The sequence below is a fragment of the Vanellus vanellus genome (assembly GCF_965231255.1).
Source record: "Vanellus vanellus genome assembly, chromosome: 5".
Classification (NCBI taxonomy): Eukaryota; Metazoa; Chordata; class Aves; order Charadriiformes; family Charadriidae; genus Vanellus; species Vanellus vanellus.
In genome coordinates, this window is record NC_138910.1 from 81,141,085 (window position 1) to 81,404,934 (window position 263,850).

The following is a 263,850-nucleotide window of genomic DNA, read 5'->3' on the forward strand; positions in this document are numbered from 1 at the left end:
TTGGAGGATCTGGCCGCCACCGCCTTCTCCTGCCATGAGATTCACTCTGTCCCAGCCGTGCTGAAGCCATGCGGGGAAGCGCTGGGCAAACAGCTAGGAGGAGAGAAGAGTTACCAGGGTTCTTCCAAAGACGTTCACTGTGGATGTGAAACCGTGTGACAAGTAAATGTACTGAGCTGCTGGAATTACTCCCTGCGTGCTGGTTCCATTATTTTGCTCAGCAGTAGGATTTTAGGTTACCCCTTGTTAGAAAGCTCAGATTTACAACAGGGGAACCTCCTGGGCTGCCCTCGTATGGGTCAGGAAGGAGAGAGACCACCTCGATCATTTGGAAATGAAGAATAAGTAATTTGTGTCAAAAATGTCATAAATTGAATTGGAAGATGTCCAGGAACAATTCTGGAGCTACAGATGACATTTCTCCTGTCAAGGCTGACCAGAAACATGATCTCCAAAGCCAGTGTAATCAGAAGAGTTTCTAGAGAAACACCTCTCCATTTCCCCCACCTGAGGGGAAGGCGTTGGTACATTGGGGTACGGTGCGGTCGGTACAGCAGGGGAGCACTGAAGAGCTCCCACCGCTCCCACCTCCACCAAGAAGAAGACAGCGAAGGGCTGCTCAACAGGACACGTTGCGCTAGCAGGACTTGTGGCTTCTCACCTGCAGATGACACGGGATCTTCCGTCTGCTCGCATCCATCCGTGGAGACACCGCTGATGTCCTCCAGGCAAGACACGTGTCTGACTGCACCAGCAGTTCCCTAACGAACAGTCATGATCTCAAGGGGCCAAAATATGCTGCAAAGCTCATGTCAGCTGCCTGGCCTGGGGGTACAAGCTCATACTCGTTTTGCCTTGTGAAACGGAGTTGCATTTGGGAAAGCCACGGAAGTGGTGGCTACCTGCAGCAGTCAGCACTGTGTGCAGTGGAGCTACCTATCACATCTAGGTGGGGATGAAGTTTTAGGAGCCCACCTTCACTGTTGGTGAAGGTTATGCTCTATGCAGCACCCCAGCGGTTGGAATGGGAGGGCAGGAGAGCACAGGAGAAGCTGAGAGGCAGGAAGGAGATGGAAAACTCAGTGCCATCAAACTAAAAGCTGTTAGCAGTGAGCACAAAATCTGCTGCAGGTGTAGGCAGCTATACACCTGCGACCTCCTGGCAGAAGCTTGGTCTTCAGAAATCACCTGTGTATCCCGGTGGGCGGGTGTGCCCGGAGCCTCTCATTTGGACGTGCTGTGAGCCACCAGGACCTGCTCTGTGAACCACCAGGACCTTCTACGTGAACCCTGACTCTTGTGGATGGGCGCCACAGGTAAGCATGGACCAACCTTCCCAAAACCACTCTTTTGGTCACGTGATGGAGGCATCAGGCAAAGAGGGACTGGGCTTGAGCCTCCCTCTTTCCTGAGGTGGGATGGAGAAAGCTCTGCCGGAGCACTGGTGGACTCTGTCCCTTGCTTACAGAAGTCGCAGCACTCCAAGATGGAACTATGTAAAAAGGACTGTATAAATGTAAAAGGAGATGAAAAATGAGGCTTTGCACTCAATGTACTCCCCAGCCGTGTCCCCCCCTCGGCTAGGATACGTGCACAGCGCGTCCCCTGTGACGGGTTGGGAACACGGAGCAGCTAATGCAAGAGATGATCTCTTTTCATGTTCACTTGCTATTTTTTCCCGAAGAAAATAAATTTTTTAAGTTAAGTTTTTCACTGTGTCTGTCCTAGAGCACGGACAAGAAAGGTTAGTTATAAATAATGTAGAGCTGCATCCCCTCTTGCGGGGAATGAAAACACAGGGCGCCTCGTAAAGAGAAGCACAGCAGCACATGGATGGATGGGGATGAGCCAAGGGAGATGGGGATCCCACCAGGCCACAGAAGCCCTTCTCCTGCCCATGGGGAGAGCTCTGGCCAGGCAGCGAGCAGCCACGTCTGCGGAAGCCAACCCTGACCCTGACGGCAGCTCCGGAGGCTGGTCGGGGCAATGAAAAATGCAGCAAAGGCGGTTGGATCAAAGCAGTATCTCAGCACAGAAACACTTAATTGAGCTGTGCTCTGGAAAGTCCGGGGAGATGAGTCCGTAGAGGAAGGTGTCACCTTCCACCCAGCTTTTTAATCAATTCGGCCAACTTTTGTGCGTGGCAGAGGGCTGACATAGCGTCACCCCCATGTCCCCACTGCATGCATGTGCTGCCTGTGTGGTCAGGCTGCATCAGCACGCTGGGATCGACACACTGGGAAAAGCTCTGCCCGGGGATGAACCATCGCTCCACCACGGTCCCATGGGATGGCTTGGTGACGCAATGCCCTCCCTTTGGGGACAACTGACCACTGAGCACTTGGTAATTCATCCTTGGGCACTTCAGCAGTGCCAGCCGCACAGAAGCCCTGGAGCCTTCCACCCCTGCCCAGGTTTCCTTGCTTTGTCTTCTCCTTTTGTCCCCCCATGCAGAAGGTTGGTCACTCCTCAGGCAACGCGAGAGGGACGATGACTCACTGATGGAGAAAATGAGCTTTTGGAGATGGGCTGTGAGACAAACTTCACGTGGGAAAGATGCAGGGGAGGAAGAAAACTGCTGCAGCAGTTGCATGGAGTCCGGGCTTCAAAAGGGCCATGAGGAAACAGAGTAAGGTGGAAAATTAGGAAGCGGCGGTGGCTCGGCAGCCTGGTCAGCACCTGCCTCCTGCTTTGGGACCGAGTGTGGCTGCAGCCTGGAAAGCCGCTCTCCATGGGGACCTGTGTGCGGAGCTGCCCATGGGGAATGTCACCTGCCCTGGGATGGGAAGCTGAAATGAGACACGTGTATTTGAGATCCAGCACCCACAGTTTCATTGAGGGAAACTGTTGTTCAGCTAATTATATACGGAGTATTATATACTGAGTATTATGCTGGTGTTCATGAAGCTACTCAGAAAATGAACACGGAAGTCCTGAATAATTTGTAAAAGGCAGCAACAATTCATCAGAGGACACTTTGGTCAGCGAGAAGATGGCAGTATTTCCTGGCTGCATATGCTTAATGCTTGGGAGCCGGTGCAGAAGGCCCAACAGGGGCTTCTTGAGATACCCATGCTCTTCCATCTCACTCTCCACGTAGGCTCAGCTCTCTTCAACCCTCCACTGCCCACACCGTGTCCTCCTTTCTGCCAGGGCACCACAGCCCAGTGGGGTTTTAGGTCCCAAGTAAAGCAACTTTCAGGAATTTTTGGACTGTAGGTTGGCCGTGTTGGGCTCTTGGTTTCCATGCGTTGGGGATGGTTTGGGTATTGTGATGGTGCACAATGGTCTGCAACAGAAGACACGCATTGCACTCTGCGTACTTTTAACGTAACAACTTTTTGGTATCTCTGGCTGACAAAGCATCCACTTCCAGAGCACTTAACTTCCCTGAGTTCTCCTTCATGGCTATATCACAACATTATTATTCCTTTAAGAAAGACTAAAATGTCTTCGTCTCCTAACTGCTAACAACTTCTTCAGCATGTGGTTTCTCACTCACAGTTGACTTTTTAGCCATGTGTCATACAGCACTGGGAAAAATCCAACTGTTTTTAAAGATTTTTATTTTTTTTCTACTTGAGTGGCGAGGTTTTCAGTGAAAGGTCCATTTGGGAGGACTCCCCTGCCTACTCTTCCCATGGCTTTGTCACAAGAACCATGTTGTAAGGCGTGTGGCAGCAATCACAGCATCGCCGGATGGCTGGGGGGGGGACAGGGACCGCCGCGAACGGTCCAGCTCAAGCCCCCTGCTCGAGGCAGGGACACGTGTGGCCGGCTGCCCAGCACCTTGGAAACGCAGAAAATCAGGATATGAAATTAAAAGCAGAAAATCAGGGAGTCCTGACGCACCGCTGGGGCCGGGCTGACTGCGGCAAAGTCACCTTCGTCATCCTCATCCCTCTCGTGGGCAGCATAAAGGCTGCCTGCCGTTAAACTGCGGTTGGGCAAGCAGAGGACGTGCGTCGGGCTGGGCTTGCCGCCTCTCGGCTGTTTCACGCCGGCTCCATAACTCAGAGCAGCAACCTCAATCCCCAACATGTGTGAACTCCTCATGGGCGCTGGGATTAAAGGAGGACGCACGGGTCTGTCAGCAGACGTTTGTCGCCCCAAGGACAGACGGACGCTCTGCGGTCTTCCAGTGTTTCAGCACTTTGGGGACGGCTTTGTGATAAATTTAACCTGTCATAGGGAAATTGTAGCTCGGGAGGAGAAGGTCTGCTTTGTAGGGGTACGTTAAATCCACCGTAGGCGTGCGGGCACCCTGTGAGCCCGTCTGCTAAATCATGTACCCGGCAGCAAACTTTAATGGAAGTTTTGAATTCTTTTACTGCTAAAAAAAAAGGTCTTTTTTAAAGACATCACTCGTTTCAACTCCGCAGTCTCCAGGCGGGGGCTGGTGTTTCTGGTGGCTGCCCATGGGAGTCCCCCCGCGAGTCAGCAGACCTTCTCCTGCGTGGCCGGCCGTGGAGCCCCTGCCATGACTCCGGTGCTCCGTGCCACCTCGGGCTGGACGTGGCGATGGCTCCGGCTCTCACCCCGCAGCCGTTGCTCGGGAAGCAACGGGGTTTTGGAAAAGAGGTCCCCCCCCCCCGCCCCCCTGCCTCTTGCCTTTCCTCAAATTACCAACTTCTCTGTAATGAAGCAGAAAGGGTTAAGAGTGTTAATGAATTAGGGTCGTCCCATCTCACTTTTGCAGCCCATAAGTTGAACTTGGGGACTTTTTAGATGCCAAAAAAAAAAAAAGCGCTCTCCGGTTTGCAAAAAAAAGGAGATGGAAGAATCTGATAGGTGAATCATTTGCTCATCCCTTCATTTTTCTTTACCCCTTTACCCGCACTAAACTGGCTCAGTATAGTAGATTTAATAATTTATTAACCTAATACAAGTCATGTATTGCTCTTTCAGATCGGTATAGTGATTACATTTAGCTGCCGTATAGCCTTGCCCATATGGTTCCTGAAGTTACCTAATTACGGTCGCAAATCTGAATACCTCGATTTAACTGAGTGCCAGAAATCCTGCTGCTAAAAATGAAAAGAAACCGAGGTGTTATTCACTCCTAAAGAGCCATTAAGATCGGCTGAGCTGCACCATTTTATACCACCGAGGCTGTGGCTGCGCGCGGCTGTTTCTCTATAGGAAGCTATACGTGTTAGGGAAAGCATCTGCTTTTATTATTTTATTATTATTTTGACACAAAAGAGCACAGAGTACGGACAAATCTATCATTCCTTTTGATAATTTTAATGTATGACTTTTAGTTTTAAGACCTGGGCTTCTCCAGCTGCATCTTACAATTTTTATTACCGTGAGCTGTACTTTTTTCCCCATTTTCTCTCGCAGACCTATCAATTCTAAGCTGCTTTCTTCCTCTGCGAAGTCTTGGTTAATTGAAAACGTCAGTATTTGATGACATTTCCCCCCCTGTTCTAACTCGGGCTGTGACAGCAATTGTTGTGAGGAGAGACTTTATCCTAAATCTAGTCATAAAGACACAGTGCAAAAGCCTGAGCTGCCACAAATCAAGAAGGGAATCAGGAGAGCTACTCCAGCTAACGAGGATTTAAACTCCAGTTCTCATGTATCTAATAATTTGTAGGAACAGTACAGATATTTTCCCAATTTCTCTTAGTCTTGTTTTTAGTTTCCCACCTTCTACATCTCTACCAGTGCTGCTCGTGGCTTCTTACAGAGACAGAGACCCATGAAATTAAAGAAGCCCGATGAAAGAGCAGGTGGGCTCCATGCTCAGAGGTGCCAGGGGTGCCTGGGAGAAGACTCATCTCCGCTCGACAGAGCTGCTGAAGCCCAGCGGGTTGCCCAAACCACAGGGAGGAACGGGAGACCTCGTTCCAGGTCAGGATGAATTCCCTGGAGATGTTCGGTCCTCTACAGTAGAGCGTACTTTGTTAGATGTTTGGCTTCTAGATGGTTAAAGTTTGGAGAGGTGAGTCCCTTCCCAGCTTCCTAAAAAATCCAAACGCAAGTCAAAGATGAAAAAAACAAAACAAAACAAACTCAGATTTTTCAATTTACAGGCTAGGTTTAGGAAAATGGGTTGAAGGTCGGGAAGCACCAGCGCAGCAGGCACAGACTGCCGTGATGGGGGAAGTGACTGAAGAGCTGCCTGGGTCGATTGTGGAGTCGATTGTGGGTCGATTGTGGAGTCCCCTTCTCTGGAGATTTTCAGGACCCGCCTGGATGCAGTCCTGAGGGATGTGCTCCGGGCAATCCTGCTTTGGCAGGGGAGTTGGACTAGATGATCTCTAGAGGTCCCTTCCAACTCTGAAAATTCCGTGATTCCGTGATTATCCAGGCTCTTACGATGAAGAATTAAAATTTGATCCTCTTGGAAAGTCTGATGTGGAGGGTTGTATGGAGAAACTCTTTGTAGGAAAAAAGAGAAAGTGACAATTGCGGCTTACTTCCTTTAAGATCTGAAAACCCCGAAATTGCTGCTTCCACTGCTGCGTTGGGAAGACGCGGGAGTTACCGGGAAGTGTGAGACTCTCCTCTCTTCCAGGCTTTCAGGCAGTGTTCGGCTTCATCAGTAGCAGAAAATTAAAGCAGAAGAAAACGTGCAATTGAATTTGAGCAAGGACCCGTGAAGCACGCTTTCCTGGAAGAACAATGACCCTCTCATCATCATCGAAAGAAAAGTCTGCCCACGGTATCATTTTTATTCTCCGGCTGCAGACATAACTCACTCTGCGTCTTGTCCAAACCTCCTTCCTAATCATCATGAAAGAGGTTGACAAGGCACAAGATTATCCTCAAATATGCGCTGCTTCTTACATTTATCTGCCGGTCCTACGTCTGACGAGCGAAGAATGGGCGTAGAAAAGAAGAATGAATAAGGAGGGGAAATAAGCACGGGGAAACCAGCTCTGCACTCAGACAGGAATTGTTATTCCACTTTGGAACGGGAATCCTTCAAGTCTCAGCATCTTTTGGTGCCGACATGTGATATTTGATATTCTCTAAAATCCATTCTCAGCTGACATCCCTTTATTAGCTGATACTACTCTTTGCTGTCTCTAGCTGTGAGTTTCCAAAAGCACTTCAGTGACCACTTCCCAGGGAATTTATGGACTTACAGTGTCTCAGAAATGCCACCCACTGCCAAACTGGGACTTTCCCGTTCAGAGTTGCCCGTCCCTTGGTGCAGGTGACCACGAGTGCGGCCGTGGGTGGGCTGTACGAGACGCTGCCGAGGCAGGAGCCCGCAGCAAGTACAGTGGGTTATGGCTTATAAAAAATGACACTGTTAAATGAAGTGAAACTTTGAATTTGTGGGGTATGAAATGCTACTTACATACTGCAGCCTTCAGTGGAGATGTTCGTTAAGCAGTTATTTGCGCAAGAAGGTTGGGTGAAAGCTGGATGTACGGTTATTTCCCCCAGTCCGGGGATGCGCTGCCAGCAACCCAAACCATTCTGTGATTCTATGACAACGTTACGAACAGTCTGTGTGTTCATGCAGTGTCCAAAAACCCGCCCTGCGTTGCCTCAGCTGCTGTATCAGTGAGACCCGATGTGGTGGGTCCTGCCCGGCGGCTGCACGGTCAGAGGGACACGGGGCAGCAAGGGACAGGCAGGACGGCGCGGGGACAAGCATCACGGGGAGGGTGGGTGGTCTCAGGGTACGGGGGGCACAGAGCTCCTCTGCCATAGCTCCCAGATAGCGCAGCAAAAAGGTTCCAGAAGGGTTTTGAGGCAGAAACATGGTTATGTAAACTTTGCCTCTCCGATGTCGGCAAGAGATGTGATCCAGTGAGAAACTTTATTTTATTAAGAATGTATTTTGCACCCAGTTGGCTGCTTTTCTTGTAACAAACATTATAATTTATTGTCATGTAGCAGAGCAATACCGCTCCGATTTGCGGTGCCTTTATGAACGCAAACCCCGTTCCTGCGGGGTGTCCCCGCGGCGCTGACGGAGGGGCCGGGTCGGGCTGGGCACGCTGAGCCCGAGGCTCGGCCGGGCGGAGCCTGGTTTTCCCTCCATCAGTTTTTGCTTGAGTTCTTTAGAAATTCCCACGGACACTTGAAATACGCGATTAAATTCCCGAAGTGACCAGGTCACCCTACTGGCGCCAAAAATTTTATTTTAATGTGTTGCCAAGGCAAGTACGAGGAGTCAAGAATTAGGGGGGACCTGCAGGTCGTAAGAAAGGACAAAGTAAGTGACTTTTTTTGCCGGTTGCCTCACTCTGCCATCGCGATCAAGCTCACCTCTTGCTTTTCATTTAAGAGCCACTTTACCCGTTTCAACAACTGTAGTTGTTGAAAAGCAAAGGGAAGCAAAGGAGAAGCAAAGGCATCGCTTCCACCCATGGCTGCCTCTGCCCCCGGTCCCTGCACCGCACCGCATGGCTGCACCCCGCATCCCGCATCCCGCATCCCGCCCGCCGCAGCGCCCGCTGCGCTCTCCCGGGCTCTGGGTGTTATTACCCTATTAATTCGTATGTGGTAACCCGGCAGTAACGTGATTCACAGAGCCAATAACAGTTTGTGATAACAATAATGCAATTGCCAAGCCCGGAACCAGTACAGCTCAGTGGGGAAACATTGACTTCAGATATGTTGTGCTGCTTCAGCTCCTAATAGTCAAAATACTTAATATTGATTTCTTCTTATTATTTAAAAAAAAAATAAAAAATTAGTCATGGTGTACTGCTTCCTGGCAATTAATGTCTTTAATATATGAAAACACAGCATTGCATTGTGCAGGTTTGACACTTAACCAAAGTAATTAGTGTATGCAATAATGAATCTTAACATTTTTCCCCTGCTGTAAGAAACAAAATAACGGTGACTAATTTGTTAAAACCTGGACATGTCACCAAGTTTCTAAAGCTTTGTTCAGCAGGTGAGTAAATCAAGTTCTGTCCCATCCTGCCGCTCGTCCCGCCCGGCACGGAGGAGCTGTGGGTCCCCAGCCCTGCCGTCCCCGCTGCCGGCGTGCCGAGCTGGCCGCGCGTGTCCCCGCCGTGGTCTGCTCTGCCTGTACCACCCGACAATATGAAACCATTGATTTTTTCCAGTTCCTGGGAACAGGGAAGAGGTTATTTCTTCGCAGCAGCCCCCAAGGTCAGGGCTGCGGGCCGGCGCAGCAGCCAAAGGCACTGCCGAAAGTCGCCACCGCGTCCTCGACGTGGGCACAGCCGGCACGCGGGGCACGTCCCCAGCGGTGGCCCCGAGCAGGAGAAGGGACACACCAAGCACTGGTGCCAAACGAGCCCGGCCCGGCCCCATGGCACAGACGTCCCCTCGCTCGCAGTCCCTCTCCCAGGGCTGGTACCATCTGTGGCTCAGCGCCATGAAGATGTTCTTTAAGTAGGATGAAAGCACTCAGGTGGTCTTTAGTTTGGGTAATCCTTTTGAGAAAATTCGGCGGGTGTCGTGTCCAAGTGGAGTGCAGGTATCGATGAAGTCACATCGAAGAGCGCCTAGCAGTAACCAGGTACGAGAACTGCAAAAGCTGGATGCAATCGCTTGTCACCTTCGCGTGCCTGTACAAGTACAAAGGCAACTCCAGCCCAGGGACACTGCCATAAGGAACGGCACCTCCCGGCGGTGGTGTGACGCTGGGGAGCTCCCCAAGCATCTGCCTGCGGGCAACGGCTTTGAAGTCCCCGTGCAGGACAGATGCTCTGCTCACGGTTCATCCTTGATGCCCGAATTCACGCGTTTTTCATTTCAAAGCAGTTTTTTTATGGCGGTTCACGTGGCATTAAAATAGTATTTGCAATAGGCGGAAAGTTTTAGCGTCAGGAGAAATCCCGGTATGACTGTATTTGAGAAAAGGGTTCCAATGGTATTGAATTTTTAAATGGGCGTCGGAACGGCTGGCGGCAGCGCGGGCAGGACTGCGGGGAGCCCACCGGGGCGGAAGTTGTGCGACGCTAAAATACTTCTAATTCCTGCTTGTAAGGAGATCCCCAGCCGCGGGCAGCGGTCCCCTGTAGATAGCTCCCAGGCATGCTGGTAAGGATTTTCCTACTTTCCTACTTTTTTTCCTACTTTTTACTGGCCACAGTAATTATAAGCATTTTGCTTAAAATTTCACTTTCAGTACGTCTGGTCGGGCTTTTTCTCTTCAGATACTACCTGAACGCTTTTGCTTTATTTAGTCACCACTGTTAGTCATTAAATGCACTTGATTGCAGTGTTACATAGGAAGGGGAAGGTCACCGAGGTGCCAGCGCTCAACCAGAGCTGTGCTGACACTGGGGCTCGTGTCCTGTTTCTCCTCCCCATCCCCACCGCAGCCGGGGGGCTGCAAAAGAAAGTTCAGTTCACTCCGTTGCAGGCACCAGTGCCTTTTCTGTCACCAGCTCTTGTCTTATGATGATTTTTCCCTTTTGTCCTTATTTTTCTTATTCAATGGCATTGTCTGAATGATGGAAATTTGGACTGATTTCATACAGGGAAACAATTGGGCTGAAAAAGCTGCCTTTTCCTTGCCCGTTCTGCAACTGGAGTGAGAAAATGCCGTGTGTGCTCTCCTGAATCATTCAATCCAGGCAAATCTTGCCTGACAAATTTGGTGGCCTTCTACAATGGCGTTACAGCTGTGGTGGACAAGGGATGAGCAACTGACATCATCTACCTGGACTTGTGCAAAGCATTCAACACTGTCCCACACAACACCCTGCTCCCTAAATTGGAAAGACGTGGATTTGACCGATGGACCACTTGGTGGACAAGGAATTGGTTGGATGGTCGCAGTCAGAGTTGCATTAAACGGCTCCATGTCCAAGTGGCAATCAGTGACCAGTAGCGTTCCTCAGGGGTTGGTACTGGGACCGGTGCTGGTCACCTCCCTGCCCCCGTCTGCCATCATCTAAGAGGGTTCCCATCCCGGATGATCCTGGGGCTGCCAGGATGCACGGTCGTGCCTGGGGCGGCAAAGGGTGGGCGCACAGAGGTGGCTGCTCAAGTCCAAACCTGAGGTCCATGGGTATTTCCCGAGCTGTGTCCCCCATGGTTACTCCACGATATGGTAATATCATCCCACTTTTTTTTTTTTTTTTTTTTATTTAACGATGTTAAAATGCGTGGAAGGGCTTGAAAATCTGACCTGCAAATGAAGATGTTCAAAGCCAGAGCGAAGAGAAAGGGCTCCTGACGGTTGCTCCTATTGTTCCCGGGGAGAATGGGAGAGGCAGCGCGGGCTGGGGAGGGAAGGCTCTGATTCATAATTTGTCAACCCACAATGTTTACAGTACTTAGGCTGGGAAAAATACCTGTTCACAGAAACGATCCTCAATAGGCTTTGCTTTCTACTTACTGCCATCGCTTAGTAACAGCTCTATTTTTAAATGCTAAGAGGGTATTAGACCAAAAAAAAAGAAAAAAAAAAAAGAAAGTTTACTCAATCTCTGATCTAACGGGCGTTAAACTCAACGGGGACGCGGCCGTTGGCCGGGGGGCAGCTGGCCTGAGCAGGGGTGGGCTGCGGGCACCGAGAGCTGCCCCCACCAACCTCCAACTCTTCCAGTAGAGTTTAAAAAAGACAAAAACCCAATAGAATCTGTGGACTCCTCAGTGTTGTTGGCTCATGCTGCATCGAAATGAGTGATGGGACTTCCCTCGTGGTGGAGGTGGGCTGATGAGAAAGGAGAGCGCCGCCACAGAGCGTTGAGCTTGGGAAGCTCTTTGGCTGTCCTCCTTCCCCAGGTGACCTGCTCCACCCCGGTGTCCCTTCGGGAAGAAATCTCTTACAGCTTCTGCTAAAATATGTTTCCAGGTGTATCCAAATCCCCTGAAATACTGTCCTGAGCATCTGATTTGGGAAACTGCTTTTGCAAGTCCTGTGGAGTCAGGAGCGCAGCCCTTCCGTGGCGCTGCCCCACGGCGGTACTGGGATGGTCCCGGCCACGTCCTGCCTGCGTGATCCTCCCTCGTTAGACATGTCGAGACAAACGGGATGAGTTGTTTTGGACTAACCCCTGCGCCTGATTCACTGAAGCTCACAGAGAATTAATACCCTTCGCTGGGGTTTGCAGCGGATGGCATACTTTCCTCCATCCAGGTCTAATGATCAGTGTTTATTAGTCCTTTTCCTTTCTTGAGGATACAGCAGATAAACCCATTGAAATCTCTCGGGGACATAAACGCACTTGGCCAAAGGAGAGCCCAGCGCCAGCGAAGAGATGGTATTTCTGCTAACAGGCTGTCTCTAAAGACTCACGCCACCATCACCTATTGGGTTTTTAATATATTTTTATAAGGGATACGTTATTAAATATGGTCAAAAGATCAATTGTTTTGTGGTTGATTAAATATCAAATCATTGTTCAGCGTTTTGGTAGCCGCAAAGCCATTTACTGTGTGTACCTTTGATTGCCACGAAGACCATTCCTGCTGCAAAACAATCATAATAAGAAAGTAATAAACCAGAACCTAAGCGGCGGCTTTATTTTCTGAGATGTCCCAGTGACACTGTTTTGGGAGCCCTGCCGGGCTGCAGCTGCCTTCTGCTGCCGAATCTCTCCCCCAGCCCGCGGAGGGGCCCCGGAACCTGGTGCCCCACTGGGAAGGGGAACCTCTGCACAGCAACTACTCAGAAACCATCTACAGAGAGAAAAGTAGGGTGAGTTACCAAATACCCAGAATCCCAGAAATTATTTAGAGCATTTTTTATAGCTGTGAATAATAAGATGATGTCAGGAAAATATGTATTTTTTTAAATAACAATGAAAGGTATGTGGTGTTGTGCATCAAGCAGAGCGTGGCCAGCGGGGCGAGGGAGGTCATCCTCCCCCTCTGCTCTGCCCTGGGGAGGCCACATCTGGAGCACTGTGCCCAGTTCGGGGCTCCCCGGGTCAAGAAGGACAGGGAACTGCTGGAGAGGGCCCAGCAAAGGGCTACAGAGGTGATGAGGGGAGTGGAGCATCTCTCTGCTGAGGAGAGGCTGAGGGCCGTGGGGCTGTTCAGTCTGGAGAGGAGAAGGCTGAGGGGGGATCTCATCAACGCTTATCAGTCCTTCAAGGGAGGGGGCCGGGGGGGGTGGGAACAGTCTTGTTCCAGTGGTGCCCAGTGACAGGACAAGAGGGAACGGGCACAAACTGGAGCACAGGAAGTCCCATCTCAGCCTGAGGAGGGACTTCTCTCCTGTGGGGGCGGCAGAGCACTGGCACAGCTGCCCAGAGAGGGGGGGAGTCTCCCCCTCTGGAGCCATTCCAAACCCGCCTGGAGGTGTCCTGTGCCACTGCTGGAGGTGCCCCTGCTCTGGCAGGGGGTGGCGCTGGGGGAGCTCCAGAGGGCCCTTCCAGCTCCCACCAGTCTGGGATTCTGGGATTTTGGGATTCTGTGAACAGAGTCCTGAGTGTGGAAATTGCAGTTTCCTGGGACATTTGAAGCCAGAGTGACCACAACAGTGAACCTTTATGGAGGAGGAACGCTGGATCACCCAGTAGATGGTTTACATTGCTCATGTCTATGAAGAAATAATTGCTCTTGGACATATTCTGCCACTCGTGGTGGCCTTCCCGCCGAGTCCTCCTTTGTGGCATTTCTTTCAGTGCAGCTTTTATGGATCCTCCTCACACACACGTGCACGCGCGTGATTTCACACCCCATCGTGTGGCCGTGCCTGGCCAGGGGCTCGCTTGTACCCCGGCACCCCACGGGCTCCGCAAAGCCAACCGTGCTGCCGCCGCCGGCGCGACGCAGCTCCGCACCAGTCCCTATCCAGCACAGAATTATTATTTACGCCTAATTTTGTCTTGCCCCTTTGGCATCCGCAGCATTTCGGGGCTGGAAGCCCGTCCGTGGCGGGGGTCCGGCGCGGGCGCCTGCCGGCAGCTCTCCCTGCCGAGCACCTCGCCTACACGCGCGTGTGTTTTAATTTTAGAGGTAGAAAGAATTCAAGTATCTTAAAGGTCAGAAGGATACGAAACGGGGAATAAACACAGACTGTTTCTGTGAAAATATAATGGAGCACATGGTGAGTATTTGTTAGCGCTGCAGTCTCTGCAATGTATTTTTGACACAGGCTTGCTGCAGAGTGCAGCCCACTGCAGCAAAGGAGGGAAGGCGAATTTTCCTCCTCCGGCGCTCGGCGGAAAGCGCCGTGTGTGTGCTTTGATGAGAGGTACCGCAAAAAATGTAATAGCCAACAACTTTGCCAGCGCTGACGGAAAACACTAGTGGGAAGGCTCTGCACCAAAGCAATTCCGATTTCCCCGTGTTAAGCCGCGGAGTTAGGAATGACCTTCATCTGCTCTTCATACAGGCGGCTCCGACAGGGAAAGTCATGCATGAATTGTGGCAAATTTAGACGAAATTATGGATTTGAGAGACAGCTGTAATTAGGTTTGAAGCAGACATTTAAATACTTTTTGCTGGATCGACCCCGAGAGCTCAGCCTTCTCCGGGGCGGAATTTAAATAGCGGCGGAGGCTTTTGTGCACCACCTGAACATCAGACCTCGGGAGGCAGGTACACGGTTCGGAAGCAAACGGAATGGCAGAGAGAGAATTAGGGATTCTTCTGACCGCAGCCCTGACTGATCTTTAAGGTCCCTTCCAACCTTGGCCATTGTGTGATTCCCCGACCCCTGTGGCCAGCACTGAACGTCCCAGCGGCCCCTGTGCGTTGCCTGCCATGTTAACATTTCAAAAAAAAAAATAGAATCTGAAAGCAATTGCGGCATCAGGAGAGGCGTACGTGTCTGGGCTCAGCTTGGCACCGTCCTGGCCTGACCCGCTCCAGGCTGGCAGGAACGGGACGGGATTCTCCTCGCCAATAACAAGTTGGATGGATGGAGGTTCAGCTGCTCAGGATGGAAATCACCCGGGAAGTGATGCCAGGCACGGAGAAACCGTGAATTCCCGTGGGGAAAAGCCACCGGCTGCACCGGCTGGATCCCTCCGGGCCCCGGCTGCAGCCCTGGATGGCAAACACTGGGACCACGATCCTCCCAGCGCCCGCGAGCTGTTCCAGTTCTCCCAGTAGGGAAGAGTGAGCAGTTTAAGATGCCTGGTCATCATATTTTAGAACAGGATCCTAAAGTGCTTCCAGATAATATAGACTAAATAATTTCACTATTAAGGAGAAGAAATGAGTTCTTCCATTTTGAAAAAGGGTTATAACTTCTGCCGTTATAGCCTGCCGGTGTCATACACTTAAGAAAAGTTAACTTTTTCCCTCACCTGATCCAATGTCATTTCAATATTTTGACCTACTACAAGCTGCAGGGATGCAAATATCCCAAGTTACTTTAGCAAGCTCCTCAGTGCTGATCGCCCCTCGCTCCTTCTCCCCGCTCGCAACCCATTTTTAACATCGACCCTTGCCGAAGCCTCATGTCGCTCATGAGCTTCTCAAAGCCGCAGCCTGCCCTTAGAGCTCACCGCAAGAGAGGGAAGCTCACCAAGTGCTGACACCGTTCTCGGCGTCCTCCTGATGCAAGAGCTTTTGCCATACCTCATCGATAGCGACAAAACCCAACCGCGTACCGGCGATGAAGAGCGAGGGTGGTACCTGGGTGGCAGCCCGTTCTTCGGAGGGAGGAGCTGCACTGGGCAAGGCAGACTTGGGACGGAGTCTGGCAGTAGACTGCTTTTGGGGTTTCCATTAAGCTTTTTTCTTCCTTTCAATCATACTATTTCCCACCTCTACAGTCTCCTACATTCTGTGACAATCAAGAGGGTGCAAAGGACAGTTCAGGTGAAGTCTGTTCCGGTGACCTGTTCCTTCTTCTGGCTGTCCTCCATGTTACAGCTCCACCGCTCTGCCCCACAGCTTTTTCCACGGACAGAGAAACCTCAGAGCCTTTTTCTTCAAAATGCCCGAAAGCGGGCAAGTGCCTGCTGCCTCCCAGCCACATGTCTGCCTTCCCTTTCATGGGGGTGACGGTGGCAGCATTGGTGGCAGTGGTGCCAACAGTGGTAGTGCAGCAATGTGTTGACTCTTGACCCAGGCAGGGATGCTCCCACCCATCCCATCCCATCCCATCCCATCCCATCCCATCCCATCCCATCCCATCCCATCCCATCCCATCCCCATCCCCATCCCCATCCCTTCCCATCCCTCCAAGTTTTGCTTTTTCCCCCAAGAAGAAGGTCGATTATTGATAGTTCATGTTGTTGCCAAAGTTATCGGCGGTTTTCGCCAGACACGGCACTGACAGGTCCCTTAGACGCCCAACCTCGAATGACCATTACCATCTCACAGCACCAAACTGGACTTTTAGTAACCATCCACCGTTGGACTGCTTAGAAGGTGACCTAAATATCAGCATCCATCTCTACCACCACAGCCCATGACTCATCCGCTCTTCTCACTCCCAAAATTTAAGTTTCCAGAAATGGAGATCGTCATTGTCTGGGAACAGATAAAGTAGCACTTGAGAGGACTTGGTACAACCAGAAGGAAAAAAAATAAATTGGGACTTCTGCAGGGAAAATTTTCAAAGCTGTGTAGCACCGCCATTTATTAAATATAAGGAACTGTGTCCTTAATAACTGTTCATTCCCTACACATTACAGACATTTTAAAAATGAGAAGAAAAAATATCTTTGTTTCAGGGTTATGGGTCTTAAGGATGTGCTGTGATTTACCACGCCGTCTTCCCAGCCAGTGTGACTCCAACAGACACCAGTAAGCCCAAACCTGCAGAACCCCCTTGAGGAACGCATCCAGCTTTCCTGTAAAATTTGCTGAAGGAATTTCAGGATTTTAAAACTTTCCTCAGCCAGGTCTCCAAATGAATAGAAATCAGTATGGGGAGGGGGGTTATTTACACACGCACGTCAGTGGAAATACATCGAAGTACACATGGTGAAGGCCAGGCTATGGACCTGCTCAACCAACCAACTTCAGTTTTGCATTACGCAGCGTTTAGGGATATGCTTGGGATTCACATTTTTTTTCAGAAAGTGGGTATTGTGGCCTGCTCTTTATTTGCCTTGGTTTTCATGTCTCTGCTGGACTCCGTGGAAACGAAACCATGATGAAACTCATGCGAGCCTAAGGGAATCGGGGATTTAAGTTCAGCAGTGATTCCGGATCCCCGATGGTCTTTGTAGGATATTCAACCGCTTCAGTGTTATCCACAAGGAGGAGCAACAACACACACACCCCGATAACCGCTTAAGAACAGCACGGGGCTTCTCCCCGCCGCCCCCGTGTCCCCCCGCAGAGGGACGCCGTGTCCCAGCCCGACCTGGCGCTGCTTCGCCAGCGTTCACCCGATCACCGAGGAGGTTTCTCCGCTCCCGCCGCCGCTTCGCCCCGCAGCACTGGCTGCCGGCACGCAGCAAAGCTTCGCAAAAGCACCGCACTACCGTCACTCGTTCGGATGGGGCTGCCCAGCGATGCAGGGAGGCACGGAGAGCAACTCCCATCGTCTCGCAGAGTGAACCGCGCCATGAGCCATCCACCACCGTTCGAAAGGGTCTGTGTATTTTTTTTTTCTTTACCCTCCAAGGAGCACACAGGGAAAGGCGTCGGGATGGCTGGAGTCACGGGTACCGCCGCCGTTCGGAAACTCTCGCTCCCTCGCGGCTCCTGGGCTGTCTCGCCGTGGGGAGGGATGAGCAGGTCCCACACTGCAGCCTCCGGCTTTGGAGCCAGAGCTGGGCAGCAACGGTGGCGGTGGCAGTGGTGACAGTGGCAGTGCGGTGATGTGTTGACTCTTGACCCAGGCAGGGATGCTCCCACCCATCCTCTCCACCCCGGCACCGGGCTGGGTCCCACCGCACACCGCACACCTGGGGTCCTACACTGGCTGCCATCTCTGCCGCATCTCCCCCGTGCGGTCCCACCTCTACATCGACAAAACCAACCCGGTAGCCCATTTCAATGATTAGTCACGGACAAGGCTGAAGCCAGAAGAAGACAAAGCCCTCTGTACTCCTCATTCCCCCATCGCCAATGCCACCAGCACAGGAGACATATGAAGACCTCCAACACGTGCTGCTAAAAAGACAGGAATTTAGGCATGGTGTCTGAAAGGGGACAGGCGGGTGACACAAGCGGGAGCCCCAGCAACGTTAAGAAGGAACCAAAGCCCAGCCCGGAGCTGAACCTGCCTCCCACACCGTGCCCCGGCCATCCCCTTCCCAGGCCCCGGCTCACGGCGGTTTTGCCCCTTCCGAGAAAAGGTCCCCACCTCCCGCTGTCCTTCTGCAGCTCCCCCATGGCACAGCCCTGCGTTTCTCCCACTCCACGTCTGTCTTTACAGGGGAGAAAGATCTGTCTGTATTTTGTAGGTAAGGACCGGACTCTTCCAGGGTTTTTCCAGTTGCAAGGCATTTTGCCCCGCAAAATCTCGGAGATGTTGATCGGGAACATAGAGGAAGGGAGCAGAACTCCCCATTATAACACCCCCCCTTCCCCCCCCCCCGGTATCTCACGCTACAGCGGATCTCCTGGGAGATAATTTCCCATCACTTGTCTACCAGAAGCTGTCCCTGCCGTACCCACCGCTCCCGCGCAGGCTGACGCGTGCCTTCTCCGGTGCGCGCAGCACCCGACGCGCACTCAGCTGGCACCGGCTTTACGTGCGACTGGCTACAGCAGCAAAGGCTTCTTCTCTTCTTTGATGTGTTTCTACTGAGAGAATATTTTATTTCACGGCCATTCCTTGCGGGAGGCAGGCAACCCAGCGGTGCCGCAGGCAGGACTCGGGCTGGTGCCGTGCCAGAAGCCGAGGAGGCTGCGGGCGCTCTCTGGCATCCCTGGGGAGACGCTAACCTTGAAGACCCCACCTCATTTCACTGCTGAACCCAAACTAGTGAATACCCACTTCAAGCAGTACAAAAATAATGGTGGAACAAAACTTCTCCGGGCCAAACGTCAGTTCCCGCTCTGGAGATGGCGAGAGCGGGAGAGTCTGGGAGCGCCGCGGGCTGGCCCGTCCCCCGAGCAGGCGGTCCTGCGCCGGCGATGGGGAGAGGTTATCTGCGCCGCGGGATTAGCCACGTGGAACAGGGATGGAGAACTCACTGCTGCTATAAACCCTCCTGTGATCCTCTTCCAGCTCCTACTAAACGCTTTCCCTCTCTGATGCCGGGCAGATGCGGGAAGAGCAAGGTGATGACCTTACCTGGCGCAGAGCCGGCAGGCTGTAAAGCCACCATGTCACCGAGGACATCACGTGCCACCACCACGGCCTGCCCAGGAGCCGCGCTCGGCAGCGGCCGCCCCAGCAAGCGCGGCGCTGCATGGGGGGAATGGCAGAGGTGGCCAACAACCGGGGCATGCCGGGGGCCACGGCCGCTGCTCAGAACTCTGCCGCATTCGGAAACAAAGAGTGAACCCGACCCCGCAGAGCGGCACCCGCTCTCGCCAGCTGCAACAGCCGCGCTGCACAACAGCGGGAGAAGCTGCGGAGCACCCAACAACCAGCAGGTCCTCGGCAGCGCTCCCAGGCAGCGCAGGAACAGCGGGGCAGGACAGCTAAGGGAGCGGAGGTCTGTCACCCGCTCCCTGCCCCTGTCCCTCCCGCTGCTCCTGGATGTTCCCGCTGATGGACACCAGCTGCCACCCATGGCAGGACGCCCCTGCAAGGTCTGCCCCATCGCCCACCGTGCTTTAGCTGGTGGCCCGTGGCATCTGTGGCGGGCATGCTGAGCCATCTCCCACTGTGCGCTGGCCACGTCCCACCATGTGCTGGCCACCTCCCACTATGCACTAGCCATCTCCTGCCATGCACTGGCCACCTCCCACTATGCACTAGCCAGCTCCTGCCATGCGCTAGCCATCTCCCACTATGTGCTGGCCATCTCTCGCCATGTGCTGGTCATCTCCCACCACGCGCTAGCCATCTCCCACTATGAGCTGGCCATCCACCGTGCATTAGCCATCTCCCACTATGCGCTGGCCATCTCCCACTATGCACTGGCCATCTCCCACTATGCACTGGCAATCTCCCACTATGCGCTAGCCATTGCCCGCCATGCGCTGGCCATCGCCTGCCATGCGCTGGCCATTTCCTACCATCTGCTGGCTGTCTCCTGCCATGTTCTGGCCGTCTCCTGCCATGTTCTGGCCGTCTCCTGCCATGTGCTGGCCATCTCCCACTATGCGCTAGCCATCTCCCACTATGCGCTAGCCATCTCCTGACATGTGCTGGTCATCTCCCACCATGTGCTGGCTGTCTCCCACTATGAGCTGGCCATGCACCATGTGCTAGCCATCTCCCACCATGCGCTGGCCATCTCCCACTATGCGCTGGCCACCTCCCACTGCGCGCTGGCCACCTCCCGCCGTGTGCTGACCGTCTCCCACCATACGCTAGCCATCTCCCCGCGCCGCTCCCAGGAGGCTCCGAGCTTCCCCCCCGCGGGCTCCCGCAACTTATCCCAAGTGAAGAAAATGGCTCCTGCTTTAGGGACAGGAGGGGGCGGGCGGGCGAGCGAACCAGCAGCGATGGCTTTTTGGCGTGTGTGTGTGTGCCCCCCCCCGCCCGCCCCCACATCGCGGGGATGCCGCGGCCCCACTGGGGACGCTCCGGCCGCGGGGCGCCCCGTCGGGGGGCGGTGGCGACGGGCGGGATCACCGCCTGCGCGCACCGCTCCGCACCGCCCCCCCCCCCCCTTCCCGCCGCTCCGCCCCTGCGCCGCCGCGGAGCGCAGCGCGGGCGCGCAGCGCACCGGGACCCGCCCCGCCGCTGCCGCCGCCGCCGCCGCCGCCTTTGTGTCTGGTCGCCGCCCCGCGGGGGGAGGCGGTCCCTGCGCGGCGGGGCCGGGGAGCCGCGGGCGCGGGCAGCCCTCGGCGGCGGCCCCGGACCGCGGCTCGGCCGCGCATGGACGCGCGTTCCCGCCTGCACCGTGAGTACCGCCGGACCGGGGCTGGGGGGGGGGGGTCCCGGGGCGGGGGGAGAGCGGCTGCCCGGCGCAGGGATGCCGCCCCCCCCCTCCCTCCACCCCGCCGGTGCGGGATGCTGCCGCGGCGCGGGGGCGTCCCCGGGGAGCGGGCGGAGGGTCCGCGGGCGCGGAGCGGGAGCGCCCGGGTACCGCGGAGCTTCCGCCGAGGACAAAGGAGCCGCCGGGAGAGGGGGGGAGGGAGGGAGGGAGGGAAGGGGGGCGTCGGGGCTCCCCTCGGGGCGCAGCCGCCCCCGCTGCCCGCCCCGAAATGCCGTTTCTGGGGTATTTTCGCCGTCGTTGCCGTCCACCGGGCAGCGGGCGGGGCGCAGCCCCTGCAGCGTTCTGCCCCTCTCCCCTTTCGGTGTCCCCCGGTGTGTGTCGTGTCGTCCCCCCCCCCCCTCCATCCTCCCCGAGCCCCGGGATGCGGCAGTGCCGTCCCGGCGGGGGACGTTCCCACGGCCCCGCGTGGGTTCGGTGCTGTCACCCCTCCGCTCACGCAGTGCCATCTTCGCATCCTGGTGGCTAGCGCACGCTGGAAGTTGGTTGCCCAGGGCTCGGGGAAGCTCGGAGGGCGATAGGTGCGAAGCTCGTCCCCCCGTTCCCGGGGAATTTGGGAGAAGCTCCCCGGGTGTCACCCCCAGACCCATCTCCCGGCGCGGTACCCGCATCTCCCCGGCGCGTGCCGAGGAGACGGCCCGGTTCGCTCGTTATTTCTGTGAGGATGGACCAGGGATGGGTGACGTCCGTGAAAGCGCTGTTGGAAGTTCCTTGGTTTTTAGGGAATAAAACCGATCCGTGTCCTGGATATTTTTGGTGTGCCTTATCGCTCCCGTGAAATCCCTTCATTTTGCTTTTGTGCATCTGTGATTTATCAGCTAAAAGCTCCGGCCACGTGCTGTTCTTGGTTTTAACCTCAGGTGTTCCCGGTAATTATAATCCTTAGGAGCAGATGAAATATAAAGCGTTTTCCTCATCATTACATGACGAGAGAAGTGACTTAATCTGGTGGGTTTTGCCGTTACGCATCTGCTCGCTCAGCTACTCGACAGAGGATGTATGCTTGCCATGGCAACCTCCACCTCGCATATTGCAGCCACTTTTTTTGGAAGTAGCAAGACTTGTTAAAGACACAGGGACAGCTGCTTTCAGAATCTACGTAATTATAAATAAATTGTGCGTCTTGGAAAACGCGACCTCTTTTTCCGACAATAGGAACGTTGCTTCGGTGCATAGGTGCGGGGATGGAAAGGGAATCAGCCTCCTGGGGAGGTCGTGTGGTTTTCTCTTCACGCAACTGCAGTGCAAGAAGGTTTCTCCGTTTTTCAAAGGGTCTTAATTACTGCCATTTATTTCAAAACCGTCTTAATTTAAGGATCTTAGAATCAAGTATCTTGATGTGTCATGGTAGCTTGATGTCCATGTGAATGTGAACCTTTGCCGGTATTTGATGTGTAAAACTTTGATAAAACAGTCTTTTAATTTTTTCGTTTAATTACCTCACGCAGGAGGAGCTTTTCTGTGTGTTTCTGTTACACAAATAACATGAAATACTTAAAAAAAAAAAAAAAAAAAAAAGGAAAAAAAAAATGGTTTTACATAAAACCCATTTTTGCAGTCGCTGAAGTGAGGGCGATCCTCCCTAATTTCCCGCTGGCTGCTTAGCAGGCAGGGAGCAGCGGGTCGGGAGGAAAACCGCCGCTGGCTGCGGGGAGCCGGGCTGGAGGCGGCCGCTTGGCCGCAGCGTGACCGGTGCTGCTGCACTTGTGGGAGTCTGTCGAAAGGAGGAGCGGTGCGTGGTCACGAGCGAACCCTTCGCTCCTCGCTCCCGCAGGAATTTATGACCGCCTCTTATCCTCCGTTAAAAATTTGTCGAAGTGGTAGTTGCTTACAAAACGGGATTTTAAAAGGAAGGTTGTCCGCTGTCGCTGGAATATTTCAAGACAGCAGCGCGTGCATGCTGTTAAAGCCACAAAACTTCAGATTAATGAGGAATTAATAGCCCTGAGGTATTTGCGTCCGCGCAAAGCCTCGGCTGCGCGCACTGATCTTAACGCAGAGGTGCCGGTGGTGCAAAATTATAGCAGAGCATCCAACTTCATCGTAGCCCCAGAAAAGGGGGATTAAGCCACCTCTGACCGTGGCCAGCAGATGCTCCCGCGGGCGAGTGGGCTGCAGCCGCGTGGTGGCAACCCCAGAGCCACCCCCGGGCCGCGCGCCCTCGCCTGCACCAGCCACCGCCGTGCCGCTGGGGCCTCCGGCAAACACCGGGAGCCGCTGCCCAGGAGGGGCCCTTCGGCGCTCGGGATGGTGGGTGGCAGTGGGGGACCCGTGTGCAGCAAAGGTTTCCCAGCGCTCCAGAAATGGTGAATTTTCGCCTACTGGGCGTTCAACTGCCCCAGCCCCTACCCCGAGCTGCCGGAGGGTGACGTGCGAGCGGTGGCACCGTCCCCGGAGGTGCGCGGAAGCCCCCGCCGTGGTCCTGGGCAGCCAGCCTGGGGTGGCCCCGCTCGGGCAGGGCTGGGACGGGTGACCCGAGAGTCGCACCTTCTGCCCGTGGGTGTCGGAGGGAACGCCCCCCTTTAAATAAGGGGGGGTGGATCCATCAGACCGGTCCCGGGCACTTCGGGAATCCGCTGGGTGGGTGTCTGAACGCCCACAGCGATTACCCCGCGAAGCGCAGTGTCGAAGAGTGTCCCAGAAGTGGTCAGTGCTGCTTCAGAATATAAATGAATGAGCTCGGGAGATCTCAGCTGAGCACAGACCCAAGCACCAAAACGTTGTATTAAGCCCTATTTAAAGATTTCTAAGAGCCACCATGTGTCTTTGGTTTTCATCTCGGCGCTCTCTAATTTTAGCGTGGCTTCTGTAGGCTTTAATTTGCCGGCACAGCAGATTGCATCAAATCCTGGGACAACTCTTTCAGAACTGATAGCTTTTTGTCGGATCTTTCTTTTTTTTTTCCCTTTCCCTGGGAATGCAGCAATTTGTCGATGGCAGAGAAAAATCCCGCGTGTGTTACTGTGCATCTTCACCGGGCGGATGCGTGACTTTTAGCGTGACCTGCGTAGAAGTTACGGAAGAGTGGAAGGTGGAGGGATGGCATGGTCAGGAGGAAGAACGTGTGGAAGGAGCCGTGAACTAACCCGGATGCGACTTCGTGTAAGAGGTCTGACATCCTCAGGGAGAGGCCACTGTTGGCAGTTGTGTAGCTAAGTGCAAAATTAGGGAAGTAAAGGAGCATAAAATCCATACGGCTCGAGAGGTGCTCTGGTGAGGTGGAGCAAGTGAGATGTTAATGGATGGAGTTACGGTGAATAAAGAAGGAAAGGAAGCCATAAGCTCAGGAGGGCTGCTCTTATTAGAAGGAGGAGAACATTCTTCCTCCTTTAGCTCACTTGTATCCAGAGTGAACGAATATATAGCTACAGGAGTTTAAGCTTATTGGATGAAAATGCCTTTTTTTTTTTTTTTTTTTTTTTTTTTCTTCCTCCTCCCCCAAATATTCAAATATTTTGCTGGGGAAAAGAAGTGCAAATGAGAGCTGGTACGAAGAAAATCCGCGATGAGAAAGTTTAACCTTTTGTAAGCGCAGGAGACAGTGGAGAGCGGGCAGAAGAAGTCTGAATCTGTCCGGGTTGGGTGAAGCACAGCAATACGGTTTATTCGGGTCCAATAAGCAAGATGTGGGAAGCAGTCGGTGGTGGGGCTCCCGTGGGTCTGGCCTTGCTGTGCGACTTCCCGTGGAGGGGAAACAAACACTGTTCTTTTTTTAATGTCATGTAAATTGTCAGTCGTTACTGTTTTTTTTTTTTCAATGATGTGCTTAAGATGTAAAGCCATACTTGTGCTTAGTTTATCTCTGAAGTTTGAAGGCTTGGAAGAGATGACAGGGACTATAAATAGAGCAATCAATAGAGCAATCTGCCAGGTATGAGACGCGTACTTAGAGAGCATTTTGATAAAGAGAAGTGCGTGTGAGCTCAGAAGTTCACGTTGTGTGACACGGAGCGGAGCGGAGCGTGCCCCACGGCGGGAGTCGGCGGGCTGCGGGCACTGACCTCCAGTCACGGAGCTGATGCTCCGTTCTCCGGAGAGCAGCACTGCTCTGAAGAGTGGAATCGAGTGGAATTTAAAGCTTTGGGTGACTTGGATTGTTTTTCAGCTGCTGATTTCAAAATATTGCTGTGTTGTTGTCTTTTTTGGGTACTTTTTACGTTTTATTGCAATGGACCTAGGGAAGATTGTGGAAGAAAGATGATGGCGTGCCGGGAGAAGGATGGCACGTCAGAAGCTGCTCTGAGGAGCCCACTGTCGTAATGGATTTGTCCTGTACCCGTGTTACGTCAGGAGTTAGGCGAGAGGCCATCGTCGGGCCGTCTTTCCTTTCTGCAACATCCATTCTTTCTTCTGTAGAAGGTGTTGGGTCTTGGTCATGGTCGGAGGTGACCAAGCCCTGGTGGGAGTGGAGCCGTGAGAAGGAGGAGACGAGAGGAGCTGTCAGCGGGGAAGCCCGGGTGCCTTTGGTGGCCGAGGAGCTGAGCGGTGGCTCCGGGTCCTGGTGGCAGAGCAAGGGGTGGCAGCAAGGCCAGGAGCTCCGTCTCCAGCTCTTCCCCACCCATCCCTCCCACCGTCTGCTTCTCTCTTGCGTCACTTTATTCTCAAATAGATTTTAAAAAGCCCCAACATTCAAATGCCATATGTTCCATTTTCAACGCCACATTCCCATCTTCTCTTCGTTGCCATTCTCAGCGTTTGACCATTGAAGAGGCTTTCGGGTAGAGGCTCTTCATCCCTGGTAGAGGCTCTGTGGGACGTTTCTGGTCCTCCTTACTCCTGCCCAAAGGGCGGTTTGGAAGGCCGGAGCGGAGGGAGGCGTGGGGATGGTTACGGAGTGGTGCCCGGAGGGATGCTGGGGGAGCTGGGGGTGAGATGGATGAGGCTGGGGAGGGGGCTGCGTCACCCCAGCGGGAAGGGGCCTCTGGGTCCCTGGTGGGCAGCTTCACTCCATAATTAGCCTAAAATCCGCTAGAGGTGGTGTTTGAGTGCTGTCGAAATCTCTTTGTACCTTGTGTTTAATTTTGCCTCAGGTATTCGATACAGTGATCGAACCGTATGGTGCACGCGTTCGGCGTTTCCACCTCGAGGCATGCTGGAGCTTTAGCTGTTGTTACAATAAAAATTCTTAACATTTTAAAGCCTGAGTACTAAATTGGTAGCTTTCAGCAGTTCTCTAATTACGTGAGACATTTTTTGTACTTAACAAATGGTTCTTATTCTTGCCAGCACTTCAGCCCGGTGTTCTGGGACTGTGGGTGTCAGGGAACAGAACATATTTCTGTGTCTGTGAATATGATCCCACACGTTGTCTTAAGTGGGAAAATGTTCACAGCCCTTATATGGTGAGGGATTTTTTTTTTTTTTTTTTTTTTTTTTTTTTCCCCTAAATCCATCAGTGCTTTCTCCTGCGGTAATAACGCAGTTTCATCTTCCCCGTGCTTTGTAGGCTGGGTATTGATTATGAACCAGAGATATGAAATGGTTTTCTATTTTCCTGGCAAAAGTATCGCGCGGTGTAACCTGCTCTGTCCTGTAAACCATTCAGAAATTGTTTCTAGAAACAGTTGACGGTTTTCAACAGCTAATCGATCTATAGATGCCAAACTAATAGATAAGCACCCGAGAGCAGCGAGGGTGCTATTTCTGTCTCTTCTTCCTCTTTGCGGTGAGTTTACATGCTGCTCCTCGTATTCAGCCATTTCGACGGCGGCGTTGCAGCCTCCTGGCCGCGCAGGCAGCCGAGCACCGTAGGAGAAGTTAACGTCACGGCACAGCGACGTGTTGCGCGGCGATGTGCCACGCTTGCCGGACGTGTGCCAGGAGGTATCTGGCCGTGCTACGTGGTGAGATGCGTGAAATTCATGAGTTACCAAAGCACCTCGCGATGTTCTGAATGAACGTCGGTGAGAGGCCGGTTACAAATTCATGAGCATGTGAAATAAAGGGGGAAGAGCCCTTTAGGGTGATGGAGGAGCCCTTTAGGGCGATGGAAGAGCAGAATTGCCCTCAAATGGGTTTTGTTGAGGGATACTCGTTTTTGCATTAGATATTGCTGCTCCTTTTGGTTTGTACCAGGAAGGCTTTGTAATGCTCATGGTTGCCTGCAGGAGGAGGAGGTGTGGGACTTCGTCCGTGCTGGTTGCTGGGATCGCTGGAGGTTGAGGCTGGAGGGGAGGCTGGAGCTGGAGGGAGCCCTGCCATGGTAGCTCAGCGGCATGGCACGGTGCCACCTGCGCTTGGAGGCTCCTCGCCACACGGGTGTTGCGGTGCAAAACCTGTGTGCTCACCCAATCCGGAGGGCAGTCACCCGATGTAAAGGGCACCCAGCTAGTGTGCACAGGAGGGAGGGAAGAGTAATGGCATGAGTATGGATGCTGTTATCTGTGGGTGAGCAATGTCATCTCGTGAACGTTCCTGAGCGCCCTTGTTTTGAGAGACTATGTGTGTTGGCCCATGCGTGGGTGCACGGCAGGAAGGGAAGGACGTGGTCTACTGTGGAGACATGGAGCAGTGGGGATCCGTGGGGAGAGGAGAGGGTCAGGCAGGTGTTGGGAAGCAGCTGAAGGTGCAGCCTGAACTTCTCCAGGGTCTTCTTGGACTTCCTGGGCTGATGGTCACATCCTGCCTTTCCTCGGTGGCCCTTGGGTACCTTCTTCCTTTTTTCATCCGTGCTTTGTCCTGTGACAGATTAGAAAGTATTCCTTCGAAGGCTTCTCTTGCAGAACATCCTGGCCCTCTGCATCCTTGTAGGATAGCACCGGGCGCCCGTGGTGGCTTGTGTCGGAGGAGGAGGGTCTACCAGATCCCATCTCCGGCTCCGTGGGAAGGACGTGTTCATGTCTGATGCACAGCACGGGGTTGTACCTGGCGCTGGTGGCCGAGGGAGCCAGGCTGTGCCGCCTGCGTGGAAGCACGTTGTCCCCTCTGGGCTCTGAGCACAGCAGAGGTGCTGCTGTTGATTCACAGATACCTTTGTTGCCCCATGAATTAAGAAAATGTTGTAAGTCCCATATATGAGCAGGAGGATGAATCGTTATAGTAGGGAAATTAAGTTATGATGGATATTAATAACATTGCAAGGTGTAATAATTTTCTTGAAAGTTCTACAACTGAGGAAAAACTTACTTCTTTACCCGGATGACTTTTAATTTTTAAGGCAGGGTTAAGCTATCAAAGCAAATTGGATCAGAAATGCTGTGAAAGTCTGTAGGATTTTTTAGCGTCTTCTTGGTGTGACAGTTAAGTAGAACCATCTCTTGCTTTCTGAAAGGAAGAAGCAATGGGAGTTTTGAGACAGAAATCTATTTTTGGAACGGTATTTTTTTTTAACAAATTCTTAACAGAATAACAGTTTATGCGAGAAATCCTGGAACACAGATATATTGTATTTGTAGCCACGTATTGATGTGGTCCAGATAACAACCTGGTTTGTGGTTTATAAATGTCACCTAGAACAGAAGATTTGGCTCAGAACTATCTCCGGGACAAAGACAGCCCTGACGGACTGTCCCAGACTCGGATCCCACTAAAGGCTTCTGCCTGATGTGCCATTTTGGGGAACAATGGTCTTCAGGAAACTTGAGACAAAACCTCACTTAATACATGTGTACTTGTAAGAATTTTTCTCAGTGCCATAAAATATGGTTTTCTTTATTTTGTTGTTCCGTGGTTGCAGATGCCGCGGTATTTTTCTAAGCGCGGAGGGGTTTTTCCCTAGTAAAGCCACATTTCGGGATTCCTGCGGAAGTTATCCGTGGAAGAGGCCACGCTAAAAAACGAACGCTGACGTGCTTACCTCTGCTGGCACATCAGCTTTCAAATCTGTGCACAGAAGCCTCTTTAAAGTACATATTTCTGTGCATTTTCCAAGGCTAACCGGTGTCTGTGTCTTCATTCTGCCAGGGAAAGGCACTCTTTTTAATGGGATGTCATTAACGCTCTGCTGCTGAATGATTATTTCCATTTATAATAGCAACAATATGTTAACTTCGACAAGTTAAAAATTAAGATCCTGGAACTGCCAGTCAGAGTGCAAGGGCTGCTGGCATTCTTTAATCATCGTTGCTATTTTTGTGTGGCCGGATTTAGCATAAATAGGTGTGATGCAAAGTGTCATACCAGATTTAGTCCTTGTCCGAGGCATCTTCGTTTTGGAACGGAGCTCTTTGTATGAAATTCATCAAGAAAGCTAATCTTTATCCATGGGGAAGGCTGGGCGAAAAACCCAAAGAAACAAAAACTGGTTGTATAATTTGCGCCTCCCCCGACCCGTTTTTCTTCAATTTAACTGTCTTTGTGTGAAATACAAGAAAATAGTTGCCAATATAGAGAAGTGGTGACCCTGCTTGTGAGGTGTTCGTTTTGTGCAGTAACTTAAAGACACGTTCAAAGCGCGTGGAGCTAACTGGGATGACACTGGGGGTCATTGGGTTCGGCTCTGGTCCATAGCTGCCGTTAGAAACATTGAGGTCTACATCCCTTATTCAGAACATGGTACGTTAACATACTCCCAAGGTTTCTTTATGCCCTTATACAGTGGTGTTTTGGTTTGTTGTTGGGGTTTTTCTTTCCACCTTTCAATATTGCATGTTGTGCCCCAAGAGAAAGACTCTTCTGTGGTCATCTTTGCTCTCCGCTCCGATGGCCCCCAGCGCCCCTACCTGCTCCGGCCGTGCCTTACCCCAGGGAATGGAATTAGGCGAGTGAGGAGGCAGGAGCCTGGGGTTTCTCAGGACTTTCACCTCTTCTGTGCAGCTCCTGCAGTTGGGACATCACCCGTAAATTTGGTTAAAGCAGAAAAAACGCTCATCAGTGTTGGCCGTCAGATTAGCCCGAGATTAGATAAATCTTAATTCCTGCTGCTAGGTTTGATGCTGACTAGTCACACTAAACTTGTTATAACAAGTTACGAGGTCACTTAAGGAGAAACTGAGAGGTAGGACTAACGTACTGTGCTATCAGAAATGATTCTCTGAGACCAGGTTTATTTGGAGCTCTCGTTTTTGCGCTGGAGATGATGACGAGTTGCTCCCGATCCATCTTCTCCGTGCCACTTGGGATTTGGTAGATATCTGTCATGTTTCCCCCAACTCATCTCTTTTATGAGCTGACCTACTTAGCGACTCTTCACAGAGAAGTCTATACCTTTGCCCATCCTTTTCATCCTATTTTGAGCATCTTCCTTATCTAGTGTGTCCTTCCCTCTTATTTCAATGAGAGGACCTTTTTTTTTTTTTTTATATATAGCTTTAGAATAGCCCTAGGGAACCTTACAGCCAAAGAAATTGTGTCCTTTCTGAAATACTTTGCGTTTTTCTAGTCCATTAGCCTGAATGCACTAACTTTGGCAACATGGGGTGAACAGCATGACAACCCATAACCGGTATTAACAGAAATATAGGATTAACAGAATACAATGAGTTTGTACTTAATAAATGCCTACCAAAAGTACAATACCCTTTAAGAGGAATGTTCATAGTTGACAAGAGAAAAAAGAGCGATTGCTATCTTTCTAATGAACTGATAAGTCTGAATATGAAATCATCTACCGAAGCTACCTCAGCTTCTGTCCATCCTCTTTCTCCATCGACTTTACGGTAGAGAATGTGGCTGATTCTTTCTTTGGGGTTAAGAAAAAGCACTTTAGCGTTGAGTACAAAGCCTGTTGTCGGTCCTTGTCTCTAACGCACAATTTGCGTGTGCGCACGTATAAATGTATATATATGAAAACATAGATTTATAGTAAATACCTGCATAAAAATTTGAATTCGCAGTGATCATAGATAGCTCCATTCTCACAACGGAGACCGGGAAACTTTCAGCGAGTAAAATGCAAAGCATTAAGGAGTTTTATGACTTTGCAAAACCTTCAGCACGTGGTGGTGCCAGGGCTTCGCTTCTGCCTCCTGTGGCTGCTCGGGTGGCTCTGAAGGCTGTGTAGTGGCATAATTCGTGCTGGAACAGGTGAAACTGGAAATGGGGTGAGCAGAGTGCGTTTCGGGTGGTGCGTGCATTTAGGAAGTGTCGGGATGCTCACACGTATCTGGCAGGAGGCAAAGGAGTGAAGGCAGGGACTCCACGGAGCAGCGTGAAAGCAAACGGCGCAATAAAGAAATCTCGGAGCCAAATTGTGTTTCCCTCAAAGTCAGAAGAGAATTAGCGTTCCATGCTGTCTCGGTGCAGAAAAGCAGGGCGGACTGCTCGCACGTGGGCCGCCGTGGGGCCGGGGTCAGAAGAGAGTGCCCTCAGACTCCTCGCGAAAGGGGGAGGTGACACCTACATCTTGTGTGTCATAGAATAGAGTGGTTTAGGTTGGAAAGGACCTTGAAGATCATCGAGTTCCACCCCCCCTGCCCTGTCCTGTTGACCCTGTTCAGTCACGTTTTCATAGCAGCTTTATTGCCATTTTAGGATTTTTTTTAATAAGGAGCTTGGTTTTTCCGGTGAGCCCTCGGTGCACAGAGGCTGCTGTAGGGACCCATCCCACGTTCCGGGAGCACACCGGCCGGGTGACCACCCCGGGCAGCTCCCGGTTGGGTTCCCGTCCCACGTGCCACCACGGCAGAAACCTGCGGCAGCCCCCAGCTCCGGCAAGCTGCACTTTGAACATGGGTGTACTCTGTGAGCGGTGCTTCTCCTCCTCAGCTGTGCGGGACTGCAGGGATCTCCCCATCCGACCGGCACGCGCCGTTGTGCAGATGCACCAACCTCATGGCTTAGGGCTGAGCTTCGGGAAGGCTGAAGGGCAAAGCTGTTCCCCATGGAAGAGCTGCACAGATGGGTACTGGCTCTTTGGAAACCTGCGTAGGGGTGGGGTTTTAATCAAGTTTACCCAGAATCAAAATATGAAACCTCAACATAAATGCTGAGAGAGTTGGGGGTGTTCAGCCTGGAGAAGAGAAGGCTCCGGGGAGACCTTATTGCGGCCTTCCAGTGTCTAAAGGGGCTCCAGGAGAGCTGGGGAGGGACTTTTATAAGGGCATGGAGTGATAGGATGAGGGGGAATGGCTTCAAACTGGAAGAAGGGACGTTTAGATGATATTAGGAAGAACTTTTTCACTGTGAGGGCGGTGAGCCCCTGGCGCAGGGTGCCCCGAGAAGCTGTGGCTGCCCCATCCCTGGAGGTGTTCAAGGCCGGGTTGGACGGGGCTGGGAGCCACCTGGGCTGGGGGGAGGTGGCCCTGCCCAGGGCAGGGGGGTGGGACTAAATGATCTTTAAGGTCCCTTCCAACCCAAACCATTCTGTGATTCCACGATAAAAAAAAAATAATCTTTTCAGGCTCGCAAGGACTTTTCCAGACCTGCTCTTTGCTTCTTCAGTCTCACGAAAAACCTTGCACATCTGCCAAACTAGGTCCTGAACTGAATTTTCCCATTTTATCATTGCTTCCCTGATCAATATTTTCTTCTGGAGACTGTTAATACTAGAGGGGTTAACCCGCAATTCTCCACATAGGATAGTAACTTTTGATGGTCTCCTGCTTTGAAATGTTCTCGCCCGTTTAGAAGAGCGCGCTGTGGTTTGGTGTGGGATGGCCATTCTTTCACCGGGGAGGTTTTTCCCACCCTCCTGAGAATTCAGGCGGATATGACCAACACACCACTCCTTGGAAGAGCTCAGCCCATCCTGTAGTGGGGAATGCCCTCGGCTTTCGGCAGCCACGTCGCCCCGAGTGGCTGGGATGCTCGGCGTGGAGCTCCTTGGTGCCCCAGGGGTGAGAACCAACATTTTTTGGGCAGAAGAGCAAGGACTGGCCCGGCAGCTCCACGAGGAGGGTCTGCAGCAGCTGTGTCATACCTGTAGAAACACGGAGAGTCGTATGGACCATCCTTCTGGTTTCTGAGGCTTTAAATAGTGTTCAGTGAATAAAACACTTCTTTGAGGAAGGATGAGAAAACAAAGATAAGAATAGCTGTCCATGAAGTATCATCCCCGTGTGCAATGAAACAGCTGTTCTGTGGAAAAATTAGCCTGAGACCGTGTGGCTAAAGGTGATGTCATGAAAACGCACAGCAAAGCTGCCTTCATGCCAGAGGAGCCTTAATTCTGTGTGGCGGTAAAGCTTGACTTGCCATCCTGGTCCCGTAACACAAACTCTTCACATGTGGAAATGTAGAATTTTAGTGTTATTTTTTCACGTGTAGCATCTATTGCTCTCTTCTGAAACCACGGTGCTGCTCTGTAATGCATTTAATCCTTCATGGATTTCATTTCAGTCATGTGGCCCTTAGTCGCAAACTACCAGTGGACCATTAATGGGCGGACCAGCTTTGCCGTAAGACCTTTTAGTAATTCTTTTCTACTGTTGTCGTGATTTCATTTCGACCAACTCTGGCCCAAGACAACACAGAGGAAAAATTCAAAACTTTTTTTTTTTTTTTTTTGCGGTGAGACTCGGGTGCAGACGTTGTATGCCACACCGCAGGGTTGTGCAGCGCCTTGCACACATGAAGCAACAAACTCTTGCCGAGCAATGGCAGAAGGGACCGGCTACAAACTCCTCTCCCGTCCCTGGTACAAGACTGCCGTGCAGAAAGGCTTTTTGAGACGAACTGCGTGCAAAGAGAGGCGACCTGCCCGCGGGCTTCAGGAGGTAAAGCAGATTTCTGGGTGCTGCCGTGGCGCGGGTGGCGCAGTCATGCGCTGCATTTCACTGCTGGAGCCGGAGAGGAACGCTGCTTGGAAAGTGTGCAGTGGAAAAATTTATTAATATTAAGGCACTTTCTCTCGTTTTCAGCTGTGAACTGTAATTTACTGTGATTATTTGTTTCCTAATAAATTGTGTGTAGCTCATCTCAACATCAAAACACATTAAGCTTTTTGCTGTGATGTCTGCTACGCAGCCTAATTTAATTCATCTTTGGGAAGGAGTTTGTGACCAGATGCAGGAGATTTGACTCGAAGATACCGTGCAGCTTGTTCTTTCTATCTGCTTATACCCAGAAGGTTAAATCCTGCTCCTTTCTATCCTTATAATTTAATTGAAGCCAAGAGAGCTCCGTAGGTGTAAGCGAAAGCAGGCTCATTAGATGCCGTGGGGGATGGGAGGGTACTGGATTTCAAGTAAAGGTGGTCGCGCATGAATGAATTGGCGGCCAGTCTGTCGAGAGAGCCATCCGCCAGTGTTTGTCTTACTAAAGCTTCCAAACATTTTGGCTGGAGCGGCTACTATTTAGCTAATGGAATTAAAATAGGGATTTTAAATTTAAATAGAATTAAAATGCAGAGCGGTGACTACTGACACCATTTAACTGGGGATATAACATGAATGCTTATTATTAATTAGTGAGTGAAAAAAGCTTATTAGTGAGCTACATCATGACATTGTTCTGGAGATGAGGGTCTTGTTATTAAAATTATGTTGAAAGCAAAGATAGTCCAAAGCTAAACATAACTTAAGGTTCTTCTCCTGCATTTTCTCTCTCTAGTTGTCTGCTCTTTTTGTTTATCTTTCCAAATGGCGATGGGACAGATTCTGCTTGTCATTGTAAGTCGGTGATAAGTTTGTGCGTGCAGACGGGAGGTTTGTCCTGTGCCAGGCTGGGCATCGGCCGTGCGGGTGTTCAGCTCCCCGCGAGAGACGGCCGTGGCTGCCGCCGTGCCCAGCGTGCCGTGCCAAGCTCTCTGTCCTCCCGTCGCTTCTGTCTTGTGAGCCAAAGCCTTGCCAGCCAAACCAGAGCTTTTCCACTTTTCCTTTTCTCCTTTTAGAAGTTGTTCTTGCGTGGTTTGTGGGGATGTGCCATCTTGCCCATTTAGAATCATAGAAACAGGGAAGCACTTATGTTGGAAAAGACCTTTAAGATCATTGTGTCCAACCATTCACCCCACACTGCCCAGCCCACCACTAACCCACGTCCCTCAGCACCACGTCTGCCCCTCTGTTAAACACCTCCAGGGATGGGGACTCCACCACTGCCCCGGGCAGCCTGTGCCGGTGCTGGGCAGCCCTTTCCGTGAAGAAATTTCTCCCCATATCCACCCTAAACCTCCCCTGGGGCAACTTGAGGCCATTCCCTCCTGTCCCATCGCCTGTTCCGTGGGAGCAGAGCCCGACCCCCCCTTGCTACCCCCTCCTTTCAGGGAGCTGTAGAGAGCGAGAAGGTCTCCCCTCGGCCTCCTCTTCTCCAGGCTGAACCCCCCCAGGGCCCTCAGCCGTTCCTCACCAGACGTGTGCTCCAGACCCCTCACAGCTCCGCTGCCCCTCTCTGGACACGCTCCAGTGCCTCAATGTCCTTCTTGTGGTGAGGGGCCCAAAACTGAACACAGCACTCGAGGTGGGGCCTCACCAGTGCCGAGGACAGGGGGACGGTCACTGGCCCAGTCCTGCTGGCCACACTGTTCCTGATACAGGCCAGGGTGCTGGTGGCCTTCTTGGCCACCTGGGCACACTGTGGGCTCATGTTCGTTGTTTTACTCTTTATTTTACATATACAGTGTTCCATTATGACTTTACGTTGTGAGTGTGTAGGGGAAGAGAGAGCTGATGGGACACACAGGGCTGCACCAGTTGTAAACCCGCCCTGAGAATGGCCGGTTGGGGAGATGGGCATTGCTGTGGGACCTGCTGGGAGCGGAGCGGGAGCCCCACGAGGGTCCAGCAGACCCCGGGCAAGTACCTCGGTGTGAGGTGAGGGAGTCAGCGCTCGGACCTTGGCCAAAGCCACCCCTGGTTGTGCCTGCGTCGCGCCTGCTCTGGCCCGGCGGCGTTCGAGGAGTCGTTTTGGTTGGGTTTAACACCCACCCTACAAAAATATCCTGTGTCAGTATCTGTGTCGCGTTCTTCTCGGGGAAGAAAATAGAGCTGAAGGGTGCTGTGCTGCATCTCCTACACACAGGAACGGCAGCCAAGCAGGGACAGAGTGAGACAGTAACCTCGGTGCTTACGCGGTAAAATAATTTATAAACACCAAGCCAAGAAAAGCGTGCCAAGAAAGAAATCCAGGTCTTTTGCGCTAGCAATAGTTGTTTTGTAATTGACTTCCTGCAGCAAAATTTTGAATTTTATGATGTTTTAGTGTCCTGTATATTTTTGATGTTATTTGTCAACAAGATGAGCAAAAGCCATATTTATTTGTAATGGTTGTAAGAACCCTGTAACGAGGTATATTTAATGAGGTGTAATGGATAGAAAGCCAACTTCAGCTGTGGTTTATACTGCTCAACATTAATGAAATTATATAGGCAGCTCAGTTAAGTTGCTGAAATGTCTTCTGCGGGCCCTGTATTGTAAGGGCATATTATTGAATATATTTATTTTTATATTTTGTCCTGATTGTTGCTGGATTCATTGCATCTGGGAACCGCTCGGTCTCTCCTTTCCCTAGTGTAAATCCAGTTATTTCTTTGGAGTTACCCCATAACTGCAGCTGTGTAACTCGCGCCGAAGGGGGTGTATGGGAGCCCATAGTGAGCGCGCAGGAGTGGGCGGGCAGCCTATGAGTTGCACAGAAAGCGGAATGGAATTCTCTGCTTTCACATAGAATCGTGGAATGGTTTGGGTTGGAAGGGGCCTTGAAGATCATCTCGTTCCACCCCCCTGCTCCGGGCAGGGCCACCTCCCCCCAGCCCAGGTTGCTCCAAGCCCCATCCAACCCGGCCTTGAACACCTCCAGGGATGGGGCAGCCACAGCTTCTCGGGGCAGCCTGCGCCAGGGGCTCACTGCCCCCACAGGCAACAATTTCTTCCTAATATCTAATCCAAATCTCCCTTCTTCCAGTTGGAAGCCATTCCCCCTCATCCTATCACTCCATGCCCTGGTAAAAAGTCCATCCCCAGCTCTCCTGGAGCCCCTTTAAGCATTGGAAGGCCGCAATAAGGTCTCCCCGGAGCCTTCTCTTCTCCAGGCTGAAGAGGATTCAGCTGTTGAGGACTCGGGTCTCAGGAGCTGCCCTCACGGTGGGAGCCCCAGGATCAGCCAGAGGTTCGGCTCTGAAAAGGACCTCCAGGTCCGGGTGTTTTATAGCCCGTCCTTTATTAGCTTGAGCAAACTTGGTGTCTCACGTACGGTGACAAGACAAGGAACACAAATCTCACCGAAGATCGGGTAGTTATGCAGGCACACGAATGACCCGGTGATATGGGACAGACGAGGGGCTCGTGAGATTTAATCTGAGCTCCCGTCGGCAGCAGCACCTGTAATACAGGCGGTGAGTAAATGCAGTGCCCCAAACCCTTGTCAAGCTGGGAAGATCAAGAGACGTTTAAGGCATGGAGATGTGTGTGCAGAATGCATAGGTGACTTTCAAATCGCCAGTTCCTCTGTCAGGTTTTCATTAGTTGTCTCCACTATGTTAATACAAGAGAAATAATGTCTTCTGTTTTCTTGTTTCTGGGCTTTTTGTTTCTTTTTTTTTTTTGTGAGGGCATATGATTTCTCAATTCTTGAAGGTTGTAAAAAAAAAAAAAAAAAAACAAAACAAAAAAAACACCTTCCAAATAACTTAATTCTTTTCCTAAAACCATTGAGGAGAAGATAGGAAATTCTGAGTCACTTCAGGCTTTCAGAATCACGAACAGAGACTGGATCCTGATCCAAAGGTTCTCTCAGATCATTAAAACTTGCCTTAAGTTGCATGAGATATGAATCAGGCTGCCAGAACTTATGTATTTAGCACAGCTTTATCGGAGGGTTTATTCTGCACAGAGATAAATACAGTTGTTTTTTTTTTTTTAACAAAGCCGACAGTTGTACTTGAAATAGCGCATAGTGTAATGAAAGTATAAAAATACTGTTCCAAGATCATTCCGAGATGCCTTTCACTATTGCAGAAACTGTTCTGCACCGTGTCGTGCCCTGATAATATTTCACTTTTTGCTGCAAAATTTAGTTGGGAAACACCAGTTGGAACAGCTCGCTGGGATCAGATCAAGCGCCTGGTACGGGACAATCCGGTCTGGTTTGCAGGTTGTGTGTGGTGGAAGGGAAGGTTGTGTTTTCTTAACCAGAGACCAGATGGATTATATTGGTCTTCAGCAAAAACGCCAGTAAAAGGGGGGGGGGAGGGGGGGGGAAGGGCAGTCTTTCTGGAGAGGTGAGGAAACGTGGGGCGGGTGACCGAAGAGGCAGCCCAGCTCTGCTGCTGGGATGGAGCTCCCTGGCAAGCATCCCTGCGGGTGCGGTTCTAAAAGAGAACAGAGCGGTTCTAAAAGCTTCATCATTGGATTATGTTGTGCGTGTTGTTGTTTTTTTTTTTTTTTTTTTTCTGTGGGGTCTTTAAATAGCAACAGGAGTCATTTTATGCACCAAACACAGAGTTGTGTTATTTGCAAGCACTGACCAGAACTGATCAAAACAGAGTCACAGGTCGATTAAATGGAGATAGTAAACCGTCCTCGAGCATCGTCCCACAGTGCATCATTGCTCCTCGAGTGCCACGTGCTCCGTCCGTGGCCCTTCCCATCGCTCCCCGTTGGGTGCAGCTCCAACGACAGGTTTCCTCCGCTGCTGGCTGCCGTTTAGCATGCGGGCTTGCAAGTTTTTGCTGGCATAACTCCATTTTCATAGAAGAAAAAAATATTGGCTGAGATCTTTAGGTACATGAAAATAAGGATGTTTTCAGCTATCATCTTAAACTATAAAGGGCTTTGTGGCAAGGTTGGGTGTTTTTGCCAGAAGTGGCGTTAATATGGTTGATCCGTAATGGGGCTAATCCCTAATATTGTAGAATCATAGAATGGTTTGGGTTGGAAGGGACCTTGAAGACCACCCAGTGCCACCCCCTGCCCCGGGCAGGGACACCTCCCCCCAGCCCAGGTTGCTCCCAGCCCCGTCCAACCCGGCCTTGAACACCTCCAGGGATGGGGCCTCAACAACTTCTCGGGGCAACCTGTTCTAGTGCCTCACCACCCTTAAAGGGAAAAATTTATATATATCCATATATATCCATGAATATGAGGTGGGCTGCAGGACACCTTTTTGTCCCGGGTTTTTTTATGTGCTGTGAATGCCAGCTTGGCTTTTCCCATCCTTCATGTAGAATATGGTTGGCAAAGGCGTGTTGTGGAGAAGAGCCAGACAGAGGCAGACACCCTGGGGTTGAGCTGATGGTACCATAGGGCGGCGTTTGGTTTTACCGCAGTGTGTGCCTGTAGCGGGTCGGCATCAGTAATAATTGACTGGTGCTGCTGCGTCGGGTAAAACTGCGAAAGAGTGTGTATAATTGCTAGTTTTTTTAACTTGTAACCTGAGTTTTGGTGAGTAACTTCCATGGTGTGTCTCCAAATGAGTTTGGTTTTTTTCAGTATTTTCAATATTTTTTTAATTATATTTTTTTATTGTGAGAGTGAAAACCATTTTAACTATATCTCTTGCTAAAACATTAGCAGCAAAAGCATCGAGGTGTATTATCAAGGACCTTGGCTTTAATAAACTATTTCTGGTGGTCTTGCTTTAGCTGTGCTCAGTCTGACAGCCGGTGTCACGGTTCCTGTCTCTGAAACTCCCAAGTCTAGGTAACAACTGTGGGGTTTGTGACTCTTGAAAGGAGAAATCTAAAGTAAAATAAATTAAAAAGAAATATAAATGGAAAAATTAAAATATATTTAAATATTTTAAATTTAAATAAATTAAAAATCTAAAATAAAATAAATTAAAAAAAAAGAAAAGATTGAAAGCAATTAACATTTCCCAGCCGACCAGAAATAACATTCGTTATCATTAGCACTGTATACTCTAATTAAATTCTTAGATTATGACCACAGTGGGTTGAGGAATAAGGCTTCATGGTTTTGTAACGCCCTGGAACAAGAAGATTGCCTTACCTGCCTACGGAGCAAAAGAGGTCCTCGCTACACCTCCCATTATGAAGAAATGCCTTCACACACGTGTAAAAGTTCAAAAATCTGACTTTCAGGCAAGCGGATGCTCGTGTAAGTCAGTAATAACCTCATAATCGTACTGCGTGGCATCTTTAGAAGCTGAAAATTAACAGCGCCCATTTACACAGAAATACTTAGACGAGACACTGTCCGTAAGAGTCGGGAACGGGCTGTGATCTCTGTCCGCGGTGTGAGTCGCTTCTCACCGTGCCTGGGAAAGGGCCGTCTGCCCAACTGCGTGCCGTACCCCGCGGGGGCCTCCCGTCGTCGCTCTTCCCTTTGAGTGGCAAATGCTGGTCCTCAGTGTGAGGTGGCACATGTTTATGGCTTTGGTGGCCACGAGCCCGTCTGCATAAGGTGACCTGTCTCTTTCTTTCCATTCCCCTTCCAATACTAATTACGAGCCAGATTGCTCACTGGCTTTGTGAGCCAGGCTCCTCCTCAGGCGCCGTACCAGCTCAGGCCCGCGCAGGGATCACGCTGCTCTCGTTTGCAGCTTCATTTCACCTGGGATGGTGCCGGAGCAGTCCCAGCACTTTCCTGGAGCAGTCGAGACTTACGGATGAGGTAATGAGGAACTTACGAGAAGGCTGAAATCAAGGTGGCACCTCCAGGCCAAGAAAGCAGGCGTTGTGAGGTGATCGTTCACCTTCACCCTTTGCTGGTCTTTGATAGATTGTTGTAGTGGTTTCAGAAGACTTTCCTGACTGATCTCCAGAGGTCCCTTCCAACCCTATGATTCTATGACTGGGAACGGCAGGCAGAGCGTGAAGCCCGGCAATGCCGTAGCCCACTGAAGACCAGCACTGTTGGCAAGCTGCCAGTGCTATGGATCCAGTACAAATATTTCCATTTTTGCACTAGTGGATTATTGCGTTTTGTTTTTTTGTTTTTTTTTTTTTTTTTCTTCCTGCTTCTGCTGTTCAATGGGTGCAGCATTCTGTAAAGGAAATGGTGGGAGAGAGAATGGCAGAGAACAAATATCTGTGTTTTTCTTCCATGTTGTGTGTTCCCTGTCCCCTGTGAAGCTGTGCATCTAACAATCAAATTTCTTCCTTGGAACTTCAAGTAGCAAATTTTGTTGTTCTCACAGTTTATAACCCTCTCACAGAGTTTATCAACTGTGTGACTGCAGCTTGTGACCGCGTATTTTATACAATGTGATCGCTGTCCCGCAGTGGCTCAAGTTTGTTTGTCTTAGGGTAATTTAACATTTTTATTAATCAATCACAGAATGGTTTGGGTTGGAAGGGACCTTGAAGACCACCCAGTCCCACCCCCTGCCCCGGGCAGGGCCACCTCCCCCCCCAGCCCAGGTTGCTCCCAGCCCCGTCCAACCCGGCCTTGAACACCTCCAGGGATGGAGCAGCCACAGCTTCTCGGGGCACCCTGTGCCAGGGGCTCACCGCCCACACATGGAAAAATTTCTTCCCAATATCTCATCTAAGTCTCCCCTCTTCAATACTCTATTGCCTAGGTGTATATATTATTTATTTATAGACAGTCTTCTCTATATACTTTGCCTTAGAGGTATTAACCCTTGAAAAGCTTAAAGAGGAATTTTCCTTTAAAACAAATTTGTCTTTATCCATTCAGACAAATGCAGATTTCAACATGAACATCATCAGTGATGTCACTGCTAACGCCTGTAAAGTTCTTTGAAGAGCCCTCTAACATGTTTGCCCTCAGCTCGTTCATTTTACTGTGAGAATAAAAACTCACCTTTGCTCAGAAACACCGAGATCTTGAAAAACAACATTACTTTTGACATTAATGGTGTTTAAGAAAATAAGGGAACTCACCTTGGTGTTTCACTGTAGGTTATAGCAGCATTGAAACGTAAGAAGGTAAATGTTTATCACGGCCGATTTTGACCTGTACGGCTGGGGAAGGTTTCCGCGCAGCGCGTGCAGCGTGATCTGGAGTGGAGAGTTGGTTCCTTCTTGCTTGGTTCGTGCTTGTGATGTAGGACCGCGCTCCAGGTAGGCAGCGTCTGTTTTGCTCCTCTTCAGAGCGAAGGAAGAGAAGGCAAAGCTGGCGCCTTCCGGCAGCTCTCGTGGAGCGCAGCCACGGAGTGACAGTTGTCATCTTGCCTACGCCGTTGCGCAGTCATATCCATTTCCCCGACCTTTTATCTCCTCCTTCTCCAAGGGGGAAGCGCTATGGGCCGTGAGAAACCCGGCAGTTGTGGGAAACCCTTGAAGGTTTGCCCATCGATTTAATACCCAATAGTTAAACCTTTTCAGTACGTTTAAATGTTGTTTTCATTTCTTGATGAGCAGCGCAGACCTGCATTCCGCTGTTCTTCCTCCTGATACACGCTCGTTTATATAACTCGTCTTAGGCTGCCGTTCCCGTCTGTCTTGTCTGAGTTGGTGGTGGAGAAGCACACGAGACGCTTTCCAAAAGCTCTTGCATAAGTCAGAGCCTATTTCGAAACTGGGAGTGCAGTGACTAAATATTTTAGAAAGCTGAGCCCGTGTGCCTCAGCGGTTGGGTTTTTTGTGGGTTTGATTTTGGGGGTTTTTTTGAGTATACATTGGCATTAGTGAACATTTCCCTATAAAATTATTTGGGATTCTTTCCACCAGCTAGAGCCTTTCCAGTTGGGTCCGAATGACCTTCGTTTATTCTAAGTTGAGCGTATGTTTCTTTGCGCTTGATAGTTGAGTGAGAGTTTTATTAATCCTTGTAAGCGGATGATGCTGTAAGGGTGAGATTAAACCCGAGGCCAGTCGATTTACATATTCGGAGGCCTTTCACTCGAAAATGACTGTTGTACCTTCTACTGCAACTCAGCAGGCAAGAAGTGCGGGGAGGAGTGATCCAAAATTGACAGTATAATATTTAAGCACACTTGAAAGCTCAGCTTGTGGACTAATGCAGTTAACTATTGGAATAAAGATACCTGTAGCATTCTTCATAACGGACTTCTTACGAACTTAAACATTTCTTGATATCAGCATTTGAACAACTTGAGAAGTAATCCTCAGCTGCCCTAATCATCCCCAAAAGGCTTTGTTGATTTTGATAATTTACGACATCTCTTCTAGTTTCACGGTTTTTAAAAATATACTACTTCCCAGTTTTGGTAGAAGGAAACTTTCTTGTTGGAAAAGGGAAATTACCTTAAAAAGCGTGTTATTAAGCCCTATGAGTTAAATGTTTTAAATATAACTCGTTACATTTTTTAATCATGGAAGTGTGAATTAATTAAACTTCCAATTCACATATGTAGGCTTTATATTAGCTGATGAATCTCTAAGAAAAAGGTTGGGGATGTGTCAGCATCTCCTCTGGCTCTGTGAAAGGAAAATACATGTAGTTAAAAAGAATTACAGAAGGGAAGACATCAATAACTGTGTCCTTCATCCTTCTGGACAAAAAGCACACTGAAAGCAAAGCTCTTCTTCAGGGGGGAGACTGTGATAATCAGCCTGGGGGTGATACTGAAGCTGCTTTGAATATTCTTATTCATTTTCCTCTCAAGCTAAGTGGATGTGTCTTATCCTCTCTATAGTCACAATTAATGAAAAACCTATAGCCCTGTTCAGCACATCGGAGCTTTTTTCACTGCTTTTCATGGACTTATCCAGCATCTAGTGTGACCTGATGGACTTGGATGGCTTTCCTGTAGTCCCTGCCCTTTGAACGTTTCTTTTTCTGCTAACATTTCACATTTGAGGCTTAATCTCTTGCAGCTTTATTAGGAAGAAATTAGCTCCTACAAGAACTGAGCTGTGGAAAATGGGTATTTGGATCTTCTCCTAATTCAGAGCAGCGCTGTTGCGGCTGCCGCTTCGGAGTGCGGGTCTCATTAATATACCCTGCGCGGTCGGCTTCACGAGAGCAACCTCTTCCCGCGGAAGCCGTATCAGCTGCAGGGAGCGCAGACGGAGCAGGCTGATGGCTTTACCCTTCGTTTTATATTCTATTTTTACTCCACATGTTCTAATGCCCCAAACAAATCTATCCTCCCCAGAATCGTACCGCAGCACAGTAGTCCAGGCGGCAGCTGGGACTCCTCCCGTTGACTTTCTTGGGTGCCTTCAACGGACTTAGCCCATTCCCTCCCGTTGCTTGTGCTGCACCGAGCCGTCCTGCATGGTCCGTGGTCCTTTCTCACCGCTTCCCCTCCTGGAGTCCTTTGTTCTGCCAGGTCCAGCTGGAGACGGGGGATTTTTTTTTTTTTTTTTTTTTTGCCTGCTAATAAGACAGTGTTTGGCCATGTTGGAACAGACCTTCCCTCTTGTCCAGCCAAGGACAGTCGCCCGCTCTCTTAGCTGTCTTCAGCTCAGCTGGTTTTAATTCGCTTGTGCAGAAATGATTTCACGTCTCCTTGAGTTGTTGGAGAAGAGGTAACGTAATAGAAGGCCCCAAACTGAGACCTCGATTAAAAACGCACTCCTCTGTGGTGGTCCCCCATTTACAATTCATGGAATCACGGAGTTTTCAGAGTTGGAAGGGACCTCTAGAGATCATCTATTATCAATTAAGCTTCCTTTCTAAATATTTGTGACTTTCAAGTCTATTTAACCTAATACACTGATTTATAACACTCTGATTCCTCAGTCACAAGCTGTACTGCAGTAAATCCACCGCCTGCTGAATTACGTTACTTTACCACCGGTGTTGTTGTCCCCCATACCTGTAATCCCACCTGACGAAATTCGTTAGGCTAGCTTGACACTGCTTTTTTTTTTTTTTTATACACACATGTACTGGCATTAATTTTATCAAGCTGCTGTAATTCCCTATAAATAATGTTGTGCATTGCTTATTCCATTACATTGTGCGGGATCAGCGTCAAGCTGACAGGGCTGTAACTAGTCTGATTATCCCGTTTTCTCGATGAATCTCTTGGGACAGAAGCTGCCTGGTCCATTCTCCTTGCCAAGGACATGCAGTATGTCACAGAAGAGGTTATTGTAATTATACCTGTGACCAACTTACCCATAGTCATCATAGAATGGTTTAGGTTGGAAAGGACCTTTAAGATCACTGAGTTCCACCCCCCTGCCATAGACAGGGCCACCTCCCCCCAGCCCAGGTTGCCCAAGGCCACGTCCAGCCTGGCCTTGAACACCTCCAGGGATGGGGCCTCAACAGCCTCTCTGGGCAACTTGTCCCAGTGCCGCACCACCTGCACAGGGAAAAACTTCTTCCTAATGTTCAATCTGAACCTGCCCTCTTCCAGTTTAAAGCCATTCCCCCTCGTCCTATCGCTACGTGCCCCAGTAAAAAGCCCTTCCCCAGCTCTCCTGTAGGCCCCCTTTAGGGACTGGAAGGCCGCAATAAGATCTCCCCGGAGCCTTCTCTTCTCCAGGCTGAACAGCCCCAACTCTTTCAGCCTCTCCTCACAGGAGAGATGCTCCAGCCCTCGGGTCATCCTCGTGGCTCTCCTCTGGACACGCTCCAGCAGGTCCATGTCCTTCTGTTGGGGACTCCAGAGCTGGAGGCAGTACTGCAGGTGGGGTCTCACGAGAGTGGAGTAGAGGGGCAGAATCCCCTCCTTTGACCTGTCTTAGAACACAAGTCAAAGGCTCCAGATATATACACACCAAATCTCTAAAGATGCTGTTTTTAGAAAAGAAGGCCCAGTATAAAGCAGACGATTGGCCTGTGCCATCCTGGTGGTTCTTGCTGAAATAAACCCCTGGAGGTTCCTATAAATTCTCCTTAAGCCAACGCTAGAAGGGCCAACAGAGGCATCAATATTGTCACCGCTCCCGTAAGCGATCAGTTTATTTTTCTTCTAGATTTCTTCCTAAAATCTTGGCCATGCACAGCAGGATGGCCGTTTGGCACTTCTGAATCCCGTTTGGAAAGCAAGCTAATTCCTGCGATATGTGGAAAACTGCCCTTACCTGGTGTGTAATCGCAGCCAAAGCGGCGTTTGTCAGCCGTGCTGGAAACCGCCCCGGCGTCGGGCTGTCTGCGTGGCCATCATCGCTCGCTGCGGAAGGATGCTCTTCTTGGGATGATTTAACATGCCACAGATCACTCGCAGGGTATACGTACGAGTAGTGAAAAGGCGACGGTATCTCATAGCAGTATATATATATATAAAAAAAAAATAATAAAATGTAATGTCATTTACAAATTCAGACAGGCAATGTCATTCTGTTTGCTTATTTACAAGAAGAGTAATTCATCAAAACCCAGCAGTGGAGGAAGAGGTAATAGCTGTTGAGCTACCATTTGATTCTTGATGGTTTTGGTTGGTAATTTATTTGTCAGGAAAATATTACCTTAAAATGTAATTTTTTTGTGAATACGAGCTACTGGGTAATAAAATGGCTTTTTTTGGCTGATTGTATAGGCTGGCCTCGTACCGTTGGGAAATTCGTACTTTCTCAGCTGTTTATGGCTCTCTTATCTACTGAGCCATTGCCAGATTGGTGAAATAAGATGACCTATTTTAAGAAAGGAAGGGAAATCCCCACTGCTGTTTAGAGACTACGAAATTGTCTTCCAGCTCATGCTGGACTGCACCGAGGGGTTCCTGAGTCACCAGGGCGGGATTTTCTACCTTTCCTCACGCGTCTGGTGAAACTTGGAAGGAAAATTATGCCAAGCTGACGCTCTGGGTTGGTCCCCTGGAATAATTTGAATTCAGACTCCGCTCCTATGCCAACCGCTCTTGTTCGAAAAAAGCCTTTCGGGCAGTTGGAGACTACCATGGCCAAGGACTGTGTTAGACGAGGAAGGGCTTTTTACTGGGGCATGTAGCGATAGGACGAGGGGGAACGGCTTTAAACTGGAAGAGGGCAGGTTCAGATTGAACATTAGGAAGAAGTTTTTCCCTGTGCGGGTGGTGCGGCACTGGGACAGGTTGCCCAGAGAGGCTGTTGAGGCCCCATCCCTGGAGGTGCTCAAGGCCAGGCTGGACGGGGAGGGGTTGGAACTTGATGGTCTTCAAGGTCCTTTCCAACCTAAACCGTTCTATGATTCTATGATTTGGGAATGAATGTGAAATGGGAGTTAAGCAAAGCTGTCCTTCAGCCTTCTCTGAGCTTGGCGGCACAAATCTCCCACCCCACGGCTGTATCACAGGCTCAGAAATGTAGATGCTTAGAGGTCCTTCTCTTTCCAGTGGTGGAGAATGCTTTATAGCTGCCTTGTCGTTATATATCCATTTTGTGTGTGTATATATATATATATATCTCCATATATATCCATTTTGTGTCCAGCCATGGCCGGGTCGCAGTGCTGCTGTGAGAGCTGTGGTGTGCACCGCGCTGGGCAGCGGTGGGAAGGTGGTGGGGTGAGCGTGGGCTGTGGGGGCTGGTGGCACCTCAGACATCCTTGCCCTGCTGCCGCCTGGGCATGGGCAGACTCACAGTGCTGTGCCTCCGCTCTCAGTTCACCAAAGGCCATGGGTGGCCACAGTGCGGGCTTGATGGATGGGATGCTTCCAAAAGAGGGATGTTTCTCAGCAGACTTTTTGCAGCAGAACGAACCACTGGATGCACAAAAGCTGCAGGTGTAGGGGCTGGTGGAGGGAGAAGAATCACTCCGAATTCCAGAGCTGTCATCCGCCGATCATCACGGATGAGGTCTTTGGAGGACTCGAGATTAGAAGTTTATTAAACTGTGTGTTTGGGGGTTCTTCTCACGGCGTATTTCTGTAGTGCTGAGAGGCGTGCAGTGCTGAGGGGAGCAAGAACACCGTTTAAGCTACAGAAGAGTTTGCTAATTAAAGGCTATGATGGGGATGTAATCTCAGAGAAGCTCCAGGGAAAGGGAAGTGTGTTCTTTTTACCTTTGCATTTTGTAACTGCGCAGCTGAGAACACGGCGAGGGAGGACGAAACTCGGTCTTAGACAGCCCACGAGAGAAAACCAGTCTCTTATTGCCATCATGTTTGGAAATAAAAGCTCTTTGCTGGCATTTCTGTAAGGTAAGAGAGGGAAGAGATTCCTAGAGGAAGCAAAGGAAGGCAGAATAGAAAGATTTCTTTCTTTCTTTCTTTATTGCCTTGCCCACAGAGGAGCTAACCTCAGAACGCCCCTACAAGTCCTATAGCCCTGGGGAAAGGCCGGGCCCCTTGGTTTCCAGATCCCCAGCAGTGATTAACTGGAATAATTAAGGATAAATATTTCGGTTAAATATAATCTATATGGACATTTTGTCTGCCTTATTTTAATCTTTTTATCCTTCGCTTCAAGTTTTGCTATTCAGCTCTGCTTAAATAAGTATTAGTCAAGATGACAAGTTGAACTAAGTTTTAAGTGGAATTCCGATTTATCAAACACTCGGGATACTCGGATGCTATTTTTGTGCGAGGCAGTCTCTGAGGTGCGAGGACGAACTGGGAAGTGGTTAAAGCGTTCCTGGATGTCATCTGATAGAAGGCCCAACTGTAAAGTGCTACAAAAGCAAAAAAGAAAAAAAAGAAGAGTTGTGATATCCATGTGACATCTTCCATCTAGAAGACCGAATTTCTATTCCAGATTTCCTAGTGCCTCTAAAAATCAGAGCTGTTTGCGATCTGTGTTGCAGTTGTGTTAATGGTTTTCTTATACTCAGAAAGTGTAGGAATCCTTTGGATTCGGCTAAGGAAGTGACTTGCCTTATTTTACAGTGATTAAAAGTGATGTTGCTGTGATAACAGCAAAAGACAAGGCAATTACACAAAACTGGCAGAAAGGAAACAAAAAAGTTGCTCAAGGCCAGTGAGTTGTGTCCCAATGAGGTAACTTGCACGTATGTTAAATACCGTCATTTTACTACGGCTCCGTGTCCACCCCCTCCTGGCTCAGCACCTGCTCAGCACCGCTCCGCTGTCTGCTGAGAGGAGGAGGGCAGGTTTTCTTCATACCTGTAGCTTCTGCCTTTTGATTTCTTCTCAGAAGCGCTGGTTTCTCCTCGGGAACAGGTTAGAACTCATTTGGCTTTGTTGCTGGTTCACGGGCTGTTTCTTTTTCTACCGGGCGGAGGGTAAACCGCAAACCTCGGGGCCCCCGCAGCGGTCCTTTCTGCAGCAGCATCTACGCAGGTACTAAGTACCACGACTTAACTCACAGTAGACAAATCTGTGTTGAAGAACGTAGTGTAGGAATGTCTCCACGCTGTGGAGAGAGCATGCGAGGTGGCACAAGGTGGCTCCGAGATGGCAGCTCAGCCGGTGGCCGGCGTGGGGACCCGCGGCGCGGGTCAGTGCTGCGCGCTGCCGAGGCTGTGGGCAATGCGCTCTCGAGTAAACGCGCTGGAGACGGGAAGCTGAGAAGGAGCTCTTTCGAAGAAGTCCTGGTTCTTCCAAGTGACTGAGGACAGCCAGCCCCGAGCTGGTTGGCCGTCCCTTTCTCCATCTCCGTTTCGTGCCCTGCCCTCTACTTTCAGTACCGGGAACATCCTTTACAGATCCACTGAGTCTTTAATTGTTGCTAGCAGCCACGGACGTTAAATAACATTAGAAACCGTGTGCGTCTGGGAGAGTAAAGTAAGTCTTTTTTTGGATCTGACCCAAAAATCCTAGTTTGTGCCTGATGATATACATAAGGAGAATGTCAGTGAGTTGGAGCAAAATCGCTTGTGACAGATGCACACGTGTGTCCCCAGCCGTAGCGCGTCTAAAGGTATGGAGGGCTCTTAAACTGTCTTGAACTGCTGCCTCTTAGCTGTCCTGTAATGGGAACAAAATGAATCATTAATATTTAACATTGAGCCTGATCTTTTGACTGTTGGGATTAAAACAGAAAAAAAAGTTACCTTTTTTATTTTTTTTATAGCCAGTTGGAAAACACTGGCCAATGCTTTTGCCACAAAGAAAAAATATTTGCAGTTTTTCAGTTTTGTGATCTGTCGTTGGGATGGGAGGAGGAGTGAGAAACCCAGGACAAGCGCTTACAGAATGAACTTGCCATTAATCCGTATTGGAAGAGTGACTGAATGAAGCTGGTGAGCAGAAGCAGTGATGCAGAGATGCATCGCCTTAGGCAGCGACTAATGTTCCGTTGGTATTTTGCATCAGTGAGTAAAACCGGACTGCGCAGGGTTGCTATACTACTCAGTAATTTCCTTTAGAAATCCGGAGTATACCACAGCATGCTGAAGATCTCTCTGCTGCAGGTGGCGGGGGTGAGTTCTTGGTCAGTTGGTTGAGCTGACCACACTGTACGTCTCACTCCTGTGAAAGCTCCCCTGAAGGAGCCAGCCTGCAAGGGAGACAGAGCTGACAGCGCTGCTCAGAAGAGGACAGCTGAGGGCATAGAATCACAGAATGGTTTGGGTTAGAAGGGACCTTGAAGACCATCCAGTGCCACCCCCTGCCCTGGGCAGGGCCACCTCCCCCCAGCCCAGGTTGCTCCCAGCCCCGTCCAACCCGGCCTTGAACACCTCCAGGGATGGGGCAGCCACAGCTTCTCGGGGCAAGAGTCCCTCCCCAAGTCTCCTGGAGCCCCTTTAGGCACTGGAAGGGGCTCTGAGGTCTCCCCGGAGCCTTCTCTTCTCCAGGATGACCCCCCCCACCTCTCCCAGCCTGTCCTCCCAGCAGAGGGGCTCCAGCCCTCCCAGCATCTCCGGGGCCTCCTCTGGCCCCGCTCCAACAGCTCTGTGGCTTTCCCATGTCAGGGACTCCAGCGCTGGACGTAACGTTTGCAACTGCTGCGATGTTGCATGCTGCAACGTTTCTAAGGTCAAATCTCTGCTGGTGGCTGTTGATCATGACATACATTTTCAATATAATTTAAATAGATGACAAGCAAATTGCATGTTGAATCGGCCTCGTATTTCTCACATTAAAATATGCTTGTCTGCGGTAACAATTAGAAGGTCGTTAGGTTAAAGCCTGTATTACCTTACCATAATTGTCCTGACCTTTCTGTATGCAGATGCTCAGTAGCTTGGAAGTAGACAGGAAAAAGCCACAGTAGTTTTCAGGAATACTTTGTGCGACACCTTGCAGCGCCGCTAAGCTGCGTCATGCAGTTTGCACTGAATGTCATTGATGCGCCACAAAACATTCCGTGGAGTTTGAGTGTAGAAGGTGGAATGGTGGACCTGGACAGAAGCAGCCAAATCCCCAGTGCCTTGAACTGGAGTAACTCTCTCCCAGTCAGGGGACTAACCCGCCATACGCCAAGCGAAGTTTGACCTTTAATGTGAAAGATCACTGCCTCATGTGGCAGCCGACTTTTCTTTCCCTGCATTTTGTAAAACGCAGACCTCCTTTTTGACGTGAGAGCTGTTATCTTCAGGTAGCACCAGGGGCTAAAAACCGCCAAGTAAACCTAAAGGTTTTGCAGCTAAAAGGTTCGTTCTGCTCTTTAAAAAGGGCTCAAATAATTCCCATTACTGTCAGTTGGAGTTATGTATAGAGGATGCACAGGAAAGGAATTCTAGAACGTAAAAAAAAATAACATTTTTAACGTGAAAATGAGTGTAAAGTTATTGATGTCTTTTAATTCTTAAGGAACAAATATCAGACCTATTCAGCTACAAGAATAATTTTTTGTTCTTTCCAGTGTTTCTCTAGTCACAATGTGAATTCCTTTAAATATTTATATTTAACTAAGTCAAATATAAATACATAATTTACAAGTGTATAAATATAAGCACAGACATTTATAAATATAGACATATATTTATGTCAACATCCCAACCATACATAAATATATAAAATATAAGCAGAGAAACATACATATGTAACCATGCAAACATTAATGTGAGCCTTTTGCTTTGGCAGTGGCCTTTCCTGTCGGATATTGCCGAGTTTCTGGCAGTTCAGGGGTTTTCTTTTTCAGTTCTTTTCAGTTCAGTTTTCGGGGTTTCCTCTGACGGGGGAGCCGCGGGAGGAGGTGATGGATGCGTGGCGCGTCGCGGCCCTTCCATGTGCCCCGAGGAGCGGGGCGCTGGCAGCGAGCGCGGCCGGCGGGTGGGATTCGGAGGAGAGGGCAGAGGAGTCCATCGCAGTGGTGGCTCTGGGTGTGAGACCACCAGGATCAGCTGCCCTAAGCTAAATTCCTCCTCTGCCTTGGTACATTTTATTTTATACCTCTCCTGAAGTACTCCTAGAACCATAGATAGTTGTCTGTAGCAGGAATAGTGTGGCCAGTAGGACCAGGGAGGTGATTGTCCCCCTGTCCTTGGCACTGGTGAGGCCCCACCTCGAGTGCTGTGTTCAGTTTTGGGCCCCTCACCACAAGAAGGACATTGAGGCGCTGGAGCGTGTCCAGAGAAGGGCAACGGAGCTGTGAGGGGTCTGGAGCACACGTCTGGTGAGGAGCGGCTGAGGGCCCTGGGGGTGTTCAGCCTGGAGAAGAGGAGGCTGAGGGGAGACCTTCTCGCTCTCTACAGCTCCCTGAGGTAAACCTGGAGGTATTTAATAATAAATACCCTGGAGGTATTTAAAAGATGTGTAGACGTGGCTCCTAGGGACGTGGTGCAGTGGTGGACTTGGCAGTGCGAGGTTAATGGTTGGACTCGCTGATCTTAGAGGTCTTTTCCAACCTCGACGATTCTATGATTCTTTGATTTGCCGGCAGCCGTGGTCATTTGGAAGAGCTCCAGCCCTCTGTGGGCAACGCACAAGTAATTTTGGCACAGGAAATCAGCCAGGGACCAAAACAACCTCTTTCCAAATGCCCCGTACCATACAAAATACGAAATAAATATGTATCAAATTAATTAGCGGTACGATTCCCGTAGCAAGAGTGGAATGTGATCTCGGGTGAACCCCTCAGCGTGCTCACATCGCTATACCCCTGACGTCAGCTAAAGGCAAAGGCGATCAAACCCCCATTTTTTGTCCCTTGAGCGGTTCTCTGTAGCCGGACTGTCCCCCGGGCCGGGCCGAGGGAGGCCGTGAGCAGCGCGGGTGAGGATGCCCACCTCTGTAGGAGCTTCGCCGGTGCGCAAAGCACGGCCGGAGCGCGCGGGGAAGCCATCTGTGCGTGCCGGGAGCGGGGCGCGCGGGGAGCCAGCTTCTCGGGGAGCATCAGCTGCCCGCTGTCGCGTGGCGCCCGCGGCGGAGCCGAAAAAACATGATGCACGTCTCCAGACGCCCAACCAGATGCTTTGGCCATGAGATTTGTGTTTCCTCTCCTAATCTGATTTAAGCTGTTCAGGTGTGTTTTGCTTCAATAAATAACCTCTTAATGTAAAAGGATTGCTGTTTTGTCATTGTGCCAGAGATGGAAAGGGCCAGGGGATAATTATATAAATGAAAAAAAAAAAAAAAAAAGAAAAGAAAAAGAAGGCTTTCTGTGTGGTCATATAGCTGGGTAGCTTATTCTTCTAAAAAGTGAGGTACTTCTGATGGAAATGGAAGTATGGACAGATTTTTAGTCTTTTCATAGCAGAAGTTTAATCTGACAACTGTGTACTACAAATTAACTATGTTTTCCTGGTCCGTGATCATCCGACATGATCCTTCCGGGAGCTGATGACATAAAACTGGGAGGAGTGGCTGACACACCAGAAGGCTGTGCCACCATTCAGCGTGACCTGGACAGGCTGGAGAGTTGGGTGGAGAGGAAGTTCAGGAAGTTCAACCAGGGCAAGTGTGGGGTACTGCACCTGGGGAGGAGTAACCCCCTGCACCAGTACAGGTTGGGGGTGACCTCCTGCAGAGCAGCTCTGTGAAAGGGACCTGGGAGTGCTGGGGGCCAACAGGATGCCCGTGAGCAGCAATGTGCCCTGGTGGCCAAGGCGGCCAATGGCATGCTGGGGGGCATCAAGCAGAGTGTGGCCAGCAGGGCGAGGGAGGTCATCCTCCCCCTCCGCTCTGCCCTGGGGAGGCCACATCTGGAGCACTGTGTCCAGTTCGGGGCTCCCCGGGTCAAGAAGGACATGGAACAGCTGGAGAGGATCCAGCAAAGGGCTACGGAGATGCTGAGGGGACTGGAGCATCTCTCTGCTGAGGAGGGGCTGAGGGCTGTGGGGCTGTTCAGTCTGGAGAGGAGAAGGCTGAGGGGGGATCTCATCAACGCTTATCAGTCCTTCAAGGGAGGGGGCCGGGGGGGGGTGGGAACAGTCTTGTCAACTGATTCTGTGACAAGTCAACAAGTCAACTGATTCTGTGACCTCGCTGGTGTTTGGAAGGTTGGAGGTGGGAAGCTGGTGGAATGCTGTGTTGGAGAAGTCCTCCTCAGCAGTGCAGGACTGCTCAGGAGATGACGTGCTGAAGCAGTAACTTTCACAATCCCTTTCTTCTGGTCTGACCAAGTTTGTGAGGGAACTGTGTGGTCAGATACATGCACATACGCAGTCCTTTAAACGTTGGAATCTCAGCACATATGTTCACACAGTGCATATAAACCCGAGTCTGCTCGGTTGCTGGACGCTCGTGGTGGTGTTGCGTTTACTCTCGAGCGAAGGCAGCAGCGGCACGGGCACTTCCGGCCAAGAAAATACTGGAATCAAAATCTAATGGGCGAAACTGGAAGAATAAATCTGTGCTTGGTTTGCATCCAGCGCACATCCCCACAGGGCTTATTTGAACGTGTGAATATGACTGCCTGAATGCATCTGCTGGTATGTCTGTATTTTTCTTCTAAATTGCTGTCATATTTTGAGGAGAGAAAGAGCATCTGGTGGATGAGGAGGACAGCGCTATATGGAGCTGCAGCGCTGGAGGCTGGGAGTGAAGTCCCTCGCGGTGGGAGTCCACAGATTGTCCCTCCCTCGGTTGGGAACTCTGAGTTGCAGACCCATGGTGGCATCTCGCTACCTGACAGGACCAATGGGTTGGCCCTGGAATAAAAGCGCAAACGAATTCATCATAGAATCATCACAGAATTTAGATTAGAATTAGAATTCTAATCTAATAATTCTAATTCTAATCTAATAATTCTAATCTAATAATTAGAATTCTAATCTAATCCTTATTAGAATTAGAATCATTAGGATTACAGAGAATTAATAATAAGATTAGAATTTATAAGATAAGAATTAAGAATTAATAATAAGATTAGAATCATTAGAATTATTAAGATGAGAATTAATAATAAGATTAGAATCATTAGAATTCCAGAGCTTGTCACTGGGAACTCACAAGTGGGCCCGGAAATAGCTTCTTCAAAGGAAAACACAGTTGTTTGTTGTTTTTCTGGGCACTGGTATGCGAAAATTAGGGTTAAAATGGGAGTCCAGCGATTTCACGCACCTAAAGTGTGGTCGGTGGATAACTCCCGCTCAGGCTAATTACCCTCATTTTCGGAGCGCACAGAAAAAGGCAAATGTTATTAAATATATTTTTCTTAGACTTTTTCTCTCTACGCTTTTTAAACCTAAGCTCTATATACGCAGGTGGTTTCCTCAGGTTTCGTTAGCGCGTCGGGGGGGCTCGGTGGCAGAAAACAACCGAGCGTTGTTCAACTTAGGGTGATGTATGGCCCATGTCAGTACGAACATCTGTACAACGGGGGAAAAAAAAAAAAAAAAACAAACGTATGCGCTTTGGAAATGGAAGGTAATGAAATGAAATCACCCAGATGAGACAGGAGCGGTTCCAGCGGAAGCCACATCCGTCTCGGCGGTGATGAGCACCTCCCGGCAGGTCCGAGCGGAGACGGCGGCAGAGCAGCCGTGTGTTGCTCACTGCTGCTTAACCGCAGGTAGAAGACTCGCCGGGCGGCCGCCGAGCCGCTGCCTTGGGACCAACGCTTGGCTAATGAAAGCAAGCGAGCTGGTCATAGCAGAGGTGCGTGTTTCTCGCTTTCTAGCAAGAAAGAAGGGAAAAAAAAAAAGAGGGGAAAAAAAAGAGAGAAAGGTGAAAAAGAGAGAAAAAGAGAGAGGTCCTGCTTCCCCTCTACTCTGCCCTGGTGAGACCGCATCTGGAATATTGTGTCCAGTTCTGGGCCCCTCAGTTCAAGAGGGACAGAGAGCTGCTGGAGAGAGTCCAGCGTAGGGCAACTAAGATGATGAAGGGAGTGGAGCATCTCCCTTATGAGGAAAGGCTGAGGGAGCTGGGTCTCTTTAGTTTGGAGAAGAGGAGACTGAGGGGTGATCTTATTAGCGTTTATAAATATATAAAGGGGGAATGTCATGAGGATGGAGCCAGGCTCTTCTCAGTAGCGACCAGTGATAGGACAAGGGGTAATGGATTCAAGCTGGAACACAAGAGGTTCCACTTAAATTTGAGAAGAAACTTCTTCTCAGTGAGGGTGACAGAGCACTGGAACAGGCTGCCCAGGGAGGTTGTGGAGTCTCCTTCTCTGGAGACATTCCAAACTCGCCTGGACGCCTTCCTGTGCAACCTCATCTAGGTGTCCCTGCTCCGACAGGGGGATTGGACTAGATGATCTTTTGAGGTCCCTTCCAATCCCTAGCATACTGTGATACTGTGACTGTCTAGTAGTGACTCAAAGTCTGTATTTTCCCCTTCACTTCAGTGAGGTTTGGTAAGTTATGATTTCCTACAGACAATTCTGCTCTGAAGGTTTTTCAATTAAGGTACTTAACACAGAATAAGCCCCTGAGAGTATCTTGAGGTGAAGCCGAAGAGAAATGCAGCATGCTGCCGCGCCAGTGTGAAATAACCAAAATACTGACACTGCAATGGTTTGGGTTTCTTTTAATGTTACATATGCTTTTCTTTCTATTCACCCATATGTAAAATAATTAAAAAAAAAAAAAAAGCTAACTGGGTGTAGGAGAAAAAGGCTAATTAGATGTCCTTCCCCCGTTGCTGCCCTGTCCCAGTCCCGGGGGGTACAGGGTGCTGCAGGGGATCCCTCGTCCAGTCGGGCAGAGACCTGCAAAGCGGCGAGCACGTTTCGTAGGGTTAATTCTTAGATTTCTAAGTTGAGCGTGAAAGGTAAGACATATTCGTACTGCTGTGGAGACGGTAGTCTAAAACCTGAGAATTCCTTTGCAGCTCTTCCGTGTTGAGGCGGGAGATACAGCGGTAGGCAGAGTTTCTGCGGGTGGGCTACCGAGTGGTCATCGGCAGTTTCCCAGTGGATTTTCCATGAGCTTCAGAGGAACTTGCTTTCTGGTCCCAAACCCGTTTTGTCATCTGTTCCTTTCATTTTCTTACCTTTTGCTTTTACTTTTCAAATTTTTTTTTTTTTTTAATTAATTAAAAAAAATATCAAAAATGCGCACAGGCTTTAAAAAGCGTGCTTCCTTGCAGTATGAACTCCTAACATACTTACATTTACACCTTGTTGCAGCAACTAGAGTCTTCCTTTATGTTGCTTTCAAATTTGAGAAACAAGAAAATAACTCCCCGAACGTGCGTTGACATTTTTTAATATTCTGAAACGTGCGGCTGAAGCCAAATACAAAGTGCCGGCTGTGGTAACAGCTTGAACTGCACCCTGTCTTAAGGTCTGGCTATATTTGGTTCGGTTTTCAAGTTACCTAAATGACGTGGTGTAAGTATTTCTGAGAACGGAGCTGGCTGGTTCGCGTTGCTGGCGCGTATTCCTACATTATATAGCTGACGCCACAGTTGATTGCACGTTACGGATTTGATATTTACCATTGTCCCAGTACCTCTTCCTTTTGATTTTCTGTCTTGGGAACATCATTTGTCACCTCTTGGCTCACGTAATTACAGTCCTTTGAAACTCTGACATTCTAAGCGTCTCCTCCAGGTATCACGTCTGGTTTTTCCTAATTTGGAAATCGTTATTTATGGCCTTAAAACGCAAATACAACTTCTTGAGGTAGTTAGTCAGTGATCTCTTTAGGAAAAGGCTGAGAGCTCACCTAGCGAAGGGATTAGACTTTTGTTTTTGCAAACTAGACGTTCCTAGATGCTGAAATCTTCTCAGAGTAAAACTTGAGGACTGTTTGAAGAAAATACATCAAATATAATGGGCGAAGCGAAAACTTAATGTTGTCTGTTGTGTCAGTATCTTCTTTTTTAACCCAGAGTCTCTCAAACGTGTTCCGTCTCTGCCTCCTTTTTCTTGTTTTATCTGCAACTTTGGTTATCTCTTTTGCTCTACCCTTTTCTCCTCGGTCTGGCCCGCAGCCTCTCTGCGGGGAGCACTTAGGGCCTTCCGGGATTCTTTCCTGTTGCCACGTTGCTGGATCCTAAAGCCACTTTCTAGAGCAGGAGGTTTGCAAAGCCAAGGCGGGCCGACTGCCATCTCCTTACAGCAGCACGCGATTTTTCAGGTTCACTTTGGGGTACTTGCCAACACCGTACAAGCTTCGTTTAGGGGCCCTTTACTCTTTAAAATACCCTGTTGTTGTCACTTTGTTTTTACGTCCTCATCTTCTTACATCAGCATCATTTATACAAAAGAAGATTTCATTTCCGTGTTATCTTCTTTTCAGGAATTAGCCCCGTCGTTTCCCTGTGATTTTTCTGTGATTTTCAGGAATTATCCCTTTCTGTGGCTTCCTCCATTTGCAGCATTGGTGACGAATGTTATGACCTCTCGAAGGTGGCGAGATGGTTTTAAATGGTGTATTTGTCAACAGTCATGACGTGTTTTTTTCTGACTTCTGCGCTTTGTCTTTAATTACCATCCAGATTTGCAGCCACAACAGATTTTCCTTTCATTCCTGCTTCTTTCCTCTCTCATGCCGGTTTTGTACTCTTATTATCAGATGGTTTAGGTGTCATCTATCATCTGGAAAAATTGCTGATAAATTTTGCTCAGTCCATATTTCTCCGAGTTCTCTCATTTTCCAGAGGAGGCGCCCTTCCTAGAGATTTGGGATAGGTTTTTTTTCTCTTCATCTCTCCTCTCTCCCATTAACGTGGAGTGAATCGTTAGTGGGTATAATCTCTTCCATCTCAGTTTCTTCACAGTAATTTTCTCTCATATTAGACTTGTGCTTAACTGTTAATTTTTGGAGGCAGCTTTTTTCCTCCGTTTTTGATTTCCCTCATGACCACTGAAGAAAAAGGCGATGTTCCACCTCACTTTTCCCCTTACTTAAGTCCCTTTCACTCTTTCTTCGATGTTTTACGTGAACGATTCCCAACGCTTTTAGAGCCAATTTTTGCTGCTGCTGTCTTCACCTTTCTGGGGGTTGATGGGACGCGGAATGGAAGAACGCAAGGTCCTGACTGAGCTCGCTCACGGCCCGGCAGCAAAGACGCTTACCTGTGTACGCGGACCCGGGCTGCAGTGACTTCTGCGGGAAGTTTATTTCTTCCTCCCACGAGCAAAGACGTTGGAATAGATACTGAGCTGCGGAGTGAGTTCGTCTCCGTAATGCGTTGCTGTAGCGGCAACAAAAAAAGTTGCTGTCCCTTGTTCAAAGTCGGTGATTTATCTCGAGGTGTAGCTTCTCCCCTTACTCTCCAGGGGCGCTTTCCTGTCCTTATTGCTCTTGTATTATTTTCCTACGTGCGGTGGGCGGTTGTCCCTTCGTCAGTTTTAGCTTTATGTTCTATCTTTCGTGTGCGCTTCAGCTTTCTGCCGTGAGGCCTTCTGTCTTTTTTTAGTCTTACACGTTTGGGAAGTATTTGCTCCTTTTTCCGACGGATTTAGTATTCCCCTAATCAGCTGCTTTTGTCAGTAGACATTTGTATGTACTCCCTCTTCATTAAAAAGGAAAAATTTCTGACTCAGCACTTCAATGTCTGATTTACCCACTTTTGCCGTCTCCATGCAGTGCCGTGAAGGAACCTCCCAGATATGCTTTTATAACCTATATAAACAAATCCTTTAAAATTTGGTTTTCCCTCCTTGCTGTAGCACTAATTTCTTGGGGGCTTTTTTGTGGGTTTGGGTTTTTTTGTTGCTTTTTTTTTTTTTTTTTAAAGTTGTAATCTTTGAGGACCAAAGGCTCAAAATGCTTATTATTACGTAGCATTAGCCGAGGGCCATTCCTCCTGTGAACGCCTCGGGGAGGGTGTTTGCAGCACTGGACCCCGGTGACCTCATCCTGTGGCACGTTTCTCGCCCTCTTTATGCGCAGACCAAATAAAATTGTGTTGATTTCAGTCGAACCCGCGTAGACGGCATGAACAAGGTAGTGGACGGCGGCCATCCCCGCTGTCCGGAAAATACGAGTAGTGAAATCGCAACTGGGAGAGGCGGGCGGGATGCGAAATAGGGGCAAATAACGTCGGTGGCGTTCCTTGGCCGGGGCTGCGGTGGCTCGCTGGGGGGCACGTCCGTAGCCCAGCGAGTGGGAGGCTGCGGGTGGCACCCACCCGGGGAAGGAACGCGCGGGGAGAGGAGAATCCGTCGCTCCGAAAGCCGGGGAGGGTTTTACAGCAGGCTCTCGGGAAAGCTTTGTTTCCCTTTGCTCGCACAAACAGCACGAGTAAATCGGTTCCTACCACGGAACAGCCTTACCCTTTCCTGTCCTATTATTTTTCTGAAAAGGTTTGGCGGCAGCGTGTATTTCCCGGGGTGCGCGGTGGGTCGTTTGCCAGTCAGCTGTTAGCGGCAGGGAGGAGTAGAAACTGGGGTGGGTATATCGGCATTTCAATCTCTCTTATTATAAACAGACAATGGTTGTGGTAATGCCAGGTAGGATCATGCTTCCCTGCTGTACGTTCCGAAACCCAAATGACATGGAGCCCCTGAAGGACTTCCTGAGCCAGGCGTTCCGTCTGTGTGTTCCTCGGTCTCGGTTGGCTTTTTGCCCTCCACGTGTCCGAATGCTTTTTCAAATCCATTTGTAACTTTGGCTCGTACACAGTTCTGCCGCAAGGAGTGAAAGAAAAATTAAGCAGCTCCGTTCCTTTTCTATGTTGCCCTCATGCGGGATAAAAGCAGTGTTATCTTTGTGTAGTTTTTGAATGCTTGGAATTAGATATACTGAGATAGATCTTTGCATAAGATACTAAATTATAGAAATTATATCACACTAATATTTATTATTAACGATGTGACCATCTTTAACCATTCGATTTTATTAGGGCGGTGAGCCCCTGACGTGGGTTGCCCCGAGGAGCTGTGGCTGCCCCATCCCTGGAGGTGTTCAAGGCCGGGTTGGACGGGGCTGGGAGCCACCTGGGCTGGGGGGAGGTGGCCCTGCCCAGGGCAGGGGGTGGCACTGGGTGGTCTTCAAGGTCCCTTCCAACCCAAACCATTCTGTGATTCTATGATTCTATTATTAGCCATATATTCAGCTTTCTTACAGTCCTCAAAGCAGTGCATCCAGATATTTTTGCTAGTACATCCGAAGTTTGTGGTTAAAATGGAATTGAATATCTGATGGGGATATCTACCGCGTATTGCAGCCGCATCCTTGGACAGTAAATACTGTGCTAATGAACCGCCGAACGGGAAAATCCTTTATTTAAATTCCTTTTAGGAGAGACGCCACAATCTAATTAGAATGTTAAAGAGTGCAGTTGCATTTACACTCGCTAAAATTGTTTTCCGAAGTGAAATTAAAGCTATTTTAAGTCTTCTCTTTACAGCGCGTGTGAATACGCCTCTGACTTTAGCGGAGCTCCCTGATTTTCCGCAGGGGCTGAGACCTCCTTCCCGGGTGCGGTATTCTTCGCTGCGTTCTGACTGCGGCGTACAGATGTTGTGTATTTGCTGCCAAATATAGAGGTGTGATGCACCTCACCGAGTGTCCAGAGGGAGCCTCTGACATTATTTAAGTATGTACGTGCGCTTTTCCCAGTTTTTAGCAGCTTGGTAGTTACTGAATAGGCACCGAGGGACGGATTTTCAAACTGGGCTTTAACCTCTATCTATAAAAGCCACATTTACTTCCACTGAAAGACATTTTTATGTGCAAGTTGGGTAATTAAGAACTTAATTACCCTTTCTTTCGTGAAAATAATGTTTTCTGCACGGAAAAAGGAAGCAAAGTTGAGAGGCTTCATTCTCGAGAGCTATTTGCAAGCTTGATATAGAGTCTGAAAGGACTTGTTTGCCTTAAGAGTAACTGGATCCCCTGACAAGACGTTTTGCCAGGCATCCAGAAGAGAAGGAGCCAAGCCAGAGCAAGTCAGTGAGCTGCAGCAGTGACCTTGTTTTATCCCCTGGCCTACAGATCCACCTACCATTTGATAGGCAGGTCCCAGCTGATCCATTTCTCTGGAAAAGATGTGCTGGTTTTAAGCTCTCAAAATTGTCATAGAGTTAGTTCAATTGCTGGAAATACCCCTGGTATAAAGTTCTGATCACTCCCAGATTTGGGGTGAATGGAAGTGATTCCAGGACTTAGACAATGGGTTTAGCTCTTTGCCGGAGACTTGTGAGCAACTTAGTTTCTTGATCGCTCGTATTAATCGGTGGGGTGTAGAGATGGCGCTGGTTTTTGTGTTGACTCGTCGTTCGCTGCTTCCGAGCAATGGCACGTGGGACTTTCAAAGATGTTGGAAGTTTTGCCTAAAAAGTGGCAGTGTCGTTTTGTTTATAGGATTGTACAGAAGACTTTTATACTGACCCAACACTTGTAAAAGGTCAGTCTAAAGAACAGCAAATTCATCTTGGTTGTCTCAGAACTGTGCCCGGTGGAGACAGCGAGGCGTGCTAACCGGTGAACGGGAAGGTTCCCATTTTCGGTTATTCCTCACCTTCCCTGCAGAGATTCCGGGGCAAGCTGAGGCAACGAGAGAAGCTGCATTTCCGTCGAAAATATGTCTCAGCGCAGGGTTATATTATCTCCACTTTTGTGCTGTTGGCGGCGTCCCCTCTCCGTAAACGGGGACAATTCGCCCAACTGGTGGCCGTACGCTTAGCTGCCCACAGGCAGGGACTCCTGCATCTAAGGAAACCTTCATTCCTTTCTGTCGCCACAGGGCTAATATCGAAAGCCAGGTGAGAAGAAGATGGAACGCGTACTGCTGAGGGAGAAGTGTGCTCTGGAGGGTTTTCCCGTTGCAAAGACAGGCTGCAGAGTCAGCCGAGTTAGCTCTAAGGCTGATTTACAGTGTGGCGGATGACAAAATACAGCCCAGAATTATGCGTCTGTCATTCACGTTGCATTCATTTTTTTCGAAACCGCCTTCTATGACTTCAGAAGATGATGGATATTGGCGGGTGCTTATATAATTCAGCTCCTATGAAAATTAATTTGGTATCACGCTCTGACATTTGAGACCACTTTGGGTTTCCAACCGCTTGTGGTTACTTTATCTTTGTTGGCGCTTGCGTATAGGTCACTACAACAAGATGTATTATTGTTTGCCTTTAATTAAGAACGGTTTAAAATTTTGTGGCTTGCTACATTTCTGTTTGTTTGGGTTTTTTCAATAAACGCTTCTATCGGATGAGAAAACCTGCCAAAAGCATGACACGGGCAAGGTGTGTAACAGCGGGAAAATGAGTGCTTTTTCTGTGCTACTTCAGTGAGGTACACGGAGAGCGCTACAGAAGGTGCCATCCCAAATTCCTTCTCATGGAACTTAAGCTCCTATTAATAGTGAATGAGACTGGCTGGATGAACTGCCTTCCACTCCTCTTTCTAAGGATGGAGAGCACTTGCTTACATTTGCTTGAAATAAACTCATGCTGGTGAGATTCATATAAAATATATATATTTAGATTACTTACCACGATTCTGATTTTCCAGTGCATACCTAGTAGGGCCATAAATGAGTTCTAGGAAGATAATCCCGGGAACGTCCAGTTTGGAGGTTATGGTAAAAATACCGGAGGTTTCTGACATGTCCCTCCAGACACGGCACTGGCTCTGGGGTGAGTTTTCATATGGGTTCTAATTTTGCAAACTTTCCCAGACTTCTGAGTACCTTGAAGGGAGATAGTGGTCAGAAGAGCCTGGAGACGCGGAGCTCCCTCTGGTGCCGTTAGCAGCCTCCTGGGATTCAGTTACCGCCCGATGGGAGCTCGGAGCGCGGTGGCACTGCACGGCTGGGCAAGCCGTGGCTCCGCGTTAGCAAACTATTGCTCAACCGACCTGAGATTCATCAGCCGGGCTTTGTGAGTGTGCCTGTAAATATTTCCTTCTGTCTTGCTCTGTGAACTTTTCCTCCTGTTGGCTGATTTCGACAAATTATGGGCTCCCCGGGTCAAGAAGGACAGGGAACAGCTGGAGAGGGCCCAGCAAAGGGCTGCGGAGATGCTGAGGGGACTGGAGCATCTCTCTGCTGAGGAGAGGCTGAGGGCCGTGGGGCTGTTCAGTCTGGAGAGGAGAAGGCTGAGGGGGGATCTCATCAACGCTTATCAGTCCTTCAAGGGAGGGGGCCGGGGGTGGGAACAGTCTTGTTCCAGTGGTGCCCAGTGACAGGACAAGAGGGAACGGGCACAAACTGGAGCACAGGAAGTTCCATCTCACCCCGAGGAGGGACTTCTCTCCTGTGGGGGCGGCAGAGCACTGGCACAGCTGCCCAGAGAGGGGGGGACTCTCCCCCTCTGGAGCCATTCCAAACCCGCCTGGAGGTGTCCTGTGCCACTGCTGGAGGTGCCCCTGCTCTGGCGGGGGGTGGCACTGGGGGAGCTCCAGAGGGCCCTTCCAGCCCCCACCAGTCTGGGATGCTGTGAGAGTTCTCCAGTGTACTTAAGTATTCACACATTTGGGCACAGAAGAAAAAGAAAACTTTTAAGTGGCGCCACAGGTGTCCCACTGAAGAGGAGAGTTGTAAAGGGATCTCCTACAGGAGAGAACCCCAAAGCAAACAGACTTTGTAAATATCCCCACTGCAGGAAAAGCTTCAGTTGACCAGAAGGAAATTTAACAAAAAGCATGTATCCGTAGGACGGCGGGCTTCGCTTCTACTGAGAGTCACAGAATTACTTATTTTTCCAAGTCTGAGTCCTGTGAAGAATATGGCGCGCACATTGACAGGAAAGTTGGTTTCACTTGCTCATTTTAAAGTTTGTATTTTCTTTAATTAGAAGCTTTCGTTTGAAATTTTAGATAATAATCACCGTTTTAAGACTTTTTTTTTTTTTTTTTTTAACGTGACAAGGAAAGCTGCCGAACTGAAGCAGTGGAATTGGTTCTGCTGAACTGTGGTATTGGTTGTTTTCAGATAAATTCCATTCTCTGTGTGTGACATAATTAGTTTCCAAACTCATTGTGTAGAAATTGCAAGTAAATGTTCTGGTAATGGGAGACAGCGGTTTCTAATTTTACGGGCTGAGCTCGGTACTCTTCCCCAGGCTAGAATCCTCCCTCGGGTACCCTTTATGGATGCATCTGCCTTTTCATCTTTGAGCTGAAGTGATATATTAAATAAATACATCTCTTGTATACAGACTGATGTTTGGTAGTGCTTCATTCTGTATTTGTTGTTCCCAAGGTCATCTGACATTGCAATGCTTTGCTACAATTCTTCCCATTTCCCCCAGTTTTTTGAATGTTCATATCGGAAATGAAGTGTGATATATCCCTTTTGAGAATGGCTTTCCGATAGTTTGATTTACTAGGAAACCCAAAGCCGGCAGTATCAGACAGTTTGTTGAAATCCATTATATTACATTATATACACTTTTCTGTCTCCTTTTGGAGAGTCACGATACCTAAAATAGAACATTGGTCTTATTGATGCTCATAGGAAATAACCTTCTGTTCCTCTAAGAGAATTGGCTGTCTTCGATACAAAGTTTCTTTCCTAAAACAGCAGTGAAATGATGAAACCATTCAATGACTCTATGATTCTAAAATTGGGTTTGATGCTTTCTAAAACAATATCCAATCTTGTAATTGCTGTCGTGCATTGGTAGGCGTGAGCCCTTGGTTCCAGAAGGCAGTTGTCATGAAGTTGGCTTTCTAGAATGGGAGAGAGGATGGAGAAAAAGGGGGGGACGCTGCTGATAGCAAAAATATTCAAGAAGAAAGAATAGAAATATTAAAAACTCTGTAAGTGGAAGCGAGGTCCTCACCTGATTTAAGACAAGGTGGTGAACTCCGGTAATCCGGGGCATAAACGCATGTCCGGACTCTTCTCTAGTCTGTACAGGAATGTTTTGACAGTTTTATTGATAATTAGAGATAATAACGCTGCTGTATGAGTTGCCCTTCACTGTACTCACGTGCGTTCCTGCCGGCCGTTAGGGCTTGGCTACTGCGAATTAGTCAGGAATATACTTTTCCTCCGCGCTGCTTGCCAGATGTCATAGTATCATAGACTTGTCTAGGTTGGAAGAGACCCTTGGGATCATCGAGTCCAACCATCTACCCTACTCTACAAAGTTCTCCCCTACACCGTATCCCCCAACACCACATCTAAACGTCTCTTAGACACATCCAGGGATGGGGACTCAACCACCTCCCTGGGCAGTCTATTCCAGTGCCCCACCACTCTTGCTGTGAAAAATTCTTTCCTAATGTTCAGTCAGATGTGTACGGGTGTAGACTGGCAGATGGGTTCAACTGGAGCGTTCACGTCAATGAGCCCCTGCCACGTTTCCAAATCTGAAGCAATTTATGATGCTCTCAAGTGATACCCACCTGTATGTCTCACTTCATCCCTAAGAGGTGTTTTTGCCGTCTAAAACATTTGGTACGTGCGTCGGAAATCTGGGCGTCCTGACCGGCAACGTGCAACCAGAGCTACTGCCGTTCCGTCCTGCTCGGGGGGGGGGGGGGGGGAGCGCAGCAGCGTAGGAAGAGAGCTGTCGCGCCCGTAGTCTGGCTCTCCTCTTCTTTTAAAGACTGTAAATCAAGTCTAGACATTAAAAAGCAAACAATATATTCTGGAGGAAAAATGCTTTTTAAGTTGCCGAAGACTTTGGAGCAGCTTTTCTAACAAAATTCGTGCTTTTTGTAAGAAAACGATTGTGGTGTACTCTGTTTGCAGGTTGTAGGTGCCTCCAGGCATTATACGCTCTGAAGAAAAGATTAACTTACAGTGCCACTGGAATTATTTTCTCCAAATACACATTTATGACATCCAGAGGATGGATTCTACCTGAGTAAGAGTGGCCTTAAGCTCAGCGCTATGCCAAGTTTTAAAGCGGGAGTCAGCGGAGCAGACGTGTGTTAGCCGGGTGCAGGCTGAACTGCGTCAGAGGGATAAAACCTATATATTTGGAAGGCAATATGGGTATGTCTTAGACCGGGTTCAGGTATATTTGTAGCTGAGAATATCTAGAAGTCGGGCTTTTATGTTTAAATATAGTTACTGCTTGCGGAAACAGGTTCTCAGTCATTTATCCCACTATAGCACCTTTAGTGGACAAATTTATTAGACTGTTTGGTTCTTGTTTTATCCTTTCCCTCATTAAAATTTCATGAAAAGTTAAATGCAAAAGAGAACTACTTTACTGTTACATTGAAACTGGTGTTTACTCGTCTGAGGCTGAATTTCTAATGCTACATCTGTTCCTCTCTGGTTTATAGACAGAACAGTATCAATATGCATAATTAAGCAGGCTGAATAATTTCCGGGATATCCACACACTTCTGGTTGCTTATAAGTTGGCTGGATGAAGCATTTCATTGATTTTTTTTTTATTATTATTTTTTTTTTTTCCAGGCTTGTTTCTGGCTATAATTTTTTTGGTTGTGATTTAGGCTTTTTTTCTTTCTAGTTTCAAGTTTTGATAACTATCAGAGCAGCTTCTGAGGACCGATGAAAAATCGCTTACTTATCGTTCTTAAACAGCGCTATAGTAATTTGGAACATTCTGGTGCTGCGGGTTCCTGGTGCGGTACGTGGGCATTTGGCAGTGAGTAATTCTGGAATGAAATCGTTCCTCTTTCCATGTTTATGAAAAAGAATTGGTAAGTGTGTCACATAGAGCTCTTTTGTATACTTGGCAGACTTTAATTCGTAGATTTTCAGGGTGCTGCTGCCTCAGGAGAGCCCAGACCAGATTGATAGTACCGCGCAATTACAGACTGGGTCACATTGTAGTCGTTAAAATGGGCAAAATTAAGGTTGTGAGGGCAGCCTGTTTGGGGTGTTTCTTACCTTTGATTTTTCAGCTTCCTTTGAAAGCCTTTTTGTGGGAGACCTATAGAAGTACAATTGCACGCTGCCATTTTGCCGTGCACGACGGGGACGATAACGAAGGAGACTTAGCCGAGAGCTATAAGGCCGCCTTTCAAAGGCTTTCAAATGTTATTGTTACTGGACCTATGAATATTGTTTAAAAGCCTTTATGAAAGCGGTTTTCCCCTGGGGGCGCGGTACAAAGCGACAGTGTTCCGTAGTGGAATGTAGACAGCCTTTTAAATATCGTTACTTTCCGTACTGTCTTGATTCTAAAAATACTGAATGAAAACATTTCCGACGTGTGCTTTCCTCCCCACCCCCCCCCGGGACATTTTCTCGTCCTGGATCATGTCTGACTGGGGATGTGGGTGAGTGGCACTGGCTATCTGTCTGCCACCCAGCTGCCAAGCGATGAGATTAAATCACGCAAGACAATAGCTGAAGAGGCCTCGCTCTTTAACGAGTAGCTTGGTTCGCTGGGGAGATTTCTATAGTTTTCTTTCCGTTCCATCCGTATTTTCAGCGTCAAGAGTTGTCCAGACTGCCTTTGTGGCTGCACGAGACACCACCTCATTCCCATATGCCTTTTCTTTCCTCCAAAAGAGTGTGGGTGCTCCTCACGGGTACGGCTGAGCGTGCTGCCTTTCCCTGGGGAAGCTGCCTTCAAGCCGCAGCCTACGGTAAGCGTCCTACTTCGGGGAGAGATTTGGTTGCCTGGAAGCTACAGCTGCTCAAACTGTGGAGTTTCGGTTCCGGAGGAAGTTTGGGTTTTCTTCTTTTTTTTTTTTTTTTTTATTCCTTTTGGGTTGGAACAAAGAGTGCAGAATTTCTTGACCACCAAGAAGTGGTCAATTGAGACATTTCATTGCAGTGTAACCCAGATGCTTATTTTAGAGTCTGGCAGAGGATATAGAACATTTACATGAAGAGTTATTTTGGTATTCTGTGCTACAAAGGTTAGAATGGATCATCTTGAGTTTATCAAAACACTGTTAACACCTCCTATTTGGAGAACAAGGCTCTTGTAGGAAAATGTTTGTATGGCAAGTTTCATTTTTTTTGGCAAAATATTATTCTCAATGGAAAAACGTTCAGTTGGAAATTTTTAGAGGGTTCTACTTGTTTCTCTGAGTCCAACTTCCGTCTCTCTGTTCATGCTTAAGCCAGTCCAGTGACTTTTTAATCCGTGTCCTTTATTTTTCCCAACTTAGGAGCACTGCACGTTTCTGCCCTCTTTCTTTAATGTCTAAAATTTGAGAAATACTCAAGAGAGGAATGGAGTACGTGGCGGTGTCAGGGACAGCCGCTGCAGTGGCCTGGAGAAGGCTTCTCTCCACCCTCCCGTCCTGCTGAGCGTCCCAGGACGTCCGGGGAAGTTGCGGGTGCCGGCATGCGGTAGGGAGGTCCCAAACCTGTCACCCTCACAGTGACACCAAGCAACATGGCGTGGCATCACAGAGACTTTCCAGTTGGCTTTGGAAATCTTACCGTGCTGTCGGTGGGCTGCTGCACGTGTCCGTGTCTCCCCCGCTTTTAACGGGCGGTCAAAACTGCGCAGAGGCACTGCCGTCAGTCCGGGGTGATGTATTCTGTACTTGGGGACGGGCGGATTTCACAGGATCCCAGAATCCCAGACTGGTGAGAGCTGGAAGGGCCCTCTGGAGCTCCCCCAGTGCCACCCCCCGCCAGAGCAGGGGCACCTCCAGCAGTGGCACAGGACACGTCCGGGCGGGTTTGGAATGGCTCCAGAGGGGGAGACTCCCCCCCTCTCTGGGCAGCTGTGCCAGTGCTCTGCCACCCCCACAGGAGAGAAGTCCCTCCTCAGGCTGAGATGGAACTTCCTGTGCTCCAGTTTGTGCCCGTTCCCTCTTGTCCTGTCACTGGGCACCACTGGAACAAGACTGTTCCCACCCCCCGGCCCCCTCCCTTGAAGGACTGATAAGCGTTGATGAGATCCCCCCTCAGCCTTCTCCTCTCCAGACTGAACAGCCCCACGGCCCTCAGCCTCTCCTCAGCAGAGAGATGCTCCAGTCCCCTCAGCATCTCCGTAGCCCTTTGCTGGGCCCTCTCCAGCCGTTCCCTGTCCTTCTTGACCCGGGGAGCCCCGAACTGGGCACAGTGCTCCAGATGTGACCTCCCCAGGGCAGAGCAGAGGGGGAGGATGACAGGGGGAGGATGACCTCCCTCGCCCCGCTGGCCACGCTCTGCTTGATGCCCCCCAGCATGCCATTGGCCTTCTTGGCCACCAGGGCACATTGCTGCTCATGGGCATCCCGTTGTCCCCCAGGACTCCCAGGTCCCTTTCACAGAGCTGCTCTGCAGGAGGTCACCCCCAACCTGTACTGGTGCAGGGGGTTACTCCCCCCCAGGTGCAGGACCCCACACTTGCCCTGGTTGAACTTCCTGAAGTTCCTCTCCACCCAACTCTCCAGCCTGTCCAGGTCACGCTGAATGGTGGCACAGCCTTCTGGTGTGTCAGCCACTCCTCCCAGTTTTGTGTCATCAGCAAACTTGCTGATGGGACACTGTCCCCTCATCCAGGTCATTGATGAATATATGGAACAAGACTGGACCCAGTACTGACCCCTGAGGGACACCACTCATTACTGACCTCCAACCAGACTAACCACAACCCTCTGGGCTCTATCTGTCAGCCACATATATTTGATAGGAGTTGGACCAAAATACCAGAAATGGTGCTGTGTTGAGCTCAGGATGGAGGGAGATCTGCTTTTTTGTCTGGAGCTTCGTGATCTGCATTTTTCCTGCTTGCTTTCGAGCTTGAGCGAAGGGGATGCGGATTGATGCTTCGTTGGCGCTTCTTTGACATTGTGCTGGTACTAATATTTAATTGTGATGAGGAGTATATAGAGAGTTTCTGAAAATTAATTGCTGGAGAACTTTTCACAAGATGCAGAATGACTCATTTTTCCCCATTTCTCAGTCATTTAGTTTCATCCTAAATTGTGCTATTGGCAAATGTGTGTAAGGCAGTTTTTTTATTTTTATATTTCTATTGCACCACTAAAAAGAAATCAATAAAATCTATCTTTCGGTCGCAAAGGTCCGTTATAATAACTTCTCCCCGTTGTGATCCGCGGCGTCAAGATATTGGAACTGGCCTCCTGTACAGATCAGTTTGGTTTTATGAGATTATCAGCCTGTCGTAAAAAGGGTGCGACTGTGCTAGCGGACCGGCAGCAGAAAGCTCCCATTCTGGAGACGCAATGTAGCCCTTCCTTTTTTCATTTTCAAGTTGTTTCCGTTTTGCTTCCTGCATTTGGAAGTTAACCGCTGAGGCTGGGCCTCCGCGGAGGACAGGAGGCGTAAATGCAACGGTACGCAGCTCTCGGCACAAGCACTGCTCTGATGACTTCATTCAAAGCAGTCTTTCCAGAGCAGGTGCTGACCTACTTGCTTCAAATTGGGTCCTCTTTAGCCATAGTTAATTAAAATTTATTCTTTTTTTTTTTTTTTTTTTTTTTTTAAGAAAGCCGCTACAGGAAAAGCCGTTGTGAATCAACGTGGTCACCACGTAGAAATCTGCAGCTACGGGAATAACTGCCGAGTAGATAGTCTGTTTTTTTTTTCCTCAATAAATATTTATATTCTTGTAATCAGAGCTGTGTAGCTGACGCACGTGCACACACATTTGCGATCCCGAAAGGGCGCTCAGCAGCACTCGCGAGATTTTCGTTCTAATGCCTAAACAAAAAGGGAGGAAGAGCCTTCAGGAATCATCTGAATGAATTTTGACTGACAGCGTAGCGCTCGGCCGGGCACCGACTCTGTGTCGTCCGGAGAGCGCTAAATTTCAAGTGCTTTTAAGGCTTCCCTCTTCTTTTTGAAACGAAATGTTGCTCTCAGTCACGTGAGGTGCAATCTGCTGACGTAAAGGGCAATGAAAACGTACCCTGCACTGGGTTGTTTCCATCTTGAAATGAAGGGGTTTTGTCTTGTTGAACAGGCGTTAAATCTCCCCGAAAAGGTTCGATTGCAGTTAATTGAAATCAGGCGAACACTGGGCGGCAATCTAAATCTGTCAGAGGGGTTTGCTGTATTTTTATCGTTATGGCATTTTGAAATGAAGTAAAAGAGATTGTTTGCAAAGCCGACATTCAAATGAAAGTGAATTAGAAAAGTACAAAATGAACCATAAGCAGTACGTAGCACTATTGGAACAACTTTTCCATAGTCTCTGTTGCTCCTTTCTGGTAAGAAACTTTTTTTCTTTAAAAACCTAATCTAGCTACTGGTAGGCTTATATCAGTAGAAACTGGAGGCTTTCTTTGATTTTTTTTTTTTTTTTTTTTTTTTAACGTGGTTTTGAAAGATTTTCTATTTTCCCAAGTTCTGCCATTTGTGAAATTCAGCCCAAATGAGTTTGGTTAATGTCTGATGTCCGTCTCTAAATTGCTCGGCCAAGGGAGCGATTTGAGAAAATCCGGCTGGATTTTTATACTCGTGTAAAAGCTCGATAAAGGAAAAGAACCAGCAACAGATGTCAAAATATGTCAAGGCGAGTACAGTGGGAGTAGCGCTTGGAACACTCTGAACTTCTGCCTCTGCGTGTGGGCAATGAATGAATGAAAATACCATAACGAAACGCGGGTCTGGAATCTCTGTTTTACGACGTCATTTTGCTGGTTGGGAATATATAATTGTTTTTCTGCAAACTTTTCTTCAAAATTCAATACCCGTTTCCTGATGATAATATGCTGCTGTGGGTTTTTTTAATAAAGCTTTTTATTTTTTTTTTGCAGAGATGTATAAATGTACATGTCTTTAACCAGCGGAGTAGGTTCTCCGGTAGTGGCAATTAATGCGTCACCTTCAGTTCAGGAATTTTTGCTGCTTTACAGAAGGGAGGAAACCCATTTTATGACCAAGAGATTTGACTAAGGCCGTGCAGTCCTTGCAGAATGAGGCATTCACTGCAGTATTCTAAGAGTAAAAAAGAGTTCTTAGACTGCAATGGTGGGGGTCTTTTTCTTGGATCATGCTGAGGAAGCAGATTTTTGCAATAAGCAGGATGGAATATAAAAATCTCCTTCTCTGAGAGAATATCTGTTGAATTAATCAGGTTTTTCCCTGAGTCCTGCTTCCATCGTGGGAGGAATTCAGTGGCAAAACTCTGGGTGAATCCAGGAAAAGTAGGATGTCACCCGTAACGCGAAGCTCGCTTCAAGTGGGATGACTTTTTTTTTTTTTTTTTTTTTTTTTTCATCACGGTGGTGGTTGTTTTTTCTCCCAGCTGTAGCGAAGCCAGAAAGGTGAGTGAATAGGCTCCTGCCCACCCCGTTGCGCCCCCCCTGGAAGCGGGAAGGGGATGTGGCCGCGCTGTGCACTGGTCCAGCCTTCTGCTGCCGGATGGGGTCGGGCTTTCGGAGGGACAGCCAGACAGAGAGCTTGCGTTCCCTGGGTCTGGCGTTCCATAGATCGACGCGTTGTTCCACCGCGGGGTCACCGTGACCCTCAGACTTGAGCGGTGCAGCGCTGAATCGGGCTGTGGGCTGTCTTTCGTGCTGGGGCAAAGGGAACGTGAAACCCCTGCCCACCCCTCCGTCTTAGTTCTCATACTTCCTTTGCCGCGGTTTCCGCGAGCAAAAAGCGATTAACGCAAAAAAGTTCAAAGCCGTTCGAAACAAATACTGCACTCTATTTCGTGACCGCAGAGCCTGATAAAATACCATAGCGACATGTGCTTTTTCAGAATGGTACCGTTATGTCAGTACCTCTGTCCCGATGAGCTGGTTGTAGGAGTTTTGGTTAAAACTTGCTCTCTGATGTGTATAGTTCATTAGAAGTATATATTATAATTGAAAACAATATCAACTTGAAGCAATATATTCAATATTCAACTATATATGTGCGATTGCTTTTAACAGTACAGAGTTTTTGGCTTTTTTTTGATGTGTTGATATTAACTCACTTGTAATTTGGAGAACAAAACGGGGGAAAATTTACATTACAGACCCCAAACAGCTGCGAAAGGTCTCTCTCTGAAGGGGATTCTCTCTACTACAAACTCTTTCTTTTATTATAATTATGAGGAATTTGAACTGAAGGTCAAGGGATTTTTTTTTTTCCTTAGCAACTGCATCTTACTCAGCATTGCTAATGCTATTTAATTACCGTAACCTTTTTCCGTTTACTTCTACAATCACACTGCTTGCCTTTACCGCAGATACGAGATGGCTGTATGGAGCCGCCTCTTATCTGAAGAGATTTAAGTTCCCACTGAAATCAATATAGTGATGCCAATTTAGGCGAGGTAAGAGCCCGGTCGTTTTTATCGCGTAGGCACTGACCGAACGTAGACACTTAATGGAGCGAGTCTGGTGGAGGGCCGCTAAGATGATGAAGAGCCTGGAGCATCTTTCACATGCGGAGAGGCCGAGAGAGCTGGGGCTCTTCAGCCTGGAAAAGAGAAGGCTCCGAGGGGATCTAAATAAATGTATAAATACCTGGTGGGAGGGAATGAAGAAGTCGGAGACAGACCCTTCTCGGTGTCGCCCAGAGACAGGACCAGGGGCAAGGAGCACAAACTGAAACATGTGAAATTCCATTTGAACATAAGAAAATTTTTTACTGTGAGGGTAAATGAACACCAGACCGGGTTGCCCAGAGAGGTTGCGAAGTCTCATCTGTGGAGATACCCAAACCCGGCTGGACACGGTCCGGGGTGACCTCCTCCAGCCATCCCTGCTTCATGCCCTGCAGGGGGTTGGGCTGATCGTCTTGAGAGGTCCCTCCCAACCTCAGCCGTTCAGTGGTTCTGCCTTCTGTCACCTTTTCCCCTCCTTTGGATCTGGCTATGAGGGCAGGAGCGACAGTTTTATTTGCTAGGTAAAAAAACACAAAAGAAGCTTATCATTAGGAGGCATGAAACCGCTAAGGAACAGGATAATATTCCTGCATGAAATGCCAATGGTAATTCAAATCTGCGGGCTTCTGTGTGAGTCGATGTGAAAAATAGTCTAAAGGTATTGGCATGGGGTTTTTGAGCCGGCCCTCTTGGTTCGTCTTGGCTAGTTCTCATAGCGCTAGATGCACAAAACCCCAGAGGTATGGTCCTTTAAAAAAAAAAAAAAAGAGTTGTTCTATATTATTTAAGTGTTAGGAGTTTAGTCACAAATTTCAATTACGTTTTGATGTAGATTCATAAAGAATCCATACTATAGAATCTCCATAGTAGTGATAATGCCTTTTAAATTGTGACACGAATTGGCTAAGCGATTTTGAGGTGTTTCCTACAAAAGCAGTTTTCTCTCCGAGGAGAAAATTGCATCTTTGTCTCGTCTGTGTCTCAGAACACACGTGGAGAAAAAAAATCAGAAAACTACATCATAAGTTTGATGTACAGCAGTGCTGAAAAGCTAAAAACTTGCTGTTTGTTGAGTTTCCCAAAGCTGGAGCATTTCATGGTGAATTTTAGTGATGTGCCTTACCGTTGCTGGCAGACTGAGCGATCACTATTGCAGAGTCCCAAGTTAATGCACCGGTGATGCTAAAACATACATCTGCTGGTTCATCCCCGTGATGAAACTCAGTAGAAGCAGAGGACCTCATCTCCTCCTATGTTGTGCTTAATTTCATGGCACCACCTTGGAACGTAGACCCTTGGAACGTAGACTCCTTTATTCTTGCTGTTGTAGGGATGCAAGAAAATCTTGCTAGGGTGAGAAACGTGTGTCATCACACAAATTAACACATAGATATTTAAGATTATAAAAGCTGTCAATTAGGGCTACTTAAAAATGCTTATACATCTTTCTGGGAAATGTCAAGTGATTTCAGTTCTGTTCCTTTAGATCAGCGTGCACAAAGTCCATCTCCTAAAGCATTAATAAGAGCATTTCCACCGTATGGAAGCGAACTAATTATAGAATCATAGAATGGTTTAGGTTGGAAAGGACCTCGAAGATCATAGAGTTCCAACCCCCTGCCCTGGGCAGGGACACCTCCCACCAGCCCAGGTTGCCCACGGCCACGTCCGGCCTGGCCTTGAGCACCTCCAGGGATGGGGCCTCAACAGCCTCTCTGGGCAACCTGTCCCAGTGCTGCACCACCCGCACAGGGAAATCAAAACCACTTTTACTGTCTCACAGTTGGTAGTACTTGGATCCCCTCCTGACCAGAATCTCTCAGTCTTTTTCAAAGAGAGTAGAATGGCATGCACACTTTTGAGGAAATTCCTGAAGTTCTCAATATCTGAAGTTGGATGGCTAAGTTAGAAATGAAGGTATTTTCCTAAGTTATTTGGAAAATATCAGAATTTAATGTGTTTTTTTCTTCTAAATATATTGATTTTTGTTTCAATTAGTTCATTACTTGTTGCTACAAGTTCATGATAACATCTGATGTCATCTGAGATTATTTGACATGGCATATGGTTGCCATAGATATGAAAGTCAAAATATTATATTTGTTCCATTTTATTTTGAACCAGTACAGACAAATTGATACATTTGGCCTTATTTATTTATTTTTTTTTGGTCAAAGTTTCTTCTGTTTGTGTTATAATGGAACATCTTGACAGTTTGAATCGGAAAATATTAGATACCTTGTGAGTAAATTGGAGGAACGGCTATTTTCAGTAGTCTAGAAATGTTATCACAGTCTAACACATGGGTGTTAAAAACAGCTGCTCCTCTAATTAGTTCACTGAGTATTTCATTTTTCTACATGACTTGAAATGATAAGACATGCCGTACTGTGCACTGTTACAATTGAAACAACGTGAAATCATACAAAATGTCCTAAATGCATTTTTAAACAAAGGCTCCGTTCTGACAGTGGTCTTGAAACTTTGAAATTTTATTTTGAAACAGAAGTACTGAGTTTCAGTGGCCTCAAACAATGTCTACAAAGCATTCAAACAAGAAGTTTGCGAATGAGGATAAACCTAATATTCTGTGTGTTGACTTTTATGAAACTTAATAGCGTCTGAGATACTAATTAATGTTTGGTATGATTATTTTTTATTAATGTTTAGTCTGATTATTATTATTTTTTTGGTGCACAGTATTATGTTTATGACATTTGTCTGCATTTGGGATCACGGATATGTGTACATCACTGTTTTCTGTAAAGTGCAGAATGTTTAAATCACCGTTATTGGAATATTAATTTCAGATTAGATTATGGGAAGTTTTACTTTCCTTTTTTTCCTTAATAGTGCACGGTCAATTGCTTTTCTCCAGAAATGGAGCCCGCTGTCTTAGATTCTTCTTTTCATTTACTCATGAAAGACACTCCGGTTTTGTGTCACTTTTCATTTCCCTTTCTTTCAAGGGGAGAGAGCGTCTGCATCTCCTTACGTTGGAAATTCACATGTAAGACATTCTAACTAGAAAAATTCACAGAACTGCAGAATCACAGGGGTTGGCAGGGACCTGCCGAGACCGTGTAGCCCAACACCCTGCTGAAGCAGGTTGCCCAGGACTGGGTCCAGTCAGGTTGGAATACCTCCATGGATGGAGACTCCACAACCTCCCGGGACAACCCGTGCCGGTGTTCGGTTACAGTCACACCAGGAAAGTATTTTCTTATGTTCAGATGGTGTTTCACGTGTAGTAGTACATCACGTGCCCCAGTCCCTTCATCATCTTGCTGCCCCTTCAGTAGGCTCACCCCAGTAAGCCCGTGTCTGTCTTGTACTGGGAAGCTTGGAAGTGGGCACAGCGCTCCAGATGTGGCCACAGCAGTGCTGAGGGGAAGAATCACCTCCTGTGACCCACGGAAAAGTTGTGAACTTCTAATTATACAAATGAGGGTAGCCGACAAATTGAACGTGACTAAATATGAAGGGGGAAAAGTTACTTAGAATGCTCGAGTTTGGATGTTTATGGTTACATGGTAATATGTAAATGTACTTTTAAAAGTACATGTTTATGTACTTTTGAAAGTAAATGTTTACATGCAAAATTCCAACCTTGGTTTCATCGGAGTGTTGAGAACTGAGATTTCGGTTGTGAGTCTTCTTTAGTCACAGCAGAGTCTGACACTGCTATTTGGAAAGGGCAAATACTGTACGCTGAGGTGGAGGAATTCGGCCAATTTAAATCTTTTTTGTTGACTGGTGGAGTGCTTCAGAAGTGGAGGAGAGGAAGAAGTGAACATCATCTGTTTACCTCCTCCCTTATCTCAGTTTCATATCACAGTCTCATGAAGTAACAGAACGGCAGGCTGGCGTGGTTTTCTCTAGAAATAAAGGCCAGGAGAGACTTTTCTGTAGGTATATTAACTTCATTTGCAAAGCACGCGCTCTGCGTTTGAGTGGGCTGCTTGTGTACAAATGATACAGCTTAAAAGATGATAAAACCGTAGCTTAAAATTTGGCTCCTGCCCACGTACGTAAACCAGCAAAAATATTTGGTACCCTTTTCTTTGTGAAGATCCAAGGGAGGCACAGTACATCAGTTATGCCACACTGCAGATCTTTCAACAAGCTTTCGGATTCAGCTACGGGTCTGTAAACTGACGGTTCTTTTTGTGAAAAATTCCCTAAAAGAAAAAGAGTAAGAAAATTTCAAGAAAAAACTTGTTCTAAACCAGTAGGAACTTCTTTATCTCCCAGACTGACATCCATTATAATCATCTTCCAAATCCAGTAGACAGGTTCTTTGTCAGCTAAATAATATCTTTTTTTCTATCGTAGAAAGTGACAAAATGAAGTCCTTTTCTTGTAATTCTGTCTGTTATAAACTGATGCTCACAAATCTCGCAGTACTAGTTCGGCAACTTCCATCTGCATCTCCCCAGAAATTTTCAAACTTAACAAGTTTCTCTCTTTTTTGGCGCACGTTCATGTGTATGTATTCTCGGCTCAGCTTGCAGCGAATCTGAACGAGTAAACCCGAAATAAAAATTTAAGAGCCCTGAGCCACCGCTGTGCTGCTCTGGTTCCTGCACGGCGGAGCTTCCATCAGCTCTGCAGCGCTGTCGGTGCCTCACCGGCACTTTTCCGTCCACCTCGGGAATGACCGGGGAGAAACAGCGGTTAAAATCCTGGGGGTAAAGGGACTGAAGTGAGATTTCAGTTTACGGGGGCTGTTCCGCGCTTTTCACTTGAGTATCTTCACCCGTTCTTACAGACCAGCCCTTCACGCAGAGTGATCTCTGCATGCTGTTTGTAAAACCGATTTTGTGTTGTTTCTCCCCAAATCCCTTCCAATCTATTGTATTCACAGTAAACAGCCAATGACGTTTGACTTGTCTGGTTTCAATAATTAAGGCGGTTCTTTTTAAACCTTCCAAACAGTTCGTTTAAAGCCGGGAAGCGGTCGGAGATGTAACGCGTTGGACATTTCTGCTAATGGAAATAAACGTACCGGTATGTTACTGGGATATATTGTTTCTCGCAGCCCCTTCGTTTGTGGGACAGCATAAGTTGACTGCGACCTCCGAGCGTTACCCAGAAGGACGCGGCAGCCCTAACGCTGCGGCAGCTTTGGTGGAATGCTGCTCTGGTTCCGGAATTGTTGAAGGTGGGGATATGAAGTTAGGGATGCCAGTAACCTGCCTCCGGTTTTATCAGAGACTGATGGCACAGCCACAAACTTTCTCCCGTTGTATTTTGTTAGTTTTTTAGATAGCTCTCTCTGCAGCAAATAAATTAGGGGATAAAAAAACCACCTTATTTATCATAATTTTTATTATGATAAATAAAGAAATACGAGCAGGTGCATAAGCTGAAACTGATGGCACAGCCGCAAACTTTCTCCCTTTGTATTTTGTTAGTTTTTTAGATAGCTCTATCTGCAGCAAATAAATTAGGGGGGAAAAAAAAAACTTCTTTTTTTATTTTTTATTATGATAAATAAAGAAATACGAGCAGGTGCATAAGCTGAAATGTCTGTTTTGTAAGGTTTGGCAAAAGATTCCACAATATCAGAATTAACACACTTTCCTTAATTCCAATGCCAATTTAAGGCAGCCTAAGGAACTTGCTTGGAATTGTTCCTGTGACATACAGAACGTTTAGCCCTGGATGCGGTCAGTACAGCAGAGAGGTAATAAAGGGGAAGGACTTGTTGGATTTTGTTGTTGCTCTCTAGTTTCATCACAGTCGATAGCTTCAACCTGGATACAGGAGTAATATGTCGTTGGTGTCTGATTCGATAGGATTAAAACAGGAGAAATGTGCCAGAGATTACTTTGAACAAAAAGAGGCAAGAATGTAATAAAAAAAAAAAAAATCTGTCTGATTTTTAACTTCTATTTAAATTTAATTTATTAGCTTTCACCAAAACGAGTAGCTACTGATATGGAGGAATGGTTTTGCTGAGAACAGAGCTGAATGTACATTATTATATTTAGGATAAATGGTAGCACTGAAGGCGTTTCGTGAAGGGAATGTCGTTGAAAATGTTGAAGGGGCACAGATTTCAGATTCACAGTCCCTTACTAAATACTTAATGAAATTTTTTTGAACTGAAGGATATCAGCCTTCTTACCAAACATAATTCCTATTTTCAGAAGATTTCTCAAATTTTAAAAGTTTTAAAGTAAAAGCAGTTCCAGCCTGATTTTGGCAGCCGTCAATAACCAATGGTTTCAACCTCGGGATGTTGTCTTAAAAAATTAACTGGCAGATGAGCAGGATGAAACTTGTGCGCATCTGCACCACAGAATAGGTCAAATTTAATAAATAATAAGACTAAATTTCATAAATAATAGAGCTTAATGTCATAACTAGGAAGGAAATAATTGTACAATATGCATACAGTTTTTAATTTTTTTCTTTGTTTCAAAGCTTGAATTTGGAGAGTAAAGAGAGTAACTACACGTTATGCGTTCTAAATAACTACTGACAAATATGGTTTAAACCAAGCGATCATTCAACATTTCAAAGGTAGATGTTGGCAGATTTCTGACCACGAGCAGGCAGGAAGCCTGATAAAATACTGTTTATATACATTTCATATCCTGCGAGACACCATAACCATGATTGCTAATGTCTTTCTGTTCTATTTCTGAGGAGCATAATAATGCAGATATTTTCTACATCTTTTGGAAAAAGTAGAATATGGTCTTACTCCAAGAAAACTTTTCCCACGCTGCTGCATTATGTGATGGAAGTGGACGCCTGATAAAAAGGAGAGGTTAACGTGACTTTATCTGAATTCTTTTTCCCAGTTTTAGGTAGTTTCAGTGTATGAACTGAACAGCCAAAAGAAAACCTATGAATGAACCAAATCATAGAACTGTAGAGATCTTGAAGTTGAGAAGTAGAGAGCCTGTGCTGCAGCTCCTGCTGAAAACGCGGCTAGCTTCGATGCGAGGTTAGGCTGCATCCTCTTGAGTGGCTCTTTGGCCACTCTTCCTCAAACTCTTTGGCCCCACTGTCCTAGTACTTGACCACAGTCACTGCGGAGACTTTTTTCCTTATGTTTAGTCAGAATTTCCTGTGCTGCTACTTGTGCCTGGTACCTTGGCCTTCTACTGTGCACCTCTGAGAAGGGTCTCGGTCCCTCCTCTCTGCGGTCCCCCAGTACGTAGATGAAGAGAGCAGTTGCATCACTCTGTGCCTTCTCTTCTGGGCGCTACGCAAACCCGTCCCTCTCAGCTTCTGCTCTACGTCGCGCTCCAGAGCCCTGACCAGACCGTCTTTCTAGCTTGGGGGAGCCCAGGAGTGCTTTATGTGACGACAGAGGAGCCGTTTCATGCATCGCGTTTTTTTGCTGTTATTTCCCTTTTAACTAAGGTAAAAGAACCAAAAGAGTTAGTTTATACCTTACATAGCCAGATAAGGTCAAAAAAGGTTCTACAAGGATGAATCTGGTGTTGATGACTTTGTAACAGTTTCTGTTGCTTCTTCTGAATTTCTGTATTCTGTTAGACTTGTGTCTGTTCTGTCAAGTTCATCCCTATCAATGAGCACGTTGGCAAAGGAGTAAGGAGGTATAAATAGCCTCTGAATGAATTCAGGCCACTTATTAATAGGAGTATGAAACTGAGAAAAAGTGAAGTTCTACAAGAACACTCTGGTAGGACCAGCCAGGAGCAAGAAACTGTTTGGTTGGAGATGGAATTAGAAGAGTTTAGGTAAGAGGTTAAGTGACGTGGTTCTAAGCTGTAGTAGGGCGTCATAATTCACCCAAAAAGTTCCTTCCCATCCTATACTCCTCTGCCTCTCTGTTTTTATTCTTTGAGAACAGTAGCATAGACTGTTAGGATGTTGTTCGGCTTTCCGATGCCATCTGTTTTCCTTGGTGGGAGGGAGAAATGGGATTCGTTCCAAGCTGTTCCAAATGTTTTTCTCCTCATTCAGGCTGAAATTCAGATGTTCGTGTTCAGTTTCTAATGCGGTTCAGTGGCACTTAGAGTACTGTACTCTGGGCAGTCCTGATCCATATGTCGCTTGACCCAACAAAGCCGTAATCACCTCTTTGTAGAGATAAAAAGGTCTGAGGCAGTTGCTAAGAAATCAAAGGACAGTGGCTCATCGGTGAAGCTATCATTGCATTCCTTTGCTGGATTTACAATTCACTCTTTCTTGTGTATTGACTAAATGCTTTCCCCTAAGCTTTTGTTCAGCTTTTCTTCCAGTTCTGTACTACCTCTATCTGTTCCTACATGTCTTCTCTGTAATCATCTTGACTACTGGGGATTTTTCATGCGTTTCCAGATTCTTTCATGTCCCACTCCAAATTCTCTTTATTTTCCCCTCCATTAAAATAATGGACAGAGTCCTGATCTTTTTCTCACAGCCATCATCTTGGCTGTCCTCATTTTTAGATCAATGTATTTTTTTCAGCAGGCGGAGGCAGCTGACAGTCTGAGCACAGTGATGATATTTTTTTTTTTTTCCCCCAGTTTGCAGTTGTATGCCTTCAATTTGGTGAACCTCACCAAAAAGCTGAGGCTGAGAAACTGGCTCTGAAAGCCTAAAAAGTGCTTCTCAGTACATTTTTTTCCTGGGTTTTGTGATGTCTTCTGCAGAATGGGCCTAGTTTTCTGCAACTCCCTCTCTTGCATGACAACACCGTGTAAAACTGTCAAAGCCAATATAGCGGAGAGTTGGAGACCTTGTCTGTCGCAAGGCCTTGCAGCACTCACAGTTAAATGCTGTTCTTCATGCGCGCAGCCATGAACAACTCTGGTGGTGGTGGCTCATTCCCTCATGTCTTCTGACGGTGGTTTCAAGATACCCTTGCTTACCAGACAACAGATGGAATGAAATACCTAAATTGTCATCAAAATTCTTTTGTTTCCTTCAAATTAAGTGCTGATAGGATGGTTTTTGCCTTTTTTAGGCTATGGAGGGATTGAATTTTTATCTTGCCGTTACAGAACTCAAAGAAAGAATGCGTATAATTAGATGTTAGCAGAATCATCTCCGAGTTATAAGAGCCGACTACCTCTAGTAAATTAGTGGACGCATGATTTCTAATTTCTTTTCCGTATGTGCAGTGTTGTTTGGTAGTCACCCAGAACTAAGGACTTCAACGTACGTAATTCAAGTGTACTTCAATGTACATAATTCAAGTGTATGGGGTTTTTTTGGTTTGTTTTTTGATGTGGACATCCACATCTATACAGTAGCCCTTTCCGTTGCCTTCTCTGCGTCTTGCGAAGAGAATCCATATAGATAGAGGCTAAAAAGTGGAAAAGCAGCTTTCAATTGTCGAATTACAAATACGTTATAAATATTTCAATATAAGTCAGCATTAAAGTGTTTTGAGAGTCAGGCAATAGCAAGAGAAATACGTCATATGCAAAAAGAACGTTTGAGTAGCTGTTGTGGACCCTGTGCTGCTATGCTGCTCACGTGGAGAAATTTATCAATACGCGATTTTCATATTTATCAGTGGAAATGTTGCTGGAATAATTCCATTTGGAAGAAACCGGTGAAACCATAAACTAGATAATTTTATAAAACCTTCAGGAAAAATCCTTGATTCTTTTGCTTACACTGTGAGAATGACAAAATAGGGATTATTCAGTTTGATTATGGAGAAAGATGTATCAAATACTACATTGATGCAGCTCAGAAAAACGAGTTAAATCTTCGTAAAATGCATCTGCCTGAGTGTCGTGTTCTGAAGCAGATGACATTATATTATTGATGGTTCCTGTAAGAATTAACCTGAAGGTTTTAAAATGGGATAAGGAGTATATTTTAACACCTTTACAGATATTGGTATGAATATTACGGCATAGCTGTAATTCAGTCAGATCTGGTTATATCTTTTCAGTTTTGTTTGGCATTCGCTTAGTACCTACATCAACGCAATTTTGCCTTTAGCTTGTAGTTGTCCAAACGATTATAAAACTTCGTAGCTAGTACGGAAAGCGTGTCCATTAAAATACCATAGATCTGCTAATTCGGTCAAGGAGAGGAGATTCCGTATTTCGGTTCTCCCTAGCTTACAACTCCACGCCTCTGGGCCGAGCTCGCACTCCTTTTTAGGCTTCTTGTCACCAGAGCAGATTGTACAATGGAAGTTGTATGTCTCTTTATAAGTCGCTGCCAAAAGGCTATCACTGTTTACGTACAGCTAAGGCTTAATTTAGCAGGTGGGCGGATGCTAAAATGCTGCTTAGTTCTTTGTCCGCGTTTTTTTTTTAATCTTGTTTCAGGCTGTGAGAAATTACATTGGCCATTTAGCGTTCGTTGGGGGTGCTCAGGGGAGGGGGCTTAGCCCTTGAAGAACGTCTGCTAACCGAAATGAGCCGAGCCAAGGAGCGACCTTCTGTTTTGTAAGAGTGAACAGTGATGACCACCAGACTACAGCACACACGAGCAAGGGAAATACTAAAAAAAAAAAAAAAACAAAAAATACTCAGAGAAAATCTTTGTTGCTGAATGGAAAGAATGTGCCAAAGTGCTTGAATCTTCCCGAGCTGTGGAATCGCTTCCACACCTGCGATTTCTGATGATCTGACGAACCCCTCCATTAAGAATCAAGCCCTTGTATTTCTTGAGTGGAACAATTTGGTACAGTTCTGGTTAATGATCCCGGTTTACAATGCAAGTGATAAAATTCTCTTCAGAAAGTCATTGCTAGGATTGCATAATTGGGCATTAAAGTTCTGATTATACTTTACAAACTCCAGGACTTTGTTAAAAACCTGACATTCCAATGTACTGAATTTCAGTGTTTGACAGCTCAGCTGTGAGAATTTTTTTAGAGAACATTTGTACCATAAGAACAGCATGTTAATTGACTAAAAAAAACTGGGACAGATTAATCATGGGAGGGAACACGGTACTTAAGAGAATGTAGTTCTAGAGCCCTCTGCTGATGAAAACCTTTAGAAATACAGTTCTTTTTTGAATGCTCGGGGTTATTCATCCCATCCATTTCAAACCCACCCTTGGGGTGGACTAAATCCGCACGCTAAGGTGGCTTTCCTGCGGCGCTGACCAAGAAGGAGCCTGAAGGACTAGCGTGCTCCAGCCCCTGAGCTTCCACGTGGCCAAAGAGGAGCAGAGGGGCATCTGCTCCTCGGTGTTGGCAGGTGTCTCTCCAGGCCTATCGTTAGCACGTGAATTTTGCGAGGATGGCAGTTCTCATTCAGCAGTGGCTGCGATGGTACTGAAAGTTATGTGTGCTGCAAAAAAAAAAAGATCAGAAAATGGCTGAGTTCTATTGATTTATACGTTGAAAGAGTAGAAAGAATAGACACGAGCTAGAAAATTAACCAGCAGAGAGTATATATTAACAGCTTATGCCTTTCCCGCAAATGTTGAAGCAGTGATTTGCAGCCTGCCTTTCTTTTTTTGTTTTCAATGCTATTGATTAAACACGGGCCCCTTCCAGCACAGCACGCCTTATGGCCGGGATTGGTGTTCGTGGCTCTACAGGAGGATGGAACAAACCAAGTAGACATCTGTTCAGCCTGGAGAAGAGAAGGCTCCGGGGAGACCTTATTGCGGCCTTCCAGTGCCTAAAGGGGCTCCAGGAGAGCTGGGGAGGGACTTTTTACAAGGGCATATGGTGATAGGACGAGGGGGAATGGCTTCAAACTGGAAGAGGGGAGATTTAGATGAGATATGAGGAAGAAATTGTTGGCTGTGGGGGCGGTGAGCCCCTGGCGCAGGTTGCCCCGAGAAGCTGTGGCTGCCCCATCCCTGGAGGTGTTCAAGGCTGGGTTGGACGGGGCTGGGAGCAACCTGGGCTGGGGGGAGGTGGCCCTGCCCAGGGCAGGGGGGTGGAATGAGGTGATCTTCAAGGTCCCTTCCAACCCAAACCATTCTATGATTCTATGATCTTTATTTTCCATGATGCCCCTAAACATATTTGTTATCATCACTACTGCATAGTAAACCTGATTTTGTAGGTGTTCTGGTATCTAAAATATTAGCCTGACCATTGTCTGCAGCATTTTGAGAGTGACTGATCTAAGTTGATGAGACTCCCTGGACTTTGATATGGAGTTTATATTCACAAACTGCTGAATTGATTGATTGAGTTACATTTGTTGTTAAAAGACAGGAGATGGGTTTGTGTCAAGGAATCAAAGGTCTTGTTTCTTGTTCTTTGAGAACATTTGAAGTAAGAACAGGTCTGATAGGGCTTTTTTTTTTTTCAGATTTATGAAGCCAAGGCCTTCTGGCACAATCATTTACTTGGTGAAGAGAGGAGCCGTCCCAAAGCTGCCCTTAAATCTCCTGTTTTGTTGTACCAGTGGCAGTTACTGTTGGTCTTAGGTCTTAGGTCTTAGCAAGGCCCAGCTAATGGACGGTGGTCATTCTGCAGCTTTGCTGTGGGGCTGAAGCGCTGTGGGCTCCATGGGCACCATGGGCACCGTGGGCTGGGCTGGTGGCACTGGTTCTGCAGCGGGTTGGTAACTGCTGTGTTGGCAGAGAAAGCCCTCTCTTGGCATCCACAAAGGAGAAGATGATTTCATTGCAGTGACGCTGTTCTGAATTCATCTCAAGATGATGGGGCAACTGACACTGGCAAAACATGTTTAAACCACAAATGGAGAAAACCGCGAAATGCATTTAAGTCTAAAAAACTGAAAGAAAGTGAGAGTGTGCCACCCACAAATTTCCTTAGGGAGGTGAAATTGAATTTTAAGAAACCATTTACCAATGCTACATTATATGATGATAATGTTAACAAAAAGATCATTCTTGTGATGTTGGAAGTCTCCCTCTTCCAGTTACTACTGGTGTTCTCTCCGAGTGTTCAATATACTTTGTGTGTGTTTAATACACTGATATTTACCCATGAAAAACCTGTAAAGAAGTAGGCATGATTGCCGTGGCATAATTAACTTTTTCCAAGAGTCATATACAATTTTTGAATCTTTTCTTCTTGTATGATATTTCTTGTTGTGCCTACCTTTAGAGTAGTTTCCCAAGATTGTCCCCTGCCATAGAATTTGAACCTTGCAAGATTTTAAGGAGAAGTCAGTATGGTTGGACAGAAAGTGAATACTCTGTGCAGATCTTCCCTGTGAATTCATATAAAAGATTCATAGTTCTTCAGTTATAAAATATGGTCTTTACTGAAATGAAATGAAATGAAATGAACTTTTTCTCGTATAAATATATTCTAAACTCTGAAGGTGAAATACGCAACCCCCCTGATTCTGGAGGGTTTTAATGAAGGGTGTCTGTGTGCTTAATACTTCACAGCTCCCGGCTAGTGATGGGACTAGTTGGCGTTGAGGGGAGAGGGCAAAATTCGGATTTTATTACCTGATTCTGGCTAAAAATATGCGAGGCACAAATGTGGCAGCTGCTATATACGTTGAAATACAGAGGAGATGTACTCAGGTATGCATGTACAGAGATAAATGTCTGTTTAGATGTAAAATTGTATTCTTACATTCAAGTAACCAGTTTTCCTGGATACTTGTGGGAATTAATTTTTTAAGATTTCACTTGTGCTGACATTTTGGTATACAGATACAGGCTTTTGCATTTTGATAATCTGATTTATGAACATACATGCAATCATCTTACAGCATGGATGCATAGCATTAATGGGTATGGTGAAATACATGGGAAGCACTGAAAAAAGTCTGCATCCGTAGCCAGGAAGGAGGATAGAATAACAGAAGAAAGAGGAACTGATGGACAATAAAAGGTTTTCTATTTTTCCTGGCAAAATTTAAGATTTTCTGTAGATTGAAGGGAGAGTAAGTAGAGGGGAAGGTTTTTAGCTGACAGCGAACAATGTTAAGAACTAAGTTAGGTGTTTGTGCAATTCAGTTGGAGAATCCCAGACTGGTCAGGGCTGGAAGGGCCCTCTGGAGCTCCCCCGGTCCCACCCCCTGCCAGAGCAGGGGCACCTCCAGCAGTGGCACAGGACGGTGTATTTAAACTCTATTAAAGATCAGGAAGGAAGGAGAGGATGGGGCAGATGAGAAGTTCTTGCTGGTGGACGACTGGAAGATCAGAAAAGGCTAAAAAAGATAGATGACTTCTGGGGAAAAGGTTATGCAAAATATAGGATACCAGGAGATGTTGAGAGATGTAGAGAGGAGATAAGCAACAGGTCAGAGAGTGAGCAGTACTTCTGACATTTGGAAAGTGGAAGAGTTGAACTAGGTGATAGTTGGGTGAAGCCAAAACACTTGCTGTACAAGGAGAGTGTGGTGAAGACGACAATCGGGGATCAAAAAAGGCTTTGAGTGGACTATACCCGACAATAATGTGGAGGGTGGTAGGAAAAAAAGTGTCAGTTACAGGGCTGTTCCAAGAGGACCAGTTTGATAAAAGGTCAAGAGGAGATGGCTGGGAGCATGGCGAGTAGGAAGGGAGAAGCCCGGAGCTGCCTGCCCGGGCTGTAACGCGACACGGCGTGCGTGCTGAACTGGTCCCCGTAACAACCGCCAGGGACTGTTGAAGTGAAGGGATCTACTGTTGTGGCACCGCCACGTCACTCGGGTTCTGGCTGGCCTGCATGGGCCGGTGTTTGATGCAAGCAAAGAAGCCACAGGCGAGGAGTGGAGTGGTGCACAAGCAGATTTCCTTCTGGTGGACATAGTCCGCATCCTGAACTAGGACGTAGTCCGCATCCTGAAGCGTAGACGCAGTCCTGCGGGCTGGGGGCTACACTGGAGCTCATGGAAAATACAATATAGGAGTATTAGGAGGAATGTTCCCTGGAGTGGTGAGCTTAAGGGAGAGAAACTGTCTCCAGGTAGAGTTTGAGTGGTGGAGAAGGTTGGCAAACAACCTCATGCGGAATTAGAACTGTATTTTTTTAATGACTAAAAAATTTCTATTTTTCAAAAAGGAAAAGGGTTTTGAAAAAGGTTTGTGACTGAATGTGAACACTTCCCATAGTGAGCGAGCAACGTGCATTTTGAGTGAGCAACACGCATTTCCTAGACGGTTTGTTATATGTATTTCAAACATAACAGTGTTTTGGAAATACGGATGTCTAAACAAATAGGTGTTACGACATGTTGAAAACAAACTTAATCTCCTTCTATTTTGGACTTATAATATCTGCCCCCATGTGCCTGTGTCCGCCCCGTGCCGAGCGAGGTAACAGGGACAGGGGAGGAGAAAGGTCCCTTGTCCCGGCACATCTCTGCCTGGGTTCTTTCAGAAGATCAGCTTTCATTACGAGTCATGGTTGTCACTTTTAATTAAAACTTTCTTTTCTAGCTGCAGTTTGTAGTTGCGCGTTATTATGTCTGGAACTTTAATTCTGCAGCCTCAGCAAAATGCATCCAGTTCTCCCGTAGTAAGCTCCTGCTAAGCTGATTAATATGTCAGCAATAACGCAGACGGATCGAGATGTAAACCGCTGAAAAGTAATTGGGTATTCTGTATGATCCTGTTCCTCTATGAGGAAGAAACCCAGAATTAATGAAAGTTATATAGCTTATATTTAAAACGCCACTTTGTTTAGTTGATGTATTTAACAGGTAAATTATGTTTTCTGTACCGTTCCTGTGGATAGCAGTTCTCGCCATCGTACGGGCAGCAAAATCCTTTACACCCTAAAACAAGAAAGAAAGCATATTTCATAGTAAATTTCATACCAGATAATCTTTTCCACTAAAGGATTACTTCAAGTAAAAGCTGAAACACATCAAAGATCTAAGTTGAAATGTAAATTTCCCGGTTTCAAGAAAGCACACTTTCCAAAGAAGGCAATTTCTCATCTTAGTTTATTGGGATTCTCTCCTAATTAAATGTCTGCAGGGTGGACCATCAAACTGATTGTAATTTCTAGCAATTAAGAGCATAATTATTAATTTTCAGAATGTGCTACTAATATGCAACAAATTATTGCAATTCTTTCAGTTCTTGAATAAAAAGAAACTGAACAAAAGTGAAGTTTTCCTTAAGGTTATGCAAAAACTGCCTTTAGGGAGAATAGAATACAGTTTAAAAAAACAAAAAAACAAACAAAAAAAAACCAAAAAAACCAACAACTTTTTTTGCTGTCATTAAACTGTCTTTGTTCTTGGAGTCATCATCATCTGTGATTAAGACCATCCAAAAAACCTCAGAAATTCTCACTTAGGAATTTCAAGGCAAGACCAATAGTAAACTTGAATTGAAATCAATTAATATCTTATCAGAAAAGGTAAAGATTGGGTCCTGTGTCACAGAGAGGGGTTAAAGGTCTGGTCATTCCAAACTGACTGATATTTTGTAGAAATAATTCTGTCTTAAATTTTACTTTGCTCTTTTTGGAAATTTCCCAAATCTCATGGCGGTCAAGTCATAAGTGACATCCCAGATCTTGTAGCAAAGACAGAGGAACTTCCTGACGTTAATATTCTCGGGAGACAAAAGGTAAAGTTGAAATCTGATCATTCATGCCTGGTTATTTTATTTTAGGATTAGCAAAATCTAAGTATGAACTTGAGTGCAGAATATTATAATGGAAATATAATGAAGAGAATTCAATTAGCATGCATTAAATGGCATTTCTGGCTAAGATATGCTGGTTATCATGATGTTTCTGTGCAAGAAAACAATTCAGATAATATTTCACACCCCTCTTTTTGATAAGACAAATTCCCCTTTGGTAGCATTCCAATAATTCTGCTATTGTGACTTTGTCTTTAGAACCATACTTTCTTAATCTTTTCAGGAAGATTAATGAAAACTATTACAAATGGCTTATACGAACTGAATATTTGAATTCCTAAATTTGAATTACCAGTTAGAACATAAAAGTGACATGCCTGACTCTTCACCTGGCTCAAGTGTGACATTTCAGTAGAATATGCTTCTTGTTTCTAAACAGGATATGTAAAACTGTAAATTAAAAATATGTATATATATATAGAGAGAGTGACTTCCGATGGAGAAAATGAGGTAAAAAGGAGTGCGCTTTCTCCTTTTTAAAATACACTGATTGGAACCTTGCAAAAAAGTTGACCTTTATTGGAAGGCACTGAAGTTTGACATTGTTTTTCTGAAACTGTGCTCTCCCTGGCCAGCCCTCATGGGAGTCAGATGTCTACAGATGGAGCCTTTCCCTGAAATTCCACAGCACGCTCCCTCAGAGCATCCCTGGCAGCTGTTCCCTCCTGGAAGTCTTCTAACATTGCCCCTGGTTTTCCTTCCCTTCCTGCATAGGTCTGATCACTGCTTTATTAACACACAGAGACTAAATTGCCTTTTTTTTTCCTTTTTCTTGCTTTTTTTCTTTCCCTATGTGAAAAGATCCTTTCGGTCCACAATTGTATTTAGTTTAGCAGAAGTGTTGGAAAGAGAACCACCCATAGAGTTTCCTTTGGTTTCTCTTTAGCAGCTTGTTATAACTACAAGCAAAGATGGATTTGCAGTCTCATCCTATATTCGGAAGAGTATATTCATACAAAACCGGTGGCTGTTTTTGAAGGTGATGGGGAGGATGGTTGGCCAGCCAGGCCTTGGCTGTGGATGGCCTGACCAAGCTGTTGGCGCCCATTCCCTGCTCTGCCTCCCGAGCACTCGCTTGTCTGTGCCTATGGATGAAAACATCCATGGCTGGGACTCCACCGCCGTGAAGTCCCATCCCATTCACCAGACATCTTTGAGGAGGGCCACAAAGATGCTGCAAGAACTGGAGCCCTCTCCTATGAGGACAGGCTGGGAGAGTTGGGGTTGTTCAGCCTGGAGAAGAGAAGGCTCCAGGGAGACCTTACTGCGGCCTTCCAGTGCCTAAAGGGGCTCCAGGAGAGCTGGGGATGGACTTTTTACCAGGGCATGGAGTGATAGGACGAGGGGGAATGGCTTCAAACTGGAAGATGGGAGAATTAGATGAGATATGAGGAAGAAATTGTTGCCTGTGCAGGCAGTGAGCCCCTGGCGCAGGTTGCCCCGAGAAGCTGTGGCTGCCCCATCCCTGGAGGTGTTCAAGGCCGGGTTGGACGGGGCTGGGAGCAACCTGGGCTGGGGAGAGGTGTCCCTGCCCAGGGCAGGGGGGTTGGAACGAGGTGATCTTCAAGGTCCCTTCCAACCTAAACCATTCTATGATTCTATGACATCCGTGTCACACACTGCCGTGCAGGTGCCATCCACATGCACAGTCAGAAATGAGTTGGTCTTGTTTCAGAGGTACCCAGGGCTTTTTACCTCATTCTCACTGAAAGCAAGGTGGCAGGAGACCCATTGCTTTGACTCAAAAGTCAAAGTCTCCAGCCGTCAAGGCCAATTGAAGCACACTTGTTCTTGTGTGAGCATCTTCCTTAGACATCCGTGGCTCTCCTTTGCTGGGGCATATGGGTTGCCCTTGAGCGAGAGAGGCTGAATAGGGCTGCTATGTCCACAGGACATCACTAGAGGAATCCCCAGCTTGAGCAGCTGGGTAAGAGGTCAAGCTGGTCAAGCCCCAGCGAAGGGTTCAGTAAGGAGAGGTGCTCGGAGCTGCAGCGGTGTTGGGGGGGGTCCGGCCAGCCATGTGCCTGTGCCCCTCGCTGCCCCTTTGCAGCCTGCAGGGCAGTGGGCCATGTGAACGGGCTGGCTGTTTCCTGCTGGCATACGCTTTTCATATTTGTCCTCGTCCTTCCTTGTATCTCTTGCAATTTAAGTTCATTTTTTCCAGAGGTGGATAAGCAAAGTTGTGTATTGTAACATCTTCTGCAAAGGCATTCATACACCTTCCCATTTCGATATCTTCAGGCGGGGAAAAAGCAAATTTTATAGGTGGCGTACAGTTTTAAGGAAGAGGGATGCTGATTTTCAGGCAAAGAATAAGCAGATTACATTTCATGAGAACTTCTCTTGAATTGGAAAATTGTGAGAATAGGAAAAATCGCAGTGACTACTGATGCAAGAGCTTACATAACCCTAATTCTCTTGTCACAAGTGTGGTATTAAGGCTGTAGACAAAAGCTCTTGACTAGAATTAAAAATACAAAAGGGAGGTATTAAGAGTTATACATCTGACTAAGCAAAGAAGTAAAAGAGTAAAAACTCACACGGAGTTTCATACAAGACGGCGCCAAGATGATGCCCACGAAGATGTGTATAATAGAAAGGTGAGCGGCATATTTAAACACTAAAAGCTGGATGAAGAGGGCACAGCTCGTATATGCAGATAGAATATTTCTACATTTTTTACAAAAAATCTAAATTATTAATAGTGCTGTGTTTCTAATTGAAAAGTTGTACTGAAAATTAAGATGACTCTGAGAGCTTTGAAGTTCCCTAATTATTCCGGTGACCCAGACTGAAAATGGGCACAATGTAAATCATCTAAACAGCACTCATAATTAATTAAGAGAGAAGAAAGAAAACAAAAGTGGATGTCTGGCCAGTGCTAGGAGAGTATCAGTGAGGAAAAGGGTTTTGGCTGAAGGAAATTTGAGGGTTGTTTTGAGGTTGTTTTTTTTTAATTACAGCCATATGCTCAGCTTTGTTCCATTTCATATGCGTAGTCCCTATTATCTGGTCTGTTCCAGCGGAGAAAATAGAACATAAATTCTGACCTATTGGAACAGAGTGGAAAACTCCCCGTGCCTTCCTAAGGTGAGAGGAGGGATACCTTCTGTACTTGTAGAATCACAAATCACACGAAATGCTGCAGAGAAAGGCTTCTGTTTCACAGAATGGGTGTTTTGAGGGATCTGAAGATAGAAGTGGTACTGCCATCAACAAGATGTGGTTTGAAAAGGAAAAGAAACAGTAGCTGAAGAGTTTGGTTTGCAGCCTCCTCTTGTCATCAGTCCCCTGTGCCGTGCCAGCGCCCAGGCCAGTGCCGTGCCCCGAGAGGCGATGGCGGCGAGGGGACCTCTCAGGGATGCGTGGCCTCGGAGAGGCGAGGACGAGAGGAAATGGGTTCAAGTTATGCCAGGTGAGGTTTAGATTGGATATTAGGAAAAATTTTTTCACTGAAAGGGTTAGCAAACATTGGAATAGGCTGCCCAGGGAGGGGGTGGATTCGCCTGGAGGTGTTTAAAAAAAGGGTAAATGTGGTACTTGGGGATGTGGTTTAGTGGTTCTGTCAGGTTAGGGTAGTGATTGGACTTGATGATCTTAAAGGTCCCTTCCAACCTCAGCAATTCTATGATTCTGTGATGGCGGCGAGGGGACCTCTCAGGGATGTGTGGCCTCGGAGAGGCGATGGTGGTGAGAGGACGTCTCAGGGATGCGTGGCCTCGGCTGGGTCGGGGCCATCGAGGGTGTCCGCTTCTGAGAGCCCGAGTGGGAGTCGGGGGCTGCCGGGCTGGGGCTTGCAAGGAGCTGCTCTCCACTTCCAGCTCTTCTGGAGCGATGGAAGACCTCTGGGGGAGCCAGAAGGGGATGATGGAAGCTGTGATTGCTTTAGTGATTCATATATTTGCGATTTCTAAGCTTGATAGTATAACTCGCCACAAAGAGCCAACATATTAACATATTAATGTTGTTGATTATGCTGATAATAAGAGAAAGAAAAAAGGAACAGAAAAAATCATCACTTATCTGTGATGTATGACAAAGAAATCAGTGAAGCGAATTGTCTGCTGCTTTGAATATAATTAATATTTTCTGAGCCCTCTGGCAAATGTTACCGTTATTACTCCTTTCAGCCTTGTAATGCTCTCATTCAGACTTGTAAGTTCTTTATTTTCAGGATTTCCCAGTAACTTTCTAACACTACCGGATCACTCAAACTTTGCAATTTATTGCAGTTTTCCAAATGAAATTTCAAGAGTGTGAACGATTTTGTGTTCGATACCTTGTCAGCCAAGGCAGGCTGGTCCTACCGTACTCACTACCTGTTGTTTTTCGTCGTGCACGAGTTTTGACTCAAGCAATGTTGACTATGGCAGTGCCTCGGGGAACTAAGACCTCCCTGAGATAAGAATACTTAAATGAAGTGTTACATCGAAAACTTGTTTGGTAGAAAAATTAAATCTGTAATTAATCTATACCAGAAAATTGAAAATGAAAATTTTTACTAAGAACTACACAGAGGAGAATTCTGCAGTTTTTTGCGGTTGGATTTTAACTACCTCTTTTCTTCATGTATCTACTCAACACTTTCCAAGAGGATGTCAGAAAAGTATTCTTTGCTTCTAAGAATTAAAATTGCCTCCAATGATTTAGAACTACTTGGGTTTAGTGAAGACTTTCAAGGCCTTGAAGAACAGGCGTATATGGGGCAGCTGCTCTGTAGCGCGACACACGGCCGTACCGTGGAACCTGTGACGGGAGAGTCGGCTTCAGGCTGTGCGGAGAGACTCCGTCCTGGCTGTGTAGGGGAATAAAAACGTACAATGTCAGTGTCACCCTTATTTCTCATTTGTTTTCACTCAGATTGTTCTTTCAGCGGAATTTGCTGGAAAAATTATACCAGGTACTTCTTGGTCAGGGCAAATCTCTATCTTCTACGGGCAACTGTTTTTGAATATCATGTTGGATTTGATTACTATAAAGTCTACACTATTTTTTAAATGGGGGGTTATACAGCATTCTTTTAAAGAATGAGCCGCATAGAATTCAGTAGTATCCATCATTTTAGGACCTGGTTTCCTTATGGAAACAGAATGATTTTTGTCATGCTTGATATAAACCATTCAGCCTGGAGAAGAGAAGGCTCCGGGGAGACCTTATTGCAGCCTTCCAGTGCCTAAAGGGGCTCCAGGAGAGCTGGGGAGGGACTTTTTACAAGGGCATGTCATGACAGGAGAAGGGGGGGAATGGCTTCAAACTGGAAGAGGGGAGATTTAGATGAGATATTGGGAAGAAATTGTTGCCTGTGGGGGCGGTGAGCCCCTGGTGCAGGGTGCCCCAAGAAGCTGTGGCTGCCCCATCCCTGGAGGTGTTCAAGGCCGGGTTGGACGGGGCTGGGAGCAACCTGGGCTGGGGGGAGGTGTCCCTGCCCAGGGCAGGGGGTGGAACTGGATGGTCTTCAAGATCCCTTCCAACCTAAACCATTCTATGATTCTATATAAACCAAAGCTTCTATGAAGCACAAAGCTTTTCTTAATAGTCTTACCAGTGCTTTCCACCTTGTTTTTTTGGTGTTTGGTTTTTTGATATTTGTTTTTTTGGTGTTGGGTTTTTTTTTTTAGCGCATGTATAAATATATGCATTTGAAGTTTTGCAGGTCCAAGATGATCAACACAGTTGACTTGATAATTACAGTCAGGTCTCTCAAATACGGTATTTGGGAATTCTTATTTTAAATGTACTATGAGCAAGAAATCGAGTGGATTCCAAAGGCAATTTGAAACTAGTTTTTATGTTACAGCTCTTTCAGATTGCTTGCCCAAAAATTGCCATGTCCTAGTTGCTCTTACTGTTTTCTTAACACTATTAATGAAAATGTAAGGCATGCTGATGGTAATACTTTGCACATTTTAGGATAAAACTAAACCGATTAGATAAAAATACTTTCAGAGAGATGTGGTATTTTTAGTTAAATTTTTTTAAAGCAAATTTTTAATTACTTTGTGAGAGGGGAAGAGGAAAATGGCTGTATCTGATGATGTGTAGGCCCATTGCAGAGGAAAAAGCTTCTGAGATGAAAAAATAAATTATGCTATCTTGTCTTTTGAAAAAAAATTGCTACCTCTCCTATTCTGTCAAGATACTTGAAGTTTCTGGAGCTATTTTGTTCCATCTTTAAATCAGAGTTTTGTGAGCCATACTGCAATTTTCTCTGCCTCTGTCTTTTAAATAGGGGAAGAGAACATCTTTTCTCGTGATTACCGAGAAACAGGGATTAGTGATTTTACTGCACAAAAGAGCCATTAATTGAGAAGAGATTAGATTTTATTGTAATCAGGTTCTGTAAAACTACTGTTTTTCTTAGATTAAGGATTTTCTTTATAAGAGAATAAACTGCAGATAATCATAATGAGATGCTCTCATGAAACTGATAAATAGTTTATATTTAGGCTTCTTTCATAGTTTCTCTAATCTAATTCAAGAAAGAATATATTTTTTTAAAAGCATTCAGAAAACAGGTCGTAACATTTTTAGGCTTTTGTGGGGAAAAATGTGTGTTTCATTTTGTTTTTCTGAATTGTTGAAAAATGGTACATTACAGTTGGTTATGAATGCAGTTGTACAGAATGAATTATTAGTTAAGACATTAATAAATTTCCTTAATCAGAATCAAAAAAAAAAAAAAAAAAGAACCCCAAGGAAGTACATTTCATCCTATTTCTTGTGCATTTGGAAAACTCCGCCTGTTCCCACTGCCTTTGCAGGACAGCCTTTATAGCTTTCCAAGTTGCTGAGCGTTTTTATGTGTGGTCTGATGAATTCTGAAAATTTAGTGATCTTACATGTGAGACTGAATAGACAACCTGAAATGTCTTCATTTTTGACTGTGATATAAATCTTCTAGAGTATATAGTCTTTAATGGATAGGATGTGACATATGGTGAGCAATAACCTCTAATACTTAGCTACGGAAAAATATATTTCTTTCACTAGTTTAAATGAGGAGAAGTACTAAGCACTGATGTTTCTATGAGGACGTAGGAAGACTTTCTCTATCACTGGCAGGAATTAAGGAATTTTATAAAGCGGCAATGTGTATGGTGACTCAGCCTCCCAAAGTTGGGTGATTGGCTTTCTGTTGAGTCTATTTGACTTAAATTTTGTTTCCAAGGATCTCAAGTAGCAATCCTCTTACCGTCAGTAACCATCAGAACGAAAGAAAAGGTTTATGAAAATTACAGAGGAATAAAATGTAGGTAAGAAAAGTATAATTACCAAAGCTGGAATTAGTCCAGAGTAGGAATTAATAATACTGAAATTAATAAAGGGTTTAATTACCATTAGTCCACAGGGCATGAAATTTTACTCCTTTCAGTTGTATCACAGCTGCTTTAATTCTGTACAGGTGCTTTCTGAAATGATTGCAAAGAACAACAGAAATCCCAGGGGATATTTTTTACAGGTTTTTTGGCATTTTTGTTTGTTTTCTTTTCAATTACAAAGGGTAAATAATGGAGCAGATTATGGACAGGTGCAAACCCACTTCGTAGCAAAATACATGGAAGTTCATACTTTCCCACCAACCTAATTTATCATGACAATTGGGTCTTACCATACATTCTGAGGAAGGCAAAGTAATTAAATCACTTTTATCATCAGCCTTTTTTTCTTTCTAATTTTTACAACCATTTTCTATTGAATAAGAAAGTACAGGGGTTTTTTTTTATGAATTGCAATAATGGAAACCTTTTGTTTGCGTAAGCAAAAGAAAAACGTTAGAAATGTTGTAATTGCTATTTTTAGTACAGTTCTATCACTTCACTATTTGTACACTTTCTGGCTGTTCTATTATACTGTTATTGTTGTGGGTTTCTGTTAAAATGAAACGTGGGGTTTGTTTTATGTGTATGGCTACAGTAGAGGAGAATAATGCAAAGCTAAGTGCTTTGCAATGCCTGTGGGAAGAATATTTTTCCGAGTAGGTTTTGAAGTACATGTCACTGTTCAATTGTTCATTATCTTCAAATGGCTTGAAAAAGCTACAAATAATTTGATATTCCAAGGGCATTTATTTTTATTGTGTCGAGGTTTGAAATAAGCAGTTGCAAATGCTGCTTCCTATGCTTGAATACAAAGAAGCTGTGCAGCTTGATAGCTAATTTCATTTTTCTGGTGAAGTACTTATTCTGTGACCAATGCTTTTACAGTTTTCATCTGTTTCGATCTTGTACGCTCAGATGAGCTGGTTGGGAAGCTTTCTGGGACTGAAGGTGCAGTGGCGGTTGGCGTCAGTGGTCGTGCTGTACCCCTTCTCTAGCCTCTACCCGGCTCCCGGCAGCGGTGGCCGGGCCGAGCGGTTGGGTGGCCGTGCGGCCTTGGTGCTGCCCGCCCTGGGGCCGGGTCCTGCAGCTGGCTCGTTCCCAGCAGGGACATCGCCCCGCCACGTACCGGGGTGCTCCTGCGGTGGGGAGGGACAGGACAGGCTGCCGCAGTCGGGCGTCCCGGGCAGGGGAGCACGGCTGGGGGCTGCCTGCCACTGCGTGTGCGCTTCCCGTCCTTTCCCCGTCGCCCCTTCCGCAGCTCTGCCGATGTTGGCAGCTTTCCCTCTTGGCATTGCTCTCCGTCTTTTCCTCTCTGCTTCTCAGGTGGGAAGGTTGGCTCAAGTCAGCAGTTCCTGCAACTGCTGGTGATGCCAAAGTCAGGTGGCACATGGTGCGAGGTGACTAAACTTTTGAGTAGTGATGGCCAAAGCCTCTGTCAACATCCAAATACAGACTGTGAAGACCAGGCGAGCTGGTCGGTTGGATGTGATGGTGGGAGCAGATGTAGTGAAAAAAGATTTGGAGAGAGCAGATAACACGGCAATCAGAAAAAACCCTGATCTGAGAGAGAACCGTGAGCGCTTCTGGTGTGATGGGCCATTCTCCCGCTGGACTTGCTTTGGAGCAGAGCTCTGGGACTTTTCCCACCTTAAATAAAAGTGACAAATGCAAAAGGTTTTGAAGTTGAGAAAATGATAGAAGTCATTCCCTTCCAAATGGGTTTCGAATTGACCAACAGATTTGAAGCTGCAAAGGCAGTAGCCTTATTTCCAGGGGAAAATTAGGGGCAATGTTAAAATAAACATTTCTTTATCACAGTGTGTTTATTTTGAGTGCCAATCAAGAACCCAGGTGCAGCTACAGTGTTGTGTGTGAAATCTGACTGGGGATCGAGTGCTCCTGGTGTAAGGAGTTTAAATGAAGAACATTTAAAATCAAAGTTCATAGAGTAAATTTGAGTGGTGTGTGGCATCCTTAAATTCTACCTGTGTGGCTGTTTGTGTCCTGCAGTGCACTATACCATTGAACTAAAGTAAAACTTTTAGATTTTGTGATTTCTTAGCATGTAAATGAAGCCCTTCTTTTTTCATGCCTACGAGTGTTCTGGTTTTACATTTTCAGAAGTTTATGTACACTGTTTTATGCAGATGTTTTCATTGTATCAGCTGACTATAATTTAGATACAACTTTTATGTTATACTCACAAACTTGGCATCTGGTCAGGCTGAATGACAGAACTGCTATACCCTTTTCTCTGTTTTGAGCTTTACCCTTATGCCAAAATCAGGCAACAGAAACCAGCTGCGCTCCAGTTTCACTGTTGTTCGTTTCGGCAGCTCAATCTTCTTGAGAACAGGAAAAAACAGTATTTGTTCTGACAGCATTCCTGTGCTCGTCTCCTTGGGATTACTAGAGGCAGATTAGGTGCTAATAAAATTTAAACAAGGAAATAAAACATCTGAGTATTTTATTTACCTCCAAAATATCAATGTATTACATGATAAAAGAGTCTCAGAGATCCATGAATGGAGCATTATCTGACCAAATAAACTATTTTTTTATCTTACATTTTGGATAAATAATGGCTTAAGCAACATGAATTTTCTCCACTGATATTTTGAGTGAATATACAGTTGCTTTTTCACTGGCATTCTGTGAAAAAGGATCCTGATGAGCTTTCTTTTGCTTTACTTGGACTTATTTTGTGCAGGGTTTTTTTCATAAATGTAACTCAAAACCTTAGCCCTCCGTGGCTTTGTGGTACTGTGTTTCAGAACAGCCTGATTTATCTATAATCCTGTTAACATAACTCCTAAAAATGTCAATAACTGTTCCAGATTTAGAGACTGCTTGACATGTATAAAATCTGCTTATTGAGTGTTCTCTCAATTCGAGAGTAGCGAGTTCAAGTATTTTTATTCCACTGGAAAATAGTAAGACACGATTGTGTAAATTGTTACTCGTGTGAGTTAGGTGCGCTCGAGCCGTGTGTGCAAGGAAAGGTCTGCAGGCCGTGGCATCCGGAGCAGAAGCAGTTAAAAACAGACTGTGGGAAATTCCCCAGGCATTTGTTTTACAGCAGAAAAATTAATGGCATTTTTGCCAAGTCCCTTGTCTGAGTTTTCAACAGACTATGTAATACAAGAGAAGCGGGAATGACAGGTAAACAAGCTGCCTGGTTTGGGGTTGCTTTTGTTCTGGCTTTGTAACCAATTAAGTTTACATATCCTTTTCTTTATTCATATGGTTGGAAAGACAGTGAATATACTCCAGCAGTAACTGCGGAAAACTAAGGAACTCTCTTGATTTGAGAGTAATCGGGTATAATAAAACGGGGCATTTGTCAGGGAGGATCAGAACTGAGTGACTCCGACTGATTCACTTCAGTGACTCACAGTCCTCACTGGGCACAGGACCAAAACACCCAGTACCAAAGGTGTCGCTTTGTACTTTGTCTGATGGACATGTTCATACGTGTAGGATTTAAGCGGCTTATTTTCATCATTAAAGAAAGCAAGGGTTATGGATGGTTTTGGCATGTTGCTTCTGTCCCAGTGTAGGGGAACAGATGACGTACTGAGATTGCTTTTTGTGATTACGCTGGCAAATCTCGCTTCTTCGTGTTAAGTAGAAAGGTAGAGTAAGAAATGCAGAATGCAGACTACAGATATCCCTCGGGACAAACTGCATTTAATAGACTGCAATCTTGATAATAATTCTAAAGAAATAGTCCCCCAAATGTTGATAGTTTCAGAAAACTGTTTTTTCCCCTTTTCCTTCAGTATGCTGTTTGGAGATGACAACCAAAAGGAAAATTATCGGCCGCTTGGTGCCCTGCCGGTGTTTTCGTGGTGAAGAAGAAATCGTCTCAGTGTTAGATTACTCTCACTGTGGCCTACAGCAGGTGCCAAAGGAGGTTTTTAACTTTGAACGGACGTTAGAGGAGCTTTACCTAGATGCCAATCAAATCGAAGAGCTACCTAAGGTAATCGGTGTTCTGCCTGTAATATGGATGTCAAAGTTGTGTTCTTAAATGTGTCTTCAGCATGTGCTTCAGCTCTGAAATACGGCTTGCTCTTGACCGGGAGACCCGCTTGCTGTGGGTAGAGTCACGGCTATTGACTCTAGAGATTCGATTGCGTTTTTACAAATCTTTTTTCTGCCCTCTCTGAAGAGCCCAAAGCGCTGAGCTGAGCGCTGAGCAGTTCTTGCAGATGGTGCTGCGTGGGGAGCAGTCGGGCCACCTACTTCTCCTGGCTTCCCAGCGCGGGAATGGGGGCAGCCGATCGAGTCTTAAGTTGGGAAGTTAAGAGTTGTTCAAAAGGAGTACTTCTTGCACAAGTTATTAATATGGCATTTGATACCTTGACCGGGAGTACACTTATGTATGGGGTAGGTGATCCTCTCTAGCACCGCTTCTAAAAGCAAGCAAACTGCCAATGAGGTCCTGCAATGAGATTACTGAAGTTACCCTTCCTGTGTAAAACTTCTTTCACACAATCTTTAAATCTGTTCTTCTGTTGATTAATGTTTACTATAAGGAATTAAAAGTTACTGTAACTTAAGTGTTCTGGAAACAAAAGAAGGCAAGGTAGTGGAAAAAGCAATTAATTGTAGGTGCTAGCTACATAATGAAGCATGAAGTAATGTAATCCATTCCTTAATTGAATTTTTCTGAACAATAATGAAAGATGCTTACAAGTCTTTAATTAAACATTGTTCCACTGTAATCCATTCTTCATCATCTCTCAACATATTTTTTTCTTACACTGCATAGAGACTTTATATAAATTCTATTTACAAATGTAGAAAACGTACTTTTTCCATTACATAGAGTTCCTTTATTCAGATATGATGGTTTGTTGCTTAAGATTGCTCGCTCCACGAAGATATTCTTTACAGACAGTAAGACAGGGTAGCTACACTCTTTTAAGTGTCCCAGAAAAATTGTATGGAGAAGTGCCTTCTCTCTCCTGCTACTGGAAGAGACAGCAGAGAACCAGCTATTTTTTCTGTCCCCATATATATGAAATGGATTGTGGTGGAGGTCATTTTACTGCTAATGAATGCCTTCAGGACTATTTCTCTTTTAACAATAATATACTGTTAACATTGTCTATTTTAATTATGCTACTGAAGAATATATAAAGTGTCTAATTTAGCTAGGGATTTTTGGAATATTTATTTGGGGTCTCTTGAAAGCATGCATCACCATGGTATTCAAACTAAATTGCAGTCCATAATGGAAGAAGAATACATTAGGTCATAGAACAAGAGCAATATGCCATAATTCTATATGGGAAAAATGAGGGCCAAAGGTTAAGGGGTCCAAAACTAGGAACTTGGGATGAAGGTGCTAGTTGTTAGTGTCAGTCACAATCGAAATGTGCATGCTCATGAAACCTTTGCATTGGGTTGTGGTATCATCAATTTTGTATTTGTTATTTGTGAAACAAAACAGCAGATAAATACATACCGTGGAGAGATTTTCATGTGTAGGACTTCATTTTTCCACCTCTTTTTTCGCATTTTGCTTTGTTATAAATAGTATTTTGAAGCAAATACTATGTATTGAGGAAATCCTTTTAATTTGTCTTAAGTTTGAGTAAATGCATTGTTTAACATAGTCTTGGCCTGTTATAAGAGAAGATTAATGGCAGTGTTAATTTGCTTTCTTTATACCATTAATAATTTTTTGTCTTAAGCCTTTATTAATCGTTACCATAAATTAAGTGGTCCAAATAATTTCTTTATCACATTTTCTGCTTCAGATATTTTTTGCTGCATGTCTCTGAACTTTTTCACTATTGAATTAATATTCTAGGAGACAAAATGCCCTTTTTTTCTTAAAATGGCACTATATTACTTAACATGTAATACAAAAGTTAATGTTCTGCTATCCCATAGGCAGAACTTTCCTCTCTCTGTAAATGTGAGTTCAAATAACTTCCTCCAGAGGAAACCTGTTTTGTCAATTTTCTGTTATTTACCAATGTTATGTGCCTCTGAAGTCACAATATTCTTTTGAAATTTTCTATCATCAGAATACTTGATTATGTTTAAAATTTTAATGAAAAAAGCACAGGTAAAAACTCTGTTAAGTCCTTATCTACCTTAGTTGTTTTCACTTCTACATGATACTCCAGAAACCAATACATTCTGCCTGCTCTTTTTTTTAATTTTTACTTTACATTTTATGTATCATAGTTATGCTTTTTTTCATTAGAAATGGATTTCTAGTTCCTAATTTCTAATATTTTTCTTTTAAGGATTCCTAGTTTTTTTATATAATCCTTATTCTCTGTTTTCCCCTCAATCTAGCCAAGTCTTCTGGTTTATTTGCTTTTGACTTCATTATCATGAGCTGCTGCTGCATGTCCCTATTTGTATGAGTCAAATGAATCAATGACTAATAAAAAAGAATTTCAATTCTGATGAAGGTGGAGTCACAGGCAATCAGTATCCAGAAAAAAATGAATGAGGTGAAAATTCTCCCCAGCAGCTTTCCCCCATAGAGATAAAATAAAATCTGGACTATTTTTTAATGGACAAAATTAGTTTCCTTGTTAATGCTTTAGGAAAAAATTGTCTGTCTCTAAGAACAAATTCTAGAAATAGCCACCACTGTGTTTTGCCATCTCATGTGATACCAGTAAAATGTGCTACGCAAGTCAGAGGCTTAATTGTCTCACTGAGAACAAAGAATACAACCAATACATAGACAGTGTCAAGGTAATGACTAATGTATAGCTCACACAGATGAGAAGGTATTATAAATTAATTATATTTTTCCTTTGCATTGCATTTGCTATATAGGTTATAGTTTCCATTAAGGCATTGAATCCTTTTTCGAAATCTGTCAGTAAGAAATCATATTTCTGTTCTGCACAGCTAGAAAGTGTTATTTCGTTGCAATCCTGACATCAGATTCCCCCAATATGTTAGCCAATCTATTTCACAGTGGTGCCTATAGAAAGTAAACAGCAGAAATTTCGTAGTGTTCCGTAATGGCCCTGGAAGCCAACAGCCTCCATTGCTGTGTAGTCAAGAACTTGAGGTATGCAGAATAAGAGCCCATTGTTAGAACTCGAACCACAGCGCTATTAGCACCACTTGGTTTCCAGTCTGAAAGGAATAAAAGCAGTATATGGACATACAGTATGACGATTACATGAAGATCGTGATGGCAAGGCCATAAAGCACTAGAAACTGAGAAAGACACCTTTTGAAAACCCAGTGGGTAAAAAAAAGTGGGCAATTTGGGGCCTACATACCTGTATTCACACTCTCATATTATTTCTTGTACAACAGTACACAGTAAAATTACTCCAGAGGGAATGTTTTTTATTACACTTCTTCATTCACTAGTTCAAAAGCCTTGTATCTGTTCTGATATTGTCAGAACTTTAAATTCCAAGACTTCCTTGGCTTTTAAAAGAAGAATTCTCCAGGGGAGCAGCTGGGAACGTGCACTGGGAATTTCGTGTTCCAGGTACAACAGCATGGTATAGTTTGGATACGTACCAAACCTCTGCAGGCTCCATATGCCGAAAATCACTATGGTCTACAGCTGCTCTCAGGCGCTAATGCGGCTAGAAATTTCGAGAGCAAACCCTAGAGCCTGTGAACTACGTTATTTTCCAGTCTTGGCCAAAATTATGTGCTTCCTTGAAAAAGAGAAACAGGGGGTGCTCTCAGATGCATTGCAGAGGAATTCCTCATTCTCTGGAGAAAAACTTCCCTTTATTAACATTTTCTGCAAGCAGAAATGTGCAGCTCGGTTTGGCTTCCAGGGTGGACAGTAGGCATTCTGGCTGTTCCTATAAATTATTTTGGGAAGCAGCGGCCCCAGCATGGAGATGGTTCCTGTCAGTCCTGCGGGGCTGCGGCACCGTTCCGTGCCTCCCTGCCTGCCCTGGGACGGGGCTGGTGTGTGGTCCTGAGGATTAACGAGTGCATTTCACGTGAGAGGAGGTCTGAAAAGCAAAACTGTCAATACAAAGGCTTTTTGAAAAGCGCCTTCCAGTAAAAAGGCCCTTTCGTCTTCGGAGCCAGTTGACAGTGACCGTGGTGTGGTGCTCCTCGTTCTGGGCATTTTTTATTCATGTGATTTCCTCTCAGTTTTCTGAAAATAGATTGCCTTGGAGAAAAAGCAGGATTTTTCTAAAGGATTATGATAGGAGGTTAATGGCAGTTTCAAACTGATCTAAAATTTAGTTCAGGTGAAGTACCAGGTTGGCATTTGCATCCCATTTGTGTGTTAATTTTCTCCTCTCTGGATACCTGGCTGAGTTTTTCATCTAAGCAATCAAATTGTTATGCATTCTCAAATAGTCCGTAGATGAGTATATAAACTTTATTCTGATATAGAAGTCTGAAAGAAATCCTAAATCTGTTGTAAACACAGCACTGATATTTGAAGGATGCTTTTGAGATGCCTGCAAAGAGAAGGTGTTCTTCTCTGGAAACCCACTGAATTTTCTGGTGCCGTTTGGCGAATTTGTGTTCGCAGAAAGTCCTAGGGGGTTTGGTAACTTTTAACTCTTGAGAAGAGCCGTGTTTTTAAGAGCCCGCAGCCACAGGGCGGGCAGTGGGGAGCAGGCCTCGCCTGCAGGCCCTGTGGTGAGGCCGTAGGCCGGCTGCAGTGAGGCCGCGCGTCACCCTCTTCACGGCCAATTTCCCCCAGTACTGCCGCTGGGGAATGTGGAGCGTGGCAATAAAGGAAGCTAAGCGATTATATTGCATTTACACTTGCGAGCACACTGGGCTCCGAGAACCTCTGAGCTGCTCTGGCTCTAAAAATGCACCTGCTTGTTCTTCACGTACGGCACCTCCAACCTGGCAGTGCAGTGTCGCTAAAGGGGAAACCGCTTTGCCTCCCTGCTGTCTCTTAGTGTCGTTGTTTTATTAGTTTTTACCTGTGCAAGGGGTTGGATGAGGTAGTGATATTTCTTGAGGAAAGCAGCCATGTTAAATAGGTGCTTTCAACAGGATTTATCGATTACTCCACATTGAAAGGAGGATTGGTTTTGCAGTAGAGATTCTGACATTTGATACAATTTGAATTTGAATTAAAAATTAGAATCAAGTCATGAATTTGGGGGAGGACAACTTAAGGAACATATCCTTTTGATAATGCCAAAGCATTTTGTTTCTTGAAGATAGCAAATTTCTTCTGCGTTCAGTCCAAATATTTTAAAATCTGTCGTGAAATTAAATTATAAAATAAAATGTTTTCCTTTACCACAAGCCACAAAAATTCCAATTGATACCCATGAAATACGGACCTACAAAATGTCGATTGCAACGAGTATGTAGTTTTTGACAGAAAGCTCTATTTGAACATTCCTGCTCCCAATCAACTGCTCTGATTATTCTTGTCGACCGTGTATAAGCTGTGTTTATGATACCGAGCAGTCTGTCTTCTCAAATAATGGCTTTTTGAAATATTTTTTGGATGATTGAATTCTTATGTAGCAAATGTAGTTTTGTGGTATTTGTTGCTTCTGTGTATAAATAATAATCCTAAACTGGTCTTTTCCCTGAAACACTGTAAAGTATCTTTTTATGTTACAGCAACTGTTCAACTGTCAAGCTTTACGCAAACTGAGTATACCAGACAATGACCTTTCAAGTCTGCCAACCACTATTGCTAGCTTAGTTAATCTCAAAGAACTTGATATCAGTAAAAATGGTAAGAGATCAAAAGTATAAGTATTTTAAAGAATTGTAATGAATATGAACAATAATGAAGTTTTGATTCCTAATGATTAACGAACTTGTGTTCTAGAAAACGTGCTCTTTTTCTAGATTATGTATTATTTTCCTGTCTGGCACTTTGGAGATGTCTGGGGAGATATCAGCTTCTGTAAAAAAATAAAAAAAATAGAGGATGCTTTAGCATAGTATCCCGTGATGACTGCTGACCGATAAACATTAGAAATGGGAGTGGGAGACCAATTGTCAATGCACTTATGAACCATTCCACTTTCCAAAGTGGCTTAGTACTTCCTGGGCTCTTGTGGAATGTATTTAAGCAGATAAGGCTGCAGGTAAACAATCCCCAGGATTTGTATAGCCAGTGACTAATTTGCTGATGTGCATTTCTGAATTACTCATTTACATATTTATGTGCCATAAATCTTTGCATGTCTGAAAGTGTTTTGAAAATGAGGCTTAGGCACTCTCAAAAATTTTGAAAAATTTCTTATCAGTATAGGCTTAGAGACTCAGGATTATATGTGTGTTCTCCGGAGAAGAGAGGGAGGCAAAGAAGAAAAACATCAGCAGTTCGGAAAGAAATGAAAGGCACAAATATTAGTACAAATGATGTCACTATTTAACTCTATAAGATTATATAAATCAAGCATTAGCATAATAGTTTTAGTACAAGGCATGTTACCTGTTCTGGTGTATTTATTTACTGCTTAAGTATCATCTTTTAGACTATAATACTAAAATATATATATTCTTCCTGTTATAGCCTAAGCCTGATCTGAAAATGCCAAATGAACTCATTTATGAACAAAGCATGTTAAACAGTTGTTTTTGTGTGTGTAATAATTCTTTCAATATTTTTTTTAGGAATTCAAGATTTTCCAGAAAATATTAAATGTTGTAAGTGTTTAACAATTATTGAAGCCAGTGTCAATCCAGTCTCTAAGTGAGTATCAGTAGCTTGTGTTTGTATACTGCAAGTGCAGAAAATTTACACAAAGTGAACTAAAGTTAAAGGCAGTGTATCAAGTTCATTTGCAGGATTAATCTAAATTTCTTTTTAATTGTTTGAAATTCGGTGTTGATGTATCTATGAAAAGATCGGTGTACTACACCACAAATGGAGTGCCTTTCCACATAGTAAAGAAAGCGTTGGCAAAGCAGTCCGTATGATGCAACCTTTTAAACACAGGGGCCTGGTGCTTTATAGTTCGGGAATTAAGCCACGCTGCATCCTCACGTAGCGTAAATCTCTTGGTTGGGACTTCGGCAACCCTTATTCCTTCCAAAAACTTGCAATAATAGTAACTAAAAAATCTGTTCTGTAATCCCATGATTTATAAAATGGAGTGAAGGAGGTGAAAGTAAATTTTACTATTTCAGTTAAAGAAAAAAAAAATATATAGAAAGAAAGACAGAAAGAAAACACTTTTGGCTTAAAACCCTCTGCTGGGAAGGGAGGAAAGGCTGATGTAACTTGAATGTGCCAGGCATTTGGATTTCATGTGGTTGTAGCAATGTGGAAAAGATGAGAATGGGCGAAAATACTGTCTGTAACAAGAAGTTCTCGAGAATTTGGGTAGAAAAAGAAGGTGAGAGAGAAAGTAATCTTTCTCTTTCTAAATATACATTGTCATTCTTTCCATAGCAACTTTGGTGCGAGCATTAAGGTTTTAACTGTTTTTTTAGGCTGCCAGATGGCTTCACACAACTTCTAAATTTGACCCAGCTCTATCTAAATGATGCCTTTTTGGAGTTTCTTCCAGCTAACTTTGGAAGGTAAGAATTAGTCATCGGAGCACATTGCTCTTTCATATGAACCCAGTTTAGGCTTTCAGGCACCATTTTAAAGCTGTATTCTTTTTTAAAACAAAACAAACAAACAAAAAAAAAGAGATTTTTGGCTTTCCAGCCCTATTTTGATGAATGATTGTTGTTAGAGAGAGTGTTATGTCAGCAAGAATTTTATGATGTAGTAGTGCAGTTTGGTGGTTTAGGGAAAAGGTGGGAAGAAACAGAAATTGAAGAAGAGACCTGTCCTTGATCGAATGTGTTATTAAATTGTGGCAAGGGCAGAAAATAACAATGTGGTCTACACCTATTGAAAAATGAACAGAAAGAAAAAGTGTTGTGAGTCAGAAAAGAAGAAAGAAATGACTGAGCATGGTGGAGTAACCAAAGGAAAAACGTGAAAGCAAGAAGAGGAGAGAAGATTCAAAAGACAGCAGAGCAGAAAGGATGTGGAATGAGAGCAAAAATAAATGCAGCAGAAAGTGAGCCAAAAAGTGTAAGATAAGGACAAAGCTAGGGGGATGTGGGGGGGTAGGGAATCAAAGTTTAGACAATTTGCTGTGGCCATTTGAGAGGGCAGTAGAAGGCAGTGGATCCTTACACTGCGCAGGTCTGGCAGAAACGTCCAGTTTATTGCACCCCTGTTACACTGGTGAGGGAACGGTCAGCCTTTCTGCCCTCAGAGCGTCCAGCTGGGCAAACAGCTCCGAAGACAAAGAAACAGAGGAAATAGTACAGAATTCATCTAGTATTATTTTTTTCCTGGTGTATCCAGCTACCCATATGTGTGTTTTATTGTTCAACTGGGAACGTCAACTCGGCTCTCCAAAATTAATACTGAGGTGACATAATTTGTGGTGGAAATGACATTGGTATGCTCAGGCATTGAGAAATAGAAAGTGCTGCTTTATCGGCGTTTACTTGATGGGCCTGTCACTGACCCAGAGCTGAGTCCGCGCTCTACGCCGGAATACCTTTTAGAAAATCCCATTTGAAAAAAAGCAGAAGAAAAATTGTCATTGTTTGCATTTGATGAGTGTTTGGAATATCAGAGTGAAAGCTAAGACAGCCTGCTTCTGCAGTTTGGAATCAGACATTATGTTCAAGTGGCAAGGAAAAATAAATATATGAACTGCCCTGTAGTTTATCACATGCGTAGTGTTTATATTCATTATGCTTTTCTAAAACCTTGCTGGTATTTTGTCTAATAGTCTTTGTCACTTAAGGACATGTCTGCTGTTCTAAATCTTTTAGCAGAAAGCACGAATTTATTTTTTTTCTTTTACAAATGCATATTTTGTCTAAATGAAATGATGCTTATTCCAGCTATGGTTGTTATTGCTTTATTATTATTCTACTCCTATATTATCTATTTGGTATCTTGCATTTACAAATCCCTGTCGTGTTCCCGGAGCTTCCCACATTAGCATACAGACATTGCTCTTTTTTTTCACTAGCCACACGTAGCTCTTTAACTGTATTGCTTTTCTCCAAATTTTAGTGCTTTCTTTATATCTTCTGTTACAGTCTCATTTAGGCACCTGAATAAAGTCAGGAACAGAGCCTACCCAGGCATCACGCAAACGTCTCTTCACATTTCTCATTTAAAGTTGTTGAGTCCTGATTAAGCACAACTGTAGGACTTGAAAGGTTTTCTGCTTTATCTGGCAGGAGAAAGATAAAATCATAGTTTTCTAGAAAAGGATAGTATTGGGAAGGCTGAGGTTTCATGAAACAGAAAACTGATATTGTGCCGGACAGAGCTATTTAAAGCTTTGTTGTATTATTTTTTTTTAACTTTTCTCACAGCCACATGTTTACATTTGTAGCACAAAAGGACCTGGGCTGTAGGGAGAGAGTAATATGAAAGCAGTGTTAATGAAATTGTTGCAACTCACCGTAAAGTTCCTCAATAAACTTTCTTCACATTTCAAAACTGTGTTATCAGCCTAAAAGCTTTAATAGTATGACTCTGGGCTGCCACCTCTGTTTACAAGTGGTACAATTACAGATTAGTTGTGCAGAACCGCTCAGTTTCACAGAGGCCTTGAGCAACCCCAGGCATGGTCAGGTCATACATTGGATGTACCTCCCAAAAATAGTTGATTTGATAATCCAGATTTTCTGAGAGTGGATTTGTACAATTTAAGATTAGACAACACTGCCCAAATTCTGGAACTCTAATACATTAGGTTTTTCATCTCGTCTGATGTGTCCTCCTTCCTTCCCATTATCCTGCTTCATGAAATTTATTGCTGTGGCTTAAATAATATTGCCAGGTAGAGTTTGCACAACGGTACAGAATCGTGAAGTACTGTTAGGTTCTAATTCATGCCAACACTTAAGCACATGTCCTACTTCTGTTTAAAATACAGTCAATTCAATGTTCTGTTGTATTGTGGAGTTGTAGAATTCAGTGCTCAAAAAATGCAAAAGAAAGTTGTGAACTAAATAGCAGTTGCTTTTTATCCTTTAATAGATCTGGAAACGTTTGAGAGAAATTGTGTTTGCATTGTTTTAAATAATTAATAAAGTTAGTCTCAAGTTACTGTGAAAAAATGATATCTATCGAAGTTTTTCAGAAGAGTTCAGATAAGGACAGATGCGTCCTTGTCTGAAGGTATCTGTCCTTACATGCAGCAGTTTGGTTCTGCGTACATTTTGTGACATATTCAGCCCCAAAATAACTGGACATCTTACTATTGTGCATTAAGTGGACTCTTTTTTTGTTGCAGTAAGTAGTTTCAAATAATTCTTTTGGATTCCTGAACTAATTAATTGAGTGAACTAATTCTTTGCTATCATATTTCTAGACTTGTCAAATTGCGGATTTTGGAGTTAAGAGAAAACCACTTGAAAACTCTACCAAAGTAAGTGATTGAATATTTACCTAAGTCTCTTTCACCTGAAATTTCCAAAAGTTCAAAATAGTTTTATTGTTAGCAATGCAATGGTGTGATTTCTGTTAAGAGCTATTTTTTCCATGGGTTAAAGAAATTCTACTGAAGGACTTTAGCAAAAAATTGAACACAGAATAGAAGATGGAGTCTGGTACATTAGCTGACTGTGACTTGTTATCCAAAATCTATAACGTGGCATTTTAAAATATGAGATGTAAACAAAACTGGAAAACAACACATGAGGTAACCCTGGTCAGTGATTATGTGACAGTATTTTGCTCATCAAGAAGTAATCCGATGTATTGAAAACTTACTCAGTGTAACCTCAGTAGAACAATCTCCCCATATGTTCTGTGCAGAATTGAAATTTATTTGGTGGTTTACAAAACTATTTAGAAATCTGTGTCACCAGAATGCTGAAGAACTGACAAGTTCAGTAGCATTTCTCAGTGCTATTTACCAAAAAAGTAAGTTGCTATAATTTGTTGCTATAATTTGCCAACATTGAAATGATATTTTGAAAAGGAAACAGTAAAGAAAGGAAAAATAAATCTGTACACGTCCCATGATAAATATAGGAAGCTGCCCCACATGAAGCATGGAATATGTTTGTGTATTCAGACCAGCATGATATAACTGTTTTCTGCAACAGGGATCCTAACCAGTGAAAAAATATCCATGGATTTGGGGATCATTAGAAATGGGGGTTGTATGTCCCCGTTGTAAGTGGGACTTATAGTGGTGGCAATAGACTGTATTTATGAAGTGTTGCTAATACTGAATTGCGTATTATTTAGCTCATTTTAAAAGGGCACCCTTTTTAGCAAGCATGCCTTTATCAAAATCTCCTACACAGGCATTGTGCCTATAATGGAATATGGTGACATTTTCACTACTTCCTGTGGGCTTTTATCCATGGTACTTTCCTTTTTCTTAAGGAAAGCTATTTTTGGTGTGAAAGGCAATATTCTTTATATCAGGGAAAACACTTTTTGGTCTCAACTTTCTATTTCCTCTGTTCTGAGTTAGATTTTCCTATTTTGAAAAATAAAACCAAAAAAGCTTCAATCTGCTACCAAAGAGTTTATTTGAGTTTAAAAATAAGCTCTGTTCAGGACAGCAGATTTGCAGCCTTTGAGGGCTTTATCATCTGAAGTATGCTGTAGTATATACATGTTGTATCATGCTGTAGTATATACATGTTGTCTAACTAGGTTTCAAGCATTGGTCTCTTTTAGAAGGGAATTGCGTAGTCTTTGCATGCAGAAGGTGCTTGGAGGAATAACTGGATGTGCGTGCGCTAGGATTGAAGAATCAGAATTCCACAACAGTATAATTTTGATCAGAGTATTTTTATATTGCTGGTCTAATTCACATTCCACTGAAGATGATAACAGCCTGAATTCAGTGGGAGCGAGATTGGGATGGTGCGTCGTTGTTACTAATAAAGATAATGATTTTTTTTCTGTGATACGTGGCGTTTAACAAGCAAATTGGGGCAAGTTTGGCGAGTGTTTGGCAGATGCCTAGGTAAGGGTAGTAGCCTCGGGTTTCAGTAGCGCTGAGTTTGTTAAGGTGGCTGGGTGGGACTTTCCCCACTGTATGATTCTGAAAGTAAGGAAGTTCTTTGATTCTTGTAGCCAAGGGAAACGCGATTTGCAGGCGTGTTTGTTCTCTGCTCTTTGCTCTGGCGGGAGGCTTTGCTATGTACTGCTGAGACAAACGGGCAAGAAATGCTTATGGAAATGCTTTCCTTAAAACTGACAGATGAAAGGGACAGCTGTATTATGAAATGAAGTAAGAGGAAGAAAGCTGACAAGGTCATTTTTGCATCAGCTGTGACAAAAATGAGGGAACTATGCATTTCTGGGCTTCTTTTATTCTCTAGAGTGGTTTTCTCTGCAAGCAGGCCCGGCGCACGGTGTAATGGTTAGACAGGAGTTACTGCGTATTTCAGAGTGTTCGTTTAGAGGATGTATGTCCTGCTTCCTAGTTAGGGTCAATAAGATGACAGTAACTGCTGGTCTAAAGCATCCTCTCTTTGCTTACTGGGAAGAGTGGGCCTGGGAAGATCCAGGCTGAGCGTGGGAGGTTGGAGGAGGAGAGCGGTGAGGCCATGGGTGGTGTGGCAGTACTGGGATGTCGTTTGGGCTTTACAGGGAAGCGGGAAAACGTTAAATACCAGACTGTTTTATTTTCTCAGCCAACAAGAGAGGGAAAATCGTGACAAGAAAACTGTGTCTACAATAGAACCATCTGCAGTTAGGAAAACAAATGCAGGAATAGAAATCAGAATATATTTTAGAATCTAGTTGCAAAAAAAATGATGCGGGTCTTTCAGATATATACTTAAAGTCTTTCTTTCTTGTCCTACAATTTATTAGATATATCATGAATAAGATAACCTGATTATGTTGGCAGTTTGTCCAGTAGTTCTAATGTAAGAAAGGACATGAAAAAGAAGGCACATAAATAAGTCTAATACTGTAATTTGGCTTTTAAATAGATGTGAAATATACTGTAAGAATGTTTTAAGGAACTTCTGCTGAGTACTATTACCAGGTTTCGTGCAACTTAAAAGGTGTTATCAAAAATGCAGATCATATTCTCTCTGTTCTGTGCTGTAAAGTATATGTACAAAGAATTTTTAAAGGAATTATTTAGCATTTTGGCATAAACTGGAATTAAATGTGCTTTGTGTTTACCGTAGCTCCAATTTTGCTCTATTTCATACTAACTCAACAGTCAAGACTGTTGTAAAATGTATCCATAGTAACTGAATGCAAAATGTTCTAAAATCATATACAAAAATATCAGATTAAGTAAATACTTAACTACAGCTTGCCTGAAAAGCAGCTCTCTAACCTGAGCATAGATCTCCAAGGTGTCCCTCTTCAACACATCTTGTGTTAAAAAATGAGAACTTCCCTTTGCTGAATTGGTTGACATAATTTTACAGCATCTAAAACATGTCCAAACATATCACTGTATTCCCAGGCACTTTCCTGAGAGAAAATTAGTGGAGCAGCGTTCACAAAGTGCTTTGAAGAGTCTTCTGATTGCTTCTGACAAGCACACCAGCCATTTAAAATAGCAGTGTCCTGCTGTATCATACGGGGCTGGAGACATACGTTGCACTTCAAATTAAAATGCTGCAGGGTGTTCCTATTTTCTCTCAGCAGCACTTTCTCTTCAGAAAATACTACTAGATTTACAAATATTTCTAACCTATTCAAAATCTAGATCTTCACAATGCTGTTTTATAAAATCAGTAATTTGTTTTCTCACTGGCACGGTTTCATTAAAGATTATTATTGATACCAGTTTCCAGGATCTTTTGAGCACTTAGAAATATTTGGAAATCTCTGGCCAATATTGCAAATAATTTTTAATATTTCGTTAAAGCTTTAATTTGTGCAACAAAAATAGAAAAATCTGTTCTTTTCTCTTGAATTTCTGTTAAATGTTTCAAAGCATTTGTGAGATTCTGACCAAGTTTCTTACATTGGAGCAATGTTACCACCTAGGTGACAGGGTTGGCTTTTGGCTTGAAGAACCAACTAAGATAATTTTTATTACTCTGGTTAAAAACGTACTTGATCTTTACTTGATATTGCTCTGTAGTAGCTCGGGATGGTGTTTTATAGGCTGTGGCTCTCGATAGCTCTGTAGCATTCTGTTCTGTAATACCACCCGACTGATTGTGTATTTGAAGCCACAGGCGAAGCTGTCCTGTTGCCAGTGATGTTTTCAGTCATTTTGCACCCAGACCGACGCAATTAAAATCAGTGGATGGATTCCCGTGAGCTTCAATGGGTTTTGAATGAGGCAGTTTGTGCTTCAGTGTTTAATTGTTCTGTGTTTGAGTAATTTCTGGGAGCGGAGAAATGTAATTCCCAGTAATCTATCCTGCTGAATAATGCTGGAGTTCAGCCTGGATGGGGGGATACGGGCAAAGAGGAGCCACTTAGAGAGCTGATGAGTCCCACAGGTCCCCCCAAAGGCCCCTCTTGCCCTCGGTTGGTCCAGTTCCTGGCAGTGGTCGCCTCTTACCTGGCAGGATCAAAGTGACTTGGTGACTGTAAACCTCTTCTCTTTAGTGTCCTTTTCTGTGCTGTTTATAAACTAACCACCGTGTGTCCCAGCCCAGAGTGTGGCTATCGGCATCTCCTCCTCCACCCAGTCCTTTAAAATTGATATTTTTTCCAATCTTTGGTCATTTTTTTATCCATGCGAAAACTCTCTCTAGTCACATAGCTGCTTAAGTTAAGAACTTGCAGTGAAGGACCTCTCCACGTATCTCTTGGAAATGAGGGTAGACTTTATTGTGCAGCTCTTTTGTACTCTTGACTCTTTCAAAAGACTCCAGAAGTATTTTGAGTCATCCCTACTCATCACAAAAACTATGTTGAATTTCCACAGTGTGTCATATTTGTCTGCATATCCCCTCCTTCTATTGTATAAAAGAGTTTCTGTTAATTTGTCTGGTAGAGTTGGCAAAGTCACTGGGCTGTAGTTTCCTCAGCTTATCCTGGACTGATTTACAAATTGTGATGTTAGCATTGCGTGACAGGTTTTGTGTGCCATACGTGCCTGTTCTCTGAGCTCTTAACTGTGGGTTAGCGTTGCAGCGCGGGAGCCTGCCCAAACTGAATAGAAATACAGAAAATTAATTTAGTTTTTCTGCTCTGACTTTCTTTTTTTCTGAGCATTCCTTTTATATCTTTTCCATAGATTCTGGCGGGCTTCCTGCTCCCACGGGGGCTGAGGAAAGATTTATTATTACTTTTTATGCCTTTTTTCAAACATTTCTGAAGATATTTTCTGGCCTTTTGTAGGTAACCATTCTGTTCTATTTTTGTTATTTGGACGTTTTCATCTTTTTAAAGGATGTCTTCTAAGTCTCCTATATTTCTTCCTATATTAGGAAGAAATTGTTGCCTGTGAGGGCAGTGAGCCCCTGGCGCGGGTTGCCCCGAGAAGCTGTGGCTGCCCCATCCCTGGAGGTGTTCAAGGCCGGGTTGGACGGGGCTTGGAGCAACCTGGGCTGGGGGGAGGTGGCCCTGCCCAGGGCAGGGGGGTGGAACTCAATGGTCTTTAAGGTCCCTTCCAACCCAAACTGTTCTATGATTCTTCTTTACCATGTTGGCTTTGGATTTTCTCAAGTCCTTTCGACAGGTGGTTTTGTATTGCTTTAAGTGTCTTGATCTTCTCCCAGCAGCAATTTAGCTTACTTAGCTGATGTGGGGACTTCCCACTCTGATTATTTTCTTCACCCCTCTCCGGAGCCATCTGGAGAAAGGATGGACCTCCTAAACTCTGCCTGAAGGTCTCCTCTGGTGGGTCCCAGCCTTTCCCTGTGTGGGTCCATTACTGGCTGTTCGATGCAGAGAGGGACAGACTCTCTGCCATAGCACGTCGCAGTCCCAGGACTGTAGGGCCACAACGCATCTTTAATGGCAGTGAAGGCCATGCTGGTCAGTGGCTACGCCAAGTGCTGGGCACATGGAGGACCCTGACCACTGAGGAGCACAGTGCAACTCCAACCGTGACTTCAGCGGGAAGGAGACAGCAGTGAGAGCACCGGTGCTGTGTTTAAGTGTGCACACATGTGGATGGCCCGAGGCAAACTTGCACCAAAAAGAAATTGTCCTGAGCATCAGATCAGGAAGGTAGGTGAGCTCTTCCACCTTTCCTTCCTCTTCCTCAGCAGTACGAGGTTTGCGTGTTTGTCAGACTTGTTCAGTTTTGTCCCCGTGGGTTGTTCAGCGTTCGCTGTGTGGGTGTTGGAATGACTGTCAGGGAATGTGTCAGCATCTCTGGGTTCGGCGCTGCAGCAACCCCTGATTACAGCTGCACTTTTCTCTGTTGTGTCTAGTGCAACGGAAAACAACCCACTTAAAAGTTTTTTCTCAAGTTGATAAGAAAAATAAACATTTAAGTGAGTTGCATGTTTCAGTTGCATAACAGAACATCTATATTTACATATCTGCTTACATAGATGCATACACTACACACACATGTATGTACGTATGTGTACAAACGTGACCATAGGAAGTTCCATCTCACCCCGAGGAGGGACTTCTCTCCTGTGGGGGCGGCAGAGCACTGGCACAGCTGCCCAGAGAGGGGGGGAGTCTCCCCCTCTGGAGCCATTCCAAACTGGAGGTGCCCCTGCTCTGGCGGGGGGTGGCACTGGGGGAGCTCCAGAGGGCCCTTCCAGCCCTGACCGTTCTGTGATATACATACAAATGGTTCATGAAGGGATTTAATAACCCACCGGCTTTCTGGAGGTGCTGTGTCTACACCGGCTTGCAACACAGAGGTTAGCACACACCTCCCTGTGTCCTTTTCTGTCCCCCGGCAGTCTGGAGTCACCCGTGCCGATGAGGGTGGTGGGGCTGGGTGAAGAGCTTCGGCCTGGGGTGCCACGGTGGGTGCCCCCTCCTCCCTGAATCGCCTCTGCCCTGCACCCGGCTGCCGTCGGGAGCTGCCCGTCGGCCTGCGCTGCTCTTCCCCAGGCTGGCACAGGCTGAACACTTAAGACCAGGGCGGAGGCTGTTATTGAGAACATAACTACTTACCCAATATATTTGGCTATTTTAAAATCATGATGGTGGACCAGGAGTTGAGGAGTTGTCTGGTAAATGTTGTGAGGTGTACGGGCGTGTGTATGCGCCGGGTTTGGTGAATTAGGTGGTCACATTATTGGCTCGGTGTTCCCTTTTCAGTCCGGATAAACAGCTTTCATACCACTGGTGCCCTCGTCTCTGCGTCCCACTCTCTTAATTGTATCTTCAGCTTGTATGGCTTTGTCTCGCCTTTGATACAAGCGAACCGGAGTGCTGTTTTCTTGTACGATTGCACAATGAGGCATTTTTTTACCTGGTGGTTACATAATTACTAAGCTAGCAGCGTCTGCGTTGATGTTTTTGAAGCCATTTACCAAATACCTTTTGTGTTGGAGCTATGAACTCCAAGGCCTATGGCAGGGGAGTTGGAACTCAATGATCTTCCCTTCCAACCCAAACATTCTGTGATTCTGTGGTTCTATGACTGGTTATAAGGCTGCCCTTTATGAATGGCTTTAAATATTGGACACTCCTGTAAGAGCCGCAGAATGGTCTGACGGTGACTTTCTAATTTGTATGATAATCCAACCACTCTGCACAGGATATTTAACAATTTCCTTTGAGGAGCTATGTAAACAATATAAAGTACCACTTTTCTTTCCCCCTGTTTGGTAAGAGGATTTTACGGAATGCGCGAGAGTTCAGGCACTAAACGCTTCTGTTTGTGCTAACATATATTGTTATAGAAAATAAACTTTTTCCAACCATTAGTTGTTTCTGGAAAGTTTTTTCAAACAAGTTGAGTGAGAGTTCCCAGGGGATACAAATACAGAAGTCATGTTTGTGCTGCCTACGCTGTAGGAAACTTTTGCATTGTGATGAGTCAACCTGAAATCAGGCAGCGGCAGCTGTGTTCCGCAGCCAGCCTTTGGCTTTGATTGCTTCAGTTCTGCCTGCAGTTCGAGGCCTGCTGCCCTTTTTCTGGATGTTTGGCTGTAATAAATGTACTGTTGGGCAGTAGATCATCCAAATGCAACCTGATATTCTCCCAAGATAAGAGGAAACCAAAAGTTTGTGTTCAAATTGGGTGCAACTCCAGAATATTGAAAAGGGTATGTTGCTGCTGCCCTTCTACCCAAGAGCAGCTGGTTGTATCCTAGCATTGTTTTCCCATTTGTTGGGGTTTTTTTTTCACCCTCGTAAGTGATAAGGCAGTTATATTAAGCAAACTTCACATTGGTACAGACTATATTTTCATTCCATCTAGGCTGTTTTGGGGAGTTTGAGTATAACTTGTTTTGTGTATTAGTAAGAAAGACCCATCAAAGACCCATGGCTTTGTACTGGTGTTCAAAGGAACCGGGATATTCAGGCCGATGGAAGAACCCTCGTAGGAGAGAAGAGGGAATCAGTAAAGCCTAAAATATCTTACAGCATAATTACCGCAGCTTATTTAGGAAGCAGAGGTATGTAGAGGCTATATATAACTATGCATTTTATGTGTGTGTGTATTTATGTAGACAGATATAGATAGATATTTGTGCATATATATACACACACATATACATGCTATATACACAGATGTGATATATCTATATCTCTAGTCAGTCATTTCATAAACTGGGAACCAACCCCGCAAAAACAAACCAAAAAAGGAGCAGTAGGTAGGAGGATAGCCTGAGTGCCAGTGCTGGAAGAGCAGATTGGGAAAGTGCAGAGGATCGGGTCAGGGAAGCGAGGGGGTCATGAGGATCGAGGTGTAGGTTATATCTGCTGCTGGGACTTGCACCCCGTGAGCGATGTGACTGCAGGTGTCCGAGACCCTTCCTTGGTCTGCCCTAGGAAAAGCGCATTCTGACCTTCTGCTCTTAAAAAATACCCTGGCCTAGACTAGCTCGTCCACAACTTAACCCAACCTCAAATCTAAATTACCAACTTTCCTAATTTTTTTGGCCACGCGTTGTAGGAACCGTGGCACGTACACAGAGCTCAGAGCCGGTTCCCCTCACTAATGCTCGTCACTTTGCTTGTTTGCATGCTGAGGGGCTGTGCTTGTGTCAGGATGGCGCAGAGTTATTACAGTAATTGAAGTAAATCACCAGTTCTTCAAACAAATCTAGTAGCTAAATTTACAGCTTAGTTGGGAAAGGAATGTTCTGAGCACATTTCAAAGTAACAACAAAAGCTTTTAATTTATCTAACAGTTGTATTTAACCCCGGTCTGGTTACTGCCCCTATGGAAGCTCCTTAATTTGCATTGAGTTTTATATTTTCTGAGATTAGGCTCTGTCATAAATATTCATTGCTCTTCATAGCAACAAATGTCAGCAGACCTGCCACTCCTAACCTGAATGTTTTGGAACATTAACACCCTATTGAATTCCTGAGAGCAATGAAGAATATTTCATAGCTCAGGAAAGAATCTGGAAACGATGCCCGTGCTGTTGCTTGCACCAAGCAACCAGGCAACCTGTCTATATTTTTTTCAAAAATCTTTGAGTGAATTAAAGTAGTTAGTATGATCTTTGCTCTTAGAGCTGTTTGGGCTGAGGAAAACACCTTTTCGGGGTTTTGTGGGTTGTCTTTCAACAGAGATTTGTAAAATTGAAAAATTGTAGAAACTGCATTTGTAAATGGTGAGTCACTGGTGTCTGAGAAACTGTAGGTGCTGGTAGTTGATGAGAAAATACGTGTATTTGTTGTACTCGTCCCAATGACTCACTGTTTCCCAACTGAAGCTGTGGCTTCTCATCTCTCCTTTGGTTTTCTTGACAGTAGGTGTTACAGCTATTGTTTTTCTGCAATGCCGTGCCGTTAGGAAATAATGTACAATGGAGGTGTAACCAAAGAGGTGGGTCCCAGGCACCTAATGTTAGGGAAAAACAGGATTCTTCTTGGTCTTCAGCTATTGCTCAGAATTAATTTGCTTTGTGAAGAGTAAAAATTGTAGATCAAATTCTCAAGTACAGACTCTAAAATTGGAAGAACTGTGTAATTCTGAAGATGAGAGCAATTAAAAACTGGCTGAATTTTAATACTACAGTGTGCAAGGTCATGTACCGAGGGACTAATAGGACTTTATGTTATAAATTAGGAGTTCTTCAATCAGAAATAATGTTGGAAAATAAAGACACGAGCGTATTAGTAGGATGTAAAATGTCTGTGAGTCATCGATCTAATAAAGCCATGACAATGCCAAATGCTCTTTGTCAAAGTATTTTCACTACCGACAAAGAAGAGTTTGTGACATTGCATAAAAAATAAGGGAGGCCTCCTTTGGAAAAGCTCCAAATGAAATGAGGATGAGGAAGAGCTAAACAAGGTCTTAATCGGATAGGAAAAATAATGAATGCTGAGTGTATTATATGGAAGGGCCCTAAAAATAATGTGGTACTTCATCTAACATCTGACAAAACAGAAGTTTCAATGGCCCATGTTGCAGTCCTGACGGTTCGAAGTTGTTGGTGCGTTGCAACATCAAATCTACTCTCTGCATAAGGCAAATTTTGGTGATTATTAAGTAAACTGGCTGGAATCAACCAGAACTGGTAAGTTCTTATGACAAATGATATAACTACATTGCAGCATTCTTCGTGATCAGCACTTCGATATTCCTTTGAAGATGTTTGCTCGCATTGTTCTGTTGTTCTTTGTTGTTTTAAATCAGTACATTTCTGAACGATACTTATTTTCCAATTATCTCTGTCCTCACGGTTTGCAATTGTTTTAGTGCAATCTTCCTGCGTTGCCAAAATATTCCATACCTGTAATTTTACTCTTGGTTTGAGTCAGGAATAAAAGTACTTCACGGAGATGATGATAATAAGGTTGGGTTTTTTCCTTTTGTTAAAATTAGCCATTTTATATTGATGTGTTTTCAGTCTTAAGATGTAAACCAATGTTTTTTTATTCTCAACTGCACATTTTTAGGCTTTGATCGTAATAAAATATAACTACGTGAAAATGCAGGCAATATGTTTTAGCCACACAGTCTTATTTCTGAGAATTGCTGCTAATAAGTACATTTGCTGTCAAAATCCAGAGTCTATTTGAAAAATCATTGTTTAGACTTGCCTGTTATAGGCAATGTAATGTAAAGTTGGTAATCTTCTGGTTTGCTTTTTTTTGGTAATGACTCTCTGGGTTTTAACTGCCGCTATTTACATTACAACAGTACTTCTGTGCATTCCAGTTTCACAAAAGAGTGGTTCTCAAAAATTCTTTGAAAAATAAACCATCCTATTTTTGTATAATGTTTTACTATCAGTGCTTGAATATCTTCTTTGTTAAAGGGAAGTGGACACATTTTCTCCCAGTAATTCAAAAGCACAGGTCAGTCTCACCTAAAGTTTTCCATGAAAAATATATCAAAGAGAAATGGAAACAAGAAGGATGCCATCTTAATTTCTTCCTTCTGGATAACGAGTGAAGGTGCGAAAACAATCTTTTTGTGCATATATAATGAAGTGTCTGTTGTGACATCACAATTAAATATCTATTGTAACAAAAACTTGGGGGGCAGGGGAGAGAATCCAATTTTTCACCCAGAAGAATTTACTTTTATGAAATTTTGTAAAATGGACTTTTTTCTTGCTTTGAATTCCAAGCGTGCTTTTATTTTTTCTGTAAATATAATGGGGGAAAATGACATTTTTCTCTAACTTTATTTCTTTCCATTTCTTTCTTTCCCCCAAAATTTAGAGATAGAACCATAGAAAGCAGAAGCTCTATAAAGTGGTGATGGGGAGTATACATGTTCCTTCCCCCCTGGGTAATTGATTAATTTATTTATTTTATTTTACAGACTGATAAAATCCAAAAAATTATGAGTCATGGGTTATTTCTTTTATTCTCTGGCCAATCACTAAGCAATACTATAACTCTTTCACACCTGAAAAATAAGCCAGAATACAAAAATGCTGCACTGGGAATGCCAAACTTTTTATGCGTTCCACCACCAAGCTACCACGTAGATCTGCACCAGATTCATGTGTCAGTTATGCACAGGTGCACTATATCTGGCAAACAAATCAGATGGAAAGAAGGGAAAGTGGTGGAGGTTGTCCTGTTCCTGTTGTAATGATTCTAAAGACATATTTGTTGAAATTACTTGTCACTCATTTGTGCTGGTTATTGCTTAGAAGTGGTGAGCCTGTTTATAAGGAGGCTCAAAGGATCAAGGTTTCTGAGCAGCATCATAAAAACTGTGTAAAAAGTACATAGTCACTTGTTTCTAAAGCAATAGAAAGTGGACTGGATTGGCAGAATACATATAAAATAATAGTAGGTGTTTTGCAGGGGTTAAGTTTGCAAATTGGAAGTATCTAAACCTGTAGAGAGTTACAACTCTTATGCCCTTCTGTACTAAGACTTTATTCCAAATTGTGAAAGCAAGCAGAATAATCACTTCTTGTAGAGATACTGTGTGCGTATTCAATGCTGACATTCCTCTTAAATAATCATTTTAATATAAAACCTGGCATATATCACTTAGAAGCATCTTGAATGATTTATCAAAATACTGTTTGAAACGCTATCAGGTCAAGTTGTTTTGTTCTCGTTCCCTATTTCAATACCGCTTTGCTTTGACTTTTTGAGAGAAGTATAAACATTTCCCAGCTTTTGCGGTGTTGAAAGACTGCCGATACGGCCTTGTGTGTGTAGTTCTTTAGCTTCCTCTGAGCGGGAATGAGCCAATAGAGATTCAGAAAGATATTCAAAACGTCATAATCCGTTACCTTTTTCAGATGTGAAATTTGCTGAATAAAAGTGAAGGTTATTATTTCCATGAACCTGATACTGGAGTTGTAAAAAGCACTCTTGTGACTTAAGAACATTAGTCCCATTGACTTGAATAACATTTCTAGTCCTAAAATCCTTATTGCTTCCCAAATCCCGTTTTAAGAAGTAGATTTGCAGAAATCACAGGTTGCCTTAAGTGTGTTGAAGTCAGTGGAACAGACAATTTATATCAGCTGAGAATCCGTCCAGAGGCATCTAAATATAGGTTTAAAAGCTTAGCTTTAGACTGCTATTTTTTGAAATGCTGTTCCACTTTCTTCCTGGTTTATTATAAAGATGTAAACTGTTTCCCACACTTTGAGATTACAAATATTTTCATCATGCAGAATGACCTGTTTTCTTCAAATAGTAACTCTGGCTGTGTTTAATAAATCATATTCCAGAAGACTTACTACTTTGGCACTACATTATTAAAATATTGCCAATATTTTAATAAGAAACTACTACTACATATCTTCCCTTTAGGCTTTTTAGACTATTTGCTGCTCAGAGAAGATGCAGAAAAGATGTATTCTGTGGATTTCTTATTGTACGAATGCTTTTCCAGCATATATAATGGGTCAAACTTGTCTGAAAAATCGCCTTATTTATTTTTGTCTAAAGACAGCAGTGGCATTTTTTGGCCATATCTCCACTAAGGGACACTCTGGGAGAAGACACAGCCAGAACTCCTTGTATTGCTGTGAACATACACCAGTACTGCTTCTACCGTCTAGGATAATCCCGGTATTCCTCAAACTGCAATTAGTGGTTCTTACCTGGCGGTGCTTGTGCTGGGTGATTTTAATGGGTCAAATGGGCAAAGGGAAGCCAGGGCAGAAATCAGAGCCCTGTGCATAGGCCTGTTTCATACACTAAATGGTTTTGTATTTATTTATCGCTTTTCTTTAAAACTTCCTTTTAACAGGTGCAAAAGTGATTTATTTTTTCAGAAGAGTTTATGTTTGACTGGTAGGGTTAAACTTCAGATAAAGACTTCACAGCACAAAGTGGTGGGAGGGGAGAACATTTATCACCGTGGAGAATCCTCCTAGCCCACCTTCCGTTCATTTTGTTCTTAATTAAACCAGAACCCTGAGCTCCCCCCAGAACAACTGGGAGCTGCATACACAAAGAGTTCACTCTGACTGTTATTAATGGGATCTAATTTGGTTATGCTCAGACTCTGTGCTCCGCTTTCTCAGGTATGGTTTTTTTATGGTACGTGAGGAAATTGCTCGTTATACTCGGAACACCTTAAGTCAATATCCTTTTAATTTTACTTGGTTAAAAAAAAAAAAATAAATCTACAGAGTAGAAACGCCTGCACACAATTCCAACTGCAAGAGGAATTGAATAGAGAGAAGACGACTGCTGGAATGCGTTGAGAACAGGATGGGGATTTTACCGGCGGTGACCATCGGAGACTTTTTCTTTTTCCCAGCTGGAATAGGAGACTTCTAGCAGCGCGTCTTTCTCAGCTGCGGTACTGGTGCCGCCTTGGCTTGCAGGTAACACACGTCCCCTCGAGTGTCTGTGTGCCCTGCGCTGTGTGTCACTCTCCTGTGTTAGCGTTGAGCGATGGCTCAACCCGGTGCGCTGGGACGGAGTGCTTCTGTCGTTGAATAGGTTGTTGGATGAAGGATGGATGGGTCTGGACTAAACACATGTAGAATGATATACTTAGTTGTTGCCATCCTGAGCCGTATCGAAGCGTAGAAGCTGTACCTGTGGGCTGTGGCCCTTTGTCCCTCCACACAAGAGGCTGTACCTGTGAGCTGTGTTCTTGCAGCGCATCACACATTCCCTAAAGGCCGGCGAGCAGCCAGCGCCTAACCTGCGACCCGCTCTGGGGTGGGCACGAGCTGACCTTGTGCCACCCTTTCCCTCACGCCGTGGAAGGCTGCCTGTGCCGCGGGGCGTTTCATCTATGTCATCGGCAAAATACAAATAATCACGCAAACCTTGGTGACTCTCAACTCAACTGCTTATGTTCTCACACGTATAAAATGTGATTGACGCTTACTTTTGAAAAACTGCAGAGTACATATGTCTGAATAAATCACAATGGCCATTGGTTCTTTATCACAATTACATTTTCCTGCAGTTGGTCAGTGAGTTCTTTTATGAACTATTAATATTTGTATTTCCTATTGAAATACATTTGTTGATTATATTCAATGGTTATATCCAGTATTTATGCCTTGTAGCCACCTTTTTAGCACGTATGGCTTTTCCGTGCTTCTCCCATTCCAGTGTCCCCAGTGGACTGGTTCAGCTGAAGCTCACGGGCTCCGCGTTGCAGCTCCCTTCCCATCCTTGGATTGTGAAACACATCTTGCCCATATTTGCCGTGCTTCGTAACGGAATATCATCTTTCTGCCTACCTTGAGCAGTTCTCTAATACCTGAAGAAGAAGATCACATTGTGGCCCTGCAGTTGCTTTGGTTTTTCCTTCTGACGCGATGTCTCTTGGATGGCAGCCTCGCACGGGCCGCCTCTCCGGCGCCCGGTCCCCAGAGTGCGGCGTGTGTCACGTGGGGTTGATTTGCTGGTGCTGTTCTCTCCAGCCCCGCTGGCACAGCCCCTGCAGCCAAACACCTCATTAACAGCATGGTAAAGCAGCTATCTTGGAGAGCCGGTCAGTAGAGGTCTTCCAGGTCTTATAAACTACACTTCTACAATTGCAACTTCTGGATTTCACCTGTGAAGAAATCAACCGTTCTTCTGAGGGGGCGTAACTATCGCTATATACAGATATTTCATGTGCGACGACGGGGGTTGTCCTTCTGCTTCTTTGTTTTCGGAGGTGCTCCTTGCCATCTCTCGCTACTTCCATCCTTCTTCCTCAATTAGTAAGTAGGTAGTTATTGGGTCATGACATTTTTCATCTCAAATTCATCCTTGTCTTTTTCTCTTTATTTCTCTGGCTTTCCCTTTCAAAATAATCCTGGGTTTGATATGTGATCACGCTGTCTGTAGGCCGTGTTTCAGTAGAAATAGGAATCAAAAGGACTACTAAATAAGAAACTTGTGTTGAGAGTAAAATTCTTTTACTCTTGTTTTTTGGGTTAGCTGATTCAGTTAACTTCTAGTCATCAGATATTCATTAACACCGTTTGAACTTGGTTCATCTCTGTTAATTATTCAGCATCTTCAGTTAGGTCTTCCTGCTCTCTGGCAAAGTAAATGGGAAAACGGGGCCAAATCTGCATTTTCAGTCTAACAGGCTAAAACTGGGTCTGTCTTTAATTTATGTTCATTCATTCCGTGCAAAGCTAGCACAGAAAAGTGTAAGGCATGTGCTGAATTCTTTAGAGATTTGAATAATATATTGTATATCCTGATGAAACATAGGTTATTTTTAGTCAACTTTTCATCGTGGGAAACTTAGAGCCTGTTCCTCCTCAGTCTTCGAGACGGTGGAGGCCCAGATCCCCAGTCCCAGTCGTTTTATATTAAATTGCTATGTTCAGGTGGGTCAGTACTGCGGTGTTTACAAATCAGGTGTTTACTTCCCACTGTATTATTACGCTATGAACAGAATATAAGTTGTCAAATGCATTACTTACCAAATCCCAAATCTTTTAAGCAAAACAGCGAGGTGCCCTTTGTGGCAGTGAATGGCACAGTCGGTCTCGCTGTGGGTTTGAATTTCGATAACTGCAATGGGCTCTGCGTTCCTAATTGTTACACCGGGGTATTTTTCCCAGAACGTGGAGCAATTTTTATTGCCGTTATGTCACCTGGGTTACTGATATATTGTGTTTCTTTGTCCAAATGCAGACATCTTAGAGCAAAATCGTTGATCTCCTCAGAGCCAGGTATAGTTTACTGGATGTGAGTTGGGCTGCCAGTTTCAGCGGCTGTGAGGGTGTATTTACCCCATGACTCTCGTGGGCCGGAGATCTTCTTTCCCTCAAGGAATATTAATTCTGAAATTCACTGACAGAATAGCTGTATGTTTGCTGTGACTTGGACTTTGAATGTTTTTAACTAGATATTCTTTGAAATTTTGCAAACATGGATTTCATATGTTCAATTTCTCCATTGAAATCGGTATTTTAGGATAGATGCGAGGTTAAGAAACACACATTCCTTTCTGGAAAAGGGACAGTAGTTTCGTTAAGGCCAATTAATCCTGCAAGTGGACACACATTTTCTTGTATCTTCCAGATAGCATTCCTCCAGGTTTTTCTGAGATAAACAGCATGAAATAGAAAATTCCAATATGTGAAGCGATAATTTTCAGTTTTCTGTGTCGAGTGATCCTTCAAGTAGTGATTTGTAAGCCAAATGGGACATTTCGGGTCATGCTGTGAATGTATGCATTAGGGATTATTTGGCTCCAGCGTTCAGGAAAGTGGCCTTAAGGTGCCATCTGGAAGTGCCACACATGCCCTTTCCTGGTGGCCGCAGCGCTGAGCCCGGCCCAGCCCCTTTGCCGGGGCTATGGGGTGGTGGGAGCAAAAACCCAAAACCAGGGATCTACAAAGAATACCTGGTTATGTGCCATGGGGTATATCGTAAGAAAATCTGTGCACGAGGTGAGACGGACTTCATGTAATTTATCCCAGAAAGCAAAAACGTACATTAACCTTGTTTTTAACCATGCAAAGCCAGTTGTTAGGAAAAGGGTAGAGGAGTCCAGAAAGTGGATGCAAAATAAAAAAAGGAAAAAAAGGTGTTTAAAAAAAAAAGGGGGGGATAAAAAATTTATTTGCAAAGTCTTGATAATTTCCAGGAGCTTTGCACTGGCTAATGAGATTTGCTCTGCATTCCGTTTATTTACGTAATCAGTTAAGCAGAGGTGGAGCTGAACTGAAATTTAGAATGCCCTTCCCCAGGGATTTGAAAGCTGTGCTGGGAAAGAAATTTGTGTGTGAACGAAGGTCAAAGCTGTGAAGATTTCACCTTTCTCTACAATCAGTTGAGCAAACCTTTCCAGTTGTGGGGCGATTATAACTGTGTCCTGAACTAGGGGATTCATTTTAGAGATCTGATCCATTTCCACCATAAATAAACCTGATGGGCATTTAGGATCCTATGTGGAAGGCAATACTTTAAGTTAGTAGTATGTTTTTAAAATCCTTACCTTTTGCACACAAACACTTTTTCCTTAAATCGGGCGTCCATGTGTTTTTACTGTGGCCAAGTCATGGAAGAGCTTGGGTTCCAGCTTCTGTGTGGAGGACTCTTGTCTCTGGTGGTTTTTATTTTAGGCCCTTAATACAGGATTAGGTAAAGTGTCACAAGTCTTTGGTGCCGTAGATGCGTTTAGACACTTTCTGCACCGGCAGTTCCATCTTTTGGGCATTGAAATTGATTTTTCTCATCTTAGCATCTGAAGATGGAGAGTGCCCTTGCCCATCACCTGTGGCTCGAAGAGCAGAGGATGTGGAGTCAGCAGATTTTCGGGCACCAGAAATGGCAGCGTCAGGAGCATTAACACAAGTAGACTGTGTTGAGGTAGTTCTCCCCGACTATATTGTGAAACCAAACCATTTTGGTATGCAAAGGCTGATGGAGGCTGCCTTGTAGTCGAGAACGTTGAATCCAGATGAGTATGTTGACTGGTTTTCCCCTGTGCTGAACCCACGTAACGTTGCGCACAGCCCTGTGTTTTGCTCTGCAGGATTCCCAGTCTCTGTGCGGCCAAGGCAGCGGTGTGCCTTGCGGATGGTCTGCTCCTGGCTTCTCTTTGCGGTAACAGAGAAAGTCTGGAGGAAGCAAGACTTTCCCTTGGTTGATGAGGAACAAGTTAGAGATCAGTTAGATAAACTGGATACCCACAAGTCCATGGGGCCCGATGGGATGCACCCTCGAGTGCTGAGGGAGCCGGGGGAAGTCATTGCTGGGCCGCTCTCCATCATCTTTGAAAGGTCCTGGAGAAGAGGTGAGGTGCCTGAGGACTGGAGGAAAGCCAACGTCACTCCAGTCTTCAAAAAGGGCAAGAAGGATGACCTGGGAAACTACAGGCCGGTCAGCTTCACCTCCATCCCTGGAAAGACGATGGAACAGCTTGTTCTGGGTGTCATCTCAAAGCACCTGGAAGAAAAGAAGGTTATCAGAAGTAGTCAACACGGATTCACCAAGGGGAAGTCGTATGACTGATCTGATAGCCTTCTACGATGGAATGACTGGATGGATGGGTGGGTGAGGGGAGGGCAGTGGATGTTGGCTACCTTGACTTCGGCAAGGCTTTCCGCACTGTCTCCCACATCATCCTCACAGGCAAGCTTAGGAAGTGTGGGTTAGATGAATGGACAGTGGGGTGGATTGAGAACTGGCTGACAGATAGAGCTGAGAGTGTTGTGGTTAGTGGTGCAGAGCCTGGTTGGAGGTCAGTAACGAGTGGTGTCCCTCAGGGGTCAGTACTGGGTCCAGTCCTGTTCCATATATTCATCAATGACCTGGATGAGGGGACAGTGTCCCATCAGCAAGTTTGCTGATGACACAAAACTGGGAGGAGTGGCTGACACACCAGAAGGCTGTGCCACCATTCAGCGTGACCTGGACAGGCTGGAGAGTTGGGCGGAGAGGAACTTCAGGAAGTTCAACCAGGGGCAAGTGTGGGGTCCTGCACCTTGGGAGGAGTAACCCCCTGCACCAGTACAGGTTGGGGGTGACCTCCTGCAGAGCAGCTCTGTGAAAGGGACCTGGGAGTCCCAGGGACAACAGGATGCCCGTGAGCAGCAATGTGCCCTGGTGGCCAAGGCGGCCAATGGCATGCTGGGGGGCATCAAGCAGAGTGTGGCCAGCAGGGCAAGGGAGGTCATCCTCCCCCTCCGCTCTGCCCTGGGGAGGGCTGTGGAGCAATGTGTCCAGTTCGGGGCTCCCCGGGTCAAGAAGGACAGGGAACTGCTGGAGAGGGCCCAGCAAAGGGCTACGGAGATGCTGAGGGGACTGGAGCATCTCTCTGCTGAGGAGGGGCTGAGGGCCGTGGGGCTGTTCAGTCTGGAGAGGAGAAGGCTGAGGGGGGATCTCATCAACGCTTATCAGTCCTTCAAGGGAGGGGGCCGGGGGTGGGAACAGTCTTGTTCCAGTGGTGCCCAGTGACAGGACAAGAGGGAATGAACGGGCACAAACTGGAGCACAGGAAGTTCCATCTCAGCCTGAGGAGGGACTTCTCTCCTGTGGGGGCGGCAGAGCACTGGCACAGCTGCCCAGAGAGGGGGGGAGTCTCCCCCTCTGGAGCCATTCCAAACCCGCCTGGAGGTGTCCTGTGCCACTGCTGGAGGTGCTCCTGCTCTGGTGGGGGGTGGCACTGGGGGAGCTCCAGAGGGCCCTTCCAGCCCCGACCAGTCTGGGATTGTGTGTAGTAACGAGACCATGTAACAGTAACGAAGCAGCACGCTGCCATGACTGGCCGAGGGCTGCTGGGGTTATTCAGTCTTCAGAGGTTTGATTGCGTTAGGGGTCATCCTGCGGTTTCTGCTTTATTTGCTGATTTGTGGATTGGTACGAGAGATTGTAAAATCCTGAAGTTCTCCAATATAATTAAAAGTTGAAATGGGTATTATTTTTGATAGTTGAAGAAGAAATAGACATTGGTATAAATATTATGTACATTATTTTGGATTTTTTCTCTGTTATATATTTCAGTCACATGTAGCAATATTTTGTATCCTCAGAATCAATTTTTAGACATACTCTGTTATTTTGAAGCCTGGATTATATAGAGATTCAACACTTTATGACAGATTAATTTCTACTTTCAGTCCTTCGCTTTACGCCGTACATGTTTAGTATTCTAGAAATAATATAAATTATCTTGAGAGTTACTGAAAACTGAGTTCTCTTTGTAATCCATGAAGTGATGTATAAGTAAATAGCTCTTTGTGTTGTATCATGGAACGCTTTAGCCCTGGTTCAGATGTAATTACTCTGCAACAGGTAAACTATTAACATTTAGTATTAATTTTACAATGTAACTTCTAGACTGATTCATTAATTAATTTAAAGTTACATTGTGATGTTTGAAATACTAAAACTGGAGGAGACTCCTGGATGTGACATTTTAACAACTTTGAAATAAAGGTTACTGTGTACAACAAAAGTTTGAGAAAATGTTATTTGAAATGAATAGAGCAGATAATCCCGTAATGCAACGTTTTTGCCTTTATTTGCTTTTTATTTCTGTGGAAAATAATGGTATCTGTCTATCATAAACTCAGATGAAACTGTAATTCTGTATGTTGTTGCACCAGGGAATAGAGCGTGTAACCGTTGTAACTTTCTCAGTCCTCTCTTTGTAGAAGTATGACCAGCAAAAAGCCTGCATTAATTCTGTAGCACTATTGCGTTGCCTCCTTCATTGTATTTATTGTGTAAATCTGGTTGTGTCTGACACAATTGCTTTTCAGTTGTGATTTTTTACCTACTAGAGATACTTCTGTTATTTATGAATACAGTTCTTCTGTATTCATCTGTATTCATTCTTCTGTATTCATCTACAGATGTGGGAATAATTCAGATGTGATTAGAAGTTTGTGATTGAGGGTTTGGATAAACCTTCATGTAATCACCATCTCCTCTCTGTCGGAAAGCTGACCAGGATTTTGATGAGAATACCACGATTTCATTAAAATAATTCATGGCCATTAACTCATTTGTTTCACCAGAAACTGTAAATGCAAGGCATTTGCCTCTTTGCAATGTGTAGATTAGTTAGCTTCGACATAAGGCAGCAAAGACAAACATGCAAGAACATGAGGAAGCTATATCAGGCAATATATGCGATTACCATATATTGGTTATATGTTATAATTAATACAGCTGAACTGTATGATGTGAGTTATAATTTATGGAGTGTGAATGTTTTAAAACTATTGTGAGCAATGTTAATTTTTCACCAAGTATTCCGTAATCTCTCTAAGTTACTCTCCGTGCTGGTTTTTAGGCGTCTGTAGTTTTTTGAGAACCATGTTCCATTATTGTAATTAAAAAAAGATTCACCTTATCCTGAACCTACCGTGAGGTCCACTTCAATAGCCGAGAATCAGAGCTTCTCCATGGAATTCCTGCAGCTACTTGTGGATGGAAGCATAGATCCAAATGCAGTATGGATAAAGATTTATGTGACGTCTTTGGCTGCAGGTTTTATTAGCACATTAATTATATTACATTACATCATTTAAGCAATGAATATTTAACTCAGCATTACTCATAATTGCACCTTTCCTGTCCCACCTTTATAAAATGACCCCGCATAAAAAAATATAATGAATCTTTTCATAAGAAAAATATAAGTAATTACATGAAAGAGATAAAAATATCACAAGCTAATGAAAAATCTCTTATACTATTCCATTGGGCACATTTGGCAGTGTGCTTTATCTTTTGATATAGTACCAGCTCACTGAAATTAATCTGCCCCCATATAAATGTTACAGTTTCTGAACCTACGTGTCCGACTGTAGAAATTACACAAAGCAATGTTTAAAAGTTGCCTTTTATGATGAATTTACAGTAGAACAAACCAAACCTTTTAAAGTAAAAGTCTTGTTCAAAGGTAGAGTACAGTATGAAATACGCACGTTATTACTCACTGGATTGTAACTGAGATTACCATTCATTTCGTCTTTGAAGAGTTTCAGAGTTTTGCATTTCAAAATATGTAATTCTGTCTATGTACAAGCAGTTACCGTACACGGAAATCACAGCGAAACACCGCTGCTCAGGTTCCAGTTCCAGTTAGCGGGAATTTTCGGTCTTGTGCGCTTTGACATGGGCACGGGGAGCCGTCATTACTAGAAGCTTCTATCGACTTTAATGCAGAATGATAAAGCCAGAAGTAGTACTGCCGGTGAGAGAAAACTTTGTACAAACTATTAAAGATGTACGTCGCGTTTCCTGGGGATTTTAATTGTGAAAGCGTTGTACAACGCGATGCTTCTCTGCGTACGGTTAATATTATAACTGAAAAACTTCTAACATCTGCGGATGTAAAGAACGGAAAGGTGTTTCCTGGGCGGTGGAACCGGTGCGTGGTGTGCGCAGGCGTGAAACCCGCCCGTAGGGGCTGTGAGGGGAACTGTGGCGATATTTAACTGCATTTTGCATCGGAGAGCGTGTGCGCTGCTTGACTGTCTAACGTGTGGTCTTCAAAGCGGTCCATCTGATCTGTTTTGAGCAAAAATACTTTGGTTTCCAAAACCGAAACTGGTAAATTGTGGATAAGTAAGTGTAATTGGTTTTTGAAAACTCTGAGTCCAGTCTTGCAAACGCTTCGGGAGTGCCCGCATCAGTGTAAAGAATTCTCATAAAGTTAATGAGATTCTGTATGATGCTAAGAGTGTCCCTAGTCATCAAGTTTGCAATTAGAAATGTAATTAATTACTCCGTTGAGTTCAATTAAGTTAAAAATTTGTACACGATATTTACACCTCGTATCTAAATGTCAGAAGTCTGAACTAGATTAACAAATCAAGTAAGGCACAATGCTGCAAGTTTTAGGAGGAGTAAGTTGGACCAAACCTCACCGTGTGTCGGGATGTGTGTGTTATTTAAAGGGGAAGGGAGTGCAAGTGGCGGATCTGCGCGTACGGGAGCTGACCCGGGTGTAAGTGGGCTGACCCGCGTGTGTTGCAGGTTTGTTCATTAAGCTCAGCTTTTGTCTGGGTGTGTAAAATCTCCATCAGCTTTTGCAAGACACTTCCAAAGAGAAGTACAGTGTGGTTAGAGCACCGGAGGGGTTAAAACTATTTCTCACTATTATTTTAATGGGGATTATCATATAAAATGGAATCATTTGGGGGCAAGTGTGAGACATTTACTTTGTCCAGGTGACTTCATTGTCTTTCTTCCGTGTCCTCCTCTGTTCTGCTGCTGGAATGCTTCTTGCCTGAATGGCTCCATCCGTACTAAGGACTTGCGTACTAAGGACTTACTATTAAGAGAGAAATTATTTTCATTAGTCCTTCTGGTTTTGTAGCGAGAATACTCTAAGATGCAGTGAGAAGCAGGTTGGGAACTGGGGAGCGCAAATCAAGATTTCTGTTACTAAAACGGGGGTTGCGTAGAGTATAAAGTCATTTTCTGTTTAAGACCCTGTGCGCTCGACCTGGGCTGCTCACAGCCGTACTGATAAATCCTGGTTTGGAACAGGGTCAGACTTAACTCCGCCACGCTCTGGGCTTAAACTATAATATCTGAGTCTGTGCTTTGTAGTCGAAAATCTGTTGTTACTTTTTCAGTTCCTTGTGGTTTAGGTGCTGAGCCCCTCGGGGCTGTGTGGGCAGCTGCCAGTCATCTTAGCAAACAAGCAAAAAGTATCTGTCGCTTTCCCGTCTCAAAGATGTCTGTGAACATTAGTCAAGTAGGTTGGAAAGTATATTGGAATAGTTGTGGCACAGGAAAAAGAAATATATAAAGAAACTATATACCACAGTGTGCTTGAGTGAGTACGAAATAGGTGAACTAACAAAAAGCATTAAAAAGCAAAGTTATCATCAATTAATCTGTGTTCGGGTGACTGTCAGCAGAGAAAGATGAAATGATTGTGAAAATAAACTGTGACTGTTTCTAGATATTTCCGAAACACCAAATGATGAGCAGAAATAACCTATTTGCTAGGTTTCAAAGACGCCTTAGGAAACTGAGATTGTGCAAAATGGGACAAAAAAAGAAGAGGAATGAACAAGTAGAAAGGTGAACATTTAGAATAACATTTTAGAACGCCGTAAAGGTTAAAACAGACATACAGTAACGCAGAAGGCACTGGAGAGATCAGTAATACAGGAGTATGTCCTGCAGTGGTATTACCAGTGGTGCCACAGTACTGGTAACATCCATTTCAGAGGACTTCGGGTCTGGCATTGCACTTCCCAAAACTGTCGTGTCAATGCGTTGTATTTATTACATTATCTAGCTTAAATATTCTGTGTTTGAAAATACGGCAAATTACGTTAGATGAAAGATGACAGCCTAAATATGAAAGACTGCACCTTCTATCAAAAGGAATTATTCATTTGGTTCAGTGGTGAACCATTTCCCTAAAAGGCCTGGGTGTATTTTAACAACTTCTCTGCACAGAACGCTCATTTCTGTGAAGTACAGCAGCACATCTGATGCCTGATCTTAATCTGTGACCCTAACGTTCATTCCTTGAAGTTATGCTGAAACAGTAGGTCAAAGCGTCTAATTAAAGAAATATAATACAGTATACAAATTCTTGAACTTGAGAGCTGAATATTTGTTTGTCTAAATGTTTGGGGTTTTTTTCTTATTTTACTAACGTGTCTAGGAAAACTTGCTTCACTTTGCTACTGAATAATGGCATTGATATTTTTGTGATTTTTTTTCCCTATTTTAGAAAACTAAAAGTGAAGTTTGCTGGGAATAGATATGCAGCAGTGCTGTCTACCTAGCCTCATCGCAACCACGTTTTCCCTTTATTTACATGTTAAAACAGGTCTATGGTTTTTAGCCATAGCATCTTTGGTAATCGGTTTTACTTCTGATACAAATTGCGGAGGTAGAATGATTGATGGTTTAGATCACATCATTAAGAATATGCTAATTTTTTGGATTAGGATCAACTCCCATTACCTTAGAAGGCTTCTGAACCAACTGTTGCAGTTAATGAGAAATTACTTAATTATTTTTGTCCTCTTTTTTTTTTTAACTACCACCGTCACCAAAATACGGTGTTTAGAGCCCATTGGTGTACGAGGGCTTAAGGAGACGTTCTGCAGTAGAGGTAATGCCCCGTTCCAACTTTGCTCGGGGAAACAGGGGCAGCAGGGAACGGAGGCGCGTTGCAGCGGATGCAGCGCAGGGCGGCCGGCGTGCCCTTGGGGGGGAATTGCTCGGGGTGCAGCAGGAGCCCGCAGCGCCTGAGGAGCTCTGTCCCGCGCTGGGGACCCGCAGCCCCTCTGCCCTCTCGCGCCCCTCGCACGGCGGCAGCGCTCGGGTCCCTGGGAGACTTGCTGCCTAAAAACGCCTCGTTTGGTGCAGAACGTTCGTTAAAAGGCCTGGAAGCATATAATCGTCATAATTCATTTCTTTTCAAAATGAAGGAAATCTTCATGGAATATTTATAAAGCCATTTGGTTTAAATTTAATAGTCTCTTAAAATAAAAAATAAGAGTATTGAGTGCACTATTTGAAATCATTTACTAACTTTAAAATGTCAACCATTATAAAAAATCGAGATCGCTATATTCAAATGAGGAAATCGTTCTTATTCTCCAATGTCACAGCAATTTTGAACACAACTGCCCAACCTGAATTTCATACAAACGCGGAGCTCTAACGTTTTGGGAAAGGCCCGACATAAGCAAATAGTACACAAGTATCATGTAGTAGATTAGCTGTAGAAAAATCTTAATTTTTTTTGCAACGTGAGCAAAGTTGTACGCGACACAACTGCAGAACATGCGCTGCGTGTTTGGTCCTTCAGCTGCTGCTCACAAGTTGCTCAGCAATTTTCCTCTCGTGTTGAAAAGATCCTTGCTGCTTTGGGATTGCTTCTCTGAGTCAGCGCTTCTGCTGTCCGATGCGTTAGGTGTAGGTTTTGTGTATTTTTTTTAAAAGTTCGCCTGTATTCCAAATGGGTAGGTTTTAAGTGCTTTGACCAGTCAGTGCCCGTACGCTGTGGTCTGTGCCTTTGTCAGTTTAAGTTATCCTTGAGTCACCCAGTTTTTCTCATAGCACAAGTTCAGAGATAAACCTGAGAGGTTTATCCCATTGACTTCAGTAAATGAAGAATTTAATCATGGAATTTTTAGCAATTTCTCACTTTTCCTCTTATTTCACTGTTTCGGTCACCCGAGCCCGAGCAGTACGAGTGCCTTTTGTGGTGTTATGTAGTGATCAGTCAGAGACGTAAATCCAGATTATTCCTCATTTAAAGCCCTTTATTACATGAGTCGTGGTTGATACTAACTTTTGGTTCACTTTCTTATGATACGTTCTTGTTTGACTCTCTCTTTTCTAACGCTGTGAAGAAGGATGAGCTGCTTTGGTGGATCTTGCTGTCATTTGCCCGCGGTCTTTTGCAGCAGAGGCTGTGTGAAGCCTTTCTCGTCCCCAGAGGAGCTGCTGCCCGAGCAGGGGCTCTCAGGGGACACCCACCGGCAAAGGACGACCCATTGCTCCCATCCACAGGCGGTGCCGCGGGTCCCACTGTCTCCCTGCTGTGCTCCGGTGCTGGGAGAGGGATTATTACAATTGCTTATAATTATAACATGGGTCAATTGCCTTGAACAGCCATGCAAAATTATACCGAGATTTTACGTTTGGTTTTATACTAAAGTAATTGTTGCTCGCCTTTTAGTTCAAGAACTTTAGCTCGTGTTTGGAAGATGGAGTGCATTGCTCTCATTTGCATCAGCATCAGTCCGATGTAATTCTTTTTGCAATAACGGTATCGTTGGAGCTTGAGTTTTATCTAAACAAAACTTGACCGACATTATGCAGGCAAAAATTTCATCTTAGATGTCTCCTAATCTGTTACAGGTCAATGCACAAACTGACTCAACTGGAGAGACTTGATCTGGGCAATAATGAATTCTCTGAGCTGGTAAGAAATGCACCTTTTTTTTTTTAATAGAAAGCCCGGGTGGTTTTGGTGCTCTGTGTACGGGGCAGTAAACTTTTACTGAAAAGGCATTATTGTGTTGTGGCCACATGCTGCGGTCACGTTTCCTTGTAGAACAGAAGATCGATCGTAGTTCATGAGGTGGATGTTGATATACAATATGCTTCATCTACATGGGGCTTCTGCGGCTCAGATCGAGGTCACAGATGATTCTCGCTCTGAGCCGGTTGCTGCTGCTGCAGTAATTCAATGTGGGCCGAATTGTTCATCTCACTACAAATACTTGTGTCAATGGTGTGTTCGTTTCTTAATATCTATCGTTATATCCCCCAAATATTAGCAATTGCTATTAGCAGGAGTACATTCCGGACTCCAAAAGCAGTTTCTCTCCCTAACTCACCTCTAAGATGAGAATTAGGTTCCCTGAGATGTAATGGCTTTCGGGAATTTTCTCTCGTCCCGGTAGAGAAAATAGTCACGTTGCTGTTCACTTGAGGTAGATTTCCACTACGTCTGTCTGTAGGAACCGACACTTCTCAGGAACAGTATGAGGGTGTTTAAACTGTGTTTTACAATGGGTCTGTTTTTAAGGAGAGCTCACTGACTTCATCCTGCAGGAACGGTAAATATGTTAAGAGAAGCAAAACTTAGAAAAACTGCCGCCTCATCGTTTTTGAGACCTGTCGCTGCTAGGGCTTTTCGGGGGGGGGCTGTGCTTTTGTAGGGCAACAAATTAATGCTGTGACACTCACGATTGCACTGATGGCGAATTAAAGGTGTGCGTGTGCCTTATCCACCACCAGATTGTCCAGTGGGGGTTAAACCCTGTGAGCTGAACCGCCTTTGCTCCAGAGCCGGAGAAGAACAATCTGTAAAAATAGTGCTGCTGAGTCAGGGCTTACAATTTTCCGAGGGTGATATTTCCCGTAGCTTTAATTAAAATTAAGTCCATTTCACTTTAAACAAATTTTGAAACGTCACCTAGTAGTAGCAAGCCATAGCAAAGAGTCTATATCTGGTTTATAGACAATGCGCTATTTTCTACCGTTATGGTTAAAAGCCTGTTAATGTTTACTAATTTATAGTGCAGTCTAGGAGAAGACAGATGGGTTTAACTCAGATTTTTAATTAAAACTAGTAATCTTTTGCATGGATAAATAGAATAAAATTTTCAGGAGTGGTATTTGGAGTTTTGATCAAAAGAAATATATATATATATATATATATATATATATATATATATATATATATATATATGTACTTCCTGAATTCAGAATGTGTCTCTTTGGGGGTGGGTTGGTTTTGTAGTCTTTGTTTTAAAAATGACTTCGACATCGTTCTGTGTTTTTGCATTGTAGCACACTGTCCCCTAAGAATGATAAATCAGGAGTCCGGTGGCCCCATACTGCTATTAGGACCAGAATCCCCGAGTTGACTCATTTTTCAAAAATGTATGAACTAGAATCCAATGCCAGAAGCAAAATGGGCCGAGAGGCGAAGGCAGAGCGTGAATCTGCAGAAATGTCATAGGAAAAGTGGTCCTGGTTTAAATCAAGATCACTTGGAAAAAAGGATCGAAAGGTCCTGTTTTCATGGATTCTGAAAATCTGGTTTGTGTTCCTTCTTATTGGAGAAGAACACTGCCTCGAACTGTGGTGGTGTGGAAAGAGCTTAATTTTTTTGACAGTCCGTCCCCGTCCTATGGAAGTCTCTCCCTTTGCACCGGAGATTGCGCCCTTCCCACGGCCCATCTGGAGCAATAGACAGGGGGGTGAGAATAAAGGTAGTTGCAAAAATGAAGTAATTATGTTCATTCATTTTCTGGAAGCGAGATTATACAAGTCATGGGGTAGGTACGTGTTCCTAAAATAGAAATTGTCACTTCCTAAATAGCAGCCATATCCAAGTGACTTAATGTAATCAAGGAAGGGAATAGGTAATGTGTGTCACAGGTCTGCGGGAAGACCGGAGCGTTGCATCACGAGGTGTGGGTCAAGGGTTTGAAATCGCCCGATCTTTGAACTGTCAAAAAACGGCCCTGGACAAATGATGAACAGCAATTGCAGTGCCTCTGCCTGAAGGGAGGGGGGAGGCTGGCGGTGTTCTTTCCGGAGTTTCAGGAGTCTGGTGCCAGGAGCAACGCTTTAGAGGAAATTTTGAAAGAAAATAGTTAAAGGTGGGGAGAAGAGGAAGAGGAAAAGGAAAAGGGATAAAATGCAATATACTTTTACCAAAGATTAATGTCAGTCTTAAGTTCGGACTTGATGCTAGGAACATTTCTTTACCGAGAGAGTGGTCAAACACTGGGACAGGCTTCCTAGAGAGGTGGCCGATGCCCCCAAGCCTGGCCATGTTTAAAAGGCGTTTGTGTAGTGCCCTTAATTATAGCTTTTAAGATTTGGTCAGCCCTGAAGAGGTCAGGCAGTTGGACTGGATGGTGATTGTAGGTCCCTTCCAACTGTTCTGTTCTGTTCTATTCTATTCTATTCTATTCTGTTCTATTCTATTCTATTCTGTTCTATTCTATTCTATTCTATTCTATTCTGTTCTATTCTATTCTATTCTATTCTATTCTATTCTATTCTATTCTATTCTATTCTATTCTGTTCTATTCTATTCTATTCTATTCTATTCTGTTCTATTCTATTCTGTTCTATTCTATTCTATTCTATTCTATTCTGTTCTATTCTATTCTGTTCTATTCTATTCTATTCTATTCTATTCTATTCTGTTCTATTCTATTCTATTCTATTCTATTCTATTCTATTCTATTCCATTCCACTCCACTCCACTCCACTCCACTCCACTCCACTCCACTCCACTCCACTCTGTTCTGGTTGTGGCAATGTATATGGAAAATGAAAATATTCTCCAAAAATGCATCAGCGGAAGCATTTCAAACAGAGGCAAATAAGAGGGTTTTTTATACTGCTTATCAAACCATTCGTGAGATCTCATCTGGATTATGATACGCCACAATCCATACTCAAGCAATTTCAAATCAAACTGTAGTATGTGCAACAGAGGAGGCGGCTGTTGCCTTTGAGAAGGGTGTCTGTCTAATGAGAGGAATTTAAGAGAAAATTAAAGTTGAGAGGGGAAATCATGATTATATCTAATAACCTTAGTCAGTGAACACTCTGGAGGAATGAAGAACCATTAATCATCACAGAAACAAATAGTATAAAATGACCATTAATTAATTTAGCCCAGAAAGTAGCAGTGGTTTTAACCGTTGAGGGACAACAAAATTTCAATAAATTTAGCCAAGGGAAAATAAATTATCCTCCAAATATTGACTAGTCATTTTTTTAATAGAAACACATTATGTGACAACACGGAAAACGGAGGGATTGAGCTCTCCAGATCAGCAGGTTCCTTCTTACCCAACGATGCCTCGGGAGCTTCTCCCATAGCGTGCCATGTGACCTGGGCAACTGGAAAATCCTATTTCTTATGGGAATTACAACATTCCAAGGAGCTTAGACCACAGGAGACAATTAGAGGTCTCTGTTAAGGTCCTGTGACGCTAGACACATCCGTTTGTTTCCAGCTGTGTTGAAACACTTCCAGTGAAATAGTACTCCAGACTTTTAAAATGCTGGGATCTGATTGAGCCAGAACCAAAAGAAACAGTTAATATCAGTTTCTGGCAGACTTTGAAAAAAATCTCTACAACTTTACAGAGTGAAGGCGAATTGGAAGTCTTGTTTCACCTGTGAAAGTAGCGTTTCATGAGAAAGAAAACTACTGCGGAGGCTGAACCATGGAAGTATTTGTGACCTGATAATTTTCACAGCTATAATGAATGAGAAATTATTTGGGGAATCGCCTTTTTCAGTTCCTCTCACTAATATCCTGTAGTGTTGAAAAGAATAGAACATCTTCGATTAAAGCTTAATATTGTAATTTTAAGGCTTGATCATTGCGTACCACTCTTTTATCTACTGAATATGGCGGTTGCAGATATTAAATCGTACATAAGGGGGGTATATCCAGGAGAGCGTTCAGCAATATGCCTCTGTTAAACTACTTTTAAGGGTACAAATCATGCAAAAGGCAGAGTTTAGCGTGTGCTGCGAGATGAGGTTTGGTCTTTCTTTTCGGTGCATTCTTTCTGAAGCTCCCCAATTCTCACCTCCCTTATTTGCCTTGTTCATAAATTGCGTACTGCCAATAGACTGCTTAGAACAAGAATGTCAAAGGAGTTCTTCTTCATATTCATTTCTTTTCCAAAGGGTTCTAAAATTTCACAAGTTTTGAAAAAGAGTAACAGTGCTTAAATTAAATGAAATGAGCATACTGTTCATGTCATTAACTATCTGAAAGTCTGACGTGGGTTATAAAAAGGAAAAAAAAGGAAGGTGAAGAGGAAATCTTTTTTTTAAAGAAAATAATAATTTATATTTAAGTAAAAAAACATACTGTTTTTTTTAACTGCCCGTAATACTATGTTTTTTTCCTCAGCCTGAGGTTCTCGAACAAATACAAAATCTAAAGGAACTGTGGATGGACAATAATTCTTTGCAAATACTACCTGGGGTATGAACATTTCTTTTATGTAATCAAATTATTTTGTGATACAGTGAAGTATTTACCTTGCAGTAAATAAATGCACATGCATTTTCTTGAATGGGTATATATTCTTAGTTCATCTAGTCGTTAATTATTGTCAAGAAGTAAAAGTCTCAGCATTGCCATTCACGTGAAAACCTTGTAAATGTTGTGTTATTACGTGACAGTTTCTAAATGGGGATGTGCCTGTTTTATTTAAGCGTTGGGTGGTTTTCATTGTGAGGGGAAATGATTTCCTATTGTCTTCTCGGTCACCATGCACTAACTCGCAGTTTCATAAAAACCCGCGTGTTTTAAAAAGGAAGAGGAAATATTAAGTAGTCTAAATAAACTTAAAAATAGCAGATGGTATGCACAGGTTCAACTATATTCAAAGCCATTCTGATGCAGTGGAATTAAGATGTATTCCTCTAGAAAGCACTCCGTTTAGAAAGGGAACAAGAAATATTTGAAAATCAAAACATTAGGGTTATGTTTATGTATTAGTGCTGTTTCTGAGTTGTTGCTACCCCACAGTAGAACTTTGATTTTCAATTTTCATTGCCATAAATTATTTCAGATTTTCAGTCTGAAATACCTACAGTGATTGTGCCGGGAGAAAGGGATCCCCATCGTGAGCATTTGATCACACAGGTGGCAGATCCTGTGTTTCACACAGTAACGCTCTCCGTCGCTGCAGGGAAAATGTAGAACTAGATCCGGCACAAACGTGTCTCGTGTTGGAAGAAGAAGTACTTCCTCTTTCAGCTTTGTACGTTTGTTAATCAAAATTCAGGTTTTTTGCCTTGAGCAATGACTGGGTTTTGTCTTAAATTACATTCAATTTATTTTGCGTTAAGGGGTATGTTTGCACAGAAAAGGATCATTTTTGGGCACTGTCCAAATATCCACTTTTTGAGTGCTTTGTTAGTAAAAAGGAAAAAAAAGCTGATACTGAAACCACTTTTTGCTAGTGAATCCGGCTGGAGATGAAGAACAGAAATGCTGCAGTATCGCTGCTGCCGTGTAACTGAGGAGAATAAATATCAAATATGCAAGAGAGTGCGGGCACAAATATTTTAACCATTATTCTGTTTCTTTTCTATCCACTATGAAATTGGTTGATATAGCCAGCGCTAAAATGTGCTCCCAACACCGTCCTGCTGAGCTGTCAGAATCCCTGGAGAGGGTCTTTAGAGTTGAAGAAGTTCAGTAGATCGTGGAACTGAATCCCAAGGAGCATAATTATTTTCAGTGAATAATTCGTGTTTCCTGAGTCTGATTCTAGTAGACCCTAGATGGTGTTTTATGAAAGCCTTCTCCAAAACAAGAGGTTTAAAATAGTTAAAAGTAGCTTTAAATTTTGAGTGTTAAAAATGGAAAGGAGATACCAATGGGTAATTGATTTTAAGATTTTAAGATGTAGAGATTTATCAGGTTTCCACTGTTGATAATTCGGTTTTTAAAAAATTAGTCTGTGCTAGAAACAAAGATTGCATTCAACTATTAACATGGGTAGAATGGCAAAGGCTGGGGAGAAAGGAAGATTTTTCCCTTCATACGGCATCTCAGATGTGATGAAAGATAACATGAAACTGCCTCCTGAGAAGCAGAGAGCAGATCTCAGCAAGGTGGGAGACGAAGAGGGAGCTGTGTTCGTATTGTTGCGAAAGTACCTGTAGCTGGAGCTATCTAAGACTGTTTTCCTTTTTCATATGTACAGTGAATAACCGCTAAAAGTATATATAAATAACTAAAAAACCCATTCCCACGAACTTCCGTAGAAACCATACGCTTCACAAGCGATTCCCATGGCTTTCCCAAAATCTGTAAAGGAGGTTCCCTCATAGGCCAGGAATGTTTATTCGTCTGGTTTGGAAGAGTGTGTCTGTGGATGCACAGTACCGCAGCCCCACGGTAGCTCCCCGGAGCAGGATTGTGCTGCCTTGGCTCTCTCCTCCCGTGTCCTCCTCCAGGCTGGCTCCTGGCCCTGCGCCGGGTCGGCGCTCCGGCGGGCTTACTCTAGACCCAGCACTGCTGCTTCTTTGCGGTTCCGCTTGTAGGCTGTAGTTTAAGGGAGACAACAGCATCTTTTTTGTTGATTTTCGTGGTGAAATTTCCCGTCGAGAATGAAGTGACAGTCTTGTGAAGCGGGTTGCTTCTCCGGGCTCCAAACTCTTACACGCTGCAAAGATTTTCCAGGAAATTGGAGCAGAATTCCTGTCGTGTTGCTCATTTGATGTTACAGCTGCAGTTAAACACTGTATTCACAAAAGTGTACTCTTGGGATTAAGCGCTCAAAATTGAACTACCAATAGCTAAAGTCTCATTTTAGATTCTATAGAAGTCAGAGAGTGGGTTTGACACAGAAAAGCTTTACCTGCGCGTCTGGCCTCGGTGACCTCAAGGGCTGCCATTAAGAGTAGACAGGAATTGGGAGTAAATGTCCCTTGGATCTGTGTCCAGCTGAAGAACTAATACAGCTCTATGACTGGGAACTCAAACATTCTGCAGATTTAATGGATCCGGAACAAATTAATTAGTTTGATACGTGTCATTGAGTTTGGTACTGTTCCTTTTGCGGTTATCTGAAGAGGAAGAGAGCACTACTGATACTGCTTCAGTGGAATAGCTCTTCTGAAAAGGATGCTGAGATAACTGAATATAAGCCTGTATTACCATTGTTTGTCTTTAATTAAACTTAGAAACTGGCATGCAGTGTGTATCTGTTCAAGTAACGCTTTGTAACATGCTATTAAGTCTATAGGGAAGTTAAAACAGCTCGTGTACCTGGATGTGTCAAAAAACAGGATAGAAACTGTTGATTTGGACATATCAGGATGTGAAGGACTTGAAGATCTCCTCTTGTCGTCCAATATGTTGCAGCAACTGCCAGACTCCATAGGTGAGAAGAGCTCAGGATTTCTTGTAATCTTGTACAGTTGAGGATTTCATGTATTTGTTTGGTTTTTTTAATGATGAGACTTTATAATCGCTGGAACAAGAACTGCCGTTACGTTCCAAAGGAGTTTGAAACATCTGTGTCTGAACAGTCCACGAAGACCATTTTGTAAAGCCAGTGAAAAAAATCCAGGGTTAGAAGGTATTGATTATTTGGATTTGCTATTTTAAAGAAAATAAGGAAAGAAAGATATAATTGATCTGATCTAAATTTGAAAGTAAGTATAACAGTGATTATGATATCAGTGTTAAACTCTTGAAGGAAATTACTACTCAGTTACAGTAGTGCGATTCCACATGAGAGCAGTAAACAAAGAAATAGTCCAAACTATTCATTTTCTTTTTTGACTATATCGCATGCATAGAATTTCTGAATTATTTAGAATATATAGAAATTCTGGAAGCGGAGTGGTTGTAGGTGTATCACTCTATACATCCGGATAATTCATTTCGGTCCTGATCCCTGGGATTTTCTTTGGAAACACTTGAGGTCTTTCCTCTCTTCTCTTGCTTCCAGCCGATGAGCCCACTATCGCATCACCATCTTTTGCTCTTTCCTAAGTGCAACTCAGTCAAGGCTCCAAAATATAGTGCTAACTAATAATACTGTGCCACGTGAACGTTACTGGCTGTCTTTTCCAGCTGGTTTCCGTTTTGGTCGACGTCTCACCATGAATTCTAGAATTTTTGCTTTTTGTGGTTTTCTGATATGCAGCTTGGTTTTTAGAGAGCATTTGGCTCCTGTACAAAAGGAATAAATGTTTACATTTTGAATTACGCGTTCTTGCAATTAAATATATTCAGTTCTCATTTCCAAATTCGTATTAGTGAGTGGTAATAGATTTAACAGAAGTAGAGCAAAAAGAGTCATTTTAATACTGCATTTTCAGATGACGGCTTGCTGAAATTCATTCCGGTGGAACTTTTTCCTCTTAAAAAAAAATTTGTTGAAACCTAAACGTATTGTGGAACGTGTTGATTTTGAAAAAATTTTCAACAAAAATGTTCTGCAATTAAAACGAGTAATGTCTCTAGTATCCCTTTTAATTACACTTTTCATTTGCTTCAGCTTTCATGTTATGGCACATTCAGTTTAACATCTGTATTAGTGATTAATTTATAGTATTCCCAGCATTAATTACAAATAATCATTTTAAAAATGCTATTTCGATATATCCGGAATTCTTTCAAAGCAAGAACAGATTTTGAAATGATAATACTTGCAGAAGGTAGAAACCTGCTTCAAGCTCCTGTGCTGGCACTGTGATTTTTTATTTAACTTTTTTATTGTTTTCTGCTGTCACGCACTGGTAAAGCGGAAGTTTCATTCCCTTCTTGGTAAATGTTACCCAGTTATGCATCTGCGTACACTTAGATATGTAATAATTCTTTTAATGATAAGAATTAACCACACATACAAATACATTCAGGACTGAATCTGGTTTTTCAGTCTGATTCTGGTTTTCTGTCCATACCTACGTATTGTGAAGCTTTATACATGTAACCTTCACTTCACATAATTCGCCTGATGGCCTGTTGTGACCTGAGCACCTTTTAATCAAGGCTACAGGACTTGAATTCAGTTGAAACATTAAGAGATGAGTAGAAATACTGCTCTTCCTCCACAGATAGGTACTATTCTTTTTCGTTTTTACGTTTTTTTTCATGACTCCAGAAATACACTTAATATTTTCCTTGCCGTTCAGCTTAACATTTAATTAGTGCTTCATTTTGATGAAACATATTTTCAACGGGACGAGAATGTGTCTGTGTACTGTTCTATATACGATGTTTTCTAAAATCTAGATCAAAGTTATTCAGTGTTAGAAGTCATTGTTTGTTTACGGATATGGGAGATTACAGAAAGTAAAAAAGATTAATGTGAAATAATTTTCTATTACATCTTCCTTATCTGTTTTGTAGGACTGTTGAAAAGGCTTACAACATTGAAGGTAGATGACAATCAGCTTACAATTCTGCCAAATGCAATTGGAAAGTGAGTACGAGTTTCACGATTTTCAACATTCAGTAAAATGGGGTTTCCCCTCTGCTTGCGGAATGTGTTTTTTTAAAAAATAAAAAATAAGACAAAGATGCAGTGAATTATAAAATAATTTCAAATTGTGTGCCTGACACTCAGGTTATAACATTTAAATTTGGAGCAGCACTATTACTTCTGTGGGCTTATACTGGCATAAGTGATAAGAAGATGAAATGTATCACATTTTCCAAGAAAAAAGAAGAAAGATATTTTTCTGTATGAATCACTTGATTTAGATGATTAGAGAAGGAAAAGTAGAAGAAATAGAAGTATTTGGGGGAATGCATCTGTTTCCATAGCAACAGGCAGCACTTGATGCTGAAAAGAAAATGGCTGTAAAACCTCATATGTATGAAGATTTCTTAAAATATTGAAGTAGCGTAAATGAAAAAGTCGTGACAATTTCATAGGTGTATACATCAACATGTGAAAGTGTCATATAAGTAATCTTATTATGAAAAGCACTAACGACGCCCGTTAGCTATCATTTTGTCAGATGTTACCTGATCACCGGTGCAGAATCCTGTCTTGTACCGCTGTGTGTCTTGAGCTTATTGCGAAATGAAATCTGCAATTTATTGTACAATTCAAGGTGGATGCAAGCCTGTCTCTGAGTACGGAAACAGGTGATTCTTTATGTTGTTTCACACTACACATATCCCTTTCTAGCAGAACGTATCTTTAACATGGATATTTTTGTAGGCTGCCTCTTCCTCTGCATGTTTTAGTTCTGAACTGCTATATAAGCTGATACTCGGGGAAAAAAATCAGAATAGGTGTTCCCTGGCTGCCTTCTACAGCTGTAGTGTTTTCATCCTCCTCCTTGCACCAGCAGCAGTATTCGTGCAGAAGAAGCAGAGTTCAGCCTAAGTAACGGTTGTCTGTCTGGCGCGACCGCGCACATGGTTATACCACCAGTTATACCAATTCCGTATGGGGATGGGGCATCGGCGCCCAGAGATGCACCGGGACTCTGTGCCTTTGCTCTCAGTGCAAAAACTCTTCTCTCTTCAGCAGGTTGTAGCTCAACCAGCTCTTTCCTTAGTAATTTTCTTAACCCAGGGTTGTTCCGAGGCTTCCGAAATTAAAGCCTAGAAGGCTTCATTTAGACCTGTCCGTAAATACGATAGTACAGTGAGGTCTCTGGAGTAGAAATCATCTCTAACCTGCACAGCCAGTGCTTTACTACTCCTGCACCCATTTTATAGTCATAATTTCAGTAGTAATTTAGCTGTTGGTATGCCGGCCGGGAAAAAAATATATCCAAATCTGTGAACTGTTACAACTGTAGCAACTGAAAGCTCAGGCTTGGCTTACCATGCTGTACGTCTTGCAGTATCTTTAGGTTTATGAGATATTTATGGAGAGTATTAAAAGTCGATTATACGAATCAGAGAAGGAGAAATGTTATAAACATTGGGTTGCAATAAATTCTGATAGGCAGTGAAAGCGCGTAAGACTCAAAGATGTACCGGGCGCTCTGCAAAAAGATTGATATAATGTCTGAAGTTATTTTTAAAAATCTTTGGGGTCAATTCTTAAAACCTGTCATGAAGTGCTTTCTTATTGATTGAATGGTTCAAATTGAAGCGGAACCCCTCTTTTTTTTTTTTTTTTGACCTAATATCTGCTCGGTATTGTTTGTCGTGGAGCCTTAATTACATTTTTAAAGATGCGTACTGCTGCTCTAAGCGGTGTATATGCAGAGCAGTAGGCTAATCACCTAATATTGCCACACTATTTTTGAGTGATTGGTTGTGCTTTTTAAATGAAGTACTTTCATTTAATGAGGACGGCGTCTCCCACATCAAAATGAACTTCCTTTCTCTGACTCATCCATTTGGATAGTTTCCTACTGGGTCTCTTTCTCCTAAATGGTAGAGTATATTATTGTCACACAAAGATTAGTGATGTGGAGGAGGGAACTCTCCCTCCAGGGACCAATTTCACGATGAGACACCAAGCACTTCAATGCTCTCCGAGCCGATGTTGCTCATAGTGAACCGCCACCCTCATTTTTGGCAGCCTTGTTCAAAGGGCAAGCCTGTGAGTGGCATTTGGAGTTTGACCCTGCAAGATACTATGCGCAGTAGACCCAGCTTAATAAAGCATTTCTCGTCAAATCATAGAATCGTAGGATGGTTTAGGTTGGAAGGGACCTTGAAGATCATCGAGTTCCAACCCCCTGCCCGGCGCAGGGACACCTCCCACAGTGGATCGGTGGATTCGCATTGATTAAGGACCAAATTGGACCCAAAGACTGGAGATTTGCTCTGTAGGACCTGAGCGAGTGCCCACGCTCCCACTTAGTGGGTGGGACGGTGTCACGAGGGAAGTCGCGACCCAACTGTAGGTAGCGCGGTAGCTCAAGAGCCAGTGCGTTGTGTTAGATGAGTGGTTTGTGCATGTGCCTAGTCTATACCGTGTCTGACAGCAGCAGATGCTGCAAAGGAAAGTGTAAACTTGGAGTCCTGCAAAATTCCTTTTGCCTGATGTTGGACAAAGAGCGGGTGTAGCTAACTCTTAGGATTTCGGCCGCTTTGGCAGTTACCTGGGTGCCGTGGCTGTTGGGAGAAGAGGGCTGTGACTGTTCGAAATGGGGCTGAGATGGGTTGGAACTACTTTTTTATTCATGGCAGTCTTCGTTCTCCGTGAATCTCTCCCTCCTAAATATATTCTAGAAATACATTTATCTAAAGTCTAAAAATATTCCTCGTCTACCTTAGGACACATACTGTGAACTGCCTCATTTCAGTGGCTGCCAAACTGAACAGCAGGTGCACAGCTGATTTTTGTCTGCCTTTCTTTAAACCTATCGAGAATGATCCGAATTTAGCCCAAGACGACAGTAAGGTCAATGATATTATAACTGAATTAGCATTGTCGGAGTTATAGCTGTTACTGTCAGCTTACTTTCGTGCACAGTCCCCGATGAATGAAAAATCACTTTCTGAAGTGAATATTTTTTTAAGCGTGGTAGTCACAGAGATAAAGCACAGTTTCACACTGACTTTGTTGGTTTTATTGTGGCCGTCTTCGTTTGTCTGTTGATGATGTCATCAGGAAGGAAAGAAGCTGAGAACGTCTGTGCCAGACAACACCTTTCAAATAAAATTCCGTTGTCTGATAAAGTCGTTCTTCACTGTCAGGGAAACGTCCACCGTTACAGTTCAGAGTATCAGATTTTCCGATTGCCGCTGGAAACACAGCGGTTCTCAATTAGCTCATCTATTTTCAAGCTTTTCTGCTTGTGTTATCGTCAGTAAAAGGAAGAACGTGTGCATCTCGCAAGTTAACAAGCTTTCCAGTTGGACTTTGCTCTGTCAAGCACATATTCTGTATGAAGTAGGTAAATACGACTGACTTTTTGCCTTTGCTGAAATTGGTTTGTATCTGGTTTGAAATAAATTGTGGTGAATACAAAGCTTGTGTTAAAGAAAAGCTATAGCCAAACCTGGCAGAGCTTTTGGCTGTATTCCATGCATCTCTTTCGCTAATCACTGCATGACTCACTTTGGCTTTTCAGTCTACTGAAATACAGCAATTAGAGGAAAGCTCTGAGAATTCCATGTTAGGAGTAGCTATTTCTGGTTTCATGTCTCATAAAATTTGAAGGCTGAAAGACCTATTTTTTTAATTAAGAAACTGGAATAAAGGTAAGTTCGACGTACAGTGGAGGTCCAGCTGTGACTCACATAAATACCAAGGAGCAAGGTCTGTAGCAGAGTAAACTTTTTATCAGATCTAACAAAATATTTGGAAAAAACCCAGACAATCCTCTGGGCACCTACTCCCTTCATCAGCGGACAGGGACACGACAACTGTTGAGGAAGAAATAATTGCTTGCCATTTAACTTTACTATTAATTAAAGCACTTGGGAGAAAAAGGGAGTACATGTGGAGAAAAAAGGAGCAGCAGAAGCGGGGAACGACGGCATTCGTAGGGTTCCGGGAGCTGAACGAGCAGTGCAGCATTCATTTCAAGGATCCTCATATGCAACCTCATTTTTTAAGAGATTCAGTAGATATTCTTCAGAATGTTTTTATATATGTGTGTGTGCGCACATAATATATATGTAATATCTATATATATTTTTATATATCTCTCTATATAACATGTATTACATATATATTCCTGTTTGTGCTATCTGCATTATCAAAGGTCGAATAGTTGATCGTTCATCACCCAGGTAAGACTGATGTTTAAGTGGTGCCTGACACCACCCCCTGTCTTGAGGGCGAAGCGCACTCTCGGGGGGTGCTGAGGGCAGTGTGCCAGGCCAGGACAGGCTCCTGAGGAGCAGAAGAACGCCTCTGAGGGCCCTTTGGTAGCAGAGCAGTGGTGGGTGGGTGGTTCGAGTGCTGACTCAGCGCTCTGCAGTGGGTCATCTCTCTCGGCGTTTCCTTGAGCTTTCGTTCTGCGTCGGTGCCAGCTGCTGTCAGGGACGGTGGTGGCTTTTACCATGGGGGGCCCCTTTCGTTTAGGACTCAGTACAAAACCTCCAACTCGTTTCACAACCTCTTCGTGGCTAATGAGATGCGGGAATACGCTGAACGCCGGGTCCGTGCGCTGGGAGCCGTGCTCCCTACACGCCTGCTGCTCTCTGCTGCTGTGGGCTTCACTTCAGCGGGGGGTTCTGTCAGCTCTCTCTGCTTCATCCTCTCTCCTGAAAACGTGGTTACGTGGAGGAAAGGTCAGGTCTCTTTGTTTCCACAGGTTGCAATTATGTGGGAAAAGGATACAAGACAGAAATGGAGATTATTTCATTTTTCTTTTTAAAGAGAGACCTTGAGTGTCAGAAGATTCCTTACTTTGGTCTGCTTTGTTTCAGCCCTTGCCGCTCGGATACCCTTTCAGGATGGGTTTTAGCCAGCTTTCTCAACACGGGAAAGACCAGCACTTTTGTAAAAGCTGTGTCTGACTGCAACAGGCTGAGATTACTTTGCTGAGTTTGAATCCAAGTTCACCTTTTTTCCCTTTTGTTTTTTTCCCTACTGATGATCCGTATCAGAAACGATGTCTGGTGCCTCAGTTGGAATGTACCCTGAGGCAATTTCCGCCGCCCTTCCCTTTGCTCTCACCAGCGGTATTTCCTTACCTCTTGTCCGTCTTTGTACGTTAAGATTATAAACTTTTTTGGTTTGATTCTTCAGCTTAGTATGAATTGCCCTGATCGCTGTCTGTTTGAACTACTTGGAGTAGTTCCTCACTACAGAAAGTAAGAGTAAGAATGTGGGGAAGCTTAAGCGGTCTCTCTTAAACTGCCTTACTGGCTACGATTGATTAACAGTGTCCCTAATAGTTCCTAAAGCGGTATTATTACAGACTTCTCCTGGGGAAATCTGCAATGAAGGTCCCCTCTTCAGGGCACGATGTCTGTAATGGTGTGATGCTTTAAAACTTCCACAGGGTTCAGATTGTTAATTTTTGTTATCTAGCCCTTGTGTAGCGTCTAACAAGTGTATTCACAATTTCAGTTTATCTTTATTAGAAGAATTTGACTGCAGCTGTAATGAGTTGGAGTCCTTACCTTCTACCATCGGCTACCTTCATAACCTGAGGACGTTGGCTGTGGATGAGAATTTCCTTCCGGAACTGCCCAGAGAAGTGAGAAGCTGATTCTGTTTTTAAACTGCAAATTGAAATGTTTTGTGGTAGGCCCAAGACTCCACCCCTGCTCGGACCAAATGTCGAGTAAACCAGTTGTTTCTGCACGATGTGGAAGACCACAACAGTAAAACGGTAGAACCAGTATGTTAATAATTCATGTGAAGGTGAGAGCGTCATTCAGAAGAGCAGTGCAAGTAACTCCAGGCATTGCCCTGATGGTACTGACAAAGGGAGGGCTTTATTTTCTGACTTACGATTCTGTGTTTTCTGCTTTTTATTAGAGTCAAAACACAGTTTGGCCGCCTCCCGACATAAAACATTAGTGATGATAAATTTTGTCAAAGCAGGTATCCTAACGCCTTTGGTTCTTTCATTCCTGTAGATTGGAAGCTGTAAAAACGTAACAGTGATGTCTCTGCGCTCCAACAAGCTAGAATTTCTTCCTGATGAAATTGGTCAGATGCAGAAGCTGAGAGTGTTAAATCTGAGCGATAACAGGTATAGTTCATATATTTTTTCTAACCGGTTATAAGAATTTATTTTTTTAAAAAAATCAACTATTCCTTTTAGGTATTTGTAAAAATAAATTTATATATTTAAGAATATAAATATTATGTTTAGAATTACTTTATTTAAACGATAAGATTAAAATCTTATTTTTTTTAATCATTATGGTTTATCTTAGTTCCACTAACATCCAAAGAAAAACTTGAATGGGGCCAAGATCTGGGTCTCAGAGTGTTTTAATAGAATAAAACCTGTTTACTTCTTTTATCTCCTGCCCTGTCCATGTGAAAGTGTGATATTTGGCTTTAAAATGGTATATACCTTTATAATATTTAATGTTTAAAAAATTGTGACGAGCTGATACATAGGAAATCATTGACGAGAAGCACACTAGCATGTTATCCTGACTCTGCTGAAATCAAAAGTTTTCTATTTCCTTCAGCAGAGCAAAGATTTTGTCAAAAAAACAGATTCTTCTGTTCTCATGCACATGACTATTCCTCTGAGAAACGGAATGCTTAAAATGAGCCTTTCTTGATACCTACCGTGTGCTGCCACAGGCATCAGAAAAGACTGACTTTTCCTTGAAATTTATACATGCATTTGTTCCGAGAAGACGTTGATTTTCAGTATAAGCACAGAAATACAAGTTCGCTCGGTAGTGCAACACATGGTGTGTGAATACCATTTTGTTTCCAGTAATTGTCATCCGTACTCAGTGAAAATTAGGGGAAGGACTTTCCACATCTGTGTCTGATTTACTGCCAGGAGTTTCATTGTCGAAATTCAGGTTGACCCTAAAATATAAAATGAAGTAATGTAGAAATCCCTGTAATATGTTCATTTAAAATTATTTGCTTAATTCTGTTAGATGATTTTCTGCATTACAATTGTGTGTCATAAAACACATTATGTATGGACCACAGCGTAAAGTTAAACTTAGCTCTAGTTTGTGTTGAAACCGTCCAAGTCCCAGCATCAAATCTTGAGTCTCTTTATTTTAGGTTTCAGATTCCAGTGCTTTCTGAGGGACAGGGAGCACTCTCCCGTCAGTATGGCACCACGGCAGTCTATGTTTGTGGTTTTATCTGAACAGCGACTCTGAAACTGGATTTCAGGCAACACTTTAAAGTCCCTCAGGCTGACGTTCTTGCCAGCGAAGGCGGTCCAGCTTCCCCTCGCTCTTCCTGCATCCTTAGACCCTGTTCTGTCCTAGTGCGATTTTGTCCAGGCGTACGGTGATCTAGAATACGTAAGCGATAGAGTTGAACGCAGCCTATCAGAAATAGGGTGAATTTTCGGATGGACGTGTCCAGTGGCTGGTCCACCTCGTTGCTGCACAGCCAGCTGTAGTGGCACGCAGGAGGGGACACCGAGTGGGCGTAGGAGTGGGGAGGCAACAGGACAGTGCTGGTTTGGGGCCTCTTGGGAGTTCAAGGAGTTGGCGCAGGGTGCCTTCCCTGGCACGTGAAACCAGTCTGAGCTGGATCGCTTTTCAGACCTGCAATTGTGCCATGAGTTTGCATTGAGGAAGAAGAAAACTAGTCGTCTTTTTTTTTTCCCCCTTTATTTTTGCCAAGTTAACTTTTCAGCCAGGTCAGCTGCTGATTGCGGGCACATGACTTCATGTGTAACTACTGATTGTGAGAGAGGGAGGAGGTGGCTCACTGCTGGGAGGAGGTGGTGGAGGTGGTAAGAGCAGGCAAGGTTTCCCGACCAAGCTGGCCTGACAGCTGGGTGCCACCAAAACAGCAGTCCTGTCTCACCTTCCTTTTTCCCCAGCTGCCCGGGTATAAGAGAGGATTGGAGGAAGGTAATCATGGGGCCAGCATCCCAATGATGTGGTGTTCCTTGGGGTGGAACGTGTCAGTTGCTGTCCTTCCCACTCTCCCTTCAGTGCCGGCTGGTAGACCTGCATCTGCCCTTAGCTTGCCCAGGGCTCACTGGACAAGTCACTGAGCTGATTTGTCTCACTGAAAATGCAAGAAGCTATCGTTCTTCTTGTAGTGTTCACTTTATGACACTCCTCACGGTCCATGTGCTCACCATGAAGTCTGGCAAACACCAAAGCGAGCTAAAGGCACACAGTGGCTCTGCACCAAAGTGGGTGTGAGGAGGGCAGGAGAATGGGACCTATGCCTGTTGGGGGGGGGAAGATGTTCTCTCAAGTCTACCTGACAAACTGTACAGCGAGTTGTAAGTGTTGTAGAACTAGTGGGAGAGCACAGAGAGTAGGAGAGATAGGAACTGACTCAGAGTGTAGACCTTCAACCTTTAAACCTGGTTGAATTGTCTCATGTTCTTTTCTTGAGGGGTTTGGGGAGTAAATTCTTCATCTTTTGTTGATATTAATTTCAGCTGAGGTTAAACGTTGCCCTGCTGAGACATTTTGACAATGCTTTTGTTCTGGAATTTCCCACCTTAATGAAACTAAAAAGTTTTGACATTTTGGCACCAAAGAGTTTGGACAAAGTTCAGATACCATCTTAATGTTTAATTTCTCTTTTTTTTTCTTTTCTGTTTGCCCATTTTCGCATTCATATTAACATTAAGGCAATATCCATTCTTTCTTTGAATGATTCCACACGCACGTGTTAATAAGGAGTGTACTTGGGCTCTGCTTGTTGCCAGGAACCTTTCCAAGGTACCTCAACAGTTTTGCCCCTCTGCTCATCCTGCTTCAGCTATGACAGAGAAGGTAGAGCACACCAGTTCTTTTCCTCTATACCCCTTTGGACCATTGGAAGAAGAGACAGAGACACGCAAGCAGAGCAGAAAGGTGATCCTAGAGCCACGGGGCAGTGCATGTGCTTCACCCTATGGGATGGGCTTCTGGGTCCTGGGATGTGGGTCAGGCTTTTCCCTGTCACCCTGTTCCAACCCATGCTGAGCCCTGGCCTCTGTGCACTCCGCTGCGACGGCAGAGCCATTCACACCAAACGCTGCTCGTGCAGCCTTTCTGCATGAAAGCTCCAACTTTGCACAGATCTTCTGAAGAGCCACTGTTCCTCCCTGTACTGTATAACAAACGGGATGGACTCTGCCTATCATCACATATTCTTTCAGAATTTATGTGGTCAGTCCTTTATGACTTTCTCCTCCTGACACCAGAGAGGATTCCATGTCCATTCTGGCAGGTGTCCTGTTGCTCATGCATCGTTGCATGTTATTTTCCTTGCGGAGGAAACAGACTCCGTCCCCACGACTGTCAATCCATGCTGATCGTCGTGGGTGTGTAGTTTTACAAAGAGAACACAAGTCTTCCATTGGAGATCTGTCCATTGCAGGTTCGTCCCAGTGAATGGTACCTCACGGTCATCTCCTTCTACTTTGTCACGTGCCAAATTTCACCTCCGGTGTCTACAACTGTGACTGTAAATGTATATCCATATTTTACATCATTGCCTTTATCCCAGCGACTTTGCTAGTAGCTGGGCTACTCGAGTGTTTATTGAGAGTTGCCCTTTTGCCACCAAAAATGTTCATTCTGGGCACGTTCCCCATGGCATGGGGAGTGCGCTCTGGCTCAAGGCATGCAGCGTACAGGGATGTTGGTGGCTTTGAACTTGCCTTGCCAGGGCGCATGGAAAATTTGCAGTCTACTCTGACTGGTCACGCAGACATGGAGTGATGGGCAACTGTGATGTAGCACATAAAGAGTAAAAGAGGAGCTCTCCCTCCTTTGCATTATCTGGAGCTTGTCTGGGTATGAAAGTCAGGAACGTTTTGGGAGCTTTGGTCTAAAATCCCCATTGGATGTCTTTCAGGAAGGAAGCCAACCTCACGTAGACCTCTTTGTCACTCAGGCTAATGGGAAACTCAAATTTTTGTGAGTTGGCACATTTTGGTCAAAGGTGGGTCAGAGTTTGGAGTCCCTCATCAGTGTGTTTTTAATACTATGGTTTCAGCTACTACAGGCTTTCGCTCTTGCTCCGTGTCTTCTGAAGGTCCTCATCGCTGTAAGATGGACCTTGCCGATCTTAATCGGCCAGAAGCTGTTTTAGTTCCAGGACTTTCTTCAAATATTCACGTTAGAATTCCATTTTAACCAGGGAATTAGATGCCAGCTTTTCTTTCCCGTGCCATACACTCTAAGACTACATCTGTACATCTCATCTCCATAGTTGGGAGTCCTCTCTCCTTTTATCTTTACAGGTCCAAATCTTTTCAACCCTGTTACAGGCTCTTCATCCCTGGGAAATGCAGTATTCGGTTGTCTCTACACAATAAAAGGCAATGATGGGTGGAGTCCTGACTTGCTGTCAGGTTGCGAAGGTGGAGTCTGATGAGGGCTAGTGTGCGTCTGGCCAGAGCTTAGGTGGCTTCACCGTCTGCAGTCAGGAAGGTTTTGATTCCAGATACTTGCAATGCAACTACCTGGAGAGTCATCCTTGCCCTTACCAGGCGTAACGCTGTCTCCAGTGCTTCAAGAACCAGTGCAGCATTTGATAAAGTAGTTGTGCAGTTACGACTTGCATGAAAGATATCGAGACCTCCACCACGTAATGAGTCACTGGGGATAGCTGCTTGGATTCAGTCGCTGTTAAGAGTGCACATGGGATTCATTCAAAGAAAAAAAGATGTCTTACCAGTAACCGGTGTTCTTCACAATGTGTAGTCCACATATACATTTGTCTTCCATCTGCTTCTCCTCTCTCCTCAGAGTCCTTCCAGGTATGAGTCCTGTGATTGAGAGGTAGAATTGTTAGAATGTACATTTGGGCTACACTTCTCAAAGAGCATCGGTTACTGGTAAGTAACCTTTCTTTTAGTTTGAGATTGTTCTTAAAGAAGAGCTGAAAGAATCATCGCCTTTTTGTATTTGCGCTGCTTCTGCTTCTGTCCTGGGCTCAGAACGCACTTACTGTTCTGAATCTCACCCGCAGAACTTAGGCAAAAAAGGGTCCGAAGATTACATGATCCGTTCAAAAAAAAAAAAGGCTGCTCCCTGGTGTACCTTTTCTTTTTCTGTTTCGTTAGTTAATTATGCAATATTCCTCATTGCCAAAGAACTAATTACTTCTGGCCGTGTATATCCACAAGCGGTTTTGTGAACAGTATGCTGATGGGTTAATATGAATCATGTTCTTTTAAACTTTCACGTGCTGAAAACCCTATTATTATCAATTTGCTGCGAGTTACCTCGGACAACCGTCACAAATAGCAGCTGTCTCTGGGCTTGACCAACTGACCGGCCATGCTGCTTGTTGTGATTAATTTTCAACGTGTTTTGACATGAATATTTTGTGTTTAGGTTATTATTTGAAAATTCTTTCCGAGTGCCACCAAAGTATAATATATGCATTGATGAATCTAGAAAGTATTCCCCTAGGTGTTTGGTAAGCTCTTCATATGTTATATTACTTAAACTAATAATCAGTGGAAACTCTTCCCATACTCTGAGCTTGCTTACTTAGGGCGTAACAAAACAAGAAGTTGCTACCCGGTACAAATACATAGTGGGTTATTTAACAAATGTATGAGAAAAACTATTATCAAGAAAGAACAATTAAAATTATGTCTTTCAGTAGGCTTACAATAAAAGCAAAGACCACTTTCACCCCGTAAGACCCCTCAAATACCGACGTTTGATATTTTTTGTATTTAAACAGTATCAATGACATTTTCTTTGCTTTTCTTGTGTTCCATGAATAATACTCATTCGCTTATTTTTAAAGTATTTAGCCTTGAAAAACTTAACAAATTACGTGAAAGATGCAATCTGGGATGAACAATGGAAGGAATTATTCTGAAGTCCTCATTCCAGAATGGCGTAACACACTGACGTGTGGCTTCTTTGAGGTTGTGCAGTTGTGTGGTACAGCGGTGTAAAGTTTAGGGATGCCATGTCAAAAGGCGTGCTGGTTTTGGGTTGGTTTGGTTTTATTCACCTGAGGAGCTGCAGAGGAAATCTCCGTTTTTCTCATAAGAAGATGTTTTCTATGTGAAAATTAAACACTATAAGAAGAACGTATGCATGTCATGCTTTTCCAAACAATTACTGTGGGTAGTTGTTTTCCTGAAAAATCAGTCGGTGCTTCAGGATTGACCTTAACAGAAAAAAATTTATTAATAACTTTTAAACTTTTACATTTACCAATGGCATACATGAGTTAATCTGTAATTTAACCTAATTAATATGAGTACAGGCAATTTCTATAGCACGAAGGGATTTCTTTGGTTTGGCTATCACATTTTCAGCTCCTTTCAGAAATCAGTTTAAGAGATTGCAAATCGAAGTTACTAGGGATTAAAAAATCGCACAGGCATGAAACTGTTGCTCGGGCAAGAAAGCGCGCAGAGCGGGTGGCTGCCGAGCGGTAGAGCGAGTGTGGTTATTCTGAAGATCGGGAGATACTGTTTTGCCCCCAAACCTCGTGTCCCTGCCTGCCCGTCAGCTGCTGCTGAAGGCACGGCACCTTCCAGTAGAGAAATCGCCTCGTGCAAAGGTTAGTTATTCACGGTAAGAATAAGGCAGTTTGGTACAGCATAGGTTGCCTTTGAATTTTAAGTTAATTTAATTTGGCCGTCTTCTTAATTAACTATCTACGCACCAATTGAAGTTTCATCTGCTATTGTGAATCTGTTTTCCCTTAGATTTATAAACACAATTAACGTGTGTAATTTGCCAAACTGTGTACCGAGAAGTTTCAGCATTTAAGCACAGAAGAAAAGCTCTCTGTTGAATAGCACAGCCAGGAACTTTACATTTCTTTGTACTGATATCTGATTGCAGTCCTGGATTACATCAATGGAAGCAGTGCAGATGAATCACTTTTTTCAATTACTGTTGAACAGTTTTTTCTTCAGAGGAGGCCAAATCCTTCACTGAGGATGGTGTGAGTCGGTTCTTTGAAATCAGCAGAGTTATGCTGATTTATACCAAATAGGATCTGGCCTATAATATGTAGAAAGTAATCGAGCTCCATCCATGCATACCCAGTACTTGAGCTGTAGTATACCCTTATTTTCACCAGTGAAGCTAGAAAAACGGTTATGTATTTACCTTTCATGGTTAAACTGATAGAGCGCACGTGACAATTATCATGGGCCTTGGTTTGAAAGTGGGCATAACGCAAAATCTCTTGGTGATTCAGTTGTTCGTGGAAGTCAGAGTGTTTGCATGTGCATTGGGAGTACCGATGAAGGAGAATTGTTCCCACGTTGCACAATTTAAAAAGCAATCTTAAACTTGCGAAAAGAAACTGCAATTAGAAAAAGAGGCCGAGGCTTATCTTGGTTGAAAATTCTCAAAAACCAGTAATGATTTTGTGTGTCTCCATTCTTTGCCCTCTAGTTTGAGATCTTTTCTTATTAAAGACTCCTTAAAATCAGACCTTTTCAGATGTTTATAAATAGGTATCCAGGCTTATTGGCCAAGAAGAATTAAAAATGAAGAATTCTGTGTTTTGTTTGAACATGGAGGTGGAAAACCAGCTTGGATATCCCCTTGCCACGCGTGATTTCGGCAGCATGCTTACCAGTTGTGCTTCTCCCTTTGACACCCACTCCTCAGCTGGAGTGCGTTGGGAACATCACCAGTGACCCTCTGCAGACAGAGGTTTCTGTTTAGTTTTGAAACTCACGTTACAGGTACTGAATCCTACAGTGTAAAGAAATAAAGGTATCACTTGAAAAGCAAAGTTCTTCTCTTTTTATACAGGAAAATAGCTCTGCGTAAAACATCTGGATAAACACCACTTAACTATCTTTATATTCACTGTTAAAGGTTAAACTTGTAACCTTAATCTATAAGGAATGTCACAGACTGCACTATTCCACACTGCACTCTCCGTTTTATGATGAGACAGGAATGAAAACTAAATTTCAGGTAGTTTAGGCACTCCTTACTTTCTTGTGGCGTTAATTCTAGGTTTAAACACGCACACACGTGTAAAACCACTCTAATCTATTCAGGCATTTAATTGGAGATTATCTCATAGCACATGTGTATGTGTATACATTCACGTCAGTTTGATTCACTTTTATAGATCAGTCATTTTTAGTATAAGGTATTCTTATTAAAATCACAATCTTTGACGTGCGTTACTTGCAGTAAGTACACACTGCTCTCCGAAATAACACGATTTTTAATGGTAATGACCTCGTGGCAAAAATACATCTAAAGTAATTGCATAACGGATACGCTTTCAAAGCGCTGCATAGAAGCCAGGGTACAAGAGCTTGTGAGATGCTTCTCTCCCAGAAAGACAGAAAGATTTTTAATATGAAGACTGTAGGAGTATTGTTGGTTATTTACTGGTAGAGGGGCAAAGGGTTCTCCTGATGCTGTGCAGGGGGGGACCGCCGGGTGGATTTATCTGAGGTGTGAGTGAAGACATCTGTAGGAGCCGTTCTTTCCGCAGCGTGGGATTGGCTGACTCTCTCAGAAAAGTTTTTCCTCTTTTCTTTGTGTTAGATCCCATTTAGCGTTTGTCTTTGTAGAGAGTCCTTCGGTCGGTCCCTTTCTTCCGACGGTCCTCCAGGTCCTTAACCTGTAACACGAAGAGGGGAGAGTAGCAGTACGTGGGCAGGACAGCCCTCTCCTGTTGCTACGGAGGGAAAAGTAAAAAGAACATGTTCAGAATTACTTAGCGGGAAAAATGGAAATGAAGTTTCCACAAGTCATCATTTCCCCATTCCCACATTCAGATCACTTTTAGGAAATGTGTTTACCTGTATAATAAAAATGCTGATTTTTTTTTTTTTTACTGTTTCATTCAGTTTTGTCATCTAGGTTCACTGTGAATATAAATATTATTGTAATCTTTTTCCTAGCAGTTCTGCAAACATGAATTTTCAATAATCTTAGAGTATTTCAGTTCCAAAACTTAAATGTCCAATAAAGGGATTTCTGTTAGCTGCACCACAAACTGTCAGGTCTTTCCTGTAAGTCTCCCCAGGACCAAGATTTTTTCTGCTTTCTCTTATAAACTGTAACTTTGGTTACATTATAGCCGAGGCAAAAACACTATATCTCCGTAGTACCTTTAGAGTATGATGTCAGTTTTAGATTCCAAATGCCACTCTTAATGTGGGACGCCCTTAATAAAATATTATATTTGAGTAAAAAGTGAGAGAAAATAAGGATGTGAAATTATAGAAATTTCAGTATGATCAAAATAAACATGCTACATAGAAATCTTTAAAAGAAACTGCTGTGAAAATGAAGGATTCATGTTGTTCCAATTTTGTTATTTGCAGGCTGAAGAATTTACCATTCACTTTTACCAAACTTAAAGAACTTGCAGCTTTGTGGCTTTCTGACAACCAGGTAAGGACTTTCGATCTTTGTGTTTTCTTTAGTAAAGTAGCGAGGGGTCTTAGCAAGGGCTGTAAATGAAACCTATAATTTAATACATGATTGTAATAGAATTTTGGAATTCTTTGCTCCCAGTCCAGCTTTATACTTTGGTACCAAGGTATAGATGCTCCTGGCTGTTGTTAATTAACTTGGAAAGATCGCCTTCGCAGGATTTATTACTTGCATCTAGCTAAGCTTCTATGTCCTTACAAAAGTAGGAAATAAGGGCCAAAAATATAAAGAGAGTATTTTTTAAATACAAATACAAGAGGTAAGACTTCGTTGTCAGGCTTGTTATTAGTTTGTCCCATCCTTTACTCCATCTATGCCTCTATTCGTGTCGTCTTCCTTTTCCTTTTCCCTTTTCCTGGCCATGCTTCCTTTCCTGCGTATTTTAAACTCCGTTTAAGTCAGTGGGAGTTTAAACATGTAAAAGATGCGCAAGAACTCTCAGTCTTGTTTTGGGGAAAACTCTCATTTAAGTTCCTTTCAAATTTAAGTATGCCTTTCTGCGTTCCAAGGGGTTTGGTTTCACTACTATATATTCTTGAGGATTGTTTTAAAACAAATTATGTCACATGAACACTGAGAAATGTAATAGTTCAACTGAAGTCAGTCTCGGTCCTTTCCAGGATTGGTGGATAGAACAGTTTTGCACTTCCATAATTTAACTCTAAATGGAGAAAAACTCAATTTGTACAATGTTAGAAACGCTCGACGTACCTAACAGTTTTTAATAATCTCAATAAACTCTCATAATTTCATCTCTCTCACTTTGCAATAATGCCCGTGGTCAGACGTTACACCTCTTGAGCGGAAGCTGATGAGGGTAATTCTTCAGGGGCCAATTATTGCGCTACTGGAAATGAACCCATCCTTTTACCCATCTGCGGAATCCAGCGGGCCTCAGGTCCGGCTGCTGCCCCTTGGCAGGAGACGGCGTGCGCACGCCTGTGCCGAGCACCGCTGGCTGCAGAACCGCCGCGAGCCGAGGCGCACGGCTCCCTCCTTTCTCCAGGCGTCAGCTAAAATTCCCGCTGGCGCCCGGCCGGTGCCTTCCATCCAGCGCTGCCCTCAAATCACAGCAGAGCCCAGTGCAGTGCAGTCAGTAAACTGACACTGGCACACGCTTATCGCACTGCTCTTCTGCTTTTAAAGCTGACGGGAGGCATAATGATGAGTAAATTAGGATGTGTTAAATTAGGATTCTCGTTTTTTTCACTCTGATTTCCGTTAAAAAACCCAAACATTGCGCGACTCCTCAGCCCAGAACATGCACAGAACATACACTTCCTTTTCAATATACAATATTTTTTCAGTGTTTTGGCTTTTCTGCGGTATAGCATAAATTAATTTCTATTCTGTGCACTGTGACAATCACTCCTAGATGCTACATTAGAGCAAAGCAATAATAAATAATATTCAGTTGAAGTAGGACACCACCGTAACATCTGAATATTCGGAGTGGCTCCACGTAAAGCCTCCAGCGTCTTGCGCCAGGTTGTCCCTCAGATGGACTAGTAACTATCGGGAATTTACTCGTCATTAGCCCGGGCATAAACAGGTCACAGCCATAATGTGGGTGTTGTAGCTGTGCAGTTGCAGCCCTGTTCCACTCCTCCTTCAGCTGCCTCACTGGGGTGGCTCTCAACGGGCCGTCGGTATTTCTGACACGCGTGGTCCCGGTAGGAATTACAGGAGCGAGGAATGGGAGAGGAGGCATTGCCACCAGATTAATACGTGGTTTAGCCCATAGAGAAGTTTATTTTCATACAGAATTTTCATTAATCCCGTGGTTTCTGTTTCTCAAATGCTAAAACTCCATCTCGGTTAACACACACGCTCCGAGTTAACCGTCCTTCGTTTTGCCTTTCCGGTGCAGTCCAAGGCTCTCATTCCGCTGCAGACTGAGGCCCACCCAGAAACAAAGCAGAGAGTGCTGACTAACTACATGTTTCCCCAGCAACCCCGCGGCGATGAAGGTAAACCGCCGCCAGCGGGTCCTGCAACGGCAGGAACGGTGCTCGTTCGGATACTGGGGAAAAAAGCGGAGGGAGGGAGAGGACGGGGTCTCAGCCGTAGCTCTGCGTGTGTCTCTTCTGACACGTAAAGCCGGTGGCACACACGGCAGTCCGTGTTTTGTCATGCGCAAAGGAATCCTGTTTGCAAATCCATTATTCTCGGGCCATCGGATTGTCGTTTTCTTAAACACTTCTTTAACTTTTCGGAAGAGTGGCTTTGTATAAGCGATTTGAACCTGGGGACTGAGTGTGCGTGGGGCGGGAGTTCTGGGCTCTGCCTTGCTGCCGTGGGGACAGGGAGCGTCTGTCCCCGGGACAGGGACACCGGGCCGGCCGAGAGAGCTGGGGGGGGCAGCTCCCAGACACGTGGGGATCCGAGCCCTGAGCCGGGCAGAATCGAGGGTTTGGCCCCTGTGTGAAATTGGAGAGTTTGCTTACTCCCCCTCAGCTCCAGGTCTGCCCCCAAACCCCGCTGCTTCCCGTCACCCTCACTTCAATTTTAATATTAAATTCTGTTCGTAATGGTTTGTCAGTTACTACTCTCATTGCCCCGCCTCAGCTGTTTTAAAACGATAACCCACGATTACAGGATCAACTAAGAACACGTCTTTTTAGATCATTTCCAGTCTTCTGCTGGGTGCACTAATTACTTGTTCTTGTGCATTGCTGTTTGCGATTGAACTGCAGATTTCCAGTCAGACAGTGATAGTTTTAACCCTACTTTGTGGGAGGAGCAGAGACAGCAACGTATGACTGTTGCCTTTGAATTTGAAGAAAAAAAGGAAGAGGAGGAAAATGCAGGGAAAGTTAAGGTAAGTTCTATTTGATTCGTTCTGATCTTCGCATATTATGGGCAGGGTCCAACTTACAGGTCTTGAATTGAACTATTTTTGTGTTCTAAATACGCAGAAAGTATTCATCACCATGTTCCAAGCGCAGCGGTTGAGGAAGAATAGCATAGCTGTTCTCCCTGAAGTACACATTACCGGTTGCTGCTTTTGCTGTTGTCGTCTAGACAGCAAAACTTTGATTTCAGAGGTCAGTTCAGGCCCAGAACCCTAATGTCGGGTGCCTAATGTGATTTGGCACAAAGACAAAATTAAGACAAAATGTTGGGAGACTTAGAATTAATCTCCAGCCACCTCGTTCTTTCAAAATATTTAGATCACATAGGGAATGCCATATTCCTCTCAAAGTGGAAGTCAACGAGACCTTTGCGGCTTCCTGGGGTTACGCAGGAGCGTGTAGCAGAGAGGGCATCTCTCACCAATTTTGTAACCTACCAAAAATGAAGATCAAAACATGAATGTCCTCTTCCATTTATTTGAAATTAATATGATTTCAAAGTTTTCAGTTGAGCCCTTAATCAGTTACATCATTAGAAGGATATTGTCAGGATCATCTACGTTTAAATGACGTAAAAATTTCTATTTCTTAAGTAATATAAAACAATTACCCAGGATCAAACACTTAAACACTGCAAACCTTTGACTGCAGTAGGAGACCTGATGTAAAATGTGTTGCCAGAGACAAAAATCACATGAGGAGACTTAAATCATATTTTCATTTTAAAATTAGCAATACCATTATTAATAGCTATTTAACATCCCATTTGGATCTTCATGGAAATTTTGGATTTTTCTTTTTGATATTTTTTCCAATGAGGAATTTTTATCTAACTCATGTAAGCAGAGATCATGGACTCTCCCGCTTAGGTAAAATGAAGTCAAAAAGCAACCTTTGCCTCTCAATAAACAGATTAAACTGAAATTTTACCCCCGATGAATTGCAGGCTTATGAGTCATATATGTAGAACAGAGCATCTGAGAGAGTTTTATGTTGTTCCATCACTTAGAATCATAGAATCGCTGAGGTTGGAAGGGACCAATGGTTGGAAGTCCAACCATTAACCTACCCTGACAAAACCACTTCTAATCCACGTCCCCAAGTACCACCTCTACCCTTTTTTTAAACACCTCCAGGGATGGCAAATCCATCACCTCCCTGGGCAGCCTATTCCAATGTTTAATAACCCTTTCAGTGAAAAAATTTTTCCTAATATCCAATCTAAACCTTATCTGACATAACTTGAACCCATTTCCTCTCGTCCTATCCTTCTTATCATAATTTTAAGTGTGGGTAATATGGCTGTCCAAATTTGCAAAACAATTGAAATATTAACAGAGAAATAGATAGCATTTTTGAAGATCATAGAATTTCATTGTATTACGTTATTTGCAAGCGTTATTTTAAATATTGGCGTGTCATATATGGATTGTATCACTTAGCTAGCCATTCTGGTTTTAATACATTTCAGAAGACTATGAATGACTGAAACAAATGTTTCCTTTCAGTAAACTGTTCTTGTAGAAAAAATAAACCCTTAATCCACTGAATGCTGTTCCTGTAACTTGAGTTCAACCGCTGCCATTCGCTGTATGGAAGACGCGGAGGCAAACACGGTTAAGACACAGGACCCCATTTTCAGGTTCTATAGAAACAGCACCTACCAGCCCCAGCTGGCCTGTGCCCGTCCGCTGAGCTCTCCGTCCCCGGCACTCTGTAGCAGAGCTGTTGGGGATGTGGTGGATGCTCTGGTTGCAGCTGCAGTGCCAGCCCAGCTGCGGCAGAACATGAGGAGCGCGGTGGTGCTGCCGGTGGTGCTGCCGGCCGAAGGAGAGGTCTGTACCATGCAGGGGATGCACGTCCCACAGGGCCGCACCTCTCCCTGACGGCTTGGCTTGGCCATCTGAAGGTCAAGACAGTCTTCATCCTTTCATAGAATCATAGAATTGTCTAGGTTGGAAGAGACCCTTGGGATCATCGAGTCCAACCATCCACCCTACTCTACAAAGTTCTCCCCTACACCGTATCCCCCAACACCACATCTAAACATCTCTTAAACACATCCGGGGATGGCAACTCAACCACCTCCCTGGGCAGTCTATTCCAATGCCCGACCACTCTTTCTGTGAAAAATTCTTTCCTAATGTTCAGTCTAAATCTACCCTGGTGGAGCCTGAAGCCATTCCCTCTTGTTCTGTCATTAATTACCTGTGAGAAGATACCAGCACCAACCTCTCTACAGTGCCCTTTCAAATAGTTGTAGAGAGTGATGAGGTCTCCTCTCAGCCTTCTCCTCCTCAAACTAAACAGTCCCCCCTTTGTATCACTGCTCCGTAGTTGGGGAAGAGTCCAACACTAAAATATGTTTCCTGGAGTTCGTTCTTATCTGTTCCCCCTCTCATCCATAGACAGTGGGTACAAACCAGTGTTGTAGCACATGAGTCTGTTTCTGCATCAGATTCCCGTATTCCCATCTACAGTCCAATGTTCCTCTCCTCCGTAATGATCCTAACGTCTTCTCATCAGACCAAAACACTAAATTTTGCAGCTGAAGCTATAGTTACTGCTTATTTAGGGAAGAATTATGAAATGAAAAGCTAAGCAGGGAGCTAGGAGCCGATCAGGTATTTCCTCCCGTCTGTGTACCTGGAAGAGACCATCTCTCCTCTCCCGTATCTCACTGTGTGTACACCAGGTACCCCTAAATACCTGTAGTTTGTAAAAGCTGAAAGTAGAGCAATAATACTGTTCAAACCCAGGAAATCTTGCCAGGCTGTGAAAGGAAAAGATTTCCTACTGAAAGTGCGTGTGGGTTTTTTCCCTATCACGGAAAACAGCCTTTTTGCCCAAGTCATGAAAGAACAAGCTCAAGTTCAATTAATAAGATAGAAATGCTTATTTGCATCCTTCTGGCACGTCCGTGCTCTTTCCCAGTAATGCCAGTTCATCTCTGGATATGAATGACCATAGCAGTGCGGTAAAGGGTTCTTTGGCCGAACTGCTGACCAGCCTGTGTTTAGATGCACCACGTGAACTAAAAGCTCATTGCTGGAACCTTGGGAGAACTTAGTGCATGTCACTCCAGCGATGCATTGCCGTAGGTCTTAGGGAGGTTTTAACATGTATGTTTTCAGAGTTTCACCTGACCTTTATGGGATGGATTTGAAGGTTAACCTAAATTATCAGTAGGCAGTAACCACAAACGTTGGTAGCATTTTACAAAACCATACATAGTTTTCACTTTTTATCTTTCACGGTTAAAATTATGGTTTATAGCCAACTATATGTTAAAATAATAATTGAAATTGTTCAACAAGTTCTTCCATCAAGAATTTTGAACTTTGAAAATTCTCTTTTCAGGGTCATGCTACTTTTGATGTAGCGTTAAACATCCAAGAATTGTATCGACAGGGAGTGCAGATTGCCTCTGTAATGATAAGTCTAAATCAGTGATGAAAATATCTGCGTTCTAGTGGATATCGCCTCCCACAGCTGCCAGTATTTTCACTGCTTAATATTAATACTCACGGTGGTATGAAACTCTTGCTGAAATCCCCGTCTATGACTTGACTATCTCATGGAAGTCTTTCAGTTAATTTTTCCTTGACTGGTACTTGTTTTTTTGGATTTGCTCTATGACTTTACCTTTGGCTGTGTTTGGCTGTAGACCTTACATTTAAATCATGGTCTGAATTTTGTGAAAAAGCAATTGCCTAATTAGGCCTCGTCTAAATATGATTTCTTTCAACCGTAAATCAACCAGAGCATTAGTAATGCTTTACAGACTTTATTTTTTCTGTTGAAATTCTTTATTATGACATCATAGTCATACATTTTAACGTTTTATGTTAAAGTCATGTCAGAATCTATTATCCGTAGTGTTTATTCTGCTGTGGTTCAGAACTGTATGCGAGTAGTTTGTATAGTTTTATTTTCCAAATCGATCGTGCTTTTGCTTCTAAAATATTCCCATGAACAAAACATATTCATTTGAATCCAAAATTACATTTTTCCTACTCGTTAGGGATATAAAATCCAACAGCTATAATAGCGAGCTATTAAAAGCATGTTCCCTTTGCGTACCTCCCATACACGATGAGGTAAAAGCTTCTTTGTAGTAAATGCTTCCAAATACTTATCGCGTAGGAAATGCGGAGCAATTTCAAGTTTCAGAGCCGCGTGATCAGGAGCAGTTATCCTGGCGGGCACAGCTTGCACTGGCAGCTGTAATTTTACTCCACTGAAGGGTTTTATTGCATTTCCACCCCAAATTCAGGCCCAAAGAGAGCGGTGGGCTCAGCCACAACCTCCTGCGTTTCGGCTGACTGCGTCTTGGGGGCTGGTGGGGCACTCCGTGCCGCAGGCAGGGGCTGCCTTCTGGTTCCCCTCGTGAATCCCAAGCGTGGTGCTTAAGCCACAACCATCTTTCAGAGCTCGGACGAAGGCGGTGGAGACAGGGCAGGTTTGCAGCGGGCAGGACGGAGCGGGGAGGGCAGGAGATGCTCCGGGGAGGAGAGGACCTGTGCTGAGAGGGAAGCGTCCGCCGCAGGCCAAGCTCAAGGGACGGTCCTACAAGCTGCCCATTGTCTCTGCGCAGCCCGAGCAGCCTTGCCGAGGTCGTGCTCTGTTTGGATGCACGCTTCGATCTCCTCAGCAGCTCTTCTCGTGGTGTGGGGTGATGTTCAGCAGATAAAATATGTCTGCGACACGGTGGGGGAGGTCTAAGGAGAGGTCAGCATCATGTATGTCGTCTCTCCCGCTCGGATCATTCCTGACGCGGTCATTGGCTGCACCATCTCCTCAGAGCAATTTATTAATAGTGTAATGTCTTGCCAGATACCGGGGGGTGATGTCATCCATGAGCCTTCCCAGCCGCTCTTCCCCCTGCACTCTACCCTGAGCTTTTGTAGAATTCTCTTCAAATTACAATTGCTTTGGACTTGGGAAATACAATGTTCTTCTACTTCTGAGTGGTAGAAATTGTAAGCTTAAAATGTGGAGTTTTCTAGAAAATCTGTAGGTCTGTCAGTCTGTTAAAGTACTACTCATTGTGACTTAGGGTGACTTTTTCGTAGTGGTTTGTGTCTGTGTTCCTTTATTTGCTGTATAAGAGTAAGATACACTTGAGTGCATGTACGTACATTATACATCTCAAAGAGCAAATAGCTCCCAGTAGATCAGATTCTGTTCTCAGCTGCCAGAGATAATTCAGATTAATTCAGTACACTGAACATGGCTAAATTAATTCTGCATTTACACCAGTATTGTTTTGAGAAAGTGTGATTTAATATGTCAGTACTCTCAAGCTAAGTGTAGAATTAAAATACAATACTCTCGCAGGGTAGAAGATAGGCTTATAGGGAACCATTCCCATCCATTATTTTATGTCACTGAAATTCCATTATAGGTTGACATAGTGTAACTGAGAGCAAATTTCAGTCCAGAAACCCATGAAGATAGCTATCTGTAACACATTACCTCAAATAGATTAATTAACAATTTGAGGATTTTGCACTTAGCCACAGTACTGTAACCATGGTTTTAGTTTGCATGCTGTTTTCATTTTGTATTTGTGCTTTAATTCTTTTTATGAATGTTCAGGTTGAAATAAATCTAAAACGTTATCCCACTCCATACCCGGAGGATTTAAAGAATATGGTAAAATCAGTTCAAAATCTGGTGGGCAAAACAAGCCATGGAGTGCGGCCTGAGAACTCAACACCAACCGCCAACAGTGAACAAACTGTGAAAGAAAAGTATGAGCACAAGTGGCCCATGGCACCAAAGGAGATTTCAGTGGAGGTAATGTAAAAGGATCGTTGTTCCTCTCAAGAGCTCGAGATGGGGTTTTAACATAACTCCATCAAATGATATTCTGCATCTGCTGTGAACTTCATACCTAATAGTTTCTAGTTTCATTCCGTAAAGTTAATTCAGTTTTATATTGAGTTGCTGTTTTTCCCGATACTACTGAGTTTATCAGTCTGAATTTTCGGTTTCAAATCTGCCTCGATCTGAATTTTGGTATTGATATATATAAGCACTCTCCTAAATTTTAATGGTATGAGAGACTTGCATATTAGCAGGAGAACGGACCTGAGCACGATTTACATCTCCGACTTAAGTAAGTGTATTTCTGTGCCAAATATGTTAGTGACAAATCAGTTTGTTCTGTCCGACCCTACTCTGCCATTGGCTTCTGCTTCTTCTATTCACGTTACGTGTAGTAGATAGACGATTAACCTTATCAAAAGTTAATGAAGCCAGCAGGAGTGCTTCCTCGACTGCGAGGAACCTCAGCTCAGGCGCCCCCGAACAGCGGCTGGCAGCGAGTTGCCGAACCTAGCCCTGAGCATGGTTGCCAGCAGCGGCTCGGTGTGCGTAGTGACGAACTCTTCTGTTCTAATGTGAATACGGTCACTGGAAGGTAAATTCCTAAATACCGCCGTCTTTTGCGAAGCTGATACACAGACCTGAGGCTTGATCTCAGAGGGCGTCTGCTCATTAACATTCCCGCTAACGACTTACTTTGTGCAGGCACAATTTATAAGTAAGGGAAATCTCTGACCCTGGCAATATGTACAGAATCACAGAATCACAGAATTATCAGAGTTGGAAGGGACCTCTAGAGATCATCTAGTCCAACTCTCCTGCTAAAGCAGGACTGCCCGGAGCACATTACTCAGGACTGCATCCAGGCGGGTCTTGAAAATCTCCAGGGAAGGTGACTCCACAACCTCCCTGGGCAGCCTGTGCCAGTGCTCTGTCACCCTCACCGTAAAGAACTGTTTCCGTGTATTTGAACGGAACTTCCTGTGTTCTAACTTGTGCCCATTGCCCCTCGTCCTGTTACTTGGAACCAATGAAAAGAGCCTGGCTCCATCCTCCTTCAACCCACCCTTTAGATACTTGTACGCCATAATAAGGTCTCCCCTCAGCCTTCTCTTCTCCAGGCTAAAGAGTCCCAGCGCTCTCAGCCTTTCCTCCGATACCGATAGCTTTCCTCCGATACCGATAGCTTATAAGCTTGGACAGATCTACAAGAATACCAGCGTTCTTGAAAATCTTTCTGAAGTCTTAATGTTCAAAAGAAATAAATGAGGAAAAAAAAATTATCGCATTATCTTTTCACTCCTCTGTTATTTAAACATTAAGATAAAGTCATTGTCCTTGAAATATCCCTGTCTCTGGCTAGTCATGTATGCGTGAACTTTTCTTCCTCAGTTTCCCATCTCCTTAACACAGATTGGCTGTTCTTAAATATTCCACAGTCACTGTAGCTGCTCTGTCAGTACTGTGTGGTTTCTTTACAGTTAAACATTTTCATTTCTTAAAATAAAAAAAGAAGATTTTTCTTAAGATGGCTTCAGATGACTTTCCTCAAATCTAGGCTCAGTTTCGATTAGTGCTTCAAACTAAACTGTTTAAGTTAAATCATTCATGTTTTTATCTAAATCTGAATTCTTAAATTCCACCATTATTCCTTTTTACTCATTAAATTCTTTCTTACTGCGTAAATCTGGCCTTTGAACCAACTTCTGTCTTGTGGCATGAGTATTGACATGTTCTGCTATTGTTGCTGAATACATACAATTTATTTTGTATCATCTAGCTTTTGAACTTGAATATTCTTAATGGCTTTCTGTGGGTTTTAATTATCCCTGCTGTGAACACACACACGTTATCTATCTGCAATTTGAATCAATGTTGTCCTGACAAAGACATCAGGTGGTCGGTGTCGTGGCTGTGTCTGGTGACACAGGCTTCAGAAGTGGGTGGCTCTACTGGTTTCGTTGCTGTTAAACTAAATGCTAAGTAGTTAAACTAAAATGTGAACATCGCAGTTAACTGAGCCGCAGCAGAGTCCTGTGAGCGCACAGGGCCCAGTGAAGCCTCCGTTGTGGAGGTGGAAGGAAAGAGTAACTGGCAGCAACACCGCAGAGTACTACAGTTACTCCGAAATGTTTGTGTGACCACATGCTGGGTTCTAACACGGAAAAAGATGAAGGCAAATTTCCTTCTTTGATAAAAACGCTTTCACTTTTGCAGCAGAAAAATAATCATGTCTAGTTTTTCTGTGAACGTACATGAACTGTTAATTGCATGAGTATCGCAAAAAGCATTCTATAAAAATAGTTGAATTGCTGAAGACCCTGCGGTAATTCCTGAAGTGCAATTAAATAATGTGATTGCAATTTCCTAGTTAATTTTCTACCAGAAGCAACCGATGTGAGCGAATGACTGTTTCCATCATATCAGTGAAGATGTATTTTTCATCTTCTATTGTAATAGTGAAGATGGTGGAACTTTTCAAGATTTTAATTTCCCTGGTACTTAGTCAAGACTAGTCTCATCAACTAATGAAAAGAAAAACGCGTTCTTGTCATTCATACAAATAATGACACTGGGAAGATTGTATGGCTGTAAAGCAGGATGGTGTACACATTTCTCTCTCTTTGGCTTCCTGCATGAAGATAAAGAGGTATGGGAAGCTGCAGAAAAAGTGTGAATGATTTTGTGAATACCGTTAGCATGATTTCGGTTGTACCACATTAAATGAAACATAATTAAGCTCCATTTGCTTTTCAGATAATTAGGAGACATGATCTCAAGCCTCACGTTAAAATACAGTTTGAAAATGCAGGTGTGTTCTGATATAGATTTAGACTGAAGACAGTTTCTAATAACGAGGTAATTCAATTTCAGGTGCAATGCTCGCTTTTGCATCCTCAGAGGCCAGAGAAGCTGGTTTCCTTTCTGATCTCTTTTGGGTTTTCCTGCAATTAATTTACACATGTCTCTTCACGAAACTGTTTCTAAATAATTAAAGGGAGCATCTGAAATGAGTAACAAGCTACATTTCAAATCCCCTGTATCATCCTCCACCTTCAGTTATAATAAGCAAACAATTTCTTAATTAAGCATCAATTAACATAAACCTCTTCATTGTCCTAAGTCATTTTTGAAAGATGTGCATTTTTGACAAAAAGAAGTCTGGCATAACTTAGTGCATTGTGTAGCCCTTCCATGGGGACCAATGGGAAATACCACAAATCAGCAATTAAGATCTTTATAGTTAATATTCTTGACATGGATGGATCGACAAATAAACCGGAAATACTGGATATAACTCTCAACTTTGGATTAAAAAAAAGTCTTTTCTAGTCCCCCCTACAGCATTCCATCCTTTGTGTTCATTCCTAGCAGGGTTATTATTAATACTGTGTAAAAAGGAGAGAGAGTTGTTCCTTGAGCAATCTGATGCAGATGCTAGTGCTTACAGCTGGAAAAGTACCGCCCCAGCTGTATTGGATCTTCTGGGACCTTCAGCTCATCTCAGTCAAAACAAGACCTCCTTCCTTTTAACTTCCAACTTCGTTACTGTGTGGGTTTGGGTTGTGGGGGTTTTGAGGTGGAGAAGAGTGTTCTTTTTGGTTTGTTTTTAGTGGAAGTTTCGGAGACTGTCTTAAAAGATCATCTTGCCTTTCCAGGAAGACTTACGCGCTTTTATTTCCCCCAGGATGTCTGGCTTCAATTGAGTCAGTCGATGTGTCTATTGTGGGAGCTGTTTCCACTAATGAGATGCACAATGAGGGTCTCTCTGGACTGGGAGAGGAATATGTCCTAAAGATTTTTGGGTTGCGTCTGCTTTAAGCCCATACCTTGATGAGCTCTTTGCAACAGAATTACCTATATTTTATCAGGAGTCAGAAATATCTTCATTATAGAGGTTTTGGATTCTCCATGGCACAAAAGATCTTTACTGAGGTTATGGCCTTGGTGCCTTCTAGTCAAAGGAGAAAGGAGGTAATGATTTACTCATCTGGAGGCCTGACTCACAAAAGACCTTTCTTCAGATAGGATGTCAAATGTCTTAAAGTTCAATTTGAGTTACTTTGACTTCTGCCTGACCTTATCTAAGTGTCTGGACTGGAGGGGCATTATTCAGGGCTGCCTCCAAGATAAAGCCTACCTTCCATAGAATCGGTCCAAGGCGTCACTGGACCCCCCTGAGGCGACTGCTCTGTCTGCCCCCACCTGCACGAGGACTCAGGAGGTGCGGTATTGCACATCTGGACATGGCGCTGTACAAACTCATCTACGCACAACAGGTAGGCCCGGCTTATGTTTGATGGACCGTGAAGTGGCTTTTTTGCAAAAGACCTGAGACTCTCTCCGTCGGCAGCAGCCTCGGCGAGATGTATGCAGTTGGGTGCGTTTCCGTCTAGACAGGGAGCGACAGGAGCTGTTTCCTCCAGAGGTGGGAGAGCACAGAAAGTGCAACTCACATACCAGGGTGTCCTAACTCAACACAACACTGAGACTTCTCTCCTCACACTGATGACCGCGTACAGAGTTGGACAAGAGCCGCTCCATGGTTTGTAACTGAGGATGATGTTAGAAGGTCTCCCATCCTCTGCAGTACATGACTGACGCGTCGTCAGATAAGCATCTGCAGCTGATCTTTCCAGAATCCTGACTGTCAGCTAACAGCCTTAGCCGTCTGAGATTAAACTGAGATTAAACTATTGGAAATGGAAATTTTCATTCTACAGTACATCTTTGCAGGCTGAGGATCTCTAACTTTGATTTCTTTGGTGATAGGTAGTTCTGGTCAGTCCTGGGATGCATCCCCTTGGCTGCGTCTCTGATGGCCTGAATAGGCAAGGTTAACACGTGTGTTTCTCCGACTGCTTGCCAGCCCGCAGGACTGCAAGGCAAAGAGGCACGTGGCAGAAACAGTCATTATGCCCTACCTGCGCATGACAGTTTTTTTCCAGTATCTACTATGTGTTTCCACTTTGGAGTCCTAAAAACTACTTCTGCCCCGGTCTGTTCCTCATGTACTTATGTCACTGAATCAGCAAATTCAAGTCTCCTTTTAAAGCTCTGTCGTACGTCTGAGATTGCGGGCTGGAGCTGGAAAGGTGAGAGCTCATTGCGTCAGCGCTGCAAGGCTGGGCTGGCTGCTGTGTCCCCTCCGCAGGCAGGAGGTGGAGGGGGGTTTCTTCGTTCTTCCGCTTTCTCAGATTCCGTATCTGCATTCAGGAGTTTTCCTTTCACCGGTCCGGTTACGTGGTGTATTAACATCCTGTTTGGGACAACCTCCCCATCTAAGGGCTACTGAAACCGGCCTTTCTGGAAGCTGCCACTGCAGCCACGAGAGTGGGAGAGATTTAAGAGCAGGTGGAAGATCCTCCACTCCACTTTCTTCTGGGATAATCCCATGTTTTGGAGTGACGCGCAGTGCATTCTTGGACGGTGACTGAATTTTATTTAGATCCGGTTGAGAATGGCTAGCTTAGACAGCAAAATATCCATGTGTCTCCCTTTCACGTGCTGAGCTTCAGATAGAATTTGTTTTGTGATTTTGTTAGGAGAAGACTATCTAGTGGGACTTGTAAATATTGACTTTCCGGGCTGAGTGGTGGAAGTGCCGCCGTTTTGTGTGCGGAGACTGTAACGTGGTAAGTGGCTGAGCGAGGCTTCGTTACAAAACCACAGCACTAACTGATTCTGAGGGGAGACGCCTATGCCTCGGTTAGTTTTGCCTGTATCTGGGGATAATGAGAGCTATCTGCTTGCGTTTGTTCCTACCCTTTCTGGGATCTCCTTTATTCTTTCATTAAAGTTTCAGTAAAATCTGGATTGAGTAACATTATTTCTTTACTTCTCCATTTCTTTATAGCCAGCTTGCCATTCTTCACATTGACGTAGCCTTCTCCACTTTAGAAGTGCTGCCAACCCTCTACGTATATTTAATTATTCCTTTGCAATAGATCCATCGTTAATGGTCCCGATCCTCTGCCTTGTGCGTGCTGTGTCTGCCCAGAGCCCCGGTCTGCTCTCTTCGCGGCTTTGTAGTCTTTGCAAGCAGACTCTAAGAGTTAGGTTATTTTAAAAATTCCATCTCTCCAGATTATAATTTGATGTTCTTGTGTTGCCAGCATGAATAATTGGCGATGTTTCTTTTCCCCAGTTATTTTAAAGGCTTTTACCATGTATTTTCTCTTGGGAAACAGCTCACCATATTTTTCTGTCCTCTACCTATTTCTTTCTCTGGTTAGTCCTGAGGAATAGGTTCTGACACGGCACAATTGCATTTATCTCTTCCCTTTGCTCTTGCAATTGGTTCTATTAATAATACTTTTTTAACTATTATTAGTGACCTTTTTGTTCTTGGGCTTGTAAGAAAAAAGGTCCTCTTAAACAGAGTAGAATTAAATAGAATATGATTTGGGTTTTTTTTTACAATATATTTCACTTTCATGGCATATTCACAAATGCCAAACCAGTTCTTTTGAAAGTGTATTGATTTTTGTTGGAATAGCTGCATTAGGGGCTAAAAGAAAAAAAAAAAAAGTGACATAGAAAACTTCATAAAATCATGCACCTGAAATAAAAATCTGTGTTTATCATTATGTCAAAAATGGAACTGCTGGTTCTTCCTGTCTTGCAGCAGGTAGTTTTATTTTAAGCTTTATAACTTTCAGAAGTTTCATGGCACAATATTGGGATTCTAGGTTCAAGATAGAGAAAATAAAGAATTGCAAAAGGGTCACCTGTCTGATACAGACAACGCTCATAAATCGACTTTGGAAATCCCAGAGAGGAAGGAGAAGGAAGAGCATACACAAAGCTCAGAGGTACAACAAGAAACTTAACACTCACCGCGCTTCAAAGGTGGAGCATTTCACACTCTGCGGATGCTGTGCACTTTTTTATTTCCCCAACAGTGGTTTTGCATAAGTTTGCCACACTGCACTGGAAAATGATTGTGCTGCACTGGAAAAATGAGGTTGCACTGTTGTTCGCTTTAAGTTGTATGAACATCACTACTGTAATGGAAGAAATACCGTACACAGCAAAGCATCTTCTGCATGTTGAAGTAGTTTAAAGTCTTGAATATATTACACTGTGTAAGAATCGGAATGTAGCTATATTTGCTTAAACATTAGCACTGAGGGGGTTAATTAAATGGGCTGTGAAGATACCTGTTCTTTGCTGTTTGGGTACGGTACTGCCTCCAGCAGAACACCAAATGCAGAAGGATTAAAATATCTGTTGTGTAAAGAGAATTATATTCTTCAAATCTCTGTTTCCACTCTTACTACAAAAAGTAGCTAAAGGAGAGTAAACCTCTGAAAGTTTTCTGCTTATGAATAAAAGCAAGTAAATTTTTAAAATATTGTAGCTTTTTACATTTTAATAATGTGGTTTTGGTTTTGGTACTCCATTTGAATTTGTTTCACCAAATATTACATCACTTTCCTTTATTGGCTTCACTGTGCAAAATCACTGGAGTACCTTTAACAACAAAATGTCAGGGTACACAGAGGTCTTCATAGTGTCTCCGCTAGTGTAAGTTCCCTCCTAAATATATTTCTCCTAACCATTTCCTTCCTCATTTATACTACTAATTACTGATTTTCTCCTAATATCTCTCCAAAACTTCCTCTTTTTTACTAGATCCTCTCCTCCAACTTCCATCCTCTTTACAAAACCGCAGCTTATCCTCTCGCTTCTGAGACGATGCGTGTTTCTCGTGCTTCTGCCCACCCGGACCTTGATGGGCATTGGCACGACTTCCCGGTGTCGCCGTGCCCATCTCCGCCCGGTCCCTCCCCATTACGTTTCCCTAAGCCCGTGCACCAACACCCTCAAAGTGGGTTTCCAGTATTGCTCATTCTTCCAGCTCCCTTAGATCCCCTCCTGAGGGCAGGGTTACCAGTTTCATTTCTCCAGTAAGTGTCATCCCTTACCCTGTCTCAGGACGCCTGTTTTCAGGTCAGCGTCTTTCTCATTGCTGAGCTTTCTTCCAGGGATAAGGAATGCCACGGATTCCCTGCTTGTGTCTTCATTCCCCCCTAACTAGCCTAGAAGCGTAATTTAAATATCCTAATTTCAGATATCTCTTTCTGACACTACATCTCACTTTCTTTCCACTGTGTTAACTCACGTTATTTTCCATATATATCCTGTTGCCGGCTAGAACGGCAAACCAGTTGTTCAGGGCAGTCTTTGAAGGTCAATGAGAAGTTTATGAAATCTGAATCATTTCAATTTAGCAAAAAAACTCTTTAGAGACAAATTCATTTTAACCAAATACAGCTATAAGGACAGTTGAATCTATGGAAGGACTTGTGCCACGAATAAATGAATGAGGGATACTTATTCCTGAACTAAGAAGTAATTGTTTATTCTGAATTTGTATTTATTTCTACTGGCAGCTTGCATTTTTGTGACCTTTACTTCATCAGAAATGTTTACATGGCCTTGATGTATCTTGCAAGTTCCATCTGTTTTGTCCACATTTTCAGAATGAACACATCATCATAAATTTTCCAAGCATTTATGTAGGACTAATTAGACTTCTCAGCTGACAAATCAGCATGATTAGACGCTACCCGTATGGTGGGGTTTTGGTGTGTTGTCACATTTGTGAAAAGAAGGCTGTGACATGTTTGTTCGCTGTAGTTTGAAGTGGATCCTGTTTCCTATGTTTACTCTACGTTATTATTTTCCTCAGGATGCCTTTGGACATCCTGCCAGTGAGATGAGGATAGGAGAGCTTCGTCCTTCCATGCCAGAGACTCCGTTGTACCCACCCAAACTTGTTCTGCTGGGTAAAGAGAAGAAAGGTACTAACTTGACTTACAACCTGTTGGATTAAAGCATATGTACTGTATGCAGACGGACACACTACTTAGGATGTTCTGCACTTCACTCTGATTTTAAAACATATTACATGCGTATTTGTGCACGTGTATGTACATATCCATAGCCTCAATTTAAAAACGTAGTTTTCTGGAGTTTAGTTTTCAAGTACCACCTCCTGAAAATGTTTGTGTGTTTTGTTTCAGAATCGACCGATGAGTCTGAAGCAGATAAGATCCATTGTCTGAATAACAGCGTTTCCTCAGGCACTTACTCAGACTATTCCCCTTCCCAGGCTTCCTCAGGGTCCTCCAACGCGCATGTTAAATTGGGGTCCTTGCAGCCAACGGCTAAAGAAGCGGTGAATAACTCTTTGTGGGGAAACAGGTGTGATCATCTTTCTTAACACGGCTTCTGGTTGCCCTTTGTCTTACGTTGTCATATACATTCACAGCCAACCTATGCTATCTGTTCAGGCATTCAATTTAAAAAATACAATGTTTTTACCCCAGTTTTGCAGGGGTGTGCGTAGCTATTCAAAGCCCGGGCTGCACAGAGTTGGCCACACATTCATACTCCATGAACGTCAGTAATTCTACAGCTGGTTTTTCAACTACGTGCTATAAGCGTGCATTAAAAGTGCCTAGTAATTGAGCTGCAATTATTCTGCGCTGTGTGGTCCTGAGCTGCAGCTGGCTGTAGTTTCGCGTAGATAGCAGAACGTGTGTGTCTCGTATTATCGCTGTCCTGAGCCTCACTCTGCCCTGGACCTCCAAGAACAACGTGGTTCTCTGAAAGTTGTAATTTGCACTGGCCATGAGCAACCTGAAAGCACTCTCGTACCATACCAGGAACACCTTGCCCTGTCTGTTCCTGCCCTTACTCACCGAACGTAGTTCCATCCACAGGCTCTTCCCCGCTAAAGAGAGGCTGGCGCCTGCTCGCTGGAGGTGCGTAAAATCTTGGTGGTGAGAACACGCACAAACTGAATCTGCTGGTTTTGTTTAAGAAAATAATAATGTAAGTGTAAAAAATCTCCCCTTGCACATGTAGAAGATTATTTTTAAAGCAGGAAAATAGGTTCAGCGGGATGCATATGAGCACAGCATTGAGCCACCCGGGACTTTTGGCTGACTTCTTAGTTTCTCTAAGAAGAATCTGTACTCCAGTGCAAAAAACTGCTGCAGCCGTTCACGCCAAACCCCTGGCACAAGGTGCACATCCCATAGTAGGATCCCAAAGCCAGCGTATAGATGGGAGAATATTAAATTGCTTTACAATTGCGTCTTTCTGGTGACTGCTTATGTGCTGTAATTGAGGGCATTTTATCTTGTTTCGCTTTGTTTTGGTTTTGCAGGCTGGCACAGTCATTTCCGCAGCCCCTTGAAACAAAGCCATTGCTGAGCCAACGGGAATCGGCTCCGGTGGGGAACCTGCCGCCGCGCACCGACCGGCGCCCGCTGAGCGACACCTTCGCCGACAGCTGGAACGACAGCTCGCACTACGATAACACGGGGTTCGTCGCAGAGGAGAGCACGGTGGAGAACCCCAGTGCTAACCCCCTCCTGAGCACGAAATCTAGAAGCACATCTGCGCACGGGCGCAGGCCGTTGATTCGACAAGACAGGATAGTTGGCATTCCCCTGGAGCTGGAGCAGCCCACGCTCAGAAACACACACGAATCTGAAGTGCCTCCTCCCAATCCTTGGCAAAATTGGACCAGAACCCCTAGTCCTTTTGAAGACAGGACAGCTTTTCCTTCCAAACTGGAAAGCACCCCCACCACCAGCCCTTTGCCTGAGCGGAAAGACCATATCAAAGAGTCTCCGGAAATGACTAGCACTTTCACGCCAGGAATAGCATGGGAATATCACGATTCAAATGCTAACAGAAGTCTCACAAACGTCTTTTCCCATATCCACTGTCGCCCAGATCCTTCCAAAAGCGTTATTTCCATCAGCAAGAGTACGGAGCGGCTTAATCCGATGATGAGGGACTTAAAAACTAACAAATTTAAGAAGTCGCAAAGTATCGATGAGATAGACATTGGTACATACAAAGTGTATAATATACCCTTAGAAAACTATGCATCTGGTAACGATACTGTAGGAACCCACGAGAGGGTGGACAAGCTGCTGGGCCCGGAGCACGGCATGCTGAGCATGTCCCGCAGCCAGTCGGTCCCCATGCTGGACGACGAGCTGCTGACCTACGGCAGCGTCAAGGTGCAGCCGCAGCAGAAGCCGTCCGTCACGAAGAAAGTCTACCAGTTCGACCAAAGCTTCAACCCGCAGGGAGCAGTGGAGGTCACAGCGGAGAAGAGGCTACCGCCGCCTTTCCAGCTCAACCCCGAGTACATTCCCCAGCAGAGTAAAAACCTGCCCCAGGAACTGGTCAGCCCGAGGGCGTACCGCGGCTACCCCCCCGTGGAGCCCATGTTCTCCTTCTCCCAGCCGTCGGTGAACGAGGAGGCGGTCAGTGCCCCCTTTGCGAGCCAGGGGGCTCGGCCGGGCTTCTTGAGGAGAGCGGATTCGTTGGCCAGCTCCACCGAGATGTCCATGTTCAGGAGGGTCAGCGAGCCCCACGAGCTGCCCCCCAGCGATAGGTATGGCAGGCCTCCCTACCGAGGAGCTGTGGAGCGCCAAAGCAGCATCTCGGTCTCTGAGTCTCAGTTCCTCAAGAGGAACGGCAGGTACGAAGACGAGCATCCTTCCTACCAAGAAGTGAAAGCCCAGACTGGGAGCTTTCCAGTCAAAAACCTTACGCAAAGGAGGCCCTTGTCGGCAAGAAGCTACAGTACTGAGAGTTACGGCACATCCCAAACCAGGCCGGTTTCAGCGAGGCCTACAATGGCAGCTCTGCTGGAAAAGATTCCGTCAGACTATAACTTGGGTAACTATGGCGACAAGCCTTCCGATAACAGTGATATAAAGACAAGGCCTACCCCTGTGAAGGGAAATGAGAGCTGTGCTAAAATGCCCGCTGACTGGAGACAACAGCTACTTAGACATATAGAAGCTAGAAGGTTAGACAGGGTATGTTTGGCATTTCTCTGCAATTAATGCCTTTAGTTGTGTGTTTCGGTATTTCAAACTATTTGCACGTACAGTGGTAACCACCAGAATTCCCAGTAATGAAATTCCTGCATTGGTGTCAGAGGAACCGGCCCCGCAAAGGGGTCTGGGGGTGCTCCAAAGCAGCCGGAGTGAGGGGTGCCCGGGTGAATGAGGGATAAAGAGGCTCTGCACGAGTAACGGTGCACGTTACTGATGTAGTAACCGCTGCAGCACTGTCTGAAATAATTAAAAAAAAAAAAAAAAAAAAAAAACCAAACATAAAAATCTCTCCTTAGCAACAGATGTGAACGTGCTGCTGAAGTCCACTGCTTCAGTAATGATCGGAGAGCGTTAAAAAGATGTTGGATACGTCTTTGCAGTAAAAGGCAATAAAGAAAAACGTCACAGATAAAAAGGAAAATAATGTATTTTAGCTTTCATACCGCTGTTAGTGGAGGGGATTTAAAGGTGTCTCTTAACTCTGAAATATACACTGCCACTGTTTTTAACAAGGAATATGATTATTCCTCCTTTTAGCTGTAGGAAGTTACGCTTTTTCGCCTTCTATACAAAACCGTACAAGTGCTATAGTGCATGATTTCAGTAATGATCTCGACTATTTAATCGCCTACTTCATGAATCGGATTTACTTCATGATCTGAAGTGGTTGTGAAAAATTACTGTTGTCAAGTGCGTAAGTTAGGCATACGGACACATTTTGAAACTATTTTATGCTAGATACTCGTGAGTTTGGTGTTAATATAGTCATTACCTTCCAGTTGCTCAGATGTGATGCGCATTAAAATATCTTTGAGGGTCAAATGGGTAAAGCTTAAAAAACGGGCTTGAAGGCTGAAGCTTTTTCCTGACTTCAGCTATTTTCCTTAGGTTGTGTAAAACTGATTGGAAACTACATAATAGCTAGGCAAAATAGCGCACCCCAATTAGAGACATTTCTGGTGGAAATAAACACTTCCCAGGTGTTGTTCGTTTAAGAAATATCTTTACGCTTAGTTTACGATGTATATTTGCTTAAGAAAGACTTTATCTGCAGGCTGAGACTGGAGAATTTCCCTGGTTAAGCTGAGTTGGTAGCGATCCCCGCAGGTGCCAGCGAGGTGGTTCCTAGCCGCTGGCGGCACAGGACCAGCGCAGCTCCGAGAAGCTGGGCTGCCTGGTGGGGATGTGACCGCCCGGGCCCTGCCACGCCGCAGCTGCTCCGGGAGAAGACGGTGCCCCTCTGCCCACGGCCGGCGAGGTGCCGGGCTGTGCAGGACCCGTGTGCCGGCCCGACCAAAGCTTGCCCCCCGGGGGCAGCTGCTAGCCAGGGAGCAGTGGCCAAGCTCAACGGCTGGGGCAGACCCTTCTCGTTTGGGGTTTTTCCTCTGCCTTTGGTGCCCTTTTATGCTAGATCCGTGTTTTCTGGCCCGTCCACGGTTGCGCAGACGTACCAAAATTTGGCCGTATTTGCAAAATAAAGCCTTGTACCGTGTTATATGCTGCAGTTTTCAAACAACAGATAACATATTTCATCTGCTGTCAGCGTTGAAGTCTTTTATGGTATCCATTTTATGTATACTTAGCAATGTATTTGCTTCCGTGTGACCCAGTGCATGCCTCAGAAAGCTATTTATTTCTTGGTACTGTTCGTTTGCTTAAACTAAAACTTTGTGAAATTAACCATATATGTGTGATATTTAATTCGATGAGCATGTGTGTTCATATCCTGTCACGTGGTTGTTTCCTCTACTCAGACCGCTGCTTACAAACACAACACAGTTAGCCTTGGCATGCTGCACTCTGGAGGGTTTTCAGCAATGCATGCCGGCAGAAGCATGACTTTAAACTTGCAGCCTAAATCTAAATTTGAAAACCAAATGCTTCAAGAGCTACCTCTACCGAAAGTAAGTATGGGATAGCCAGCATATACCAGCGTTATGAAATAAATTAACGATACTCCTTGCTTTTTCCTGGTTTAGCTTTCGCCTACTATTCATGCTTATACTATACGCAATCCAAAAAGCAAAGATGATGTTAACACGGTTTTCCTGCTCAAAAATCTTGCTTTTTGGATGAAGTAGCTCACGTGGCTTTCATTACTGCTTTCTGCTCTCGTGTTCCAAACTGATGCGATCATTCTGTTTTCTCGATGACTTAATCTGTGCACAGAAATGGGGAGCATGTTTTGTTTTGCGACTGTTTGATCTTAGGAAAATTAATGTGGAAATGTTTAATATGCATTTAAATAGGCTCCAAGAGATAGGGATTTTAACATATGAATGTTAATTGGGTACGCTGTAATAATTGATGAGTTTTGATTATATGTCTGCCACACCTAGATTAATTTTAAACTTTTGTTGCATAATGCCTATAGAAAGGAAATAATTTTCTCTTTTTTTTTTTTTTTTTACTATTTGTTTTACAGCTATTAGTGCTATTTTGTTGATCAGAACATACATACACACACAATTATACACAACCAAAGGTTTGATGGAAAGAAGCACATATGACAAGCCAGAGAGGGACCTTGCCGGAGTATTTTCAGAGCACCAGAGAGGAGATGCTGAGCCCTTACCCCGTGTCACGCACGGCCGCAGCGGAGCCGCAGCAGCAGCCCGTTGCAGACCCTTGCGAGCGGTGGCACCGCTGGGGTGGCGTGGCGTGGCGTGGCGTGGCGTGGCGTGGCGTGGCGTGGCGTGGCAGGGGGCCACGGCAGTGCCACAAGCGACGAGCATCCTTAAGGGTCGTGCTGCATTAGCATCGGTAGCTGTCGGTACAAATTAGCAACATCTCTGCGAGTAATTAAAGGGTACCAGAGCACACATCCAGGCGCTGAAATGGGATCATCTGCGCTGTTAATTGCTGGCCTGGCCTCGGGCACGCTTTGGCCCAGGCCAGCTGGCCCCCTCCCAGGCAATCCCTGGCCTCGGCTCCCGAGGCAGCACTGCCCAGAAATTCCCAAAGGAGGGCTTCAGTGCCCGATTTAAGAGTTTAGATCCAAGCCTGTTTAGAAGAATAAGAGAATTTAATGGCGGCAACATGAGCAGATTGTGCCGGTTGGCCGGAGGACAGACAGACCTTAGCACCGCTTAGCTTACTGATACCGGCACGTGCGTCGTACACTGGATTTCCAAGCAAAGCTGTACTAGGTTCACAGTGCACGCACACACACACACACACACCCCCCGATCATTGTCAGGTTTCTCCTGCTGTAACTTACTTTCCATACACTGTTCGCCTCATTTACACCTCCCGTCCAGCTGTCCCTGGGCTTAAGCGAGTCCTAATGTTAGCGTGTGCTTCTCTGTTGTTCAGCTAATGACATCTAGGTCAAATCTTAACCACAGATGTGTGTGTGTTTGGACACAGACAGCTTGCCGGTGTTGGTCATACTGTTTTTTTTATTTCAAAGAATTTGTCTGTCTATTTGAGTATAAACTAATTGTTGTCACAAGTCCTTGAAAGAAGTCCGTTTGACACCAACTCCAACTAATGGTTCTATTTCTCTACACACATTAAGGTATTATATGTCACTTTAAGAATTTTAGGCTGTAGATGAATATGGATACTAATGTATGGATGTCTGAGGAAATTCATGGGACTGTTTAGGGTGACCTGTTTTGGGGTGTGATCTTATGTGAATTATTCTGCTTTATTTTTCACCAGCATTTCATTGCTGCATACCCATATAAAATGTGACGCTGAACTGCATGAAGGGGGTGTGTTCTCTTACTGTACTGTTGGGAAAGCGGTGAAAAATTACTGTTGAACAAATAATTTGAATGTTTAGTATTGTTTAATTTTATTCCTTCACGTGTTCGAAAGGATTTTGCATTTCTTAATGAATCCAGGCCACAGCAGCTTAATATTTACCTCTTCTTCTTCCTCGTTCTTGTGGCCTAGATTCAAGAGAGTAATGAGTGAGGTCTAATTGTCCAGTGGAAGATCAGGAAATCGAATATAACAATTACTTATTTTGAGAAGGCTTATTACATTGATTCTACTCCATGTATAAAACGTTTGAACTGCTGCTTTTCATCTTTTACTGAGACTTAACAGATACGTAGTTTGTTTGCAGTCTGTCCAAGCCGTGTGAATGAATAATATTACAAGTAGACAAATTCATTTTACTGCAGAAAATGAAAAGAAAAACCTGTTATCACAGATTTTTCCTATTTATTGAGAAAGCAGAAAGCACCCTCTACGTTTTTTCTCTTTCCATTTGGAGTGCAAACTCACCTCTGCAGATTAGTCAGTGGCTTATGAAAGCGGCACAGCGTTGTCTGCAGTGACGAAGGAAACACTTTGCAGAAGAGTGCTTTCAATTTTTGGCATCCATCTCACAATTCTTTTAAAAGAAGCGTATGGTTTGGTGCACTTCATTCTCAGAAGTGTACAGTAGCGGCTCCCTTTAGGAATAACCAGCGTATTCACATGGATCGCATAGGAGGAAAACCAGAAGGCCCCGTAGGAAGCTGCCGCCGGAGCCCGCCGGGTCTCTGCCTGGCGAGGGCACCCGGCACGGCCGATGATGAATTCGGCTGGCAGGGAGGAGGGCGGCTTTCCAGCCCAGCCTTGGGCAGCCGGGTCTGGGGGTGACTCTGGAAGGGTCAACGCCCATCACAGAGACGACGGCCTTTCTTCTTCGCTGCTTTTGACTGCTCCTCAGAGGAGAAATTTTTGCAGTTGTACTTTTTCATTTTCGAAGCTGTTTGCTGCCCTGGTCTCAGGTGAGGTACCCCCCTGTCCGGGTGAGGGTTACGTGGGGCCGTGCGGCAAACAGGGCAGAATGGCCGATCCCTGAGTTTAGGTGGGCACAAAGAGCCCAACCAGCGCCCAAACGGGCACCCGCGTGCTGACCTAGGGACAAACAGGGCTCAGCCTGGCCTGGCCTGGGGACCCTCGGGCAGGGGCCGTCCCCGGGCAGCGAAAGGGACTGAGCGCCATACGGTCGGCTTTCCTGCCTGTCCCTCCGCCAGCCTACAGCCCTGTGCCCACGGTCGCCAGCGCTCGAGCGGGCTGAGCTGTGAGGGGTAACCCCGGGAAAAAGCGCTGAGGTTGGTGTGATTTTTCCATCCTTAATAGGTGCAAAGAAGGCTCTACAGGGAGCTCTCGTAGTTTCAACAGGGGAAATGTTTTTCTCGTGGTTTTTAATATAAGGAAAACCACGTCTTTCCTGATTTTTCTGGAAGACTTCTTGAACGATGAGAGACTTACCGTGAAAGTTTTCTTTTCTTTTAAATAATTAGGGTTGAATTTTTTTTATACTTAACCTCTGAGGAGTATGATTGAAATCACAATTTACTTCTGTTTACTTTTAAAGGATTTTTAAGCTTGCATAAAAAAAAGTTCTTAATTGACCCAGTTACCAGCTTTAATATTTCAAAGCAAAAGTTTTATTTGTTCTTCAGTCATCTAAAGAAGCATTTCATGATTTTTTTTTAATCTAAGCTGAAGAAGAAATTGCTTGAATGACAGAGGGGAAGAATGGACTTTTTTTTTTCCCTTGCAGATTACTGTTAATCAGAACTGAATAAGCAGTTAACTGAATAAGCACTGCCTAATGCTAAGTGCTGTCAGCGGCAGTACAGTGTTGGCATTTTGGAAAGTCTGACACAAAAAGCCATGCCCACGTTAGCAAAATTTCCAGCTATGGTAAAGAAATATAGAGACAAATAACAGAAAATCGAGATGGGACAGAAAAAGTACGCATATCCTCAAAAGTACTGAAAACAGGAGTGGAATAACCAGGGAAAAAATTGACGAAGAAGAAACGTGTATAAAAGGAGAGAAAAGTGGAAAATAATAACAAAATCATTGAGCTCATTTAGGAAACTTTAGATGTGTGTTATGTCAATTCCTGTTCAGGAAAGCATTTAATTATTGGTTAATACTGTAGATAGGATATCCTGTTAACTTAGAACACAGCCAGCCGTAGCCTAGAGATTGCTCTGTGCGCAGGCAGTGATGCACAGAGCGTAGCGCCAGCTAAGAGCAGTCACAAGTTCAATATTGCCATTAAGGAATATATAAGCATATCATTTATCTCAGTGGCAAATACTGAATAAAAAAGTTTTTGGTGCTTGAGTGACCAGTAAAGAAGCTGTAACTCAAATGATCAGTGGCAGACTGCACGCTTAAAAATGGAACTTTGCCAAAACTTGTTTCTCTGAAAATAACGAGTTACGGTAAATTAGTTTTCTCTTTTCTCTCGTCATTCATTATTCTCATTATTTCTCTTATGTATCTTTCAAGATCTCCTGCTTGCAGAAAGTCCCACAGCAATATGATTGCACGTTCACGAAATACTGTAGAAATGTAAAAGGATTTCCATTTTAGCAATAGTGTGTTACGGTCTAACTGGGTTGATTGCTGAAATAAATATGAAGAGAGAGTTTTCTGTCGCGGTGTGACAGTGACTAAAGGCTGCCCTACCGTTTCTGCAACAGACCCCGTCGCAGCAGAGCAGCATTCTGGACAACGGGCAGGAGGACATGTCTGTGAGCAGCCAGTGGAACCCCTACCCGCTGGGCCGGCGGGACGTGCCCCCCGACACCGTCACCAAGAAGGTAAGCGCCACCAGCAGAGCTGCTGCCATCGCTGCCGCTGTCCGTCTTTTCCCAGCGAATCGCTGCAAGGAGGAGAACAGGTTAATGAGGACAGGTTTGGGAAACGCCTATTTTTCTTTCAAGGTTTAAAGCAGTAATCGTTACGAATTAAGGATGGTGTTTTCATGCCTGCTGCCTGCTTTTGTATTTATTTCTGCTAGTAGTTATGTCTGTGGTGTGTGAACTGGGCACAGCGGGCTTGGCAGATATGTTCCTGCACATATCAGACAGCCCTCAGCTCCCTCTCGTCCGCAAAAGTCTTCAATGAAATTTTTCATTTCGATTACATTCTTCAGTTCGTGACCAAAAAGAAATAAAATGTGTTGAGGTGGAGGCCAGCCCGGCGTCTGGAGGGTCACCAGAGACATCCTACGCACACATCATTTGCTGATAAACTCGCTAGAAAGGGTTCTGATTTCTAGTACCTCGCGGCAGTAGGTGCTACATTCCAGCGCTTGGATCTGGGCTGTTCCTATGAAAACACCGGCTGCTCTCCCCCAGTCCCCCCGCTCACCTCTGCTCCTCCACTGGGAAACTGCCCTTTATAGAGCATCAAGCTGGAGAATGGAGCATCTTCACAAATTAAACTGTGCTTTGCAATCGGCTTTAGAAGGTGGAGCCACACGTGTCAGCAGTGCTGATGACATTGATTGTTATCTATATGGAGATTGGTCCTGCTCGTTCCTGAAGAAAAGTCTTAGGAGTGAATAAAACCCGTGTGAAAGTCATAATGTGCACACTAATAACTTCTGTAGCGTAATTAACTGTCAGCACTGATGAGGCAAATATCTCCCTACTGGCTTCACATCTTTTCGTCCAAGGCAGTTTCAGAAGCAGTAGCCCTTGCCGTCGGACAAAAGTAGAGACAAGAGATACAGATGTATGAGAGAATGGCTTGAAGCCAGGAGACGAAAGCCGTTGCCCCCAGAGCAGCCCGGAGACGCCTTCCCAGGCGCAGGAGGGGAGGAGGAGGGTGTCCTGGCGTTGTCCGACAGCCAAGTGAGTCGAAGGTTTTCTTCACCCCCTGGTACGCGAGAAACAAGGATAAGAAATTTAAGAAGAGTCACCGCTTATCTTCACCGGCGTATTGGGATAAAACCTGCGTTTGTCGATTCACACGGTCTGACACGGTGTATGTCTTGCATTTGTGCATCATCAGTGTTGCTATAATAAGAAACTGCCGATTGTGTTTCGTTCTGAATATTTCAGTGTCTGGCTGCTGGGATGCCGTAAGTGCAAACATTGCATAACCGTACTGAAATCTGCTTAACTCAGTGGAGCAATCCATTGTTACATCCGTTGTCAGCGACTTTAATTATACTGTAAATATTGGACACTGAGCTGAAAATAATTAACTTTTGTGGTGGATGTTATATAAAGTAAAGAATACAAATGAAATTGGGGAAGCAGACTGCATAATAGAGATTTTTTTCAGCAGAATAAATAATTCCGTTTCCAAGAAAGGCAGCTTACCCACCTCCAGCAAGAGCCGCAGTGTGAATGCACAAGAAGCAGCGACATGATCTCTTGAAAGTCCATTAACAGGAGTGAGAAAATGAATTCTGAAAATTGTTTACCCACCATGCTCAGGAGGGGGTTTGCAGTGTGCTGTTAATGATGATGCTAATCTCCTCTCCATTGAAAGTCACCTGGAGTGCCGTGGGTTCCCGGCACCTGCGGATTAAAATACAGCAACGAGTTGAAGGCAGACTCGGGAAGTCTGCTGTAGAATTGAAGTTCAGCATAGCAAACAATTGAATGATGTAAATAGAAATTGTAGTATATGGTGTGTTTTCCCACTAACATTACTGGTGTGAATGGGCCTGTGCAGAGCAGGGTCACTGCGTGGTAGAGCGCTGCTTGGGAAACCACTGGAAGAAAAGCTGGGACTTGTTCTTCCAAGGGGAAGAGCGTGTGCTATAGGCAATGGACTGTGTACTCAGCCTGATGTAGTACGTATATAGGCACAGTAGTCCGTGTTCCTAAATTATCCACACATAGGGGGCTACTCTGCACATAGTGATGGCTATTTGTGTGTGTTAGGTAAGGTGGGAATACTACATGGTACTCGCTACATAGATACGTGGGGTGCGCGTGGTTGTTTCTGTCCTTTTTGCTGTTCAGAATACAGGTTAAATGCTGGTTTCGTTTCTGTGATCGTCCCATCACGTGTGGGCTAGTTCTCTTATGGGAAAGTTGGATATTTTAATCTTCAGATTGAATAATCCACTCATTTATTAAATGACTACAGTATTTATGCTTCCCGGAAGACAACTACTCCTGTCACGTCAACCAGACAGGAGGCAGCTGCATGCCTGCGTAAATCAGTTGGCTGCTCCTCCGTACAAAGGGAAGGGGTAGAATTGGGCGGGGGGAGGGTCACCAAAAAGGAGCCTGGAAATCGCTCCTTATGCAAAAGAGAGATTGAAGAACGAGAATGAAGCTGGAAAATGGACGTCAGCCCAGCCAACGTGGGAGCAGGGTGACGGCCCTCTAAGAGCTGCGCGGGTTTGGGGGTGCGCAGGATTCTGTTAATTGGCCTCTGCTGCTGCAGGATCGCAGCGGCCCACGTGACGGCTGAAGCTGTGTGGACTCTCGGAGATCCCTGCGTGGACTGTACTGGTCTGGGTGGATGTGGAAGGAGCATGTGGAACTGTAGCAAGGGCTCAAAACTGGGACATACAGAAGTGTCTGAGTCAGCATTTCTCTCCCTTTCTGACTTGGGAATATTTCTGTTAGCCACAGCTGCGAGGCTGGAGGCTCTTCCTGTTTCATCGCCAGCACCTGCTGTTCGATCCAGAGGTCTTTGGAGCCGATGAAGAAGATTGGAGGCTTTTCAGTGAAGCAGCACAGGGGGGTTTGTATTTGAAACAGACATCTTCCTCTGAGGCAGACAATGCTGTGACTGCTGCGGTGGATATGGGATTATATCTGGGGCAAACAGCAGAATTTATGACATTCTGCTTTTTTGAGGTCCTCTTGTGATGAGTATGACACAACACGAAGTACAGAACCGTGCTGCAGATGGTCACCTCCTCACCCCGCATCTCCTCCCCGCAAGGGGACACAGATTCAGCACTCCACTGCGGGCATGGCTCGTCGCTGCTCGCGAGATCAGGAATAGCTACACAGTCTGTCTTGAGCGTTTTCCTTCCCTTCTGGTCTTGGATGAACCGAAGCTCTCTCCGCCCTGCAGAGTGGGATGTTGGCAGTACAGACTGACTGCGCCAGGCGATTCTTGGAGGACGCTTGTGGCTGTTAAGCACTTCCAGGTACTCGGGTGAGCTGTGTTTTAAGAAGAGTTTGGGGACTGAAGATTTGGGCACAAGGAGCGAGAGATTTCTCTGTCATCGCTCACTTCGAGACTGACTCTCTTGTACTAGAATGAAGAGCCGTCAGACGTGTTCTGCCTAGTCCCTTTCTTCAAATGTAGTCAGCAAAAAGTAAGGCAGAACAGATCAGCTTTGCGTGCAGGCACTGCACGGCTTGCTGGGATTCTGCGTAGCTCCGGCTGCATCTCTGTTAATGGTGCGTTGTGCAGACAAATCTTGGAAACCCATTAAGATGGGGTTTTGCTATGGCAACAAGCAATTAATTCTAATACCCTGGCTGCTCTAACTTCCAAGGCCAGGTGATCGGCCAACGGGTAAGAAATGTTTTCATCATTTGCTGTATTAAATTTAATATCTCATCTAAAAGTCTCACAGTTGGTGACTCTTCCACCAGGACCATAAAGGTTCAGTAGTACTGAGGATTAGACCTTCATGACGAGACGCGGTTGGGTCGTTGGCTGGTGTAAACTTAATGTGAAACGTTGTTTAAGTAGGTGTGTTTTGTCCATAGAGACTTGTAGATATCGAGACGTGCAACCGTCGTGCTCTTTCACATTCAGGCTGCTCAGATAACAGCACCGGTTGATGGGTGTCAATAATCTGAAAGCTCTCAGTAGGAACGGTGTGATGTTTCATGGAGGTAATAATATTCAATCACAGGATGGAGCATGAATGAATTTTACTCCTTCCCGTACCGCGAAGTTGCATGCGATTATTTATAAGCAACCTCTGAATCCTGTAAATATGAAAAGTGTAAAATTGTCTCAGCTGAGTTTATTTTGCAAAGGTTTGCCTCAAATGTTGATGTAATTCGTGTGCCTAAAGAGAGCCTGTGTATTGAAGAGTAAGCAAGTATGCAACTTCACCATGTCAAGAACAGAACACGAAGCAAACCTCGCCCGTTAGATCGGAGCTGCAGGCGTGAGAGGCAGTGGGGATGGAGGGGGCAGAGAAGGACAGCAGTCGCCCTTCTTTTTCTGAAAATAGCGAAAGGCCAAGTCAATGTAAATGCAGTATTTTCGCTTATACTTACAAAATATTGGAGCGTCAAATCAGTAGATATTATCTTAGAAATTGGATAATTTGATTATTTACATTTTCTAAAAGCCGCGTTTGTTCCTAGGACGAGGCATAGGATTTAAATGATTATGCTTTCTGTACACAGTGCACCGTACTGGCCAATACCTGTATTTGGGTTATAAATCTTATTCCAAACTATCCTCAGAAAAAAAAAAAGCCAAAACATTGCAGTATCTTCAGCGTGCGCTGTGATGAATAATCCACCCTACTTCGATTTATTAAATGTTTTCGGGTCAGAAAACATTCGGTGCAGAAGCATATATCGTGACATGAGGAAAAAAAAATATTTTCTGTTTATAAAACGTACTGGGTAGGGCTAATTTCCCTTAAACCTCCGAGAGTCGCTAAATGCAATGGGTATATCCTTGCTGCTTTTAATCACGGTTGTCTCCAGCTGTGGTCAAAAGGCAAACCTCTGATATGATTTAAGAGGTTTGCTTTTACTTGACTCTGTAAGTTGTAATAATTGCTTCTTTTCAGCTTCCTGAATTTCTGGCCTAACGGGTTACGTTACCCACAGGCAGGTAGCCATATCCAGACCCTAATGGGATCGCAAAGCCTACAGCACCGCAGCCGCGAGCAGCAGTACGAAGGAAACATGAACAAAGTCACCATTCAGCAGTTTCAGCCACCGCTGCCTATTCAGATCCCCTCATCGCAGAGCTCTCGAGCACCTCAGACGGGGCGATGTTTGATCCAAACCAAGGGGCAGAGAAGCACGGACGCGTACCAGGAGCAGGTGAGGAAGTCTCTCTCTTGAATAGTGCTGTGACAAAAACTTTCTGGTTTTTTCTGCCTTGCGTACGGCAGGAAAAGGGAGCCGCAGGCGATAACGGAGGGCGGCTGAGCCAGGCAGCACGGGGGAGCGTGGCTGCGCTGGGGGCAGGCGAGCAGGTCTCTCCCCGGCCCCAGCACCAGGGGCTGGGACCGTTTTTTCTCTTGGATTGACCAAATGACACGATCTGGCACCGAAATTCCTGAACAGCGCCAACATCGCTGGGTCATACTGAATTAATTAGCAATTTCTGCCAGTTCCCCAGTAACCTCGTTCAGCGCTAACAGGGCGGCGTTTGGCAAGACACTGGGCTTCTCAGATTTCTATCGGCTGCTCCAGTTTAGCCCTACGAAAGGCCACCTGTCCTCCGGTGCCCCCAGTCTAACGACATGGGTGCTGATGAGTTTCTTCATTAAGCGGTCCTATCCCCATTATATTTGGCCTTAATGACTGTAATAACTGTTTGAGGCACCTGACTTGCAGAAGAAGGTGCAGAATCATTAGCGAACCGTTCACTTGTGTACAGTGTTGAAGGATCCAGGCAGGCGGCTGCCTGCGTTAACTCCCCGAGTATAACATTCAGATTCAGAAGCGATTGCTTGTGGGGCTCAGTTCGTGCTCAGACTGCCTCAATGAGTAGTCATTAAGCGACGCCGAAGTAATTTTTATTTTACATTCAATTACCTAATGCCATTTAGAGTCATCCTCCCTAAAAGATAAGAGTCAGCACTATTTTTTTCCCGGAGGAAGGCACTGGTGAAAGTGGTTGGTGCTCAGTGCGGGCTGTCAGGGCTGTGGCCCCGGTACTGACAGTGGTCTGAAGGTCTCTGAGCTTCAGAGTACTTATCCCTTGGGCTGCTCCCAGGCATAGCGCCTGGGGATGCTGCGCGTGGGGCACCTTCTGGAAAAACAGAAGTGCCCAAGATGAAATCTCACTGACATCTATCAATGGTCAAGTGAAGGTGAAAAATTTGGCCAGTGTGCCAGTGTGGGCTGTTCTTTCACAAGTCTAAGATGGTGGGGGTTTTTCCTCCTTGAAAATAAAATATTAAAATATGTGGAAAAATACACACAGCACTGTGAATATTATGGTATCATTGCAGCACGCTAAAATAATGAAAATACTCGCAGTTTGTAACAATATTCTACAGACTTTAGCTGTGTTGTGCAATACAACTTTTGAGAGGGTCAACCCATCTCCTTAATGGTGAGATGGGATACAGGAGAAGAAGATGCCATTGTTTAAATAGGCTTTAACGTTGGCATTGACTTATCTTGCCATATCTTTTTAACCTAGTTTTGTGTGAGAATAGAGAAGAATCCTGGCCTTGGTTTTAGTATCAGTGGTGGAATAAGTGGACAAGGAAATCCATTCAAACCTTCTGATAAGGTAAGTTATACATTTCTCTCTAAATGGTCCTTATTTTAGAGTGCCATGTAGTGGAGACGTAGATAACATGAGGGAAATTTTTATGCACTTCTGTTGTGATAATTGAAAGAATTTTTCCCGTACTTCACTTTTTTTTGTTAGGAGAGTGGTGTTCCCTTTTCTTTGGTTAACGAAGACAAGAAAATCAAAGCAGAAATCATGCGGGTGTCTGCCTTACAGTCCACGGACAAGATAATTTTTCAGCCTGTTTTCTGGAGAGTCATCTCTCTGACTTTTTGCCTTTAAGAGTCAACGTAGGTCCTGATTAAACTTTCACTGAAGTCGTTAGAGGGCATACTGAAGCAGCGACAGCATCGCTGGGGAGCTGAAATGCCAGGGTTCATGGCAGCCTAGCAAATAAAATCGGTCTGGCCTGCAAACCCGTCTGGAGATCCGCGGTGCCTTACAGGCACCACGGCAAGCAGTCTTCTCTGCTGGACTGCTAATTAACAGCGTCACCATTATGGTACACGATGGTCAGGGAGACTCAGTATTCATTCTGGGAATTACATATTTAAGAGGTTGATAAATCTTTTCGCAGTAAAAGGAAGCCTAGTGAAATACAACATGTGCTGGTTATCAGCTACACAGGGCTTTAGGATTAGGAAATGGACTCTCAAACCTGTGAATTCATCTGCTCTGTGCGGTAAAACTGACTGGAGCTCGTTGAAAAAACAAGTGCTGTGGGTACCTCTCTGTTAAACGTATTCTTAACATCTCTATTCTTTGATAATACTGGCTTCAGCTCTAAAAGTTCTAACTTCCTAAATATTGAGAAAGATTGGCAAATGATGATAATCTTTTAATCTCTTCTCAAAATTTGAGATCTGCGTGCAAATTAAAAAAATAATTTCCCCACCCCTCCGAATTACAACGGAAAGCTAACTGGGAATGTAGAATACACTTGGAAATATCAGTCTAACGCAGTCTTAATTCCTTTCAGTTTTCTCATTGATAATCCCTGTTTTGAACTTCAAGAAGAGTCCCATTTAGTGTACATAACCATAAGGCATTTTAATTGCTGTCCTTAAAGCATACTCATTTTTGGGGTCCTTCTTTGAGACTGTACACTGGAATTGCACTTTATAACATCATGGTCGTCAGTTCCACGGTTTAACGTATGATGTTAAAACTAAGCTATACTTCCACTGTCTGTCACTCGCCTGAAGTTATTCGAGTCCATATCCCACTGTGAGTGTGTCTGCACCAGTAATACATGCAGTGCGGTAACAGCTTAGATAGACTTAATTTTACCAATAACGGAAAATCAGAATTGTGTACTAAGGGAGTGATGGGGTGGTTATACTGCAGGAATTAATAGTTCAAAGGGGTTTTTATGTGTTGTTACTCTGAAACATTGCTTCCCGCACTGTTAAATCAGATTTGTCGTGTTTTAAGTATCCCAGAAGCGATAAGGGGGTGATACTGTCCCTCATCATACGTGCCGGTCCTTTGTGATGGGTTTAAGTTACGTATACGGTACTCCTCCATCTATAAGAGGAGGCTGAGGGCACAGAAGCACAGGACTGCATGAGCCCTATGGGAAATACTTCGAATGTGTCCACCAGTTAGGAACTCAATCTTTGATTTGGGGTTTTATTAACATATTTCACTGAAATTCTGAGAACAAATCTAAAAATACCCTTTATTACTTGATACTTTTTCCCCTTTCAAAGTCATTCACTCCTCAGACACTGGATTAGGCGACAGCCCTACAGACCATTGTACTGAACATCTCGGGGGCTGAATATCAAGACTGCTTTTTAGAAATTGTTTTAAACTTCTTTTTCCCCTAGAGGAAGTAAAAAAAGATTACTGTATAGACTATGGTATGCACTATTCTCATAAATTAATGCTTGTTCCGTTTTAATTATCCTCCGGAGAACCCTGTTGTTACTCCTGCCCGGTTCAAATTGGACATTATTTTGTGACGTGGAATCTTAGTTTCAAATGACGCACAGTTATATTTGTACCAGGCGATAACTAGCTGAAGGTCATGGAGAGCTACTACGGACCCGTACTACTGTTTGATGAGAAACAGATTAAAAAAAGAGCGTCGCGTTTAGACCTCTGCCAGAAAGCATAAAGCCCCCAGAGAGCAGTTAGGGAGATACCTGTATTTTGGGAACTAGTTCTTGGTGATAGCATCCTAACCTCTGTTACTTCTGACTTATAGGGTATCTTTGTTACTAGGGTTCAGCCTGACGGACCAGCCTCCAGCCTGCTCCAGCCTGGCGACAAGATCCTCCAGGTAGGGAGGGGTTTCGCTTGCTTTCTAACCGGTCTTTGCATTGTACGCGTACAACGATGCTGGTTTCAGTGCAAGTTAACCGCTAGTTTTGTTATTACGGTACTTTAATATTGGTTTCTAAGAGAGCGTTACTGGCGGCGCTTTCGAACGCTGGTCTCGGGAGGAAGGAATAAAGCCGTTGGTTGAAAACAAACTGAGGCTGGGAAAAAGAGGCAGCGGGGAGCGCTGTGCGACACCCCCCTGCCACAGCGGGGAGCTGGGTTAAAGCCAGGGAACGTGCGGAGGGCAGCGGGACCGTAGCCCAGCGAGGAGCCGGGTGCTCCTTCGCTTCGCCGGGCAGATTCTGCTCCCTCCGCAGGGCCGCTGGGGCAGGCGGAGGCCAGCACAGCCCTCCGGGGGGAACCGCGCTGCAGGAGAGGGTTCACACTTACAGGCCGTCACAGGGATGGTCCAGGGGACACAATTTAAACTCCAAAATACACATAATCCTCACGTCATATCCAGCTTTGCCCCACCAAGAGCACAAGGAGGTGCAAGGAGAGAGGAGCTTCACAAGTGGGTTCGCAAGCGTATGGCAAAGCAGGACGTGGTTAGCGATTTCACCTTTGCAGCTGATGGGGCGCTGGTGTAAGGAGCTATATAGTCACATTTTTGGACAAAATTGTAACTGGCAATATTTTTGCTTCTCTTCCGCTGCCTCGGCATTTTCGAATGCACTCGCCTGCCAAGCAGCCACTGCTGGATCCACTGCTGGATCATGGAAGCATCTGCATAATTTACAGAGAAATCTCAGCTTCTTGTTTTCTTTTTTTGTTTCTGGAAAAAGTATTTTCTGTTTTCCGATGAACCTTCTTTTAAACAGAAAGACAGGCTAATCCTGAACGAACCATTCAAAAATGCCTCATTCACGGAAAATACTACCGTCCGTGTAGAAAAGGGTTTTCTACCATGTCCTGCAAGGTTGTTTCTTTTTGGTTTTTTGTTAAGCCTGGAAAATGTGGTACCACTGGAAGCAAATAGCGATACTTTTGACAAAAGGAAGAGGGTCGTTAGAGTTGTCTGAAAGGCTTAGAACAGTTTTTAAAGCTGTTCACACTGATCCCGGGTAAGAGGTTAACAATATTTTAATCAGTTGTACGAAGGAAGTCCGCAAACCAAGGATGTGTCAAACATCTTGGGTAGCGTCTCTCCTCCTCTCCTCCTGCCCCCCTCTCTCCTTCGCTCCCCCCGGCCCGGCACGGGCACTGCCGTGCTTATCAGCTCTGAAGTCTACAGCGTGCAACTCGTGTTTAATCGCTGGTATGTTCAAACACCAGTGAAATAAAGAAAATCGCCAAGCTAAACGAAGTACAAAAATTAGCTTGTATACTTGGAATAAGCAAGGTGCTGTATTGAGAGCTGAGCTTAGTAAAAGAAACAAAAATAGGTACAATATGTTAAAAAGTACCAGCAAAATAAGGTGAGAAGGTTGCCTGCCGGGCTGAGCAGTGGGCATACGCCGTGGGAGTGTCTTAATGGAGCGGTGTGAGGGCTGTACTGGTGTGGGCAGGGACAGGTCCGGTGCGCGCGTGTACCTCGTGTGGCTTCATCAGAGATGTACACTTTTGACCTGCATTTATTTTGTGCCTATTGCTATGTCAGATTATTTCTCCTGGTGGGCAGAGGCCATCAGGAGCTGGGATTTCCCATGTTTCGGCATGTGTTCTTAAAATAGAAGCATTTACATATATTTATATAATCACATTTAAGGTACTGCTGCATTTTTTTTTAGGTAGCAAATTTCCCTCTCCTCATTTTTTCATCGCTTACATTGATGAATTTTGTTTGACTTTCACTTTCAGTCATTCTCGTAGGATTGTGGGTCAGTCTCAGCAGAGTTTCTCACTTGTCACTGTCAGGACATCATTTCAAATTATGTGGCAAGAACGTTTTCCTTTTAGTTGCAATTACTTCTACCCATGCATAATACCTATTACCAGGTGTTGATTTATCTTGTGGCAAGTAAAAGGGCGGTCGTTAATCTCATGAAGGAACTAACAGAAAAAAAAAACGTAACTGTAATGAAGGGTATTTTACTTCTCATGTATAAGCAATGCCTTTAGCTAAAAGTATCCAGTTCCCTGGGCAGTAAGAACTTGAAATGATTGATGCTCACTGGCGTCGCTTCACCTCCACCCCCATCTTCCACTGTTACCGTCACGTCTGTTTGCATTTATCTCATGAGACAATCCCCTGCCGGAGGCGAGGGCTCTGTGATACCGGTTGCGATGCAGAAGGAGGTTCCTTCACCCGCAGTCCCTCTCCTTGGGCGGCTGCCGCGAGCTGCGCCGCTTCTCTTCCACACGGGCACTGGTTGTGACACCAGTTTCTGCCGGGACTCCGAGGGAGGAACCGTCTTCCTGCATTTCCTCAGTCTTTGCCCGCGCTGTCCTCCCGCTGTCTGCCCCGTGAGCTGCTTGAAGTGTCACCTAAAGCTTCGTGCTACAGACTGGGCCTCCCGTCAGGTCTGGCTGACACGTCCCCCAGCGCTCCTGCGCCTTTGCCGGGCGTCCTGGCAGGGAGGAGCCCCAGTGTCACCGCTGCTGGAGCGCCTCGGTGCCTGGGCACCCTTCGTGCTCCCCGTGCAGCCACCTCGGTTTACTCGAGATGATACGCAGGAAGATGTTACCAGAGCAAAGCTCCAAGGGGAAGTCTTGCAAATATTTACATGGACGGATGTGCTTAGCGGGATGTTTGCAGGAGGAGCAGTAATCTTTCTGTCGGGCATTTATGCGTCTCCCCGAGCAGTTTTGGTAAAAGAGGGAGGGAGGATTTAAAAATGAAAAGTCTTCACATTTCCTGGATAGATTTACCCAACTCACCGAGAAATTGTCATTCTTAAACACGGTTTTGCCCGATGTCTGTTTCTGATAGAAGAGTGTGTCTATGTCTTCTGCAGCGAACAAATTCTGGTCCTTACCGGTCCAGAAGCCCACGGCCCCGCTGGGATCCTGGGTTGTCTCTTTCCTTTCTGTGTCATAAGCTCTTAAGTTATTTATTTGCTAAGTAAGGGTGATTTTTCTGTTCTGAAGTCAGCAGCAGTTTCAGTGGATGAGTTTTAAGGAGGCACAGGGCCATACGGCGGCACAGCCCATCAGCCGGGAGAGAGCCGCTCTGTCTGCCGCCGTCTGCTACAGGCTGCCCGTCAGCACGAGGAAGTCTTGGTTTGGTGGCCCCGTGGTTCAGCTAAAAAACAATCCTTTTGGCTAATGATTAGGACTAAGTAATAATGCAATGTGTGAATATTTTCATATGTGTAGCATATTTTGTGGGGAATGTGAAACCACAGCAGGAATCATAGAATCATAGAATGGTTTGGGTTGGAATGGAACTTAAAGACCACCCAGTGCCATCCCCTGCCCCGGGCAGGGCCACCTCCCCCCAGCCCAGGGTTCTCCCAGCCCCGTCCAACCCGGCCTTGAACACCTCCAGGGATGGGGCAGCCACAGCTCCTCGGGGCACCCTGCGCCAGGGGCTCACCGCCCCCACAGCCAACAATTTCTCCCTCATATCTCATCTAAATCTCCCCTCTTCCAGTGTAAACCTGTTCCCCCTCGTCCCACGGCTCCCCTCCCTGATCAAGAGTCCCCCCCCAGCTCTCCCGGAGCCCCTTTAGGCACTGGAAGGGGCTCTGAGGTCTCCCCGGAGCCTTCTCTTCTCCAGGCTGACCCCCCCCACCTCTCCCAGCCTGTCCTCCCAGCAGAGGGGCTCCAGCCATGAAAGAAGCAGATTTGGATATTTGGATTATCATTTATTTATACGTTAAATAACAAATCCCTCTGGGTGTGGCCTGCTTAGGTATTTTTGGATGTGTGTCTCCTACAGCCCTTGTCACTGAGAAACCCTTCTTGTAGAAGAGCGGTTTCCCCGTTAGCTAGGGCCGAGCCCGCACGCCATCTCCCTGCCCCGCTCCCCGCGCGCCCCGAGAACGAGGACTGCGGTGGGCAGTGCTGTCTCGCAGGTGCATTCCACTGGTTTTCCCCAAAGAGCAGTGGGGATCCCAGTGAGATGTGTGGCGAACACACTGAAACCGATGCGGTTTCCCTCTGAATTACGTGAGAGCCTGAGCTGCCCTCAAACGGAGTGCCACACGGCCCCTGAGTTTTCATAGCATCATACAATGGTTTAGGTTGGAAGGGTACTTGAAGCTCGTCGAGTTCCAGCCCCCCTGCCCTGGGCAGGGACACCTCCCCCCAGCCCAGGTAAACTTTTGGCACTTAAGTGAAGGTCTTTGAAACTCTTCCCACCTGAAATTTGCATCCCTGTTTCTCAGAGCAAATACGTCTCATTGCATTAAGCTAAGCAGTGCGACATGAATAAAAGCGAGCTGCTTCTCCCTGTCGCTTGGATGCTGCCTTTCCTCTGTGCTCTGTGCCGGCCCGTTGCCATTCCTGTGCAGTTGCCAGCCCTAGAGCCCGCAGCAGCCGCTGCCTTGGAACAGAAACCTTCAAGTGCCAAGAAAGCACCGCCACTCTGGCGGTTCCTGTTCCCATTGGAATGTGTGCGGCACTGCTTGGATTTATCCGTCTGGGCTGGGCATCCTTTAACCCAGCGAGAGGGCATGGGGAGTCCTTTCTGCAAGCCCCTGGTCGGGGGGGATCATGGCATGATATGGTTTTGATGTGGCCCAGAAGATCATAGAATCACAGAATGGTTTGGGTTGGAAGGGACCTTGAGGACCACCCAGTGCCACCCCCTGCCCTGGGCAGGGCCACCACCCCCCAGCCCAGGTTGCTCCAAGCCCCATCCAACCCGGCCTTGAACCCCTCCAGGGATGGGGCAGCCACAGCTTCTCGGGGCACCCTGCGCCAGGGGCTCACCGCCCCCACAGCCAAAAATTTCTCCCTCATATCTCATCTAAATCTCCCCTCTTCCAGTTTGAAGCCCTTCCCCCTCATCCTGTCACTCCATGCCCTTCTAAAAAGTCCCTCCCCAGCTCTCCTGGATTCCCTTTAGGGACTGGAAGGCCACAATACGGTCTCCCCGGAGCCTTCTCTCCTCAGGCTATGGAGAAGATCTCCAGGGATGACGATGGTCTGGGTATGGGAAGCAGCCACCTGGTGGTTCTTCTGCGGGGCTGTACTTTCACAGCGACGGTCGGTTATTGACCAAAGCTTGAAACGCTTCACTAACCTATTTTTAAATGTTAGTTGAAATGTTAAAGAGCTGAGAAATACATATATACACGTATATTTTGTTACCTTCCAGTGTTTTTATAGAATAGGCGGCCAGATGGAGCAGGTTGTGCCCGGCCGCCCTGCGGCCTGTCTCTCGCTGACCCTTTCTGCTGGTGCCAATGGGGGGAGCTGGGAGCAGCCGGGCCCTTCCCCGCTGCGTGTGAGCCCTGCAGCGGGGCCGCGGGGGTCTGGGGAGCGAGGTGGCACCTTGGTGGCACTCCTGAGGCTCTCAGGGGTGTGGGCAGGCGGCGGTGTCTCTGTTGGGTGCCGGCTCACCGTCGCGGGCTGGCCGCCCTCTCTGCGGTGGCGGAGCTTCTGCTTCGGGTTATTGATCACACTCGGGAAACTGTTAGGAACTACATTTAAAAATTGAACTATTTTAAATAGCGTCGTAACAGGCAAGTTACAGGAAGATTTAATTAGCGCTAACGTAGCGGAGTTTATTCGGTTGTTTTTTTTTCCTTTTTATACATGCGGTATGTCTGCGTCTGATCCGAGCCGGAGCCTCCCTCGTAGCCAGCCCGGCGTTCGGCAGCGGTCGCTCCCCTCGGGCGTCTCAGCCTTTGAAACTCTTACACCGCAGCGCTGCCGGCTCTGCAGAGAACGTGCAGAATGTCGCAGAGTCGCAGAATAATTTGAGGCGGAGAGGCCCCCCCGAGGTCAAACAGGGGGTGCAGCATCTGTCCAACAGAGGACGGGGGAAACGCGTTCTCTCAGTCAAACTCCTGACTGCGGGCAATCATTAGACGTGGTTTATTTCAGCCTTGCCTTTCATTTGCATATAACCCTTTGCTCCCCCAAAACGAAGGCGCTAAATCGACTCTCATTTGATTTCTCTTCTTGTTTTTGTGTTGCAGGCAAACGGACACAGTTTTGTACATATGGAACACGAGAAGGCTGTATTACTACTGAAGAGTTTCCAGAATACAGTAGACCTAGTTATTCAACGTGAGCTTACTGTCTAAATATTTTTTTATAAATAGTAAATACGTCTAGCCAGATCTAATGTTCAAACAGATTTATACATAGGAAACAATTTTTTTGCCAATTGCTGGACCAATGGCAAACGGTAGTGCCAAATGTATAATACTATATGTTAGTACCAATCATCTTGGAAAAAAATATATTAACTATATAAATATATTGTTCATGTGGCTATGTATTAGTTTTAATTGTCAGCCTCTGGCTGTGCATTGGTGCGTTTTTTTAATCGAGTTACTTCTTAAAGTCGATTTCATATGATTTCAAAACACAGAAGCACATACAAATTCTTTAGGAATTCTGCTGTCCATCAGAAACACTGCCTCAAAGTTGTATATGCCTTTATAAAGATGAAATATATTAACCTGTACTTCCCATGAAATATTTCTATCATGTCACATACGAAAATATAGAGAAAAAATATTTTCATAAACACCTCAAAGAAAGTATATATTAAATTAAATTTAATAATGTTCATTTATTTTCAATGCAAAGATATTATATGCCTTATGAAAATACCTGTACATATGCAGTGTGTATAGCTGGCTCCATATTAATTAGTAAAAATGTCACTATACAGGGTGAGATATACTTAATAAATTATACTGTCAACTCTGGGACCCAGGTATAAATAACCTCCATGAAAATTGGTTAACTTCCTTTTCTGTGACGCTTTTAGTTGATTCCTTGTGAACACACTCAGTGGACGAACAGTGAGTTTAGACAGGTGTGGTTCATAGATGGAAGCGGGTTGTGATGGGTGGCGCTAACACTTCTTTGGTTGCTGCTAATTTTATTATCTAACTTTTTTAATTTAAAACGACGGGCCCTTTACTTACATCCCCCGCTCCCCCAGTCGTACATCGGTCTGTACTTTCACTCTGGTCCGGGCTGGGCCAGTCCCTGCTCGCTATATTCACCGTCAGGGAGGCTTTAACCTTTCTACAACCCTCTATTCGAGTAAGAGTCTCTTTAAGACGAATGAGAGCAGATCTAACCCAGGATAAGATGTGGCACAGGGCAGCAGCGACCGGCGCGGCGCGAGCCTGGGAAAAGCTTTCCCGGGAAAGCGCGAAAACCCTTTGGGTGGAAGCGCCGGTGCTGTTCCCAACAGAGAATGCCGACAGCGCAGAACTTGGCAAAACTGCTGTGGGTTCAGCTGTTCGGGTGTCCGTCGTGTTTATAACCCACAGTAAGACGGAAAAACGTAAGAAAACCTCCTGGGAGATTTTTTTCAGGGGATCCAGTTTCCGTTGAGCTGAACGGCGCCGCTGGCAAGGGGCTGGAGGGAGAGCCGGCACCTGCTGCGGGAGGGCCAGCCTCTCTCGCACCTTTTCCAGCTGGAAAACACCCCGGAAAACCCAAGTCCAGAGGAGTGTAGCTACGGCAGAGGGGCACGGCCGGGAACGTTTTACTTTTCTGCTTGCAAGAACCTCTAGAAAGTCTTAAACCTTTCCTCTCTTCCCATCAAGCGCACACTGACCGAGGTAATTATCCTTCAAATTAAAGTCCCAACGATGATAGGCACGAAGCGCTGTCTGCTATATGGAGGCAGTATTCCTCCCCCAGAGGCAGGGACGCGCTTTGGGGGGTTCTGCTGCAAGCCCAGGCCGTGGCCGGCGTTCCCGTTAGCCCCGGCGTGTCCCCGCACCACCCCAGCGCCCGCAGTCCCTGCGCGGGCGGGTGGCTGAGCGAGGGGCTCGCGGCAGGCACAAGGCGAAGCGGACAAATTCGTGGAGGAGAAACGCGCCGCGGTTGCTGAACAATGGCTGCCAATGGCTGTGGGTCCCAGCTTGGGGGGGGGTCGTGGGGGTGGTGGTGCGAACACCACCTGAGCCGGTAGGAAAGGAGAGAGCCTTTCGGCAAGCGCCACTTCCACATTCGCGCGGATGTTCCCGAGGCTCTGGTTGTTTGCGTCTCCCTTTTTCACCTCCATCGAGAGGAATGATTAAGTTTATTACTGCAAATATTAATGAAACTGGAATTCCAAGCTGGCTGAGCGGGTTCCCACCCCACACGAATTTTACTTTACCCGTGCAAGCGTTCCTACTGGAAGAGCTTCTGTGCCACCAGCACAGCAACGCACCACCAGACGCCGCACTGAGCCATAGCCGGGGCGACTCCTAAAATTTACAATCTGAATACATGATTTGATGATATTCAGCACATCAATTCAAATAATTCATACTTTTTGGTAAATCTTCTTAATACCACCGGCTGGAAAAGCTTGCTGAATTCACACGATTCAATTTCGGATCGTTATTTGCTCGATTTTGTCAGCTTTCAGTTTTCCATCACATGGATGTGGTCTTGTAATGTGCCACCAAATCACACGGCCTCTGGCAAAGTCCCTCTAAAACTTTTCTAACACTCGTGGCATTTCAGAGGCTAAACTTTCCATTCTCAAGTCCCCGTTGCCCTTTAACAAAAAGGAATAAGGGTTTATTCAGAAAATTGTAGGCACTTACGTAGCTTTTAGTTAATTATGCTGAATGGGAATTAGGTCCCTTAATAGGCATTTGTGCACCTAAATTCCTCTGTGGAGCTGCCTTTGTCTTTTCCTGCAGAAAATCACTCTCCCACGTGTGACCCCACGCGGCGCTGCGGCGTGTACCGGCACCGTCGGTTGTGGCACACATTTCAGAAATCCCTCCTGGGACTCTGCGTCGGGCAGGAAAACGGAGTCGATGACGACTTCGCATCCTGCTGCGGCGCTGTCTGAGGTCATCGTCCAGAACACGATGCGCCCGTCCGCCCCCCCCCGGCTCCCGAGGCGCGTGGCGGCATTAAAGGTCCATACGATGCACGGGGCACCAGAAACGCGGTAGGGAGTTGCAGAGGTAGGAAGGGTGACGAGGGCTCCGCCTTAGCGCCGAGAGCCACGATAACGACTTACGGGTAAAACTCAGTAAAGCGAAAGAAGCACGTGAGCTTCAGTGCTCGTTAATACCAGGTTTTGTGCGGGGCTGTGTTTCCGCATGCTGAGTTTATTAGGTGTAAAGCACAGCGGCATAATCAGTCGGGGCTGTGTGCAGAACTGTATGTCAGGATCGCTGAGTGCGTTCATTAGTGGGTTATAATGATAAAGAAATTACGATAAAATTAAGTTAGTGCGGCAGAGCGTCACCTTTAAGTCCTTAACTTAGCAAAACTCCCACCCACCTTAGAAAGGGGGAGAAGCTGAAACATACAGTAGTGAAGATTTAACATCAACCCCCACGGCCCAAAAAAAACCCAAATACTTTCTTTTTGGCATTGTTTTTATTCAAATTGGCTGAAATGATGTTTAGCTAGCACTAACACTATGAGCAATTAAAATTACTTTAATGGGGTGCTGAGGGACGTGGGTTAGTGGTGGGTTTGGCAGTGTTGGGCTGATGGTTAGGCTTCATGATCCTAAAGGTCCCTTCCAGCCTCCACGATTCTATGGTTCTGTGGGACTATTTGGGATTTTTTACATTAGTCCTTCAAAATAACGTGCACCTTTTGTCTCCCCCGGAAGGTCTCCTGGAACCTCGCAGACGCAATCGCGTACGACCAGGTTTGCAGGTCGGGGACCAGGTTACCTGCACGCTTTGCACGTAATGATGATATTATTTATTTGATTTGATTTTTTTTTACTAACTATGATTATATGGCAAGTGCCGAGGCAGGTGAGAGTTTGCCCTGCGGTGAATTCCACGTGTGGGTTCGCTTTTGTGTGTGTGAATGACATTTTGATCCGGGCAAGCAGAGTCAGCCGGAGTCCCTTCTGTCCCGGCTGCACTCCCGCGCCCGCCGCACCAGCACCCAAACTCAGCCCCTTTCCAAACCTACTGCTGGAGATTCCCATACTGCCTGAACTGGGCTGGGTCGGAGACCCCCCCGGGCAGCCGGTGTGCGGCCAGCAGCTCTCCCCCGCCATGTTTCCGTTGCAGTGCTGCAGCACGCCGTCCCTCCGTAATCCGTCCCGTAGCTGGGAACGCGCTGTTTGCCTTTTCGAGTTTTTGTTTCCATGCAATAAACACTTACTTAACTATGGATCCTCAGGGAAGGGCTAGATTAAAAAAAAAAAAAAAAAAAAAAGCAGCCTGCGATGTAATTCCCTTCGCCTCATTTTTGCGACAAGTTTTAAGGAGGTCGGTGGTCGTTGCCGGAGCTCCTGTTCAAGCCCATAAGCTGCTACGGGGCCTCCTCCGCCGAGGAACCCTGTGGCCAGAGTGGAAGGAACGCGTTTGCTTTTATGCAGTCTTGTTACAAGGCAGCTCTTCAGGGGAAAAAAAGAAAGAGGGAGAGGGAAAGGAAAAAATGCTGCTTCCAAAATGCTTTTCTTATTATGAGAAAAAAATGTAAGACCAGACCCCGGGAAGGCTACAGGTCTCTCCAGTCTTAATAATTCACCCATTTGCCCATGCACAGCTTGCAGTTTTTATCCGGGTGTTGATAAACTACGGTATTTAGATGCCAGTCAGTCATAATAGTGACCATTTAACATCTTCAAATCTGTTTTTGATGTTTTCCAAGCTATTTTTTACTATGTCTGTGTCTGCATCTCCGTTTGAGGGCTCCCGTGCAGGGGCCGGGCTGCGGCAGCCGGGGACGGCCGTGCCTGGCCAGCGCCGCGCCGCAGGAGCCGGGGCAGCACAGCGCCGGGTGAGGGACCGCGAGGGCCGAGCCGAGGGGGCAGAGCCGGCGCTGAGCGCGGCCAACCGCCGGACAGCAGCTGTGGCCATTGCCCATCAGGAACGCGCGGCCCGAAAGACGGCCGAGGGCGTTATAGGGTGGGCTTCTCCTGAACGGGAAGGAAAATACCTTGGAGGTGTCGATAGCCATCCTTCCAGCTCGTGTAGGAACCCCCGAGAGGTAAAATCATTCACGTTACAGAACACCACTAATCCTCGTGAGCCAAAAATCCAACGAGAAATCACAGTTTGAGATGGTCGGGAGCTCGGTTCGCTGTTGCTCGTAAGCACTTTGAATGTAAAGATGTTCCTTGGTTAAACCTCTCTGGCTTGTAATATAGCATTTAGTCACCTTACGCAAGCGAAAAATGCTCATTTATAGATATGTGTGTGTATATATGTATATATCTGATAGAGATATATGCAACAGTAAATGCAAAGACAGTGTTAAACGAACCCCCTCCCCACATTTCAGTCCGCTCACAGGCAGGATGTCACAGGCAGAGCCGGGGCGATGCCGGGACGGTTGGGCATCGGGGTGTCGATGCCGGGGGCACTGAGCGCGCACCCGCGCTGCTGCGCCGCCCCCGCGGCCGCAGAGCTCAGGGCACGTGGGGTCCCGCTGTCACCACGGCGCTGCCCCTCACCCGCACGGCCGTGGCCCAAAACTCACCAAGAGGCAGAGGATGTGGGCGGTGGGATCACCCCCCCACCTAAGCGGTATTTGTAACTGGTGGGATTTTACATTTAGAATTCCCAAAGGAGAATAAAACGTTATCTGACATTTGCGCTCCCTACCCACGGGCTGACGTGTACCGACTGCCCCCGCTGGCCTCGGCGCGCTTTCCCTGGGATTCTGCCTGCAATAATTTTATATTAAGCGAGTGCACAAGGATGTACTGGTCCATTTTGGGGAATGGCTTCAAAATGGAAGAAGGTAGATGATGAGAAATTAGGAAGAAATTCTTTCCCTGTGGGGGCGGCGAGCCCCTGGCGCAGGGTGCCCCCAGAAGCTGTGGCTGCCCCATCCCTGGAGGTGTTCAAGGCCGGGTTGGACGGGGCTGGGAGCAACCTGGGCTGGGGGGAGGTGTGCCTGCCCAGGGCAGGGGGTGGCACTGGGTGGTCTTCAAGGTCCCTTCCAACCCAAACCATTCCATGATTCTATGATTTTCAGGCAATCAGATGTAAGGGTTTATTTCACTTGTCAGTCTTGCCAGTGTGAGTGGAATACAACGTAACGATACAACTTTCAGGCCAGTAGTTTGGATAGGATATGAATTAATTGGTGGTTTGGTTTTGTTTTGGACACTTTGGGGGATGGGGGCAGCAAGCCCCGTGTGCGGCAGAGCGGTGGCACGCAGAGGCCAGGCAGGGCCACCGAGGCGCGCGGGGCGCCTGACGCCAACAAGCACGGCAGAGCAAATCTCAACAGGCAGGATTCGCGAATTGTAGAGTTGAAATAGTTTCTCTTAAAAAAAAATAATAAAAAAATAAATTAAAAAAAGAAAAAAAAAAAAAAAAAAAAAGCCTTTTGCCAATCCTCTTCCTGGACAATTCCAGCAAATATTCTGCCATCACGACATTGCGTAAGAAGTCCCCCGGCCCGTGTTGGGCTTTTGGCCACCGCACGTGGCTGCGCCCCATCGGCTCCGTTTTCTACTTGTGAGTACTGTAGCCAGTTCAGAACCAACAGCTTACTTTATTAAAAATTTTACCATTTTATAAAAGACATGTTTAATTATGATGGAGATGGCTGTATTGTAATTAATATTTTGAGATAATTGTGATTTTGAGCTTAAATTATATACAGAAAATGGTCATTTTTGTATGTGTTAAAAGATTGCTATATTACAAATGACTAACTGTACTTTTCAGTTTAATTACAGTATTAATGTAAATACAGCTGAATGAAGAAATATTTACTACTTTATTAACATAGATTGTGAATGTACTTAATGTTTTTTGCAGTATAAAGACTTACTGAACTTGAAAGCTGCTTCATTTTCTGTGCAAAAAGGTACTTCAAAATTCTATTTTAAATCTATTGATTCAGTGCAATCAATTATATTGTTGGTTAATTTGCACATGCAGGTTGTATCCTTCCAGTTTTATTTCATGTATGACACTTATCCGTAAGGTGCATATTGTGTTTAGAATGCATTTTGCAGATGCTTCTGTACATAAAACAAATACAGGGACTAAACCGATGCTGTGCAGTGTATAGCAGAGCCATTTTTCGGCTTTGGTGTACCCAACTTTTTCAGTATTTAAAAAAGTGTTTTGAATAACATTAAAAAGTCTCTTTATTGTATAAATAATAAAAACGTCACCTTATTGTAATTAAGTTTTGTCATCTTTTACCATTGGAAAGGAGCTGAGGTTTCCAAAAGCGCTGTCCTGCGGGCGCGGGGAGGCCGGATGGTTGGTCCGTACCCATCCCGGTAGACCTGTGCTGGGGACCCGCTAATGACACCCTCTCCCCACGCAATTAGCGCGTGGCTTCAGCAGCGTCTGCTGCACCAAACGGCCAACCTAACAGGAAACGCCTTGTCCCTTCCCCTTCCTCTTTCCTCTTCCCCTTCCTCTCCCCTGCTGCCCCCAGTCCCTCTCTTTCTCGTGCAGGCTCACGCCACCCATGAGGTCTGGGGCACCTCCAGCCACGCTGGCCAGTGCTGGTCCGTCCCTGGCGGGGTCGGGGCCTGTGTGGCTGCACGCCAGGGGCACCGGCCACCCCGGCTCTTGCTAAATTCGCAGCCCCTGAGGCTAAGCGTATTTTACGTTAATTCTGGACACATTCAAAAACCTGGGAAGTTTAGCTTTGAACCGCGTTCAACTGTGCTGTTACAGAAAGGAGAGGTGGAGACAGGGAAATGCTTTCGTTACACCTATTTTTCCATTGCCATAGAAAGGGCACCCGCCTGAGGTCAGCCTGGGGCCACCATACAGCAGCTGGACAGACAAGAATAGACGAGCGAGGCCTATTCTCTTCCAAAAGCTTAGCAGGAATGTCCTTTACTCAAAAGCTATAGTTTTAGCTTGCAAAGTAGAGAGTTTGCAGCTAGAACCACTCGTCACACACAGGGACAGCATTAGATTTTGTTTGCTGGCGACAGGACAGGGAAGCGCTGGGCAGAAACAAGCACTGCCGCTCGAGCACCAGAGGCCATGCAGCCGCCCGGGCCGGGACCCAGCCGGGTCCTGCTTCAGTCCTCTTTCCACTCCATGGGCCCGGAGCAGCCCAGGAGAGCAGCAGTGGACCTGCAGCCCCCAGGCAAGCAGCATCAAGCAGCCCTTCCTGTTATATTAATATCCGTGATGCATTACGATTATTAATCAAGGTATTGCTTTCGGGATGTGGAAGTGTGGTTAAATAAAAAATGAAAACGTATCTCAGTGTTACTGGCTAGAAAATTTAATTATAGCGTATGCTTAAAAAAAAAACAAAACATATATCCCACAGAAAACATTTATTGTTTCAGTGCAGCCGCCAACATCAGCCACGTTTTGCTTACTTCGACACGCGCCCGTTCACAGTACATCCCGCACTGTACCCTCTTCATCACCACACCTCATTTAAGGGTTCCAGCATGTTGTCACATACAGACCAGCAGTGAAGAGAGCCTAAACACCTTACGGGAGATTATAAAACAGGCGCACAAAAGAGTGTTTACTTCCGCCTTTTGCTCAAATACTTTGAGGTTGACAGTTCTTTTTAAAAATTAGCTTAACTGTAGAAAAAGCATTGTCACTATTCCTGAAGGCAGCTTTCGACGGCATTCTTTATTACAAAAAGTGTAAACATATATTGTGGTATTTTAAAATGCACTCGTGAAACATGCAGCCTCGAGTGGAAAATGTTTCACAGCAAACTTCCAAAGTCTTAACATGCAAACTACAAACAGCGTTATAAACGCTTTATGGCACAGGCGGGGTAACAAACAGGAAGGAGGAGGAAGGCAGTAAAACCTGGCGGCATTTGGTCAGACAGGACAATGCTTCACCTGTACTTTGATTCCCGCATCTGCCAAGGACACCCACCAGTGCATCAAGTAGGAATTCGGCTTCGCAGATACTCCAGCACGGCAGCTGTTCCTTTGGCCAAAACAGCTGCCCGGGGAGTGCGGAACGGATTTCCTTCTAACAGGAGCGTCCTAGAAAAATGGAGAGATTTTGAGTTACTTCTATTAAAGTTTTTTCCTTCTACCAACACATTCACGCACTGCATACAGATTTTTTTCAATCTTTTGAAAATTCATAAGTAATTCCTCTTCTGTTCTACTGAAAGAATTTTATTTTCTGCTTCCCTTGTTCACACTAACATCTTCTGTAGAGACATCTGAATTTAAATTCATGCTAATAAATCGGTGCTGGTGTATTATTGCAGACACCCAATACTCTGCCAGAAGGAAGAGCGAGAAACAGAACTCGTGAAATACAGAAATGGCACAATAAAAGGGAAAAACTACTTTAAATTGTAACCCTCCACTTTCCAGCTTAGCTGCTACCCCACTCTTCTGTGGTCCGCGTAAATCTCTGTGGAGGTTTTTGCCTGGGGGGTGGTGTGTTTATTTTGTATTCTTGAAGGTCCCCTGGAAAGCGCACTCTAAAGGGGAAAACCACAGGGACCAGTAATTTGTTATCTTTGACAACAGTCTTCTCTGAGGTGCAATATGTAAGGACGTGGCCAGTCATGTCTCTTTACACGTTATTTAGAGTGTGTTATCCCATCTCTCACAGGAGGGTGACCCACACGCAGGGGTAAGGAGGTCAACGCGTTCACTGACAGCAGTGCTACGCTCACCCTCCTGCCTAACCCGGCTCGGCTACAGGCAACCCAGCAGGGTGTCCGTGCGTCCCGACGCGGTAACCGGCTTGGGCTCCAACGTTAGATTTACACAAACCAACATAACCTTTCCTTTTTTTTTTTTTAAATCATGAAACAACTCCCCCAATTCTCTACTATACTGAGGAAATACGGAAGAAATTGCACTGCTTTACAAATAGCAAGGGAGACCTCAAACCAGGTCAGAGACCCTTTTTCTGCATTGAGACCTACAAACAAATATACCTCCGATTAGTACTTCGTCCTCTGACAAAATGTGCCCTGAAGGAATCAGTCAGAATATATTTGTATAAAACTTAAAGCACACACCTCAGAGTTTCACAGTTCCCAAGTTCTGGTGGCACCTGGAGGAGGTCGTTGTTCTGAAGGTCCAGTGTTCCAAGCTTGTCCATCTTCTTCAGCCGCAGAGGATCTATGGACCCAACCTGATTGTTACTGAGCAGGATAGTCTCCAGTGCGAGGATGTGATAAAGGACGCTGGGAAATACTTTAAATCTTCAAGAAGAAAATGGAGGCAAACCAATGAGAGTCAGAAATAGGGCACTGAAAAAATCAGCAGCCTTTAAAAATTGGACAGCATTTTAGCTTTGTTGATTTAAGGCGAATGTTTAAAAATGCTGCTCTGAAAGAAGGCGGCATCTGTTATTTCACCTTGCATCCAGAGAAGACACAGAACAAAGCCGGCCGGTGGCAGCTCGGCACCTCTGAGACAGCCGCAGAGCCAGCCCAGCGCTGTGGCCCGGCCACCAGCAACCGCAGCGGGAGCAGACGCTCCTCGGGGACACCGCGCACTGCTCCTGCCCACCACCCCTATCCCACTCCCCCACCATTCAGCGCGGCTGCATTAAGCGTTGGTACCCATTTTTTGATACATTGTTCACAAGGATGTTTAATCCCTTTTTTAACCAGTTGCTACTGTCTCTCTCCAAAACTTTTGTGGCAGAAAGTTCCAAAAATACACCACCCATTGTGTAAAGAAGTACATTCGCTTCATCCGTTTTAAGCTCACGGCTAGTCCATCAGGTGCCTCCTCGTTCTTACATCACAGGAAAATCATACTGAATTCAGCCTAGTTCTTTTTATTATTGTATGAAAAAAAAAATTAAATAGTTGCTGCTCACCTATTAAAAGAAAGATTTATTACTTGCAGTTTCGTCAGTGCCTCCATTTCCTCAGGTAAAGATGTCAAAAAGTTATTTCTGTGTATCAAATGAAGACAAACAATAATCACAAACTTCTACGAAGCTTTAGTTAAGAACCCACAGAGACAGAATATGCATATTTATCAGTGCTAACATGCTGTCTTAAACCAATTAATTCCTTCATAAATGGGTCAAGACCACACTCAAGTACAGATGCTGGCTAATGCAAGCCAGGTTTGCAGTCTCATTTCTGCCAGTCGGAGATTTAAACGTCTGTCCTCTAAAGATTCCTGAGTATTTCAAAGCGTCCAACAACTCCCCAGACCCACGTGGCAGTTCAGCTCCTTGGCTTTGGAGGAAAGCTTATGGGACTGCCCAGATCCGGGTGCAAAGTGAACCAGCAGGATAATTCTAAACTGCTTCAGAATTCATTTAACCCGAGTTCAAACCGCTGTAACAAACCCATTTGTGGGTACTGTCACCCCAGTGTCTCCCACAACAGGAAGCCATTCAGAAGCTCCTCAAATGTATTTGGAAAAATGAGGCATTTCCTGAGAGTGACACAAAGAGCCACTACAGGAAACTAAAGACCACTCACTAAAAGATGCCCAGACTTAGACCTAAATTCCTAATTACTGAGATATTCAACCTCGTTCCCTCATCAATCTCATATTATCATCCATTTCTGCAATCTTCAGCCTAACTCCTCCATCAGCAGCACATACGTCACAGAATCACAGGTTGGCTGAGGCTGGCAGGGACCTCTGGAGCTCAGTCTCCTAGGGCAGGTGGCCCAGGACTGTGTCCAGATGGGTTCTGGATATCTCCAAGGATGGAGAATCCACCACCTCCCTGGGCAACCTGTGCCAGCGCTCCATCACCCTCCCAGTGAAGTGTCTCCTGATGTCCAGAGGGACCTTCCCACATGTCAGTTCATGCCCGTGGCCTCCGGTCCTGTCCCAGGGAAGAGCCTGGTTCCATCCTCTCGGCACCCTCCCTGCGGGTGTTTGTGCAGGTGGATGGCACCCCCCGAGCCTGCTCTGCTCCTGGCTGGGCAGCCCCGGCTCTCCCAGCCGCTCCTCCCAGGGAGATGCTCCGCTCCCTTCAGCCTCTCGGTGGCCCTTTGCTGACTCTCTCCAGGCACAGGCAGATTACTTTCAACCACACCTACGTGAAAAGCTGTCTCTGCAACTCTGCGTTGCTGCTTTCCGTTTTGTGAAACGTGAAAGATAACAAATGCCAGCGAGCCAATCCTGACATCTAAACAAGTGCAATGAGCATTTTTCAGGAGTTAGAGAAGGTAAAAGGACAGTAACTAACTACTGCAAATACAATACCTATAGACAGCTTCAGTGTCGGGCAGCACAAGATTTGTACCTTCGCTGTTCCACTTCCCAGCTCTCCTCCAGGAGATTTCGGTGTGGGGGCTTGGGGTTTTTTGGGGGAGAAGAAAGGGCTGTTTTTAAATAGCAACTTAACATCTCTGAGACCCTTTTATGACTGAGACAACACCTTTCATCACAGCAAGTCACAGAGCTTGTCCGCTTAGTTTTTGTGGTTTTCTTTAACCAACACCTAAATCTAGGCCACTTGCTATTTCAGATCTGCCGGTCATTCCACTGTCATGGAGGCAGTTTGGGAAATGAAAAAACATTTCAGCGCTGCTATTCCACCGTAACAGATGGCTGCTTTAAAAAGGCATGAAAATAAGTTACCAAGAACGGAAGTCCAACACACGTCACAAACCTGATATCCAAATGTGTCAATTTATGGAGCATGCAAAGCTCCAAGGAAATAGATGCGATTTTATTGAAGCCAAGGTTGACATCACAAACCGAGTCTTTCAGCTCCACAATCCTGAAACCCAATAGGAACATACTTTTATTATGTAAGCTCATGTTTGCATTCTATTTTCTAAGGTATTGGGAAAAAAACCCTGCTTTATTCTACAAGTCAAGGACACTCTATGTTTCTTGACATTTCAGCAGCTGTTTTGAGGAGTGAAGATAATGGAAACTGCACCTGGGAAAGCTGTCTGTCCTGGAGTCTTAAACTTGATGTAAAGACAAAGCTCAGAATCACTTTTCTAAAGTTATTAGCAGAGTAAATTCGCTCTCACAGATCAGGAGAGTAAATTTTACTGCAAAAGCCTGCTCACTGAAATGCAGTTAAGAGGTATTTCAGAACCTGTGGCACAGATGACCATCACTGCCATCTCCTGCCCTTTAAATGTTTTAACAAAAAGACTCTTATCCATCTTCTTTAGCAGTCAAACAATCAGAAAGACATTGTTATTTTATTTCCATCTTTCATTTCTGTTACACTGATCTGCTACTAAAAATTCCAGGAACACAACATGTACTGCTTCTTCTAAAAGGGCATTATATTAAGATGCTTTGGCGTAAAATATTTAACAGCTCAAGAAGTTAGCTGTTGAATCCCTATCACAGAACCTCTGTTTTAGCCCTAAAACCAAAACATAATTATATGAGAAAATACTCATCTCTCCTATCTGCATTGCCACTGAATTCTCTGGCACCTAGCAGCTGCACACCTACGCTTTCCTTCCCAGTGAATGCACCAGCCCCTAATACAGTGAAAAAGCATGGGAGGCACAAGCTAATGCTCACTCAGTTGATTTTCTAGAAATTGTATTGAAAAGCGATTTTTGCCTGTAAGAGCTAGCACCTCTTCAAGTTCTACGTGCTACAGGTTAAATGTCCAGCATACTTGGGTCCAAGAATAGAAATAAGTTACCCCCACAAATCTGGTGGTATCCTTAAAAGTCAGCTTTCATGATTTTCTTGGGCTACCAGAGATGCAGTAACCTTCCTCCTTCCACAAAAAGACTATTTATTCCCATTAGTGTCAAGAGAAAGCTTTTTGTTGACTGTGGATGAAGTAACAAGTGCAATAATATCAAATGCTATGTGATGAGACACAAAACCTATAAGGAGGCATGGAAATTGTTTGGGTTTCCTTAAAAAAAAAAAAAACAATAACGCTATCCAAAGAAACAGAATTTAAATAGAACCTCAGCTATAGTACAAAGCTATCACCGAATAAAGTGGTGAATGCACACAGATTATCTTCATATGGGAAAAAGATCCTTTGTAGAGAAAACAATACTTCACTGTAGTTAAGTACAGCACTTCATCATTATAAGAAGTGCCCCCTCATCCATTTCAACAATGCTTGGCAAAGCAAGACGAAAAACACCACGTAGCGAAAACACCATTGAGTACAGCCAAGCTGCTTTTCACTGCCACCAGCAGGTTAATCAACGGAGCCACCTGCACGCTACTCATACTGGAAATGCACACAGACTATTCAGCATCTCAATTATGCTTTTGTTTGTGTGTGTGTGTGTGTATACACACATACATAGCATAAAGTGTAAATATACTTGATTAGGAAAAACACACCATGCTGAGGAATAAGAGTAGAAAAGAAAGTAACAAATAGAGAATGACTTTTACAAAAGTACCTTGGAGGAATTCCATTCAGCTGATTTTTGCTGAAGTTGACAGTGGTGACAGGATTGCTTCCGACCGCATCGAACATTTCATCAGGAATCACAGCTGCCTGTTTCTCACTGAACAATGAAAAGCATTTAGCTGAGTAACACAAACAATTTCATCATTTCCTATTTATTAACAAGACATTTTCATCTTCTTTTAGAAAAAGATGACTAGTAGAATAAATATATAAATATCCACAATTTGAAGTCCTTGAAGGAATGTTAATCAAAGCTACCAATCACTGCACCGTTACACGTCATCTGGGTGATAATATCATTTTGCACTGGCACGCTGATCTCTTATCTTAAGAAAAATTGGTAAGAGCTGAGTTATGTCACCACCTCAACAAACACATGAATGCTGTAAACTGGGCCAGACAGTGCAGTGAGAGTGGCATTAAACAGGTTTCCCCCTCTCAGCTCAGAAAACATCCTCAGCACAGTGATGCGTAACTCGGGTAACAACTCTATTTGGAGCTCATTGAACGCTTGGGGTGACCAAAGCTATCCCAGCGCCTGCACCAGTCAGGTCCTTTCCAGGTTCCAGGTTTTTGCAGGACTATGCATTCCACCCGGCAGTTCTCAGCAAACAGGGTTTTCCTCCTCTTTCCCAGCATAACAAGTTACGTTGCTTGTTAGATTTAAGAAATAACTGGAGAGACACTCACCTACAACAAGATGTTTTGAGACTTAATGATAATTGCTAAAGAAGTCTAAAAGGTACTAAAAGCACCTGAAGGTATTAAGCATTTCAACGAGTTAAAAGGAACATTGCTGTGGAATATTTGATAATACAAATAAATAATTTTAAAAGCCTGCAATTCAAATCTAGCTATTCCTGAGCAGACAAATAAAGTGAAAAATGCACAAACGCAGCAGAATTTGCAGACAGTGTGGTATAGATATGGAGCAAAAATTAAAAAAAAAAAAAAAAAAGCAAAGAATAGGAAAGTGTTCTTACAACTTTAGAAATAGGTAATATTTCAAAACACATACCTATATTCCAGTAATTTCAGTGAAGTTATGGCATGCATGTTAATCCTTGACTCACTTGGAAGAGTCATGGCTGTCACAGGAGGCTCTTCATTTGGGCTACTTACATCATCTAGAGATAACAAACGTATATAGTCACACAAACTGCAGGCTGCAGTCCGATGTGGTGTTCTGAACAACCTAGATGGAGAGGGTTAATGTCCCTCATCACCAGCCATCACTCTTTTTCATTATTCCTCTATTCTGGCTCAATTGCATATAAAATGATTCAGATTATTTCAATAAATTTCTAGTAAGGGTTTTTTGTAATCTCAGCTTTCTAGTTTGTTTGGGGGTTTTTGGTTTGGTTTGTTTTTTTTTAGGGGAGTTAGGGAGGAGAGGGGTTGACTTAGATTTTGAAAAATTAGATCAGGAAGCAATAGAGATGTTACGTTAGCAGTCACTAGCTCTTCTGTTAGGCAGTAGACTCCAAGGGGTGGGGAGCTGGGACCAATGATAATAAAAAGGGAAGTCAGGCTAGAAGTGATGACCCGGATCATCTCTATCCAGAGCAGCAAATCCCACCACAATTTCAGCTAAAACATTGATATTTATAAACCTTCACCATACCTTCCTCTGTACAGTTCCTTTTGATGACTGTCTACAATCCACACAAAAAGCTGGTGGTGTTGCAAGGCTACTGTGAATGTTTGAGAAATGCAGATCAAAAGCATTGTTTGGCACATCCGAGGTGCGGCACCACACCCCAGGGACTCACTTACGCCTAAGCAGAGTGAAGCTTAGCTAAAAGTCCAAACATAGGATAAATCCAACTTCCACTAAAAGAAATTGAACAAAACTGGATGGAAATTCAGCAGCATTCATGAATAAAAGCCTACTAACAATTGCGCCTAACCGCAACTAGGTATCCTTTCATTAAGAACCATCAACAGGGCCAAAAACAAGCTAAAAAAAAGAGGACTTCCTCCAGTTTATACCTCTACAGAAATAGGACTGCTACTGGTTTAGATGCCGTAACAAGTAGAGTAAAATCATAAGCATTGCTGTACATGCAAGACATTAGTTAATTTTATTATCCACAATTATATTATCTATTATAGTGCACCAGATAAGCTTCTGAGTTTGTACTCCAGCATCCAATTATTTTTTGTCAAGTTAACAATATGTCAGATTTGCATGGAACCTGACATTTTGAAGTAATTTTATACGCTGCAGTAACCTAATTAATACTGCCACCCTCTGGCAGACAGAGAGAAAACCCACTTAACAAAAAGGGTGTGTATTACCAAGGTCCCTTGCAAATTAAGAGGTTAAGCATTTTTTACCATTTAAGTGCAGCACAATCACTTACATACTATATTTAACATGACCAGTGAACTTGGTCATCTCTCCTACTTTACGTTTTAAAACTTAAGAAGATGAAGATTTCTAAAGACAGTAAACTGAAGTCCTGTTTTGAAAGGATTTCATCTTTTCAGCATGCAAGTTACTTAAAGATTCTGACAGCCTGTTTCCTATATAATAAAAATACACTGTCATTTCCACTATTTTGTTTAGAAAACACAGAATCAAAAGAAAAAAAAATCCACATGCCAAAGTATCTCAGTGAATTAGAAGCCCAGGTATCAATCTGGAAAGTGACCTGAGTGCACAGAAGCAACTAGCAACTTTTTGTCCACTTTTTTAATACTGTCAGTTCATTTTTCCCAAGTACCGTATCTGTTAGAGAAATACGATACAGAATCATCGAGGTGTTTTTTAATCCACAGAGCTCTGAATCCAAGAGAGGGTTCTACAAAAAACATATAGCATTTGCGCAGAGAAGTAAACCCCTTGAAATTTTTCATCTGATTTTTCTGCTTTATGGCTTTTTAATTATTTCTATAGGGAACGTTGAGATCTATTAGATAGTAGAAAGATGAATTCTAACAAGACAGGATTAGAATGATGTTTAAAATAATCCATTACTTTCTCCCCCAAAAGTTTTCATATTCTTAGTCAGCTACGTGCAAAGACTTCGTGGCATCACCGAGACCTTAAGGCAGACTTTTTCATGCACGTAGATTCTGGGAATCAGAGGACTCTACTGCCCATGTTATGACATGAATGAATAATACATAACACCTCTGCAAAATCTCACCTGCTCTTGGTCACAGTACAGTGACCGAGCCAGCAGACAGATGGCAAGCTTAAAAAGAACACCTTACATAAACTTCCCGTGATGTTCAGAGGAAAAATAAAAAAAGCTGCTGGAATTCCTCATGCAAAATGCATAAAGAGACCAGGGGAAAAATATTATTTTTCTAACTGATAATCCTCAATAAGGAATGTTTGTTATTCCATATTATCTAATAGAATAAGAAAAAGAAACAACACTGAAATACAAGAGCAAACTGTTCAGTAAAGAAAAGTATTATTGCAGAGTAACTGTAGGAACCTGGATTTAAACAGCTCCCCTCCATAGGTTCCGATTTATTTTAATTTCTTAGAAAGATTCTCTTTAAAATGCAAGGCAATAGAGCAACATACCTTGGATTTTGCTTCTTAGATATTTCAGAAGTTCCTGGGTGCCTTTCTTTGGAAAAAGCAAACAAACAAATAAAAGGCAGTAAGGGTTTGCCAGCAGTGTTTATAGAGCTGTTCTGACAACGAAGAGTGACAATTCCAGTCACAGAGGTGGAAGGTGGAACCCGTACCACTGCTGACTATCAAAGCCACCGAATGCTTCCTGTAGAGAACTCCTTTTTGCAGCACCTTATGAACTTGCTTACTTACAATTTTATTTATTCCAGCTGAAAATTTCTGATCCCGTATCACTACCTCAGACTCCACATTTTTAGCTTTTTATCTGAAGTAGTTAGCCAGTTCCAAGAGCACGGAAAAAAGTTCAAATTAACTTAATCTTCTCTTCAAAAAGGTCTAGCATGATTATGCTTGGGGAAAGACATTTAAAATTTGCCAAGGAAGCTGACTGTTCAGTGTTGTGGTAACTTTTTATGTCCAAAATTATAAACTCTGGGAAAACCGCTGCAGTTTACATAATTTGCATGGATTTTTAACAGCTCAATTCTCCAAAGATTTGACTTTCAGTCTTCTCATAGCAACTTCTACTGGTCAAACACAGTAACTAACTGCATAACCTATAATTAAGCATAATCTCCTCTAGTCCATCTGTTTTAGGATAAAGCTATCTTTTCCTTAGGATTTTACATGCTGCTTCTTGATGCTTTAAAACCAGGGACTGAACTAAAGCACTGATTATGAATTAACGTTTCTCATTCCAGCTGACATCTATATTACACATAATTAGAGACTGGTTGATCTGAACGCAGAGGAGATAAAGAAAACATGGAAGTGGGAAAGGAAGGAACTCTCACAAGGAATCTGGTGAGATGACAGAAACAGAAGAAAAACCACAGATAAAGAGAGGCCGGAGGAGCCCGGGACTAACTGCAGGCACAGCTAGGTGTGCGCTGAGCTGAGCGAGACAAGGGAAGCCTATAGGAAAAACTGGAAACTTTTAAGGAAAAGGTGAAGGTCAAACAGAAAGCTGAGTAACAGCCACAGGGCTGGCACGGAGAGGAAAGCGGACAGTAAGACAAAGGTCAACAGCCAGATGATGGTATGTTGTTCAAAAAGGAGAGAGTAGGATTTAACAGAAATTACCTGGAAATTCATCAGGAAACAAGAATGGGTTTGGGAGTAGAAGGAGAGGCCTGAGGAACAGGAAGAGATGAGAGGGAGCAGGGATGGAGGAGAGAAGAATCTGTGCCTGCTAGACTATACTTATTCATATACCTATTCCAGGTATATGAATTTACAGTGTTGGTAACGGATCAAGACAGTGTAAGTATAAAATGTCATAATGGGATCCTTGTACCTGTCATTTGCTACAAATGCGAAATATACACAAGAAATTACACACATCTGTGCTTCTATGTTTGAAAGACAAAAAATCCTCAGAAGCCAGGGACTACCACAACTAAAGTAGCCAGGCAGACCTCGCTCAGACTCCACTGTACGCACATTTTAAGCTGACTTTGAACTCAGGAATCATGTATGACTTCCATCCACAGAACCCCTGCTTGCTAATTTAGTGCATACAATGCTCACTTAATCAGACACATGATGTTTTTTTCCCTTTTCTGACAGGTATTACAAAATTTCATTTCAATAGAGAGTCTTCAGTGTTGCTTATTTTTAAAGAATCCCAGTGCTTTGTAAACATTTACTTATAACGCTGGCAAAAGCACGGAAAGAAGTCACGTATACCACCAATAAGAAGAGGGGCCTGCTGGGGTTAAAAATGAATGGGAATTTTATAGCAGCAGTAGCGCCCATGCTCCAGCCTCCCTGCTGCCCTACGTACTCGTTTTCTCATGCACAATTCACACCTTCACTGTGCTGGTTACCTACAGAGAGAATGCAGATCTGAGGAGTACAGTACTCGCCTAGCACTGTAATGAACTGTGACTGCAACAGGATTAGGCAGCAGACAGCTGCCTTATCCTTTCTTTCCCAGACATCCGTTACTTCACTTGCAATATATATTACAACTTCTGTAGCAAATCAGAAACTGGTCCTAGATAGCAATGACCTCCTTTATCCCACAGTCCTCATGATCTTATGCACTGCATCATAGAATAGAATCATAGAATTGCTGAGTTTAGAGGGGACCTTTAAGATCATCAAGTCCAACCATTAACCAGCCCTGACAAAACCACTTCTAAACCATGTCCCCAAGTACCACCTCTACCCTTCTTTTAAACACCTCCAGGGATGGCAAATCCACCACCTCCCTGGGCAGCCTATTCCAATATTTGATAACCCTTTCAGTGAAAAAAAATTTCCTAATATCCAATCTAAACCTCATCTGACATAACTTGAACCCATTTCCTCTCGTCCTATCACTTGTCACCAGGGGGAAGAGGTCAGCCCACACCTCTCTACAACCTCCTTTCAGGTAGTTGTAGAGAGTGATAAGGTCTCCCCTCAGCCTCTTCTCCAGGCTAAACAACCCCAGTTCCCTCAGTCGTTCCTCGTAAGACTTGTTCTCCAGACCTCTCACCAGCTTCGTAGCCCTTCTCTGGACACACTCCAACAACTTTCAGACTCCAGTGAAAAGAGTGCTCGAATCACAACACACACAAACAAAAGAGATGGATTAAAGTTGCACAGGCTACTTGAAATCTGGATGCTTTCTAACGTTTTTTTAATGTTCTGGCTACACAATTTGGATAATGTACGTATGTAACATAACCAAACTTTATATACTGTCTACAGTGCTTACTTGCAGAAGGTCTCTTCGAATGGTTCTCAGAGGATTTCCCTCTAAGGCCAGGAATTTCAACTGAGGGAGGTTCCCCAATGTGTAAGGCAATCTGCAAATGGAAATAACTCATTTCAAAGCAGCTTCAAAACAAATTCTAAAGAATTTGCAATGGTTTGTGTTCTGGTATTTTGAAGCTCAGGTTCAAATAAAAAGCTACACAATATATTAGATTTAAGAAGCACGTGGTTTGATCATAGCATGTATGTAATATAGAACGGGTTCCTTCAGTTTAGGATCGAGTCCTTTTTTAATTACATTTTACAAAGTGAAACACATCAACTATACCATTAGATGTCATTAGCTATGCCTCATCACAGACATAATGCCGTTTTTAATATTACCTACTGATATCATTGTTGGCGAGGTCAAGTCGCTCCAGCTTCTGAAGCAGAGTAATTTCATCAGGAACTGATTTTATCTTGTTGTCTCTAAGTTCCAATACAGAGAGGGAATTCAGATGCTTCAGATTCTCTGCATTTAATATTTCAATCTGATTTTCACCAGCATGCAATTCCTATGGAAACAAAGATCACCTACAATTATGTTACTCTAGCAAAATTACTTTATAACATACTGATCTCCTAAATCATGGCACTGGCAAAAACCTATGGTGACGTGGAGAGAATACAGAACTTGATTCCCTTTCATCTGTATGTGGCATATCAAAGCCTCCAAAGATCCACAGACACAAGTCTGAACCTAGCTTCTCCAAAACGATCACAGAAACCTCAGCTCTCAGCTCCATTTCCAAGCTAGGAATAAATTTGCTCTGTATTTGTCAAGGACTGGTCAACGACTTCTTTGCTTAAGAAGTTTCTTAAATTCCAAGTTACAGGAAGTTGAGAGGGCAGCTCTCCATCTCCCTATTGGAAATGTTTTACTTACAATGGAAAAACTGAATGGTTCTTTAGACTAAAAAGAGTGTACACATGCTGCTGGACACACTAAGACACTGAACTTCACATATCAACAAAAATTTTGTTTGAAAATCCTGAAATAGCTTCGGATTGTAACTGCTGAGTTCAGAGTTATGCAGAACTAAGAAGGTATCTGCATTCTTTGACGGATTTGGTCATTGGAAATGACACAGTGATACAGGCATTCAATTGGCCCAATCATGTTTCCATTAGTTGAGTAACTAATTTCTAATGTTCTGACACAGGCCATTTTCAATTTTAAACATATTGGGATTAAGGCTACAAAATACTTGGAAGATCTAATTATGCTAAAACAAAAAATAAAAAGTATACTTTCTCTGCAGTTACAAATAAAAAAATGATAGTGAACAAATTAAATTTACCCAGAAAACATCCCTAAAGATTAAAAATAACTGTTGCAGGCAATATTAGATCTAATTTTTCAGTCACTCCTCTTCTTTCTTTTATTTTCTGAAGATTACTGCTGCAAATTTGTCTTCCAAATGACCTGAAGATTGACCAGTGTGGAGAAGAAGAGTAATTGCAAATGAGGATGTATTTAATAGAGTTCTACACACAGAATTATAAACTTTTAAGCAAAGCAATTCACAAAAACTTGTGTTTAAAGTAACAGCTATTATTTTAAAAGTTTACAGCAAATACATTTACAGTATACCAACCATTTGAAACCCTACCTTCAGTAATTTGCATGAGGGAAATTCTGGTAAGGAACGTAACTTATTTTTCCTCAGATAAAGTTGTTCCAAAGATGCCATAGTCGCTAACTTAGAAGGTACAGTTTCCAGGTAGTTTTTAGTACAGTCCAATTGTCTTAAGCCTATGAAGTAAGCGTGCAAGTGACAAACAGGAAAAAAAAAGAAAAAAAAAAAAAGAGAAAATAAAAGTCATTTTCTACAGAAGCATAAATACCCTGAGTTTTAAAATAAATAAAACAATGTGTTGCCAATCAGAATTTTTGAAGAAATCAAATCAGTTAGCATCAACATTTCTGAAAACAAGGCATCTGCTTTTCGTTTGTTCTTCCTAGGACATTCTGGAATGCTTTCAGTGGCGCTGCCAGATACTGCCTCCTGTTTAGAGTACGGAACTGGAGGGAGCAAGAAAGGGTCTAATATTGTAGACCAACTCAGAAAAATCTGCAGGTAACTTCTACAGCATTTATAAAAGCAGGCAGTCTACCACCTGTTCCTGTGGATCTGCTACAGCTATTAAAATAGGTGTTTCCTATCAGCCACTAGTCAGCTTGATATTTAACATTCAAATATTAGTATTCCATTTTATTACTAATTTATGAGGGGTTTTTCCTCCAATAATTTCAACTCTTTCTCATTTATGCTTTATTTGCTACTCAATCTATGCAATAAAGAAAAAAAATGTCGAATTGCTTATTGCAGCCTTAAGGCTAACAACTTCTAAGCAGAACAATATTAACCCTTACACTTCTCTGATCATTCTGTGTCACATTTACCAAGAAATATGAACCATAAGAGGACTCAAGTTTCATATACAGTAGCTGTAGCTGATTTTTTTTAAATAAATCTGAACTAGTATTCTTGATAATAGAGTAACTCTTTCAGAATGTATTTTTTAAATTGTTAATAACATGCACTACATTTCTGAACATAACTACAGGACTGGCTGTATGGCATTTAATAATCTGAGGAAACTAATTTACTTTTCATCGCACTGATATCTGGAGGCAGGTTCTTGAGTTGATTACAAGCCAAATTGAGTCGCACTAAGTTAATGAGCAAAGCAAAACTTGTTGGAATGTCGGTGAGATGGTTGTTGGACAGATCCTGAAGATTAAAAAAAAAAAAAAGAGAGAGAGAGAGGAAGAGAAAAAGAGGTTAGAAACAGAGATGTTTAAAATATCCCACGAGTACTGTTACTGCAAAGTTAATTACTGGCAGAACATTAAAATTAGATGGCTGACATCTTCAGGATCTCCCTGGTAGGAATGTGAATGGAAGAAACAAGTCTCCCGTGACTGACAGATCACAAGGGATTTGATTTTTCTTAAAATATTTGGCAAACCAAGAGCAAAACTTGGTTTCAATCAAAAAAACCCAAACAACCCCACTATGTAATAACTGACAACGTACATAAATCATTAGAATATTCACAAAGTTCTGCCATCTAAGCTATGGGATTTTTTTAATGAGCAGTACAAAAAATGGATAAATGAGCCTTTCTGCACAAATAAATATATTTCAAAAAGTTGTAACTTACTAATTCTTCTAAATTGACAAGCTGTCCAAATCCATCCGGCAAGTGACTCAGCTCATTGTGATGAAGAAGAAGGCTCTTCAAGTGTGACAACTGCATCAGCTCCTCTGGGATACTTTTCAGTTTGTTGTGACTAGTATTAAAACACAGAACACAAAGGGAAAAACCAATTACTAAGGAATTTTAAGAACAAAACTGCATAAAGAACACTTCCACTACCTACGATGCTATCAAAACTAGTTACAACACTTGTATCAGCCAGATTATTTTAGCCACACACTGCTGTTGAAGCACAAACTCTTCAGACCCTAGAGGAAGTACGAAGCGCATCCAGCATCAGACACACTGGCTATTCCGTTCTGGCACAGACTAATTGTTCATTACATCTGCAGTGAGACAGGCTTCTGCAAAACATTCCCACACCGCAGCGTGGACACATGCTTGCTGTTGAGGATATCATCACCTGTAAGAAAAATCTGTCTCCTACAACTGTTACAGCCCTCGACAATGGATTAGTTTCCTGGAAGAAATTAATTATCTTTGTTTATTTGTTCAAGAATACTTTTAATCATAAATCTGAATTTACAATATTCCAGCTGGATCTTGCATTCTTTTGTTCTATGTAGTTCACACACACAGTGGCAGCATAGCCTTTTTCGCCTTGTGCACAAACATACAAAATTACTCCAGTAAACAGAAGAATATGAACTTTCCAGCATGAACAAGATCTATACAGTTACTTCCAATGTAGATTATTCATGACAAAAAGTAGGTTTGTTCCTTTAAAACAAAATTGCCGGACTGAGGCACATGAATGTAGATAATGCTTTTGTGTGATTATTCAAAATATCACTGTTTTCACCTTCCAAACGAGATTGTAACTTTGATTATCAGTGAAAACAAAATTTATGATTCTCACATAATACTATTCTTTAGCTAAAAATTTGAAACTAATTATCTGAAAGAAAATGTGACACACTGCAATCTCTTATTCACACTGTGGAAGTCACTGAAATGTTTCTCATGTTTCAGTTTTGTAACACTTACTTACCTCACATCAAGTTTCTGGAGATTTTCTAATTGTCCTAAAGCAGAAGGAAGCGATGTCAGTTGATTATCGTGCACCTGGAAAACATAGTTTTTAGAATACAGATACTAATTTGTACCTCATAGGTTTTCTCTCCCTACCACAGAAACAAATCATGCAAACCTCATACACTGAATAATTTTGTACACAATAGGTATGTACATGCCTCAATGCAATTACCAATAGCAGCACTGCAACTGCCAATCTGTCAAAATTCTACTGCATTGATAAATGCTAAGAGATTAGATATGACAGAGAGGGGGGTGTGCAGGAAATGTAGCTGCATCCAGTAAAATCTCTTCCTCCAGTGTCCATAAAACTTCCTGGATCTTTCTACAGAACTGTACTACTACCAGGGTATAAATCAATATACCACCAGTGATCCGTAACAATCTTTTCTTTATCCTGAGAATACACCGATGACACTTCTGCACATCCACCGTTGCAGGGAAATGGAAAATGCCTCTCTCAGACCACGTCCTACACGGAGGGTACGGCCCCACCGTAACGGGACCATCGTACTCACATCCAGAACAGTGAGCGCGGGCAGAAGTCTGACATCCTCCGAGAGACACTGCAGTTTGTTGGAGGCGAGGATCAGCTTGGTCAGGTCCGTCTGCTCCCACCAGCGATCCGCGGCGCCGAAAGACAGATTCTGATGAGCTTCCTCTGGGGTATCCAAATTTATCCGCCACACGTGTTGAGGCACTACATAAACATACACACATCAACTACATACTGGCCATACTTAAACCCTCCATTGTCATAGCGCTTTGCGTATATACATACATACATACAGCCAACTGGTTTCTAGAGACATTTTTCCAGAGCTGACAATAACAAGCTGACGGAAATCTGCCGGCAACCGCCCAAAACGAAGCTAAGCGGCCGGCAGGAGATACCCATTGCTGCATTTTCCCGCCCTGCCCTGTGGCACGGCCAAGCAGGAACCCACGGGGCAGGATGGGCACCCCCCGCCTCCTCCCCCGCCCGGTTTCCAGAGGAGCCGAGGGCTCGCCACAGGCCCCCCCGCCGCAGCACCCCCGCTTCCCGCCAGGCAGCAAACGCGGGTACCCGCCGGCACCGAGCGGGCTCCCCGCGGGCCCGGCTCCCCCCGGCTCACCCTCGCCGAGGCTGCGGCCCGACAGGTTTAACTGCCCGCTCTTCCGAGCCGCCCGCAGCAGCCCCTGCGGCACGGCGGGGCCCGGCTCCGCCGCCCGCCTGAAGCCCGCACGGGGATCCCCCGCCGGCGTCCTCCGCGCCGCCGCCATCCCTCACCACAACCGGCCCGTCCCGGCACCGCCCGCCGAGCAGGCGGGGCCCGGCTCCGGCAGCCTCCCGGCGGCACACACCGCCTCCTCCGCTACCGCCGCCGCCATTTCCCGCCCAGCGCGGCGTGGTGGGAGCCGCGGCGCCGAAATGGTGCTCCGAAATGGGAGCGGCAACACCCCACCACCACCTTCCCCCACCCGCCATGGCGGTACTCGGGCGGCCGCCCGCCCGCCCGCCTCTCCCCGCGGGGGGTTTGGGGTGTGGGAGGCTGCTCCTACTCAGCCGGGCCATCACCTTTGTGCAAGGTGAAAGCGGCCATTTCCAGACCCGTCGGGTCGACGTGGCTTTCACCGACCAGGTCCGCGCACGGCTTTGGCCGTAACCCCCCAACAAATGGCGGGGGGCAGGATTAGTCCTGTGCCCTCCACAGCAACCCCAGCGCTTGGTAAACGGGCGCGTACAGTTCCACGCGGCCCGGGAACGAAGCGAGACGAGAAACCATAGGTGATGACGCAACTGAGGACATCAAATTCTTACTAATTATTACAAAGGAGAGTCGGTGACAAACCCGCTGCAGCTGCGTGGGCCGTATGGTGCAGATCTCGCCTCCCGCCCCCCCTCTGCCCCGTTTCTTTCCGCGACGGCCGTCACCTTTGTCACAAGTGCGAATCCTCACCAAATCACCTGCAAATATTTCACACGTACACACGAGGTGTGCCAAATAAAAAGCCACTTTCACATGGCTTTTTTCACTTGTTTTTCCTTTCCCCTCTAGTCCAGAGTTTACAAACTAAATAACAATATTACAGACTGAAAAATCCTGGCTGCCGGCCAGTACTGGAGATCACCAGGCACCAGTCACCGCTGCTACTGTGTCACCTGCGAGTCCCATCAATGTCTGCCTGATCCTACCTGCCATTCTGCCGAGATGTAAATTATGAAAAAGGAGCGTTTCCCCCTTAGTCGCTAAAGTTTTTAGCTGCGGTTCTTTTCACTTTCAAACACCAGGTCTGGGTTTCAAACGCTACCCTTTTTGAAAAAAGCTTCTCCTAGTAGTAGTTGCATTGAACTTAAAGGTAAGTAGTTAAGGACCAAAGACCACGTTAGGTAAACAAGCACGTGATTCAAGAGACTGTCGTACTTCAGGCACTAGCTCTTCACTAAGGATTTTGTCCGCTTTAGTTTTTTACCACTGTTCTTTAATTCCACTTTTTTCTGTCTCCTCTCTCTTTGGGAGTCACCAGGCAGCACTCTGTAAGAAAATGCTCGGTATCTCAACTGAGTATTAAAAAAAAACAGTTCTGGAAATGCCAGAGTTTTGTATTAAGTCTTCATGTTTGTTGCCATAAGAGGAAAATATGTTTGGAAGGGCAGGAGTTAAGCAACTGAAGCTGGTTCACAGCAGACAGAAATCATGACAATGGATAGGAAGGGCTGGGGGAAGGGCTGAACTTCCTGGAATGATTAATATTCATTACTTAAAAGTCGCCTTTATGGACTTTGGAAATAACCAATTGATTTATTCACAATCCCATGCCAGGAGTGATAGAGCAGAAGTAGAGCACTGAAAGTACATTCATCTTAGTGAACCCGGGCAACAAAATACCTGTTCCACTCATCTCTACGTAAATACAATTAATTCACGTACCAATTGACCTAGCCTGCTTAAAACATGGCAATTTTAAGCTTACAGCTCTAAAGGAGCAAGCAGCATTACCAAGCCCATCTGGAACACCTCAGCCAGGGCACAGTTAGCAACATGTCAGCCTCCCATTTGAGGCCTCAGAGACCCATCTGCCCCTCCAAAGACTGACCATAGAATCACAGAATGGTTTAAGTTGGAAGGGACCTTAAAGACCATCTTGTTCCAACCCTCCTGCCCTGGGCAGGGACACCTCCCACCAGCCCAGGTTGCTCCAAGCCCCATCCAACCTGGCCTTGAACACCTATGGATCATCAGTTTGGAACTGATCGCCAGACATGGCCAGATGCTGTGAGAGGTACCAGGGAATTTTTAGAATGGACACCTGAATGTCAGGAGTCCTTCCATGAGGTAAAACAAGCTTTAATGTCTGCCTTAGGACTTCCGAATTTGGAAAAAACATTTGAACTCTTTGTTAATGAAAGGCAGCATATTGCTTTGGGAGTCCTAGCCCAAAAGATCAGGTCACGGAATTGACCTGTAGGATATTTTTCCAAGCAATCAGATCAAGTGAGTCGGGGATGGCCTTCTTGTTTAAGGGCGGTAGCTGCTACCGTATTGCTTGGACAAGAGGCATGCACACTGACTTTGGGACGAAAAATGATAGTTCAGGTGCCACACACAGTAACCACAGTTTTGGAACAGAAAGGAGGGCATTGGCTGTCCCATGGCCGAATCATGAAATACCAGGCTGTGTTACTGGAATAGGATGATGTCAAATTCAAAGTTACTACTATTCTGAATCCTGCCACCTTACTGCCCATGCCTGCTGAGGCAGAATTAGAGCATGATTGTTTGAAAACTACTGAACAAGTGTATTCAAGTAGAATTGATTTGAAAGACCCATAGAGGCAGCTGAATTAAATTTATTTGGGGATGGAAGCAGCCAAGTAATTGATGGAACTCAGAGGGCTGGAGATGCAATAGTCACAGATACAGAGGAATTAGAAACAAAACCTTTGCCAGCTAACACCTCTGCCCAAAAGGCTGAGCTGATAGCGTTAATAAGAGCCTTGGAATTGGCAGAAGGAAAAATTGTGAATATTTGGAGAGATTCAAAGTATGTGTTTGGAGTAGTTCATGCCCATGGAGCAATTTGGAAGGAAAGACGTTTGTTTTCAGCACAAGGAACACCAGTAAAATATGGGGAACTTATTGGAAAATTATTACAAGTAATCAACTTGCCTAAACAAGTGGCAATAATGCATTGCAAAGCTCATCAACTCGGTACACTCCAGTAATAATGGGAAACAGATGAGCTGATCAAGCTGCAAAAAGGGCAGCTGAACAATTAATATTGGGAATGCAGCCTGGAAATATAGAGAATTGAGTGAGCTTCCCAAATACAAAAAAGAAGAAAATCAATTACCCCTGCTATTGAATGCCAAAAAGAACAAAAAGGGATGATGGATCACAGAGGACGACCGAATAATATTACCTTTGGTGATTTTAAAAGAAGTAATGGAAAAAGAGCATCAAAATACTCACTGGGGAATAGAAGCTATGGCTGATAGTTTAAAATTACAAATCTTAGGTGTAGGAATGGGAGGAATAGCAACGAGCATCATGAGAAAATGTTAAATATGTCAGAAAAACAATCCTCAGACACAACCTAGACCACCTCCCGGAAGAATCAAGAAAGGGAACGCACCCAGCGTTCCCTTTCTGAACTCCTGAGGCAAAATGGGTATTGGTACTTATTGGTGTTAGTAGACATTTTTTCTGGATAGCCAAAAGCTTTCCCCTGTCGCACCAACCAGGCAAAAGAAGTAGTTAAAATTCTTCCAAAAGAAATTGTTTCTAGATTTGGAATTCCTATACGGATGTCTTCCAATAGAAGACCCCATTTTGTAGCTAAGATAATAAAATTTTAGCAAAGGCATTAGAGATTCAATGGGATTTGCATATTCCATGGAGACCACAATCTAGTGGTATAGTGGAAAGGATGAATCAAACAGTTAAGAGACATTTAAACAAAATTTGCCAAGCAACTCAACTAAAATGGCCGGGTGCGCTCCTGTTAGCATAGTTGAGAATCAGGATAACTCCTAAATCTAAGGAAAAGGTTAGCTTGTTCAAAATACTGCATGGGAGACCTTACCAAATGAAGAAATTATAGGGAAACAATCTCTTAAAGAATATACAAAAAAAAAAAAAAGAAGCAATCCTTTAATTGAAAGGCCAAGAGGATTTCACTCTTTTGTTAGATGGTTTATACCTTGGTTAGGGGTAAGTGAATTGGAAAAAGCAATTGTGAATATTTTGGCTGAAATGGAGATTATAGAAAATAGAACTATGGATGCAATTATTGCACTACAAGAGGAAGTCTCTCAAGTGAGTAAAATAGCTTTACAGAATAGAATGGCTTTAGACATGCTGCTGGCCACACAAGGGGGAGTTTGTACAGTGACAAACATGAGTTGTTGTGTTTATGTAGATCAGTCAGGGAGGATTTCAACCATTTACATGAAATTTGGAAACGCACTAAAGTTTTACATGAAATACAAAAAGATGACACCTCTTCCAGGTTTCGAAAAGGATGGTCCTGGTTAACCTCCTGGATTCCTGAACTGTCTTTGTGGACAAACAAAAGCTAATAGGAATATTGATTTTAGTTGTGAGCGTACTCGTATGGATGTTTGTGATTTTACGGTGTTGTATTAAGTGTTGAAAGAAAACGAAGGGGTGAGACTTAATAGATAATATATCTAAATTAAGTCTCAAAGGGGGAAACTGTTGTCTTGTAGTTAGAATTTTAGCCATTTTCATTGACATTAAAGTTGTTAGCTTTAAGGTTGTTAGCATTAGTTAGGCCTGTTAACTATTGGCATTAGCTGAACTTCTGATATAGGGTCTTGCATATGACCATTTTGTTATGTACTTGGCCAGATGGTCGGCCTTGGGAATGATTCTTCACAAGTATCTGGGCTAATTAATAGAGGAACTTTCTGAGACGTTCTCACGGATAACGAGGATTCTATCCTTGAGTTGTGTGAGAAAGAACACCTAATCAAGGAAAGCAGGTGGTGTTGTCTTTCTTTGAAGTAAAACATCCTGGAGCAGACAAGCATACGAGCCTTGAGGATGCTACTAATCTACCGTGTTTTGAAAGGCCTAGCCAACTTGGCAGAAAAGTAAAAATTCTGGGTGTCCTAAACTGAATTACCTTCATTATAATACTAAAAATCACACCCATAGGCCAAGACAACCCTTGCCCATGTGAAGACACTTCTCTTACGCAGGTGCAGTAACTGAAAATGACAAAACCTGTATTGTAACCAGATGTAAATTACTAAGCAATCATTGTGCTACCTTGTAACCTTTGTGTACAAATATGAGGAGAAAGCCCGCATGGGGCGTGCCTGATTTGTGGAAATATTCCACCGTGTGCCCTGGCTGGAATAAAGCAGTGTCTCCTCTCTAAACACAGTCTCTGTGTTTTGGGAGAGTCGGGACTTAGACCTCTTTCACAGGTAACAGGGGGGTCTCCCCAGAGCACAGCGCAGCAGAGGGGCCCAATACCCCCCTGGCCCTGCTAGCCACGCTGCGGGGGATGCAGCGCGGGGGGCTTTCTGGGCTGCCAGCGCACATTGCCGGCTCATGGGGAGCTTCTCACCCACCAACACCCCCAAGTCCTTCTCCTCAGGGCTGCTCTCCAGCCATTCTTGGCCCAGCCTGGATTTGTGCTTGAAACAAAAGTACCCTGGAACACCAGCCGCCATGTGGATGCGTTCTACCTGCTCCCAGCACAAAGGACAGCTTAGGCTCCGCGCTCCCTATCAACCCTTCAGGCCCCTCAGCCCCTGAGGAGACAGGCGGGCCGCCCACCCAAGCTGCCGCCACCGCCTCGCACCTCCCCCCGCTCTGCGCATGCGCGGCGCGGCGGTTGGGGCCCGACTGCGCAGGCGTCGTCGCCGGGCGAGGCCGGGGCCAGGCGCACGCGCGGGGGCGGCCGCTCGGCGCCGGCCGCGGGCTGTGAGACTGCGTGTGGGCCGCGCGCCGCGTGCAGTGCGCCTGCGCGGGGGGCGGCAGCGGGGGATTGTGGGATACTGCGGCCCAGGCAGGCTGGTGAGGCGGGCGGGCGGCCGGTGGTGCGCGGCGGCGGGGCCGGGCCGGGCCGCAGGCGGCAGGAAGAGGCGGCGCAGCGAGGAGCTGCTCGGGCTTAACGCGCTCTTCCTCTCCCCGATGTGTTTGTAGCAGCGGAGCGGGCGGCAGCGCAATGGCTTCCAGCAGCGGCACCGACGTGATCCAGGTCACCAACGTCTCCCCCAGCGCCAGCTCCGAGCAGATGCGGACGCTCTTCGGCTTCCTCGGAAAGATTGAGGAGCTGCGCCTTTTTCCCCCCGAGTAAGTGGCCGCCCGCTCCCCTCCCTTCCTCCGCCCGGCCTCCGCCTTCCCTTCCCCTCCCCTCCTTCGCCGCAGCCAGCGGCCCCTCCCGCCTCCATGGCGGCGGCGGCGGCGGGCTCCCGCCGCGGCGGGGCTGGTAGGCCGTGGGCTGCCCCCGCCCCCGGCTGGGCGCTGAGGAGCTTGGCCCATGGCGAGGCGGCGGGATCCCCGCCGGGCCTCATCGGGCAGCGTCGTGTGGGTGTGCTCGCGGGGGGGGGTATCCGTGGGTCGAGGCGGAGCCAGCTGCTTTCGCACGCCTCTGCGGCCTTTTTTCTGCTCAGATTGAATTGCTGTAAGAGGTCATGTGCCTATTACAGTAGTAATTACTCACGTAATTACGTTATGCACGTATGTGGGGAAAAGATGGTAGTTTACGGCATGCAGTTATGCAGGATTACGCGGGATTCTTCCTTTCAAACGCACCTTTCTCTCTAAGAGCTGTTTGTTCCAGGGCTGTCTAGCTAACCTCTGCTCTCTGATTAGCCTCCAGGACTGTGGGCAGTTTACAGACGCTTGGCTGTAAAACTAAAACATTTGATATAAATATGCGTTCCTTGCAAAGAATTCTGTGCAAAGTGGGCAGGTAATCACTAATATAATACACATTTATTACATTAGTTAGGGCATAACATTGATTTTTGCCATGTCAGTTTGATTTGTTTTACAGAACCTAATGGCATTATATGTTGATCTTTTGCATGTGTATTGTGTAAGTAAAAAGGTTTTTTTCTGCCATGATGAACAAAATGCCAGTTGTTTGATTGGAGAAAAATCAAACAAGAACACAATCAATTATTTTTAATACCCAAGACGATTTGGATTTTCTTTTTTATTTTAGGAAAAAGAAAAGCTATCTCAAAGCATTCTTTTTTTTTTTTTTTTCATCATTGAGTATTCAATCCTTGCTAGCGCAAAACTGGGAAAATTCACCCATTCTGCTAGCTGGTTTTGTATGCAAATTCAGAAACCGTATTTCTGGTGTTCTTGTGCTTTCTTAGTTTGGGTTGGATTTTGGCAATTTCATGTTGGAAATGGAATGTATATGTAACTGAAATTGAGGGATGGTTCCAGACATGAGCGTTGCATTGTTAATAGCTCGGATAACTATTCTTAAATGGCAGAACCATTAATGCTTGGCAGCCAGCAAAGTAAATCACCTTTAAACAGCTGCAGTTATTTGATGTGCTGCTCTGTATTTTAATATTTTGTCCAGTTTTTAAGGAAGGTTACTATAGATAAATTCTGTTTCTGTAACTACCTAGTTTTAGATACATATTAACTAATCCGTTAAAAGATTACTTTTGTGGTTTCAGAGTGAAAAAAAAAAATATCCCCAAATCCAAAGCCCAGTGCAGCAACTCTCCTTTTACCGTAGCCCAGACTGCCTATATATAGTCTTAATTTGGCTCCTTCGCACAAATGCAAAGTGAAATACTGGCCCCGCAGGACCCTACTTGTACAAGCACTGGATCTGTCTTGGGGTTGTGTGCTGGAGAGAAGTGTGTGGTGGATATGTTGTAGAGCTGAATTGTAGGAAGAGAAGAGGTGGCTTCAGGGAGATCTGCGTTGTAGCCATGTGTCCATAACGTTTGATGCTAGTAGATACCAGTCTTCAGGGCAAACTTACTGGTTTTGTATCCTGGCATAAGTTTGTTTCTGCAAAAAGGCCGGGGTCTTTTCACTGCTGACTTCTGCCTCCTTCATTCTGGCACTGGTGTTCTTGTTACCTCAGCTGGGTCATTTTCTTGGTATAGAAAAATACTGAATTGCTTGTGTCAGTGAAGGCTATGCGCCAAGGGAGAAACAGCAACAAAATGCAAATAACTCCACTAACCCAGGTGCCAGATATCTCAGATTGGATGACCAAAAAATTACTTAAAACATTTGGCCTAAATTTCTTTTGTATTTCAAAGCCCTAAATGAAAGAGAGGGATAGTACTCCTTCATCTTGTAGGGATATTGTGAAGATTTCTCAGTATTTATGAAAAAGTTATAACTATAGAAAAGCCACTGAAGAAATTAATACAGAACGGGAAATACGGTGTAACTAGATAGGCCTTGCGCAGAAGATGTCGAAAATATTGAGTAGCTGTTGAAGTGAACATTATCGTATATCTAGGATGTATATCTTGGTGGAAAAAATAGCATTTTTGAAAACTGCACATAAAGGTTATGCAGTTGATACTAGACCAGGCACTTTTTTGGACTGGATTAATTTTTAACTGTGCTATTTTAAGGAGGTTTTCTGTCATTTCCTCGTGTTCCTGTCCATACAGAGATGCCAAGGGCTCCAGCACCTCTAGACCCACTGCGGGCCGCTGCTGGGGTGCTCAGGGATCTGTTCTCAGGGTGCTTTGGAGTCTCTGATTTCATTTCACACCAAAAAGTGGTGTATTTTCCAATAGTGGCAGGTTCTTTTATCTGTTTCTTCTAAAGCCTTTTCTGTTCATTCTCTTTTAAACTTCAGGTCCTGACTTTTCCCTGCCCATGGTGTTCATCCATTTTTGGGGGGGTACAGGATATAAATTATAATTGTAAATTCTCTCCATAATCTCAATCTCCTTATGTCCCACATTGTGCTGGGATTTTTTCTTGCATATATTATTTCTGAGTAACCAGCCCCATTTCCATTGCTCTTCCTCTTTATTTGATATTTCTGTCGGTCTCTCTGATTCTGCTGTCCCCTGTAGAAGTTCCTTACTCTCCTGAGCTTCCAGATCATATATAACTTCCTGAGCTTCTCTACATTTCTGTTTCTCTTTCTCTCCCCTCATCCATCTTATCCCAGTTTACTTAATCAGCTATTACACATTTTATGTATACCTCGGCTTTTAATCCACAATCAGCTCTATGACTTCTTCCATTTTTCCTGCCCAAACCCTTTCTTCCCTTCTCCTTCTGCTTTTCCTCAGCTCCGTTGCCTGGCACTTGTCTTTATGTTGATGCACATGGCTTCATTCTCCATGGTAGGCAAAACTGAAAAGTGGAGGGAATGGATTTCTGAGTGGTGTCTTTTTTTTTTATTTTATTTTTAAAAAAAGGGGGGGGGTGTATAGACGCACACACACGTGTATATATATGAGCTGATATCAGCATATTCTGTTTAGCGTGTGAAAACTGCCTTTCCATCAAAACTTAAGTTTCTGCTCTAAAACTTGGACATAAAAGGTTTTATGCCACTGGTGTTTGATAGAGAAACCAACGTGGTCTCTGGACCTGCTCTTTAGATGTGAATGATTCAGTCAAATTTTATAGACAGAGAATCTTACCAGGAAAAAAGCACATCTGGTGGAAAATACAGGCTACAGAGTTAAAGCTTGATAAAATTAGGAGCATAGTTAATAATAATTTTGTATGTTGGATGGCATAGTAATTGGCAAGATCTCTTGCCTTGTCTAATAGCTGCTGCTGAAAGTTCTACAAGGATTGTTATCAGAATGCCAGCTTTACTTGCAATTGCCACTGGTAGCTGAGGAAAGGATAACAACTTCTGTTTCCAAGTGAAGCACATGGGTTGGTTCTTTTTTGGGGGTGGGGGGATGGGTGATGTTTGTTTGTGTTTTAACTCTGTTTCTTCCCACCTGCTGAACGTGGTAATGTTGAAGAACATCTCTTGCATGGACAATCTGCTCACTGCAGCCTGATTCTAGCCTGATTTTACATCAGTAAAAATGGCAGTACTAATGTTTATGTAAGTGGCAGAAATATTAAATCTGATTTTTTTAAGTAGTATTTATGATGCTGGTTGCAATACGAGGGAACTTTGTTGGAGGAAGTAGTTAGAGGTTATGATACGAAGGTTGGATTTCCCTGTTTATCTGCTGTACTTCGAATGGGTACATTGTTCAGACACCAACCACGGTAATACGTCATGTGTCTCAGCATTCATCGGCATGATGTTTGAGAGAATTACTAAATTTTTCGATCTCTGGTGAATTAGAATAATTACGGCCTTTTTTTGGTAACTGTTGAGAACATTCTGTTCTTGATGAATTTTTCTAAGCCACAGCTTGGATTTTAGAGCGACTGGAAATAAATTTTTAAAAATGAAGTACACTGATTTATATTCATTGTCAGGCTGCATAAGTATAATCTTATGTATTTTCAGTTGTTTTTGTAGATTCAGCTAGCTGTACAGTTTAGTATATAGTGGTACTTATGTATATAAACAGTATCTACACTGTTTTGTGCTCCCATGTTATCACAGACATGTTAAGAATGTTTGAAAGTATTATACTGCATTTATGTAATAGACTGTTTATTTTTTTAGAACTTAGATTAGTATACCATTCAGGTACGCCATAACTCCTTGATTTACTTTTCTTTAAAATTTTACTACTGTGATTTTGTTAAACGCTCTCTGCTAATGCTTCTTTTTATGTTTTTATGCAAATGGCTTAAGAAAAGGCATCATTTTGGCAAGATACTGTGTATTCCTAGATGCAAAAGAGCTAATAGTTTCAATTTTTCTATGTCTGTGCCATTTAGTGCTACAACGTTACTTTCCAGTTTATTAAATCTGCAAGATGTTGGATGCAGTGTATGTTTCTAATTTTAATAATTTAAAAGCTGCAGCATACTGGTGCCAATCTAGTTTTTAACATCAAGTTAAGTTTAAAGTGTATTAATGTGCAATCTGATAGATGTTTAGGGCAGTTCTTGGGTTTGCGTAACTTGGATGTTGGGCTGAGCCTGTGCTCAGCAGTGGTGAAGGTTAGATAGTTTTTGGCATTTGCACTAACAAAAATAGATCTTGGATGTCTGTCTTGTTGCTGTCGAAATCATCCTCCTTTCTTCAGAATCCTGACAACTCTCTCTGTGCTTTCAGTGCTTAAAGACTTGATCAAACCAGATCAACCCAATTGTTTTGGCAGTGGGATGCATTTTGAAGAGCTAGTCTTAAAATTGTTTCTGGGGATCTAGTTAGTAAAGGTGGATCTTTGTCATGAAGAGTTAGTGAGTATTTTTCGGAGCTATGTCTTTAGGCTAAGTTGTACCTCTGGTGCTTGAAGGCAGAACTGAACAGTACGTGTACCCCGGCCTTGTTGAGGAACTTGCTACTACTATTCAGTATCTGCCCTGTGCCTTCTGGAGGCAGTTTTTAACTCATCTGCTGCAGAAATGTGTCTGCATAACAATTTTTCTTGCTATCTTTTCGTTTATACATCCAATTAAAGCAAAATCTGCACCATTTTCAGCATATATGGACTTTTGAAACCCATTCTGGACCTTTACTGGGTTGATTCTGCCTCTGGTTTTTGGGGATCATAAAAACTTAATTTGCATTTAGGTGACTGGTCATTGATATATTGTGCATAATAGAATTAATGTCCAGTTACAAATGAGGCAATAAAATTATTTCTGCAATTTTATAGTGAATTGGCTTCATTGAGTGCAATTTCCTATCTGTGGTCATACAAAATGGTGTTTGATATAAAACCTGAAATCGTGTTCTTGCACGAAGTACCCTGTAGCCCCCTATGACTTCTTGCTTTGGTGAAAGCAGGGAGACGATAGAAGTTACAAGTTTCATACTGTCAGGCTTGCTTCCATCTAAGTAATTTATTTCTTTCTTTTTCAGTGATTCTCCTTTGCCTGTTTCATCGCGTGTCTGTTTTGTAAAGTTCCATGATCCTGACTCGGCAGTTGTGGCCCAGCATCTGACAAACACTGTATTCGTTGACAGAGCGTTGATAGTCGTACCATATGCAGAAGGTTTGTGAATTGTTTAATGGCCTATGAAGCCACCATATGATGGCATTTTATTCCAGTATAGTTCACAAAAATGAGGATTAGTGAAATGTCAAACATATATTAACATTTTGAAACCCTTGGTATATTGCCATTGGCCCGTGGATTAAATAATTTTTTTAATCTAGTGAATGAAAGTGGAAAGTTTACCTCTTACTGGTTTTGTGTGTCTTTAACTTTAGAATATTAACATTTTAGGCAGAATTATTTGCAAATTTTGCTCTTTATCGGTCTCAATGAGACATTTTCCTGAACTGACTTATGCAAACAGGTCAACATTTTAAGGAAATCTTGCCTGAATAATTGTTTGCCACTTTCACATAGCCGTAAATCTCTTCATGTGAATGGTTTCTCCCTCTCTGAGAGTGTATGGGAGAGCAGATTAACATTTCTTTGAGATACGCTGCCACTGTATTTAGTTGGGAGCTTCCCTGAAAAGGCACTCACTCCCATTGTGAGGTCCAATATACCAAGGGTTTGAATAATTATGGTTTAATTTGAAAGTGAGATCTTCCAAGAGGTGCCAAATGGGCACTGGTACTAGTTTTTTATTCCAAGTTTTCTTGTTCATCCTTGATATATTTTATAGAATTTCACTAAATAATAAACTCTTCTCTTTGTTATTTGTGTGTGTGATTTTTGTAGTGGAGAAGGCAAATGCAAAGCCCTTCCAGATGACTGAAAAACAGTGGGTCCTCTGCAGCTACAGGGGATTCTAGACATTAACTAAAGGCCAGCAAGCACTCAAGTCCCCAAGTGTTTTCCTGGTGTAACCACTTGTTAACTACATTTTCTCTTCTTCTTTTTATTTTTACCTTTTAGGGTGTTACAGTAATTTGAAAGGCAATGAGCAGGGTTTTTGGAACTTACCTTAAAAACAAAGTGCTGAGAAGACACCTCTTCTTACAGAAGTCTTATTAAACTCTTCTAGACTTGTTTTAGAAGTAATTGATTTCCATTGTACTGTTTCTTGATTTACTTCTGAAATAATGGAATTTCCCAGATTGCTTGAAATAAATAAAATCTCTGCAGATTAAGTCAAACGACAGTAAGAAATTTGGTACATGGCCTGGGTTCAGACCTATAATCAAGGCATTGTAATACTGTAGGCTGTCTTTTGAGGCCTGGGGAGCTGTCTTATCTTTGTGTTCCTTAAACTTAAAAGGTATGCAAACTTAATTTCTGGAATGTAGGAATCTGCAGCATGACCCTTGATTGAGACAGGCTGCTTTTTGAGAATACAGAACACATTCTGAAATTGCTGTTGAGTTACTGCTTCTGCTTTCGCTAGTTTAGGTATAATAGCGTAGTTGAAAGGCATCTTGTCCTTGTCTTTGTATTAAAGCATAATATAGCAACAGTCCATCTGAGTTAGCACTGAAATATTCTCCAAGGCCCATGGTGAAGATCGTTAGGGTTTAACTTTTCCAATAAGGATAAAAATATTTTTTTCTTTGTCAGTCTGACTCTGTGCATTGTGCTTGATGGTGGATAAATCTGGCACATAGAGAAATCTGCCCAGTAGTTATGGTTCAGATTGTGTAAAGAAAATAAAATTAATAAAGTAGAATATTTTCATGGGCCTGTTTAAATCAAGGAGTTCCTCATGGGCTGTTTCTTGTGGTGTCCTAGCGGTTCAGAATGTTGGTGTTTTTGGCATAATGATGTGGCGTATCGCAAGAGATATGTTCAGCCAATAACGTTATGCCCCCTGGTTTAGTAATCATATGCTTTTGTTCCTGTATTGGAGTATAATTTTCCATGCAATTGCATAGTGCCAGGGTCCCAATTTGACAAGCTGTTTAAGCACAATACAGCAAGACTCTTAAAACCCTAGTGAAATTGCTCATGTGCTTAAAGCCAGGCGTATGCTTAACTACTGTGCTGAACTGGGCCCTTTTATCTTTTATTTTCTATTGTGCTAATTCTGTATTAATATTGCCTGTCACTAAAGTAAATGTTTATTATCTGTTTAGTGCAATAATTATCCCCTATATCACAAGCGCACTCCAGTTTTAGCATACACAGACATTTTGGTGTTGGCTGTTGCTTTGTGTTATAGAACTATACACAAAGTCTACGGTAAGGTTTAGTATTTGTAATTTTCACTGTGATATTCCTAGATTTGGAAGGAAGTCTAAGATTAAAGGTGGCTGGGGGGGGATATTTAGGTTCTTTGGTTAATGTTTGTTTCTTTTGTCTGTTTCTTTTTCTTTCATTTCTACACATTCATGCAGTATTTCATGGTTCTAACAAAGCAGCAGTAAAAAAACTCTTGAAGCATGAAAATTAACTGGTGAGGGGCCTCATTGCTTTTTTAAAATTGTAGTTTATTTATTTCTAAATACTTAAAAAAAGCCAAGAAAAACCAAACAAACAATTAGAGGATCAGATGCATGATTTTTTTTTAATGGATGCAGATCTTCTATGAGGTGTCTCAAGATAAGTCTGAGGATTTGTATTTAGATGCCAGAAATGTTGTAGTTGCACTAATTTGAAATGTTTAGCTATAATTTATAAATATCCTCTGAGACATAATTTTGCATGCAAAATTACCCCATAATCTCTCTGTAGGTATGTTAATATATTTATGCATTAATGCCCTTTATCTAAATGACCTTTTTCCCCCCTCTCCCTCCATAACTTTTGGTATCTAAATTGATGACAGCTCAATGACACAAGCAAGATTACAGTGCTGTGTATTATACATTTGTTTATATTATCGGCACTTCTCAGTATAGGTGGAAGGAACCATTACCTTTATTTAACAGTGGTTTTTCTTTTTTGTTGTTGTGTTTTACAGTTCTTTTCCCTGGTTCAGCCTGAACTATATACCAGGCCCTGCTGAAAATACCACCCAACAGTTTTCTTCTGCAGCTTATCCAGTTTCTCTTAAGTGCCCTGTACATATTGTATGTTTTATGATGAGATGCAGTTTCTTAATATGTATTACAGAAACACTACTGGTATTTGCAAATATATAGTAAATTGTTTTATTGAACTCTCATTTTGGGGGCTTGGGCACATTAACAAATTAATCCATCTGTATAGGGCTTTTGCTGTTGGATAGAATAAAAATACCTACATAATTACTTGTTTCATAGTAGGACCCTTAAAATTATATGTCCAGAGCAGGCAGTAAAATAAGACGCTTGTCTTAGTTGGCTGCAAGATTTTGGGCCAGAAGTTTCTTCTGAAATGGCAGTATGTAGCAGCATTCTTGGTACAATAAGCATGGCACATATTGGAACAAATGCATTTTACTGCACAGGTAAGGAATGTGCCACAATATACTGTATGTATGCACCTATCCACCCACAGACACACATACACAGCGTGTATTTGAAGATCTGCAGAGACTTTCATTCTCATTTGACAAGTCAGCAAAAGCCCTACGCTTGATTCAACAAAAAATATTTCCATACCTTCTCTTAAGTTTTACAAAATTTATATGGTAGGTGTAAAAGAAAACATAGTGAACTGTACCATATTATTAACCCCTAAATCAAACTTTTTTTGTCTTGTGTATCTTGATTTTTCTGTGTGCTTTATAGTGAAGCAGCCGACACGAGTCGTTGTTCATAAAACAGCTTTTGAAAGTTGAGAGCACACCCCTGGAGAACCGACTGTGCTTGCTTACGTTTGGTTCATGACTTAAAAATCGAGTACAGGTGATGAAATCTTGGCAGTGTTAACAAAAAAGTAGTGTGTATTGTGCTATTTTTTTGCTCTAGAAACTTAACCATTTGTAGAGAAAAAGGAACAGTCAAATTTTCACACATTGAAGTTTCATTCTGACAAATAATTAATGATAAATATTAATAGACATCAAGCTTTGTATTTTAGCCAACATAAGTACTTTCAACAAACTCAGGTGGTGTATCAGGGAGACATTTTCTGGGTGTATTTGTGTATTTTCTGCCTTTGAAATGGAATGCGTTCTAATGCAAGGCTATTTCTCTGCAGGAGTTATTCCTGATGAGACTAAGGCTTTGTCTCTCTTGGCACCAGCTAATGCCGTGGCAGGTCTGCTGCCTGGAGGCGGACTCCTGCCTACTCCCAACCCACTTTCTCAGGTAGGTTTCCCAGTTAGCCTGATGTCAAGGGAAATGATTAGATGTGTTCTGTTAACATTCTAACTTACTTTCTGTTGTTTCTTTCAGGACAAATAGACTGATGTGCTAATGCTATTCCTAGAATGTTTTAGTTTATACATCTTAGTGGATTGTTACAGCTGTCTGATATGAATTGTGGCAGAATGGTGCTAAGTTCCTAGACGGGGTACTTTTATTGCCCTAATATGACGCTTCTGGTATCTCAGGGGCCCTGCGTTTATATCTCTCTCTCTCATCACTCTTTTATCCATTGTACACTTACGGACGGATTTGACAAGCAGTAGAAATCTCATCAATTTTAAATTTGTGAGGTTCAAGGAAATAATGTGCTGTGGAGATACCTTCCATTAATGCTCCAACTGAGGGGGAAAAAAAATGTAGCCTGTATTTGTTCATTATCTAAACACACAAGAATTTGTGTGGCTGGTGAACAGTTAGAATAATATGGAATCGTGGAATCTTCAGAGTTGGAAGGGACCTCTAGAGACCATCCAGCCCCACTCCCCTGCCAAAGCAGGATTGCCCGGAGCACATCACTCAGGACTGCATCCAGGCGGGTCTTGAAAATCTCCAGAGAAGGGGACTTCCCCCCCCCCCTCCCTGGGCAGCCTGTGCCAGTGCTCTGCCACCCGAACCGTAAAGAAGTGTTTCCGTGTATTTGAATGGAACTTCCTATGTTCCAGCTTGTGCCCATTGCCCCTCGTCCTGTCACTGGGAACCACTGAAAAGAGCCTGGCTCCATCCTCTTTCAGCCCACCCTTTAGATACTTGTACGCCATAATAAGGTCTCCCCTCAGCCTTCTCTTCTCCAGGCTAAAGAGTCCCAGCGCTCTCAGCCTTTCCTCATAAGGGAGATGCTCCAATCCCTCAATCGTCTTAGTTGCCCTACGCTGGACTCGCTCCAGCAGTTCCCTGTCTCTCTTGAACTGGGGAGCCCAGAACTGGACACAGTATTCCAGTTGTGGCCTCACCAGTGCAGAGTAGAGGGGGAGAATGACCTCCCTTGACCTACTGGCCACACTCTTCCCTATGCAGCCCAGGTTTCCATTGGCCTTTTTGGCGACAAGGGCACATTGCTGGGCCATGGATAATTTACTATCTACTAGGACCCCCAGATTCTGCTCCACAGAACTACTTCCCAGCAGGTCCGCCCCAACCTATACTGGTGCCCAGCATTCTTCCTCCCCAGGTGCAGGACCTTGCATTTGCTTTTGTTGAACCTCATTAGGTTCTTCTCTGCCCAGCTCTCCAGCCTGTCCAGGTCATGCTGGATGGCAGCGTGGCCCTCTGGGGTGTCAGCCACCCCTCCGAGTTTAGTATCACCAGCGAACTTGCTGATACACTCTGTGCCCTCATCCAGGTCATTAATGAATATATTGAACAAAATTGGACTGAGTATTGACCCCTGGGGGACACCGCTGGTTACAGGCCTCCAACTAGATTCTGTGCTGCTGATGACAACCCTCTGAGTTCTGTCCCACAGCCAGCTCTCAATCCACCTCGCTGGCACCTCATCTAGCCTACACTTCCTCAGCTTCCTAATGAGGATGTTATGGGAGACAGTGTCAAAAGCCTTGCTGAAATCAAGGTAGATGACATCTATGGCTCTCCCCTCATCCAGCCAACCAGTTATAACATCATAGAAGTCTATCAGATCGGTCAAGCATGATTTACCCTTGGCAGCTGATGTCATCTACTTGGATTTGTGCAAAGCGATTGACACTGTCCGACACGATATCCTGGTCTCTAAATTGAAGAGACATGGATTCAACAAATGGACCACTCTGTGGATAAAGAACTGGCTGGACAGTCACACTCAAAGAGTTGCGATCGATGGCTCAATGTCCAAGTGGAGAGCAGTGACAAGTGGTGTTCCTCAGGGGTCGGTACTGGGGCCTGTACTGTTCAACATCTTTGTCGGCGACATGGACAGTGGGGTCGAGTGCACCCTCAGCAGGTTTGCTGATGATAGCAAGCTGTTTGGCGAGGTAGACACGCTGGAGGGGAGGGATGCCATCCAGAGGGACCTGGACAGGCTGGAGAGGTGGGCCCAAGCCAACCTCATGCAGCTCAACAAGGCCAAGTGCAAGGTCTTACATCTGGGTCGGGGCAATCCCAAGCACAAATCCAGGCTTGGCAGGGAATGGATGGAGAGCAGCTCTGAGGAGAAGGACCTGGGTGTGCTGATTGATGAGAAGTTCAGCATGAGCCAGCAGTGTGTGATTGCAGCCCAGAAGGCCAACTGTATCCTGGGCTGCATCAAAAGAAGTGTGGCCAGCAGGTCAAGGGAGGTGATTCTGCCCCTCTACTGCACTCTCGTGAGACCCCACCTGGAGTACTGCCTCCAGCTCTGGAGTCCCCAACTTAAGAAGGACATGGACCTGCTGGAGTGTGTCCAGAGGAGAGCCACGAGGATGATCCTATGAGGAGAGGCTGAGAGAGTTCACAGTATCACAGTATCACAGTATGGTAGGGATTGGAAGGGACCTCAAAAGATCATCTAGTCCAATCCCCCTGTCGGAGCAGGAACACCTAGACGAGGTTGCACAGGAAGGTGTCCAGGCGAGTTTTGAATGTCTCCAGAGAAGGAGACTCCACAACCTCCCTGGGCAGCCTGTTCCAGTGCTCTGTCACCCTCACTGAGAAGAAGTTTCTTCTCAAATTTAAGTGGAACCTCTTGTGTTCCAGCTTGAATCCATTACCCCTTGTCCTATCACTGGTCGCCACTGAGAAGAGCCTGGCTCCATCCTCATGACATTCCCCCTTTAAATATTTATAAACGCTAATAAGATCACCCCTCAGTCTCCTCTTCTCCAAACTAAAGAGACCCAGCTCCCTCAGTCTTTCCTCATAAGGGAGATGCTCCACTCCCTTAATCATCTTAGTTGCCCTACGCTGGACTCTCTCCAGCAGCTCTCTGTCCTTCTTGAACTGAGGGGCCCAGAACTGGACACAATATTCCAGATGCGGTCTCACCAGGGCAGAGTAGAGGGGAAGGAGGACCTCTCTCGATCTGCTAACCACCCCCCTTCTAATACAGCCCAGGATGCCATTGGCCTTCTTGGCCACAAGGGCACAGTGCTGGCTCATGGTCATCCTGCTGTCCACCAGGACCCCCAGGTCCCTTTCCTCTACACTGCTCTCTAACAGGTAGCTCCCCATCCTATACTGGAACCTGGGGTTGTTTCTGCCCAGATGTAGGACCCTACACTTTCCCTTGTTGTATTTCATTAAGTTATTCCCTGCCCAAATCTCCAGCCTGTCCAAGTCTCTCTGGATGGCAGCACAGCCCTCTGGCGTGTCAGCCACTCCTCCTAGCTTAGTGTCATCAGCAAACTTGCTGTTGGGGCTGTTCAGCCTGGAGAAGAGAAGGCTCCGGGGAGATCTTATTGTGGCCTTCCAGTCCCTAAAGGGGGCCTACAGGAGAGCTGGGGAAGGGCTTTTTACTGGGGCACGTAGCGATAGGATGAGGGGGAATGGCTTTAAACTGGAAGAGGGCAGGTTCAGATTGAACATTAGGAAGAAGTTTTTCCCTGTGCGGGTGGTGCGGCACTGGGACAGGTTGCCCAGAGAGGCTGTTGAGGCCCCATCCCTGGAGGTGCTCAAGGCCAGGCTGGATGTGGCCATGGGCAACCTGGGCTGGTGAGAGGTGTCCCTGCCTATGGCAGGGGGTTGGAACTTGATGATCTTCTAGGTCCTTTCCAACCTAAACCATTCTATGATTCTAAATCTGTGTTGACCACTTATAACTTCCCGTTCCTCAATGTTGTGGAAAAAGTTTCAGTCAAAGCACATATCTTATTAGAAAACAGAGAATCAAAGTACAAGAGGCAAATTATTAACAATAAAGCTTCATTAATTCCGCAGTTCTCAAATCTACTTTAGCTTGTGCTTAGCTGTTCTTCGTGTAGCTTCCAGTATGATTCTGGTTACATGAAAGATACACATGCCATTGAGTTCTTCAGAAGTTTCTCTTTAACTGTATGTAGAAGGAAAAGTCTGAAGTTTAACTTTGAAACTCGAGGAAAGGGATGGAAGAAACAAATACCGTCTTAAAGATTTCTTTCACCAAAAACTGTATGTATATAAATTCCTGAAAATGGTTGTTGAGCCATCTTAATGTTAGTTCTGTCACTGAATCCCAGCCTACTCCCAGTCCACTTAATGGTAGAATTTATTTAACACATCCACTTTATGGAAAATTGTGATGGATGGTCATTCTTTCCAAACACCTCTTGAAAGCTTGTTATGCAGCTCCTTGTGACTGTTACTGGGAGTTGGGCATCCAACTCGCTAAAAACGAATTAGAGCTGTAGTTTATGTTCACAAATCAGTGTGTGGGAATGTGGCTTTTTCTTTTGAGGCTGCAGGGAGAAGCCTGCACAGTTTGAAGAGATCAGCTAACTGAAAAACTCATTGTCAAAAAGTGGAAGGTTCCTTGCTCTTGCCGACATGCTCCTGCTGCTGCTTTTATGCTGGCTCTGGCGCTCATCACGTCCTTCTGTGAACTATTGTTGCAGACAGCACAAAAATAAGTTCTCTGACGGCTCAGTGGGTTGAATTGGCTGACGAATGAGACAAACGGATGCCAGAGCAGTCAGGAGGCAGTGATAAGGAAGGAAGGGAGAGCAACACCTCGTAGCAACAGCACAGCGTTCGATTCGCATAAGATCATGTGGATTTTAGCACAATGTGTGTTTTGTTTCAGTGTATGTTTTGATCATCTCGCTTCAAATGATGAAAAAATTAGTTTCTTTTATGAGGTTTCTTGGTTAATTTAAGGAATTAAAACGTATGCCATCATCATACTTACTCTTATGGTGATTTTTCAACCCATTTGCTGGTTTTAACCAAATCTGAGAAATCTGCAGAGGTGTCGTAATATTATATTGTCTTTTAACATAAAACATGTTAATTTAAATCCTAAATTGATTTAGATATGTGGTGGTTGGCTCAGAAACTTATAATGAATTTTCATTTTAACACTGGAAAATAATTTAATTTTGAACTATTTCTTGAATGTAGTGGAGTGCTTTACTTCTTTAATCTTTAATTCTTTAATCCTCCTTGCACCCCAATTGGGATGCAGAGAAAACAGAATTTCATTTTAGAATATTTATAGGAAAAAAAAATCTTTCATATATTAAGCTTTGAAATACCTGAATAAGGAAAACTGAAACACTCTCACGGACTTTAGTGTAATGTTTCGTGTAGCTAGAAGCCTAAGTAAAACCCAGTTGAAGTTTCCACATATCTAATGCTTGGGAATCTTGATCTAACAGCTTTTTATGAGTTGAATATGGCTTTGTCTAATTGCTGTCTTTGTTACAGATTGGTGCTGTTCCTTTAGCTGCTTTAGGAGCTCCTGCTCTTGATCCTGCCCTAGCTGCTCTTGGGCTTCCTGGAGCAAACTTAAACTCTCAGGTATGTTGCACATTCTAAAATTTTCTCTGTTGTCCCTAGCTCATAGGTAGTTTCACTAGCATGGGTGATGCTCTTAGTGTTCACCAGTATATTAAATAACAAGCTGAAGATCTGGAAATACTATACTTAGATTTGAAGAAGTGTTGCAAAACATTACCCTTTATTAAAGGTTTGGCTCAATGTAGCCTGCACAGGGTGCTGGTGCTTTAAACTTCCTATAATTATTATAGAATGCAGTCTTTGTTTCTTGGCATAACAGGTTTATATATGAACACTTTTCTTTTGCTACCCTCTTTCTGTTTTAAAAGTAATTTTCATTTATATCAGTTTAAGAGCCACTGTCTGAAAAATCCAGTGATTTTTTTTTTTTTTTTTTTTCTGAGCACCTGTTTGGAATAAATAATGTCTTCAAGAGTATCAAATTAAATGCTGGAAGGACCTAAAAATAATTTGGGACTAGTAATGAAATATTTCAAATACATGTTCAAGCTATGAACCTGTCTTGTACTTACAGTAAAAAAAAGTTTGACTTTTTAATTTTGTAGATGTAGAAAATACTGACAAGACTTTATTAGACTGTATTCTTTTAAAACTGAATAAAAAAGTCTTTAAGTACTAAGTAACAGTGAGTATAATATTGAGTTAATATTTAAGATACAAGAACCAAATACTGTACAGAGAACATGTTTTACGGGTACAAGAAGTAGTAATAATATAATACATTGCCAAGAAATCCATTATTTAGCATTCTCTTTGTGCATGCCATGGGTAGTAACAAGCAAATAAAGGTGATAAAGAAATAACAAGTTTTAAAAAAGCATTCTAAATGCATATTAGAAATATATAAATTTGGTATGTTGAAGGATTGTTTCCTGTGTCCATTAAGCCAACTGATGGTAACAGACTGTTTGGGTTCAGCACATGGCTGCTTCTTTATAAAGAAAATTAGAGGGAACTAAACATTTTGTTGTTAATACACCACTGGTACAGGAAGTGACCAATTGTAAGAGTATCTGGATTTTCCTAAGAGCTGTAAAATACGTTTTTTAGTGGAATTTTTAGAGTAAAGAAGCTTTTGCATATTGTTTATAAATTGACATTGAGGACTTCCCATGGACAAGGCAACTTAGTTTTCTAATGAGGTTTCTATTCTCTTGAAGTAACAGAAAAATAATCTGTAAATACCGGAAGTGTATTTTTATTTTAAAGTGCTTTGATTCTGTCCAGGAAAGGGCCTCTGTTTGGCTGCTGTGGAAAAGAAGGTAACTAAGCACCACTGAAATACGATGTTCGCACCCTCACCACCATCCACAAGTTTTAAAAGAGAACAAATATGCCTTTTCGTGTGTAATTTGTTTGGGGTGTCTTTTGTTTTGTTTTTTTTTTTTTTCATCTGTAGAGACTTTTTGCTATAGCCACTGCTGAGGGTACGTTCAAGGAGGATAATCTTCTTAAGCATACACATCTTCCAACATGGTTTTAACTTTTTTTTTTTTTTTTTTCCTCACAGTCTCTTGCAGCAGATCAACTACTAAAACTTATGAGCACAGTGGATCCAAAGTAAGCATCAGTGTTCACAAATACTGATATTGCACTGTACTTGATCTTGGGAATATCTGTTGTGATTCAGTATCCAATCTTTGTCCTGCTGGATCTAATTAAGGTCAAAAAACTAGTGTCTTGGGGATCTTGTGCATACTCTTTTATACTGTGGTAGAGAGAAGAGGGGGAAGAAATGAAGATTATTCAGCCTTGCATCTACAGATTAACACCAATTAATCTCTGGGATTTGATTTTACTAGAGACAAATTTGTTTTTTTGTATGCCATTTTTGTCACTTCTGTGTCCGCAGTGTAAAGGTGGAGCTAGCGCCTTCCACCCTGCAAGGCTGAAGTGAAAGGGCAGTGCTCATGGCAGGGGGTTGGACTAGATGGCTTTTAAAGGTCCCTTCCAACCCAAACCCTTCTGTGATTCCATGGCTGAGAATGAGCCGAGACCAGCAACTGTTGTAAAAGACAACAATAGAAGAGTCTATGTATGTTACAGCTGTCAGAAGATAACAAAAGACAGCATGTCTTATTACTTGGTAGAAAAAGGGAGCAAATGGCAGTAAGCACAAGTATTTGCTAATTTTTATTTCAGTATTCAGAAAAAGGACAATTTTGTTCAAAATAGTGTGGCATGGGGACAGGAAGTTGGGAAGGATTGTAGTACTTACTATATTAGTGTGCCATTAAGCTGTCGATAACAGTGCAATAGGATGAGGAAAGCATATGCCATAGAAAAAAGGCTGTTAGACAAATTAGTAGATGAAAAGCACACAAAGATGTGGCAAAGAAGCCACATCTGCCTTGGAAAGCCCTTGCAAATTGCAGGAAGCTTTGGAGAGAATTCAGCTCTCAGCTTCGGCAAAGCGTATCAACGTGTGCTTGCCCTGCTGCTGTATTAGCTAAATAGATTTCTAACACTGTCTGGCTGTTCCAGTGTTCTCAAATTGTCAGAGCCATCTGCTCTCTACAGGGGATAAAGCTATGTATGTGATCTATCCTCAGTTCTGATACTGTTCCGGCATATTATTCTCTGTTTTAAATTGACACTTCTGTAGGCAGGGAATGCATAACTGATTGAACAGAATAACCCAAGATAATGGAATAGGTAAATATCACTTGGGTATGTCGGGTATACCTGGTTGGCTTCAAAGCCACCTTGTAGAACACATCTTCTGAACTTCAAATTTCATCACTGCTTGTAGGCTTCTCAGTACGGCTAATCAAAATGGAAGCTGGCTTTCTGCTGTGTAATATACTGTTTTCTGTGGAGTTGCTCTTTCAGGTGATGAGAATTGAAATTATGTTGTACAAAAATGTTCTGAAAAGCGTCATTAGAAACATATCTGTGCGAGACAACGCACACTTTCCTGCTATTGACAGTTTACTGGAATTCTGAGAGCTGTATGCGCTAGTATCCTGTGACACCGTGTTCAGCACAGATATATCACATCTTAGGCTTACTGCTCTGTGATCTGAATGATGACAAAACGCAGGCAGGTTCCGATTCACTCAGATCGGTCACTTTGAATAGGCTGCAAACTGACAACGGAGGTCTGTATTTCTTGGGTTCATCAACACTGAATTTCTAAAATTCTATTTTTATTTACCAGGCTGAACCATGTAGCTGCAGGTCTTGTTTCACCAAGTCTGAAATCAGATACCTCCAGTAAAGAAATAGAAGAAGCTATGAAAAGAGTACGAGAAGCACAGTCACTAATTTCTGCTGCTATAGAGCCAGGTAATTTTAAATCATGGAATACCTCATTCAATTCAAGATAGAGTTTTGACATAGTATGTGATAAAAGTTAATGATCTGCAAAATATGGGCTTAATGCTTTTGTGTTCTATAGTGACTTAATTTATAGTTGGCAGTTTTTAATTGTCCTACAGCATGAATGCTGCATGTGTCCTGCAGAATGGTGCAGGGAATTACTCATCTGTTGTTTTTCCCAAAACTCACTTGATTTGAAGATTGCAAAATGCTGGAGCTTCCCCTGGTGGAACCTCATACTGCCATCTCTGAGATTTCATCGGAAACAGCAAGTGGCTTAACCACTTGACATCCTAGTGATGTTTGTTCTTGGGGATGATTTCCTTGTAATTCCTCATCTGTGGAAGTGTTTAAATAAGCCTTTATTTTTTTGATAGCTTATTTTGGTAGATTTTACTTTAGAGCAAGATGTAGCGGTTCATACACAAATATCAGATCCGCCAAATCTGAGCAGCAGTAACTTGGAGCACTGAAAATATAGTTTTACAGCCTCCTGATGATTTTAAGGAAGGAGTAGAGCACCTCTTCTTTTATTATACCAGAAAAATGTGGTGATTTGTTTTCTTTGAGGCTTTTTGTGGGAAATTCAAGACAGTTGGTTTGAGAGATTCTTTAGTCCTTCACAAAATAGCAGAGATTCTGAGATTTTAACAAGACTTTGCATTTCCTTGCAGCTATTATCTTTTAACTGACTTAAATTAAGCGTTTTTTGAATTTTGATTTCTTCAGTTTTGCACAGAACTTTATGTTGGTTTTCTGCCACATACATGTCTTTGTCACGTGTTCATTCTTTGTGTCATCTTTTGAGGAAAAGGACAGAGAAGCCTTAATTTCAAACGTCCAAATATTCCGTAGGTTTTCTTTATCTTATATCTATCAAGTGAATCTCACCTTCTTTTCCTTTATAAAATCTTCTTGAATACTAAAATAGCATTGGGGTTTTTACTATCTTTTCCTTTTTAACTCCAGACAAAAAAGATGAAAAACGAAGGCATTCAAGGTCAAGGTCACGCTCAAGGAGGAGGAGGACACCTTCTTCATCTAGACACAGGTAGTTAGCTTATTTACTTTAAAAAGAAACCCGCATAGCTGAAGCAATTCCTTCAAAAATACTTCTTGGGAGTGACACTTCACTCGTGGAGGCTGACAGATGGAAGAATGCTAATGGTCTGAGGAAAGCCAAGCCGTGATTTGGCTGGAGCGTAGCGTGAGATGGAGGCCTACCTCTGCTTTCGTAGAAAGGGTGGGGGAGAGATGATAGCAAAGAATACCTTAAACTACTGCGGAAAGAACTTTGAGACACCTAGTCCTAGCGGTGTGTGGATTTTATTTAACAATAAATTGTTTCTTGTATCAGATAAGAAACCCCTTAGCACAGAGCCTTGGTTTTAGGCAGCCCTCACTACTGTGAACACCTAAGCCATTGCAGGCTGCCGGTTTTAAAATAGTTCCTTAAATTTCTGTTCTTTCTTCAGTCTCTTTCCAGTGGGCTCGTTTTGTGATTATAATTTGTCTTAAAACCAAGTACTAGGAGGCTTCCCTGAGCATTGTTATTTATGTACATAAATTTTTACCTGTTGGGCTTTTGGTTTCTAGTATGTGCAGCAAATTCAGCTTAGTGGAGGTATCTGGGACAAAAGTTTTTCCAGCGTTTCCTAGGTTTTGATTTACTTGGAGATCAAGTCTGCTCAGGTATCTTGACTGGAGAGCTGAAAGTTGTCCTACCCAAACAGAAGGACATAGGGGCTCTCTTACGCTGTTGGCTTGTGAATGCCAATGAGGGAGTGCACACCAGTGGTGTGTGCAAAGCCCTTTTACCTGCGGCCTTCCCATTTGTACTTCCTTGGTATTGGCATATTCAGTCATTGGCTTGAATTTCTGTTTAGTGTTCTGAAATTTCTTCATGTTTCATGACTTACCAGTTTTCCTCTAAAATAGAACTGGTATTTTCTTACAATGAGAGTAGTGAGAGCTGATGGAAGCATCATTGTTCTTTCACACCTAGCTTTTGTACACTCCCTTTTTCCATTTCCTTGGTGGACTCAATGTGACTCCTTTGCTATTTTCTATACTCTGTTTTCTGTACTCTTTTTTTCCTGTTTTCTGTGTCAATGTGCATTACAGTACTATTAGTACTGAGCAGATGGATTCTGAACAGTATATCAAAATTTCATATATTTAACTCCCATGTACAATGTGTTACTGGTAGACGGTCAAGAAGCAGATCAAGGAGACGGTCCCATTCAAAATCAAGAAGCAGGAGGCGATCTAAAAGTCCAAGGCGAAGAAGATCTCATTCCAGAGAGAGAAGCAGAAGGTCCCGGAGCACATCCAAAACCAGGTAATTGCTTCAGTAAATCTATGCTATTTGCTAGAAATTAAATTACATTTGGTGCTTAATCAAAATAAAATTAAAAAAAAAGAAAAAAAAAACAAACAAAAAACCTAGGGCAAAATGAGCTAGTGACCCTTTTTAAAGTCATGGTCTCTTGTAATGTCTTCTAGAACTGTATTACGCTTGCCCTGTACATGTGCACAGTTACTTACATAAAAACAAGTAATGTGCTTATCCGAAGAGTCCACAGACCCAGCGGGCATTAGCTGAATCACTCAATAGCTGTCTTGGGAAAGCAGGAAATGTGAGCACCTACACTGGCAGATTTTGTGCTGTTTGTACACAGAAGCTATAAAAGAGCTGTTCTTTTATTTTGCTGTAGATAATTGTAATCTTTGTTTCCGTTAATACAATGTGACTGTCCCCAGAAGTACTGAACGGCATGTGCCGTCCAATGTAGTTATCATGTCTTCATTCATTTTCCTGCACAGCAAAAGTAGCGAACGCTAGTTGACTGGTCTGAAAATGACTTAAACTTAACATCTGTGTTTTACTAAAAGGGATAAAAAGAAGGAAGAGAAAGAAAAGAAACGTTCTAAAACTCCCCCCAAAAGCTACAGCACAACTAGACGATCGAGAAGCACAAGCAGGTACGGTAACATGAACGTTTTCCTTGGTCTCCATTTCCAGCGTGCTTTATCCACTTTAATAGGAAGAATGTTCTTGTATGTAATAGGATGATGATTCAGTTGCGTATTGGGTGTACGCACAAATGCATGTATACTCTCTCTGCCAGTGTCTACAGCATGCTTTATTTTTCTCCCCAATACGGTAATTTTCTGGAAGCATTGAGTGGGCTTAGAATAGTTTCTACTTGCTCCATATCAAAGCGAGTATGATGCTTTGCAGTCACTGTTAAACTCTTTCCTGATTTATGGAATAAATACATGCAAAATGCGTGCCATTCTTTTTTAAAAATATTCCAAAATTAACTTGCAATATCAACAAGAACAAACTGGTTTATTTGTATGTACACAGAGTCAGCATCCCTAGTACAGTCCAAGCTAGCGATTTGTTCATCAAGGTGGAGGTAGAACAGGAAACAACTTACTCTGCTGATCAGCAGCCACGGGGGCTTTGCCGTACCGTGGAGAGTACATGTCCATTTTCAGTTATACATATTTATTACCTTTCAAGTGGTGCTGGTTTTGGAGCCAAAGATGTATTTGTAGCTTTAAAAAACAAACCAACCAACTTTGATCTCTCTTTCCTGTAGAGAAAGACGACGCAGAAGAAGCAGGAGCGGATCGCGGTCACCTAAAAAACCCAGGTCTCCTAAAAGGAAAATGTCCCGGTCCCCATCTCCAAGAAGGTCAGTAAGGCTCTTGGCTGGAAAAAAGAACAGGTGTCTGGGTGAAATTTCCCCAAGGTGTGAACTCTAGCAAAGATCACAGCGGGGTTCTTGTGAGGATGGTGTGTGTTCGGCCCGTAGGTTGACTTCGTGAGAGAGAGGGGGGATCTCTGCCTGTGACTGCTTTTGGCATCAGTTAATCTGTGTCAAGCATAGAGCTGCTCCGGTGGTGCCCAAGGGTGAGGAGGAGGAGAGACCCAGAGTTCCCAGCTCTCTACAACAGGAGTCAACTGCCTTTTGGGTGGGCCTGGGCATTTTGTGATCCTCTCGTCCCCAATGGGGAACTCCTTCATGAAATGGGTGCTCCTTCATGAAACGCTGTAGTGTTACTGTTCTTCCCATGGTGTTTCTTACACTTCCCTTTGGGGTGGTTGTGCTTGATCCAGAGCTAAGAAATGGGGATGTTTGTTATTTTCTGAAAGCGAATGGAGTATCTTAGCTTCGCACAGCTAATTCTCCCTTTGGATTTGGAATGAGCTCTGGGTAACAGTCTGGACGTGGTCTGTGCTAGTTACAGAATGGTGTGATTGTGGTTTTCATTCTTCTGCATACTTTGTCTTTGTAGACATAAAAAGGAAAAAAAGAAGGATAAAGACAAGGAGAGAAGTAGAGATGAGAGGGAGCGGTCAACAAGCAAGAAAAAAAAAAGCAAAGACAAAGAAAAGGATCGAGAACGAAAATCCGAGAGTGATAAAGACGTGAAAGTATGTTTAAAAACCTGTTTAACTTCATGGCCCGTGCTGTAGTATTAACCTTAAACGGGGGCTTTGAAAGCAAGTTTTACCTTTTTTTTTATCTCGGCAAAGCAGGTCACAAGGGATTATGACGAAGAAGAGCAAGGATATGACAGCGAGAAGGAGAAAAAGGAAGAAAAGAAAATGGCTGATTCTTCCTCCCCTAAAGCGAAGGAGTCTGCCGGGGATAAAGGAAGCGGGGATCCAACCAGGGAATCCAAAGTGAATGGGGATGATCATCACGAAGAGGACATGGACATGAGTGACTGAATTTTGCCCTTGCAGTGACCGCGGCTGCAGACGTGCATCAGTGTCATTCCTGTGTGATTCTTTTACGCTGTACTTGTTAATCCTAAATCTAGATGTATACGGCTCCGAGCTATCCATGGTTTGTCGATCTCCTGATACTAACTCGCGTCAAAAAGCTTTCTAGAGAGGTAACCATTCTTGTTACGGCCGAAAGGGACTGCGTGGCCAAGCGATTTTTACTAACTTGGTGATGCTTCAAGCAAAAGTAAAAAGCTGCATGCATCTACAGCAGGCATGGACTGTTTGTTGTATGATCTCCTTTAGTAAATCAGCTCACTTACGATAGTGTTTCTAGAATTTGATTCCCTGCAGTAATAGAGCAGTATAGGGAATGCACTGGCTGCATGTTGATTGTGGCAGAAACATCCTCCATGTTCTACAGTCCTACAACGTACGGTGGATCTACTTAAGGGTCTTAAGTGTGACTACACAAAAAAAAAAAAATGACAGTACATCTGAAAATAAGCATTCTGATATAGATAGTTTTCTGGTTTTTTGTTTGTTTTTTTTTTAAGCCATGTGGCTGGGATTGATTTGTTTCATTTTGTTTTTTTCCGGTTTTGTTTGGCTTTGACAAAGTTAAAATGCACTAACCTTTTTGAGGGCTATTTTTAATCCGTCAGTTCAAACCCATCTCAGGCAGTTGTAATGGTTCTTTTCTCCTCGAGCCTCGGGAAGTGAAAAATCTCTACGTGATCCGTGCCCAGTGATTAAAGGTTGATTTGTGCAGTTTTCATAATCCAGGTCGTTTTATTTGTTAATGAGCTAAAGGCAGTGCAAAAAGGTAGTGCATTTTAAAATTGACCTTCGTATGCTTTTAAAAGCAAGTCTACTTGATAATGTACTTTTTACTTGATCTCAAGTTGTATAAACTAATAAATTTGTGTTTACTGTCACTGCAGTAGTAACCTTATGCACACAGTGATTCCATGTTATATGCAAAGTAGTTAGGCAAGCTGTTTTCTTAGTTACGGAAGTTCAAGAGCTTTTACTTTTGTGCAGGTAAAAAGACAAAAGTAGGCTACAGTCTGTGCCATGTTGATGTACAGTTTCTGAAATTGTTTTACAAAACTTTGATAATAAAACCCTTAAACTTATACTCATGTTCCTACAAAACTCTTCTGGTATTTATTTACACCACTGAATGTACGAAACTTTACCTCATTCGTTTGGAGCGTATGTTTTTCTTCATCTGCCTATTTTAAGACGACCGTTAACTACTCCAGTGCTTCCAAAGCTGGAAGCGCAGTGACAAAGCTGTCCGGTCTGCCGCCTTGGCTCTGGGGAGGTACGCTACACTACAGAGAGAATTATTTTACTTTTTGGGGAATGAAGGGACAATGGGTTCAAAGGGGAATCTAGAGGTATTATGGGTCAAGTACTTTTAAAAAAAGAAACATGTATTTGTAAAAGTTTTTTGTATTTCCATTAAAATATGACCATCTCCTCAGGGTGGTAGTGGGCAACTGGCAGGAACAGGAGGCAGCGAGTGCTTTGTGCGTACGGAGTTGGCTGTTAATGTCAATTGAAAACTGACTGGTTTAAATTAGTAAGTTTTGGAATGAAACTGTAAGTGGTGCTTGAACTTCTTGAATCTGATGAGTCAAACCACCATCTTTTTACAGTGTCCTTTTGCCCCAGGCAAAGTGGAACTCGCCATTTAGCTATTCAGTGTCATTTTTAGAATTCGTAGAAATGTAAATTTTTACCAACTGTTTTGAGTATTTTGTCAATACAGAGAGGTATATGTCATACAACTAGTTCTAGGCTTATTTCTAGCAGAGAGAGAGCGATAGTTCTTTTAATAAAATATAAAGAGAGACAGACAAGGTGCATGATGTCTTCATAGATGTGCCTTTGTTGTTGTCATGATATTTATGTGTGAAGTACAAGAACGTAAAACGATTTATAGTAATAAAGTAAACCTCCTTGATCCTTGGACCCTGGTGTTGTGAAAGTCATTCTCAGGCTGCAGTGAAGGACCAAGTTGGGGTACTGAGCTCAAGATGGTAGACCAGGGGCTACAGGTAATTAAATTATGTTGTTTCTAGTTAATTTTACTAACAAACCAATCCTGTGCTGTGTATTAACTATCTCCGGCTGCCTGAGCCCACACTGGAGAATGGTGGGTGGTTTTACACTGTGTTTGCTCTATGCACATCCTGGTCCGTACCTTTTGGTTTCTCATTTCCAGGGGCTGAGTGCGCATTGCCTGAGCCAGCGGGATGCTGCTGGTGGTGGCA

The 263,850-nt window shown here is 44.4% G+C and overlaps 3 protein-coding genes across 8 annotated transcripts; 2 read left to right on the forward strand and 1 right to left on the reverse strand.

Moving 5' to 3' along the window:
- Positions 1–101,355: 101,355 nt before the first annotated feature.
- On the forward strand, positions 101,356–206,086 carry LRRC7 (leucine rich repeat containing 7; the record flags this gene model as incomplete). Of its 5 annotated transcripts, XM_082484308.1 has the most annotated exons (25): positions 101,356–101,550; positions 107,142–107,259; positions 108,150–108,228; positions 108,972–109,061; positions 111,887–111,943; positions 138,790–138,853; positions 143,339–143,413; positions 146,186–146,330; positions 148,310–148,382; positions 153,906–154,035; positions 154,421–154,536; positions 163,750–163,819; positions 165,732–165,831; positions 166,558–166,682; positions 172,318–172,518; positions 179,241–179,363; positions 181,247–181,358; positions 181,581–181,761; positions 182,732–184,409; positions 186,185–186,334; positions 190,880–190,999; positions 195,971–196,189; positions 197,523–197,615; positions 199,831–199,905; positions 205,979–206,086. In XM_082484308.1, exons 1-25 carry the CDS (start codon positions 101,362–101,364, stop codon positions 206,084–206,086), a joined length of 4,491 nt encoding a protein of 1,496 aa, XP_082340434.1. In that variant the 5' UTR covers positions 101,356–101,361. The 5 variants fall into 5 exon arrangements, with proteins under 5 accessions (XP_082340434.1, XP_082340436.1, XP_082340437.1 ...); XM_082484310.1 differs by lacking the exon at positions 179,241–179,363; XM_082484309.1 differs by lacking the exon at positions 179,241–179,363 and having other exon boundaries at positions 101,359–101,550; positions 166,558–166,686; positions 172,262–172,518.
- An 8,089-nt stretch (positions 206,087–214,175) lies between these two features.
- LRRC40 (leucine rich repeat containing 40) lies at positions 214,176–232,118 on the reverse strand (the record flags this gene model as incomplete). The annotated part of the gene is made up of 15 exons (XM_082483402.1): positions 214,176–214,914; positions 215,916–216,101; positions 216,728–216,805; positions 218,495–218,605; positions 220,236–220,343; positions 221,265–221,373; positions 223,791–223,836; positions 226,552–226,642; positions 226,935–227,107; positions 228,206–228,348; positions 229,207–229,330; positions 229,764–229,893; positions 230,812–230,885; positions 231,374–231,555; positions 231,971–232,118. 15 exons carry the CDS (start codon positions 232,116–232,118, stop codon positions 214,809–214,811), a joined length of 1,809 nt encoding a protein of 602 aa, XP_082339528.1. The 3' UTR covers positions 214,176–214,808.
- A 5,900-nt stretch (positions 232,119–238,018) lies between these two features.
- On the forward strand, positions 238,019–262,704 carry SRSF11 (serine and arginine rich splicing factor 11). 2 transcript variants are annotated; one of them, XM_082483404.1, is made up of 12 exons: positions 238,019–238,168; positions 243,789–243,922; positions 247,925–248,034; positions 253,405–253,497; positions 255,008–255,057; positions 256,658–256,785; positions 257,788–257,869; positions 259,028–259,159; positions 259,714–259,803; positions 260,430–260,525; positions 261,130–261,268; positions 261,374–262,704. In XM_082483404.1, the coding sequence occupies exons 1-12, from the start codon at positions 238,041–238,043 to the stop codon at positions 261,566–261,568; spliced, it is 1,377 nt and encodes a 458-aa protein (XP_082339530.1). In that variant the 5' UTR covers positions 238,019–238,040; the 3' UTR covers positions 261,569–262,704. The 2 variants fall into 2 exon arrangements, with proteins under 2 accessions (XP_082339530.1, XP_082339529.1); XM_082483403.1 differs by having other exon boundaries at positions 238,020–238,168; positions 261,371–262,704.
- The last annotated feature ends 1,146 nt before the right edge of the window (positions 262,705–263,850 follow it).

Excerpts from the sequence above, each read along its gene's own strand:
- SRSF11 (XM_082483403.1), top strand. The coding sequence starts at position 238,041 with ATGGCTTCCAGCAGCGGCACCGACGTGATCCAGGTCACCAACGTCTCC. Across the intron at positions 253,498-255,007 it reads GAGCAAACTTAAACTCTCAG|TCTCTTGCAGCAGATCAACT; the intron begins GTATGTTGCACA and ends TTTTCCTCACAG. Across the intron at positions 261,269-261,370 it reads AGAGTGATAAAGACGTGAAA|CAGGTCACAAGGGATTATGA; the intron begins GTATGTTTAAAA and ends ATCTCGGCAAAG.